Source organism: Argentina anserina, chromosome 2 (genome assembly GCF_933775445.1).
Source record: "Argentina anserina chromosome 2, drPotAnse1.1, whole genome shotgun sequence".
NCBI classification, from domain to species: domain Eukaryota; kingdom Viridiplantae; phylum Streptophyta; class Magnoliopsida; order Rosales; family Rosaceae; genus Argentina; species Argentina anserina.
In genome coordinates this window covers 28,136,697-28,380,489 of record NC_065873.1, presented here as the reverse complement: position 1 = coordinate 28,380,489, position 243,793 = coordinate 28,136,697, and the positions used below count along the sequence as shown (strand labels likewise).

The 243,793-nt window shown below is 39.5% G+C and overlaps 51 protein-coding genes and 1 pseudogene across 72 annotated transcripts in view; 25 read left to right on the top strand and 27 right to left on the bottom strand.

The window, feature by feature from the left end:
• Positions 1-4,612: 4,612 nt before the first annotated feature.
• On the bottom strand, positions 4,613-14,407 carry LOC126785330 (cytoplasmic tRNA 2-thiolation protein 1). 3 transcript variants are annotated; one of them, XM_050510982.1, is made up of 11 exons: positions 14,366-14,407; positions 7,105-7,227; positions 6,917-7,031; positions 6,644-6,786; positions 6,422-6,541; positions 6,185-6,297; positions 6,007-6,099; positions 5,874-5,914; positions 5,707-5,773; positions 5,496-5,607; positions 4,613-5,043 (listed from the first exon to the last, which is right to left on the bottom strand). In XM_050510982.1, the coding sequence occupies exons 2-11, from the start codon at positions 7,207-7,209 to the stop codon at positions 4,879-4,881; spliced, it is 1,074 nt and encodes a 357-aa protein (XP_050366939.1). In that variant the 5' UTR covers positions 7,210-7,227; positions 14,366-14,407; the 3' UTR covers positions 4,613-4,878. The 3 variants fall into 3 exon arrangements, with proteins under 3 accessions (XP_050366939.1, XP_050366940.1, XP_050366941.1); XM_050510983.1 differs by lacking the exon at positions 14,366-14,407 and adding an exon at positions 7,284-7,325; XM_050510984.1 differs by lacking the exon at positions 14,366-14,407 and having other exon boundaries at positions 6,917-7,023; positions 7,105-7,244.
• On the bottom strand, positions 7,701-21,918 carry LOC126785328 (ubiquitin-like domain-containing protein CIP73). Of its 4 annotated transcripts, none has more exons than XM_050510979.1 (18): positions 21,701-21,918; positions 20,698-20,848; positions 20,408-20,525; positions 19,747-19,845; positions 19,526-19,641; positions 19,334-19,414; positions 18,922-19,113; positions 18,753-18,825; positions 18,528-18,682; positions 18,202-18,366; positions 18,047-18,118; positions 17,672-17,792; positions 17,297-17,602; positions 17,061-17,215; positions 16,761-16,952; positions 15,557-16,174; positions 15,256-15,411; positions 7,701-8,074 (listed from the first exon to the last, which is right to left on the bottom strand). In XM_050510979.1, exons 2-18 carry the CDS (start codon positions 20,824-20,826, stop codon positions 8,003-8,005), a joined length of 2,820 nt encoding a protein of 939 aa, XP_050366936.1. In that variant the 5' UTR covers positions 20,827-20,848; positions 21,701-21,918; the 3' UTR covers positions 7,701-8,002. The 4 variants fall into 4 exon arrangements, with proteins under 4 accessions (XP_050366936.1, XP_050366935.1, XP_050366933.1 ...); XM_050510978.1 differs by lacking the exon at positions 15,256-15,411 and adding an exon at positions 8,174-8,329; XM_050510976.1 differs by lacking the exons at positions 15,256-15,411; positions 15,557-16,174 and adding exons at positions 8,174-8,329; positions 8,475-9,092.
• On the bottom strand, positions 11,702-14,435 carry LOC126785329 (cytoplasmic tRNA 2-thiolation protein 1). Of its 2 annotated transcripts, XM_050510980.1 has the most exons (11): positions 14,366-14,435; positions 14,187-14,309; positions 13,999-14,113; positions 13,726-13,868; positions 13,504-13,623; positions 13,267-13,379; positions 13,089-13,181; positions 12,956-12,996; positions 12,789-12,855; positions 12,578-12,689; positions 11,707-12,125 (listed from the first exon to the last, which is right to left on the bottom strand). In XM_050510980.1, exons 2-11 carry the CDS (start codon positions 14,289-14,291, stop codon positions 11,961-11,963), a joined length of 1,074 nt encoding a protein of 357 aa, XP_050366937.1. In that variant the 5' UTR covers positions 14,292-14,309; positions 14,366-14,435; the 3' UTR covers positions 11,707-11,960. The 2 variants fall into 2 exon arrangements, with proteins under 2 accessions (XP_050366938.1, XP_050366937.1); XM_050510981.1 differs by lacking the exon at positions 14,366-14,435 and having other exon boundaries at positions 11,702-12,125; positions 13,999-14,105; positions 14,187-14,326.
• Positions 21,919-23,846: 1,928 nt separating the features above from the next.
• LOC126785108 (alcohol dehydrogenase-like 7) lies at positions 23,847-29,797 on the top strand. Of its 5 annotated transcripts, none has more exons than XM_050510700.1 (11): positions 23,847-23,922; positions 24,010-24,101; positions 27,287-27,423; positions 27,528-27,577; positions 27,837-28,174; positions 28,334-28,416; positions 28,512-28,587; positions 28,759-28,823; positions 28,945-29,040; positions 29,177-29,341; positions 29,433-29,797. In XM_050510700.1, exons 2-11 carry the CDS (start codon positions 24,050-24,052, stop codon positions 29,550-29,552), a joined length of 1,182 nt encoding a protein of 393 aa, XP_050366657.1. In that variant the 5' UTR covers positions 23,847-23,922; positions 24,010-24,049; the 3' UTR covers positions 29,553-29,797. The 5 variants fall into 5 exon arrangements, with proteins under 5 accessions (XP_050366657.1, XP_050366660.1, XP_050366658.1 ...); XM_050510703.1 differs by lacking the exons at positions 27,287-27,423; positions 27,528-27,577; positions 27,837-28,174; ... (4 more) ...; positions 29,177-29,341; positions 29,433-29,797 and adding exons at positions 24,176-24,312; positions 24,414-24,460; positions 24,750-25,078; ... (4 more) ...; positions 26,088-26,252; positions 26,349-26,681; XM_050510701.1 differs by lacking the exon at positions 23,847-23,922 and having other exon boundaries at positions 23,939-24,101.
• A 1,458-nt stretch (positions 29,798-31,255) lies between these two features.
• LOC126785110 (alcohol dehydrogenase-like 7) lies at positions 31,256-33,847 on the top strand. Its single transcript, XM_050510704.1, has 10 exons — positions 31,256-31,411; positions 31,490-31,626; positions 31,713-31,759; positions 31,892-32,220; positions 32,370-32,452; positions 32,550-32,625; positions 32,818-32,882; positions 33,027-33,122; positions 33,364-33,528; positions 33,611-33,847. Exons 1-10 carry the CDS (start codon positions 31,351-31,353, stop codon positions 33,731-33,733), a joined length of 1,182 nt encoding a protein of 393 aa, XP_050366661.1. The 5' UTR covers positions 31,256-31,350; the 3' UTR covers positions 33,734-33,847.
• Positions 33,703-37,134, bottom strand: LOC126785093 (neutral ceramidase 2-like). Its single transcript, XM_050510681.1, has 9 exons — positions 36,764-37,134; positions 36,476-36,684; positions 36,073-36,369; positions 35,743-35,998; positions 35,352-35,610; positions 35,130-35,255; positions 34,925-34,988; positions 34,608-34,777; positions 33,703-34,499 (listed from the first exon to the last, which is right to left on the bottom strand). The coding sequence occupies exons 1-9, from the start codon at positions 37,132-37,134 to the stop codon at positions 33,939-33,941; spliced, it is 2,313 nt and encodes a 770-aa protein (XP_050366638.1). The 3' UTR covers positions 33,703-33,938.
• Positions 37,135-40,113: 2,979 nt separating this feature from the next.
• LOC126785114 (dehydrin ERD14-like) lies at positions 40,114-41,617 on the bottom strand. 2 transcript variants are annotated; one of them, XM_050510710.1, is made up of 3 exons: positions 41,132-41,617; positions 40,803-40,992; positions 40,114-40,679 (listed from the first exon to the last, which is right to left on the bottom strand). In XM_050510710.1, exons 1-3 carry the CDS (start codon positions 41,510-41,512, stop codon positions 40,369-40,371), a joined length of 882 nt encoding a protein of 293 aa, XP_050366667.1. In that variant the 5' UTR covers positions 41,513-41,617; the 3' UTR covers positions 40,114-40,368. The 2 variants fall into 2 exon arrangements, with proteins under 2 accessions (XP_050366667.1, XP_050366666.1); XM_050510709.1 differs by having other exon boundaries at positions 40,114-40,992.
• A 1,568-nt stretch (positions 41,618-43,185) lies between these two features.
• On the bottom strand, positions 43,186-45,889 carry LOC126785091 (lysine-specific histone demethylase 1 homolog 1). Its single transcript, XM_050510679.1, has one exon. It carries the CDS (start codon positions 45,887-45,889, stop codon positions 43,487-43,489), a length of 2,403 nt encoding a protein of 800 aa, XP_050366636.1. The 3' UTR covers positions 43,186-43,486.
• A 160-nt stretch (positions 45,890-46,049) lies between these two features.
• LOC126785120 (uncharacterized) lies at positions 46,050-48,161 on the top strand. Of its 2 annotated transcripts, XR_007671023.1 has the most exons (3): positions 46,050-46,359; positions 47,183-47,620; positions 48,023-48,161. XR_007671023.1 is itself a non-coding variant. In XM_050510717.1 (2 exons), exons 1-2 carry the CDS (start codon positions 46,247-46,249, stop codon positions 47,388-47,390), a joined length of 321 nt encoding a protein of 106 aa, XP_050366674.1. In that variant the 5' UTR covers positions 46,050-46,246; the 3' UTR covers positions 47,391-47,738. The 2 variants fall into 2 exon arrangements, 1 of the variants encoding a protein (XP_050366674.1); XM_050510717.1 differs by lacking the exon at positions 48,023-48,161 and having other exon boundaries at positions 47,183-47,738.
• On the bottom strand, positions 47,713-50,629 carry LOC126785101 (lysine histidine transporter-like 8). The gene is made up of 5 exons (XM_050510690.1): positions 50,138-50,629; positions 49,861-49,994; positions 48,827-49,263; positions 48,622-48,753; positions 47,713-48,497 (listed from the first exon to the last, which is right to left on the bottom strand). The coding sequence occupies exons 1-5, from the start codon at positions 50,506-50,508 to the stop codon at positions 48,015-48,017; spliced, it is 1,557 nt and encodes a 518-aa protein (XP_050366647.1). The 5' UTR covers positions 50,509-50,629; the 3' UTR covers positions 47,713-48,014.
• Positions 50,630-52,887: 2,258 nt separating this feature from the next.
• LOC126785098 (lysine histidine transporter-like 8) lies at positions 52,888-55,151 on the bottom strand. The gene is made up of 4 exons (XM_050510688.1): positions 54,655-55,151; positions 53,871-54,435; positions 53,634-53,765; positions 52,888-53,503 (listed from the first exon to the last, which is right to left on the bottom strand). Exons 1-4 carry the CDS (start codon positions 55,104-55,106, stop codon positions 53,015-53,017), a joined length of 1,638 nt encoding a protein of 545 aa, XP_050366645.1. The 5' UTR covers positions 55,107-55,151; the 3' UTR covers positions 52,888-53,014.
• A 2,076-nt stretch (positions 55,152-57,227) lies between these two features.
• On the bottom strand, positions 57,228-59,651 carry LOC126784329 (4-coumarate--CoA ligase-like 5). Its single transcript, XM_050509798.1, is given in 7 exon segments — positions 57,228-57,582; positions 57,778-57,880; positions 58,005-58,069; positions 58,231-58,376; positions 58,755-58,766; positions 58,769-59,520; positions 59,590-59,651. Coding segments are annotated over 7 exon segments (1,263 nt in total). The 3' UTR covers positions 57,228-57,459.
• Positions 59,652-62,489: 2,838 nt separating this feature from the next.
• Positions 62,490-64,290, top strand: LOC126785121 (NADH dehydrogenase [ubiquinone] 1 beta subcomplex subunit 2). Its single transcript, XM_050510719.1, has 4 exons — positions 62,490-62,682; positions 63,395-63,440; positions 63,520-63,582; positions 64,044-64,290. Exons 1-3 carry the CDS (start codon positions 62,579-62,581, stop codon positions 63,580-63,582), a joined length of 213 nt encoding a protein of 70 aa, XP_050366676.1. The 5' UTR covers positions 62,490-62,578; the 3' UTR covers positions 64,044-64,290.
• A 274-nt stretch (positions 64,291-64,564) lies between these two features.
• On the bottom strand, positions 64,565-65,278 carry LOC126785116 (uncharacterized). The gene has a single exon (XM_050510713.1). It carries the CDS (start codon positions 65,276-65,278, stop codon positions 64,565-64,567), a length of 714 nt encoding a protein of 237 aa, XP_050366670.1.
• Positions 65,279-67,373: 2,095 nt separating this feature from the next.
• On the top strand, positions 67,374-70,642 carry LOC126785094 (ATP-dependent zinc metalloprotease FTSH, chloroplastic). Its single transcript, XM_050510683.1, has 5 exons — positions 67,374-68,847; positions 69,235-69,481; positions 69,581-69,764; positions 69,914-70,085; positions 70,235-70,642. The coding sequence occupies exons 1-5, from the start codon at positions 67,546-67,548 to the stop codon at positions 70,454-70,456; spliced, it is 2,127 nt and encodes a 708-aa protein (XP_050366640.1). The 5' UTR covers positions 67,374-67,545; the 3' UTR covers positions 70,457-70,642.
• A 113-nt stretch (positions 70,643-70,755) lies between these two features.
• Positions 70,756-74,900, bottom strand: LOC126785099 (serine/threonine-protein kinase BSK1-like). The gene is made up of 9 exons (XM_050510689.1): positions 74,161-74,900; positions 73,942-74,077; positions 73,440-73,573; positions 73,215-73,320; positions 72,483-72,568; positions 71,779-71,967; positions 71,358-71,522; positions 71,164-71,277; positions 70,756-71,006 (listed from the first exon to the last, which is right to left on the bottom strand). The coding sequence occupies exons 1-9, from the start codon at positions 74,545-74,547 to the stop codon at positions 70,758-70,760; spliced, it is 1,566 nt and encodes a 521-aa protein (XP_050366646.1). The 5' UTR covers positions 74,548-74,900; the 3' UTR covers positions 70,756-70,757.
• Positions 74,901-76,240: 1,340 nt separating this feature from the next.
• Positions 76,241-78,890, bottom strand: LOC126785122 (protein ALTERED PHOSPHATE STARVATION RESPONSE 1-like). Its single transcript, XM_050510720.1, has 4 exons — positions 78,044-78,890; positions 77,778-77,881; positions 77,466-77,689; positions 76,241-76,994 (listed from the first exon to the last, which is right to left on the bottom strand). The coding sequence occupies exons 1-4, from the start codon at positions 78,792-78,794 to the stop codon at positions 76,253-76,255; spliced, it is 1,821 nt and encodes a 606-aa protein (XP_050366677.1). The 5' UTR covers positions 78,795-78,890; the 3' UTR covers positions 76,241-76,252.
• Positions 78,891-81,661: 2,771 nt separating this feature from the next.
• Positions 81,662-82,573, bottom strand: LOC126784328 (uncharacterized). The gene has a single exon (XM_050509797.1). The coding sequence runs from the start codon at positions 82,571-82,573 to the stop codon at positions 81,662-81,664; it is 912 nt and encodes a 303-aa protein (XP_050365754.1).
• A 3,783-nt stretch (positions 82,574-86,356) lies between these two features.
• On the top strand, positions 86,357-86,671 carry LOC126784327 (uncharacterized). Its single transcript, XM_050509796.1, has one exon. It carries the CDS (start codon positions 86,357-86,359, stop codon positions 86,669-86,671), a length of 315 nt encoding a protein of 104 aa, XP_050365753.1.
• A 440-nt stretch (positions 86,672-87,111) lies between these two features.
• Positions 87,112-89,659, bottom strand: LOC126785107 (uncharacterized). Its single transcript, XM_050510698.1, has 2 exons — positions 89,005-89,659; positions 87,112-88,092 (listed from the first exon to the last, which is right to left on the bottom strand). The coding sequence occupies exons 1-2, from the start codon at positions 89,524-89,526 to the stop codon at positions 87,313-87,315; spliced, it is 1,302 nt and encodes a 433-aa protein (XP_050366655.1). The 5' UTR covers positions 89,527-89,659; the 3' UTR covers positions 87,112-87,312.
• A 1,345-nt stretch (positions 89,660-91,004) lies between these two features.
• LOC126785112 (WD repeat-containing protein DWA2) lies at positions 91,005-94,927 on the top strand. Its single transcript, XM_050510707.1, has 13 exons — positions 91,005-91,133; positions 91,207-91,290; positions 91,378-91,510; positions 91,863-91,974; positions 92,335-92,434; positions 92,736-92,860; positions 93,137-93,206; positions 93,453-93,541; positions 93,711-93,756; positions 93,973-94,046; positions 94,144-94,217; positions 94,290-94,348; positions 94,665-94,927. The coding sequence occupies exons 1-13, from the start codon at positions 91,089-91,091 to the stop codon at positions 94,704-94,706; spliced, it is 1,053 nt and encodes a 350-aa protein (XP_050366664.1). The 5' UTR covers positions 91,005-91,088; the 3' UTR covers positions 94,707-94,927.
• A 2,120-nt stretch (positions 94,928-97,047) lies between these two features.
• Positions 97,048-100,937, top strand: LOC126785105 (uncharacterized). The gene is made up of 11 exons (XM_050510695.1): positions 97,048-97,721; positions 97,828-97,934; positions 98,022-98,215; positions 98,446-98,485; positions 98,795-98,876; positions 99,015-99,092; positions 99,205-99,330; positions 99,778-99,899; positions 100,134-100,173; positions 100,275-100,349; positions 100,508-100,937. The coding sequence occupies exons 1-11, from the start codon at positions 97,399-97,401 to the stop codon at positions 100,713-100,715; spliced, it is 1,395 nt and encodes a 464-aa protein (XP_050366652.1). The 5' UTR covers positions 97,048-97,398; the 3' UTR covers positions 100,716-100,937.
• Positions 100,938-101,170: 233 nt separating this feature from the next.
• On the bottom strand, positions 101,171-105,886 carry LOC126785096 (O-fucosyltransferase 16). 2 transcript variants are annotated; one of them, XM_050510685.1, is made up of 10 exons: positions 105,729-105,886; positions 105,604-105,654; positions 105,428-105,521; positions 105,219-105,295; positions 104,773-104,861; positions 104,439-104,622; positions 103,369-103,550; positions 102,985-103,087; positions 102,513-102,844; positions 101,171-102,415 (listed from the first exon to the last, which is right to left on the bottom strand). In XM_050510685.1, exons 1-10 carry the CDS (start codon positions 105,876-105,878, stop codon positions 101,971-101,973), a joined length of 1,707 nt encoding a protein of 568 aa, XP_050366642.1. In that variant the 5' UTR covers positions 105,879-105,886; the 3' UTR covers positions 101,171-101,970. The 2 variants fall into 2 exon arrangements, with proteins under 2 accessions (XP_050366642.1, XP_050366643.1); XM_050510686.1 differs by having other exon boundaries at positions 105,734-105,883.
• Positions 105,230-163,348, top strand: LOC126785115 (F-box protein SKIP31). Of its 2 annotated transcripts, XM_050510711.1 has the most exons (9): positions 105,230-105,236; positions 159,943-160,040; positions 160,178-160,461; positions 160,600-160,675; positions 160,854-160,964; positions 162,124-162,304; positions 162,413-162,531; positions 162,810-162,870; positions 162,979-163,348. In XM_050510711.1, the coding sequence occupies exons 2-9, from the start codon at positions 159,963-159,965 to the stop codon at positions 163,047-163,049; spliced, it is 981 nt and encodes a 326-aa protein (XP_050366668.1). In that variant the 5' UTR covers positions 105,230-105,236; positions 159,943-159,962; the 3' UTR covers positions 163,050-163,348. The 2 variants fall into 2 exon arrangements, with proteins under 2 accessions (XP_050366668.1, XP_050366669.1); XM_050510712.1 differs by lacking the exon at positions 105,230-105,236 and having other exon boundaries at positions 159,946-160,040; positions 160,184-160,461.
• LOC126785113 (uncharacterized) lies at positions 107,722-110,573 on the top strand. The gene is made up of 7 exons (XM_050510708.1): positions 107,722-107,984; positions 108,244-108,333; positions 108,445-108,525; positions 108,626-108,757; positions 109,222-109,443; positions 109,658-109,750; positions 110,126-110,573. The coding sequence occupies exons 1-7, from the start codon at positions 107,754-107,756 to the stop codon at positions 110,285-110,287; spliced, it is 1,011 nt and encodes a 336-aa protein (XP_050366665.1). The 5' UTR covers positions 107,722-107,753; the 3' UTR covers positions 110,288-110,573.
• Positions 110,685-116,547, bottom strand: LOC126785090 (pentatricopeptide repeat-containing protein At1g76280). Its single transcript, XM_050510678.1, has 14 exons — positions 116,438-116,547; positions 116,310-116,358; positions 116,159-116,219; positions 115,845-116,038; positions 115,371-115,478; positions 115,003-115,185; positions 113,800-114,312; positions 113,390-113,485; positions 113,080-113,253; positions 112,361-112,588; positions 111,995-112,138; positions 111,717-111,905; positions 111,506-111,625; positions 110,685-111,403 (listed from the first exon to the last, which is right to left on the bottom strand). Exons 1-14 carry the CDS (start codon positions 116,449-116,451, stop codon positions 110,927-110,929), a joined length of 2,550 nt encoding a protein of 849 aa, XP_050366635.1. The 5' UTR covers positions 116,452-116,547; the 3' UTR covers positions 110,685-110,926.
• LOC126784326 (stemmadenine O-acetyltransferase-like) lies at positions 119,526-125,714 on the top strand (annotated as a pseudogene).
• LOC126785103 (stemmadenine O-acetyltransferase-like) lies at positions 126,287-127,819 on the top strand. Its single transcript, XM_050510692.1, has one exon. The coding sequence runs from the start codon at positions 126,374-126,376 to the stop codon at positions 127,817-127,819; it is 1,446 nt and encodes a 481-aa protein (XP_050366649.1). The 5' UTR covers positions 126,287-126,373.
• LOC126785102 (stemmadenine O-acetyltransferase-like) lies at positions 128,623-133,233 on the top strand. Its single transcript, XM_050510691.1, has 2 exons — positions 128,623-129,012; positions 131,918-133,233. Exons 1-2 carry the CDS (start codon positions 128,819-128,821, stop codon positions 133,173-133,175), a joined length of 1,452 nt encoding a protein of 483 aa, XP_050366648.1. The 5' UTR covers positions 128,623-128,818; the 3' UTR covers positions 133,176-133,233.
• On the top strand, positions 133,659-137,104 carry LOC126785095 (pentatricopeptide repeat-containing protein At5g42310, chloroplastic). 2 transcript variants are annotated; one of them, XR_007671022.1, is made up of 5 exons: positions 133,659-135,606; positions 136,145-136,297; positions 136,382-136,453; positions 136,593-136,784; positions 136,918-137,104. XR_007671022.1 is itself a non-coding variant. In XM_050510684.1 (4 exons), exons 1-4 carry the CDS (start codon positions 133,843-133,845, stop codon positions 136,704-136,706), a joined length of 2,103 nt encoding a protein of 700 aa, XP_050366641.1. In that variant the 5' UTR covers positions 133,659-133,842; the 3' UTR covers positions 136,707-137,104. The 2 variants fall into 2 exon arrangements, 1 of the variants encoding a protein (XP_050366641.1); XM_050510684.1 differs by having other exon boundaries at positions 136,593-137,104.
• LOC126785106 (inactive metallocarboxypeptidase ecm14) lies at positions 136,495-140,848 on the bottom strand. Of its 2 annotated transcripts, XM_050510697.1 has the most exons (12): positions 140,591-140,848; positions 140,286-140,343; positions 140,091-140,201; positions 139,848-139,985; positions 139,221-139,290; positions 139,004-139,059; positions 138,597-138,722; positions 138,253-138,392; positions 137,933-138,005; positions 137,769-137,843; positions 137,420-137,687; positions 136,495-136,670 (listed from the first exon to the last, which is right to left on the bottom strand). In XM_050510697.1, exons 1-12 carry the CDS (start codon positions 140,737-140,739, stop codon positions 136,648-136,650), a joined length of 1,287 nt encoding a protein of 428 aa, XP_050366654.1. In that variant the 5' UTR covers positions 140,740-140,848; the 3' UTR covers positions 136,495-136,647. The 2 variants fall into 2 exon arrangements, with proteins under 2 accessions (XP_050366654.1, XP_050366653.1); XM_050510696.1 differs by lacking the exon at positions 136,495-136,670 and having other exon boundaries at positions 137,248-137,687; positions 140,591-140,844.
• LOC126785104 (stemmadenine O-acetyltransferase-like) lies at positions 142,025-143,459 on the bottom strand. The gene has a single exon (XM_050510694.1). It carries the CDS (start codon positions 143,457-143,459, stop codon positions 142,029-142,031), a length of 1,431 nt encoding a protein of 476 aa, XP_050366651.1. The 3' UTR covers positions 142,025-142,028.
• LOC126785118 (uncharacterized) lies at positions 144,843-145,849 on the top strand. Its single transcript, XM_050510715.1, has 2 exons — positions 144,843-144,997; positions 145,081-145,849. The coding sequence occupies exons 1-2, from the start codon at positions 144,886-144,888 to the stop codon at positions 145,620-145,622; spliced, it is 654 nt and encodes a 217-aa protein (XP_050366672.1). The 5' UTR covers positions 144,843-144,885; the 3' UTR covers positions 145,623-145,849.
• Positions 146,258-147,414, bottom strand: LOC126785111 (glutelin type-D 1-like). Its single transcript, XM_050510706.1, has one exon. It carries the CDS (start codon positions 147,412-147,414, stop codon positions 146,344-146,346), a length of 1,071 nt encoding a protein of 356 aa, XP_050366663.1. The 3' UTR covers positions 146,258-146,343.
• LOC126785092 (1,4-alpha-glucan-branching enzyme 1, chloroplastic/amyloplastic) lies at positions 147,915-152,993 on the bottom strand. The gene is made up of 13 exons (XM_050510680.1): positions 152,771-152,993; positions 152,454-152,664; positions 152,268-152,337; positions 151,906-152,175; positions 150,823-151,729; positions 150,577-150,693; positions 150,219-150,281; positions 149,942-150,049; positions 149,357-149,458; positions 148,947-149,014; positions 148,751-148,832; positions 148,478-148,594; positions 147,915-148,367 (listed from the first exon to the last, which is right to left on the bottom strand). The coding sequence occupies exons 1-13, from the start codon at positions 152,915-152,917 to the stop codon at positions 148,305-148,307; spliced, it is 2,325 nt and encodes a 774-aa protein (XP_050366637.1). The 5' UTR covers positions 152,918-152,993; the 3' UTR covers positions 147,915-148,304.
• LOC126785097 (uncharacterized zinc finger CCHC domain-containing protein At4g19190) lies at positions 154,642-157,876 on the top strand. Its single transcript, XM_050510687.1, has 7 exons — positions 154,642-154,921; positions 155,001-155,063; positions 155,143-155,285; positions 155,368-155,472; positions 155,958-156,159; positions 156,525-156,642; positions 156,740-157,876. The coding sequence occupies exons 1-7, from the start codon at positions 154,703-154,705 to the stop codon at positions 157,582-157,584; spliced, it is 1,695 nt and encodes a 564-aa protein (XP_050366644.1). The 5' UTR covers positions 154,642-154,702; the 3' UTR covers positions 157,585-157,876.
• LOC126785119 (uncharacterized) lies at positions 158,493-159,262 on the top strand. Its single transcript, XM_050510716.1, has 2 exons — positions 158,493-158,797; positions 158,871-159,262. The coding sequence occupies exons 1-2, from the start codon at positions 158,594-158,596 to the stop codon at positions 159,081-159,083; spliced, it is 417 nt and encodes a 138-aa protein (XP_050366673.1). The 5' UTR covers positions 158,493-158,593; the 3' UTR covers positions 159,084-159,262.
• A 379-nt stretch (positions 163,349-163,727) lies between the features above and the next one.
• LOC126782902 (ABC transporter E family member 2) lies at positions 163,728-168,326 on the top strand. Its single transcript, XM_050508256.1, has 13 exons — positions 163,728-163,853; positions 164,292-164,414; positions 164,499-164,584; positions 164,698-164,795; positions 164,879-164,996; positions 165,096-165,185; positions 165,935-166,239; positions 166,351-166,546; positions 166,621-166,806; positions 166,928-167,194; positions 167,379-167,624; positions 167,838-167,970; positions 168,065-168,326. The coding sequence occupies exons 2-12, from the start codon at positions 164,312-164,314 to the stop codon at positions 167,955-167,957; spliced, it is 1,815 nt and encodes a 604-aa protein (XP_050364213.1). The 5' UTR covers positions 163,728-163,853; positions 164,292-164,311; the 3' UTR covers positions 167,958-167,970; positions 168,065-168,326.
• Positions 168,327-168,514: 188 nt separating this feature from the next.
• On the bottom strand, positions 168,515-170,915 carry LOC126782901 (U-box domain-containing protein 15). The gene is made up of 4 exons (XM_050508255.1): positions 170,583-170,915; positions 170,371-170,484; positions 169,791-170,213; positions 168,515-169,686 (listed from the first exon to the last, which is right to left on the bottom strand). The coding sequence occupies exons 1-4, from the start codon at positions 170,913-170,915 to the stop codon at positions 168,634-168,636; spliced, it is 1,923 nt and encodes a 640-aa protein (XP_050364212.1). The 3' UTR covers positions 168,515-168,633.
• Positions 170,916-171,798: 883 nt separating this feature from the next.
• On the top strand, positions 171,799-177,635 carry LOC126782472 (BTB/POZ domain-containing protein At2g30600). Its single transcript, XM_050507725.1, has 13 exons — positions 171,799-171,935; positions 172,448-173,342; positions 173,586-173,915; positions 174,104-174,334; positions 174,698-174,859; positions 175,292-175,504; positions 175,600-175,647; positions 175,745-175,803; positions 176,347-176,479; positions 176,581-176,655; positions 176,737-176,817; positions 177,098-177,166; positions 177,271-177,635. Exons 2-13 carry the CDS (start codon positions 172,551-172,553, stop codon positions 177,487-177,489), a joined length of 2,412 nt encoding a protein of 803 aa, XP_050363682.1. The 5' UTR covers positions 171,799-171,935; positions 172,448-172,550; the 3' UTR covers positions 177,490-177,635.
• Positions 177,636-177,859: 224 nt separating this feature from the next.
• Positions 177,860-179,438, bottom strand: LOC126783484 (small nuclear ribonucleoprotein SmD3b). The gene is made up of 5 exons (XM_050508961.1): positions 179,254-179,438; positions 178,697-178,749; positions 178,519-178,585; positions 178,373-178,429; positions 177,860-178,136 (listed from the first exon to the last, which is right to left on the bottom strand). Exons 1-5 carry the CDS (start codon positions 179,410-179,412, stop codon positions 178,077-178,079), a joined length of 396 nt encoding a protein of 131 aa, XP_050364918.1. The 5' UTR covers positions 179,413-179,438; the 3' UTR covers positions 177,860-178,076.
• Positions 179,439-181,152: 1,714 nt separating this feature from the next.
• Positions 181,153-184,121, bottom strand: LOC126782001 (ABC transporter G family member 14). Its single transcript, XM_050507142.1, has 4 exons — positions 183,768-184,121; positions 182,827-183,634; positions 182,326-182,520; positions 181,153-182,235 (listed from the first exon to the last, which is right to left on the bottom strand). Exons 1-4 carry the CDS (start codon positions 183,903-183,905, stop codon positions 181,397-181,399), a joined length of 1,980 nt encoding a protein of 659 aa, XP_050363099.1. The 5' UTR covers positions 183,906-184,121; the 3' UTR covers positions 181,153-181,396.
• A 5,045-nt stretch (positions 184,122-189,166) lies between these two features.
• Positions 189,167-193,609, bottom strand: LOC126782462 (WAT1-related protein At4g19185-like). 3 transcript variants are annotated; one of them, XM_050507714.1, is made up of 7 exons: positions 193,285-193,609; positions 192,854-192,916; positions 192,619-192,735; positions 192,239-192,524; positions 190,677-190,832; positions 189,771-189,922; positions 189,167-189,503 (listed from the first exon to the last, which is right to left on the bottom strand). In XM_050507714.1, exons 1-7 carry the CDS (start codon positions 193,503-193,505, stop codon positions 189,365-189,367), a joined length of 1,134 nt encoding a protein of 377 aa, XP_050363671.1. In that variant the 5' UTR covers positions 193,506-193,609; the 3' UTR covers positions 189,167-189,364. The 3 variants fall into 3 exon arrangements, with proteins under 3 accessions (XP_050363671.1, XP_050363670.1, XP_050363672.1); XM_050507713.1 differs by having other exon boundaries at positions 189,188-189,563; XM_050507715.1 differs by having other exon boundaries at positions 189,370-189,555.
• A 566-nt stretch (positions 193,610-194,175) lies between these two features.
• Positions 194,176-198,211, bottom strand: LOC126782592 (conserved oligomeric Golgi complex subunit 6). Of its 2 annotated transcripts, none has more exons than XM_050507867.1 (9): positions 197,737-198,211; positions 197,527-197,634; positions 197,341-197,408; positions 197,098-197,221; positions 196,880-197,026; positions 196,531-196,791; positions 196,152-196,427; positions 195,468-195,611; positions 194,176-194,834 (listed from the first exon to the last, which is right to left on the bottom strand). In XM_050507867.1, the coding sequence occupies exons 1-9, from the start codon at positions 198,151-198,153 to the stop codon at positions 194,400-194,402; spliced, it is 1,980 nt and encodes a 659-aa protein (XP_050363824.1). In that variant the 5' UTR covers positions 198,154-198,211; the 3' UTR covers positions 194,176-194,399. The 2 variants fall into 2 exon arrangements, with proteins under 2 accessions (XP_050363824.1, XP_050363823.1); XM_050507866.1 differs by having other exon boundaries at positions 194,176-194,909; positions 197,737-198,209.
• Positions 198,212-199,693: 1,482 nt separating this feature from the next.
• Positions 199,694-203,901, top strand: LOC126782155 (probable apyrase 7). Of its 2 annotated transcripts, none has more exons than XM_050507338.1 (3): positions 199,694-202,081; positions 202,565-202,899; positions 203,495-203,901. In XM_050507338.1, the coding sequence occupies exons 1-2, from the start codon at positions 200,101-200,103 to the stop codon at positions 202,873-202,875; spliced, it is 2,292 nt and encodes a 763-aa protein (XP_050363295.1). In that variant the 5' UTR covers positions 199,694-200,100; the 3' UTR covers positions 202,876-202,899; positions 203,495-203,901. The 2 variants fall into 2 exon arrangements, with proteins under 2 accessions (XP_050363295.1, XP_050363294.1); XM_050507337.1 differs by having other exon boundaries at positions 203,483-203,899.
• Positions 203,902-204,538: 637 nt separating this feature from the next.
• Positions 204,539-208,080, top strand: LOC126783218 (protein root UVB sensitive 1, chloroplastic). Its single transcript, XM_050508640.1, has 7 exons — positions 204,539-205,269; positions 205,353-205,628; positions 205,857-205,913; positions 205,999-206,197; positions 206,399-206,514; positions 207,078-207,254; positions 207,484-208,080. The coding sequence occupies exons 1-7, from the start codon at positions 204,571-204,573 to the stop codon at positions 207,766-207,768; spliced, it is 1,809 nt and encodes a 602-aa protein (XP_050364597.1). The 5' UTR covers positions 204,539-204,570; the 3' UTR covers positions 207,769-208,080.
• Positions 208,081-208,417: 337 nt separating this feature from the next.
• LOC126783449 (mitochondrial pyruvate carrier 4) lies at positions 208,418-210,084 on the top strand. Its single transcript, XM_050508920.1, has 5 exons — positions 208,418-208,553; positions 208,876-208,974; positions 209,143-209,195; positions 209,586-209,659; positions 209,796-210,084. The coding sequence occupies exons 1-5, from the start codon at positions 208,499-208,501 to the stop codon at positions 209,839-209,841; spliced, it is 327 nt and encodes a 108-aa protein (XP_050364877.1). The 5' UTR covers positions 208,418-208,498; the 3' UTR covers positions 209,842-210,084.
• Positions 210,085-210,614: 530 nt separating this feature from the next.
• LOC126782049 (pentatricopeptide repeat-containing protein At1g31790) lies at positions 210,615-212,100 on the top strand. Its single transcript, XM_050507204.1, has one exon. The coding sequence runs from the start codon at positions 210,646-210,648 to the stop codon at positions 211,966-211,968; it is 1,323 nt and encodes a 440-aa protein (XP_050363161.1). The 5' UTR covers positions 210,615-210,645; the 3' UTR covers positions 211,969-212,100.
• A 104-nt stretch (positions 212,101-212,204) lies between these two features.
• LOC126782048 (uncharacterized) lies at positions 212,205-215,850 on the bottom strand. 2 transcript variants are annotated; one of them, XM_050507201.1, is made up of 9 exons: positions 215,462-215,850; positions 214,975-215,125; positions 214,693-214,770; positions 214,027-214,396; positions 213,750-213,862; positions 213,390-213,554; positions 213,146-213,285; positions 212,572-212,664; positions 212,205-212,492 (listed from the first exon to the last, which is right to left on the bottom strand). In XM_050507201.1, exons 1-9 carry the CDS (start codon positions 215,545-215,547, stop codon positions 212,333-212,335), a joined length of 1,356 nt encoding a protein of 451 aa, XP_050363158.1. In that variant the 5' UTR covers positions 215,548-215,850; the 3' UTR covers positions 212,205-212,332. The 2 variants fall into 2 exon arrangements, with proteins under 2 accessions (XP_050363158.1, XP_050363160.1); XM_050507203.1 differs by lacking the exon at positions 214,975-215,125 and having other exon boundaries at positions 215,462-215,849.
• An 8,379-nt stretch (positions 215,851-224,229) lies between these two features.
• On the bottom strand, positions 224,230-226,292 carry LOC126784325 (pheophytinase, chloroplastic). The gene is given in 11 exon segments (XM_050509795.1): positions 224,230-224,389; positions 224,391-224,455; positions 224,457-224,504; positions 224,775-224,844; positions 224,943-224,991; positions 224,994-225,149; positions 225,229-225,322; positions 225,511-225,546; positions 225,549-225,596; positions 225,598-225,631; positions 226,000-226,292. Coding segments are annotated over 11 exon segments (1,005 nt in total). The 5' UTR covers positions 226,245-226,292.
• A 7,348-nt stretch (positions 226,293-233,640) lies between these two features.
• On the top strand, positions 233,641-237,909 carry LOC126782581 (glutamate receptor 2.7-like). Its single transcript, XM_050507852.1, has 5 exons — positions 233,641-233,893; positions 234,883-236,237; positions 236,360-236,672; positions 236,871-237,277; positions 237,385-237,909. The coding sequence occupies exons 1-5, from the start codon at positions 233,641-233,643 to the stop codon at positions 237,907-237,909; spliced, it is 2,853 nt and encodes a 950-aa protein (XP_050363809.1).
• A 5,670-nt stretch (positions 237,910-243,579) lies between these two features.
• Positions 243,580-243,793, top strand: part of LOC126785010 (glutamate receptor 2.8-like) — a 4,871-nt gene continuing 4,657 nt past the window's right edge. Inside the window, exon 1 of the mRNA XM_050510577.1 lies at positions 243,580-243,793. This exon is cut by the window's right edge and continues 1,202 nt beyond it. The gene's annotated coding sequence lies outside the window, so the exon portion shown is untranslated.

The following is a 243,793-nucleotide window of genomic DNA, read 5'->3' as shown; positions in this document are numbered from 1 at the left end:
ATATGTGTGGCATTGGTCATTTCAATTTGTATACATATGAAATGCGCACTCACGGTTTCCATTCATACAAATATACCGTTAGTCGTTAGACTGACCCAGTATTTGATCAAAAGTATGATGCATATAAGCACAAGAACTTTGTACCTAGCTGTCAAGTTAATCAAAGCACACGCATATAAGCTGCTCATGACTTTGTATCTAGCGCATCAGTGCCATTGCATATTATGTCCTCTCTTGACAACTAGTCCCTTCATACATATATGATGCCTCATTAATGTGGCCGTGCATCGAATAAGCTCTCCAGACATCTCTATTGATGCAGCTGGTTTTACTGGAAATTGAGTTGACTAGTCATGAGACCATTTGTCTTGCCCGTTTGTTGAAGATTTTGCAAAGGATTTCCAATGTCTCAGTGCAATGATTATTGAGATTCAGATTTAACTCGTGTAGTGACAAGCAGCAAGAAACTTATTTCATGGTATATCAATTCTTGACTACATTTATATATTTCTCCGGTGAGGTAGAACTACCACCGGGACGCTTTCTTATATGAGCAACGATCTCTATGTGCCGAGACACTTATATATTTTCTCGATGAGGTACAACTACCATCGGGACCCTTTCTTATATGGGCAAGTTATGCGCCCGGACACATATATATTTCCCCGGTGGGGTACAACAGCCACTGGGACGCTTTCTTATATGAACAACGAGCTTTGCCAATGCTTCATTCTTTATATATTATCGACATCTTTGAGGGTCTCCGGTACGCTTCCCTTTAAACTTGACTCTTAATTACATTATCGCCATATACGTTTTCCATTACGTTCTTCTTTACGCCGTATATGCTACATTATTATTGAGCATGCGTGTTACACTGGCACATATTCACATATGTTACGCCACACGGTAATGCCTTCGGGCTAACAGCTAAATGACTACACTTGATATTTATCTACGTGCGTAAACTTTATGCCCCTGAATCGCCTATTTTTCATATTTTTACATATGCTTGCTTGACTCAATCTCTTTTGATGATCACTCTCTCCACGAGTCCTAAAACCCACGGCTCGGCCCCGACCGCTCTATCTACGGGTAAGATGAGCACATATTTTTACATATTTCTAACAGCGTCGCCTCGCCTCCTCAAGGACCCCATGTTTGTCCCTGGCACTAGATGTCGGACCCCCAGGGCAGGCTAGCTACTTGCCTCGACAGGTCTTGGTGTCTACCGCTGGGTGACATCCCTTGTATAGGGACTTTGGGACTCACCATGATACTCCAGATTGAATTAAATCGTTGACCCGGGCCAATCTCCAAATCCATGAATGCTCCGAGAGTGCTAGTTAACCCACGAGCCTAGCCCCGAAATCCTTGGTCATTCTCTAGGTTCAATGATGCTTCGATGTTAGTTAACTCACGTGTCTAACTACGTTTGTTAGTTAACCATTGTCTAACATTGAGATCCCAACCAATCTCTAAGTCCTAGGCCACTCTCCAGGTTGACGATGCTCGCGCATTTGGTTAACCCATACGTTTGATGAGGAGATCTCGACCAGATCCATGGGTGTCCCATATGGTCAGCACCAGACTCCGGCATACCTAGGTCACTCCAGATCCATGGACGCTCCTAGCGTGCTAGTTAGTTAACCCACATGCCTAGCCTCGAGGTCCTAGATCACTCTCCATGGCCACAAATTGGCTGGCCCGGGTCTCGAGGAATTTGAACTCGGATATTGCGCCAAAAATGGGGATATGAAGACTTCTTCTCCAGGTAAATAGATAATTAATTGATATCTTATGCATTGCTTTAATATAATTATTGTCGTGTTTTCTTAAAAAATAGGTACATTCCCCGACACAGCCTCGGCCGCACTCACCCTGGCCGCACCGGCCCTGGTCGTATCTCACCCCGGTCATATCTCGCCTGGGTCGTGCCTTGTCCTGGCCGCACCGGTTGCACTTGACCCGGCCACACCGGCCCCTTCTCGACCGCCTCGGCCACATCTAGCCTTGGCCCGATCCGGGCGCGCACTTAGACAGTCCCCGACCCGGTTCCTACAATTCCGGAACCTATGGGACTTGTACCTCCGCTTCTCCATGACCTGAATACCGATGAATTTATGTTTCACCTGCCACACGATCACATGCGTTACACGCATACTCACCTTGAACCGGCCACGCCGGCCCAGCTTAACTCCAAAGGAACTACGTCTGGTTTGATCTCATACGTGGGTACGTAGACACACTAACACCTAGAGGCAACCGTATGTCGCTAACATTGCCGGCTAATCCCTCAGACCACATTCATCTATGGCACGCATCGCCTTATGTCGGCACGTCGTATACGCTGCCGCATGCTCCTCTGGATTATAACATTCGCCTCTTGATTTCAATTCTTTTGGAACCGTACTTATTTCCTCACTCGGTCTCTTCGGGGCCTAACGTCTTTCCACCGGTCCGTCCCTGTCATACGTAGACTGGGGGACTTATACATTATGCATCGTGTGCACTCATCATATATCATATGCATACTCATCGTGCACCGCTTGCATGCTCATCATGCATCGCCATCACATGTCGTACGGACCATACTCACATCATTGTGTATGTTTCTTTATGCCCGATCCGCCCCACTCTTGCATAGAGACTTGGGGGACTGGGAAATGGTAGTGTCACCGCTAGTGCTCCAGCACTCGTTCAAGCTCACACTCCCGATGTTTTAATTGATAAAATCCCCACCCAAGAAAGTCTCTTGACCGAGAATTTAGGGACTTGTTAACGCTACGCCCTTTAATGGGCTAAACATCGCCGCTTTAGGGTCCGATTTTCCCAAAAGCCCATTGCATGTATTATTAGCCCTTTAATGGGCTAAACACCATAATTGCTCGCCCAAAACTCAACTTCATTTCTGCTTACTCACAGGGTTGGGGCTTCGTCCGTAAATCACTATTGGACGCTGAAGAGACTGCGGAGCCTGGTGGCGAAGGCACCAGTGGGGTCCATAGAGGCTTCGTGGAGGAGGTCTCTCTTGATGTTGCTCATTCGGTTGTCTAGGGTTTCCTTCTCCTCTTTCAGCGCCGTCGTGTCCTCCTCGAGATCGTGGAGGCGGTACTTCTGGCGGTGGTGGTGTGAAGAATTGGATGAAACTGTCCTTGCGTTTCACCGCATTTTTTCAGAACCTTAACGGTTTTCGGAAGCCGGGGGCTGAGCCTGGCGGTGGTGGTGCGGCCATGACTTCATACTTTGCTACTGAAACGAGAGTGATTCTTTTTTGAAATGGAATGAGAGTGATGCTTCTCCCTTATTTTCATCCTCTGCACACTATAAATCATGTGCCAATCACGTGTTCTCTATCTTCTCTATCTTGCTTCGTGTTTACAATGTTCTTGGGAGGTTTTAGTCGGAAACAAATTTACTAACTACATTTATTTGACCTCCTTATGCACCCACATAAATTAATGCCACATGTCATTAACGGTGATATAACCATAGTTATTTATAATAATAATAAATTACATTTATCTAATCTACATTTAACAAAATTTTAGAGTTTATTTATTCTTACAAATTTTCGGGTTTAAAATTTAATATTTAGGGTTTATGGGGATTTTAGAGTTTTTAGTGTTTAGTCTTAATCATCGCAAACTCTAAAAATTCTAAAACCCTAAACTTTTAATCTTAAACTCTATCACAAAATCCCTTAACTCTTTGTATATAATATATATTTGAAAATTTGTATATAATATATTTATTATTTTTAAATTTAATATAAAAATAAATTAATAATTAATTTCATAAATTTAAGAGTTAATTATGGTATAAGCATAGTAAGTAAAAATGACGCATGTCGCTAATCTAGGTAGGTGGGCATGAGTGGGCAAATAAGATGTGGTCGGTAAATTTGCTTTCGTTCTAGTTGCACAATTGCACCTTCCTTATTGCTATTTGTACCTCCATCAATTATTTTTTCCATAAGTTTTTCAGTTTTACCCCATATCATTACTATCTACACCTCATATATATTATTCCTTTTGTTATAATTTTGTTCTTCACTATTATTTTCGAGAATCATTCAAGATAGATAGGAAGGTAAATTCTCAAAAATCCAAACAATAACTAGCAATCAGTTAGAAATCAAAATTAGAATACAAAATACAATTGTTCACATTATTGAGAAACCAACATTTTGAAAATTTCACAAGAAGAATTACGGGTAGAAGGAAAACTATGATTAGATCAAGCTTACAACCATTATATGAAAAATTTGTATCATGATTTCATAGATCAATATGTTTATCCTACAATCCATGTTTATAATTAAAGGCTGCTTACTAGCATTTTCATCATCTTCCTTTCACTATTCTATGTGTAGATCTTCTAATCCATCTTAATTTCATTTTTTATTTAAAAGGTAAATTAGGATTTTAAAAATTACCAAAAATTTAAAAGATCTATTTAGCAATTTAAGAAGTGCAAATAAAACCTCTCTTTATTTTGTTTTTTTTGTTTGCTACACACCGAGGTACAAGTGAAACACCGGTCTAAAGACGAGTACTGCAAAAGCTGTAACACTGCTTTCATATTGGCACTGTATATTACAATGTCTTCTACTATTTATCAGTATAAAATTGGAAACATGATACATAATTTAATTAATGTAACATCAAACCAATGCATGAGGTTCCTGGAACTTCAATATTGACCATTCACATTTGAATGAGGCAATTCAATGAATTCATCTATCTACTCTTATCTGGAACAAGAGGAAGATTAAGTACATTTCCATTGTTGCTGTTTATCATTCCTCTTGACAATCACAAAGAGCATTCAACTACTTAATTTGGTTTTTTTAACTGCCCGTTATCTGATACTATATCAGAAGTCCAAAGTCCCACATTGTTTGCTCTCAATACTTTTTGTTCCATTACTTTGTTTCATATCCTTCTTCTGATTGTTAATGATTCCTTGATTCCGACCAATTCCTAGCTTTGGCAAGCCCTTATTCAGGCCTTCAAGTAAAACACAAGCCTTGCACCATTTCTGTACAGTAAAAAAATACATATGAGCAGATTCTCGAAGCAATTCATGGCTACAGAAACTGTAGTTAGCAACAAGGCTTAGTTTCACTAGATCATTCAGTCGTCCAGGATGTTACTTTAGCTATCAAAATTTTGAACATCAGTGAGAGTGATTGAGCTATTATGACAATCCAAGGTTGACCAAGCATGATTATTCAGTTTAATTGCAATCAGAAATACAAATGCCAACAGAAGGACTCGACTTGGCAATGAAATAGTGAATGAGCAGGCGTCACGAAGACATTTTGATAGGAGACTAAATTAATACACTTCTAATTCCAGAATTTCTGTACAATTCAATCTTGCTTGGCCTTTCTTCTATACATTTTAATTAAGCATGTTAAGAGTCTAACATGACATGGTATCTAAACCAGTTTTAATGTTCAATCAAAATGAAGGAAGTAGCAAAGTTACCTGGCTTGAAATGTAACCACAGCGTTCACAAGTTCCCTGTTCTGGCATTTTTGTATGAGTAGAAATTCTGAAATCCTCCCCTGATTTGATTATGTCAAGTATGGCCCTAGGTCTTTAGCATAAAAATTCTAGTCAAATGTCAAATTAAGAATATAGGACATCTCCACACTTCAACAATACAGTCTGTGAGAAAGAATTAGGGTCAGGGTACCTGATTCTTTCCAAATCTTTGATGAACTCACGGGCAAATCCACGATAAGCATTTGGTGAATAAATGCCTGCAATTTTAACCACAGCACCTTCTAAGTCTATATACACAAATATAAACACATACAACGTAGGGCAAAGAGGCAATAGAGCAGAGGAAAAATTAATTACATTCAGTGGAGAAGTAATCCAGCCTCTTGAAGTATGCATACGTGAAAATTTAGTTAAGGTTTCACACTTTCCAACTCAGTATAACAGTTATGGAAGAAATAAATAGTATTAAGTTATTCAGCAGCAAGGATATATAACAATCTCCTTCTCATAGGTGTATTTAAAAGGTTTGCATCTTGGAATCGGTCCATCTTCACCAGTGACAATTGAGGTGCATCTGCCCAATCTACAAAATATGAAGCAGTTAAGTTAACTACACAAGGCAACCAAAGAAAATAAAAGAAAACTTGTATTTACCAACAGTAAATTACCTTGCAATATCACCACGTAATATGTTCAATAGAACTGTCTCAGCTATATCATCAGCATTATGTCCAGTAGCAAGCTTGTCTACTTTCAACAATGCTGCACCACGATCAAGGGCCTTACAATATAAAGAAATTAATCCATTCAGGTCTTCAATACATAAATTCATTGCAACCAATCAAAATGTATGACAAATACAAGCATACAAGATTTCCACAACAAGTCCCTAGTTCGGCCATTACCTGACGACGAAACACACCACAAAAAGTGCAATTATTCTTGAGACCAATCATCTTTACTATTTCATCCATCGTCCACCCATACAAATCCTTGTACGAGACAATCTTCAACGGCAATCCATACTGAACAGATATTCAGAACAGGAGTCAGTTCCCACTTAAGTTTAAACACCAAAAAGTGAAAACATAACGCGATGGACGTAGAAATACAGAGTCGAAATTCACCTGCATTTCATTTCTTTTGACAGTTTCCAGCGAATCGTCCCTGTAGCCAGTAATGCCCTCATCCACAGACAACAGGAAGAGATCCAACCCATAATCGTGCCGCTTATTTAATTCAGACAAGACATACGCAAGAACTGTGGAATCTGATAGCATCACATATTCACATGACACCAATACACAATGATCACAACCTCCGCTTAACTTCTAAACTCAAAATTGGCAGCATCGCAGGATTCACAGCTAACTAACTAAGCATAGTTTTAGCTACTGTACCTTTTCCGCCAGAGGCACCAATGCCAATTCGCTCACCGCGCTTAAACAGCTGGTTTTCCACAATCACCTGATGAATCTCCTCCTCAAATACCTCATAGAAACACTCCCTGCAAATCTTCACACCCAATAGGTTCAGTCACTGAACACAAAATAGGGTTTAGGAGGGGACTTGAGTCGAAATTAGTTACCTGTTCTAGGGTTTTGGGCCTCTTGAGAGCAGCTCTTTTCTGATTACAGATGCAGCACAGGCGCGGCCCTGACTTCTTCGGCTTTCCGGTAGCCGAGTCTTCCATCTTTGACGATGGAACTTGCTGATGAGAGCTCAAGAAATCAAAGAGAGCAGGTTCGCAATTACAGTTGAGCTTACGGCGGTACGGTCACTTTTCTCTCCGTCTTCTATAAGGCGGCTTCGTCTGGGTTAATTTTCGCTGTTTATTCTTTTAACTGAGAATCAATTTTGTGAGTAATTATTTTATTTACTCGGAACGTGATATTACCATATTACTCCACGATGTAATAAACACAGTAAACGAAATTTTTTTTATTTAAATATGAGTAATTAAAAATAAATATAGTAAAAAAAATAATATTAAAAAGATACGTCAGACTATACCCGGTACATATAATAATTCTTTTCTAATTTTATTTGGTAAAGCTAAACTCAATTCTTACACTAATCTTTTATTTTTTGTAGAGTTCGAATTTTGGCTTCTTCTTTTTTGTAATTTACAGTTCTAAACTTATTTATTAAAAGATCAAAGAATCACACGTGTAAAGTTCAGAATTAGGATAATCAGAGGGTCTTGAGTCTCCGGTGAAGTCGAAAATTGAGGGGTTTGAGACGACAAATGCATTTAGTTTCAGAAATGGAAGCTGAAAACGCTTAATTTCTGGAAAGAAAGAAAAGTTTTCTGATGATCAAATTAACGCCCAAAACCTAATTTTGTACATCGCTGCTTATCAGCCTGTGAAATAATTTCAAGTAACATTTTGTGAAACACAATCGAACAACGTTTGGGAAACTTGTAACCGCCAACTACGAGAAACCAATCAACAACATCCCTTAGCGGCATCCGCGAGGCTGTATTAGCACTTGTCCTGCCGCGATGCACCCTCAAGTCTTCGACGTATATCCCTCCGTAAGATCTCAGCGTATTCCTGCACGAGTCGAAAAGAGAACTCAGTTTATTAAGGACACAGTGACCCTCAAATTCAATACTAGCCACAAGTGTGAGTTTCAAAGCAAAGAATACGCACAGTAGAGAGGCCCTCATCGCTGCACAACTCATCCACAAGTTCTTGTGGACTGCTTCCTCTGGCAGATAGCTGAACTGAATTTTCAACTACAGCTTGAAAAACATGTTCCGGTGCATTCAGCTGCTCTATCCTTTGGACGACTTGTTGGAGGTCAATCTAGACAGCATTAAGAAAACATATGATTAGTCAAGAAATTAAAACAGGAATCAGTAAAACACCTAAGCCTAGAGCAATCGATTTAAGCTCTCTTATATAGACTTCACTATAAGCCTCTGAAGGAAAGTCAATGCTAAATATCAACCTCATTATCATCTCTGGTGAGATTCCTCTCATTGTACAGTGAATGAGATTCAGTTCCCATGACAGGGAGTGGCTGAGCGGGAGAAGACCCTGCCCCTAGGGCACGAGATACAATAGGCATCATCTGTTGGAACATCCTCGACATATCAATTCCACCAACTTGGCCTCCTCCAAGCCCAGCAAACAAGTTTCCAACATCTTGGGTGTCAACCTGTTCAGTAATCTGATTGACAGCATTCATCATCTGCGGACTCTGTGTAAAGTTCTGCAACATATTCCTCAGAGCATCAGGAGAACCAACCCCAGTTTGTTCCGAAACACCTGACAACAGACCATTTAAGGCAGGACTCTGCAAGACCTGAGACATCACAGTTCCCATATCAACTTGGCCACCAGGACCTTGCACTCCCAATGATCTACCATCTCTAACCTGCCCAACAGTGGGGGCTGCTTGCCTTGCTGGAGTATCACTTGTGCTCAATCTACTTCCAGCAGTACTACGTGTTGCAAGAGACTGCAAAAGTTGTTGGCCACTTGTGACTTGCTGATTCTGATTGGAGGAAGAGCTCGTTCCACTATCACTTTTCTTCTGAGGAGTCTTCTGCTGCCTGCCTACTTTCTGATTGGATAAAACAAGGGAACTGTTATATATTTGTTGAATGTGAAGGAGCCTCAAAACAGAGATATGTAACACTAGATCCGCTTAGTAGCATCTAACAAAAACTATAAGAGGTGGAGATGTTCGGAACATCATACATTCTGAAGCAAGGTTATATTCACAATCACACTCAAATCTCATAGCCAGCCAAACCAAGCAAGACTAGCGAATAAAATTGATTGGGTGCCGTGGATAGAGCGTAATACTTAGAGGCAACCGTATGTCGCTAACATTGCCGGCTAATCCCTCAGACCACATTCATCTATGGCACGCATCGCCTTATGTCGGCACGTCGTATACGCTGCCGCATGCTCCTCTGGATTATAACATTCGCCTCTTGATTTCAATTCTTTTGGAACCGTACTTATTTCCTCACTCGGTCTCTTCGGGGCCTAACGTCTTTCCACCGGTCCGTCCCTGTCATACGTAGACTGGGGGACTTATACATTATGCATCGTGTGCACTCATCATATATCATATGCATACTCATCGTGCACCGCTTGCATGCTCATCATGCATCGCCATCACATGTCGTACGGACCATACTCACATCATTGTGTATGTTTCTTTATGCCCGATCCGCCCCACTCTTGCATAGAGACTTGGGGGACTGGGAAATGGTAGTGTCACCGCTAGTGCTCCAGCACTCGTTCAAGCTCACACTCCCGATGTTTTAATTGATAAAATCCCCACCCAAGAAAGTCTCTTGACCGAGAATTTAGGGACTTGTTAACGCTACGCCCTTTAATGGGCTAAACATCGCCGCTTTAGGGTCCGATTTTCCCAAAAGCCCATTGCATGTATTATTAGCCCTTTAATGGGCTAAACACCATAATTGCTCGCCCAAAACTCAACTTCATTTCTGCTTACTCACAGGGTTGGGGCTTCGTCCGTAAATCACTATTGGACGCTGAAGAGACTGCGGAGCCTGGTGGCGAAGGCACCAGTGGGGTCCATAGAGGCTTCGTGGAGGAGGTCTCTCTTGATGTTGCTCATTCGGTTGTCTAGGGTTTCCTTCTCCTCTTTCAGCGCCGTCGTGTCCTCCTCGAGATCGTGGAGGCGGTACTTCTGGCGGTGGTGGTGTGAAGAATTGGATGAAACTGTCCTTGCGTTTCACCGCATTTTTTCAGAACCTTAACGGTTTTCGGAAGCCGGGGGCTGAGCCTGGCGGTGGTGGTGCGGCCATGACTTCATACTTTGCTACTGAAACGAGAGTGATTCTTTTTTGAAATGGAATGAGAGTGATGCTTCTCCCTTATTTTCATCCTCTGCACACTATAAATCATGTGCCAATCACGTGTTCTCTATCTTCTCTATCTTGCTTCGTGTTTACAATGTTCTTGGGAGGTTTTAGTCGGAAACAAATTTACTAACTACATTTATTTGACCTCCTTATGCACCCACATAAATTAATGCCACATGTCATTAACGGTGATATAACCATAGTTATTTATAATAATAATAAATTACATTTATCTAATCTACATTTAACAAAATTTTAGAGTTTATTTATTCTTACAAATTTTCGGGTTTAAAATTTAATATTTAGGGTTTATGGGGATTTTAGAGTTTTTAGTGTTTAGTCTTAATCATCGCAAACTCTAAAAATTCTAAAACCCTAAACTTTTAATCTTAAACTCTATCACAAAATCCCTTAACTCTTTGTATATAATATATATTTGAAAATTTGTATATAATATATTTATTATTTTTAAATTTAATATAAAAATAAATTAATAATTAATTTCATAAATTTAAGAGTTAATTATGGTATAAGCATAGTAAGTAAAAATGACGCATGTCGCTAATCTAGGTAGGTGGGCATGAGTGGGCAAATAAGATGTGGTCGGTAAATTTGCTTTCGTTCTAGTTGCACAATTGCACCTTCCTTATTGCTATTTGTACCTCCATCAATTATTTTTTCCATAAGTTTTTCAGTTTTACCCCATATCATTACTATCTACACCTCATATATATTATTCCTTTTGTTATAATTTTGTTCTTCACTATTATTTTCGAGAATCATTCAAGATAGATAGGAAGGTAAATTCTCAAAAATCCAAACAATAACTAGCAATCAGTTAGAAATCAAAATTAGAATACAAAATACAATTGTTCACATTATTGAGAAACCAACATTTTGAAAATTTCACAAGAAGAATTACGGGTAGAAGGAAAACTATGATTAGATCAAGCTTACAACCATTATATGAAAAATTTGTATCATGATTTCATAGATCAATATGTTTATCCTACAATCCATGTTTATAATTAAAGGCTGCTTACTAGCATTTTCATCATCTTCCTTTCACTATTCTATGTGTAGATCTTCTAATCCATCTTAATTTCATTTTTTATTTAAAAGGTAAATTAGGATTTTAAAAATTACCAAAAATTTAAAAGATCTATTTAGCAATTTAAGAAGTGCAAATAAAACCTCTCTTTATTTTGTTTTTTTTGTTTGCTACACACCGAGGTACAAGTGAAACACCGGTCTAAAGACGAGTACTGCAAAAGCTGTAACACTGCTTTCATATTGGCACTGTATATTACAATGTCTTCTACTATTTATCAGTATAAAATTGGAAACATGATACATAATTTAATTAATGTAACATCAAACCAATGCATGAGGTTCCTGGAACTTCAATATTGACCATTCACATTTGAATGAGGCAATTCAATGAATTCATCTATCTACTCTTATCTGGAACAAGAGGAAGATTAAGTACATTTCCATTGTTGCTGTTTATCATTCCTCTTGACAATCACAAAGAGCATTCAACTACTTAATTTGGTTTTTTTAACTGCCCGTTATCTGATACTATATCAGAAGTCCAAAGTCCCACATTGTTTGCTCTCAATACTTTTTGTTCCATTACTTTGTTTCATATCCTTCTTCTGATTGTTAATGATTCCTTGATTCCGACCAATTCCTAGCTTTGGCAAGCCCTTATTCAGGCCTTCAAGTAAAACACAAGCCTTGCACCATTTCTGTACAGTAAAAAAATACATATGAGCAGATTCTCGAAGCAATTCATGGCTACAGAAACTGTAGTTAGCAACAAGGCTTAGTTTCACTAGATCATTCAGTCGTCCAGGATGTTACTTTAGCTATCAAAATTTTGAACATCAGTGAGAGTGATTGAGCTATTATGACAATCCAAGGTTGACCAAGCATGATTATTCAGTTTAATTGCAATCAGAAATACAAATGCCAACAGAAGGACTCGACTTGGCAATGAAATAGTGAATGAGCAGGCGTCACGAAGACATTTTGATAGGAGACTAAATTAATACACTTCTAATTCCAGAATTTCTGTACAATTCAATCTTGCTTGGCCTTTCTTCTATACATTTTAATTAAGCATGTTAAGAGTCTAACATGACATGGTATCTAAACCAGTTTTAATGTTCAATCAAAATGAAGGAAGTAGCAAAGTTACCTGGCTTGAAATGTAACCACAGCGTTCACAAGTTCCCTGTTCTGGCATTTTTGTATGAGTAGAAATTCTGAAATCCTCCCCTGATTTGATTATGTCAAGTATGGCCCTAGGTCTTTAGCATAAAAATTCTAGTCAAATGTCAAATTAAGAATATAGGACATCTCCACACTTCAACAATACAGTCTGTGAGAAAGAATTAGGGTCAGGGTACCTGATTCTTTCCAAATCTTTGATGAACTCACGGGCAAATCCACGATAAGCATTTGGTGAATAAATGCCTGCAATTTTAACCACAGCACCTTCTAAGTCTATATACACAAATATAAACACATACAACGTAGGGCAAAGAGGCAATAGAGCAGAGGAAAAATTAATTACATTCAGTGGAGAAGTAATCCAGCCTCTTGAAGTATGCATACGTGAAAATTTAGTTAAGGTTTCACACTTTCCAACTCAGTATAACAGTTATGGAAGAAATAAATAGTATTAAGTTATTCAGCAGCAAGGATATATAACAATCTCCTTCTCATAGGTGTATTTAAAAGGTTTGCATCTTGGAATCGGTCCATCTTCACCAGTGACAATTGAGGTGCATCTGCCCAATCTACAAAATATGAAGCAGTTAAGTTAACTACACAAGGCAACCAAAGAAAATAAAAGAAAACTTGTATTTACCAACAGTAAATTACCTTGCAATATCACCACGTAATATGTTCAATAGAACTGTCTCAGCTATATCATCAGCATTATGTCCAGTAGCAAGCTTGTCTACTTTCAACAATGCTGCACCACGATCAAGGGCCTTACAATATAAAGAAATTAATCCATTCAGGTCTTCAATACATAAATTCATTGCAACCAATCAAAATGTATGACAAATACAAGCATACAAGATTTCCACAACAAGTCCCTAGTTCGGCCATTACCTGACGACGAAACACACCACAAAAAGTGCAATTATTCTTGAGACCAATCATCTTTACTATTTCATCCATCGTCCACCCATACAAATCCTTGTACGAGACAATCTTCAACGGCAATCCATACTGAACAGATATTCAGAACAGGAGTCAGTTCCCACTTAAGTTTAAACACCAAAAAGTGAAAACATAACGCGATGGACGTAGAAATACAGAGTCGAAATTCACCTGCATTTCATTTCTTTTGACAGTTTCCAGCGAATCGTCCCTGTAGCCAGTAATGCCCTCATCCACAGACAACAGGAAGAGATCCAACCCATAATCGTGCCGCTTATTTAATTCAGACAAGACATACGCAAGAACTGTGGAATCTGATAGCATCACATATTCACATGACACCAATACACAATGATCACAACCTCCGCTTAACTTCTAAACTCAAAATTGGCAGCATCGCAGGATTCACAGCTAACTAACTAAGCATAGTTTTAGCTACTGTACCTTTTCCGCCAGAGGCACCAATGCCAATTCGCTCACCGCGCTTAAACAGCTGGTTTTCCACAATCACCTGATGAATCTCCTCCTCAAATACCTCATAGAAACACTCCCTGCAAATCTTCACACCCAATAGGTTCAGTCACTGAACACAAAATAGGGTTTAGGAGGGGACTTGAGTCGAAATTAGTTACCTGTTCTAGGGTTTTGGGCCTCTTGAGAGCAGCTCTTTTCTGATTACAGATGCAGCACAGGCGCGGCCCTGACTTCTTCGGCTTTCCGGTAGCCGAGTCTTCCATCTTTGACGATGGAACTTGCTGATGAGAGCTCAAGAAATCAAAGAGAGCAGGTTCGCAATTACAGTTGAGCTTACGGCGGTACGGTCACTTTTCTCTCCGTCTTCTATAAGGCGGCTTCGTCTGGGTTAATTTTCGCTGTTTATTCTTTTAACTGAGAATCAATTTTGTGAGTAATTATTTTATTTACTCGGAACGTGATATTACCATATTACTCCACGATGTAATAAACACAGTAAACGAAATTTTTTTTATTTAAATATGAGTAATTAAAAATAAATATAGTAAAAAAAATAATATTAAAAAGATACGTCAGACTATACCCGGTACATATAATAATTCTTTTCTAATTTTATTTGGTAAAGCTAAACTCAATTCTTACACTAATCTTTTATTTTTTGTAGAGTTCGAATTTTGGCTTCTTCTTTTTTGTAATTTACAGTTCTAAACTTATTTATTAAAAGATCAAAGAATCACACGTGTAAAGTTCAGAATTAGGATAATCAGAGGGTCTTGAGTCTCCGGTGAAGTCGAAAATTGAGGGGTTTGAGACGACAAATGCATTTAGTTTCAGAAATGGAAGCTGAAAACGCTTAATTTCTGGAAAGAAAGAAAAGTTTTCTGATGATCAAATTAACGCCCAAAACCTAATTTTGTACATCGCTGCTTATCAGCCTGTGAAATAATTTCAAGTAACATTTTGTGAAACACAATCGAACAACGTTTGGGAAACTTGTAACCGCCAACTACGAGAAACCAATCAACAACATCCCTTAGCGGCATCCGCGAGGCTGTATTAGCACTTGTCCTGCCGCGATGCACCCTCAAGTCTTCGACGTATATCCCTCCGTAAGATCTCAGCGTATTCCTGCACGAGTCGAAAAGAGAACTCAGTTTATTAAGGACACAGTGACCCTCAAATTCAATACTAGCCACAAGTGTGAGTTTCAAAGCAAAGAATACGCACAGTAGAGAGGCCCTCATCGCTGCACAACTCATCCACAAGTTCTTGTGGACTGCTTCCTCTGGCAGATAGCTGAACTGAATTTTCAACTACAGCTTGAAAAACATGTTCCGGTGCATTCAGCTGCTCTATCCTTTGGACGACTTGTTGGAGGTCAATCTAGACAGCATTAAGAAAACATATGATTAGTCAAGAAATTAAAACAGGAATCAGTAAAACACCTAAGCCTAGAGCAATCGATTTAAGCTCTCTTATATAGACTTCACTATAAGCCTCTGAAGGAAAGTCAATGCTAAATATCAACCTCATTATCATCTCTGGTGAGATTCCTCTCATTGTACAGTGAATGAGATTCAGTTCCCATGACAGGGAGTGGCTGAGCGGGAGAAGACCCTGCCCCTAGGGCACGAGATACAATAGGCATCATCTGTTGGAACATCCTCGACATATCAATTCCACCAACTTGGCCTCCTCCAAGCCCAGCAAACAAGTTTCCAACATCTTGGGTGTCAACCTGTTCAGTAATCTGATTGACAGCATTCATCATCTGCGGACTCTGTGTAAAGTTCTGCAACATATTCCTCAGAGCATCAGGAGAACCAACCCCAGTTTGTTCCGAAACACCTGACAACAGACCATTTAAGGCAGGACTCTGCAAGACCTGAGACATCACAGTTCCCATATCAACTTGGCCACCAGGACCTTGCACTCCCAATGATCTACCATCTCTAACCTGCCCAACAGTGGGGGCTGCTTGCCTTGCTGGAGTATCACTTGTGCTCAATCTACTTCCAGCAGTACTACGTGTTGCAAGAGACTGCAAAAGTTGTTGGCCACTTGTGACTTGCTGATTCTGATTGGAGGAAGAGCTCGTTCCACTATCACTTTTCTTCTGAGGAGTCTTCTGCTGCCTGCCTACTTTCTGATTGGATAAAACAAGGGAACTGTTATATATTTGTTGAATGTGAAGGAGCCTCAAAACAGAGATATGTAACACTAGATCCGCTTAGTAGCATCTAACAAAAACTATAAGAGGTGGAGATGTTCGGAACATCATACATTCTGAAGCAAGGTTATATTCACAATCACACTCAAATCTCATAGCCAGCCAAACCAAGCAAGACTAGCGAATAAAATTGATTGGGTGCCGTGGATAGAGCGTAATACTTGGCCCTAAGACATAGATTTTTGCTCCCACCATAGTATGTAAAAATTTAGAGCATCCAACTTACATGAGTTGAAGTTAAATGAATGGTATATAACTTTGAAGTTCACAGGGTGAGGAAACACAAGACATTAAAGTATTAAATTATCACATCAGCATGAAATTCCTAATATAGGATTCAACATTATCCAACATCCTGTGTGATATGGCCAGCTCTGGCAACTATAGAAATTGCTGAAATAAGTTCAACTGTCCAAGTAGTCAACTTGCAACAAAACCAGTGAAGACATAGGACTATTGTCGAATGCCGAAAGCAAAAACGCACACTGCAAAATAATCTTACCTTACGTTCCAACATTCCAAGTCCTAATCCAAGTGGAACTGCTTTTACACCCTCGGTCATATCCTGTTTTGCAGCAGATTGTGAAGCATTTCCTTTGTCATCTCCAGATGGCATTGGATGTTGTCTACTTGAAAGAGAATCTCTGGTTTGAAATTTTGAATCATCTCTCAAGGAAGGTACACTTTCTGAAGCCTGATAATGACTAATTCGTCAATATATGATTGGCCATAGGATCACCCATAAGCGTAAAGTCAACAAAACAGCATTGAAAAGATTGAAATACAAATTGCATAGAAATACCTTCTGAACTTCACTTTCAGATGTGCAACCAGGTAGAAGAGATGCATTAGATTGCTGATCCCCATTAACATCTGAATTACTGAGCTGCTCATCCCCTGTATTATTACGTGATCCAATTCCAGTAGATGAGTTTTGACCATGGGGCACAGCTTGACCTGATTGTAGAGCAAACAAGCTAGTCAGACTAGAGTAATATAATACATTTCCTGGTATTGGAAGTGAAAATGACTAGCTACCTGATTGAACCACATCATTTCCTTGAATATTGCCCACAACATTTCTTATCTGTGAACTAAGTTCAGCCATAATAGATGAAAGAGAGGAGTCTGAAGGCGGTCGTGGAACAGATGCACCTGAACCAGGCAGTGAAGCACTGGAAATTGCAGTACCAGTTTGGGATGATGGGAGAGTGGTTGCAATGACATTTCTCACTGGCAGCACACGTGCTGCGCCTGAATCCCTAGATCCAGTGCCATCACGATTTTCTGCCTGCATCCCTTCCCCATTACTTCCCCTGGCAGCAAGTGCAGAGAGTGAGGTACCTGATGATACAAAATGTTATGGTGATACACAAAATGGTACAGTGTAAATCACTAATAAAGTTTGCTTACCAGCATGTATATGAATGTTTACATTCCTTGGAGCACTTCCAACGCCAACAGGACCGAAATTCATAGGATTTGACAAGGGTACAGAAGCACCGAAAGGGGAACTTGTTTGATAAGGAATAGGCTGCAATACAATAGATATTAATACGTCTGGACGACATTTAAACAACTTAACCTTTTCAAAACAAAACTACCTACTAAAGTTCAAAGATAGAGAAAGCTAACAAGAAGTGCAAAATACAGTGTTAAATTGACCTTAGTTGTTCAAGTAAATTTGATTACCACACGTCTTTCTATAAACCTCTATAGGCATCAATTTAACACTGCATGTTTCAGATATGTAAAGATACTGAATGCCTTCTAAAGGCGTCAACTAACCTGCACCATTATGGGATTAGGCCCTGACGGGGAAATATAAACTGCTGGCCCAGCATTCACAACTGCTTCTCCCTATACGTCATTAGTTACTTCTGGTTAATGACAAAACCATTCACATATATAAACTAAGTCACTGATATACAATAAGAACTTACAGGAGATTGTCCCATGCGGAGTGTCCAAATTGTTCGGCCCAGCTCAAGAAGAAGAGCACCTAGATGTTGCATGGCAAGTCCTACTTGAGCAGACTCCGTCTGAATTTGTCCCCTTGCATCAGGATCAGCAGATGCTCCCTCTTGTTCCAAGCGCCCTGCAATGTGCTACAAATTGTAGCAAATGAAAACCACTCAATCAATTAAGTCATACCCTAAAAAACTTATGTTCTATCTGCATATCCCTTCTTTAATATTTGTTGAAGAGAACATTAAAAAAAGGTTCAATAGTGGATATATGCAAAAGTAAAAGTCTTCTGAGTAATTACAGATAGTGCAGAAGCAGCATGACTGCTGAGAAGTCGTTCTGCATTACGAAGAACAATGCCCAAGGCTTCAGGCGTGGGCAACCCCTGAGCATTGGAAGGTAAGTTCACCCTTGGTAGGTCTCCCGGGTTTGTGGCTGATATATTTTGTTGGTAGACTGCATAAAGCATAAGAAATTAGCAGGTGTCATATACTTCTACAAAACAGTGACAGAAGTATTGGTTTACCTCCATTTTGTGATAATGCCTGCTCCATGCGGTTCATAAACACAATGAGAGTGTTCAAAGCATCTGGAATTGACTGAACAGAAGACAAAAAAAAAGGATAAACAATCATATATATGTCATAATCAAAAGCATGTCGAAATCAAGTGTGCCAAATGACATTTAAATATACCGTATTTAGTGAAGGGAAGGGAGATGCTCCAGCAGCAAAGGGAGTTTGCAGAAATTGAGGCAATGTTTGAAATGGCTGAGAAGAAAATGTCTGCCCAGACTCTGCATTATTTCCTCCTTGACCCTGACTAGTTGCATTACCATGTGACCCTCCTGTTTCATTTCCTTGAGGAGACTGACCAGGATTATTTGGCTGTGGGGGAAAAAAGATTACATAAATCCTTTTATTCACATAATCACATGTTGGTTTTCCAAGACTACAGCAAAGTCCGAGATTAATTAACTCAAGGAGCAGGGCCTAGCTTTGTCATAACTTATGTGATCTATTTTATCCAGACTGAGAACGTACAATGTACAAGCTCATTACACATGTATGGTCGTAAACTCGTAATTGAGAAAAGTGCATTGCTCACCATAGTAGTCTGTATGTTGCTTGTAACATTAGTTGCAGCTTGGTTGCCAAGTCCAATAGAATTCAAAACTGCCCCAATAACCTACAAAAGAGAAAAAGAGAACATTTTATGCTTCTGAAAATCCTACAAGAAGAAAAATGCTGAAAGTTTATGAAGAGCCAATCGCTTTTTAGTGCAAGAAGAAATACTAACCCGACTAAGGTCTGGTGCCACAGCTTCACCTTGATCTCCAACATTGAATGTTCCAAGTACTACACTGTGTGAAATCTGCCCCACGCGAGCACGAGGAGCCCCACTACCATCATTTCCTGCCAATTTGATCATATATACAGTGTTCATATAATCTCATGGAAATACTATGAATGTGACCACGTAAAGATACAGAAAAAAAAAACACATAATTTCTTGCTTACCAGTATTAGTGTGAGGCTCAGCAGAACTAGTACCAGATGAACTTTGTGGCTGGGATGGCTGCCTCACAACTAAGTGCAATGTATGGCCGTTTTCCAAATCTAAAAGTGTTAAGGATCATACATTGAAACTGATACACAAAGATGCAAGACGTGTAAGGAAAAATTCAACTTCCAGATCAACATGGACGTACACACTACAGAAGCCCCAGACAATAAATTGTCAGTTGTAATCAAAAACAATGAGATCAACAACACTTAAATGTAGATGATTACCTAAAAGGAGTTGGAAGATAGAAAAAAAATACAATTATATATATTAAGAAGGCTATCTGTGTAAATAGTTATATTGGAATTACACAAAAAGTAGGCAAACTTCTTATCCATGGCTTTTACCCCTCTGATCAATGAAATGTTACTAAATGTTCTTTTCTCAAAAAAAAAATTTAAAAGAAAAAATGTTATACACTCACACCTGTAATGTAAAACAGATTTATATGTAGAGCGCAAGTGAGCATAGTTTTTCAACACTGACAACAATCATAAGTAAATTTGAGGATAATGAACATATCATACCAATATCATAAATCTCATGTCGAGTTCTATTTATATGATAAACTACATATATAAAAAACAAAAGATCAATATTTAAATAGTAGGATACGATATTCAGAAAGGGGATGATCATCCTTTAGAACCTTGCCCCTGAAAATCAACCGCTGCTGACCAACTGGGACACCCGTTTGATCAGCTATTTTTTCTTTGAACAAGGACACTATCATCTGAAACAAATATTAAATAGCACAAAAATACATAAAAGACATATAAGAAGAGCCCATAACGCAGTCATATAGCTTCTAGAAGCAATTTGACTGCTTGTATTGCAGAATATGAAGTGAATACTTCAGAACAAAACATGAAAAGTAACAATGCAAAAGGAAGACTGTAGCTCACATTTTTATCCACTTGAAAACTATATATCTGTGACTCTAGAGTTTTGACATTGATCTCAACAGTTGAATCAGAAGTTTCCTCAGAAATGTTGCTGGGACCAGAGCCTTCATTTGAGTACTGATTTGCCATGCTAGTTAAGAGCAATGAAAGTCTGTAAACAAAGATTTGTACCAGATCAATACTCTCATCATTTAACGACATATTACAGAAGGAAAACACTAAGCTTTACAAACAAAGTGCGTATAACCAAATGTTGAACTGCAAAATTAAGAGATCAAAAATAGCACCGCAACGTCCGCTTCTTGGTTGCATTTGGAAAAGGAAAGCAATGTATTATGTCAAACCGACTCAAACATAACGTATATGGCATGAAATGTGCGGACAAGGCATCGATATATTAGATAAATAACCAACAAGCAAGACGTAACGCTTCCCGCTAACTTCCATTTCTATAGGCAGTTAAGAGTTTTAACTTTCAAGCAACTCAGAGATTATGTCTTGAATTTAATTCGCTAGCCTCCAAGGTATGCCAAGTTATGAAAAGGGCCAAACGGCAACAAATTTCCATCTAAAAAGACTGCAAAATGATCTTATCTCTCCAATTCGGATAGCGGCATGATAACAGCCGATTACCTTCTCTAATTAGCTTCAAAAACAAGATCAAATTTGCGAAATTTTACAATGTGTTTAGAACAACATCCATTCGATAAGCTCACACCAATAATCCTACACATCCATAGCCAAACTGAATGATAAATACGAAATTGAATCATAAGAGTCTCTATATTGAGCTGAATCCAGCACAAAATTACACCAATCTCAGATTACTAGGGTTTAAGAGTCCAACGAAACATGACTCCTTCGATTTCATTGACTTGACCTTCGGATGACCAATTCACGAGATCAAATTCCGATTTAGCCATCGGCAAGAACACGTATACTCGTAATTTAAATTCAAAATTGAAGAGGCTAAGACAGATGAATCAGAGCAGAATCGACATACCGGAAAATCAAACGGCGGGGTTTCACCGATGAAGGTAATGATTGAGTGCAAAGCCGTATCTGGGATTCCGAAATTTGCTGTATCTGTGCGCCGAGAAATATATAAAGTGCGGGAGGCGATGACTAAAATAAGTGGTGGTCTACAATATAACCCCAAAATTGTGAGCTTCGGGAAACTTCGGGTTCAGATGCGCTTTGTTTAATCTTGTACTAGTAGCATTCCAGTCTAATTCTTTTCTTAAGGTCTTTAAAGTTTAAAGTTGTGGTTTATTGTTCAAAGACATAAATTATTTATAGAAAATATTTTCTATATACTATATTATTTTCCACTATGTCATTTGGGCTCCATCAATTTGTTTGCCGTCGTACCTTTGCCTCTCTTGATACGATTGATGAAAATTAGAAGAAAAAAAATAGTACCTCCTCAATTGACTATTACTTCTTTTTCTAGTGCACATCATGTATTTTCATATACAGATTAAATTGTTTAGGTTAGAAAAAATTATATAAATACACGATAAATCATGTATATAAAGTATTTTAATAAGTAAAATTGAGTTGTTTATCATACACGTCGTGCATATAAAAATGATACTGACGTTAATGACTTAATGATACTACACAAAAAACAAGACATCCACACTACAAAGACACTCATACTATCAAAAATACCAACTTGATTTATAATGATAGTAGATAGTTTATACCTTTTCATCGACTTGTGAAATAATACGATACTAAACATCAAACATCATTTTGGTATACATTCAATGAGGCATTAAGTTCGAAAATAAATTTGCTCACCATCATAATTTGCCCACCAAAATGATCATCCTCATATCTTATTAACATGTGTCATTTTTCTAACTATAGTCATTTTTCCTAACCATGAAATCATGATCAATATTGAATCCTACTATTAAAATCAAATAAACAAATCAAATATCAAAAATGGTTTTGAGGTTCCTCCAGTACTGCCAATGTCGACCCGTCGCTAAACAAGTACCAAATACCAATGAAAATACTCTCTCTCTCTCTCTCTCTGTGGCCTTTAGGCAAAATGAGACATAGACAGAGAGGATGACTTCAATCATGTGGGTTTTGAAAAGAGGAATTGAAACTGAAAGGGCACGTATAGAGTTACAGTACAAGCACTTCAAATTCTTTTGTTTCATTTCTTCTCCATAACCTCAAACAACAATCAGTCAACAATTGTCAAGATTAATGCTCATATGATAACAATGACAATTTAATTTCCAGGTTTTCAACTTCCTTTGGCCTACATTTATATATATATATATACCACGTGGTCAGGTATATAGGATTTGTTTTGTTTTTGCAGATTATATATAAAATTTGTTATTTCTAGAAAGTTATTTATGATAATTATTTTATCATAATTAAGAGAGATGACGTATGTCAGTAAGATATGAGGGTGGTCATTTTAATAGGTAAATTAAGGTAATCGGTAAATTTACTTATATAAATTCAACCCGAATCACTAATAGTTAAACTTCATCTCTTGTTAAAAAAAAAACTTCATCTCCTTTTTTACATTTGCCTACTCTTTTCTCCCCTCTTTTTTTTGTCTTCGTTGCCTTCATCTTTGTTGACTAACATAATTAGCTCAACATAATATATGACACTCAGGGGCGAACCTAGAATTTAACCATGGGGTGGACTACAATTTTGGTCGAAGGTTAATTTTTTTTTATTATAAGTTTATAATATGGAGTATATGAAGTTTATATAATTAAATATCAAAAGATCCTCAAATATAAAAATAAAAAGAATATTTTAGACATCAAAGACAAATTAAAAAACCAACAAAGTTTTATTTGTAATCTCAGATTCAACAGACCCGCCCCTAAGGTTTTTTATGATTTAAGAAGTTAAAACTAGAAATTAGTAGAAATTATGGAAAAGAAACTGAAAAATATAGGCATAATACTGCTATGATAAGGGTTTTTTGGGTAGTTGCTTTTTTTTGCCTCCCACAAATCTGGGTGGGCTTGGGCTATCAGATCAGTGAGGTTTAGGCCTAATTCCTTCCATTATTTGATATTTTACCGCCGGCATGAAAACGTCACTTCACCCGTGACTATCAATTACATGCAGTATCAAGTACAAAGCTAAACCATATATGCCGCCAGCCCCAGATGAAGATTCCCCTTCTCAACCCACCTAACATTCGGTTAATAACTTCCAATCAAATCGTGGCAGGTAAGCTTCTCCATCCCTTACTCTTCAAGAAATCCCAGACAGCAAAATCGATTCAGCTGTTGATATCCTATATCTCCCTGTTTTCAGATACCACAGTCCAAGCTATCAGAGTGTCTTCGTGGACGCCATGGCTGCGAAGGTGTCCGGTGGAAGCATAGGGAAGCCTATTCGATGCAGAGGTGGGTTCTTTCTGCTCAGTTTGAATGTTTATGAATGCTCCGAAACTGATGTGTTATGTATATATGAACTGTAGCTGCGGTGTGTCGGAAGCCGAGTGAGCCGCTAGTGATTGAAGAGATCATAGTGGCACCACCAATGCCTCATGAAGTTCGCATTCGAATTGTTTATACTTCACTGTGCCACAGTGATCTCATCTTCTGGAAACTGAAGGTTATCTCTTTAGCACACCTCACAATATATATACGCGCGGTAGTACTATTGTTTACACCAATTAACAAGTGATCGATTTCTTGTTTGGTTTTTTGTTGTAGGAATTCCCCGGAATTTTCCCTAGAATTTTAGGTCACGAAGCTATCGGGTCAGCTCCATAACTCTGTCACCTTAGTTCATCTTTCAAATCCAAATTAGACTGCATTGTTGGTGTATGCGAGATTAACACACTCATTAGTTCGATCACTGGCATTAACATTCCCTTTCATCAAAATTAACTGTTAATAAGAAGAGCATACTTCTTTACTCAAAGGCTTAATGTACTACAATGTAGTATACAAGTTAAGGATCACAAAATTATGGATAGCTTGCATAAAACTACACAGTTTGGTCATGGATGCTTGATACGCTTGTCAATCAATGTTTTTGCCTTGTAGGGTTGTGGAAAGTGTTGGGGAAGGTGTCGATGAGGTCAGTGAAGGAGATACTGTCATCCCAACATTCATGGCAGACTGTGGAGCATGTAGAGATTGCAAATCAACAAAGAGCAACCTGTGTTCAAAACTACCCTTCAAGGTCTCACCTTTTATGCCAAGGTATGAGACAAGCAGATTCACAGACCTCAACGGCGAGGCTCTATACCATTTCCTATCCGTGTCTAGTTTCAGCGAGTACACAGTAGTAGACATAGCCCATGTCACAAAGATTAATTCTGGAATACCTCTAACCAAGGCTGCAGGCCTTCTGGGGTGTGGAGTATCAACAGGTAGACTTAAAAACTGTACTGTTTTCTAATTCTTCTCGTTCATCGCAATTTTTATATATTGATCACAACTTTGAGCTTGTGAAGCTACATGGTCATATATAACCAAAGATTAAATTAAAAACATATTTGGTTTAGGGGTTGGTGCTGCTTGGAGAACAGCAAATGTAGAGCCAGGATCAACTGTGGCTATATTCGGGCTTGGTTCAATCGGACTAGCTGTATGCATTCACAACCTTAGTCGAGATGTTTCATACTTCTATTCCCCATGCTCATTTTATTATGAATGCTCAATGCTCACGGTAAGATTTTTATCTAGGTTGCAGAGGGAGCAAGACTTTGTGGAGCTGCTAGAATTATTGGTGTGGATATAAATGAAGACAAATTTGAAGTTGGTATGGAACTATTACCTGGTGCATCTGATTCAAGTTATATGTAGGCTGTTAAGAGCTTTTTAGTCATACCAATGTATGGTAAAGAATTAAACAACTAGATATGCCCTTTGCCATAGTAAGAAAATGTCCTCTGATTGTGATATATTTATTTCATTTCGCAAGGATTTAGACTTTAAAATTGTTTCCTTACTGGCACAGGAAAGCAGTTTGGACTCACAGACTTCGTCAGTGCTGCAAATTCTGAAAATAAATCTGCGAGAGAGGTCTTTCTGTAGAACTATGCATATTGTTCTTAGATAATTCATTATGTGCTTAGTGCTAGTGCTACTTTATTATGATGCACAGTATAGTTCATTTCTGGAAAATGGATCTGCTTTTCGTGGCAGGTAATACTTGAGATGACTGATGGAGGTGCAGATTATTGCTTTGAATGTGTTGGGATGGCATCAGTGGTGCAAGAAGCTTATGCTTGTTGCCACAAGGTTTCTCCTTCTCTTCAAAAACACACACACACACACACATCTAGTCGGCTCTTGGTGCTATGAATTTTCTCAGTTATATAGTTTATGACTTATGGCCAACCAACACATCAAATCAATATTCATACTTTCTTTCAGGGTTGGGGAAAAACAGTCGTGTTAGGGGTGGACAGGCCAGGGTCACAAGTGAGCATCCCTTCACGTGAAATCCTTACTACTGGGAAATCCCTGATGGGAGTCTTATTTGGAGGACTCAAACCCAAATCAGATATTCCTATTCTCCTCGATCGATACATGAACAAGGTGATGATTTAACAGCAATCGTTTGTTTTAATTAATTGCTTTTCGCTTAAGTTGCACCTGATGGCCTTTTAACAATTTAGCTTTTCATCCAATCAGGAACTACAACTGGATGAGTTTGTAACAGATGAAGTGATGTTTGAAGACATTAATAAGGCTTTTGATTTACTCATTGAAGGGAAATGTCTGCGATGTGTAATCTGTATGAATGATCAGTGATCGAGTTACTTCCGGAGTTCCAGTAGTAACAGCCTCTCCTTTCACATGTAATAATTTCAGCTCCTAAAAAGGAACTACCAACTAGAGAGTGAAAACAGCATGCAGTATCACTAAAATTGATAAAACCGATAAAAGTCCTCGTTTCCCCCAGTTCCATTTTATGTTTGATCTCATGCTAAACTCATCGAACAAAGGTTTTCGTAGCATATATGCTCTTATATATAAAAAAAAGAGTTTTCCTAGTATGTTATGTATCCATGTACCTGATCTCTCTGTTGTCCATTTCAACACATTGTGAATTAGTATGTGTAATAACAGTTACTGCTCTTTCACGATATAATTCTTCTCATCATATTTCCCTTTGTGAGAAACATGTTAGAAACTGAACAGAAGAACAATTATTGACTAAGCATAGGTGGCCGCTTAGTCCCCCGTGATGCGTGTCTAGGCGGCCGCCTAATGCCCGTCTAACTCGACGTGTATAATTAAGTGAAAAATATTCCATCGGAGACGAAAAGCCAAAGTGAGTCTGAGGACAAACCGTCAAAGCCAAACGTGAACCATGCCACCAACCCCACATGAAGCTTCAGTTTCTCCGACTCACCCACTCGCTCCAAAGTCCAAACCCAAACAAATAGTCATCCACACTCCTAGAGACTATTAAAGACTGTGTCTTTGTCGAAGCCATGGCTGATAAAGTGACCGGTGGAAGTAGCAGAGGGAAGTCTATTCGATGCAGAGGTAGGGTTATTAGTTTTGCGTTTCATGAATGGTCTGAAATGGATGTGTTGTTTATCTGATTGTAATGTGAACTGTAGCTGCTGTGTGTCGGAGGCCAAGTGAGCCACTAGTGATCGAAGAGATCATAGTGGCACCCCCGATGCCTCATGAAGTACGCATTCGAATTATTTATACTTCTCTTTGCCACAGTGATGTCTTGTTCTGGAAGATTGAGGTTATCTTTAGCACCCCAGTGATACTAATCATACGATTATTTTGAGTTTAGACTAGTTGACAAGCTGTTGATGCTTATTTTAGTGGTTTGGTTATGATGTTTAGGACTATGCTGCTGCAATGTTCCCTAGAATTCTCGGTCATGAAGCTATTGGGTGAGCGCTCCCAACACTCTTTAGCTCATCTTTCAAATGAAATTAGATCACCTTGTTAGTTTAATCACGCACATTGGAATTTCTTTGCCTTCAAAATGAACATTAGAGCAAAATTCATCTTTTGCTCAATGGCTCAATGCACTAACTGACTAAAGTATACACAGACCAAGGATTCACATATATTTGGTTAGGTTGCATAAAACAACATAATTTGGTCATGGAGTTGATTTGGTTTTTCAATCAATGTTATGCCGTGTAGGGTTGTGGAGAGTCTTGGGGAGGATGTCAATGAGGTAAGTGAAGGAGATACTGTCATCCCAACATTTGTGTCTGAGTGTGGAGAATGTCGAGATTGCAAATCACCGAAGAGCAATCTATGTTCAAAATTACCCTTCAAGTCCTCACGGGTGGCACCTTTTATGCCAAGATATGAGACTAGCAGATTCACAGACCTCAACGGCGAGGCTATATACCATTTCCTATCTGTATCTAGTTTTAGTGAGTATACAGTGGTAGACATAGCCCATGTCACAAAGATTGATTCTGGAATACCTCTTACTAAGGCTGCAGGCCTTCTGGGGTGTGGGATATCAACAGGTAAACATGAAATCTGTATTGTATTTTGGTGCTTTTCTTGTTTTGATGTGAGGTTTAGCAAACTTTATATATCAATTATGTTTATGAAATGCCATTCTTTGGGGCTACTAAGTCACATGTATCAAAAGTTTTTATATATTTTTCACAAATCTGGATTAGGGGTTGGTGCTGCATGTAGAACAGCAAATATAGAGCCAGGATCAACTGTGGCTATATTCGGGCTTGGTTCAGTTGGCTTAGCTGTATGCATTCACAATCTTAGTCTATATATTCATACTTCTTTCCTCCTGCAGATTTTTAATTATGAGAATGCTCACAGCAATGCAAAATTATCCAGGTTGCAGAGGGAGCAAGACTTTGTGGAGCTACAAGAATCATCGGTGTGGATGTGAACAAAGACAAATTTGAAGTTGGTATGTGGATATTCTCAGAAGTATCTGAGTCACTTTAGGCAGTGTGAAGAGCTTTGTAGTCTTGCCAATGTACAATAGAGATGCTATTAGTCATAGTAGGAGTATGCCATCTGATTGCGCTATGTTGTTTCATTTTGCCAAGGAATTTGGATGATAACCTTATTGACACAGGGAAAAAGTTTGGACTCACTGACTTCGTCGAATCTGCAAATTCTGGTTCTAAATCTGCGAGTGAGGTCTTTCTCTAGAACTATGCACCTAGTTTGTAGATAATTCATCATTTGCTAGGAATTCTTATGCACATTTGTTTTATATATTAATGTTCATTACTGGGAATGGATATCCTTTTTGTGGCAGGTGATAATTGAGATGACTGACGGGGGTGCAGATTATTGCTTTGAATGTGTGGGAATGGCATCATTGGTGCAAGAAGCTTATGCTTGTTGCCGCAAGGTCTCTCTCTCTCTCTCTCTCTCTGTATATATATGCTGTATATATAGCTTATGCACGTAAACAATATACAATTATCTTTTTCTAAAATATATATATATATATATATATATATATATATATATAAATTATCTTTCAGGGGTGGGGGGAAACAATCGTGTTAGGAGTCGACAAGCCAGGGTCACAGGTGAGCATTCCTTCAAAGGATATCCTTACTACAGGGAAATCCCTCATTGGAGCTGTATTTGGAGGACTCAAACCCAAATCGGATATTCCTATCCTCCTAAATCGCTACATCAACAAGGTGTTTTAGCAGTCACTGTTTTGCTTTAATTGTTTTTCGCTTAACTTACACCTGGATGCCGTTTTAACATTTTAGCTTTTAATCCCATCAGGAACTACAACTGGATGAGTTTGTGACACATGAAGTTACATTTGAAGACATCAACAAGGCTTTTGATTTACTCATTGAAGGGAAAAGTCTGAAATGTGTAATCTGTATGGATGATCAGTGAGTTACTTCCGTTGGTAAAAGCCTCTCCTTGCATATGCAAGATTTCAATGTGAAGGCAATAGAAATATTGAATACATTAGTCATTGTCTTCCCAAGTTCAATTTGAGCGAATTATAAGCTAAGCTCATCTAACTGAGTTTATTTATTTATTATTTATTTTAATATGTTGAGTAAGTATATACCTCATATCTCTGTTGTACATCGCAATATTGTGTGAATTAGTATTTGTAAAACCTTCTATTACAATGTGGCCTGTCTTATCATATTTCCTGTTGTTATCTCTCAAATTTACTGCCTAACTTAGCGGCTGCCGCTCCATTGTGGTAATTCTGCAAGCTCATTAGCTTGGACCTTATTGTTAACAATTCGCAGGCAGGTGAGCTCGTAGTACACATTTGCGTCACTTGTGGGTTTCTAGCAGGTTTATTTATTTATTTATTAATCTTCTTATTCTTGCATAATTAGAACCAGACTCCCTGGCCCCTGCTTAGAAATGAGATAGTGAGCTCAGTAGATAGCCTGGACGGTTTGTTACTACTGTAAAGATGTCTGGTTGATCGAAGAATGCAAAGAATAACTGTGGCCAACAGTCACTGCTCTTTCACGTTGACGCAGTATAAGTTGTGAAAGATAAATCTGAGGAGGTAATTAAGTATAAGGTAAAAATGATAATTATCCCATGAAAACATTGATATCGGATTCTGGTCATAATCGCATAGCCTTTTACATTGATGCAGACATGCAGTATAGAAGATCTAGTAATGATGAAGTTGTACCAACCTCTGGGGACCAGAAATATAATGGGTTTCGCCAATCTGAGAAGCTGTACAGAAAGAGTTACAGACTGCAGTCGAACATCAAAGAAAAGATGAAAAAATTGGTCCGACTGGTTATTTTCATACTAGCTAGCAGACAACTACGTATGCATGAGAAAGAGGAAGGTTGGTGGGGATCCATTGTATATGAGTTGGGGTGTTGGACCTTTGATGAAGTTGAGGCAACAGAGCAAAAAGTGCTATCCTTTTCGTGTTTAAGTTCAATGAAAATGATTACTGCTCCTTGGAAAATTACTTGAATCCATCCATAAATTTACAAATCTCTCATAACTGGTGGTCTGGTGCTCATGATTTCTTCAACTCTATGTTCTTCAGAGGCGGCAATGGGGTGGTGGCTTATATAGGACTGGGGACTTTAATCCTAATTCGTATAAGAACTTTCCTTTTGTGCCAAGTACGTAGGAAAATTCTAATATACATCAATATATACTATACATCACACAACCGACGGTCATTATTGTTTTATGAGTGGGGTCAGAAAAATAATATCCGTTGTCAACCGTCGGAGGTAGAATGTATAACATACATTTATGTATAGTAGATTAATCCAATTACATGCACCCACTAGTGCCACTGTGTTTTTTCTTTTTGGATACAATGCCACTGAAAAAGTAACAGTGGTGATGTGCTAATTTTATTTATTTACCTTCGTATAGAAAAAATAATATTCAAGTGTACTTCCTAAATCATAATGAGTAATTTAAGGATTCTCATTGGCAACTAATAAATACCAAATGTGTCACAATACCATTCAACCTCATTTTGTGATGATGGACAAAGTGCTTACGGAACCTGCAGTATTTTCCAAATAAATTTAGTTGTGATTTTCGGGAAATCATCCCATAAGGACATGCCGACACAGTACAACACTGTTCGCGCCTTAATCCGTATAAAAGGGCTAAATCAATTAATAGCCATATTACGGTGACCGGCACAGATAATCGGAGAGAGACTGAAGAGATCATGGCTGCCATGGATGAGACGTTGTCAAGTGGACACAGAGGGAAGCCTATTCGATGCAGAGGTTCGTTTTTTTTTTTCTGGTGGATGATAGTCGCGCTCTTAATGTATCCAATAATGCTGATTAACATGAACTCTGTAGCTGCGGTGTCCCGCAAGCCAGGTGAGCCACTAGTGATCGAAGAGATCATAGTGGCTCCCCCAATGCCTCATGAAGTTCGAGTTCGAATTGTCTATACTTCTCTCTGTCACAGTGACATCACTTTCTGGAAAATGAAGGTTATTTCTTTAAGCTCCTCAAACTCATATACTTGATGCTGCTTGGTTATGTGAATAATTAACAAGCTACTTTGATTGTTTGATAGGACTTTCCTGGAGTATTCCCTAGAATTCTCGGTCATGAAGCTATTGGGTGAGCTGCAACACTTTCCCACCTTCTCTTCGTCTTTAAATACCAAAGTAGAACATATTTCTGGTCGTTATGAAATGAGCTGCTAGTGAAGTATTGTCATTGAGGATCCATATATGGTGTTATGACATGTAGGGTTGTGGAGAGTGTTGGGGAGCATGTGACTGAAGTAGCACAAGGGGATACTGTGATCCCAACATTGATTTCGGATTGTGGAGAATGTGTAGATTGCAGATCAGCAAAGAGCAACCTTTGTTCGAAACTCCCCTTCCAGATCTCACCCTTTATGCCAAGACATGAGACAAGCAGATTCACTGACCTCAATGGCGAGGTTATACATCATTTTGTATCTGTATCTAGTTTTAGCGAGTATACAGTGGTGGATGTGGCCCATCTCACAAAGATTGACTCTTCAGTACCTATAACCAAGGCTGCAGGCCTTCTAGGTTGTGGAGTATCAACAGGTAGACTTGAAATGTGATATACAATTTTGATATTTTTCTGGACCTGAAGTGGTGATTTTTTTTGGATTTGAACTGTACTTAGAAACTCAATCATCTTTTGGCTTGTGTGATCTCACATTCTCACTAAAATTTCACAAATCTGGAATTAGGGGTTGGTGCTGCTTGGAGAACGGCAAATGTGGAACCGGGATCAACTGTGGCTATATTTGGGCTTGGTTCAATTGGATTAGCTGTATGCATTTGCAGAATAAACTCTTGAGATATATTTTTCTACAGTTTTTCCTCCCACCACCTGTTAACATATTGGCATGCATGCTTGAACTATGCAGGTGGCAGAGGGTGCAAGACTGTGTGGAGCTACTAGAATTATTGGGGTGGATGTCAACCAAGATAAATTCGAAATTGGTATTTGGATCTTACCAGAAGTACTTGATTTTACATTAAGAAGTGATGAGCTTAATTGTACTCTTGTTCATTTATGCCACAGTTATCCTCCTTCATAGATGACGCATATGATCTGATTCAACAGATCATTATTTATTGATTCCCTATGCATGGTTTTGAATAATAATGTCGTGCTGTTTCTCATTTTTACAGGAAAAAAGTTTGGAGTCACTGACTTCATCAACCCTGCAGATTGTGTAAATAAATCTGTGACGGAGGTTTCTCTCGAAAACTATGCAGACGCTTTTTGAAGTCTTAATTTTCTTTTGTATTCTATAATTTTTATCCTTGACATTAAGTTTCATCTGTGATAATGAATATGTTTTTGGTGGCACACTCGATCTTGTTCAAATGTAAAACAGGTGTTGATTGAGATGACTGAGGGTGGTGCGGATTATTGCTTTGAATGTGTTGGAATTGCATCACTGGTGCAACAAGCATATGCTTGCTGCCGGAAGGTCTCTCTCTCAAATGCACACACGCTCTTGTTCATTTTCATAGTGTCATGCCTTATTGTAACAATCTTGAAGAATATGAAATTTTCATACAGATCCAGGGAGTTATTTTCTGTAGATATTCTTCTCCATCTCAGACTCCATAGTTTGTTAACATGTTAAATCAGGATGATATAAAGCAGCGAGGCAGCTCTAGTTCCATTGCATTAACATATATAATGAGCATCTTTCTTTCTAACTTCAGGGTTGGGGAAAAGCAATTGTTCTAGGTGTGGACCAGCCAGGGTCACAATTGACCCTTCCCTCATATGATGTGCTTCATAAGGGTAAGACCCTCATGGGATCCTTCTTTGGAGGACTCAAACCTAAGTCAGACATCCCTGTGCTCCTCAATCGCTACATCAACAAGGTGAATTAGGGTTAAAAGTCTGATTTTATTGCTTTTTTACCTACTTGATGTCATTTTGAGATTTTAGCTTTCATTATATCAGGAACTACAACTGGATGAGTTTGTGACACATGAGGTAGTATTTGAAGACATCAATAAAGCTTTTGATCTACTCATTGAAGGGAAATGCCTCCGTTGTGTAATCTGTATGAACACAGTAAGCTAGCTTCCATTATAAACAGCCTTTACTTTTTACATGCAAGATTTCAGTTTCTAATAAGGAACTATCATCTTTTATTTCAAGAAGAAATAAGGAACTACCATCTAAACACTTGCATAATGAGATTATATCTTTAAAGGTGAAAGTTCTGCTAGCCTTTCTTATATTGTATTAGAGTATATATGCAAGGAAGAAATTAAGAAAAAGATATTTATGCCACTGCAAACCCACTAGATGCACCAGTGAAGTAGCTGATGGGGGAGTCTTTTGTTTTCCTTGATGAACCAAAATGCCTCAGCCTGTACACCCCTGTATTTGCATCCCTTGGTATATCCCATTCTATGGTTGCTGTGCTATACAACCCACTGTCATCTCTACTCCACTTGAAAACCACTGAGAAATCATCATCATCATAAGCTGAAACCCATGTATCCCCTTGAAGCATCTCTACCACTGCATATGTGCCTTCTGTCAACAGGTCATAATTTGGGTTTGCACTCCAAAATGCGGCATCTGGTCTATTTAAATCTCCCTTTCTAAATGAACCACCTTTTGGTATATTGATATCTTGCTTCATATCTCCAAACTTTGTATGTGGTGGAGGTGAATCTCCAAAAGGTCCGAGTAAAGTTTTGAGTAGTACAGATGAAAGATCTGGTGGCGAGGGACCTTTAGATATGACCTTTTCTCCCTTTGCCATCGCCTTGGCTAATTTCTGAAATTCTTGGATGTATGCTGATAATGTATGAGGACCATAGAGAGTGGAAGCAGCCTGAAGGTTGAATCATATATGGAACAATCCAGTTAGAAAGTTAAGATAGTAATCACTCTCTTGCCAAATGAAAGAAATTAGTTCTTTACAGGTTAAGTATAAATATACCTCATATCTCTGTTGTGTGTATTCTTCAAAAGTTGCTATATATTGGGAATACGTATTTGTAAGGCCTGCTATTACTATATGGGTACTTTCATCAAATTCACCTTTGCTGTTACTTATCAGTGTCTCCTTTACTGCATCCCTTAGCCGCCTCCCAGCCATTGTGGTGAATTCTGCAAGTCAAAACATTATATTTCTGCTGTTACACATGCTTTGTGAATGCAATAATGATGCATATGCTGCTATCAGCACAAGTATAAAGTAGTGAGAGTTCTTTAATCTGTAAAGATGCTAATGTGAAACTTTAAAAGAGTGCCAACCTCCTGGAACAGAAAGTATGATTAGTTTCCCCAATCTGAGCATTTGTATAGGGACAATTGCAGGCTGCAGTGACATCAAAGCCGAAAAAATCAGAAATACCCACATGAAAAAAAAATGCTCATCTGGTATAAGTCAAAACAGAAACTGTATGTAAGTATGCAGAAACCAGAAGGTAATGAGACAGCTAGTGAAAAACAATCTTACCGCCCATGCGTAGGGTTTAAACATTTCACCGGTGGAAAGCAGAACATTTTTGGGTTCTTGGCAGTCCAGTTGATATTGGCTAGGTTTTTGCAGTCCATCCCTCAGTTTTATATATTTCTCAGGGATCTGTAAATAAAACCATAATAAGTACTAAACCTAACAGAGAAGACAAGTATGCCTGGAGACTAAAAACCAAAGTTTTTAGGTCCAAAAGGTGCTGACCTCTGTATCACCTTGTTGAAATCCAAACACACCAGGTCCATCAGTAGTCCCAGCAGCAAAACCAGCACCAACTGCTGCTGGACATGTTTTGACCTTCTTGTTTCCTTCAAGTTCAACCTCAATATCAGTAAAGTCTAGGTACACATGGCGGTAATCAATGGCCCCGGTTAATTTCTCTGAAGCCGATGTATATAGATCCGCTGCCTTCTTAAACTGTCTTTCCCCTATAATTTTGGTGCTCAGTATTTCATCAGGGTACCTGCACAAAGTCCACAAGAGACACATAAGCTGGTTATTTAGGACAGTGTTGTTATTATCCTATTTTCTGTATCTTGTGGCACAAGCCATCTGATTCTAAATTACACCATTTTAAGGTACTCTTGATCAGTACCCAGGTCCACGGCCGACACAAAGCAGATCATTCCCATTACATGAGGAATGAATGAAATCGCAAGGTCTTCCCGTATCAGTGCAGAATGCACCGAGCACATTGGGGGTCACATCTCCAACATTAGATTGGCAAAAAGCTCCCACAAATAGTGACCCATCGTTCTTCCTCACTTTAGAGTGTTGGCTGCTTGTTTTCTTGCAACGCTGCCCACCTGTTGCTTTGATTGTCTTTGCCTTCTTTACTAAGTCGCCAATATCTATTACAAGAGTATCAAAAGTTAATTAGTAAATGTACGCTGCCTGAGTGTTGGGATGAGCTTGAATTGCTTACCTGGTGGGCTGGAGGAGTTGAAGGGTGCTCTGATGGGAGTCGTAGCGAACTGGTCCTCAAAGAACCGTGCAGCTGCACCTTTGTTGTCTCCACTGATGAGCTTGTTCTCTTTACTCATGGAGGTTCCGTGAGTGGCAAACCAGCTGAATGCTCCAATGCTCTCCTTGGTGGATCCATCGACAAATTTCAAAAGAGTCATCAAGGTATCAACGTTGGCCGGATACTGTGCTCTCTCCTCTGCCGGGTTTAGCAGATATGCGCTTGGACTCCTGTTTATTCCGGCTTTGATCACATCCCCTATATATGAAATCAATAAAGTAATCGACCGATTTGAAGTAATTAGTTGTTTTCCTAGTAAGTTTATTAGACTTTGTATTTTGTATGAGGTAGCTAGGTTGGTAACCTTGGTTGATGAGGATAGAACCAGGCTTGAGGTTATGATGAGCCTGAACAATGCTCTGCACAATTGCATTGACAATGACATCGAATGATTCTTGGATGAATCCAAGTGTTGATATAGAGTAAAGCAGATACTGCAAATAACCTCCAGGTCCTGCATGGGTGTGAATGCCGCTAATCGCCACATTTTCTTCGGTATATAAATCCCCAAACCTTTCAATAAGTTTTTAACTACTAATTAATATCGACCTTGAAGATGATAATATCGATTGGACTGGCATATTTGATGTACCTTGATTTGAGTTTCTCGAACACTTTGATATTAACGAGTTGTGAACCCATCCCTGCATCAAGATTAACAAAAGCAAACCTTGGACCTTGGGAGCTCTCGGCCACAATGAAAGTCCTTGCCCTTAGCCGAAAATGTACACCCGCAGTGGTTTGGCCCATGTTGGCATAACCCATCATGACTACTCCGGCGGCCGGTCCGGTCATGTCATAGCTTCCAACTCCGATCAAATACTCGCCACTATCATCAGTAGTAGAAGCACTACTCACAGATTGTATAACACGTATAGCAACAACGATAAGTGATAAGAGTGTTCTTGGGTCAGAAAATTTGCTTATGATCTTCATCTTTGAGTTAAATTTCACCAATACCATGAAGTTTCGAGTTGTATACACATAGTTTATATAGCTCAGTATTAGTTAGTTAATTATTAATATGAGCTCTTGGCATGTACGTAGGATTGCATCTCTTGGGTAGTATGCAGTGACTTCATGACTTCCATCGCTTGTTCAAACCATTTACAAAAGGCGCCAAATGGATTTGAGTTGGCACAAGAAAGAAGAGCATCTCTTTCGTTGGTTGCTCCGAATACAAGAAAGAGGACAAAGCTAGGTCTTGTCCATTTTCTGGGGGGTATTATGTAAGTTTAGCAGCCAAGTGATATATACCTCATAGGTTTAGTAGAAACTAGATAAGGTAAGGTGAAATTATTTCGAGAGATATCACGTTTGAATATTGAATTGGTTGCCGAATATTTTTGGTCGACGAGTTGCAAGAGAATTCAGAATTCCTAGCTACACCCCCATCTATACATATTACATCCAGATCTAAATTTGGTTGTATGGCTAGATAGTACGTGGCTTCTAGTTCCATGAGAGTCATATCATGATTGACGATATTACACTCGAGCTAGGTCGCAGGGTAACGTAGACTTGCATGTTACTAGTTTAATGGTGGCAGAGGGAGAGCAATTGATACGTCGGTGTTGAATTTGGATCCGGATTCAAATTCGATGATCATGCATCTACGAATTTCATTCAATAGCAAGTGGTGAACTGGTGATCGACCTTGATCAATTGTCCATTGTGACCATACATGACATTCCGTATATAAAATGTGAAATATCGTTCGACAAGCCTATTAGTTTGAAATTTGCGGAGATCACTTAGTTTGTTTAAAGACTTTGTAGATGTAGAGACTAATCTTTGATGGGGGACTCTGTTGGCAAGCTCCCTCATTCCTGGTCTCAAAGAATAAATTGTGATTTAACTTCAATAAACTTTAGCTTGATTTGATTTAATCGAGTATGAGTTTCCACATTTAAATTATTACCAACTCAACTACATACGGTGATTTACGGTATTTATCCTTATATAATCTTTACACCTTATCATGGATTCGGGTCATCGAGATCAATTATGACTGTAACAACTTTAGCCAGCAAAGTACAAACAAAGGTGTTTACACCACACAATGTGGGGCAAATTCAACTAATGTTTAACTTCGAAAAGCTTTAGGATGTAGTTACTAACGTACACCCAACGAAAGCTCAGAATATTAAGAGGAATGGAGGATGGTCCATGACGGTTCCACCACTCCACTGTGCTCTCGTTTTGGTCATTCCTCCTTTAATTTTGTGTCAATCGCGCAATTCACTCTTATTGTAGGATCGAGGGAGACGTTATATATATTTGAGTAATTGTGTTGTGTATTCGGAACACTATGTGTCATTATCATGTGGTGTATCTAACTAATCATATTACTATAACGTGGAAAATTATTACATACACACGGTGAAAATGAAAAAAATTATTTAAATATGAGTAACTAATCAGAAACAAATACAATAAAAATGAACTATAACATTAAAGTGTATGCTACATAGACTATGTACAAGGTACATATAATAATTTTTCCATATATTCTTCTTTTCTTTATTTTTCTTCATTTTCTTCCTTCAAATACTTAACAGAAAACTTAATCCGGTTATGAAAGAAAGGACGTGTCGATCAAAATGGAGCTGATGATCGACTTGAATTTGTACCTAATATCCACAAGACATGGTGATCCCACTCCTACATAGCACGGAAGCTTGTCTTGATGACCGATTCCCGCTTCGGAAGCGGAAGCGCGACGGAAGCGCGATTCCAGAAAAGGAGGGTTTGGGAGCGCGGCGGAAGCGTTGGCTTTCAAACTAGAAGCGCGGTGGAAGCGTTGTCTTCCTAATTGGAAGCGCGGCGGAAGTGTTGGCTTCCAAATTAGAAGCGTGATTCATTTCATTCCTCTATTTCATCAATCAATGTCTTGAGTCTCTTCTTGTTGTCTCATGTTCTTTCAATTTCTTCAAGCGGTTAAAGATGAATAACATCAATTGATCTAATGTGTCAGAGAAAAGAGAAAGAGCTTGGGGAGAGATATAAAGAAAATCTTGGCGAGATAGAGAAGACGAACCATTTTTTATTCAATTTCATCTAGTGACGTCACTTTGACTTGTACGTAGCGAATACCTTCACACTATACTGGACATTTTTTTGTTTGAATTTTGAAAGGAAGCTTTAATATTGCTATAACTAAGGATAATCATAATTTAGAAAAGAAGTTATTAATAGTTATCAAGTTATTTTAAAAACTGGATAAAATAATTAAAAAATAAAAGATAAAAATAGTATACAATATATATTTATTATTCTGACGCTTCCAAAACGCACCCGCTTCCTTAATTTTTGAAAAAAATCGCTTCCACGTTTCCAAACGCTTCGCTTCCACGTACCCGCACCCGATTCCATGTATCCTAGTCCCACTCCCAGACTCGTTCGGAATTTTCTCGACTGTAAATGACGTGATAAAGATCCCTACCAAAAAGCTAATACGATATACTTGGTGCATATGTTAAAATATCTGACCATTATTAGAAGTTGCCAGAATCATCGATCATTTTTGAAACGGTTTTGATATAATTGATTACTGGATCAATAGGCAGCTCACAGCTCTCGCCATAAACATCATCCTATTGAACCTTTCCATTGTTTATGTCCATATTCATCACTAAAAGTCTAATACTATTATGTTTAGATATATATCACTAGCACCTAGATATTGTTCAAAATTAATCTTGACCTAACATGAATAAAACTGAAAAATTGTAAGTAATTTTGAAAAGATCAGAGGCCAGGCCAGCTCATATTAAGCCACAAATGTCAAGCAGTTCCCAAATATCAAGCAAAGCACCTTCCTAATCTCTACGACTCTACTCACTCCATCTCAATCCGACTTTGTTCCTTTTTCTTTGAAAAATGTGGGCTCAGTGAGCATTATGATAGATATAAGCATAAAAAAGAAAGTTCCAAACTAAGTTAGAAAATACAATAGGAATAATATTATTAACAACAATGTGTAAATCACAAACAAAATAAGGAAATGATAACCTTAATATGAAAACACCTAACTAATAAACAAACTTACAAATAAGCACATATAGATGAAACAGTTTCCCTATATATACTTTTTCAAAAAGAAAAAGCCACCCAGAAAATAACTGAAGACGCCAACATTCGACACCATCGTCATTATCATCATCGATCACTCTTTCGGTCACAAAAGGAAACCGATCAGTATGAACCAGTTGGTTTCTCCTTCTCCTTCTCTTCCTCAGTCTTGGGATGGTACCCGGGAATCTTCCCCTTGATCTTCTCCATCAAACCCTTCTTCTCCTTGGGCTCACCTTCATGATAAGCAGGCTCGGCAGTTTCATAACCGGCCGCTGGTGGAGACGCAACCGGAACTTCCTCCGGCTTCTTGTGTCCGGGAAGCTTGTCCTTGATCTTCTCAAGGAAACCCTTCTTTTCGTCCTCCTTCTTCTCCTCTGCGTACACTACTGCTGGCTCAACTTTTGGCTCCTCATGGTGGGGCACGACCGGGCCTTGATCGTAGGCATGGCCGTGATCCTCGTGGAATTTATCCCCCTTCTTTTCGTCCTCCTTCTCCTCTGCGTACACTACTGCTGGCTCAACTTTTGGCTCCTCATGGTGGGGCACGACCGGGCCGTGATCGTAGGCATGGCCGTGATCCTCGTGGAATTTCTCCACCGGGATCTCATCAGTGTCCTGCTCGTAGCCGTGTTTCTTCTCTTCTTCTTTGTCGCCGGAGATCTTCTCCTTGATCTTTTCCTTCAGTCCCTTCTTCTCCTTCCTCTTCTTCTTTTTCTCTTCATCGTCTCCTTCCTCGTCACTAGACTGAAAATTCATCATACAATATATTAGTTTAACGTATTAATATTGAAAGACAATGCTCTTACATATATGAAGTCATAAGGAACCAACTTGATAAGCTGAAAAGCTTGATCGAAGAACGATATAGTAAAAGGTGACTTACCGAGCTAGAGCTGCTGTCGGATCGGCGAAGCTTCTCTGAGAGAGTTTCATGCTTCTTCTCGACCTCCTCCTCTTTATGTTCCTCCTTATGTTCCTCGTGATGGTAGCCATGTTCTGCAGGCTTGCTGTAGTCTACACAAGCTGGCTCAGGCTCAGGCTCAGACACCTTGACCTTCTCGAACTCGGTGGCAATCACCTCCTCCTGAACTACAGGCTTCTCCTCCTCCTGAACTACAGGCTTTTCCTCCTCCTGGACTACAGGCTTTTCCTCCTCCTTCTTCTTCCCCAAGAAATCAAACCACCCACGTTCCTGGCTCTCAACTGGACCGCCCTCCTCGGCCTTGGTCTCGTACTCGTGGCTTTTGTTGTACTCACCCGCCATTTTTCTTAAAGATGGATTCTAAATGACAAATAACAAGCAATGAAGCAAATGAGCTAGTAGGCTTTCTTTTTTTCTCAAGACACTTGTAGAGAAATGCTTTCAGTTTTTGATGAGGCTAAGCTACTGAGGCTGTGAGCTTTTATAGTGCTACACACACGGACGTGACGCGATTAAGTAAACTAAATTAATTAAGGCTTTAAAATTAGCTGGCCCTAATCCTATTCTTTTTTATAAGTGTACACCAAAGGTCCAAAACCCTCAGTCCTGACAGAGACGAGCAACAAATTTACTTCCAATCCCTATACTCAATTGGCATTCTGTTCCAGCAACCGACCTCGGTGTAAAGAGATACACCGTCACGCGCCCAAATTCCAAACTCGCTGTATATGTTTGACACGTGTACGTAGTGCATATGTGCCAGTTGAAGCCACCGAGCTGTGCGTGTGTGATAAGCGAAAGGAGTAATGGAAACCAGACAGTCAAAAGGGCGAAAGGCCAAAAGATGCAAGCGAAAGAGAGGGACACAACCAATAATTGCTCGCTACGTGTCAAAAGCAACGTGGGGGAGGGTAAATGTAGGGCCCAAGGAGTGTCGGCCTGGATTGGATGGATGGATTAAAATTAAGAGAGGGGGCCGTGCGTGGAGGTGACCCACGTGGCACTTTGCTTCGGGAGGACGAGGATCAAGGGTTTGTGGTTTTATGAGATCTGGGATTGGTGGGTGCACTGTAAGCTTCAGTGGGGTGGAGATATTTGATGGTCTGATTGTTTGTCGTTTACTGGAGTAACCAGAAGAGTCATGAGTCGGAATAGGGCCGTTTGGGCTTTGGGGTTGCCATCTGCCCACATTATCAAAGAGTCGTACCGTTTTTAGTTTTTCAACTATGAAGAAAGCGTCAATTTAAGTTTCTATAATTGATTTTATATAATTTAAATCATTTTTGATGATTAGCACTCGACACTTACTCCTGTCAATGCACATAGCCACATATCATTTGAATTAGTTTTTTTTTAATTGAGAAGCCTATGGTTTCAGTACTTATATTCTTTGCTTGGAAATAAAAATCGCGACAAAATGCGCAATCAGTGGTGTGTAATTTTTTACCGAATAGATGGCGAACGACAATTTAGTAATTAAACTTAAGAAACAAGTTAATTTACACCGACACTATTCGGTTTCGAAACTCTAAGGAAGAACAGTACTTGTAAAAGAAAAAGGAAAAATGAGATTACTTGAGTTTAAATTACAATTTGCCCTCTCCAACAATGTCATGTATTGAACTATTAGTAGTTCAATATAAATGACCCTTAAAGCTAACATACTGGTAATATTTGTTGTAGGTGAATTACTTTATGTAATCTTTCAGTATATTTTATTCTAATTAATATAAATTAGTCTAGATGAATAATGATATATACTTCATGAATATATGTGATATTCAATGTAATGCAAACATAAATACGTTTCTTATCAATGAATAAAAATATTATTTATCCCTATTTGATACGTAATAATAGTGTAATATGAGTGTCAGCATGACAGCAAGTTTACCCCATTTTTGGTTGTAGTTATACTGGTCCTCATTTGGGCCACGCAGCCCAAGCTTCATATTTGAAGCATTCATTCCCCAGAAGGTTGAAGTAAAGAATATAAACAGCTGATATTTCTACAATACTGCAACAGTGCAACTACATGAACTAATTTAAGTAAAGTACAACAATATCAATGTAGGGATGAACGAATCGTCTTTCACATCTAAAAAGAATTACAAGCAATTCGCAACGGTTATATTGTTATTGTTAAACAACTGAAGTGGTTCTCTATGCCCAACAAGAATCACTTCAGCCTTGCAAGTTCCAATCTTCTTGGCATTAGTAATTATTTTTACTACAACAACAATTAACCTTGAGATGAATTTCTTCCCGTTGTTGAAACAATGATCTGCTTCACTATGCAAACACAGCTCCAACCTACTACTGTTGCATACCTGATTTTGCTAATCTAATGCAGGCGATAAGAGGTTCTGCAACACCAGTCAGACCTTTTCTCCCAACCAGCCTCACTCCGAATTCATAATTTAACATCGTCATCCTGTTCCCATCACCTTCTACATCTCTCAGCTTAAAGGCATTGTTGTTTGATATTAAGCCATACAGACTGAAACATCCCATGTCCGACTTTTCCCCTCCGAGTTTCACCCTAATCAGGGATGTAGACTCCGGATCAGATGACTTGGGATCGCATAAAACGGCGAAGCTCCCAAATGTTAAGTCAGGGCTGTTGAATAATTTATCCAAATCCTCGTTTTCCACGGAAGAATTATTTAATTCCTGTGATGGGGTTATCGACCTCCTTTTAGCTACTCTCAAAATGTTGGCAGCTTCTCTCATCCCACTGAGCAAAGCTCCATGCATTGTTGCTGGATACTGCTTGTTAGTGGCCTCTCCAGCAAAGAATACTCGCCCATCACCAATGCACTCTGCAAGAATATCATAATCATCTCCGGAAGAACCTACTGCAACATATGAATATGACCCGTATGCATACTCATCCTTCCCCCACCGAGTGCACACTGCCTGAATAGGTTCCGGAACAGCAATACCTTTTGGGTGGAAAATGCCCCTCAGAATCTCCAACACCCTATTGACAGACTCCAAAGGTGACATTAGCTCAAACTTAATGGCAGCGTCTCCTGCAACAAGTGCAACCAGAAGGGGACCTCCTGATACAGAAGAATAGCTATAAAACAGAAAGAACTCCCCTCTCATACTCGGGTCCTCAGTCAAATGCCCAAAAGTATCAATGTCTCCACCCCAAAAGTTATAAGGAAATAATATCGCCACCTTATTCAACAATCCGAATCCCAAACTCTCAATTGCATCTTTTTTCCTTTGTGGAAGATCCGGGACAAATTCAATTGACCCCTTCTTAAGCACACCTAAAGGCACAGTGCAAAGAACCATGTCTCCCCGAAACTCCTGACCATTTGCATAAACCAAAACCCCATCAGCTCCATACCTAATACTTTGCACAGTCCTGTCATAGAAAATTGGAAGACCCTCTGCAAGCGCTCGCACAAAGGTCTCATTGCCTCCAGGTATAAAACAATGGTCACCACCCATCTCATACGGATCATCCTGATCCCAATAAGCCATCGACAAATTGGACATCAAGGTGGCATTTGCATATTCCAAATTAGCTAGATGCCAATCCAGGAGCATTCTCTCCTGTGGATCCTGAGCCACATTGCACACTCTCCGAAAAGCTTCCAGCGCAGTCCCTAATGGAACATCTACAGACTTAACTTCCTCAATCATTGCATGCCTAAGCTTACAAACTCTATCTAACAACTTATTAAAAGAAGCCTCTAATCTATCATCCATAACAGAATTAACTGATTTCCCATCTGGTAAGTAAAGCGGGCACAGGTCCCTCACCTTATGAAGAGGCAGCTCCATTTGCCGAGCTAGAACCCCTAGTGGATTCCCATTTATTCCAGTGAGGACACTCCCACCGAGATCGACTGCAGCCTCCAATCCCTCCCCTTTCATTTTCTTCGTCTTCACTCTCCCTCCAGCCCTACTCCTCCCTTCCAATACCACAACTTTAAACCCCAAAAACACCAACTGCCTCGCCGCCACCAAACCGGCCAAACCAGCTCCCACAATGACCACATTGCCCCTCTCCGACCCATCAAACGACCTCAACTTCGCATCCTTAATCGCCGGAGCTAGCCCGAAGTTAATATAGCCGTGCTCAACCAGAAAATCGTAAGCCTTGTCGACCAACCCTTTATGCTCGAGCCGGATCGACTCCAGAGCCATCTCCCTGGTCAGCCAGAACGACACGTTGGACCGCCACCTGGACAGAATGTGGTTCCGGACGACTATATAGTTGGCCTGCTCAACGCCGCCGATGATAGGGACCACGTTGGCCTCGATCTCCTCCTCCGTGAGCGAGTCCACCGGAAACCCCACCGAGAGTGCGATCAGTGCTTCGGTGTCGACCTCTTTGTTGAGGTCGGTGCGGCGGCTCTTGGCCATCGACGGAGTGCCGATCAGCTCCGTGAAGAACTTCTTCCTGCGACGGCGTCGTTTGGGGGGAAGGCCGGTGGTGTCCGCCGGACCCGGCCTAGGGTTATGAGGTGGAGCATTGGGCGCGTCTTCAGGGATGGGCTCGGAGGACTCATCTTGGGAATCCGAGATCGGCGCTTCGAGCGTGGATTGCGGAGGCGCAGAGGGGTTCGCAGAGGACTGGTTTAGTGATTCGTTTTGGTTGGTCTCCGGAGGGCTGGAGGAGTGGGAGAGATCAGTTTCCGGCGAGGATACGCCGGAGACGACGTCGTTCGGGTTTTGGGGTCGGTCCGCGGCTTCCATGTGGTGAGGTTGTGTCACTCATTTCGCGTCGTAGGAATGTCCTACTTTACCCAACCCTAATTATCTCTATTGGGCTGGGCCTAATCTCATTGTGGGCCTAGTGGTCCAGATAAAAGAAATAAAAAGCGAAAGGCAAGAGAGAATTAAAGTGAGAGGAGGTCCACGAATTGGCTCCGAACCCAGGCAACGTTCAATTCCGTTGTGAATCCAGCGACGTTCAACCTCGCTGTGAATTCCCTAGCGACGGGTTTTCCTGTGAAAACGGCGACGTTTAGTTTCGACGGGGCGGCGACGTGAAGAAGAGACCTCCTCCGACTCCGATCTCTCTCAGAAAGGAAATTAGGTAGCAGAAGAGAGATGATAACGCGATCGAATCTGGCGGATCAGTTGAGAGAGTATCAGATTCGATCGAAGCATGACTGGGCCTCCGTCTCCTTCTTCTCCTCCACCTCCAACCACACTTTGTCAAGGTAAAGACATATTCTCATTAATCCTGAGCTTTCTTATCTCTTTTGATTATTATTTGTTTCCTTGTTTTCTGAGATCAATTTGCTTTTTCATCTCTAATTCTTTGAGTTAGGTAAGCTATTGCTATGGTTTTATATCTGCAATTTTTTTTATAGTTTTTATTTTATTTTTGAGGCAACCTGACCTGAGTTGTTGAACCTAAATTGTTATGAATAGTATAAAAGAAGTAAATTTTAGAGGCAGGTAGTGTAAAGATGACCAGGAGTTTCTGGCGTAGTATTCGATTTTGGAGTGGCTGCCTTGTATAGAGCTTTCCCTAGGGATTAACATAAACCATACTAGTTCATTTTAGGGTAGAACTTTTGGGAGATTGTTGCTCTGCATTCGCGGAACGTTTTAGTTGTTTTCTTATTACAGAGTTGTGGTGTATGGGGTTGTATATTCTTTTGTTTAGTCTATGGAGCTGGTCTAAGCATAGGAATGGTGAGGGTTTTTGTAATCACCAGGTGTTTGATGCTATATAATTCTCATCAACAAAGTTCCGTGCATAGAAGTGGTCGTTATTTTGCAGTGATAGTATGTTGGCACTTCTTGACTTGACTTTGTATCTTCGATGCTCTCTTACCTGTTGTGCTTGATGAGCTTGATTTTTCCTTACTGAGAAGTAGTATTAGACTATTAGATAAGGTTAGCTTAGTGTGCAACTATAAAACTTTGATCCGTATACATGTCAAAACATATTGTGTTTGCTTTATCTCTCTTTTGTCTCCTTTCAATCATGATTTATCTCTCATTTGTTTTATTTCTCCCAAATTGTGGATGCAGGGTAGATGTTGTGCTCTTTGTAATATGGGAATTGGTAATTCTAGCTTTCCTGGTGTTTTCAGCAGTTTCGTTGTACTTCAGGCATATGCGGCTTGCTTTCATCCTTGTATGCATCGCAATGCTTTTGCTTTTGTGCATAAAAGTTACTAGGCAAGTGAAGTTGGCTCGGAAAAAGAAACGAAGGATGCTTCTTCCATTATCTATGTAATATGAGACGGAGACTCGCAGTACCTGAAGTTAACCGTGGAAGTTCTTGGCCATTGCATTTGATCTGTATCCCGTCTGTCCCTTCTTTTGTTTATTGGAGTGTGTAATCACACCTTGATTTTCAAAAGTAAAAGTCGATGTGATTACTCTTGAAGATGCTGATCAAAGTGTCGTGCTCAATCTTTCAAGATAGAAGAGAATACACGAGGGAGGAAGAATGATTAGTTGAAGGTACGGTTGCTTTTCTGCTACTAGTGAGGGTTTTTGTTTTGGCCTACAAACTTCTGAGAGATTGATGTTTGTCTTACTTATCAACAATACAATGACATAAGTTACAAAGTTTATTACATTCAGATACGTACTGAAAGTGTTATGCAGCATGTTGTACAGTTATTCGATCTACATCTCTGAACAGTTGTTGAAGTTGTTTGCTCTGTCTCTAAGATCAGGTTGGGTTTGATGGGGCTTGGGTTTGTTCCTTTACTAGGGGTTCGTTATACTACTAGGCATCAACTGTAACAGATCCGTAGCAGGTCATTAGCACGAGGATGGTTGTAGAATTTCATTAGCAGCATTCATTGTAGTAGCTTCAGTACTTGACTCTGTGATGCTGTTTTGCCATTACTTATTCAGGCTTGAAGAAGTGAACTTCTATTCCGATGGTTACTATATTCCAAATTGCTCCTGTGACAATTAAGAGACTAAGGACTATCCCTGAGGATCCCAGTACCCAATTGAATATTGCAATATGCTTTGGAGGTTTTCTGATGAGTATCCACATGAAACACGGATATGCTAATGTGATAGGTACTGCAACTCCGCCAATCAATCCTGCCAAGCTGGGCAAGAATGGTAGTGCCACTGCAATAAAACAGGCAAAGCAGCCAAACAAAATCCTAGAGCCTGCTCGGAGCCATCGTGGACAGGGTTTATTCATGCAGCTAGTGTATCTGAATTCCAGATTGTCAAACACCGGCATTGCATATATCTGAAACGAGGTTAGGCAGTTGGTCACAACCAGCAGGCTTGTAAAAGCCAGCATAAATTTTGACGTATGGTGTCCATGGAAGTTGTTCAGAGCATTTAACATTCCTCCGTTTGATGGTATCTGCCATAGAATAATCACATTAAATTAGTAGAGATGGTACGAATCATAAGAGGAATTCGAGAGATTACTACTAGACATCTGATGCACTAAGTAATAGTTAAGCGTGTCTCAAAAAAATCTTCACCAGATTTCCGTAAGCCCAATATCCTCCTATTGCAAGGGGATATAAGCACATTGCGATGACGAGATATGCAAATTTCACCCCTTTCCACATTGGCAAACGCGACGGACTCTTTATGCTTGAAGGCATAGTCCCCTGCAGATAAAATCATGTCAGCAAGACTCAGAGGGTTAACCTAACCAAAGCTCAAATGGGTTTAACCATTTACCTGGATTTCAAGCACAAGATTGTGTCCTCTAAAAGCAAAAACAGTTATCCCGATAGCATTGAGAATACTGAAAACCGAAGCAGCTGTTTCAGATTTTGCTTGGGGAGGAAGTACCGGATAGTCATAGGAAACACCCACAGGCCTATCTCTGGTAATGGAAACAACCCAAATGAGAGTACAGTAAGTTACAGCAGTAATTGCTCCAATTAATGAAATCCCGGCAATGGAATTGAGATTAGGAAGCTGAGCAAGAACAATGGCCGTGCCGGTGAACACCAAGTACCACTCCACGATGGTCAAAGGACTTGTATTATTACCGCTAACAATCTGGTACAATATCTTCATGGTTCCACCACCAATCATGATCAGGGTCACACACGTGCCGCCGGAGAGGTACATGATCGGAAACAGCGACAGCAACTTCCCTAGTTTCTCACCTGCCAGTTGTAGTGTTAACGTAGCGTTAAATAATTTGCCACACCAAGTTAAGAATGAAACTTTAGGTTTTGTCGTTTTGACCAGGGCACTCCCAGGTCTCTTGTCCCTCTAAAGCTTTTGTGCTTGTTTTGGCAGACCTTAAAGCACTTTAAAGTAAATTTAAGAAGCACTTGACGAGTAAAATTGTTGTTCACTAAGTGAAAGTACTTCAGCTAGCTTCATCTTTAGAGTATGCAATCCCATGCATCATCACTTAGATGTAATATAATTTGGCGATAAGGTTTAAAGTTAACACAAATCTATAGATCGAGGACCACTAATCAACTCACTCACTGTGCGGTAATTAAATTTAGGATATCCGAAACAATATTTCCAATCAAGGGATTAGTTAATTTTGTATCCTCTTTAATTTTAAAGCATGCATGCATTGCTATTCATTTAAAAATAAACCCTAAAAGTTGCCGTACGAGCTACTAATATTGTAACCAATCAATAATTCTGACGACTTTGTTTTGCTGGCTTGAATAATGAGATGATGAATACAGAATACTGATGATGAACTAGAATTCATGGTAATATATAGCTATAGTGCATACCAAAAGCGGCCATGGAAAGGCGAAGGTATCGACTGTAGCGCATCCCAGATTGTGATTCATGGAGCTGTATCAGTAACCACAGAGTATATAACTGCCACATGAAAGCCACCGAGAGGCATATAATTCCCCATGCCCTGCAAGTATATATGTACGTACCGTATAAGCAAAACGGAATAATTGATCGATCTATATATTAAGGACTACATTATAGGCCAATATGGTTAATTATGCAGTAGGGTTTTGGTGTAAAATGTGTGTCAGTGTGTGTAGAACTTACCAACCCAGAACGGTGAAAGACAGCGGAAGGAGGAGAGCTTGAACTCCAATTCCTGAACTGAGTGTATGAAACGCCGAGTAGTAGACATTACCATTTCTCGACTCGGTGATGGGTAGCCAGGAGTCTTGTGGATCAAGCTTGGTGAAGTGTCCAACTTCTTCCAAGTACCCTTGCATGTTTACAATCGCCTTCTTCATGGGGCTGGCAAGAGGAGTACTCATAAAACGCGAAGCAAAAGGGCTCTTAGGCGTTTTTGGCGGACCAGCCGGGCTTGACATCTCGGCAGCCGGAGTTTCAATTTCTGAATCTGCTGCCCTCTTTGCCGACGACGACATGGAGTTCACTTTCACTTCCGTCACCTCACAACTCATATACGATCAATCTTGTTTAGATGATCACTTATTTGTAGTGTGGTGAAGGCCAATGGGGAATTTATAGAAGAAAAGACTAGCTGCTGGAGAAGAGGTTGGTGAGTGCGGGTGATTGATTGAAATAGAATAGTAACTGGTGAGTTTTGAGTTCTGACCTAAGTGGTGATGAGAGGGGCAGGTCTATATTATTTGACTGGGGTATATTTGGCTGCTATAATGGCGTTGGACACTTTATCTTTTTCGAGTCTCAGCTTGTCCGTTTAAGAATAGAAGACTCCAACAATCTATCATTCGAATTCCTTAGAAATCAGCTTTGAAATGTCTAGCTTTAAAGATCGATCACACTTTCTTCATATTTGACTGATGAAGTTGCTTAGTCTCAGATCGAGTATGTAATGCAAATGCTAGCTAGCGCGATGCATATTATTTGGACACTATAACCTTTACTAATCCATCTTTGGCTAGCTCTCTGCGTTAGTAGGTATACAATACCCTAATTAAACTGAAATTTAGCGTTTCTATGTACCAGAAAGTAATAACTTAAGCTATATATATGGTTAATTAGTAACTAAGTATATGAACTCTAAATCCTCTTTGTCAATTACGCTCCGCTTTCTTAGAGCACCTAATAGAAAGAAACCCTCTCGACTTAGCAAACCTTAGCCGCCCTATCTCTTCATCACCGATCTTGTCGTCATGGATTTCATTCCCTTCACCCCTCATCAAGCCGTCATGACTTTCCATCCTCTCATCCCTCGATTTTTTCTTTACACTCTCTTGTCCTTCATGGGTCTCTCTTCCACAAATTCGATTAAAGGAGGAGTAGCCTCGGATTATGGAAATATATGTACAACCAATTCATCATTGCAGAAGAAGATGGTGGTGCATCTGAAAAGTTGGCCGCCATGGATTTGGAAGGATGGATCATGGACAACTTGGCCAACATCGGAGATCAGTTTGTCCCCGCCGTTGGCAGGAGTTTGGAGATCGACGACATCGGTGGCAACGAGGCTAGGCTGGCCGCCAGAGAAGAAGATGACCGTTGAGAAGGTGCAGCAAAACCCTAACGGGGAGGAGGTTTGCCTGGGTAAGGGCAAGGAGATCGCGTAGACTTTTGGCGCGTCACCTAAACTATTCTGATTGGTAGATCCTTCTATTTTACTTTGGGTATCATGTATCGTACACCAATTGAGGTATTTAGGTGATGTATAATATCTGTTATAGGGGTTATTGGAATGCTTGTTTTATTCTCATGTAGTCTTAGATTTATTTTGTACTCATTTTATAATAAGTGTTACTTATCGTAGATTGCATTATAATATGTGATCTTAAATCACCGCTTGATTTTGTAAGACAATATAATTCATGATACAGGTAGACTTTTGAGCCTCCGGTAATGGTAACTATTTTTCCTAAAAAAGTATATTTCCTTAAACAGTTAAGCCTGCTCGATCGAGACGGAGCAGTTATCCTGGCTGCATGTAGAACAAGCACTTCAATTAAGCTGGCGGCCTTCCTGTATAAATAAATCAATCAGAATCTTAGCACAGTACTTATAAAGCGATTAAGTTTTTCTGCTCGATAATCGAGATGGTACTGGTAAGTTTTGTTTTGGTAGCTTACATCATCGAACTACTTTACAACATGTAGGGCATATATATCTGCAGACTCGAGCACTCACCAGTTGAGAGCTTCCTTGTTTCTTCCTTCTGTTCACTTTCTGACCGACTCTGTTCAAATTACTTTTGTTGAATAATATCTCTCTACTTTCCCCTCTTTTTTTTGGTTGTGCATGTCCCTTATAAAAGATGCAACCATTCATAAAAGATCCACAAGCATACGAAAGTTGAAACTTGCATATAAGAATTTTCGGGAGGGTGCATATATGAAGAAAATAATGATCCAGTCTTTTTCTGTATAATTTTCTTTCTGCTCATCACATGCTTCTTAATTTCCTGGAAATTCATACTTGGATCACGGTTCTGTAAGGTTGCTTTTGCGAAAGATACTTTGACGCTCGATCTCTGAATCCAATCATTAAACCAAATATTTCTATCGTATAAGTATGGTTTCATATTATCCTTTGTTATCATGAATATCAATAATTAAAAGGAGCTAAAGATACTCTATACTTTATTATTCCCCTCTTTACAATCAGCAGCCAAAGACTCAAAAGAAATCCGACAAAATTGTTTGGTGATGACTAAAAGTAAACCATCTACGATGTGGCTATTCTAGATGGTAATCTAGCTTGATCATACCAAATTTCCACGTACATAGAATTTGCGGTACATCATCTAATTCACTGCATGCATGACATGATCTTTCAAAAGCTTTAATTGTTAGGTATGTAGATGCTGCGCGCCATGCTGGGTGTCATAGTAAGTTATATTAATTTATTATGTATTACAAAATAACATGTATCATCACCATAGAACAACAAGAAAATGGGATGCAAGGGATTCCTAATGAATTGATGAACTAAATACTGATCATTGAATAGATACTATTGAGGCTTGAAGAAGCTGACTTGAATTCCTGTGTCGATGACAACATAAATGCCGGCAGCTATGAGGATAACACTGAGAGCCGTGCCGAGAAGTCCCAGTGCCCAATTTAGCAACCACATGAAGCTGAACTTTTCGGGCTTCTTAATCTTCAACCACAAGAAACAAGGATAAGCAAAGGTAATGGGAATGGCAATCCCTCCAATGAGACCAGCAAAGCTACCCAAGAACGGGATTGCGACCGCTATGAAGAAGCAGCCGAATCCAAACATGGCCCGAGAAATTGATCGGAGCCACCACGGACACGGTTTGTTAAAGCGAGTGATGTACTTGGATTCCATATCATCAAACATAGGCATCCCAAAGATTTGGAATGAGCTCACAGCATTGACAATGATGAATAAACTGGTCAGTGCAAGAATGAGTGTCGAAGTGTCACGCCCGTGGTATTGATAGATTGCAGTAAGCATCCCCCCATTTGGTGGTATCTATTTCAATGAACAAGTTTCAACCGTTAGTACGTTGATATTTTTACTGATCGAAACAGAGCGTATGTACTCTTAGAACAAGCATACTAACTAAAACACAATGTCTACCATGCATCCAGTTGTTTCATACCATGTGTCCGTAAGCCCAATATCCACCAATTGCTAGAGGAAATAAACACAATGCGATGATGAAATATGCAATCTTCACCCCTCTCCACATTGGCACATGAGATGGCTTTTTGTCACTAGAAGGCATAGTTGCCTGTATAAACCAAACATCTTGTTTAGTAACGAATTGGAGAGCTCCGAATTGGATCAACTCTATTTTTTAACTATCAACCAATTGTTTGAGTGTATCAACAATTACCTGAATTTCTAGTGTAAGATTGTGACCCTTGAAAGCAAAAGCAATAATCCCAAGAGAATTGAGAATGCTGAAGATCATAGCAGTATTAGAGTTTTCCTTTTTTGGGTTATAGGAAACGCCGTCAAGCCTGCCCTCCGTGACAGCAACGAGCCACATGATGGTGCAGTAACCAATGGCGGTGATCGCACCGATTAATGATACTCCGGCAATGGAGTTCAAGTTGGGAAGCTGAGACAGAACCACCGCAGCGCACGTAAACACCAAGTACCACTCCACCGTGGTGAGCGGTTTAGAAGTGCATTCGTGGCCGCACAGGATCTCATAGAAGAGCTTCATGCTGGAACCACCAACAATGATGAGGGCCACACAAGTGCCGCCGGAGAGGTAGTAGATGGGGAAGACGGCGAAGATCTTTCCCATTTTATCTCCAAAAGTGGAGCTGAAGAGCTGGAGGTATCGACTGTAACGCATCCCAGTTTCTTTGGACTCATGAAGCTTGACTAGAAGCCACAGAGTGTAGAGCTGCCATGTAAATGCTATCGTCAAGCTTATGATCCCCCATGTCCTGCATGCAATTAATTCACTAATTAGATTGACGCGCTTACAAATTAAAACAAGATCTTGAAAAACTAAAATTTCAAATTAAACCTAATACTATTGACTTAAATTAAGACAAATTATTGTTTATATACCTAATGATATTACAAACTCACCTAAACAAAGAAAGTTATAGGAGAATTTCAAACGTCAACAAAATAAGAATGGTAATAGTTTGTGTACGTACCATCCAAGAACGGTGAAGGACACGGGAAGCACAAGGGCTGGAATTCCAATACCGGAGCAAAGAGTATGGAAAGCAGCATAATAGGCATTGCCATTTCTTGACTCTGTGATGGGGAGCCAAGCATCCTGAGGGTCAAATTTGGTAAGTTGGATAGCCCTTCTGATAGGGCTACCCAATGGCGTGAAGAAATTGGGAGTGTGAGACCTCGGGGTTACTTTACGTACATTTACAGGCACTATGGAGAGATTCAGAAGTGGCTTCTCCGACAATGATGGTGAACTCATTCCGCTAGGATTAGATTGATCTGTTTGCATCGGAGGCGCTGATGCGCCATGATCCTGCATCGCAGAATCTATTTCTGGAGGCGATGAGCTCATGGGGATAGCAGCAGTGTCATCTTCCACAATGAACTCATCATGAAGGTGCAACTCTCTCTGGTGACTCTCGGCCATTTTTGGACCTTAGATGATATCAGTGCTGGCTAGCTAGCTAGCAATGCAAGTTTCACCAAATTATAAGGTTAATGATTAAGTTGATATCAAACAACAATATATATAGAGCACCAAAGTCATTTATTTGACAACATATAATCAGTTAATTAGGTCATGGATGCTGACATTAATATATAGTTATATACTTCTGGCTCGGTATACAGCGTTTGCTGACCGGCACTTTCCACATATGGTAGTCTTGTCCTTCAACTGAGTTTAATTTCTACGGCAATCATATACTAGATAATTAAGAAGAAAGGAAGAACTGAATAAGAAGAACATTCGATCGCGATCGTCAGATTATTTGATATTATTTTCTTGTGTCAATGTGTCATGGAGTGGTGAAGGCATTTTCTGCATGACTTCGACCGCGGACTTCTATGGCCGAAGAAATGTTGTTAATTTTTCATGAATCAGTTATTAGTAATCGGATTACCAGTTGCCACCTATCCCAAAACGGAATTGCTCCTTACCATCGTCAAATCTTAGATCAGGTTTAGTCATAAAAATTATTATATGTACCCGATACATAGTTTACGTGACATATTTTTTTAATGTTATTAGTTCATTTTTACTGTGTTTGTTTCTAATTGGTTATTCATATTTAAATAATATTCTTCTCTTTCACCTTATGTATGTTTACCACACCTTGTAATAATATAATTGGCTGAATACACAATATGACAGTGTCATATAATATTCTGAGTACACATAATAATTACCCGTTTAGTCAATTAAACTCGACCGATTTATTAATTTTATGTTAACTTGGAACATTCTCAAAGCGTTTAATAAGCATTGCCAAAAAAAATAGTAGCTTGACAGGAAACTCAAAACAGACAAAAGGCTCATATTTGGTGGATCGATCTCTTTTCGTTCCCGGATCCCCTGAATCTGCAAGTTCATCATCAGATCATCTAATGGAATGATCATCATGCATTTCATACTATATATATTATATGCTCTTATTCACACCAAGAATGCTAATTTCCTTTTATTTGATTGCTAAAATAAATAAATAAAAGAACTTAGCGCTCTTTGCCACATAGAGAGTCCGAGAGCTCTATCTATACTTCCAGAAAGTTTGAAAAAGTTATACGTCGTCATTCCGCGGTTCTGGGATTAGAAAGTGCCAATGAAATCACAGGCAATTTTTCCTTTATTAATCTGTAAAATAATGCATACGATACACGCATTCAACTGAAGTCACTGTCCGAGAACTCTAGATTTTCAATGGGAAAGATAATGGTCAAACAAACGCGTCCATATATGCGCCTTCTAGTAGCTAGATCGATCATGTTATATATTTGTGCCATGAAAAATGGTTAATGCACCTTATCAAGATTAAAATATATTTCATTGTGGAAGCTAATATATTAGTATTAATCATTTCTAATCATGCATGAATTATTCCTACTTAAATGCAAATTGATTTCGTGATGTATTTTCTCAAAATAAAAAATCTTTTTCATGTTGTATTAACAAGCTAGCTAGTTTCATATAGTAGTCTAGTAGTGCGTATACTAGTGTTATAAATTACGATCAACGTGGATTACAATACGTTCACGACAACGTCTATACATAAAAAAATGTGCGTATAAAGACTTAGATATTTTGTAAATAACACTCCATATAAAAACTCAATTGCAATTCTATAATAGTCGACAATGCAAGAGCATTTATCAAAAATCCCATGTAGACCCGGCTAATATATTAATTGGACGGCAGTTTGCAAATTTTTGTAGACGATCGATAATGAAAAAAAGTCGTGATAGATGATGACTAATTGTCATTTGTCAAGTTGTTAAGTGACTAAATCAAAGTTGGGCTTCTGTTCAAACTTTCAGTGCGCCACTTGGTCTAAGGTTTGTCAAGGGTCGAGTAATTAGTTGGGCCTTCCATGCATTACACAATCACATACATGATAGTGATGATACACCTCGTCTTAATATAGATCAATATACAGTAACAGCATTCCCAGTCCAACTCTGAGTGATGATTCATGAGCAGGGATTACAGTATGAGATTTAGGTTCCGAGAATTGGAATGACTTGTAATAAATTTAAAGATTCATATCAAATTCCACCAGACAAACATATATAACATAGGCCATAGCTATCATATACAGTAAAATGATATAGAGTATAAGAAGAGCGCATGCAATGCCTGCAGCCCTGCAGGTGGGTTACTTGGTTGTGTTTCAAAATGATGACCTAAACTAGTGGAATGCCCTTATATAAAACTGAATTGCCTGTAAAAAAAATGACTCTAGCAAGCTTAGCTATCGATCCCAGATGGTGTTTCGTCGACTTCTTTATAGTTTGGAAGGAGAAGAAGTTGCAAGCTGAATGAGATCCTTTCGTAGAATCTTGCCAGATGGATTTTTCGGTACAGAACCTATAAACGCCACCTTCCTAATTCTCTTGTACGGAGCCACCTGCATAATATCATTGATATAGCGCCAATTAGTAACAGACAGGGTAAGAAAGATTGCGTACATACTGGAATCATTAGTTTAAAACATGAATCAATTTATTGCAACTAAAAATGTTGTCCGGCCTGCTCTGTTTTAGGAAGTTTGCAGCAGACAAGCACTTGGCAGTTCTGTAATATTCTGTAAACAAATACCAACCTGTTTAGCTATGAAGTCCATGACAGCCGTCTCTGATAAATTGCTTCCGGCTTTTCTTACCACGTATGCCATCGGAAACTGCCCGACCTTTTCATCAGGAAATCTGATCGAAGATATATCAACACAGCCATATAATCAGCTGATCGATCTGGATGAAGAAATGAGTACTGAATTTGATCGAAATGTATTGAATATATCATATTCAAGTTGGATATAGAAAAGCTTACGGTATAACAGCAGCATCAGCAATTTGGGGATGAGTGATGAGCAAAGCCTCCAATTCCGCTGGGGCCTGGGGGCACCTATACACATGTTTTGCAAATTGAGATTGCCAGTTAGATTATTCTACAGTACTGATTCAACACGTTGTTTTTGACGATGAATATAAGTAAAAACAATATTAGTTTAACTATGCGTGCCATGCATGGTGCATATTATATATGAACGACTAACCTGAAATGCCTTGTAATTAATCAGCTCCTTCAACCTATCAACTACAAAGATGAATCCATCATCATCAATGTAACAAAGATCTCCGGCCCTTAACCATCCTTCCGAATCAAGCGTTGACGCAGTGGCATCATCGTTGTAGAAATTCCCTATTTCATTGGGCCGAAGTTAATTAGCAACAATTCAAAAAGACTCTTCGGAGTCTTCTAATCGCAATTGAGGTGGAGTAGAAATATAAATCTCATCCTTTTTAGTCTAAACTATCAAAGTCAACACATAGAAACAAAGATTAAGCTTATCAAATGACGATCCCAATCGCTTAAACAATATTACCTACTAGTTAATTTGAGTAACGCGCATATAAGGATGAGGTTGTTCTGCTTATAATTAAGGAACTAGTTTATCCTTGTTTAGTAGACAAAATCACAGTAAGCAAAGTCTATACCTATATTGGCAAACACAAAACGACAGAATGAAATAGTAAGGTCAAGGAAGCCAGTCAACGTTAACAGTAGTTGTAAGTATACCTTTCATGATGTGGGACCCCTGAGCCAAAGCTCACCGGTCTCATTTGGCGCTAAAGCCTTCCCGCTATCGGGGTCCACAATCTTCGCCTCCATGCTCGGCGCCAGCTTCCCCGCCGTGCCGTACTTCAGGCTCTCCTCCACCGTGTCCGTTGAAGCTCCGATCCCCGTTGACTCTGTCAGCCCATACCCCTGAAGAATGCTGACCTTAGGAAACTTCTTCAAGAACCCATCAATCACTTCCTTGCTGAGAGGGGCCCCACCGGAAATGGCCGAGTGCAGCGAGCTTAGATCGTACTTGGACTTTATCTCATCCGCGCCGTTCACCAGCGCCACCAGAATCTGCGGCACCAGGGGTAGGTAAGTAACTCTGTACCTCCCAATCGCCGAGAGCATGTCGTGCATATCGAACCTGGAGAGGATCACGATGGTGGACCATGACGCAAGGATCCCGGTGGCGAACGTGATCAGGCCGTAGATGTGGAACATCGGAACCGTACATAAAAACGTCTGCAACTCATCTTGTACTTGCGCGTCGATTCTCCCCAGGACCGTCCGGACAGTCGCGATCAGATTGCGGTGAGACGACATCACGCCTTTGCTGGCCCCTGTCGTTCCAGAAGAATAAAGCAGAGCCGCCGTGTCGTTTTGGTCCACTGTCTCCCTGAACCGCCCTCCGGTCGGCGGCCTGCTCATCATCGCTGACAGCGTCAGCACTTTCTTACTGCTCTTATTAGTAGTATGGAAGTATTCGGGTGTGACTTTCCAACTTTCAGCATCATCGGAGTGCCGACCACGGAGTCACCCTGCGTTTTCACTTCCGGTCAAAAGTACTAACTTAGAGTGTTTGACGAATTGTTTCATCTTTTCCTTTTCTTGAGGTAAATTTTTACCATTCATGGAACTATACCTGGCCTTCTTGCTCGCTCTCACGTGCAACTTTGTATTTTGTAGTCATGACAATGTAATTAAGTACTTAGTGAATTATATGGTGCAAATTAATACTGAATTTCACTAAGTCTCAAAAAATAATCCATACGGTCCTCATTAACAATTCTAGAAGAGAAAAATAGTGATCAAATATCAATCAATAGTCAATGTATGTACTCACTCAAACCCAAATTAAACCAACGATATGGGATAGAGAAGACTCACATGCATGGTTTGAAACCCTTGTATATAATTCCACATCTTCAATTGTAGACATCAAACTCTATAATCTACCAATGTGAATAACCCTGCAATTAGGGAGGATGAAAACCTTAGGTGAGAGAACAATTGGAAGGAAAAAAAAAACTAAAAGAAAATTTTGCAGAAACCTACTCGCGTCTTGTACAACCCCCATATACACTAAGGCTGTTTAAAAAAAATTGAGAAGAACCGCAGTAGGCAATTAAAATTGAATGTAGGTGAAAGCGTGAAACAATATCCCAACTCTCTCCCATGTTTCCAGCCCTCTTTTCTTTTTCTATTTTATTTTTTGTTTTTCATTTTTTGTTTTTCATTTTTTGGTTCACCATAATAACCTTGTAGATATTAATTTATTTCATATATTTTCTTTCTGACATGAGTATTTTAGGCATACCAATTTAGATAAACAAAACATGCCAAAACGCACATTTCTTGAAAAATGAAAGAAAAGTCCATTTTATTTGATAAATTTTGTTATAAGTTCAAAAACCTTCCCGTGAGGTAACTGTATAATTTCCTAGAGTAAAAGAGCCCTTAACCAATTCACGAAGATTTGGCAAGAGATGTTTTTATGTCAGCGAATAGGGGGGGTTTTGCGTCTCCTAGTCTTTGCTATTTAATGAAGTACCGCTTGTGGAATCTCACTATCCATGGCTGAATGGTTAAAGCGCCCAACTCATAATTGGATCACGAAATCTTGGTGATCTTCTCTATCTAATGAATGGGGATCCAATTTGAGTACCTCTACAAGATAGACCTCAACGATTCTTGTTTTTTAACAATTTTTGGAATGGAAGCGGAATTCCTTTTTGATTCTCCCAAAAAACAAGCATCATTTTTTGAACCAATTTTTTAAGAATTCAAAAGAAAAATAAGAAAATTGAAAAATAAATGCTTTCTAATTCTAAGAATTTTTGAAGAAAAAACAAGGTTGTTTCTAAATGTTTCAAAAGGAAAAGTTCTCCGTTCATGGTTCTCCTGTAGCTAGCCGCTGACTCCAACTACCGTCCATGTACGATTCATACTAGATATGTCCCTCATTGGTTGTCTACATATTCCATTATCAAGAAGTGTATCCACAATAGTTACTTGGAAATTCTTTGAGGGAGATGTGCATTCCACCCTCGTAAAACTATTGACACTAAAAGAAGATTTTCCAGCGGAGACTAATGTATTGTCATAAACAAATTCTATGCACCTACAACTTTTTTAGGTGTTTAGACACCAGACTAATGCGCATGTGACAAGTGATTTTTTACTTTGATTAAATTATATTATTTCATTGGCTATCCTCTTTTATCCTTCTCTCATTTTTTTTTTAATCTGTTTCTCCCTCGTCTTTTCTCCCTTGAGTCCCTTCCGAGAATTAATTTCTTCTTTTGATTCAGAAACAAGATCGATCTCTCTCTGGCATCATTCTCGTATAAAATATGTTCGCCAAACCACCACAAACATTCAATCAAAGAATATGCGAACTGAAGATGATTCCATCATTGAGGAGTAACCTGATATATATGATGCGGTGTAGTCAATATGGGAAGAAGATCGTATTTTCTTTGGGTTTGATTCTTTCCTAGCCTGGGTCTTGATGGACTGAGGTACTGCACATACTGCATTACGATTGCATGTTAAAATCCATGCCTTGTGAAAGCAAAAGAAAATGGGTCATCAATCTTGATTCCAATGCTACAACATGAAAGTAAGCACTTGCAATCTCTTACAGACATGATTGGAGAAAACAATCAACTGATTCAAGAAATGACTTACAACAAATCAGAACGGATGAGCGAGAATGGTAAGAAGAGGGTAAGAATGGGACACTGAAACAATGCACTAATATAAAAAACAGAAGCCCGTGTGTCAAACAGAAAATTAAACTTGTGACAGTGTGCACACACGATGGAGCACCGAATTGACAAAACAAGTTTTACCGATGGTTCTTTTGTTTTTCCGAGCGTTTTACATTAATAAAACAAAACAAGTTTTACCGGTAGAGTATTAAATGATCGATCGAAATGATAATATATGCTGATTTAGAATTTTTTTTTAAAAAAGTGCGAGTGTTGAATCTTGAACCCAAGACGTTTGCAAACTTAACCAAGAATAGGCAAGCTCTCTTGCCAATGAGACAGAAATACATAATATGTATAAAATTGTTTTTATTAATATTTATTAGAGTTTTAATTTTTGGTAAAATCTGAATTCGGCGCCTTCGCCAGATGAAGGGGCCTTAATGTAAAAAATTTTATATGCACAGCTTGCAGCTACAAGGTGCAATCTTAGCCGGCTGTATGTATTGGTCAATACATATCTATATCATAGTCAAATAATTTAACCAGTCACGCTGAATTGGGTATAAAAAGTATAATTGGCCTTTGTCAAAGAATTTAAACAAAAACACGTTGATCAACATGCAATCTTATCATCTAAAGTATAATTGGGCTTTTCATCTCAAGCGGGCCTTTACGAAACCCAGCACACAGAGATGTATCTTTACTCTGTCTTTAGGCATTTCGGGGTGGGATTCAGTGCGGCGTTGGGAAAATAGGCCACAGTGTAACTACAACACGAGCATCTCAGGAATCTGAATTGAGAGAAATAGGGCTTTTGTTCCGATAGAGGAGAAGAAGAAGAAGATGGGAGGAGGACATGGAGATGGCATAACCTACAAGGGCGTTACCATCCATCAGCCAAAGCGGTGGCACACCGTCACCGGAAAAGGCTTGTGCGCCGTCATGTGGTAAACCCGCAGCCTCGCACTGTCAGATGTTTCCGTCAGATATTGACCCACTTGTTATTACATCTTTTATTACATGTCTCTAGTTATAGAATACCCGTCTACCACTGTTTGCTCAAATTTGTTAAATCGTTATCTTTCAGTTTCGTTCAATTCAATGTACTTTGTCACCTCGAATCTGCTTGCTTTGCTGTTTCTCTTTGGGTTATGTTCTGTAATGTTTGCGGAACTTATTGCTTTCTGTGGATCACGAGCTTAGATATTATTATCCTTGAATTTGGGGATTCTGGATGTTCAATAAGCTTCATTGTACAGGATTCTGGCTTGTTCTGTAATAGGATTTCTAATTATTAGCAACAATTGGAATGATGTTTAGGCCAATGAGCTTGTTGAACTAGGTTTTGAGCATTTAGAATGAGAGTAATGAGAATTGTTTCACTACACTGTAAAGCTCATAAAAGTGAGGATTTTGGGATTTTTTTTAACACGATGAATGGGTTAATTACTTCATTGCTTGCTCTGATTCCACCCATTTTGCTGTTCTATATTTTTCTCTTGTTATTAATTTTAGTTATCTCTATTCTGGCAATAGGTATAAATAGTGAACTTATGCTTGTGTGTCCCTTCTCTCATGTTCTCTTTGTGTTTCTTTTCTTGAGCATTAGATTGCGTTTTTCTGCATCTCACCAGTCTTGTTTATACTTTGATGTCTCAGGTTTTGGGTACTTTACAGGGCCAAGCAAGATGGTCCTGTAGTACTGGTAAGACATTTTTCCGGTTTCACTTGGCAGTGTTATGTGTTATACATACATGGACTCACTTTCATATTGTGTCTTTTAGGGCTGGAGACACCCTTGGGAGGGCCATGGTGATCATGGCCATGGGCAGGACGAACATCATTAGGTACAATTTATCATTATATGCCTCAGCTTCAACCAGAAAATTGTGCATTGCATTTGCTTCTTTTCTTGATTTGATACTTTTTTTCATTCTGTGATGGGTTGGACAGTTGGGACAGAGAGATTCAAACTTAGGAGCTCTACTTTTAGTAACGTGACTAACAATTAGGTTATGTTTTTATGCTGTTACACTATGAGTAGATGCTTTTGTAGTTAGAAGTACCGACTAGCTGTATGCCGTCATGAAAAATACTTCAGGCACAAGGATCATGATCATTCATATGGGTCAGTTATAATTTAGGGTTAGTATGACTTATGCTGTAAATGATCTGATTAGATCATGGCTGATGAGTTCTGTTGATTGTTAAATTTTTGTTTCTGGCTTCTGAGTTTTGATACATTCGTTAAATTATAATGTAAAATGAATGAATACTCAATGAATCAACTGTTTTGTACTGTTTGCAGTTTTCTTGTTGCAGAACCAAGAGTGGGAATCGTCAAGAAATTTATTGTTGGGAGACTATTGCAAATATGTGCGGAGCACTTTTGTTGATTTCTGTTGAATAAAGTGTTTGTGAAAGAAGAGAGTGATGGACAGCTTATGTCCAGGACATCAAACTTTGTTTCAAAATGTCATTAGTCATGTATGCTGTAAACAGATGGCTATGTTGAAATTGATTGGATTTGCATTAATTTTCTCTAGCTCTAATAATGTTCTATTGTCTCTACGAATGTAATCGAGTTTTCAGTGTTATTCCATTGTTTCATGCATTTGTATGGTGCCATTCTTTTGTATCCATTGGAGTGGAGGGGTGCAGTTTATTGTTGGAACCAGTAAAGGCACTCAAACGAATGAAGCAAACACAGTTTATTGTAGAGAAGTAAAAGAATTGTTCACCAAAAGAAAAAGAATCAGTAACATTCCACTTAATTTCAATGGATCAAAGAATCAAAGAATCATAGGCAACAAGTGACTAGCTAATTAACTAGTTGGTAAGGATGTTGAGTAGGGCAACTCTGGTGTCTATTAAGCGTCTGAACATGCACTCTAACTCAACTTGAAGATCTTGAATGGCGATCTCCACAGCATCCAACCTTGTATTCGCACTCTGAAGCGCGGTTGCATCGCATAGGTCATGTACTTTTTGGCTCCTTCCACAAATGAACTTGGACATGAAAGAAGCAGTGCAACTTCTACTTGATTTTTCATCGAGCCAAGGAATGGATATGAGGGACAGCAGAGTCTCCACAATTGAAACTGTGGTGACCCTCACTTGCCTTAGCACATCCACAACTACCGTGAGGTTCTGGTCTATAGGGAAAAGTTCCAAGCTAACAATGGAGGACTTGCTCTTCATCGGACGGCGACATTTCAAAGAATCCAAGCACTTGAGGGTCTCCTTCTTCAACTTGTTCCGATAAACATTGTAGGCCGTCATTTTGCTCCCTATATCTTCTTCTCCGGAGCTGTTCACTCTACGTAACGTGAACTGAAGGTCCTGGAGATGCTCTTTTACGAGAAAAAGAACATCTTTCGAAATGCTGCACACGTCCAACAGTTTAAGAGAGGCTTCTGAGACTTCATGAACCCATTTCTCTTGACTGTTGCGGACCAGAGCTTGCTGGATGAGAGGAGAGTGGAGAAGATCATTGGCAGAGTTGTGCAGGTTTCTCAGAGCTTCAAAGTTCGGGCCAGCCATGTTTGAATTTGATCGAGGTATTGAGCTTGTAAGAGCCTAGAGAATGTTGATGTTGAAGGAATGAAGGGTTTGTAGGTGGATGCGATATAAGATGAAGAAGATAGCAGAAGCTATATATAAACAGAAGTCATATAGGTTAAATTAGAGATCTGAGATCTTGAAGAGGAAGAGGACCATGAAGAATCCTGTTGAGTACGGAAGCTAGTGGCGGTAGCTATACAATTGGTAAACAGCTAGCTAACCTATAATATTACTCCATAATATTATTCATGCAAACTTGTCTGAATAATACTCTGAGGAGGAACCTTCCATGCATATAGAATACGAGTATTATAGAGAGCAAGAAAACAGAGAATGGAGGCAAAGCAATATATGAAGTAGATATTGCTGTTGGTGATTAGACTAAAGGATAATCATACATTGTACGAGGGGAGCTAGGGTACAGGCCAGCCTGGTTCTAATTGCTGAAAATTAAGGAGACAATAATCACAATATGTTGTAACTAATTAAGATTAGCTAAATATTAAGTCTTCATTAAGGAGCTTAATATAATGGATGTGTTACGAAATGATCCACTTAACGACAACTGTTCATATGGTTTTGTTTCTCAACGTACGACATTGTACCTAGTGTGAATTGATCGTGTATAGTAGCTGAGGCCTGAGATTAAAATCTACAGTTGCAACAGTTGAAGAAACTTCCCAGAAGTTCATGAGAAAGTTCATGGAAACAGTTTTAGTGAAACATAGAGCTAGATTGTAAAGAGTAAGAGAAATATTAGCGACTAATTTGGATTTTTGTTGCCATTACGGCTCATGACATTTCTGAAGCTTTGTTTTTAAGAGATAGCGGGTTGGAAATAAACTCATGGCAGTAACTGAAATTTGATACTTTATCCCCATCATGTAATCGAATCCCTAAAGGAATAAGGAACTCAAATCTTACTCACTTTTGATTCGAGGGCATGACATTTTACGCAACGTAATTGAGTTAAAATGCAACAATATCAACTATCAAATATGAAGTGTTGGTTACACTGTTTTCCTATTCTCGTGTCCTCATTATTCCACTATTATATGAGAACCGGAGAGAAAATTATTCAATGCACCAAACTATAAGTGGATTAATATTTATTATAGATTCTCAACTATTATTGATATCTAATAATATTTATTTTTTAATAATAAGAATGAGTACTTAATAAAATCTAACCGCTAATTTGAGTTGATACAATTGCACGTTGATACTTTAAATAAGCTCCCCAAATGCATTTTCATTGTTGTTGTTTTGGAACCTTGAAATAAACTATGCAAGTGAGTTCTACATTTAAAAGCAAGTAATTTTCTTAGAAGTTCACCCATTCTTATAACGTAATAAAATTTAGAGCTACATGATTTGTTAATTGGGTTCGACGACCAATTATTTGAATTCCACTCATTTCCCTTGACGTAGCCCAAATTTGTTCATTGGATTTGACTACCAATTATCTGGTTCCACTATATTTCCCTTTATGTATCCCAACGTCCCATTATCAATGGTATAGGTTTTGTGTTGTAGTATCTTTTTGGATCCTCGAAACATTTAAATAAAAAATTATTTTTAAGTTCACTATTTTTCCGAGCCCAGGTTTATTTATTGGATTGAGGCCCCATAAGCAGTTCAAGAGCCCAGGTTTATTTATTTTCAGAAACCATTATGTGAAAGAATTTATTTCGGAAGTCATTTTGTGAAGAAAGTTCGCTGCTAATTTTCTTCTAAAAACATTTTTGAGTAAAATTCCTTCTAATTACTGAACAAGAAGCTCGAGCACTTTGAATCATTGAATTTTTCACTTCCAAACACAACGATCAAATTTATCGATTCCAAATTTCTGAGATCGGACAAAGTAAATGGATAACAAAGAGAACACGTAGCTTCACAACCCAACCAAAACAATCCAAATTCCTCATCTATGGCGTCCCTTGCTTTGAAGCAAAGTTCATGAATCAAAAATTCCAAGTGAAAACTTGACCAAAACCTGCGTGAAAGCACCACAAAAAATCAGTCCTAAAATTTCCAGTTCCAAGCTTGCCACGACTCTCACTCAAAAACACTTTCACACTCTCACGCCTCTCTCCCCCTATAAATACAATTTTCATTTCATTTCTCCTCTCCCACAAATCCAACGTCCACGATTTGCTGGTGGGTTTCAAAACTACGATCTCATATAGGAGATAACACAAAAAAGAAGAGCCAACCCCATTTCCTCTGCAGCCAAATCCAAATCCATGGCTTCCACTCTACTCTCTTCTGCCTTCTACGGCTCTAAAATCCTCCACTCTCCTCCCACCCCCAAAACCACTAGACCATCATCGTCAGCACCACTCCTCCCTCTCCCTCTCAAACGCATATTCGCCAAATCCGAAAAACCCGATTCAAATTCCATCAAGTCCATCACTTCCCAAGCCACTCTAGCCACCCTACTCTTCTCCTCCCTCACCACCCCACACGCTCTAGCCTTAGATAACGTCACGCCCCCGTCAGAGCCCGCCCCGGTGCTCCAGGCCCAGCCCACCAAGCCCACCGCCAACCCTTTTTCCCAGTCCCTCAACTTAACCGCCCCAAAGCCACAGTCCCAGGCCGCCACCGACCTCCCGGAGGGCACCCAATGGCGCTACAGCGAGTTCCTAAACGCCGTCAAGAAGGGCAAGGTCGAGAGAGTCAGGTTCGCCAAGGAAGGCTCGGCTCTGCAGCTCACGGCGGTTGACGGCCGTCGCGCCTCGGTCGTGGTCCCCAACGACCCGGACCTCATCGACATTCTGGCCATGAACGGCGTCGACATCTCCGTCTCCGAGGGAGACTCCGGCGGCGGGATATTGAACTTCATCGGGAACCTGCTGTTTCCGATCATCGCCTTCGCCGGACTGTTCTTCCTTTTCAGGCGGGGGCAGGGAGGCCCCGGAGGGCCCGGCGGGCTCGGCGGGCCCATGGACTTCGGGAGGTCCAAGTCCAAGTTCCAGGAGGTTCCAGAAACCGGTGTGACCTTCGCTGACGTGGCCGGAGCTGACCAGGCGAAGCTGGAGCTGCAGGAAGTTGTGGACTTCTTGAAGAATCCGGATAAGTACACTGCTCTGGGAGCCAAGATTCCCAAAGGGTGTCTCCTGGTGGGCCCTCCCGGTACGGGGAAGACTCTGCTGGCGCGTGCGGTGGCCGGAGAGGCGGGAACGCCGTTCTTCTCGTGCGCGGCGTCGGAGTTCGTGGAGCTGTTTGTGGGAGTTGGGGCGTCGAGGGTGAGGGACTTGTTTGAGAAGGCGAAATCGAAAGCGCCGTGCATTGTGTTCATTGATGAGATTGATGCTGTTGGGAGGCAGAGAGGGGCTGGGATGGGCGGTGGAAATGATGAGAGAGAGCAGACTATTAATCAGTTGTTGACGGAGATGGATGGGTTTTCTGGTAATTCCGGTGTCATTGTGTTGGCGGCGACTAACAGGCCGGATGTTCTTGATTCGGCGCTGTTGAGGCCCGGAAGGTTTGACAGGCAAGTAACTGTGGACAGGCCTGATGTTGCTGGGAGAGTTAAGATCCTGCAGGTTGGTTAACTCTACCAGTTCAGTAAATTTCATTTTATTAGTTTATAATGGGCATTATATATCACTGAAAACAGCGAAGTTTAGTGTAAGCTTGTTTAATGGAATTGATTCTGCAACGCGAAGTGATATGAGTTAGTAAAGTTCCACTACTATAATTTAAGGGAGTATAACTAGTTGAAGCATAAGATGTATGTCCATGCTGAACTATATGCATTTACTTTAAGCATGAATGTAGATGATATTGAACTCGATTACGTGCATGTACTTTAAGCATGAATGTAGATGATAGTGTGTGGGGATTATGCAATGTAGTGTTAAAAATACAGTGTGAGAATGAATTGTTCTGTATATATACATATTCTCAAGTGGAGCACTTTTTGATGGCAGGTGCACTCCAGAGGGAAGGCATTGGCAAAGGATGTGGACTTTGAAAAGATTGCAAGGAGAACTCCTGGTTTCACAGGAGCTGATCTACAGAACCTGATGAACGAAGCTGCCATTCTTGCAGCCAGACGTGAGCTCAAGGAAATAAGCAAAGATGAGATAGCTGATGCTCTGGAGAGAATCATCGCCGGACCAGAGAAGAAGAATGCTGTAGTCTCGGAGGAGAAGAAGAAATTAGTTGCTTACCACGGTATATAGAATAATACAAAGCTTTTTCAATCCAATAACTAATGTTCTGCAATTATATGATTTGGGATGCTTAATTATGTATTACGATCTTTCTTTGCAGAGGCTGGGCATGCTCTTGTTGGTGCCTTGATGCCTGAATATGACCCTGTGGCCAAGATTTCCATCATCCCCCGTGGCCAGGCCGGTGGTCTAACCTTCTTTGCTCCAAGTGAAGAGAGACTTGAGTCTGGATTGTACAGCAGAAGCTACCTGGAGAATCAAATGGCTGTTGCCCTTGGAGGAAGGTTAGTTAAAAAAACTCTTTAGCCTTTTACCTCTAAAGCCCTGAGAGCAGTACAAAAGAAGTAGATTCTCTTCAAAATGCCTTTCTGAGTTGGGGCTGTATGTGTAATCTAGTTTATAATATTGTTCTCACCCTCATTTTGCATTGCAGGGTTGCTGAAGAAGTTATCTTTGGTCAGGCAAATGTGACAACAGGAGCATCAAATGACTTCATGCAAGTTTCAAGGGTGGCAAGGCAGATGGTTGAGAGATTTGGATTCAGCAAAAAGATCGGACAAGTCGCTGTTGGTAGTTCAGGTGGCAATCCCTTCTTAGGTCAACAGGTAAAGCAGTTCCCTCGAGTTCAAGAAGTTTCCATTGTTGTTATCTTCATAAATCATAATGCAAATTCCTTTCATCACTTTGCCCATGGGATGCACAGTACTTTTGTGCCAGTGCTTCTGCTGATGATACGTACATTTTTCAATTGCAGATGTCATCCCAAAAAGATTACTCCATGGCGACTGCTGATGTTGTGGATGCAGAGGTGAGGGAGCTGGTCGAGAAAGCTTACAAAAGGGCCACAGAGATCATCACAACCCACATTGACATCCTCCACAAGCTAGCCAACCTCCTGATAGAAAAGGAAAGTGTTGATGGTGAAGAATTCATGAGCCTCTTTATTGATGGAAAGGCTGAGCTTTACGTCTCATAATTGGGCTATTGAAAATATATTCATGTATCATTACTCGGCGTAAAAATGTTGTATCATAAGTTTCATATACACAAGTACAGGTTAATCAGTATTTAATCAAATTAGGTGGAAAAATATAGCACAGTTCTTGATGCAGTGAAAAACAAGTGTTTGACATTTTTGATTGAAAACAACCCTCATTTTGTATTGTACAGACCTACATGTTTTGTTACAACAACAGCTGTAGCAGCTTCAATACAACAATTTGGTGGCGATTGTATGATGTGAAACAAATAATTACAAGGGTTTTTTTTTCTTTAGATCATCTCCCTCTCTGCTGTCTCTTTTCTTCAAGGCCAGCAGCCTCATTCAGCATGTCAGCTGCATCCTTGTGCATGTCTAGTTTAGCAAGAGCAACTGCCTGCATGTAAAACGCCGTGGACCAGTCGGGATGGACACATTGCGCTTGCATTGCATCTCGGAGGGCAGCATCTGGTTGATCACAAAGGAGGTGGCAAAGACTTCTCCGGGCGTAGACAGTTGGAGAGACCATCGTCCCAACATCTATGAACTGCAAAAAAAAACATAAAAAAAAAAAAGAAAAACTCAAGATTCATTCATCAATACAGAAAATGAAGTGCCACGAAAATGTCGAAACAGAGCCAAGAAATGGAGTCCCCTAACTCCTTACAAGATGCTACATTGCGCATACGTTTCAGCATATATACCTGAGAATAATTATCTATCGCAGATCTAAAATCTTTTTCACGAAATGCAAGGTCTCCTCGTTTCCTTGCATCCAACATATCTTTCATCTGCTGGGTCCATTCCTGGAAAGACAACTGAAGCAAAGACAAAAAGGTTCAGTAAGGACTAAGGAATCAGACAAGAATGGTAACCTACATTTGCGCAATTTAAATACCTCATTGGTTCCTTCATCATCTTTGTAGTGTACCATTACCAAAATCTGATGGATAGCTGTCAGGTCCATCCTTGAACAGGCATCACCCATGGCAGAAAGAGGGTGTTGTGGAGTCGGAGGCGCTTCCTCGTGCTTTGGAATTCCCAGCATCACATAAGATGAAACCTGCATTATCATAAAGGGTGCTGATTAAGCCTCTTTTGAAAATCTATAGGCGTGTAGAATTGCTTGGGGAAACAAAATCAGTCTAGGAAGGAGTGGGATTATGGAACAAGAAGCATGATAAATATTTAAAACATCATTGAAGTGTACTTCATGAAAACTTAATTGCAGTAGTTTTGGTTGACAATGTGCATTATTTTGACAGAAAGAAGATAGCATGCACTTGAAAATGTTCAAGGGAGAAGGCGAAAATACTTGCATCAGATTTATTTTGCAGTGGGGTGAGTGTTGCAGCAAGGTCTTTGGTATTTGGCCGCTCCCTAGGTTCATATTGCAAACATCGTGAAGCAAGATCAAAAACCACAGTTGCCTCTTCAGTTGAAAAGTTACCCTCAAGATGCGAATCCATTAAGAGAAGAATGTTTCTACCCCGAATCATATCAAGAGCCTGAATAGAAACAAACAACAGACATCAAATTAGTATCTACAGATACTCTGTTTGCACAGCCTTTACAACACATGTGTAAACTAACTAACAGAAAATTCAAACACAGATACCGCGAAAGTAGGGCATGGTAAAAGTTTAAGATCCTGTTTCAGAACGTTCTTCAACATCAGTGTCATGAATGATGAAACCAACTTCATACCGAGCAACAAAGATATTTATTATAGTATATGACTTGGTGGTGACTATAAGAAAAGTCAACCCACTATGTGTCCAACTATGAGCAATTCATATTCAACTTATTTTCAACCACAAATTGAGGGAAAAAACAAGGGCCCCTTTGATGCCATGTACTAATATTTCTGAGAAAGAGGCATCTTCACAAACAACTGCTCTGTTAATTACCATACCGACTTTCAACTTATGTATAAGTAAGCCAATTGCACTTTGGTTATATGATTATATACCATCACACTGACAGACTGTAAAACAACCGCATGATGTTATTAAATACTTACATGACTTGGAGGTATGTGCTTCCCGCTGAGAAGATCTAAAAGGACAGTCCCAAAACTGAAAATAACACTTTCTGGAGTCACCCTTCCTGCAACATACACAATGAAAGTTGGTATGGAAAGGAGCTGCCGAAGAAGTATTCCGGACAGAAAGAATTCAGACATCACCTATAATCCACTATGCTAAGACTTACGCAGGACAGTTATTGAAAGTTTCTGTGAAAACTACGGGCAAAGGTTGGACTAATCTCTCATATGATTCAAATAATCTGAGTCATGTCTGTATTTAGTTTACCATCCCTATTAATCTAAGATATCCTAATCCGTTAATATTTTCATTCCAAGGCTTTATGTGTAATCATACAATTGGATATATTACATAATTGCATAAACATCTTTCCCACTAATTGAAAAGTAATCCTAATATGTTATCCAAATACAATACTTTTTGTCAACATGAAACAAAATCTTCCTTTTCTTGAGTATTAAACTTCAGTAAGATCTTTGACAACAATCACAAGTTCACAACATGTATGGCAACTATAATTCGTTTTATAACACCTTAAACTCTTTTAGGACAACAAAAACCTTTCTTAATGATGCTCTCAGTGATACTGTTTGTAGTGAGTATATTACTGCAACAATGAAAAAGATAGTCTAAACTAATAAATTGCAAGCGGAAAGAAACATAACTTGAAGACTTGTACACATTGAAGTAAGAAGATGAGTTCATACCATTTCTAAGATATTCAGGAGGAGTATAGGCAAGATTAGTGCTGTAACTTTTTCCATCCCTACTGTTTTTCACCAACCCAAAACATGAAAGCCGGGGATCACCATTCTGCTAAGATCATCCACGTATTACCAATTTGATCTCATATAAACCCAGGACGGCTACTTAAGAAACCTTTGAAAGATTGTGATAAAAACAAGCTTGGGAAAGAACACTCAAAATCAGACCTCATCAAAGAGAACCCGGTATGCATTTAAGTCATGGTACAACGGACGGCCTTCACTACTGCAATAATCCAATGCTTCAGCAATGAAAAGAGCAACTCTTAATCGCATGGCCCACTCAATGGTCTGATTTTCCCCTGTCAATAAAGTGTGAACTCAATATATATCCGCAGACACTTCAAAGAACTCTACCAGAAGCCAACTTGTTCAAATTAAAATGCAAAACAAGAAAATGCTATATTTTTGCAAGAGTTGCCGACAAGCCTATCTTGCAATCTAAACTTTTCATGGCTTTCCACATATTGACAGTATATACAACAAGACCTGCTCGATCATCTTCTCTAAAAAATGACCCGAGATGCCAATTTTAAATTCTAGGCTACTAGCTCAAATGCAATGCAACTTGATAAAGTGATCCTCTCGAGGGAAGTTTGTATAACAAAGTCAGTTAGTGATAGAGGCCAGCTTATACAAACACACTCATTAAGTAAGGAAAGAATCTTACAGTGGAAGAGATGCTTAGCAAGGGTATCATTGGGCATGTACTCAGCCACCAGCAGCCTCTCGTCGCCGTCGCAGCAATATCCAATCAAATTGGCTAGCCTCTTATGCCTCAGCTTCCCTACTCCGCAAGCTTCATCCTGAAACACCACCACCAAATTATATAATTAATTAAATATTATTTATTTATTTTTAAAAGAAAAATAATGAAATGAGAAATTACGGCGAATTGTTGGGGGTCAGGCCAGGCGAGCTTGGCGAATTTCTTGACGGCGATCCAGCGGCGGTGGTTGTTATTCTGGAGGCGGCCCTTGTAGACCACATTGGGGGCCTTCTCGCCGCTCTCGGAGACGATGAAGTCGGAGCTGAAGTTGTTCGTCGCGGATTTCAGCTCCGCCAGCGAGAACTCCGAGAATCCCGGCGCCGCCGCTGCGTCTTTTCCGTCGGCCAATTCCGGACTCTTGCTGCTCGCAAACGACGTGGCGTTAAACGCCGAGGCCGCGCTCTTGTTCTGCTGCTGCTGCTGTTGCTGTTGTCTGGCGCAGTTGCTCTTCTCCTCCGCCCGCCGCCACAGTCGCCGTGGCGAAAGCGAGGACAGGCAGCTTCCCATGACTCGGCCCGAGTCGACTCAGTTCCCGGCCTTTTCCACGAGCTCGCTCTCCTCAACAATCATAGGAAACCAAAGAAGAAAACCAGAGAAGAGAGAGAGAGAGCAGTGTAAAGATGGAGATAATTAGATGAAGAGAGGTAATGAAGAGGAGGAGAGAGAGAGAGAGAGAGAGAGAATCTAAGCAGCAGTGAGCTTCGTTCTCGCTCTCACTGCACAATTGAATTGCGTATTCTCTTCTTGCTGTTACCTCCAACTGTTTGGATTGTCCTTTTTAGATTTGCGCAAGGATATTCTGGTAACTCCACTGCTCTCACCAGCCATCCACAGTACCAGAACCAACGTCTCTACAAATGCTATATTTGCTAAAAGATTAGCTTTATACAAGTAGATGGGCAAAATGATCAAGAGCTGTAGGGGGTCACCTATAAATAACGTCAAATCTCATGGACACAGGCTGGCTCGTTTCTAGAATGTTAGTGCATCCGCAGCTTAATTAGAATTGATCGTTATCATGGCTGCGAGGAAGATAAGCAATACTTCGCGGCCATTGTTGAGCAATATAAGTATGATTCTTTCCCGATCGGAGGTTTCCCATCACCAAGAGTCATGTCCCGTTTTACTTGCAGTCTAACATGTTTTCGCTAAACTAATTCTATCTAGAATCATGCTGCGCTATTTTTTACTTTTTTCCCTTATGTAATTACAGATCTCTTTTGCATTCGAACAATATGACATGATTTTGTGTCATGCATGATGGTGCAGAAGCAAAAAAACTAGGTTATGTTTGAGACATTAGGTGTAACGTAAAGAATACGTATCTGTTTCCATGCATATCAGTATCTGATTCCCTCCCTTTGATGCATGTTCATTAATAAACAATTAGGTGTTCCACTTGAGAAGAACTCATTGGCTGATTGCGCTAATGCTATGCGTGTTTAGTTGGAACTTGCAAGTGTGCGGGGGCCAAAATGAGCAGATTTTATACAAAACAATTATACGATGGTGACAAAGCGCGTATCGCTCTGAGAGGATTGAGAGCAAAATTTAAACGCGGCTTAGAAAAGGACGTTACCTTTTTGCTCTTACTCCTCTTATGGCTGCAAATGCAAAGCAGCTCTCTTCTCTTTTTCACACTCGCGCGCGCCTTATTTCCAAAAAAATGTCGGTATCAATTAAGCTTGATCAAGATGGAAAAAGACTACATATTATCATAGCCGTACACACCATTATAGACACGAGCATTCTTTAATTGATTACTTTTGTAAAGGAAAGACCAATCGGATAGATATGGTCATCAGGTTAAAGTAAATAATGTCAAATTATGCAAGCAAGGCATCATGGAGTTAGCCCAGTGATGAGGGTGTTGGAAGTTGGGTTAGAACTAATTGATTTGACAAGGCTAAGCCCACTTCAATAGAACACAAGACCAACAAGTTAATACGACCTTGTTTCTTCTTCCTAAGCATAGCAGGAATTGTAGGACTAAACTAAACCGAGTCATTTTGTTGCCCAGAAATCTTGACATATCAAACACCTCTACCAAGTGATCGCCAGGATGCTATTGCTTTTTTTGAACCCCTCAAAAGGGAAAACCAAGTATCTAAACAAAACAAATGATATAGTTTTAACAAATCTAAATAGAACTAATCTAAGTTCTAAAAAGTATTTCTGCCTGGTTATGTACCTTGCATAATACTGGTCCGTCTCAAGAAGCAGCATGCTGTACTACTTCAATGTGTGCATGAAGCTCTTCGTATGTTTCCATGGAGTTTGTCATGAACTTGTCCATCGCTTCTAGTGTCTGCTTCAGATCCCCATGTACATTTCGAGAACTATTATCATCCTTACTCGGCCCTTGCAGTTTCTCTCCAGGTAAAACAGCTCTAACCTCTTCTCCTAGTAGACCGAATTTCTTTCCTCTTCCAGCTTGCATAACCTTTTGCATCTTTTGATGCTGCTCCTCAAAATATTTTACTTTCCTCCCAAGATCTTTGTTTTCAATCAGCCTTTGCTGGAGTTCTACTTTCTGTTGTTCCAAAATAAGATCTATACTAGTTTGGAATCCCTGGATAGCTTCAATCACTTCTTTCTCTGAGAGTCGATCCATTGTTCGGGACCACTGGTTACAGATCACAAATACTGGTGGTGCTCCCATTCTACCAGGAGAAAAGGGTACTGCACCATCTTCTGATTCTTCGGGTTCATATAGAAGACATCTCAGAAGCCAACTATTTAGTGCTTTTACACAGCCTTTTTGCGTGATAATCCAATTGGAGAAGCATAAACTCCAGTTTTGAAGCTCGATCTTGAGTTGAATTACAGTTTCAAGATGGTCATCATTAGAGTACTTGATTTTGGATGCAATGACATCTAAGCCCTTGGCTTCTGCAATTGCTTGATTCTGGAGCTTGTGGCATTCTAGCATGGCCTTCCACATGGCTAGTAATCTAGATAAACATGTAGATATGGTAAACATGAATATCAGAAGTAGTCTGCAAGGGACATAAAAAAACAAGACCCAGAACCAAATGCTCAATGGAAAACCATGTGTCAAACCAGTGAAAAAGTATAATCAGGAGGTTAAGGACATTGTACATTAAAACAACAGATAATATGGCATCAAAAGATACAAACTGTCCTACATTTAACTATTTATGTCTACCAAGTCAGTATTCAAAGAATTGAAATATAAGCTGAATACAAATACTGCACAAAGTTTTAACCATAACAATAATCATCATGGCACTAAACAGGTCTAAAATAGATTTTCAACCAGTTCAGTGTTTCATAGCAACACCATCTTGGTCTCAGCTAATAACTCGATCGAGTGAGTACTCTATAAAGGGTATGCAGGATTAGTCAACACTCAAGAGAAAGCTCTTTAATGTCACAAGTAAACAAAAAAAAATATCACATACCTATTAATCAGCTCAATAATCTGCGGCCACAACTCTTCATCCCTCAACTTATTGATGGTAATTGAAATTCTATCAACAATCTGAATTGCCACTTTCATTTTCGTTAATAGACTGCTAAGTGAATTGTGTATAGTGTCAACCTTTGGGGAGTCACCACCCTTCTTATCAAACTGTTCCAGCATCCTAGTCTTCTTCTCATGCGTCAAGCGCAATAATTCCTCAGCCTGCATTACAAAATTATATAATCACAACATAACTACAAACCAAAATGCAGACGCATATAAATAGTGAGCAAGCTCTTGTTGTATATACCTTGACTTCATCATATAGTTTCTTTTCCCACAATAAAAGAGTCTCCAGTGTGTGTGCTAAGCTCTGTAAACTCATCGCCGAATCTACCTGATCAAATCCACACTCTGCTTATCCGGCATCCGACAAAATAAATCATTTTTCCATTTCATGTAACATCTCAAACCAAATTATAATTCCTCAGATAATTTCATATAAAAAGAAACATCTCACTCAATTTCAAACCAAATGAGAACTGAAATTGAACAATTTAGGGAAATTAATAATACCTGGATGGACTGAATTAATTTTGTGATGATGATTATGAGACAGCAGCTTCAGAACTTCATTGCCAGACTGGGAAGCTTTCTCAAACTGAACCTGAAGCTCCGTCATCGCCTCAACGACGCCCTTTTTTACTTCAAGCCTCTCCTCAGTGCTCGAATTCTCCGATTGAGTCTTCTTCTCCGTCGGCTCACTCTTCTGTTCTTCCTCTTCAACATTTTGCGCATCATTTTTGACACAGACGTCGATTTTCTCATTGCGATCAGTAATGGCCTCCGAATTGATAGCATAGACAGATTCATATTTCTCGTACATGTCGTCAAAGAGGTTGAGGAAATCCCAGGTCGAGCTGATCGGAGACGGCGGCGGCGGAGGGGTCTTGGCGAAATGTGAGGTCAAAACGACGCCGCTTGAGCTCAACCCGCCGTGGCTCAGAGGACGGGACTCGTCCGATTGTTTATCGGCGACGTCTTCGGTTTCGGAGTCGGAGGAGAATTGGATGTGGCCCGAGCCCGAACCCGAACCCGAACCCGACATGGAAGCTGAGGTGGGAGAAGTAGATGAGTCGTGTTCAAGTAGCCCGATATCGAAGAAACGAGTGAGGGAGGGGCCGAGTGTTCTGAGGCACTCCGAGTAGGCCACGTGTGCGTCGGCGAGGGCTTGGGCTTGCCGGAGAGCTTGGTCGAGGTACTTGACCCGGTCACGGCAGAGAGCCACGGGGGGAAGGTCGTCGAGCTTTGAGGGAGCGCAGCCCATGGCAGTGTGATTAGTGTTTGTGATTTCTGGGATTTGGATTTGGAGGAATGAAATTTTGCAGAAATGGGAGGATTTCAATAGGGAGATTAAGCTGAAATTTGGAGGGTTATTAGTAATCTCTTCCTTAATTGTGAGGGAAAAGCTGGCGGGATAGCCTAAGAACAGGCATATATAACGTCTCTATTTTAATTTTCAGATTTGTTGCCCATATGGCCCTGATTTTATTCTTTATTGCACTCTTCCTTCTTTTTTTTTTTTTTTAATGGAACGGGCCGGAGTTACTCTTCTTACTATTGTCATTTTGTTATATTTTCAAACTATATACTGTAAGCTCAAAGTTTCTATTGACAATCGAAACTACAGTATAATCACAATAAATTTGAAACGTATTAGATTTGTTAAGGGTAAACAAGTTAAGTTAGATAAATAAAAACCGTTATTTTGAACATGCAATTTAACGTTTGAAAATTAGGACGGCTACGACTTTGCATGTTTCTAATACTCGACACGGTGAAATGTTCACCATGAAAATCTTTATATGTAGGTTTGTATCACCATTACCATAAAATGTGACGAATGATTAAGCTTTTGACAAACAAAAGAAGATATGCAATTATGTTGTTTTCAAAAACAAAATCAAACATTATATCGGAAATTAATACCATACAACTAAGATGTTAAAAGTATAATGATTAGAATGTCCTATATATAGTCACTTTTTGAAGATAGTAACCGTTGTATGTGTCATTTACTCGTGTGGAACTGTGGAAGTGAATACCCAATGGGGACTTGTATTTGAAATCGGATAGGAAAGAAGAGTGATGTGAATCATGTGATGTACTCGAGAGTAGAAAGTGATGTGATGATTCTTGAATCTTAGGAAATCTGGATGAAAAGGAGTAGTCGTTGTTGGCCGGTGGAATTCCAACTCAGTAAAATTTGGCCGCATTTGGTTTAGTCGATCATGAAAGGGTTGAAAGAGTTTTGTGCAGTGTGTCTCTTTTTTGATGTTTGCTTTGGATGAAGTGGGAGATGGATAGATAAAGAACAAGAGGACCAGAAGTCATGGACCTGTGTTGAGTTGTGTCCTATATCCCAGGAAAGGCAAACTTTTGGTTCCTCCATGTGCTTGGCTATAAGATATAAACAAATTGTCAGGTTACACCATTATGGTGATGCATAGTTCATATATACAAGTTTTTTCTTATAAGAAACTAACTGATAAAGCATGAGTTTACTGAGATTGGTCCATCAAAATTATATCTTATACATGACATGTTATTAAAAAAACACACATGATTAGATGCCAAAGAGTAGTATAACTAAACAAATTATGAAGTTAGTTCCATACCAATATCACATGTTAAATCTTATATACATGTTTGAGATCTCAAACATTGTTATGAAATTTTCTTTTGGAAGAAACTTTGTTATGAAATTTGAATTTTAAATCATGTAGCACTCCTTAAATTCTCATAGGGCCTCCTCGAAAAAAAGTTTTGTAACAAAGTTCTCAATTCATATGGCTAAAATTTGGTCCAAAAGTTTAAAAATCCAAAACACTTATAAATCGACTGTGGGCGCCAGGCCTTGAATCAAAGCCCGAGTCTCATCCCTGATGACTCGTGAATCAAAAGGTTATTGCAAGTTAATCATGTGTTGCAGATGGTTGATGGTTCAATCATCACGTAACCTAACTTTCTCAACCTCATTCATCAACTGAGCTTAACGGGAAGGCAATAAGGAATGGATTTTGAGACATACTTCAATCATTATGTAATCTACTTAGTTATATTGTTTTTGAGCTTCTTTTTTTTGTTACAAAGGGGACTTAAAAGGCTCAGACCAAGTTCATAATTGAAAGGTGAACGCATGATATATACTTACACAGGAGTGACAGGACCACCATCTCTATTATTCCGGACACTTTGAATTAGTTGGGTAGAACAAAAAACATGGCAGCCCATCTTACGCTAAAAGATCGAAGATGATCAGCTGTCAATGACGGTGCAATGGAGAATCCATGCTTCATAATGTGCATCTATATAGAACGTGCAACAACAAACAACACCAAGTTTATACAGGAGATCGAGAAGGGATCGGACTATTAGAGCAGCAAGGGTCAATGATATATATGATAATCGAATTATAATTATACTTGTATTGATGTATACACCTCCCTCCAAATTAATCATGTGGGTGATTTCTTATGATTGTGAAGTATACAGAGACATACGCACGCTACCATACACTAATATTGCACGGAGCATTTTTCAAATTCTTTTTCCACAGTTCTTCTTTTGTTGCAAACATTCCAGTCAATATTACAGTTGACGAATAAGGACCTCTGTACTAATGAATCCATTCCAGATAAAAAATTCATCCACCATGACACCATTGAACAAGTACGCGAACAACAAACAAGCGTAAGAGCAAGGATCGACTAAAGATTAGACCATCGATGCCAATTGTATGACGGAAATTAAGAGATAGGCGAGGAGGCAGTTTGATGGAAAACCAAATGTTGATCTATATCAGCTTTTCTAGTACAGAATACATATGCTCCATTTCTATTGCCATGTGCGCGCTTAAGCACGGCTACTAGCTAGCATTTACAAAAAAAAAAAAAAAACCAATGGATCTGTTCAAGATGACAAGGAAATTAAGAAGCCCTTAACTTCTTAGTCGAATTCATTAAGAGGTTGGATCACCGTACCGAACTACCGATCAAGAACTTTCTCTAGATATACTAAAAGTCTAAAACACAACTGCATGTAATTTATAATGTTTGATCGAATAAATTCAATTTACACACAACGAAAATCAAACTAGCTACATATGGCATCTCTATCTATTATCATTGTGTTTTAGCTGGTAAGAATGTTGAGCAGCGCAACCCTTGCGTTAATCAAACTCCTGAAAACTCTTTCAGTGCAGGTTTCAATTCCCTCAATGGAGATCTCCAGTTCTCGCATATTCTTCCAAGTAGCTTTGAACTCTTCGGCTCCTTTCTTCCTCAAACCCAACAAGCTCCTAATCCCAACTTGCTCGAACTCATGAATTCCCTGATACTGATCATCAACCTTGCCTTTCTTCATTATCCCCATATTCCTCCACGTTGTCGATTTTCGTGGCCCAAGAGACAATGCGATTCCGTTAAAAAGAGCAACAGATACCATCACCGTCACCTGAACGACGTCTGTGACAACAACGGCGAGCTCAACATCTCCGACGTTGACACTGTTAGGAGAAACAGACTCAGATGACCTAGTACAGTGTCGAACTTCATTCACAAGCTTAGACATTTCGTTCGACATCCTCTTTCGAGCTTTCATGTACAAAGCAACCTTTGACTCGTTTCTCTTCCTCAAAGCTACTTGCACCGCAGAGTGCTCCTCCTTGAGAGCCAAAACAGAGCTCCGGAAGATTCCATAAACGTCGACGAAGCGGAGGAACTGTTCTAGAAGGTTCTCGACGGATGAGTAGTGTGGCTGGCGGCGGAGGGCTTCTTGGGTTTGCGGGAGCTGGAGAGTGTCGTCGAGGCAGTGGTGCAACTCAGTCAGGCGGTTTAGGCCGTCGACGAGCCAAGCCGAAGAGGAATCACATGTGGAGGACCATGATTGGAGCTCGGTGATGTGATCCTTGAGCTGAGAGATCAGTGGGTGAGATCTGCATGGGAGACTTATGGATCTGGTGTGACGAGACAAGCTAGGTTTGGACGGACGGTTGGGAGTTGGTTTGTTTGGGAAGGAAAGGGAGCGCCGGAAAACGCTTACCATTTCGAGATTTGACTGATTTTTTTTTTTGTGTGTGGAAGAGTTGGATATTGGAGTTGTAAGCAAATACCGTTATAATAGTATATGACTATATGTAAAAGGAAGATTGTATTTATAGTAAGGGTGGAGAAGAAGACAAGAGGCAGCTAGGCATGGGTTTGAGCGTTTGGCAAGTTGATAAGAACAGCCTGTGATCATGATTAGGTAGCTACTTAATCAACTAATCACGTGGGTTTTAGGGTATAAACCATAAAACCAAGGCGCGTACAAGTTTTTCTTTTCCGGTGGAGATATGTAGCAGTATGCATGTGGTTTGAACACCCTGTCTCCATCTCCATCTTCTCTATAATAATCTTTAGGTCCCATTTTGTTGTTGAATCATTTACCGGATATATACCTGGAATTGATTTTCAGGGTTCCGGATATCTATTATAACATGTTTATATACTTCAAAATATAATTGAGTGTTTGCATGAATATTTTGGATCGATGCATTAACTGACCACCGGACCACGAAATGGTTTACATCTAAAGTACGAGTAAAACAGTACGAAAAACTTTGCTAGCAACAGTTATCATATTATTCATCACCAAATTGATTGAATGGAATTTAGAATCATAATCGCATAATGAATCGAGTACTATAAATACAAGAAACCTTCCAACTCTAAATTTTCTGTGTGGAATCACTCAATTACAGGATGTCTACTTCCACAGTTCCACATATATATAATTGACCGAGAAAGAATATTAGCTAGCAATAAACAAACTCAAGAACATGACCACATGGTTTTGCTGCATAATACTGCTCTACATCTGCAGTTTTGAACTGTAAACGCGTGCGCGGTTTGGGGTTGACGGCATTGGATTTTAAATGATGCGATATATCTCTTGGAACTTTAAACTTCAATTTGCAGTTGATTTGTGTAGCTCTAACTACGAAGTTGATCGAGGAGTATTACATTGACCGGCGCGGATTTCGTATATACGTACACACACACACACACACTGACTTCGTCTCGATTAAACTCCGGATCCCCTAGTTTTATGGAATTCAGGATTCAGAAAACCAGACAATAACAGATAGGCTCTGATGAAGTTGTCCTCGTTTTTCTATCCAGAGTTAAGACCGCGAGCTTGATCAAGTTGTGTGCAGTCTTATTATATAAATGTATCCATTCAGGAATTGAAAATGAAGTCAGAGATTCCGTGTCCCATGGATGAATGAGTTGATAGAAACTGGTGTTGTTACTCGTTACTCGTTAGTAATGGAAGTGTTGAGGGTTTACGTTTGTATTATGAAGAGCATGAATCATATGATAATAAAGACAAACCTTACATTATACACAGTGGGCGATGAGTCATCCCACGAGGAGATTATAGTTAGTTAGATAGGAAGGTATTGATTTGTTAAACAGCGACAAGCGTGGCCCGTTGACCAACTGTACCGATATTGTCCCAACTTAGCCACCTCACAGGTGTTGGGTTTTAATCACAAAAGGCCTCGGTACAATTGGTTATTATCCACCCATTTATAAGCTTTATTTTCTTTGTCACTTCTTAGATGTGGGATCTCTCCTCTCCAACACGCCCCCTCACGTGCAACCTAATTTTTTAGGTTGACACGTGACAAATTAACATCCCACATACTGGGACGAAAGAAACTAAGGTCCAGTAACCAACGACACTTATTGGTCATCCAATCGGAAACCCTCCGATGACATGACAAAGTGGCACCCAACTCGGGCCCACGAAAGATTGGAGGCGCGACCGGAGAGGGACCCGCTCTGATACCATGTTAAACAGCGACAAGCGTAGCCCGTGGACCAACTGTACCGATATTGTCCCAACTTAGCCACCTCACAAGTGTTGGGTTTTAATCACAAAATGTCTCGGTACAATTGGTTATTATCCACCCACTTATAAGCTTTATTTTCTTTATCACTTCTTAGATGTGAGATCTCTCCTCTCCAACATGATTCGCCCATCTAGTACTGCCATTTATAGGTTGATTGATAACATATGATCCTAAACGAAAGATTAATGTGTCACGTTTGCCTTATCATTCTTCATACTATTGACATGGTAAAGTTAGTTTTCTACCAAAGGTATCTCCTTATCTGTTTGTATAATTGTCTGCTTGCGTACTAGCTTCTTCGAATTTGACATTAAATCACAGTAAACCGTGTAATATATTCATGAAATGGGTTTATCTATGAGATTTCAGTGCATGCTGTCAGGCACGGACCATTAGGGGCTAAGGTGTGCTGCAGCCCCTCTCAAGTTCTGGGGGGATTTTCATCTATATATATACACGTTCATTCTATTGCTGCAACCCCTCTCAAATGGGTGGGTGTTGTTAGCCTGCTGCCTGCATTGAAAAAAAAAACAACAAAGAAGAATGAATGAATGATGAACGACATGCAGTGCAACAATAGCAAAGTAACTCATTTAATTAAGTCTTTGTCTCTTGCTAGAACAAAAGTTTATGTACATATTTTTCCAGTTTCCAACAATCCAACTCGGCCTTCTCTTCTCTCATCCCCTGTTCTCTTTGAGACTGTGATTATTGTCGATCTACCCTTCTCTTCTATCAGGAGTCAGGTCATCACTCCTCAACATCTTCAGATCTTCTCTTAGTTCTTCCAACTAGCTTATTCAAGGTATTACACTTAATTTTTTCTTATAAGATGAAATTTCTTTGACGAAATTAGATCAAATTTGGGGATTAGGGGATTTTTGATTTGGGTAATCAAATTTATTGATTCTAGAGAATGTGATTGATTTTTATTATTAATATGTAATGTCCAATTGCCCACGATAGTGACAATTTTTTTATTGTGTTTTTGTTTGAGAGATGACTTTTTTATAATTTGGATTAGATTGCTTAGTTTACTATAGATTAGTAGTGGGTTAGTGGTAAGATTGATAATCTTTATGCTTTTTTGTTTTGTTTTGTTTTTAGGTATTGTTTTTAATGACAGTTCAAACTCAAAATCCTAAACCACGAAATGTACGTAGGAAAGTAAATTCGTACTTTTATAAGAATGATGTTGTTATTAATAATATTCCATGTTCAGTTGAGTCTAAAGGCCCTGAACCTTTTAATTTTGTGAGAGTGCAGTCTCATTAATTTGATAATTATATTGAGCATGGTACGGGAAAACACCATTATATCTTGTTATATCCAATTAACGACCGAGATGAAGTTTGAAGAAAATATATACTTTTTGGTCCATATCAACAAAAATTAGAAGAGTATCCAAAACAACAACAACACAATTTAAGTAGTTTGATGATATATAGTTTTTTTGTCATACTTAAAAGATAAATTTTGCCACTCTCACTTTTGAATCATTGTTCCGTGCTTGCACGCTGTACAACGTGGAGTGAAATTATGTGGTTGATTACTACTTCACAAATCACAATGACGAATAATGAAGACTGAACTTCAAATATTTAACCTCCGTACATTGGAGCGCCATGAGATTTATTCTTGAAATGGACCATCTCACAACTTCATTCGTAACTTCACATACAAGTTTATAACCCCGGCCGAAAGCCTTTAATACACCTCAGTGGATAAACATCAGTACATTCTTCAGTTTGCTGTCATGCATTGCATGGATCACGAATGACCTTCTCCTGCCACGTGTTTGGCGGTGGAGTTTAAATTGATCGGGTCGATCGGAGCAATTATGTATCCAGGTGTTCGCGTGAGGTAGAGAAATCTACATACCGATCAAATTATTCAAGTAAAATAGTTAATCGATCAATCGAGTACTGATGGAAGAGGAGCGCGAGAAGCAAGTAAGAGAGGAGATGCAGAGGAAAGAGAAGGAGAAAGACAGCGTGATTTCAGAAATGGAGCCCCTTAACCGTGAGGCATACGGTGGTGGATTGTACGCTAACGAAAACCTTTATTCCGGTGAGGGACGTCGTAAAGATCCGTCGGCGGAGGAAAACCCACCTGTGAAGAGAGCGAGCGACACCCAAAGTGCCGATGGACCGGTAGAACCTAGCCAGCCACCCAAACATAAACCACCACCTTCCACCGGCGACCGAGATCTTGATATTACTGGCCAAACTTATATTCAGTAGTTAGGTACGTTGTTCAGCTGTTGGATATGTAATAATACATGTGACCGTACTACTTAGGGTTTCAGTTGTCTGTGTTTCTTTGAGATAATATATATCTTGTCCATTATATCTCATATTCTCACGTCTATTTTCATTTCATCGGGATATATCTTCTACATTTTCTTTTGCATTTTCCAGATTTGTTATTGTAAACGATATACTGTGATAGTTGAGAGTTGAGACTCCATGGCCGTGGGTAATGCAGAGTAGAGAGATAGATCATAGGATTATGGCCGTGGTAATTACATGAACAATCGAGAGAGGCGTGAATAGGATTATGAATCACTAGTCTTTGTACTTAAGTACTTAAACAGCATTCTTATTAATTCTCATCGTAATCCTTGTACTGTAGCATATACTCATTTTTGGTACCAGAATAGCCATCAATTTCATCTATCATGTACCATAAACTCTTCATCATTTCTTTTAAAAATGAACATCCACAATTCATATATTAGACAAAACATTATACACTACAACCAAAACGATTCTACATGAACCAAAACTATCTCTATACGAGTATGCCTTGTGTTTAAGAGTGCATGTGCCTGTATGCTGTTTTTGTTGTTGTTAGTTTCTTGTTCCGTGACGAGCTTGTAGCTTCACTTAGGACCAGAGGTGATCCCTGTCTTACAAATCTCGTCCACCGGCGGTGTGTCCCAGATCCCTGTCCGGTTTCTCATCTTATTAAAGTTCGCAATGCACTTCTCCACTGTCAATTTCCATACTCGTTTTCGCTCCGAACTCAATTTCTTCCCAGCTACCTTATCAAACATCTTCTCCCAACCCTCGTCAAAATCCCCATGCGCATTGCAAAGCTCCAGGGTTCCATTGGCCCAGTCGGTCCAGCCCCACCCTTTGTTCAGGCCCTCCATAACATCTCCTACACATGGGCCTTGGCACACTGGCTTGCAAGGCCTGCATTTCACTCCACTCAATGGGCCTGGGCTCGAAATGGCTGCAACTGGAACTCCAAAACGCACTGGCGGGAAATCATACTTCCGGTCTGTAACTATGCAAAATGGGAGTCGTTTTAAGACAGGAGTGACCTTTCGGGTGGTGAGCTGAGCCTTGAACGACGCCTCCGAGTTGAGTTGGTGGAACCCTGCAGCGTCCAGCTGAGGTAATAAGGAGAGGCGAGAGAGGGCCACTGTGGAGGTGTTGAGGTCCCCGATTCCAAGCCGGTCGTTCAGTCCGCCATAATTGGTACCCGGTGGGACTAGGTACTTGCCCGGTACAAAAAATTTCGGGTCGAGCGGGGCGTTCCAGTACCCGTCAACCCGGGTTCGGACTATCCAGTCGTAGGTGAAGTTGTTCTGCTTCTGGTATTGTTGAATTAGTGTCAGGCAGCCTTCCACAAGATTGAAATATTGCAGTAGACCCTGCAGAAGCCATTACAGAACACATCAAACACATAGAATTTCTAGTTAAACCAATCACTGTGAAGATTTTAAGGGTAAGAATAAAGACATAAAGTCCTAGTCAACCATGCTTACAATTCAGGGTTTGACTATTATTAGCTTAAACTAATTGTATATAACAAGGAAAGATGGTTTAAAAATCAAAATAAGTTGGTGGGTATTGGAAGTTGTGCCAGTCCACTGGCCATTCTATTGATCGTAGGGCCCACAGCCGGCTAAGATGGATGGCCTAACATGTCTTGATCAAATGATCACCACCCTCCATATCTGGGAAAGCTTTAAACAAATTCTGAAATTCATCTGATGCGATTATCCCGTACAAGTGGCATAATAATTGTATCACGCGCCCCGTTCCACACGCGCGTTACGGCACTCTTAGATAAATTTGTGCAGTCACATTTTGGTTTAAAAACAAGTACAGGAGTTGCCGAGTTCACCAAAGTTTAATTACTTTGGTCAGCAACATTAAATTAACTTGCGTATCAAAAAAAAACATTAAGTTAACTTGCCACAATATGAACGTGAACATGGATTTACTTTTACGTTATGACGAAAAATAAAATTACAGGGTGGTCCTTCAACTGTAGGTAATAATAAAGCTTCGAAACATTTCCTTGTGAAGAATAGTAAAATCGCCTAACAAAAACGAATGTTCATATCAGAAACACACAGAACGTTAATTTTCAATGACTGAGAGTCTGAGAAGGCGAAGTTAGACGCGTTCCTTTGATAGAGAAATTAGACAACTACACCCAGTTCAAGATTGTCGTCATTAGCTAGATATATCTAAATGTACCATAACTATCATAATAATTCCTAAATAAATAAAGAAATAAGGAAAAAAAGGGGTAAAATAAACGTAAAAAAATGAACCTGGATGCCGTTCGGCGAGTTGTGGGCGGTTAAGACTCGGAGCTGCAACTCGGACTCGGGCATCGGTTTGGGCCGGAAAATCCTGACGGCCGCGAGCCTCGGGGCGGAGTTGAGTAGCGAGAACTTGAAGGCGTTGGAGTCCATCGGACTATTCAAGAAAAGATCCGAATTCGGATACTCTAACAGTATCTTCTCGACTATGGACGGCCCGGTGAGCTCGAACCTCCGGGCCCCACCGACCAAGCACACCGCGATTCTCGAGCGATCCAGCTCATCCTTCCAGGACGAGGGAGCGAATACGACGTCGCTTTGTTGGGAGTCAGTGGAGTTGAGCATAACGGCTTGCTGGGGGTGAAGGATCGTGCGGCCGAGAATGAAGGATCGGACAGGGGATAAGGAGGAGAGAGAGAAGAAGACGATGAGAGAGAGGGGAGGGATGAGGATGAGGAGGAGGAGGCGCCGGTCGAGATCGGAGAAGCAGCGGGCGAGAACCATGACGGCGTTTTTCGGATGCTTTAGCATTTTTCGGACACGATTTTGGGGTGTTCCATCTGAGGGAGGAGTATAATATTGATGATGAGGAAATTTGGGTGACTTTGGGTTTACTTCTCAGCTTTACTCTTTGTGCGATTCAAATTTCAGGAATTTATTTTCGTTTTTGTTTTGTTTTTGTTTTTTTTTGCGCAATGTGAGAAGTAGGAATGGAAGATGAGGCGGCGTTTTGGCGTGAGGATTTGGTTGTGGGTTGGATGAAAATGAAGGTCACATTCAATCTCTTCGGCTTTCGTCTAGTGAGAAAATTAAAATGATCAAGTCCATTTATTTGAGCTTTACTGTTCTCATTAGAAAAGTATGCCTGCTTATAAGTACATTGATTTCGTACTTAACCGTAACGGGTTTAGCTCTACGAGCAAATGTTATTATTTTGTACACATTGTTGGTAAAATATATGGTCTAATCGCTATATTAACGAGAAAATAAATAAATCATTTAGACAAACAAGATGCATAAATGTTAACAAGATAAAACCGATAAAAGTTAGAAAGACCTTTAACATTATAGTTGAGTCTAAAACTTGGTTCTATGTTCTTAAGACGAAATTGCCTCCTCATCGGTGCTTCAAGGAATTAATTGCAAACATCTCCCAAGATACAACAACATTCTTCTTGTGGTAGTAGCACTCTAAACCCCAAGAAACAGCAAACAAAGATTGCGTATGAACTCTCTCTTGAAAATGACTCATTTGACAAGAATAAAAGAGGAAATATGACTGAATTCTATCATTTTTGGAGAATGTGGTGTAACAAGCATTATATAGATGTAAGAATGTAAAAATGACTCTTTTAAGAGTTATGACTTTTCACCAAAGGTTGTCTTTGTGAGGAGTCATGGCTTCTTATTTCGTTGTCACTTACATATATATTTACTTAATATATTTTCAATTAATAATTCATCAACTAGATTATAGTCTAGTTTGGGTTTGAAGTGCAAAAACTCAAAAATTGACAAACTCATTTTTAAAATAAGACTAAAAACGTGGTTATTAACTTATTAAGACAATTTTATAAATAAACAGATTTTATAAAACTTGCCAAACAAAAAAAATATTATTATGAGTTAAATATAAATACTTATTTTCCTCAGAACTCAATACCAAACTGGGCATATATAATTTAATATTTTCATATCAAATTCTCCAACACAACAAACGGTAATTGTGCAAATTTGAATACAATTAACTACCGAATCATGAATGCGGTTTCTTATTTGGTGCATTTTGTCTAGTAAGAGTTTTGGTTTGAACAAGATTAATACGCATTCGGACCATAAAATAGTGTAATGAGAATGGGAATAACTTCAGATTGATCACCGAACAATTTTTGTTTTAGCACCCAAATGGCAATCACTAATCAATTAGGCCAAAGTTTCCCGGATATCCAAAATTTTGGAAAATTGCCACATTTGGGCCTATCTGCGCGCCTTATTCAGCAACACTAGCCCAAAACGCAAGAAGACACAAAAAAAGAGGAACAAGAAGGTGAAGCAGTAGGAGTTCATGCAAGAAATGAAGCAGTAGTGGAGCAATGCAAGGAGGCTCATCGGGTATCGGTTACGGTCTCAAATACCAGGTCAGCACCCAAATCTCAAATCCCTAAACCCTAATTTCAATTCTGACTATCTGATTCTCTGCGTCGCGTCCAGGCTAGATGTATATCAGATGTTAAAGCTGACACAGATCACACCAGCTTCATCACCGGCACTCTCAGTCTCCGAGAAGAAAATGAGGTTTCTTTGATTTAGGTTTCCTAATGGATTCGGGAGTGTTGTAATTCGGATCTGGATCTAATGGATATTGAATTTGGAATTTACTAGGTGCATTTGATTCGGCTCTCTTCGGATGGAACTGAGTTAGTTTGTGAGGGCTTGTTTTCGCACCCTAATGAGATCTGGGACATTTCGTCCTGCCCATTCGACCAACGCATTTTCTCTACTGTTTATTCTACTGGTAGTTTCTTACGCATTTTCGTTGTGCATTTTGTTTATCAATGTAACTGGGGAATTTGAATTAGTAATTTGCCTAGTGGTTGTTGCTGTCGAAACTAGGGACTTTAATTGGTTGATGATTATAGTCATTTTACACTTGAATGGACTATCTAGCTTGTCGGTTACATGAGAAATGGATGGATGTGCCTCGGATCAGTAACCTATCGTTTTCATGTTACTGAACAGTGAACATGTATGAGCTTTAATTGTTCGGTTCCTCTTTATTCTTCATCTTGTTTCTCTGTCGTTTTATGTATTGAAGTAATTGCAACTCTTTAGAGCTTTCTTATTGATGAAGTTCAGTGTGCTTAAAGGTGAATCATACGGAGCATCAATATGGCAGGTTCCTGAGTTGTACGGGGAGCTAAATTCTCCTCAGTTGGAAATAATTACCACCCTTGATGGAGATGTTGGCAAAATCAAGTCGTGAGTTTGTTAACTCTGTTCTTTCTCTGTACATTTAATGACTAGTTGTGTTTTACGAATCCTAGTCAATCTTCTTTCTTGCTTTATAAACAGTACATACCTGAAAGTTAGTAAGAACATTTTGTAAGAAACCAAAAGCTATATGCCATTGAGAAAGGATATGTCGGAAGTGTAATATACCTTTTCTTTTATAGTGATTAAACTGAGGGTTTGCAAACAAGGTGTTTATATCAGTTCTTGGGTCGTATAAGTGCTTAAAGATATTCTTTGGTATAATCTTTTGGTGATATTCTTGAGCATTCTATATTATGATAGTTATCTGCGGAATTTATCTCATGTTGATATTCTGACATGGAACAGCATTATTTGGTGGCCATCTGGAAGGCATGATAAGGTGATCAGCATCGACGAACAAAATATATGCTTATGGAGCTTAGATCTTTCAAAAAAAAGTGCTCAGGTATTTTATAATGACTTTTTTGAGATCTCTTGTCAGTCATCTGTAATTGCAGTATACAACTATACAATTATGGCTAAGCGACAGAGCATGTCGTCTGCCAATATTTAACTAGACAATTTCTACAAAGTTAACAAGTGTTTATAATATGTGAAGAATGCTTGGACAGCATTGACAAAATTGGCCTTTTTTTTGGGATGTGAGATCTTAAAATCTCTCGCTTCTACAGCTCATTGCAGTTGATAGAGTGTCTGTTCCAATTGAATTTTTCAGACACCTCATTTTCGTCTTTTGTTCAATCCAGGTTCAATCGCAGGAGTCAGCTGGTCTTGTTGCTCAATCTGGTGGAGCATGGGATCCACATGACATGAATGCTGTTGCAGTAACGTGTGAATCTTCCGTTCAATTTTGGGATTTACGGGCAATGAAGTATGTTTTCTTTTGATACTGTAAAGATTACATTGCGTTATTTGTTAATCAGGATCAATTGTGATGACTTAAATTTACGGAGTCTCTTGAAGCATGTATTCAGGTTTTACTCAGCAGTTGTATTTCGTTTCTGGTGAATTTGCATCTGAATAGAGGAACTAGATTCCGTTGCGTGAGAAGAATACCCAAAAAGGGGGAAATAGATTCTGTTAAAGTTTTTGTACATGTAAGGTTCTCATCAAAGTTCTCAACTAATCGAAACAAACTTATGTGCAGGAAGACAAATTCAATTGAACATGCTCATGTTCGCAATGTTGATTATAATCCAAAGAAGACACATATACTTGTAAGAACATAGTTCTGCTCCACTGAATGTGCTTTTGCCATTGTATTAAATTTTAGTCCTGATTCTCAACGATGATTTTGAGTCCATTTGTAATATATAAGTTAAAGGGTCTGTTTTGTGTAATGCAACTTGTATTTCTTTCATGCACAGAGTCATGGACAACTGTCACAGTAATTACCCTGATTCAATCTTAAAAAGGACCATCTATCTATAAAGGCCTTTGCTTTATCTTAACTTGTTTTACAGATGACTGCAGAAGATGAATCTGGAATTCGTATGTGGGATCTGAGGAAGCCAAAGGTTCCTATCCAGGAACTACCTGGACATACACACTGGTAACTATATGAGTTCTGTTGCATTTGATCTTTTCAACATGTTTCCCTGATGAACCCTGTATGTTTAAATCATGTATGTTTTAACAACATTTGGGTTGCATCATGGCGTGTGAGCTGTGTGGAAGAAGTTTCATTATCACATAGATTAATCTGTCGAATATGCCTGCAGGACATGGACTGTCAGGTGCAACCCTGAGTATGATGGGCTGATTTTGGTTTGCTCTCTCTCTCTCTCTCTCTCTCTCTCTCTCTCTCTCTCTCTCACGCGCACACACAAATAAGATGTGGATTTGGCCTATTGTGCTGCATATGTAGCTCAGGAGTTCGTTGAATTATTAAATATGCTCTACTGCACTTCCTTGTCAAAATGATTTAAAAAAACTGTGGTTAACATAATTATGGGTTCGAAGCTAATAAAACTTTGCTGCCAGAGTTCTGGTACGGACTCAACAGTCAACCTGTGGTTATCATCTCAACCTAGCAACAATGAAACAATAACTGAAAGGTAGTTTATATTGATCACTGATGTTTCACAAACTTCTCATATGCCAAGTCATTTGCTCTTTTTGAATAATGGCAAGGTTCTTGTGATGCTTTTGCAGCCTTGTAGAGTCACCAAGTAAGCAGATTAATCCATTGCTCCACTCATACAGCGACTATGAAGACAGTATCTATGGTAACTGCCACAACTCCCTAGGCATACACTTAATATTAATCTAAGTCTAACTATTTTTACTTAAAATTGCAGGCCTCACTTGGAGCTCTCGTGAGCCTTGGATATTTGCATCACTATCCTATGATGGGAGGGTAAGAATACAATCTGTGGTCTTAGAAAACCAGAAAGAAGCACCTATCTTTATGGGAATTCTAATGGTGACGAAACAAACAAAAACAAAAAATTCTTTAAGAGCACGAATCGTTTTGCTATTTTCTGTTGGATGATTCTGGTTTTATATGCATTTGCTAGTTTAGTTGCAATGTACATAGGCAATCAAATGATCATTCTATCACAAAACATGCATATGTTGTTGGAAACACCATGTTCAAGAAAAGAAATCGTGTCTGATGTGGAACTGTAATGCCATGATGGAACACAGAAATTACTTTGGTTCTTTTTTCACAGGTGGTTGTTGAATCAGTGAAACCATTTCTCTCTCGGAAATAAGGTCCGCAGACTGCTTCATTGCTGTCATCGGCATACTCGGTGCGTGTGATTATAATTTTCTTTGTTGACTTTAACAATCAAATTCTGGATTCACATTTTTGGGTCAATTATGCTATGTGATTATACATGACATTCCGACATAACACCAACTGAATTTTGGTTTGTATTAGTGTATTACCTCCGCTACTGGGGAACCCAATGCTTTTAATGAGGCAAAAGGGCAATGTAGTAGGAGCAAATACTAAGGGAAAGCTAAACTAAGGGAATTGAAATACTTCATTCATTCATTGGTGCCTCAAATGAGGTATGAGGTTACAATATATATGGCTGCTGCCACAACATAGTTATCTCATACTTGGGACCGCCCTAACAAAAGAAGACACTACAACAGTAACTATGTAAATAAAACAAGATGCAACCGATTGGAATAAAGACAACTGCAGATGCAGTGGTGTCCTTAGCAAAATGTACTTCTTAGGCAGAGGATGTCGATCACATGTGATGGTGATTAAGGGGGGTTGGGCCTTTAGGTAATTGGGTTGCTCTCAACACAATGTTAGGCGATTGAGTTGCACGTATATCAAGTATATATCATCACTATCCCCTTTATAATTCATACTTCATGTTTCCCCCCCTGTATGTACACGCTTTTGCCTTTCCAAGGTGTGACTGTTTAGTAGACATCAATCTCTACGGTCATCAAATGATACTTCTATGATGCTATAGCCTCTAGGCATACACAAATTCTACTGTTTCTGATATATCATTGATCTCTCTCGCTTTCTTTGCGTTAGGAATGGTCTCTAAAATCGTTTGGTTGTGATAATCTTTCGCCATCTTTCTGTCTTCAAATCATTCTTATTTTCTTCCATAGGATGATTTTGGGAGGAAAACTATAGCTGAAGTAGACTGCCTAGTCTTCAGTTGGCCTCAAATCGGGTTTAAATTTATGCCAAAGTCCACACATATTTTCCATATTTCATTTTGTGGGTCAGAAAGTTAGAGGTAGCCATTAAATGTCAAGCTTGTTGGGTCGAGTTTGACGTTAAGCTTATCCAAACTGGAGGCTGACGCTCGTATCAATTGATATGGTTCGTATCAATTGATATGGTTCGTATCAATTGATATGGTATCAGAAAATATATTTTGTTTGGTTTCCTCGTCCTAAGCAGAGACCCATGGTTTTGTATTTAATCCTTACACGTGTCGCCATTCCACCAGAGCTCTGTTGCCACTTCTTGATTTACACGTATGCGAGATTTGTGTAGCTTATCCGCCAGAAGGTCCGGCCATGTCATCATGGTGCTAGCTACTGACACGTGGTGAGACCAGGAGAGCGATTCCCTTTCCACTAGTAGTGGTGGGTCACTGAATCCCTGTCGCTATAGTATCGCGCTTTTAAATTATGTTACGTTCAGTCCTCCACAACTTAAAAGCCTCTCCGACCATGTATATGTATCTCGTTTAGTTTGATCCACAACATTTAGAAAAGTTCATGAAAACAATGTTCGACCTTGTCTCAATTGCCTTTGCGATATCTTCTATTTCAGTTATGGATAATGCGAGGCCATTTTAAAAAGAAGATAAGTAGTAACCAACATAAAACCACAAAAATAAGAAGGGATTGGTGCGTTATTATTTAGTGCGAAGATAAGCTAAAGCCAAATTTGACTCATTTTAGTTTATAGGATATGATAACAAGAGATAGACATTAGGTGAGTAGGTTAAGGGTTCGGCCAAGTGTTTTTGTTACGTAACACTTCCCTTAGAGGCCGTAAATTCCAAGTAGTCTGAAAGTGTATGGCAATTTTATGTACATTTCCTTTGAATGATAAACTTCGGCTAAAACTGTACCTGATATGACTCTTTTAAATTTTCCGTTAAAGAATTGCGATCACTGGCCTGATATTATGAACTTTAACGTTTTTTTTTTGTTGTTGTTGAAAAGTTAAAGTTAAAAACAGCCTCAATTATAAGGTATCAATTAGTGTTTTGAGGTCCCCTCCTTTAGAAATGGACAGATTAATATAATTTTAATCAACAATTATATAGAAGAATCCCACCCACCCACCCGATTTCGCATTTTGGTTTTGTTGCATTTTTTGAGTTTTATGGAAAGTATTGTTAAGTGACGGCTCCACCACCCCCCCAATCAGGCATATGAGATAGAAGCTACGCACAGTCCATGGGCCCAGCCTGCTCACGTGTAACTGTACAAAGATAATCTCGGGAACGAGATCGTATGTATTATCAATTTCTCGTATGTATTTATCTCATTACATATATATATATTCCATTATCTCACACCCACCGCACAAGTCAGAGCGATCAGTCGGTCACTCAGAAACGAGAAGAGCAGGGAGAGACTGAGAGAGAGAGAGGTCGCAAACTCTCATCGTCCGTCTGATCGTGGTTAAGATTCGCCCCGAAATTCCCTCCGTCGCTCTCATTGGCCTTCTCCTCTCCTCTATAAAGCAAAGCAAATCAAATCAAATCACATTGTTTTTTTGTTTAATTTTTTAAATTCAAATATAGATTTGCTCAACCCCAACAAACAAACCCCCAGGTCTCCTCTTCTTGGACTCCAACAAATCAACCACACCGCTACTCCTACGCCCTCTCTCTCTCTCTCTCTCTCTCTCTCTCTCTCTCAACCTCCCTCTGTTGCTAGCTCCGATGGCATTTTCGTAAAATGGCAATGGAGGCGGCCACCACTAGAGGCTTCGCGACTCACCTCAGCCGCCTCTCCTTCCTCCACCACCACCACCACCCTCCGCCGCATTCCCTCGACGAGCTCACCAAGCGGCGGAGGATCACCGTCGTCGGCGGAGGCGGCAACCGACTCGCGGTGAGTCGAATCAGCTGCTGCTGTTCTGACTCGGTCGTTCCTATTCGGAGTAGCGCCGCCGCCGAGAAGTGGAAGAACTCCGATGAGCGGCGGTTCGATTCCATGAACAGGCCGACTCACAGAGCTGGACTCAAAGCTGCTGCGGCATTGCCCTTTGCTTCTGAACAGTGCGTTCTATCTGTTTGTGATTTTTGACCTTGATTGTGTTCTTTTGTGGTTTTCAGAATAGTAATTTTACTATTTGCTCTTGTCATTTTTTTTGTAATGCTGCAGATCTCAATTTGCGTCCAAGCAAAACAACAAGGTGTACACTCGCCGCCGGCCTCGCTGTACTCCGGGAACTACCGGTCCACAGTCTCGTGATACTCCGCCGAAAAGAGGTGAGTTGATGAGCTCAGTTGTTAAATTGTCAAAAGATGTAATTTGAGTCTAATGTGATGAAGCATTTATCATTTGGTTGTGTGTAGATACTGGTATTGCAAATGAGAAGGACTGGGGGATTAGCTTGTTGAATGAGCATGTGAAGGAGTCGGGGACTAATGAGGATGGAAGCACTTGGTATCGCGAAAGCGGGGAGGAGCTGGGGGACACTGGATACAGATGTAGGTGGACACGGATGGGCGGTGCTTCTCAGGACAACACTTCGGAGTGGAGAGAGGAGGTATCTATATACATTACTTTGTCGTTCTTTGCTTGTTCGGAAACTTAAACCAAGGCGTAGCGTAGTTTATCGGGCATTTGCATTTGATTGAGATGAATGTGGAAAGCAACACTAAAGACTTAGTCTAAAATACATCAGGGCAAGTTGGATGCTCTGATCCGCTGGATTTGTTTTTATAAGAATTATACCTGTTGGATGCATTTAATTCAGTTTATTGATCTCGTTGACAGTGGTGGGAGAAAAGTGATTGGACTGGATACAAAGAGCTAGGTATATCTCTTGTTTCTATCTATAAATTTTGCCAATATCAGTCCTGCTCAGAATCATGGTTGTGCAATCCAAATTTTGTAGCCCTATTCATATATGTTTCTAGAAATTCTGAAATGAACACTTCCCAATGTCGTGCCAAACAAAATGGAGACCGAGGGCATTGAATCACAGTTATGCACAATATAATAGATTACCTATTTATTGTTCATACATCTCAGTTAGTGGTTTTTCTGCGAAAGTTACTATTATTATTATCTATCATTGGTATATATTGGCAGGCCATTATATGTACAATTTCTATTTTCATAGGTGTAGAGAAATCTGGTAGAAATGCCGAAGGAGATTCATGGTGGGAAACGTGGCAAGAGGTTCTTCACCAAGATGAATGGAGGTCTTTATTTAATCTAGCTTTCCTTGGTTAATTTTTTTTTCGGTTACTTTTTATGGACTAAGCAATCCAGATACAGTTGTGTTTAAACCTTAGTTTCATCTTCTTACCAAACTATGATCTGTATATTTGAAAGTGCAGTAACCTAGCAAGGATTGAGAGAAGTGCACAGAAACGAGCAAAATCAGGCACTGAAAATGCTGGGTGGTCTGAGAAATGGTAAGATCCATTTGGGGTGCCAAATGATATGATGTTAAGTTATTAATATTTATAATGCCTTGCACAAATGCAATAATATATATGTATGTCGATATGCGTAATTTTGAGACAGGTGGGAGAAATATGATGCCAAAGGCTGGACTGAGAAAGGAGCACACAAATGGGGTAGACTTAATGAACAGTCTTGGTGGGAGAAGTGGGGAGAGCATTATGACGGAAGAGGATCTGTACTGAAATGGTTTTTTCTTAGCTATTCTCAACTTGATTCTTTGCTAATTTTAATCCGGCTCCGCCTCACTAATTTGATCTTTGTACAATTAAAATTTCACAATACAATTAAAACTCTCTAGCCATTTGGTTCAATTATTGTTAATTTCGTAGGGTGTTTTCGCTGACTTATCCAATGACATGTCTTACTGTCTCAGAATGTAATTAATTCAATCGTTATTTAATTAACTTTGTTGAAATGAAAGTTAAAAATAGAGAAACCAAAACAAAACTTTGTTATCGTATCATTGTTCTGTTCGGTGCTCCTATTCTTATTCTCAGTTTTTTTTTTCCTTTTTTTTTCCATCATTTAACAAGGGTGAGCAATGGATATTAAGCAGGTGGACCTTATATGTCTATTTCTTAACTGAAGGAGCCATCTCACCCTATGTTACTCTTTCAATTTCTTAAATATCAGGACAGATAAATGGGCAGAGACTTCACTCGGAACCAAATGGGGAGACAAGTGGGAAGAGAAGTTCTTTGAGGGTATAGGTTCACGACAAGGGGAAACATGGCATGTAACTTCTAATGATGAACGTATGTCCGGCGATTTTGAATATAAATACTCTACTCACAGTTCTTTTTCTGCATTTATGTTGTTTACCAACACGATATGATCATATCATTGTAACTTATGTGGTGACTAGTATCCATATCTTTCCTTAAGGAGTTTGGAATGAATTCCTAATATCCTTGTTCTAATTTGAATACATTGTCAACGAAATCCACATCTAATTTGGTGTAGCTAATATTTTGTTCTTTGATGTCTAGGTTGGTCAAGGACATGGGGAGAAGAACACACAGGAAATGGGTATGCAAACAAAATAACCTTGCACATTGGTGTATAGATTTGAATTGGGTCTGTGTATAAAGTTTTTCTTTTTCTTTTTTAATGTGCATTTGTCGTTGCAGTAAAGTGCACAAATATGGGAAGAGCACAACAGGTGAAAGCTGGGATATTGTTGTGGATGAGGAGACCTATTACGAGTAAGAGTCACTCACTGTCTCTATTCTCCATTCCTGTACATATTTCTACACTTTGAAATCCTATAGGAAAGTATGCACTGCAATTTTCTAAGATAAAGTAAAACTTTGATATCAAAGCGTTCAGTTGAAGTAATTTGATGGTTTTGTTTTTATTCAAGGGCTGTGCCGCATTATGGGTGGGCAGATGTTGTAGGTGATTCTAGCCAGTTACTATCAATCCAACCTCGTAAAAAGCCTCGTGATGTCTACGCAAACTTTGACTTTACGAAACCTGCTACGCACTTATCGATTCCAAAGAAGGAACCACCACCTCCAGAGGATGCAGTTCCTCCAGAAGATGAACCACCAGAAGTTTATCCCCAGTGAAAGGGTGATTGTTAGGATGTTTAGAATATTGCTCCAAGTCCAATTACGCAGATTGAACTCGTCATGTGACGGTCGAAATATATTTGTTCATTTTTTTCAATGGCTATCTTCTCATTTTGGATTTCGTTACATTTCCCATTATCCCGTTGGGAGTTCCATTTGTCTTGTAAACTTGGTATATGCTTTGGGATTAGAACTTGAACATCCAATCCTTTCTTTTCAGTTTTCTTATATAGATGTTTTATATCTAATGAGTGAATCCTAAATTTCACATTGAAAATGCCCATATGCTCAGGGAGAATATCAGATTGGAAAACGTTCCAAGACAATTTCTGAGGACTCCAAGTCATGCAATATTGCTGTTGAAAAAGTCGTGGCGAAATGCTGTCCCATTTATTCTATCCAAAAACCAGACTCCATACAGGTAGACTATCTAGCTCAACTTGATCTCAAATCAATTACTTATGTAGTTATGTATAGAAGTAAAATTTTCAACTCATCCATAAATACTTCAAGGTATCATCAGCACTCAGCAGATGAGGATGAAAAATAACTTTAACGAACCTTCTACCATTCAAATCTCAGAAAATGAAACCCTAAAACTCATGTAGACAATCGGAAGATACCCCGGTCACCGGAACTCATTCTATCCTCGGACCTTTCCCCCGCCAGATTGACTTCAAATCTGTGAAAATGAAAAATCTACCCAAAAAAGTTTTCCCGACGTTCAGATTTAATTTACAGCAATGACCTGTCACTCAATTGTCTGATCAAAATTCAAGAATAGGTATAGCATGCCTAAAGATCCCCGATTCAGAATCCTTAGCTGAAAACGATTCATAAATCCTCATCGGAGCAGTCTATTCTAAAGATTAAACCCCAAGACTCCGTCACAACACACTTTTTCTGGCAGCTGACTACTGTTCACATACATGCTTCCCCATCAACGCAAACACACTGTATCCATATAAGATCCATCTTCATCTTCAGCCCGAAAGCACAGACCCTTGCATACCCTCACATTGCACCGTATGTTTTCAAGTTGAAGGCCGGACATCAGTTTAACTGCCATGAAGCGAGGTTCAAGCTAAAATATTCCCAGAAGTAGTATGCACTTCATCATTCCTTCTCATTCTGCAATCTGTATATACAATGACACGGAGGGAGGGTATATGGTAAATCATCTGGCTTTGAGCTGGAAATAGTTGATGAGTCATATGAGGAAGCAATAGTGCACATGTCGAGATAGATTCATCTAGTCAGAAATGAGCTCCTCCAATTCAGGTTCCTCAGAGTTTACTGTATCATAATCCTCTGTAGTTCTGTTAAACTGATCATTCTCCACTGGGACACTTAGATCATCATCCTCATCAGAGTCGGGCCATTCTGGATCATCTTCTGAGTCTTGAACATCGGCTTCTACTTCATCTTTTCTTGTTACATTACTAACCCTACCAAATTTTCTAGGATCTACATATTTCTTGACTTTAGCCTGAGTATTTTCACATATGCAGGTATGTGGGTTCTCATGAAACCCACCCCTGCCTGGCCTCCCTTCATGTGGCTCACCAATAAAGCCTCTCTGGTAAGTACGAACACTGGATGCAAAAGCTTCCCAAGTTGTGTTCTCTTTGCTTAAGAACAATCGATAAAGCTTTTTAGCGTTTGGACGAATAGTAGGCTTATGCCCAAAATATCTCCTGCAATAAACACAAGATGCCAAAACTAAACAAAAAAGGAGAAGAATATTATAAAAAGAAGAGAATAAAAGAAGGGGGGAATAAAGAGACAGCTTACCTTCGTCCAGCTAATATTTTGGCCATATTACCATTGTTGTTAGTAACAAAAACATCACTTTCATCGCATACTATAAAATCAAGTGCAGCCATGCGCGAAGAAAATGAATAGAATGGTTCTAACTCCTCTTTGGTTGCTATGGTCTCTTTTGAATAGAAGTTGGGGAATAGTGCTTTAAGGGGCGCCAATGTTTCTTCCCCTCCATACACTTCCCCTGATGCCACATAAATATGAACATCACTGCCATAACCCAGTGCTCTCAACATCAGACCAACCTCTTCTGGAGTAAGGGGACATCTCCCATGCCTCCTTGGCTTATCAGGGTTGCTTATCTGCACCTCAATATAATATATGTCAGATACACACATTCTATAGAATCCATCTGAATGAGAAAAATCATTCCAAGACATACAGCATTATTCAGGAGACTTCAAGTTCGCACAAACAGATTCAGTTACACTTTAGTACTTACATGTAGAGTTTTCCACCTCTTTCGTATTACACCAAGGTCTTTCCTTTCTTTGTCTCCTCCACCATAATAGCATCCAGAGAATGCAAGCATATCAGATTCAAACCTATAAAAAGAAACTATTTAAAATCAAGATACCATCTTACAAGCAACCCTTGAAGTTGCAACGTCAGGACATAAATTTGAGAGGTTGTATTAATCTACTTGCAAACATTATAGCTAGTGTATCACATAGACATAAAGATACATGTGTAACCACATGCTCGACATGGAAATTTATGGGTCAAGATAATATCCAAGAAAGATAGGGCCACAATTGAAAACTGTATATAACTCTATAATTAAGTTGTATCTAACACCCAAAATAGAAAAGCCAAACAAAATTACCTCAGGTGCAACGTGATATAGTGCTTGCTTTTCATCCTCATTCGACGAACCAACGTCTCACCCATTTTCTGTATTGGCTCAGTAAACTTTAAAGCATGATAATTCACTCTGCATCTCAATTTTTGCAAATCTGTACTCAACCTGTTTGCAAGTCTGTAATCAAACTTTGTGAGCTGAACTGCCTGTCACAAAATGAAGAGTAATAAGTTCCTTTTTTTGGTTTTGGATCTGAACCTAACTCCAGCTTAACTTGGGCTAAGGTCACGAGAGCCTACAATTTTAATCAATTAAATTTATGTGTAATCACAGAGGTTCACAATACTAATATCAATTTGATCTTTTGGCCTTAGTTAAATATATAATATGAATCTTGGGCCCAAGCTCAGACTTAGTAATTGACTGGAAAAACTATTATCTTCGCTCTGAGCTTGATGAAGACTACACACTCCGGTCTAATCAGCCACAGACAAACAAATGGGATAAAAGGGGACAAAATTGGGTAAAAACTAAGGAAGTGAAAGGAGATGCCTTCTAATAGCAATGGGTGATAAAAGATATTATTACAATAAAAATAATTTTAGACAAGGTTAGTGTTATATAAATTTAATTTTAGGGCCATAGATGATAGAAGATGTAACTCTAGGACTTGAGCATTTTGTGATTGAAGAAAACAACCCTTCCAGACTTCAGAAGTAGATGGATTTTGTTAGAATATATGTATCACGACCAATCTATCGAAAGGGAAACAGAGTCTTATGAGAACAACAGATTGAAAAATTGGGGAAACGGGGAAACCAAAATAGCTCGTCAATGAATGCATTGAATGCAAGCTCAAGATGCCTGTGTTTACGTCACATAAGGATTCACTAGCAGTTGTGACAATGTTTCAATTTCGTTCATGAGATAAGTTGTAGCTTATGTAACAGGGAAACATCATGACATGCCACGTGCAACTGGCAGAAAATAATATTAAGATACATATTGAGCAAAGAGGAATGAAGTGCTACTACTGTATATTAATTAAAAAAAACAAGTTCATAAGATATCCATTAAGAGAACAGAGTGCTTACATGCTTTTTCATAAGAACAGGTAGTAGACGAGTCTGATAACATTTTTCATTACACTTCCTTGGGACGCGCATATTATATGGAGTCCATGTTTTACCTCCCCTTCTAGGGAGTTGCTTAATGATTTTAACGTCTTTTGACAGAAATGATATAAAATAATCAACATCAAAGATTTCAGAAAATTCGCTGCAGAAGAAAAGCAAAAACACATTATCGCATATTTTATACAAAATTTTAACCAGTGAATGCATTATATGTGAATGGCTGTGTGTTCATCTAAGTAAGATAATTCTGTAATCTAGAATGCAAATAAAGAGGATATGCCATTCGTCTTACCTCACATCCTTCCAGAAAGATTTCTGGTCCAACTTTGGAACAACAAGACTAGCATTCAGTATGCGAGCAGCAACAACAGCATCTGTAATCTGCCAAAGGTACATATACAGTAAGCTTAGCTCCAGCAGTTAAAGAGACGACAACTACACTAGTTCCAGTTTAAAATAAACTGAACAAAAGGCAACCAACCTGTGCCACTGATTCCACGCAGATTTAACATATAACAACTAATGCAAGAAACAAATTTAAGTAAGACTGCAAACATCATCCATATCTTAATCAACACCAGGCAACCGCTAACTCTACATTACACTCCTCTAACACTTCTATCCTCACATAGACTATCAATCACCGTCAGAGTCGAGATAAATCAAACATCACTCCTAAAACTCTCAACAACTATCAAAGCAATTCATCATGCTTACTACCAATGCATAGATGCTTACCCCGGTTCGCTGTTGATTCAAGCCTCCACTTGTTGCAATCGCCAAATACCTATTAGGACGCGTCACATCTTGGACTTCTGCAAGTATGTACAAATTTAATGAAACTAATATCACTACCGCCATTGTAGAACAAATATACAATACTAAAATGAAGAATCAATGCTTTTCGAAACACGAAATCGAAATGCAATACTAGAGTGAATCCGCACTTGGAAACTTCTTGCTGGCATCGCTGCATCCGTAGTAGAGATTCGCATTCCTGGAAGTCCAAAGATCACGATCGGACGATTTTCGTCCACGGCTCTAGTAGTTATGAACAAGCAAGTCAGAAATCTACAGAGATCAAGCAAAAAACCTTCAAATTCAACAAAAACGAAACCCTAACCGGAACGCGGAACGCTACTACATCTCCAATCGCATCGTCGACCCGATCATTCTGCAACCAGAGCACGAGGAATCAACACAGAAATCAAGGTGAGATGAATGCGAGAGAGCGAGAGTGAGGCGGACCTGACGTTGATGAGCATCGAAGGGAGTAGGAGCGAGGAACAAGAAGATAACGGCGAAGAGGATGAGAAGCGCGCCGGAGACGGCGGAAATGAGCGGGATAAGGTACCGGAGCCGGTGGTGGTACTGGTGGCGCCGCCGCAGTGGCGCCATTTTCGTGTGTGTGTGTGTGTTTCCGGCTTCTGGTTTCGGTCGCTCCTTTTTATAATGAGAGAAAAAAGCTCCGAAATGAAATGAGCTTATAAATAGAAATTAGGATAGACTATAGAGTGTTCTGAGAGCAAGCAATCCCTCCCAGAGCTCTAATCAGCTACGACGACCCCAACGTCTTGGCCCCTCCTCCTCCGAGCTTCTCTGAATTCGAGATTTTTGGGGCGAGTTTGGTTTAGCCTGGCTGGCATTGGCTCATTGTTTTGGGTTAAATTGGTGACAGTCTCTGCTGCTCTGTTCTTTCCTATCAAATAAACCGAAAATTCTTCCCTCCACCCCGTGGAGGTTCACCTGAACTCCGCAAATAAACAATAGTATTTTCTTGCACGTTCTAGTTGAATCGACCATGCTCCAACTAATATTCCTTACTTCATATGAGGACATATGAATCCGTGTTGACACACATTTCATGAGAGTATCTTAGCTTACTCGATAACTATCGGGAAAAAGTTGAACTCTTGTAGTGTATAAGGAAGTTTTTGGACCAATCCTCGTGTATCTATTTGATCAAATTGGTGAGTTGATAGAGATGTAAGTTCACAAGTTTGTCTTGGAGAACTTGTGAAATATAGGAATATGCGATTAGAGGGGCTATTAATGTAACTTTTTTTTTGACAACAGGGCTATTAATGTAACTTATTAGCTGATTTGAGTGACCATTTTGGTAGACGAATATTGCTAGATTAGATAACTATACTATATGTTATGTCTTTCACAAATGTGGAAATCTTAAAACTATTGAATGATGTAGATGCGCACACATGTTTTTGTTGATTCATTACATATATTTAAAAGTTTGCCAAATATGTAACCAATGTCTGTTGTATACTTGGTGGCTGTTGTATAGAGTATACAACATACACCGGATCCAGAACTTCGTTTTAGGTTGGGCAAAATTTAGTCTTTTGAAAATTGATATAACAGATACAAGTGCTCTTTTAAAATACTTTTTTAGAGCAATGAAATACCATTGCTCATCTTTTTACTATCGATCACTCTTAAATTGAATCTTAAGAATGCTCGACACTAATATATCGATCGATTACATGATGTGAAATACAATTAAATTTTAAAGATAGAATGAGCTCCATGCCCTTTTTTCTATGTAAAGAGCCAAAGAGGGATCGAGTCCATACCAATAATTTGCTAAAATGACCCATTAATTGACCATTTTCCATCTCCCTTTTCATATGTCAATTGTTAAGTTTTTTTCCTTTATAATGTCTGATTGGTCATTAATTTTCTTAGATTTTTTCTTAATTAACCACTCTGATCTATGCATTTAAAAATATATATTTTAACTTCTACATTTATGGTGAATATGATTCTTCTTTCTCATATTTTCTGCCCTATTTAGAGTATTTATGCAACTAATTTTTGAGGCAAAAGCTTATGAAACCGCTTCCTAATTTTTTGTATAATTTATATATATAATTATTATTTTGACATTTTCAAAACGTACTCATTTCTTAATAAAATTAAAAAAAACACTTCCGCGTACTCTAGCCGATTCTAAGCAACATAGTCCCTCATAGTTGCACAAGTCAACAACATCAAACCCTAATTTGTCTTCACATATGCGCGCACAACTAAATTATGGACTCGTCTTCACATCTCACGGGCTAGTTCGATTAGCTAATTAAGCCTATCTAATTTGTCTCCAGCCCAACGTCGAGCCCATCCCTACAGCGCAGCCGCAGACGCACGTTTAAAGCACGCGTGCAAAACCTCATCCCTGCAATTCTCACTCTCTCTCCGTAAAAAAGCCGAGCTTTAGGAATTCCGAAACTATTGAATTGTTGTTGTGAGAGAGAGACCATGTATTCCTTGACGGTGAAGCCCTCTCTTCTTCTTGCGCCAAAATCATCTTCATCTTCTCCTCATTCTTGGGTTGGGTCCTCTTCTTCTTCTTCTACGCTTAGTTTCCCAATAAAAACGAAAACCAAAGGTAGAAGAATCAGCTTGAGACTCGAGGCTTACGATTCTTCCAAGAACTACGATGGCCTCAATCCCTCCTCCGGTGATTCCAAGCAAACCAATGGCACTCTGGTACTCTCTCCATTATTCTGCTTTATGGATGGTGATGATATAGCTTAGCTGTTACTTATAGTTTTGTACTATAATAAATTTATAGTGATTGATTTTATTTCACTATGTAATCATGAATGCCAAGAACATCAATGTTTAGAGTTTTGATTTAGACATGTCATGCATGCCTGTAGCATTGTGCAGTTTAAACCTACATGTGATTGCCTAGCTAGTTCCTATGGCTGATTATATTTTTTATTTACTTTGTGGAATTCAAAAGCCAAAGAGCAGGAGGGAGATTCTATTGGAGTATGTGAAAAATGTGCAGCCTGAGTTTATGGAGCTGTTTGTAAAGAGAGCACCCCAGCAGGTGTGTATATGTCTTTGGCACGTTGATGTACGTTCTTAATGTTGATGAATGATGAGGAAGATGCCTAACTTTCTTGAGGGGGTGTCGTTTTTTTTATCACTTTTCATGTAGGTGGTTGATGCAATGCGTCAAACTGTGACAAACATGATTGGAACACTACCCCCACAATTTTTTACAGTTACAGTTTCTACGGTAAGGATATAACTCACAATTTTAGCTAATGCAGAATTTAATCAATGTTTTTGAGAGTTTCTGAACGGTCAGGGGGATGAATTGTTGACTTCCGTTTCAGGTTGCCGAAAATCTTGCACAACTTATGTACAGTATCATGATGACCGGATATATGTTTCAGAATGCACAGTACAGGTTGGAACTACAGCAAAGTTTGGAGCCGATTGCCCTTCCTGAAGGGCAAGAGAAAAGGGTTGATTCTTTCTCTCTTTTTTTCTTTAAGAGAATTTTATTTGGTCACTAAATAAACCTTTTAATATATCATCCTTGGGTGAAGAAAGCAGTTTTTGGTGGCACCACTTAACATATCCCTCCATAAAAGAGTGCTTAAGAAGGCTTTGTCTGATATGTAAAATGTCTTCGCATTATATTGATTATTGAACTTTGTATAGATGATACATGTATTGTGTCTGACGTAATATGTTGGCCTTGTTGTTTTCAAAGGTGTGTACTTTTAGGTAGTGATTCTCATCTTTGGCTGCTGCTTTCTCATGAACAGTTTTAGTTTTATTTATTTTATTTTTGTAAAACCACTCATTCAGCGGCGCATACACATATTTTGTACTCATTCATATGGTTTTGTCATATCCGCATTACTTACGATGTTTCTTTGTAGAATCTGTATATAGTGCTAATTTGAGCCTGTGACTTTAATAGGATGCACCAGATTATGCACCTGGTACACAGAAGAAGAATGTGTCAGGTGAAGTTATTAGGTGGAATAATGTTTCTGGACCTGAGAAAATAGATGCAAAGAAGTACATAGAGTTACTTGAAGCAGAGATTGAGGAATTGTATCAGGAAGTTGGTAGGAAATCTGCGAATGGACAAAATGAATTGTTGGAGTATCTCAAGTCTCTGGAGCCCCAAAATATAAAGGTAAACAAGTTCATGTGAGCTCCCTTCTATGTTATCCACGAGGAAGGGAATGATCAGCATTACTTTTGTTAATACTTATATATTTAACTTAAACTTATTTGATTTGGAAACTTGGAATAGCCCCAGGATAGTGAACTTTATTTTTGTTATGAATTATTTATGAGGTAGCGTCAATCTCTTTCTTACATTTGTTTAATTGTGCTAAAATATGTAGGAGTTAACTAGTACTGCTGGAGATGATGTTGTGGTTGCAATGGATACATTCATCAAGCGGCTTTTGGCTGTTTCCGATCCTAGCCAGATGAAGGTATGCCTTTCGATTCAGCTCTCTATTTAGTCTCTGGTTTATGGGTCATTGCATCCTTCCTATAATCTGTTGTGTTCAAATCATTTTTGTCAAGGTCATAATCTGCACCAACAACTAGTAAACTAGGTTGTTTGAGGCAGACTCTGAGCTTGACCTAATTATATTATATTATATCTAGTAGCTGCCACCGTGGGGCTGTGGAGTCGGACTAAACACTCTGAACTAGGAATGAACTGCTTTATCTGTATAATGGAGTAAAAGTCATGATTTGAACCCCGTACTTGGATATTTTTCTTTTAGGATAGTAGCCTGACCTACTTTTACAAAAGAATTGATTTGAGTTACTTGAGTTGAATATATCCTTGTTGTATACAGGCTAGTGTAACATCAACAACTGCACCAGAACTTGCAAAGCTGCTTTATTGGCTAATGGTAGTCGGATATAGCCTTCGCAACATAGAAGTTCGTTTTGATATGGAACGAGTACTTGGTAGTCCTCCAAAGCTTGCAGAATTACCTCCAGGTGAAAATGTTTAGATGCTCTGTGTGGAATTGCATATAATGGAAAGTTATAACTGGAAACTCACCAGCTCTAGTAGGCTGGTGGGTCTTTGTGAGCTGCTACACTAGAATATCAATATGTGCCCTTTTAGAAGACACATGGTGAGACGGGAGTTAAGACGGATGAGCAAGCAGTAGACTGGTTGTTTTTTCATGGCAGACACAACTGGATCATTTTAGTCCATTTCCAATTATCAATCAAATGAAATACCATTTTGACTACAACGTTTTACTCGGTAATTTGTTTGAGTAAATTCTAAAAGCTGTATTTTGATCTTAAGGAATGTCCAGAGAATTGTTTGATTGAACACCAAACCGTGCATCCATCTCATTAAATTCACACAAGTTCTTATTAAAAAAAAAAAGTAACACCAGTAGCTAACAGGTTAACAAATAACCCTTAAAATACATTATTACAACCGAGCCAAAATTGTACAACAAAAAATTGCCTAAATATTGATTCTCCTCTCTGCTCGGTTCACCTATTTTTAGCCTACAACAAATCTAAGAAAAATCACACCACTGAAATGATATATGACCTTCCTGGTTAGTGATATCTATCTAAAATTGGTTAGTTGCAGTGTGGCCTCATCAAGGCTGATGGGTGCCTTTTTTTTAAGCCGAGGAGGTTTTTCTGCCTGTATTACAGCAAGCAAGGGATGCCATGCGAAAAGTGTTCCCTTCTACTTTGGCAGTAGTATAATTAGTAGCAATTCTTTTTGCCCATGGGCTTTGATCAGGCAACCAAGAAATTGGGAAGCCAAGCATCGCGCACCATCTTAAATTCAATAGGGCAACAGCAAAGTCCCCTTTAGAATCTTTAAAATGCTTGAATATACGGGATTCAGCTCCCTCGTCTTCAGCAAAGATATAGCTGTCCTCAAAGTTCGTCTTTTTTGGAAAGCCTCCGTCTTTTTTGGAAAGTTCATCACATATTATACGCATACTCAAAACTTGCAATGCTTCCATGGCCGTGCTGTGAAAACCACAGGAGGTATATGCAGTGAAAACATGAGAGCATGTTGACGAATCTGGCCGGATTTTTTCTTGTTGCATCCGCCCGACAACAAACTCAACCACATCAATCAGTTCCTGACATCCATTTTAAAGGCGAAAAATAAAACGTTACTCATATTCTCAAGGAATAAAGATAATGAGAATAAGAACGCAGCACCAGGGACACATATGATATACCTGATCAGAGGCTCTTCGAAGAATCATATTATATGCTAAAGTATCGAGTTTATTCCCTTCTTTGATAGCTTGATCCAAGATATTTAATGCTTTATAATAGCTACCACCTTCCAACGAAGTCTGAAATAAAGCAGGCTCCCAACTTACGACAGATACCAAATTACCAATAAGAGGCAAAAATTTCATAAATATTCCCATAAAATAAAAGTACCTTTATGAGGGCACCGTAAGTCACTGAATTAGGTTTAAAGCCATCTTGCAACATCATAGCAACCAACGCACAGGCAGATCTGTAACATTTCAGAACTTTACAATACTGGATCATTATAGTATAAGTTGCAGCATCTGCCGGGTAACCGCACGACTTCATGTTTCTAAATATCTTAACTGCCATTTGTCTCTGCAAGTAAACAAAAACACAATCACTTTGCGCCAGTAAAAACTACATTATATTGCAAAAGAAAGGGCAAAAATGGTGCTGGAACTTACATCCTCACTGTCAACAAGTGAATGCAACACTGTATTATAGACAGGTGTTCCCAGATACATGTCATTATGACAAAAAAGATCCTCTGCCACATGTAAATAATGGATCAGCTCTCTCGTCATCCCTTCTGCTCCAAGGGTTTTCAGCTGAGAGAATAATTAGAGAAGAAAAATGAAATGCCGTATATATATTTGTGCATGGTGCATAGAAGTTCACTAAGTACATGCTTCTTGATCACCAGAGAACTATAATACAGAATACAGAGGCACAAACCCAGCTCATCAAGGGCAAAATATAAGTACCTGCTTTGAAATTCAATTATATTTAATTCTCCAAGGAAAAAAGGAGCACACAAGACCAGGAATTACCAAGTAAGTCATTGACAAAGCACTGTGCTGAATGCCATAGCTCGCCATATCTACTTCTATAGCTTTAATCCGTTTAGCAGCATCTACCTGTGACAACATGTTGCCCCCTTCATATTGGACATGTACAGAACCAAATAAGGAAAACAGCTGCTCATATGTTTGGATATTTGGCGTGACATGTAGATGTTTCATTTTAGCCAGCATTCGCACAGCATTTTCAGGTTGACCCTGCACAGTGCATGCAACAATATTTGATGTGACGGGAGAAATTATTAACCGACAGGAAAACAGCTTTAAAGTGATGCAGAATTTACATAGAGCAGATATCAAACAAAACTTTTGTAAGGAGATAATAAAAAAAATTACACTGATATTTCGATCATGCTTCCCTTCACTAGCATAAACACCATGCTTATCATTCATTATTGGAGCAATATAACATAATTAAACATCACAACAAGAACATGGTGGCATAATTCCTATAATATTCTTCTTAGCATAACTAAATTTGTCTTAACCACAGCCCAAACTATACTGGATAATTTTTCAGAAAAAATTGGGACTAGGGTTGAAATGCTCAACGCTTAGGAATTTATAACATAAACAGTTGTGTGAGAAAATTCCATATCATTTCCTATTAAGTTTGAGTTCGAAAGCTACAGTAAAGATAAAAGTTCTGATAAGCATTTAGATCTATATGAATTTACATATCAGCTCACCAGAATGTCACATGCAGCAAGAAAAGCATTAAAGGGCTGTGGATGTGAATATATAGATATTTGATCCAGCAGAGTCTCAGCTAAACCCAACTCTAATGCCTTGCTACAGCCTATTGAAAGGGCTGCAAGAGTGCTATCATATGGCTTCAACTTCCTATGCTGCATACTTTTCAACTGCCAAGAATAACAAAAGCATATACTGTAACAAATGCAAAACAAAGAGAGTAAAAATAATAGCATGTACAGTACATGGCTGAAAGACAAATATATATTTTCCTTTGAGAAAGCAAAGTCAGTTAATATAACTTACAATTTCCATCCCACAGCTGAAACCTCTGTCTGGAACAATTGCTCTGATTAAAGCATCGCACACATTGCTCCCTAATTGAAATCCAAATTTTTGCATCTACATAAAACTTTGCACCTTTAGTATTAGATGACATCTGAATTCTGGACCAAGTACATACCAAAAAAAAAGACGGGTAAGGTGTAGAACCACATGATAGGAGTAGATTATTGAAATCCATGAAGAAAACAGCCAATAAGTGTTTTTACTTTTTAGAAACGGTAATCTTAACTTCTAATCATACGTACAGTTACATTGTACTCCACATGAGAGAATTACTATAACATAACCTTCACATATGATATTACAGGTAGAATACTGTATGAGATAAATATTGCAGGACATGCACAAGATAAATGGAGATGTTAGTAAACCTGTTGGGCTAACTGCTCAGCCAGGTCACCATGTTTTGATTTGGCACATGCGTATATCAAATCGCGGAACGAATATCCCAAAAGCTCCCTGTCAGGGGTACTTTCAAGAGCATCCACTTGAACACTCTCAGTTTCTATAATACCCAAGCCTGATCTGGTGCATTGATCTGCACTATCAACATGGCCATCCAAAATTTCACGGTAGCTGGACGGGACAGACTGTTCATTCTCCTCCAAATTCAGTATCTTCAAGTCTAAATCACAGTGTAGAGGTATAGGAATGTCCAATCTTGAGCAATACCACCTTCCTTCTCTTGACACACCGACAGAAGTCTTTCCTCTGATGACTAAAGCCACCATATATTGCAATGTCTTGCATGCAGATTTTAAATCTCCCAATCTAATAAATGACCGAAGAAACTTTCGCAGAGGGATAAGGCTAAGACTGTAGTGTTTGATATAGTCCTTCCAAAGTTCATGTGCTACAGACAGGTTTTGCCGCCAAACTGCAAGCTAAACCGAACGAACAATACCATCATTCACAAATCTGACTTTGAATATTTTGGTTCCAGAGTCAATATCTAGAGATTTATAATTAATGTGTACATGGAGAGCCAGTCATATCACTACAGTCAAGGTAAAAATAAAATCACTTATGAAATCACCATTGGGTTCAAACAGTACAAAGACCATGATCTTTTATTTTTATTTTTTAATTTCCCATTCCTAAATTGATGTGAAAGTAACGTTTTACAGTTAAATATAGACATTGCAGGTATTCAAGAAGAGCATCACATAAGCGTCAAAAAAACAACTTCATACTTAATGCAGTACCTTTGTCAATATATAGGAATAATCAAGCATTATTTCGACACTAGTTTATTGGAAACTCATAACTAGCATTGGGGCCTGCCTTACTGATCTTTTGATCCCCTTACAAAACATTGAAGCATTCTAATATAAATCCATTTGAATCCACAATCAAGAGATTGATGTTACCAAACAAAATCATTTTCCAGGTTTGTTTTTCTTATGAAGAGCATATCAAAAAGCCAAAAACAAAGCCCAAACATCTTCTAGCTGAAAGAAAAAAAAAACACACACACACACACACATGCAGAGAAACACAGGCAACTAAAGTGGTATATAGAAACAGCCATAAAATGATTCAAACAGCAATTCAAAATGATTTCTTATGCACACCTTGAGAAGTTGTGTGTATGTGACTTCATTCTTCCCCACTTTTTGTTGCTCCATCAATTCCAAACACTGATTGGCATAAACCATATTTTGCATTTTGGCACAAGCTCCCAGAAAAGTGTTGTAGACAGGTAAAATTGAATAGATAGCATGACTTTGTCGAAGAAAATTCATCAAGTTGAATGCCTGATCAAAGAAAAACAAGAAAATAATGAGTTGATCATAGCAAAGACTGACAGTGAAAGCTGGTGCAAATTTGGTAGCAGTTATAGTTTGATTACTATAATATTAGAGTATTCATACCAAATAACTTTACTATTGCCAACTGACTAGGCTACCGATAATGCCATCTCATATAGTATAAATCATACCTCCTCCAAGTATCCTCCTTTACATAGAGCTTTTACCATAGACAAGGAGCATTTGTCATCCAGACTAATCTCTTTCTCGTCCATTATTTTCCAAGTTTCCATAGCAAACTGCATCAAAAGTAAAAAACTTCCATGAATGATACAAACCAAATAAATATACACTAGAAGACTGGATAAATTGGAAAGCTATTTTACCATAAGAATGGTACAACTGATAAAAACCAAGATGCAAACCTATATATATCCAAAACAAATTATACATATTCATTATTTGCCAAGCATTCCTCTGATACTCTTCATACGCACCTTAAACAGTACCAACACTCCCTAAATCATATGTTCGAGATTCTATCCCATACAAGTCAAACGCCTACATTAAAAAGTATGCAAATAAACAAACCAATGACAGAACAAGTCTTCTAGCCTCGACAAATGAGCACATGCATCAACTAATTCCTCTCTTTCTCAGCTTACCAAAGGATCAGGCGACGTAGCACAGTACCGTAGAATATGCACAAAATCATTAGCTCCTTTCAAGTCATTTCCCCGGCTTAGACTCAAAAGCAGCTTGGAGGCTTCGTCTCTTTCCCCGGCGTGTAGAGCCTCAATGATTTTCTTCTGCAACATATTCGCACTCGAAACTGCTCCATTCCACAATGCATCTTGACCTGCATTCATAAACCTTGCCATTCAAATTCAGGAACTCGCATTTCTAATCTCAATGAGCAGCTAAATTCTTCAGTAGAAAAAACCAAGTATTGTCTAATCGATGAGCTGCGAAACATTACCTGATGAGGATGTACTAGGTGCTTGAGAACTGCACAGTCTCTCGGAACCAACTCTTCGTCTCTACAAACGCAGCAGTAATAGCAAATCAAAAACTCGGAAAATAAACACAAATATCATAATACGAATTCAGGTGAAAAATGAAAGGCATACATGGAGGTCTGAATACGAATCTGCAATGGACCGCAATCGAAACCTGGCTCTGTAAAAACGAAGCTGAGCTAGTGAGGCGGAATTGATACTTGTGTTTGTTGGAGATGAATATATAAATATATACTTACAGAGATCTGTGCATGGTTTCTGGAACTTTCTGAAGTTGTGGTTAGGGTTTAAGCATTTGAGGCTTTGAGCCGTAGATGAATTTTTGTTTCCAGAAAATCTCAAAAGCTCCGCAGTGATTGGATTTGATTGAGACTTGCGAGAGCGAGAAACAGAATGATAACCTCAGTCCGATACTCAAAGTTGGGCCTTAACGATTTTGGGTCCCGACTCCAATAACGGCCCAAGTTTGCTGTTTTACCCTCCACAAACCCAAGTTTGAATTCGACCCAAGGATCTTTGGCTTAGACTTAAGTAGGTTACTTACGGGTAATGAGAATCAGGTTTCATTCCCTGGCGGCGTTTTTGTAATATAATTTACTTTTCTCTTAAGAAAAAATTGAATTAGACTATAATACAAAAGATAAAATGAATTTTAAAAGCAGCATGCAAGTGCAGCTTCTTGATCCAAGTAAGTAAATTGGGTTAGGAACTCTACGCCATAAATTCAAAATCACATCCGCAATAAAATCGGTCTCACGACAAACATGCTTGAAGCTTCTCCTTTTAATTTTAGACCAAAAATTGGATGTATTTAATAAGAGAACAGATTCTCCAAGAAGATGCGCACATATATCTAATTAATAGATTCATTTATCAACTTAGAGTCTTAGAGCATCTCCAATAGCTTTGGTAAAATTTCTCTAAAATAAATAAACAAATGCCAAAATCTCCAAAAAAAATTATGCTCAACTCAAACAGTTTTTCCATTTTGCATATTTATGCATTTATAAAAAATGAATAAAATATTATATAATCCTATTTTTATAACCATAAATTATTTTATAAATTAATTTGTTAGTTTAAAATAAATTATTCAAATTTTTTATTGTTTTAATTGGTTGTTATTAAAACTTAAGTTATTGGAGAAATGGTAGCATTTAATGCCCTTGTTTCTGCAAAAATTTGCCAGATTATTTCAAATTTGGAGAATTTTTCATTCTTTCTCATCAATTTCTTTATTTTGGAGAATGAGATACATAATCTGTTGAAGCAGAAAAATCCTAATATTCTCTCAAATTTCTCATTTTCTTCAAAATGTCAAAGTTGTTGGAAATGCTCTTAGAAACTCTTATATAACACATACTAGATAGATCGAATCTAAACAATACAAAGTTGTGTATTCTCATTTTTGTCTTAGTCAAAGCTTATGGAAGACATGCCGTCATTTCGTTCACATTTGTATGATGTTCATAATTATTAATTAAGGTAGGTATACTCTTCTACTCATGGACTTTTCTACAGATAAAAGTTAATAGTTGCATGTCACGTTGTTATTATAATATCATCATATTAGGTACCATGTTGAATAACCTTTTTTTATTTGAATAATAATTGGGAGGTTTTATTCGTACCTCTCAGAACGGAATTTCGACCTCCCTATTTTTTCAAGTTAGGGTTGATTTTGTCAACATATGCAAAATTATCAATACATATACACTCAAGAATAAACAAAAAAAAACAAAGATTTCAATACAATATATCTGATTTCTCAAATTTTCTTTTACAATAATAATTTCAAACGAACGAGGATATAGCTAAACTATGATCGATATTATCGTTTTCAATAATTCACATATGCATCATAATAACAATATTGTTCTCACTTTGTATTCTTCCAGTTTAGTATGATCAGTTCGTTTGAATGCATTTGTTGTTATAAAATTGTAGATAAATTTTATTGTACTATGATTTTATTCAAGCTTTAGAGACTTGATATAGTTATAATATGTTTTTGAATCAATTTAATGAATTTTTAAAAGAAAAAAGTTTTATTGATTTTATTGAACTATGAGCATTTTGGTAAAATTGGGGAGGTCTAAATAGCATTTTAGTTGTTTGTTAAAGTAAATTGGAGTCTATTTACATGAGAGGTTTAAATACCGTTTTAGGAGGTATGAATAAAAGCTCCCGTAATGTTTTGAAACTTTACTTTTCAAGAAAGGTAATTTATCTTTGTTGTACATTCAAGTTTAATTCTCAAGAAAATATCTAAATTTGAGCTCTCATTAGACTTTTTTTAATGTACTAACTTTTATAATTTTTCTTTTTATTTTGTGTGGCCTGAATGACCATTACTCATCTGCTGTGATAAAATAATAAACAATAGGTTATGAGAAAAAATTCAATATTAGCATGCGGTATAAAACAATTATTCAATAATAAGCTCAATTATTCCTTAAAATTACATATTTTATGACAAATACAAATATAGCAATAGATAACAAACTAATTAATTGGGTTTAGACCCAAACCCGAAAGCCCAACCCTGAACTCACCTTTGACTTGAGATTTGAGAATGGCCGGTTTGATTGTTTTTAAGTCTTGATATATGTACATCCAACATTAAAAACGTATTGTCCATAAAAACCATGTATTCTAATTTGTAGTCTAACAGAAAGCTTCAACTGAGGACTTTATAATGAGGACTTAGTGAGGATTTTCAACTTGACAGTTGAATGAATGATTTAGAGTTTAATTGACATTTTTAAGTTTTAATGTGCATATTATACAACCGTCCATTTAAAAGTCATCATCAAGTCCTTATTATAAAGTCATTAATGGAAACTCTCCCCTTAAAATGAACTAGCTAGCAAATAGTGTTTAGATGACTTTTTTATGACACTTCTAAAATGACTTTGGTGTTAGTCGTTTGTACCCCACCACTCTATGAAGTTAAATGTTATTTTTCGATAATGTGATGTTAGATGATGTTAATTTTGGCATTTAACCAAGACTTTTTTTTTTCGACAAGCATTTAGTACCAAGACTTGCGAGTTGCGACTCATGTGTAATATTAAAAAATGGACAAGACCTTCCAGAGTGCAAAGACTAATTGACAGGTGATCCAAAAATCCAAATGGCAAATAGTCAATCAAACAGATCGAGAAGATGAAGGAACAAATCAGGTAGATAGAGTAATACACATGAACTTCATTCATTCGTATATATAGTTAGTGTCGACTTAGTGATACACATTGCGTTGTGGCAGCAAAAGCTACAATTAACCAATCATTAATATATACATACCAATTCTGAAGCTTTGCTCCAATGGAGGTCCAAATAATTTCCCAGGAGTACATCAAGCCCTCTTCCCCCACACCTCCACACTTGAAGACTTAACAGATTTTCTCTCTTGGATCACTTAATGCCTCCAGTTTATGTTCCTATGATCTTGTTCTATCCTCCTGTTTCAACTCTCATTGCTACTACTCCTACTAGTAGTGAAAGATCACAAGCACTAAAGCAATCTCTCTCGGAAACCCTGACTCGCTTTTACCCCCTTCCAGGAACCCAGGAAGAATCAGAAGCAATCTTTGCATCTATTGCAACGATGAAGGAGCTTATTACATAGAGGCCAATGTTGAGTCTCTTAACCTCTTGGAGTTTCTGCAGCATCCAGACCTGTCATTACTCCCTAAGCTTATTCCACCTTTCAACAGTTTGCTTGATTACAGTGATCAACTTACAAACGCCACAACCGCCCCAGGAGGAGAAGGAGGAGGAGGAGGAGCTGATGTAGTTATGATACAAGTGACCAACTTCGCCTGCGGCGGCTTTGTGATTAGAGTGTATGTATCTCACATGATTGTTGATGGTGTTGCCATAAGCACTTTCCTGAACGCTTGGGCTGCGGCAGCACAGAGTCAATCAGGTCATCAGCATGTTCATGTATTGCCTACTTTTGACAGCGCAACATTGTTCCCTCCGATTCTTGATGAACAAGGAAAGAGTGCACATCCGGGAGAAGCAACCATGAGGGGCCTGTACAGGCGTTTTGCCAAGAAAGGAAGGTGTGTTACGAACAGATTTGTATTTGAGGCCTCAGCTGTGGCCAAACTTAAAGAGCAAGCAGCAACACCATCATTAAAAAATCCAAGTCGGGTGGAAGCAGTTTCAGCATTCATCTGGAAATGCTCAGCAGCTGCTTGGAAGGCCAAGTCTGGTCAATCTGCACCAAGTTTGATAACCCATGCTGTGAATTTGCGCCGAAGAGCTGACCCCAATCTTTTACAAGCTTGTATGGGGAATTTTGTTTTGCTTGGCAGATGCAATAGCAGATGATCGTCAAGGAGAACAGAGTGGAAGAACAATTTACAGTTGCTTGATTAATTTTTCTCTTTTGTTCATACACACATGATGTACATATATATACTAGTCTACCTACAAAAGGAATCCGTGAAACCCGGAACCGCGTTTCACTCCGTGAATTTCGGATCCGTGTTTCACGCCAACACTCCCTCTCAAGTTGGTGCATACATATCAACCATGCCCAACTTGCTAAGTGAATCATAAAATACCCTTTTAGACACTCCTTTTGTGAGCATATCGGTAAGTTCCTCTTCTGTAGAAACAAAATGAAAACTAATGATCTTCGCGTCTAGCTTTTCTTTTATAAAATGACGATCAACCTCCACATGTTTTGTACGATCATGTTGCACAAGATTATGTGAAATATCGATAGCTGCCTTGTTGTCACAGTACAGCTGCATGGCACATTGAGGCTTAATACCCAAATCTTGTAGCAAACTTCTAAGCCATAACAATTCGCACACTCCCTGAGCCATACCTCTGTATTCTGCTTCAGCACTAGATCGAGCTACCACATTTTGTTTCTTACTCCTCCACGTAACAAGATTGCCTCCAACAAAGGTAAAGTATCCTGATGTGGACCTTCGATCGGTAATATTTACAGCCCAGTCTGCATCTGTGAAGCCACAAATCTCAAGGATATTGTTGTGATTAGAAAACATTACTCCTCTCCCTGGAGATGACTTCAAGTACCTCAAAATCCTCACAACAGCATCCATGTGATCCACACTCGGATTATGCATGAACTGACTCACTACACTTACTGCATACGCAACATCTGGTCTGGTATGTGACAAATAAATCAGACGTCCAACTAGCCTCTGATAACGAGTTTTATCGGTGGGCACTTGATCTGGGTACTCTGCTAACCGATGGTTCTGCTCAATAGGAGTATCAATTGGAGTGCAATCTAACATACCTGTCTCTGTTAATAGATCAAGGATGTACTTCCTCTGACACAGATAGATACCATCACTTCCCCGGGCTACCTCAATACCTAAGAAGTACTTGAGTGTACCTAGGTCCTTCATCTCAAACTCTGTGGCTAGCTGCTTTTGTAATCTGTCCACCTCAATAGTATCATTACCAGTAACTACCATATCGTCAACATATATGATTAGGGCTGTTACCTTCCCTTGTTGGTGTTTGAGAAATAATGTGTGGTCTGAATTACTCTGCGTGTAGCCAATTTTCCTCATAAATTGTGAGAATCTGCCAAACCAAGCACGAGGAGACTGTTTAAGACCATATAAAGACTTCCTCAATCTGCATACAAAGTTATCGGGAGAAGCTGCCACATATCCAGGTGGAAGATCCATGTATACTTCCTCTGTTAGTTCTCCATGAAGGAATGCATTCTTAACATCAAACTGCCTAAGAGGTCAGTTCAAGTTAGCAGCGATAGAGAGCAATACCCGGATAGTGTTTATCTTTGCAACAGGTGCAAATGTCTCATCATAGTCTATGCCATATGTCTGGGTGAACCCCTTTGCTACTAGGCGTGCTTTATACCGGCTTACTGACCCATATGGATTGTGCTTCACTGTAAACACCCATCGACATCCTACAGTCTTCTTGCCATATGGTGGAGGTACAAGCTCCCAAGTATTGTTCTTTTGTAATGCTTCCATCTCTTCCTCCATTGCTTTCCTCCATTTTGGATCTCCAAATGCATCCTGCACTTTGTTAGGTACTGATACAGTAGATATTTGATTCACGAATGACTCATATGACTTAGATAATCTTTTGGTAGATATAAAATTGGACACAGGATACTTGGATTTAGTTTGAAGGGTAGGTTCATATTTCTTTGTGGGTTGACCTCGAGTAGACCTATTTGGCAAAACATATTGTCTACTATTAGCCTCAATAGAATGACTAACCTCAGATGAGTGATCTTCTGTACCAGGAGAGCTTTGGTCAGGGGTATAAACAATAGTACGGGATACATGAGGGGCAGTTGTGTTGTCAGCTTCTGGTGCCTGAATCTCTTGAGTGACGACCTCCGGTGGTGCCTGTGTGGCTGACACCTTGGTAATCTCAACGGAACTTGTTACCATATCGACTGGCTCATTTGTCTCCCCCTCTCCATGATACAACTCTTCAAAATAGGAATTCTCCCCCTGAAGATCAGTATCAGAAGAGGAAAAGTAACTCATGTCCTAAAAGAAAGTAACATCCATAGTGACATAGTACTTCCGAGTAGGAGGATGATAGCACCGGTACCCTTTCTGATGACCTCCGTACCCAACAAACACACATTTAACTGCCCGGGCATCCAATTTAGAACGCTGATGTTGTGGAAGATGAACAAAAGCAACACAACCGAAAACACGGGCAGGAAGATTATGAAAAGAAGGTAATGAGACATGAGATGCAAGCACCTCATAGGGAACTTTCCCTTGAAGAACACGAGATGGAAGACGATTAATGAGGTGGGCGGAAGTAATGACAGCATCACCCCAAAGGTATTTAGGCATGTGGGCACTAAAAAGAATACATCGAGCCATATCAAGTAAATGACGATTTTTTCTTTCAGAAACCCCATTTTGCTCAGGTGTGTAAGGACACGTTGTTTGATGAACAATTCCGTGTGTGTTAAAGAACTCCTGAAAGACATGATTCACGTATTCCCCCCCCCCATTATCAGAACGAAGAACTCGAATGGTGGCATTATATTGGGTTTGGACAGAGGCATGGAAGGTACGAAAAGCGGGAAAATCTTCATTTTTATTTTTAAGAAGAATAATCCATGAAAGACGTGTGCACTCATCAATGAATGACACAAAATAACGCATGCCTGAGACAGTAGATTCTTTAGAGGGTCCCCAAACATCAGAATGAATTAATTCAAAAGGAAGAAAACTTTTAGTTGAACTACTAGGGGAATAAGTTGATCGATGACTCTTGCCCAAAACACATGTCTCACAACATAAACAAGACTCGTCCACATTAATAAACAAAGTGGACATGAATTTTTTCATAACACTAAAAGATGGATGCCCTAAGCGACGATGCCATAACCAAATTTCACTTATCTTGTCAGAAGTGGAGAGTAACGCGGTCCGAGAGTGCCCCCCTGGATTTTCCCCTGCGTACGTCAGATCCAAATGAAACAACCGGCCCCGCAAATACCCCCGACCAATTACTCGTCCGGTGAGAAGATCCTGAAATATCACATACATAGGAAAAAAGGTCACATAGCACTGAGCGTCAGCGTTCAGTTGGAGAACAAATATCAAATGGTGAGATAGAGCAGGTACATAGAGTACATTGTGAAGCTCTATGGTAGGAGTAATACGAACAGACCCTGTCCCTACCACGGGAAATGGCTCACCATTAGCATTAGTAACATAGGGTACGGGTGGAGGGGATAATATGGTAAAATAAGATTTGTCATAAGTCATATGATCAGATGCACCAGAATCAATAATCCATGTATCAGAACTACCAGAGTGAGAAATATTAAAAGCCATACCAATTAAAAAGGAATCTGTCTTTGGTGCACTTGCACTGACAGTGAGGATGCACAGACAAGGAAAAAGACAACTGATTCTTGCCGGACCGGGTCGGGTCGGATGGACCGGGTCGGATCAGATGGACCGGGTCGGGTCGAGAGCGGGCCGGGTCGGGTCGGGTTGAGAGATAAATGTAGGGTTTCTGAAGGAAAATTTCGGGAAAGAGAGGAGAGAAAGGGACAGCGGCGGGAAAAGGGTGAATCGGCGTCTCGGAGATGAGGAGCATCGGAGGGGACCACCGGAGGGCGTCTCGGAGATGAGGGACCACCGGAAGGAGGGACCACCGGAAGGAGGGACCACCGGAGGGTCGATTCGGAGATGAGGAGTAGTGAATCGGCGGGATCGGTGGGTCGATTCGGAGATGAGGAGCAGCGGCAGAGATGAGGGGTGAAGCAGCCGGTCTATGAGCTCTGAGGAAGGTCTCGTCGATGGAGCGAGAGACTACTTCGGGTCGAGGAAGAGGATCGACGGCGGCGAGGTGCAGCGGAGGAGAATGAGAGGATGGTGGGTTTGGTGACGGAGCTGGTTCACCGGAATGAGAAGCAAAGCAGACTGCTGGGGACGCTGTCGCAGAGGGTGGAGATGCTGGAGAGGGCTCTGATCAATGAGAGGCTGAGGAAGAAGAAGAGGAGGCGCCGGGGAAGTTCCGAGCTGGTGAAAGGAGGACGTGCTCACCAGCAAGGACAAGAAGGTCACGGCGCTCAAGGAGACCAAGGTAAGAACAGGAGGTCGCTCCGAGCTAGCTGCCGGAGAGAGGAAAGAAAAAAAAATTCCCAGAAAAACAGAGCAAGAGGCTCTGATACCAAGAGGAAGAACAATTTACAGTTGCTTGATTAATTTTTCTCTTTTGTTCATACACACATGATGTACATATATATACTAGTCTACCTACAAAAGGAATCCGTGAAACCCGGAACCGTGTTTCATTCCGTGAATTCCGGAACCGTGTTTCACGCCAACAAACAGGAGCAAGCTTGGTGAACAAGATGAGGAAAGCAACATCAATGTTCAATGGTGACTTGGTGGTGAAGCTACAAGCTCAAGCTGGGTTAGAGACTATTCTTAAGGTTTTCCAAGACATGTATGAGGCTATTGCGATCTCCTCTACTGATGGGGATAACCAGGTGGAGATGAACTTTACTGGGTATACCAGCATTGCCTACTCTGGAGTGTATGATGCCGATTTTGGCTGGGGAAAGCCTCTGTGGGTCGTTCCAGTTCATGAGCCCTGTCACGAAGCCTTTTCGGTCAATGTGGTTCGTTTGATGGATACAGGAGAATGGGGAAACAAGGGATTTGAAGCTTGGATTTCTCTATCTGAAGAAGAGATGGTACTGTTGCAAAGCAATAAGGAGTTGCTTTCTTTTGCTTCTCTCAATCCTAGTATTTTACCTAATTGATAATTCATCATTTCTGTTTTTACTTCAGCCTTTTGCTGGTAATGAAAGTTCGATAATGGACTTTTATTAGTTCCACCTTGCAATAATACCTGCTGTACTATTGTGCAGGCTCTGCAAATTAGAATGGGCGGCTTAGTAAGTTTAATAACCCAAAGTAGTGAGCCGTATGTGTTTGTCATTTGTTTTGGCTTGCAGCTTTGGGCTGGTAATATTTGTAACTATCAGTTTGTTTGTTTGTTTGTATCATTGTATGTTTGTTTGTTTGTTTGTTTTGGCTATGAGCTTTTAGCTGGTAATATTGTAACCATCAGTTTGTTTGTTTAGAACTTTAGATAAATGCCGATTGTTAGGCAGCTGGCTAGCAGAAGCGTTGAAGCCAACAACTTGCATATATCTACACTTTTATAGTGTCTTGTATAGTCAAATTAATATCCTGACAAAGAACTACAGGAATAATGAATTAAACTCAGAGGAAAAAAATGTCTAATGTTAGCCAAATTTGTTTTTATTAGTGTCAGAAGTGGGAATCATCTGGTTTGGTAAGACATTTTTCTCTTACAGAAACATCCAGACATAACAAAGAGGATAATAAACGAAAATCACAAGTAATCAGAGAAGACATCTACTAAAAATTAGCAAAGAAAACTTAGTAAGTATAGCGTATACCAGTATTGAAGGATATACCTGGCTAATTAACTAGCTTCTTTATCTCAATGACGCTTTAAACAATCCTGAGGATGGCCGGCAGCTTAGTTTGTAATGCCTGCTTATTTCAGTGCATATCCTAGGAAACTGGGCAGATACCTCATAAGCCACAACAACATTCATACTTTATAGTACCATACCTCGTACCAACTATATGGTCAGTTGACATTGAGCTAATCAGAAGATGAACATGGTGGTAAAAATCATTTCGAAAGAGTGCATCAAGCCCTCTTCGCCAACACCTCACCACCTGAAAATCCACAAGCTCTCCCTCTTGGACCAGTTCATTCCTTCTATTTATGTACACATGCTCCTCTTCTACCCCCTCCACCCAAACGCAACACCTTCTGCTAATTCGGGTAATACTTGCCAAAGGTCAAAACTGCTAAAGCACTCCCTCTCAGAAACCTTGACTAGCTTCTACCCCCTTGCTGGAAAAATCAGAGACAATCTATCTATCGATTGTGATGACCAGGGGGCTACTTACACAGAAGCAGAAGTCGAGTCCATAACTCTCTTTAAGTTCCTCAACCATCCTGATATTTCATTGCTCCGTCAATTCCTTCCATCTGGTGTTAGATTCAGTGAATCAGTAGGTCCAGGAGCTCACTTAACTATGATCCAAGTTACCAACTTTGCGTGTGGTGGTTTTGTTATTGGTATCTCGGTTTCACATATGGTTGTTGATGGAACTGCTGTGACCACCTTTCTTAAGGCTTGGGCTGCAAGGTTCCGAAACATTTCTGCATCTGATATATGGAAGCCTAATTTTGATGCCCCATCTGTGTTTCCTCAAAGCAATGCATTCCCAAGAGACGCAACCATAATGTCTATGTGGAGAGACTTTCGGAGAATGGAAAAGTGTGCTACAAGGAGGTTTGTGTTTGATGCCGCAGCTATTGCTGCACTTAAGGCCAAAGCAGCAGTCAGCACCACATCAAACTCAAGCCTGCAAAATCCAACTCGTGTAGAGGTTGTTACAGCACTCATCTGGAGATGCATAATGGCTGCGTTTGCCTTCAACATTGAAAGGACTGATGGTGGGCAGAGAGAGCAGAGGTCAACTTTGATAACCCACTCAGTCAATTTGCGTCGAAGAGCTGTACCACCCTTTTTAGAAAACTGTATGGGAAATTTTATCTTTCCAGCTGCAGCTGCAGTATGCAGCAGCAAAGCTGAAGAGGTAGAACTGGGTGACTTGGTGATTCGGATGAGGGAAGCAATTAAAAAACTCAATGGCCATACTGTCCAAAGCTTACAAGGGGATGGAGGAGTCACCAAATTGTGTGAGCTTTCAGAAGAGATAGGCGATACTTTCTCTCGTGCAGCATCCGATGGTGCCTTGGATTTTATATGTTTTACCAGCTGGTGCAACTTTGGTCTGTACGACGTCGATTTTGGGTGGGGCAAGCCCATATGGATGTCTTGTGCTGGTGCAGACAATGCTCCACAATCCGTGTTCATGAACACAGTTGTTCTAACAGATACGAGGTTCCGTGATGGAGTTGAAGCCTGGATTTATCTCGGTGAACCAGAGATGGCGATATTAGAACAGGATGAGAACTTCCTTGCTTTTGCTGCTACTGATCATAGTCCTCTTGAATATGGTAACCCTGTTTCTGATCCATGAAAGATCAACCTTCCCCACTTGCTGTAACTGGAAAATAATGTTACAAAGTGTGAAGATTATCACATTGTACTAGAGCAAGCAATGAAGAGTAATAGAAGCACCAGTAAGAATTGAAAGCTATATACTTGATTGCTCTATATCAATAACAACCACAGCTGATTGTAACTGAAATACACAATGTACGAATGTTATTAATTGCAATGGATGGTTACTATGTCTCACAGTTATGAAAAATCATTCTCACTGTGTTGCAAGTAAGACTCTGGTGCCGATAATTGCAATGTACCTTCAGAGCAAGAAATTATATTCGGTCAGTTCCCCTGCGATGAAGAAGTGGCTTTGTTGCAAAGGCAGCAAAAGCAATTCATTTCTACCGCATCTCTCAATCCTAGGTTCCCCTTCGGAACTGATTATGTTATTTGTGGCCTTTGAGTTCTGAGTATACTTGCAAGTTGCAACCATCACTTTGTATGAGGATCAATGTTTTGGCTTTGAGCTTCAAGCTGATATATTTGTCACAGTATCTTGTATATTCTATGTCAACTTTGATCTGCAGGAAGCCAGTCGTGTCAGAAGAAACTGTAATTTTACCAAATTGGCTAATTATATATTATTGTAGCAGTACAGTCGGCATTCGGCAATCATCTAGTTTGGAAGGATATTTTTTCTAACAAAAATATTCAGAGATTTGTGTTAAATAAATAAAAGTCATACGTAATCAGAGAAGACATTCAACAAAATTTAGTGCAGAAAACTCAGTTCATATCAGTATTCCAGTAATGAAGGACAGACCTGGCTAATAAACAAACTTCTTTATTTCAATGACCAAGGCATAATAATAGAGTCCGGCCGGCAGCTTAATTTCAAATGCCAGCTTATTTTAGTGCATTAATTTCCTTGAAAACTAAGCAGGTTGCTAACAACCGACATTAGCATATATAGTTTATAGTACCCTATTTTGTACCGTCAATATGTTCATTTACCATTGAGCTGATCAGAATGACGAACATGGTCGTTAAAATCATCTCGAAAGAGTGCATCAAGCCCTCTTCCCCAACACCTCAGCACCTGAAAATCCACAAGCTCTCCCTCTTGGACCAGCTGATTCCTTCCATTTATCTTCCCGGGATCCTCTACTATCCTATTCACCCAAACACAACACCGTCTGTTAATTTTGGTGATACTTGCCAGAGGTCAGAACTGCTAAAGCTATCTCTCTCGGAAACCTTAACTAGCTTCTACCCTCTTGCTGGAAGAATCAGAGACAATCTTTCTATCGATTGCAATGACGAGGGGGTTAGTTACACTGAAGCAGAAGTAGAGTCCACAAGTCTCTTCCAATTCCTCAACCATCCAGATATCTCACTGCTCAGTCAGTTCCTTCCGTCTGGTGCTGGTTTTAGTGAATCAGAAGGTCCAGGAGCTCCCCTAGCTATGATCCAAGTCACCAACTTTGCGTGCGGTGGTTATGTTGTTGGTGTCTTGATTTCACATATAGTTTTTGATGGAACTGCAGTGCGCACCTTTCTCAAAGCTTGGGCAGCGAGGTCCCGTAACACTCCTGCATCTGATATATGTATGCCTACTTTTGATGCCCCGTCTCTGTTTCCACAAAGTGATGCATTCCCACAAGAAGCAACGATGATGACTTTCTGGAGACGCTTTCTGAGAATGGGAAAGTGTGCTACAAGGAGATTTGTATTTGATGCTGCAGCTATTGCCTCACTTAAGGACAAAGCAGCAGCCAACATGACCTCAAGCTCAAGCGCGCAAAATCCAACTCGTGTAGAGGTTGTTACGGCACTCATTTGGAAGTCCGTTATGGCTGCATTGGCCGTTCACAACCATGAAATTACTGATGGTGGGCAGAGGCCATGTATGATAACCCATGCGGTCAATTTGCGTCATAGAGCAGTGCCACCCTTTTCATTGCAATGTATGGGAAATTTTATGTTTCAAGCTGCAGCTACTGTATGCAGCGGCAAAGCTGAAGAGTTGGAACTGGGCAGCTTGGTGATTCTGATAAGGGAAGCAATAAAGAAACTCGATGCCAATGTTGTCCGAAGCCTACAAGGGGATGGGGGAGTCACCAAATTGTGTGAGCTTTCAAAAGAGATGGGTTACACTTTCTCTAGTGCAACATCTAATGGTGACTTGGACTATATAGGTTTCACCAGCTGGTGCCACTTTGGCCTGTACGACGTTGATTTTGGGTGGGGAAAACCTACATGGATGTCTTCTGTCGGTGCAGCTAATGCTCCTGAATCCGTGTTCACAAACGCAGTCGTTCTAACAGATACGAGGTCCCGTGGTGGAGTTGAAGCCTGGATATATCTCGGTGAACAAGAGATGGCGATATTAGAACAGGATGAGAGCTTCCTTGCTTTTGCTGCTACTGATCATAGCCCTCTTGAACTTGGTAACCCTGTTGCTGATCCATGAAAGATCAACCTTCCCCACTTGTTGTAACTGGAAAATGTTACAAACTGTGAAGTATTATCACATCGTACTAGAGCAAGCAATGAAGAATAACAGAAGCACCAGTAAGAATTGAAAGCTATATGCTTGATTGCTCTATTTTAATAATAACCACAGCTCATTGCAACTGAAGTACACAATATCAGAGTGCTACAGTCACCTAACCTGTGAAACCCCAACTCCTTAAAGCAACCAAATAGCGGAATTAAGCACTTCAAATATTACTTGGGTCAAATTCATAACCAAAATTCGATCATTACCAATAGCACATTGAACACTAACAATATCAGGATCCTCTCGAAACCTAATCTGGTTAGGGATTTTCCGGCGGCGAGAGCTCGGAGAGTCATGAGTAGTTCGCCGGCGATTGGAGTGAGTGAGAGAAGCTAGTATGTGTGGGAGTTTGTTATTTTCGCTCGCCTCTTTCAATTTGGAGCCCCGGCCCATACCCGACTATTAAAAATCATCCACCCGCTTAGTCCGCCTAGCCATACAAGATTAGTTCCGCCTAGTTTCGCCTCTTTCAAAAGCTTGGGCTGCAGCCACAGAAGAGATTCAATCAGGTCATCAGTACTAATGTATTGCCTAGTTCTGATGGTACGGCATTGGTCCTCTGATTCTTGATGAACAAGGAAAGCGTGCATATGCTGGAGAACAAGATGACAGCTTACTTGCCTTTGCATGTTTTGATTCTACTGCTCTTTCTCGAACATGGATGGTTACTACGTCTCACATTATGAAAAATCATTCTCACTGTGTTGCAAGTAAAACTCTGGTGCAGATAATTGCAATGTACCTTCAGAGCAGCAAGAAATAATATTCGGCTAGTTCCCCTGCGATGAAGAAGTGGCTTTGTAAAGGCAGCAAAAGCAAGTCATTGCTAGTTTGCTACCGCATCTCTCAATAGGTTCCCATTCGTAACTGATTCATTTTGTTGGAGGATCAATGTTTTGGCTTTGAGCTTCAAGCTGGTATATTGGTCACAGTATCTTGTATATTCTATGTCAACTTTGATCTGAAGGAAGCCAGTGATGTCAGAAGAAAATGTCATTTTACCAAATTGGCTTGTTATATATTAGTGTAGAAGTACAGTCGGCAACCATCTAGTTTGGAAATATATATTTCTCTATCAAAAATATTCAGAGATAAGTGTTAAATAAATGAAAGTTATACGTAATCAGAGAAGACATTTAACAAAATTTAGTACAGAAAACTCAGTATATATCAGTATTCCAGTAATGAAGGACAGACCTGGCTAATAAACCAACTTCTTTATTTTAAATACCCGGCATAATAATACATAGTCCAGCCAGCAGCTTAATTTCAAATGTCTGCTTATTTTAGTGCATTAAATTCCTTGAAACTAAGCAGGTTATAGCATATTTCGTACCAACCATAAGTTCATTTGAACATTGAGCTGATCAGAATGACAAACATGGTCGTTCGAATCATCTCGAAAGAGTGCATCAAGCCCTCTTCCCCAACACCTCAGCACCTTAAAATCCACAAGCTCTCCCTCTTGGACCAGCTGATTCCTTCCATTTATCTTCCCAGGATCCTCTACTATCCCATTCACCCAAACACAACACCGTCTGTTAATTTTGGTGATATTTACCAGAGGTCAGAACAGCTAAAGCTATCTCTCTCGGAAACCTTGACTAGCTTCTACCCTCTTGCTGGAAGATTCAGAGACAATCTCTCTATCGATTGCAATGACGAGGGGGTTAGTTACACTGAAGCAGAAGTAGAGTCCACATGTCTCTTCCAGTTCCTCAACCATCCAGATGTCTCACTGCTTAGTCAGTTCCTTCCATCTGGTGCTGGTTTTAGTGAATCAGAAGGTCCAGGAGCTCCCCTAGCTATGATCCAAGTCACCAACTTTGCGTGCGGTGGTTATGTTGTTGGTGTCTTGGTTTCCCATATGGTTTTTGATGGAACTGCGCTGCGCACCTTTTTCAAAGCTTGGGCTGCAAGGTCTCGTAACACTCCTGCATCTGATATATGTATGCCTACTTTTGATGCCCCATCTCTATTTCCTCAAAGTGATGCATTCCCACAAGAGGCAACGATGATGACTTTCTGGAGACGCTTTCTGAGAATGGGAAAGTGTGTTACAAGGAGATTTGTGTTTGATGCAGCAGCTATTGCCTCACTTAAGGACAAAGCAGCAGCCAACACGACCTCAAGCTCAAGCGCGCAAAATCCAACTCGTGTAGAGGTTGTTACGGCACTCATCTGGAAGTGCATTATGGTTGCATTGGCCTTTCATAACCATGAAATTACTGATGGTGGGCAGAAGCAGCAGAGGCCAACTATGATAACCCATGCGGTCAATTTGCGTCAAAGAGCAGTGCCACCCTTTTCAGAAAATTGTATGGGGAATTTTATGTTCCAAGCTGCAGCTACTGTATGCAGCAGGAAAGCTGAAGAGTTGGAACTTGGCAGCTTGGTGATTCTGATCAGAGAAGCAATAAAGAAACTCGACGGTAATATTGTCGAAAGCCTACAAGGGGATGAAGGAGTCACCAAACTGTGTGAGCTTTCAAAAGAGATGGGTTATACTTTCTCCAGTGCAGCATCTAATGGTAACTTGGATTATATAGGTTTTACCAGCTGGTGCAACTTTGGCCTGTACGACGTCGATTTTGGGTGGGGAAAACCTATATGGATGTCTTCTGTCGGTACACATAATGCTCCTGAATCCGTGTTCACAAACGCAGTGGTTTTAACAGATACGAGGTCCCGTGATGGAGTTGAAGCCTGGATTTATCTAGGCGAACAAGAGATGGCTACATTAGAACAGGATGAGAACTTCCTTGCTTTTGCTGCTACTGATCATAGTCCTCTTGAACCTGGTAACCATGCTTCTGATCCATGAAAGATCACCGTCCCCGATTTGTGCCGTAAATTGTTTCAATTCTGTTGAGCATTATCTGCATTGTACCAGACCAAGCAATAAAATGCACACCATGTCAATAACAATCTGAAGTTATATACTTGATTGCTCTGTATCAATAATAACCACAGCTCATTGTAATCGAGTATGCAAATTTCAAAGTTATAGATTCAATACAGACTGAACTTTAACTCAACCGAACTAATCGACAGCTTTATTTGTGAAAACCCAATTTCTTGAAGCTAGTTTATACAGAATCAAAGTAAACTTCACAGTAATTTCTCACATAATGATAGTGATAATAACAAAAATTAGAACCCGAATCCTTCTGATATGCCGATTAGAGCAACGGAACCCTAAACCCTACAGTTGCAGAGAAACCCTAAGCCGATCGGAAACTGGAAAGAAAGTCTGAGCTTCAAACTTTAAACCCGCCGAATCTTTATACCGGCCGCCATCATGCCTACGTGGCAGCATATACGCCCTCCGTTTCTTTTTTCCCTTACTATTTCATTGTCATCTTTCCCTCCACAAAATCCCCGATACCAAAAAATCAAGCCGATAAAATCTAAAACTACACCGAAAAATGCGTTGAGCAGAAATTGAATTCCTGACCTGAAACGTCGTCGTCGCCGTTGCCGTCGCCGACATGCTTCTTCTGCCTCTGCCTAGCTCCACTCGCTTCCCTACCGTTCAATTAGCTTCCTCTCCCATTCTCATCCGCCACCACCACATCTTCCACGCGCCTCACTCTCTCCCCGCCGCGATTTCCACCTCCGCCGAATCTCACCTCCCTTCACTCCCCTCCTCCTCACGGCGTCGTTTCGATAACTACGACACCGACCACGCCGCCGTCTCCCGCTACGACTTCACTCCACTCCTCACCTTCCTCTCCTCCTCCGCCCCCTCATCCGCCTCAGCTCATGACGTCACTGACTCGGCCCCGCCGACGTCACTCGACCCGGCCGAGTTCCAGCTCGCCGAGTCCTACCGGGCCGTCCCGGCCCCGCTCTGGCACTCCCTCCTCAAGTCGCTCTGCTCCTCGTCGTCGTCGTCCTCCCTGAAACAAGCCTACGCGCTCGTCTCGTGGCTGCAGAAGCACAACCTCTGCTTCTCGTACGAGCTTCTCTACTCGATTCTTATCCACGCGCTCGGACGCTCCGAGAAGCTCTACGAGGCGTTCCTGCTCTCCCAGCGCCAGACGCTGACTCCGTTGACCTACAACGCGCTCATCGGCGCGTGCGCCCGCAACGGCGACCTGGAGAAGGCGCTCAACTTGATGTCCAGGATGCGCCAGGACGGTTACCGGTCGGATTTCGTGAACTACAGCCTGGTAATTCAGTCGCTTAATCGGTCAAATAAAGTTGACTCTCCAATTATGTTGAAGCTTTATAGGGAGATTGAGTCTGAGAATGTAGAAATTGATGGACAGTTGTTGAATGATTTGATTGTTGGTTTTGCGAAAGCCGGTGAGCCTAGTCAGGCTATGCATTTCCTTGCTATGGTGCAGGCAAGTGGTTTGAGCCCGAAAACTGCCACGCTGGTGGCGGTTATTTCGGCATTGGGGAACTCTGGCAGGGTGGTTGAGGCCGAAGCGATTTTCGAGGAAATGAAGGAGGGAGGGCTGCAGCCGAGGACTAGAGCTTACAATGCACTGCTGAAGGGGTATGTGAAGGCAGCTTCTTTGGAAGATGCTGAGTCGATTGTGTCGCAGATGGAGAGGAGTGGCATTTCGCCGGATGAGCACACATACAACCTCCTTATTGATGCTTATGCCAATGCCGGTAGGTGGGAGAGTGCGAGGATTGTGCTGAAGGAGATGGAGGCTAGCAATGTGCAGCCTAATTCGTATGTTTTCAGTAGGATTTTGGCTAGTTATAGGGATAGAGGGGAGTGGCAGAAGTCATTTCAGGTATTGAGGGAGATGAGGAGCAGTGGGGTGATGCCTGATAGGCATTTTTACAATGTGATGATTGATACTTTTGGGAAGTCTAATTGTCTTGATCATGCTATGGCGACCTTTGATAGAATGTTATCGGAGGGGATTCAGCCGGATACTGTTACCTGGAATACCCTTATAGATATTCATTGTAAGTCAGGACACCACGCAAGGGCAGAGGAGTTGTTTGAGGAGATGCAGGAGAGTGGGTGCGCGCCTTGTGCCACCACCTTTAACATCATGATAAACTCCTTAGGGGAGCAGGAGAGATGGGATGAGGTGAAGGGCCTAATGGGTAAGATGCAGAGTCAGGGATTACTTCCAAATATCGTTACTTATACCACGTTAGTTGACATATATGGGAAGTCAGGGAGATTTAATGATGCAATAGAGTGCTTGGAGATAATGAAGTCTGCAGGCATGAAACCATCGCCAACTATGTATAATGCCCTGATCAATGCCTATGCTCAAAGAGTAAGTTGTCTTATCCTCACCTCTGGACAATTTTAGTATGCTGTCAGTGTAGAATTGTTAGACCCCAATCTACTAACTGATGTTGCATACCATCTTATCTTAGGTGATCTTACTTGCATAGTTTTGTGAATCGAAATTATGATGTGGCCAGCTTGTTTTGCACTTTCATTTGCATAACCATTATGTCGTGAATTTTATTATTAAATGTCATCATTGTCATGTCTACTTATATTGACATGATAAACAGTTTCAGCTTTGGCACCATCAATCTACTAGTGCCAAAGAGAATGTTAATTGTAAAAGCTTTTTTTACCTGAACTATTCTTTTATTTGTCTATTTGAATTTGTGTGCCTCTATATATTTGTATGTTTTATTTGGACTGCTGAAGCTCTATGATTAACTAACTGCCGGCAAGATGTTCATCGTAATTCAGACAACTAGTTTATTGTCCCATTTAAGTTTCTGAGAATAAATCAGATACTCGTTTTGCGGATTTGATGGTTGAATATTGATATGATTTGTTGGAATCCTTGACAGGGTTTGTCTGAGCAAGCACTGAATGCATTCAGGGTTATGAGAGCGGACGGCTTCAAACCTAGTCTGTTAGCTCTCAATTCATTAGTCAATGCATTTGGTGAAGATAGGAGGGATGCTGAGGCCTTTTCCGTGTTGCAGTACATGAAGGAAAATGTAAGTTTATACTATATTAACATTACTGCCTACAATTGTACAATTGATCTTTCCATGTAATTTCTATGGGTCTTATAACTGCAGGATGTAAAACCAGACGTGGTTACATATACCACACTTATGAAAGCCCTTATTCGTGTCGATAAATTTTATAAGGTACAAATCCTATTTGATATCCTCAATCCTTCCTAGTTACTATAACTGAACTCTGCTTCCTTTTTGTATGCATCATAGGTCTTTAGGCTACTTTCGGCTTCTTCCGTCTTTTGACATTTGGATATGGTTTTCATTTCAGGTTCCAGATGTGTATGAAGAAATGATTCACTCTAGGGTAACTCCTGATAGGAAAGCTAGGGCAATGTTACGGTCTGCCCTGAAATACATGAAACATACACTGAATCATAGATGATACGATTGACTCATACAGTCAAATTTACTTGAGTTCCACCTCTTATGTTTGATCGAGTCAGGATTATTACTATAAAAGGTTAGGTCGCAACCCAAACATGATATTCCTTTCTGATGTACAATGGCATGAACTTAAAACTTGTGAATCAATTATTTCTGATGTACAATGGCATCTCCAAGATGAATTTTCCTTTGGTCAAATGATTTTGCAGGAACGATGATGGTTTACAGCGAACATCATGCAAAAGGAATTGAAGTTCAAGGCCAATCTTGCTCCACAGTTTGGAAACAAAGACACTGACCGATGAATACAAGAACAATTGAAGAAACAATCGATCCCCTCGCTAATTTCTGCTGTAATTCTTTTTCCATAAGCACCGGGGGAAATACGATTTGTTGCTTGTATCTTGTAAAATCTTCCAAGGTGGAATGTAATTATAGAAGTACATTGTATAATTTTTCTTCATTATTCTAAAGGAAGAGCATTTTTATCCCAGCATTATCTGTTTCATGCAGATGCAGTCTACCAAAAACTTGGATGCTCTGGTTGGCCACACAATTCAATGCTTTCCTTGAAAAGAACAGTGAGTTTACCCGAGAACCCATTACACCTATAAGTTAAAACAAGATGTTCCTATGGTGTGTATACAAATCAAAACCCTATGTTCTAAATTCAGAGTGGAATAGCAGAAACAATTGGTCTAGAAAACTTGCCTTTTGAAATTCTGGAACAGAACATGAACATTAATAGAACCGAGGATAACAAGAAGAGCCTGAAATATGTTCTTATCTCTTGCATTCCTAGCTCAAGCACTTCCGTCTTCTTTCCATATCTACTACTCCTCTCGACCAAGTACCCATCAAGATACTCATCTATTGACACCCACTTGTCTAAGGCAGGCTTTGTATAATTTTCACCGAGCAGGTTTGGCCCCATTTCAAAAATTGTGAAAAATGCAGCAGACCATTCATGGAGAACCCTCTGAAAGTGAAACATAATTGCATTGTTATATGAAAGTTATCATTTTTTTCTTTATAGAAGGTGAACCAGAAAGTTACATACATTGAAGGTACCGAAGTCGGTGGGATTGAACATTTTAAAGCAATCTCTTGATTGTGCTGCTCCATCTCCATATACCTAGTCACAGGAAAAAGGATACTTCTTTCTATAAGTCAAAATACGGTGAAAATAATTTTTTTAGGAAAAAGAGCTGTGCTTTGACAAACCTCAAAGGTGAAAGCCATGGGCACCTTTACAATGTCATACATAAAATCAGTTGCTGTCCCATGTGCCAAATACCTGCAATTAAGAAATATAAGTATATGGGAACTCTAACTGCATAAACTTTCGACAAAGTAAAACTCAAATCCTCTTGAACTTTGGCTCTGTTAGCAGTTAACAGAAGGCTAATAACACAGCCATCAGGCCAAACTTAATCATCAAATTTATGAAATGTGCCCCAAGCCATCAGGATGAAAGGATGTCAGACATCATTACACCTCCACCCAAGTCCCCACCAACAACAATGAATAAGTGAAATACTAACCCAACAGAACCCCCACCAGACCCAATCATGCAACGTTTTTGGCAATGAAGCTGATTCAGTTCCTCAAGCAATGACTTCATCTTTTGTGAGGGAACTCCATCTGGAGTTGTGTTCTTATGATCATACGGCATAAATAATGCCTAGAGAAAGAAAGAGAAAGAGAGCTTTGTCAAGAATGTGTCAGATAGATTTTGCAGCCAAAAGTTATTTAATCTCAACAGACTCTCTAAGCAGTGCAGAAACTTATCCCACGCCATAGCAATTTTCAGTAAAAGAATTCTGTTATCTGAAATTAGAATTTCAGAATCAACATGAGGGAATATTATTGTGTTAGTTTGACCAACCTCCATCCCAGAGTGTATATTAACCCATATGTGCGGATCAAATGACACTGCAATTTTCCGCATTATTTGGGCTTCAGGCTCACTAAAAGGAGCCGTCCCAGGATTTTCCTCATACGGATCATAGTCCTGTTATTAGAACAACAACATAAAAGAGAAGGCTGACTGTCAAGTACGGAACAGCTCAAGTAATGAACTGACAATAAAACATATAAATTAAAGAGTGAAACAACGTGACCACTAGATGAGACTGTTGCACATAAAATTTGATAGAAATCAATATATATGAAACATACTGGCTTAAATCTCAACAAGACATCAAATAACCTTAAAGATGAAATAAACAAGCAACACGCTGATATGACATAGCACGGAAAGAAAAATGACTTTAAAAAGCAGCATTTACTAACCTTTTCTTTTTTGCCCCAATCTACGCTCCAATTACGATTAAGATCAACTCCTCTCCCTGTCACATAATGCAAACTTAAACATTTAGAAAATATTATCATTAAATAACAATGGAAGTGAAGTAACATTTTACACATGTGATTGTAAAAGAGGATATGAGGATATTATTTCCAGTAGTTTGCATGTAAATTTTGAAGTCAGTAGAACTGGTGGCATTACCATTTCTCCTCTCGCAGAGATCCCCTGATTCTACAAGTCTGCGGCCATTTAGGTTTTCCATGGGCACCACCTGACATAAATTAGAATTGGAACTCAAAAAATAACAAAGTTCCTGAAGAAAATCCAGATACACCGGCTAAAATGCAGTAGGAATATATTCTGATCCCTACGACTTTGGACTCTAGTGATGATTAATAAAGCTTGGGAACAACTTTCCATCTGATTGGGTAAAAATGTGACCCTAAAATGTAATCAGTTAAAAAACATTTTCGAGCATAATATATGAAATGGATCCATGAACAACAAGGAAGGAATTCATCTCAATGTAAGAGTGGTGAGTTGTCTATAAATTAGATCTATGTACACACCAACATTACCATTGACTTCTGAAGACATCCAAGATAAGTTTGACAGAACACCACATACTTGAAGAGAAATATAATAAGGAAAAGAAAAGGCAACTATCTATTGTTTTGCAGTTCTCCTGCACCCCTCCTACGTACTGTAGCTCATTTATTATGGTAGTGTGCTGCTTAGTGGATGGTACTTGAAACAAAAATGTTTGCATCGACTATTTACATTGCAGCTACATCAATAACTAGTTGAAAAGTTCAGTAAACATGTTACCTTTATCACAAGATTGTCAAGGATCTGGTCTAAGGAGGCTTGGTCTAGGTTTGGCAGAAACTTCTCTTTACTCAAGATTAAGAGGATCTGCAATGCAACTTCAGAAGTAATGAGCTCCCTTCCATGCTGTCCAAAACTCTGGAAGACAAGGAATCATCTGTCAAAAACAACAGCCATTACCAATCAAAATCTACTTAAAACGAATCACGTCATCCAACACACAGAATCTTATAGAAAGCTTACAAGAAGGATCCGAAACTTTGGCTTGTCATCACCCTCCTGCCTTCTCCGACAATAAGTAACTACATCAATCTCAGCAGAGTAACCCTTGTTTCGAGCCTTAATTGTATCTAACTATATCATTGAAACATAAAAGCTCAGTACGATATAACACAAAAAGAAATTCAGAAAAATGATCAACCAGCAAGAGCAGCCTACAGTGAGTATATCCCGGTGTCGAATAACCAAAGCTTTAACCTCTTCCATCAAATCCCCACTGTAAAACCAATAAAAAGCAATACTTTGATTATGTCCAAAGCTAATTTACCCAACAAAAATCAAAACCTGACAACAAGTACTCCAAATTACAACTTAGTAAAAGTCCAAGATTCAAGCTTTACAATAACTCAGTCACCGTAAGAGCTTGACCAATGAAAACATGATATAAATGAATCAGATATCTCCAATTCAGCATAGAATTTAAAGCCAGATTGAATTTAGGGTCAAGAAATGACGAAACTGACCTGGAATGGTAGAGATCGCGGTTAATGGGCGTGAGAAAAGGCTGAGAGAGATTAGTATCGCCATGGACGACGATGAAGAGACCTTGAAACCAAGCAAACAAGCACAAACTGATGCACAACGGAGACGATAACGAGCCCCGATTAGCCATATCAGGCTCAGACGAAGAAGAAGAAGAATAAAGGTGTCGCCTTTCTTTTTTGGTCTAATTGAATTTCTTCATGGCTCTCTTAGAATCTCAGTAGTTTCCATTCGAAGCTAAGAGGGGGGGTTGTCTCTGTCAGTTTGTCATGATTGTCCGACTTTTCCACGTTCAACGGTCTTGATCGGCTTCATATTTTACCATTTGATACGAATTTTAGTGTTTTATGTTTCATATATTTACATTTTCTGCTCATCCGGACCTGCGGGAGTTGGACACAAATGGCGCAATGGCATCATCACATCTTATGACTAGTTGTTTGTGACCAAGGATCCGAGTTAATATATATAGTTTGCTCTCAATTATAGACATTAAGATTAGGATGACGATGTGCAGTTCATACTTCATAATCAACTACAGAAATTGGATCTTAATAGTTGCTCAATTATGGTGTGGCTAGTAATACATGTGACAGCTAGCTAGGATCAGCTAGGGTTTTTCTCAAGTTGGAATTTGAGTTATATACACAATGATAAACAATTAGTTGACCCAAGTCTAGATAGATGATTACAACTGAAGTACACATGCATCAGCAAGACAAGAAACAATCTTTGGCTAGAAAATGGCAATTTACTATAGACTACTCAGCATACTCAGCAAAATCGAATGTTCATTATAATCAGTCTCTACGTGACTAAGAAATACATTTTATATTGATTTGCATTTAGATGAAGTGTAACCAATTCCTTTATCATATTGTTCATATTAAATTTCAGGGTGGGTGGTCACAACTCACAACTCCTTTATCACATTATGTTAACTAATTTATTTCGGAAAATTCTGTTCTATACAGCAGCATTTTACTCCACATACAAGCACATACACCCACACGTGCATTATATGATAAGCCTCTTTCACCACACACACTTGTGTGTATACCATACCTTGCTGCACAGCAGACAAGCCCATTTATTTCATCCTCCAACTAAATCGTGTAATCCTTTCTTTACAAGGTTTTCAAATCAAACCAGAAAAAGGATAGGACGACGACGTCAACTCGTCAAGTACAGTACGTAGTTATGCTTTACCAATTCCAAGCACATGCATACATTAAAAAAAATGTCGCCATCACCCCAAATTAGATTTAAAAAAAAAAATAAGATTACAAAGAAAATTATAACGTACATCGACGCATGTTATGTATTTCAAATCATGCGGCTGCTATTGTTTTATGAGGGTGGAATCATAAAAACAGTATCAAATATATATATCATAAACATATACCATTATACATCCAGTTAACTTAAGATCAAAGGACTAGGATCCACAGAAGCCAACTTATTGAGGTTGGAGTCGGCTTCTAGTAGAGCCATCTGACGCTGATCCAAGGTGACCCATGCTTCAATTCCGTCACCGGACTTTGTGTCGACCAATATGATCAGATTCATGAAATGAGGAGCACTACTCGAACCAATGCTGCTCACCCATGCAGGCTTTCCCCACCCAAAATCAGCAGCTTCGTACCACCCAAACTTGCACCAACTGCTAAATGCATAATAATCTAAATCCAACCCATCACTGTTCGTGATTCCCTCTAGCGAATCAATCATTAGAGACTTCCCCTGCTTCCCCTGCATTTCTTTCGCAAAATCAGCATCAATTCTTGACAGTGCATTCCTCAACTCACTCACCAACCCTGGCAACACTGAGTTCTGCTGCTCTTGCTGCTCGTCATCATCGTCACTATCTCCGATATAAGATCGTGCGGCTGCCATCCAAAGGAGGTTTCCGGTAGAGTACTGAAGATCGGAGTCGGAATCATCCATTGCATTCAGTAGTTTGGAGCGGAGGTTAACAATGTGTGTCAGCAGTGAAGGCCTTTGGAAATTATGCTTCTCTTTAGAGGCAGCCATGCAACACTGCCATAAGAAGGCCGAAACCACCTCGACCCGCGTTGGCGATTTCTTTCGAGCCATTTGAGCGTTAAGCTTGAGGGTGGCTATAGCCGAGGCATCAAACACAAACCTTCTAGTGACACTAGACTCCTTCCCTTGTATGAACAAGGAACCCCACATGTGAAGTGAGGAATCTCTAAGCCACATATCACCATTTGTTGGGAACAAAGAAGCTGCAGCAAATAAGTTGGGGGATATCCACGGTGGCGCTTCTTTCTCTGATGATCCTGATAATAGTCGACGACTAATACCAGTCCATGACTTGAGAAAAGTACACAAGGCAGCACCATCAAGGAGCTTGTGTGAGATGCATATGCCAATGGCAATGCCACCGCACTGGAACACATTTGCTTGGATATTGGTAACAAAATTGCCACTACTCGTATAAGTAATACTACCAGGGAGGAATTGGTTCAGCAATGAATCAAAAAGTTCAGGACAGCGGAGAAACTCGTGAAGAGAGAAGTGCTTAACTCTGGCTTCGATGAATACAGCTCCTTCATCGTTGCACTCGACAGATAGCTCGTCATCTCTGAGCTTTCCGGCAAGGGGGTAGAACGCAGTTAAGGCCTCAGATAAAGAGACCTTAAGAATTTCTAGTCTTTTGGCGGTGGTAATGGTAGTAGTGGGATCATAGAAGAGAATGATGGGAGCATAGGGGGCTGGTATGAGCTGATCAAGAAGGGAAAGCTTGAAGGTTCTGAGATGAGAGGGTGTTGGGAAAGAGGGTTTAATCTTCACTTCCGAAACAACTTCTACCTCCAGTATCTTCATTTTTCGTTTCGATTGGGAATGGCAACTCAAGAAGAACGTTTAATCAATTAAGGTGATTTATAGTAAGCTTGAATGTTCTGTTGCCACAACTAACTAGCTACGTACCGAAATCAATATAATATATACTAATTAAGCTACATAGATTATATATTCTTCTATATGTTATCATCTTAATCAACAAAGTGGGTTAGCGGATAGGAATCTTTCTAGATGAGGTGCTGCTCCAGCTTTGATTTGTCATATTCATCTATAGACGAAAGGATAACACATGGTAACTATGAAATTAGGCTAATGTGACAAGAAGTGAGCATCGATTTCAACGGGGTAAGGTTTCTAGATAAAACTAACTGCCAATATATGATGATCGATCCAATACATGTAGGAGACCTCGTCGTATATTTTGAGTGCTTTCATGCGTACGTAATGACGTTTTTGGTATTTTATGGAACTATGGATTAGATAAATGGGATCAATATCGCAGTTGCCGTCTGGGTTTGTCCCCAAGCACTTTGTTCAGTTGGTTGTCGATCGAATCGATCGCATTTCTAGCAACGTAGTGTTACAAATGGCCAAAGAATAGCCTAACAAAACGTAGTGTCACATCCAGTTTTCGGGAGTGTTTATTGTGGGCGTTGCTGGTTATATGAGCTTCATGAATATGTGGAATTGCTCCAAGATAAGAAGTGTGAGAGATATATGGCTGCTCCTTCCTAGGGGTTCAGGCAGGTCGACCCGGTTCAGTTTGGGGAGCTTGTCGCTAGTCGAGGACTTAACGTCGAAGAAGGGAGTAGACCGCCCTACACACTGGTCGGGGTATGGAGCCGATCCCCTTATGAGCCCAAAGTAGGGCGAAACCAGTGCATTATCCTGTTAAATAAGGCTGCATTCATGAGATAAAGCGCAGTATGGAATAAGTGTGGCAGCCGAATGACTATGTCCATGACATAACTTGTTTTTACTACTGTCATGCGATCATGATTTTGTCAATAACTCAATATCGAGTGAAAGTTAGTGGGATTGAGTGAGCCATTGAGGTAATCATTGTGAAGGTTTTGAAGACGACCTACTTCACCCCATTTCTATCAAAGCCCAATTTCTTTTTTCACTTGTTTACATCCGAGCCCGATATGAATTATTTACACACGAACGTTTTAGTTGACAGATCCACAAATATTAAAACGGTTACCATATAGTCTTAACCCCTCAAATATACCTCTTCTATTAGAAGCTCCATAATGATTTGACCCGAAACATATCCAAGTTTCAAATCTTGGACCAATATGACCGTTGGAGACATCCCCTCTATCCCTAAATAAAAGCCAAGGCTACAGTTACCCCACTCCAATATCAAACCAAAAGATACGCTCCTTCTTCTTCTTCTATAATCATTCAATCGCAAATCTCTCTCTGAAATCCCAACTCAACAATGTCAAGAATGAAAATCGATCGCAAGCCTCCTCTGGCCAAGTCCCCCATTGGGCTCCGGCAGCCCAGTCGGGCCCTCCGATCAGGCTCAACCTCGCTCCAAACCCCACCAGGTTCAATTTGTATTCCCAACTCACTGTCAACATTGGCTTCAATTTTGTATTCTAACATTCTTTGTATCTGGTCATTGATTCAGGGTCGCTGACGAAATCCCAGAAACCGAGCCGGATGTGGGACACGGAGGAGCCGGAGCTCCGGCCGGAATACCGGTCCATTTCCTGCGAACTGAGGGCGCTGGCTAAGATGGTGGGCAAGGAATTCGGGGATGAAGATTGCGAAAAGGGCGGCGGGGTTCGTAGATCAGTGAGTGCTAATTCAAGCCCTTTGTTTGAGAGGGGCAAGTTCTATGAGGAGTATTCTGCAAGGAGAAATGAGAGGCTGAGGAAGAAGTACGGGGGAACAGGGGAGGAGTTTAAGTCTGCGTTTAAGCAGAAGCTGGGGGTTGCGGTGGAGTCTGCGAAGCGAGGCAGTGGGACTAGGAAGATTGAGAGCATGAGGAAATCTGTGTCTGCTGCCTACTCGGTGGAGACGACAAGCGAGGCGCCGAGGTATATGCTGAGGAGTATGAGCAAGGAGAACAAGAAGCCTCCACTGGCTCAGCCTCCTGTTATGTATTCTGCTCAGAAGTCGGCGATTGGTGGGGGAAGGAAGACAGGATCTCGAAGAGTTGGGTATTAGGGGTTATGGTGTTTGTGTGTTTGGCCTTTTGGGTATATGGCTTGCCTTTGATTCTGTGTTTCTGAAACTCTGGGATTGGAGTTGGGGATGAACTAGTGGGATTATATATGCATATGGCTTGCTTTTGTTTATGGAACTCTATGTTATTCGATCAGATGTTATTGTCTGAATAACATTTTAGCAGTTCTAGTTATTGTTCAGAAGAATAATAGCTGGACCAAATTTGACTCGCAATGCAAAATACATGTTTTTCAGTTTATATTTGTCATAAACTAGCTGTTTCTGCATAATGCTTGGCACATATATTCATATGCACAATTTCCTCATATGTAGGAGAAGGTTTGCATGAGAAATTTGGGTTGTAAACTATGCAGCCTATTAACAAGAAGAAGACAGGCAAATTGGATATGAACAAGAATTTGAGTTGTGAACTATGCAGTCTGTTGTAACAAGAACCTCAGCAAAAGTGATTGGAACCTGTGACGGGAAGGAAATTGGCAAAAGGATCATGATCAAGTCAAACATAGTATTAACAATCTCATCAAAAACCAAGAATATAAACATAACAGAAGCTCAATTACCAGAAGGTCACGAATGAATGTTAATGAAAAATACATACTACTAGTCCGAATTACCCAAAAAACAAAAAAGCAAGAAAAAAAATCCAACTAAGATGAGCGATAAAACATACAAATGATGCTTATCCTATTAGCTCATCAGTTCACTGCTTTGGAGGAGGGAAGAAGATGGCATCAGAAGTCCTTTTCGATCGGAACAGCTTCTCAGTATCCGAATCCACATTGAAAGAAGCTTCAAGCACCTGAGGAGATAACGCCTTCCAAGCACCAATACTTCCTGCCAAATGAGTGAATATAGGATTGGGAGTGGTGATAATAGAGAACCACTCCAGACCTTCCGGATCAGCAATCTTTGACACAACAAAGAACCGAGGAACGATGAACAAGTTCCCAGCTGAAACTGTCGTCTCCAACACCCTTTTCCCATCAACACCAACAACCTGGACACGACCACTGCCCCTAACAATGTAAGTCACCTGCAAAGCCGAGTCACAAGAAAATCCTGGGGAACACATTGCACTTCCATCTAGCCTCACTAGATCAGCACCAAGCCCCACCTCACCAACCAAGGGAAGATTCTTGGTGTTCAAGACAACAACTCTTCCACCTCCTTCAATATCAACATCTAGAGGAGCCTCCTCGCAGTTCAATGTCATCCCATCTCTATGTTCCTTGTTTGGCTCAGGCAAATTAGCCCCTTCCAACTTAACAATGCCCTTGCCAGTTTGATTCCCAACAAGAGTCTTCACAGCACTCTCTTCCAAATCCCATGCTCGGCTGACAAACTCAGTTGAGAAGCCAGTGAAAATTCCATTGGAGCCATTGAGAAAGAAGTCAGTGAACTCGCCCCTCTTGTGAGCTGTTTTGGTGTCACCCAAGAAAAGAACCACAAACTCAGCGTCCTCCTTGTTATGCCACCAAGTGATGACTCCAAAAGGAAGAGCAATAGCATCACCCTTCTTCACTGGAAGAACCTTTTCTTCCTTCTCCGGCAGAACAATGCCGACTACTCCATTACCTTGAAGGACATAAGCAACTCTGGCAGAGTCTGAGTAGTTGGGGAGAGCAAATCCGTTCTTCTCCAGAGAGAGCTTGGCAGCTCCGATGTCACCTTCACGGAGCATGGGAAGCTCCGATGGGGACCATGCAGAGTAGGAACCACCTTCTCCTCCATAAACCTGTTTAGCCAACCTTGGTGTAAGATCAATCTCCATCTTTTCTCCAAAACAAAACGTAGAATAACCAAAAACGAGAGCAAAGTAATGATAGTTCTGAATATCAAGAACAATGTGTGAGCGATGATTAGTGCAGATGTGTTGGGGTGTATATATAGAGGCATGAATATAGGAGTATCTCATCTCTAAAAGGATAAAGATTCAGTATTCGATTACAATAAGGATCAATCTGGAATAGTCTTCTACGTAGAGAAAGATAGTATTTGATTACAAAATAGATCAATCTGGAATTCCAGAATTGTCTTGTGCAAGGAAAAAGTTTCAGTATTTGATATCAACACGGACTAATCTGCATTATCCTACTGGGATTACTCTGCATTATCCTAATCCAGATTGAATTTAACATGCAATATAGATGGAGATTAGTCTTCTACAAGGAGAAAGATTGGGACTAATATGCATTATCCTACTGGGATTAAATTTGCATTATCCTAATCCAGATTGAGTTTAGCATACGGCAGTTGTAATACAAAATGGGGTAATTTCACTCATTTGATTTCATAACCAAGCATTATCCTGATTCAACTGGGAAATAAACCTTAGCTGGTGTTGTTTGATCAATTAAACATGATCAAATCATCCCCATGGCGTATCTCTTAACAGTGCTATGCCGGATAATTGGAGCCTGGCATAGCAAACTAAAATATAGAATTCAGTAATAAAATTACAAAGTCAACAGTAATGCTATTGTTTATTTCATATACATTCTAGTGCCATGGCATCTGCAACTCGTACATTTCTCTGCATCCTTGAACAGGAATGATATTTATTCACATTCAAAATCCATCAGTGGGAGCACCACTTTCAGTTATCCGACGCCACTTTGACTTCGCCAGTCTCTTTCACTCCTGGATCAACATTTTTATCTTTTACCTCAACTTGAACTTCTGCTGCTGAGTTCTCCTCCTTCCTTCATCCACTCGATAATAAACCTATGTTTGTTTGTAAGAGAATGGTTAAGATCAATGGCAGATGTTTCGCAAAATGAGACATCACACCTCACAACCACTAGAAGTAAGAAAATTGTCACTGATTATCATACCACGGATGTCCGAGGTGGTGAGAGTACTTTAAAAGAGTTGGGACGGCCGTTGAAATTTGTTTCAGGAACCCCTGGTATTCCTTCTGGGAACGTGAAGTGGTCTACATCATGGCCTACCTGCCAGTAATATGTGATCAATGCATCAATAACTTCTGATACAAATAGGGAGATGGCGCATTCCCATTTTGTTTTTGCTCTAATTTAATTTGCAATATCCCTAAAATTATTTCTTCTACTTATAGGTATAATTACTCATGCAAAGGACTTCCTTACTCTTCCATGTCCGCCAAATTCGAAAGCATCACTGTCTAGTGCAACTCTGTACTTCCCAGGTAAGTCACACCCCACTTTGTACCTGCATATTTCAAAACAAAATTTACTCATTAATGTAATTCCCCTGTACAATCACTGTCTAAATTGCTTCTGTCGAGCATGTAGCTACATCAACAAAAAGCAAAAGGAAATGTACCCATCATATGTGTTTACTGGATGAAAATTGAATACAAAAACTAGATCTCCACGTTCAAAGACAATAACCTGCAATACACAATTTCAAAGATAATCTTCAGTTGAAATAAGCCACCATCTCTGTTTACATTCACACTTCACTAGTTTGTCCATAAATTGGTACTCATAAAAATGCAAAGAGAAAAACTTGAAAACCCTACAAAAGATATATATACTACTTCAAAGAGTTGCTGCTCAGAAGCATACTTCAATGAAGAAGTATTGTTTAGATGCATAGTAATTTAAATGGTTTGTTCCTGATACTCCAATTTGACGTATAATCGGGAATCACCTATCCACTTGCTGATATTTGTATGAAAGAATACTACCATTGTTCAAAAACCATAGATATACACCAATACAATATCATACCTTGTCTTCTTCATTTGTGCTGCTCACTATCTGCTTTGTTGATGAAAGGAACGAAAATTTCTCATCCAGCAAGTGCATAGCTCTGTCAAATGTGTTCATAAACTGGACAAGTTGCAAGTATAAGGATGTAGGAACTGATAATAAGCTTTAATTATTGCATGTAAAGGCAAATAAATCAAGTACTGGGCAAGTGGTTCCAAAGCCAATTGATAACCATGTTCTGCCATGATTCCATGTGACAACTAATTAACCATTAACCCAGACTGATTGTCGTAGAAACATGGTTTAGAAGTGAAAACAAATGGTGAACATAGATTTAGCATTTTGAGGACATGAACTGTGAAACTCAGATGGAATGACAGTACATATTCTATATTGGTCCAGTAAATCTGATTTGTGTTATATAAATGTGCACATACATGAAAGCTTGACACGCAAGCACACACATGAAACTCTACCTGGACCCCATGTAGTTATTTCTCAATTCATCTAAGGCGACATGCCATCAACAGAACATGCAACAGTATGCAAAAGTTAACAAATGCTAAAAGTAGTCAATGTAGATTTTGTCTCAAGAGTCCAAACCTTATATCTTAGATGATCTGTATCTACCAGGTTCCATTGGCGTCTGCACTTCTCATAACTCCACCCATTTCCATCTCTAGGAAAGTCAATCCATTCAGGGTGTCCGAACTATAAAATAAACGAAACTTTTTACATGGTAGCCACTTGCAACACTTTTCTCATGTCTTAAATTCTCACAACAAATAATAATAATGGCTCTCTATCTAAGATATTTCAAGGTGCTGCTGCACTGCAGCGCCAAGAGTTGTATGTTGACTGCAAGAGCAAATGTGCTTACCTCATTACCCATAAAGTTAAGGTAGCCCTCGCCCCCTAATGCCATAGTTATAAAATGTATCATCTGAAAAAGTCAAAACAAACAGTGAGAGCTAATCTTGTCCAGAAACTTAATATTGAGTCAAAAACACGTCACAGATAGTTCAGGACACCAGATACTCTCCAAACCCAAAATGAAAGTTGGTGACCCAAAAGATGGTCAGTGATAGGTGAATTTGTTGAAGTAATTTGATCATTGTGACCATTTATTATATATGCATATAAAACTGAACAAGTGAAAGAAACTATTCAAGGAGACACCTGCCAACGAAACAGCATATGCAGTTGATGCTTCCAGTACCAAAAGTAAAAGAACAAACCTTGTGAAGAGCAATTCCACGCTCAACAGTAGGAGAAGCATTGTTCAAACAAGACATGCCAGAGTACATTTCTTTATCCATCAGAAAGAATGCAATCGTCTTGTCACCCACAATTGCCTGCAACAAGCAGTATCGACTGAAATCGAATAGAGAGGGGTATGTTGGCAACAATGACGAGACAACTAAACCAAACCATATACATCATGACAAAACTTGAACTCTCTCGCACAAGAAGAAAAAGCATACCTGATCATGACTCTCAGCATAGGAGACACACTTCTCGGTGTATCTCCTATTTGTCAAGCTCCATGAGATTTCTTTCATTGACCACTGCTCGTCTTTCTTGTTTTTCACATAATCAATCCACTTATCAGGGACGGCCATTGCCAGCCGGTAGTCAAAACCAACACCTCCTTCAGAGACAGGCCGACCAAGTCCAGGCATCCCAGAAACATCTTCGGCAATTACAGTTGCAGATGGTAATATCTTATGAATCAGATAGTTGGCAAGCATCAAATAAACAACAGCATCAACATCTGTTGCTTCACTGAAATACTCATAATAATTCCCTGTAAATGCCATGTTTATGCCATGGTGATGATACAGCATGGAGGTTACCCCATCAAATCGAAAACCATCAAACTGATACTCATCCAGCCACCACCTTAAGTTGGACAAAAAGAAGCGGAGAACTTCCCAGTTAGCATAGTTGAAAAGTCGGCTATCCCATAACTTATGGTAGCCTCTATCACCTGCGTGGAAGTAGGACTCTTGTGTGCTTTGACCAACTTCAAAGCCATTGAGGCCATCAGTGACGTTCTTACTTGCATGACTGTGAACAACATCCATCAACACTTGCAAACCTAGGGAATGTGCTTTATCAATAAGATATTTAAGGTCCTCAGGAGTTCCAGATCTACTGCTCACAGCAAAGAAGTTTGTCACATGATAGCCGAAGGATGCATAATAGGAATGCTCCATCACAGCCATCAGCTGGACTGTGTTGTAGTTATTTGCTCGGATACGAGGCAAAATATTATCAGCAAATTCTCTATATGAACTGATGCGGGGTTCTGAGCTACTCATTCCAACATGGGCCTCATATATTCGTGGAGCCTTGGGTTTTGGAGGCCGACCATGCTTAAACTGATACCTGCATGATCCAATTGATGAAACTTATCAGAAAACCAAGCTAAATTATAAAGAGGATAACTTGGAAAGTAAAACAGGTTCTACCCTCAGATGCCACAATTTAAGTTGCTAGTAAGTGAAAGTAAGCAAGTCATGAGACCATTCAGCGACTTCATAGAGAAAAGTCGAAGACCTTACCTTTCTGATGGTGGTGGATCCCAATAGACACCATCATATGGAGCAGCAAATCTTGCAGGATCCACAGTGGCATATTTAATCCAAGCGGGAATACGATCGACCCAAACTCCATTTCCATGCTTGAACCGGAACTTAACCTTTGAATTGTGAGGAATAGCCGGATTTCCACCGAAGTCGTGAAACTTGATACTCCACACTCCAAACTGGTCCTTCTCCATCTTGTGCTTGGAGCCTTCCCATCCATTAAAATCTCCAACAAGTTGTGCCTCCCTGAGTTTTAGCATTACATTAATCAACCAAAACATAAATCACACTTCTAAAAAGCTAACTCGAATGGTTGTTCAAAACCTAAATGAACTCACTGAGCTGCAGGCGCCCATTCACGGTACACAACTCCACCATCTTCTCTGTTAAATCCAAATTTCACATAACCTACACCAGCAGCACAACAGTGTTAGCTAAACAGTCCCATATCCTCACATTCATAAATATATCCATGATAAACCACCAATGTGAAAAAGCATTCATGACAAGTAAAAACGAATCACCTCGAGCGAATTCCTCTAAACCTCCTTCGAATTTCTCAATGAGACTTTTCTGCTCCAAATATCTCTTGATTCTGTACTTGAAGTGATCCTTGTACGGCTCCAAGTTTGCATCCGTCCTCAAAACACCAATATCTTCCATCTCGTCTTCACTAATCGTCATCCTCGAGCTGTCGTCTGTTAAAACCGCTCTAACTTTGCGATCACGCTCCAACTAACAAGCCAAAAAACAATTGAAGATCCCAATAAATAACTAAACTTCAACAGAAAATCAAGGCTCCTATGACTACATGAATATGAAACATGTGAAGCAGACTTGCCTTCCCATATGACAATACTCTATATTGAAGAAGCGGAAAAGAGGGTGCTTTAGGCTGAGTCAGCCTCGGCCGGAGGTTGTTGTTGTTCTTGGAACACGAGAAAGACAGAAAAGAAGAACTGAGATGAAGACCCAGAGAGCCCAACATGCTCTTCAGCGATTGCTAAGCCTCACTGGTGAGTCTATGAGACTTGCACTCACTCTCACCGTGCCACGTTCTGCCATGAGCAGCAGAATAAGAAGGCCTCTGGACGGTTGGTGCTGCTTCTGGGGAGGGACCCGCAATTCACGAAAACGATGGCTGGATTTGATTACATTAGCTCGTACTGCTTCTTGTTCTTGTTCTGGAAAAAAAGAGATGTGATTGCTTTGGAAGGGAAACAAAGTATCGTAGTCCGCGTGACGTGCGACGGATCGCTCGGTAGGAACTAGGAACCGTTGGTTCGCCTTTTGCATTCCAGTGCCCACGTGTGGCTTCCAGGTGTTCTATACACTTTTCAATATTTGAATATTCCACATTTTATTCTTTTTTTTTTTTTGAGATATATATTGGATCTTTGTACAAGATGTGACATATGCTTGGAAGAATTGTAGGTCAAATAGATCAATGGGATCTTAATGAACCGTATGTGTGTTATGTGAATCGAGATGCTCTTTCATCTTCTTTGAACGAACGATCTTACTTCTAGATGTGGTTGATTTTTTGTTTAAAATTATTTGATGTATCGAAATTAAGCGGTGTTTTTTTATTTTTCCATTTCCTCTTTATATTCAACTAGATTCGTTTATGTATGATGCACGTGTTAATTTAGAGAAGTTTTAAATACACATATTTAATTACTTAATACATATTCATATCTTTTCAGGCTTTAAATCAAATTTCATGGATATGGGAAATGACTAAAATATGCCCCTAATTAAGAAAATATAAATATTACAATCTTAAAAAACTTCATAAACTAATAATGTGAGAAATTAAATAAGTTTCTGAGAAAAAATATTATATTTATTTGATAGAAAATTAAGTGGAAAATTTTGATTATCAATTCATCAATTTATTTCTTTCTTAACAAATTTATAATTTTCAAGTTCGAATGTCAAACTAAGGTAATATATGTTAAGATATTATGACCTTTCTCATTTTAATGCAATTTTTCTTCTTAAAAAAATCGACAATGAAAATGAAAAATAGGTAAAAATTTATCAAATAAGAATGATTCATTTACTGATTTTCATGTTTGAGAAGTCATATTAATGTAAGAATTTCTTAATAATTAATATTTATGGACCACTACAAATTCAGTGTGTCTTAGTACATACTAATTATATGCTTTTTTTTTAAATTATATGAAATTATTTGATACCATGAGTTAATGGTATTTTAGACACTTTAGGTTGTGTATTTAGTATCAAATTCGAATGAAAAATAAAATAAATGGTGTATTGAGTAGTGAGTGTGTATTTAAAATTTATCGTTAATTTATCACACATGTACACAATAAAAAAAACATACTTTATTTGTCATTAACAGAATTATTTTATATAATTGTGTTTAATATGAAAAGTATTTTAGACAAAACATGTGATTTTTAAAAGAACGCTAGTGAATCATCCCTCGAAACTTCTTCACACTTGTTTCTCCCTTGTCCATATATTGATTACTCCATTTTCCAACCTCGGATTCTCCTACTAGGCTACTGCTATGGGTTAACCCAGGCGCCACGACCCAGTTGGTAGATGTTTGCAGCCCAGATAGGCCGAAGCCTGATGACTCAATGTTAAAAATAATAAAAAAGTAAAGGATCCCGGCCAAATAGTGAAGCCCAATCCTAAACCCACCGGCAGCGGGACACCTAGTAGAACCCAGCAGACGAGCGCGGCGGAGTCATCTTCAACCAGAAAAAGAAAACAAGAAGAAAAAAGAGATAAAGCTATGGAGGGCGAAGAAGGAGGAGGGTTAAGGCTGAGCAAGAGATTCTCAGACAAAGGAGGCGAAGTCGATAACAAAACCAAGTCAGGCACAGCGTGGAGCCACTCGTTCCTGAACCAGAAGCCATGGCACCCTCTCTCTTACCCCAACCAACGCCGCAAATGGATCGCCGAGCAGATCCAGGCCCAGCACCAGCGTCGCTCCGAAGAAGTCTCCCGCGAGGTTTACCTCCCCTCTCTCTACCACCCCTTCAACTTCAATTTCTCAATTTCAATTTCTCAGCTTCAATTTCTCATCGCAGTATCAGCAAGAGCAGGAGTTATTTCGCCAGGCAGCTCTCATCTCCAAGAAAGATAAAGAAAAGGTCGTAATCTCCTTCTTCTTCTCTTTGCAATTTGACCTAAGCTAGCGGCATTTGCTTAACTATGTTGTATTATGTGTAGATTGAGACTATGAAAGCTGTTAGCTTCATGTATGTGCGGCCGCCGGGTTACAATGCCGAGAGTGCCAAAGCTGCAGAGCTTGCCGATGAGAGTATGAGAGATGGTCACCAACAAGCACAGACAGCCGGTCCTTCTACTTCAATGTATAATGCATTATATTTTTGCTTTTCGGCCATTGTTTGTGTTTTTTATTTGTGTGTATGCTAATCAAGTATTGCTCGTTAGGCCAACTGGTGGTGAAGAAGCCAAGAAGAAACCGAGGCCGAAAGATGTGTTTGGCCGCAGTTTGCCTACTGAACAAGAGTTTGAGGTGTTGAAAAATGCTCCCAGGTGTGTCTTCAGTATCGTTTTCAGCATGCAGTTTACTTGTTTGTGTTATTATAGTTTCTAGATTGTAATGAATGCGGCAACTTGGGATATCAAGACGGGGAGATTGAATCTTACAAGTGAGGCTGCATTCAGCCTGATGCATAATGAAAGGCTATATGATATTGAATAGGTGCATCTGGTTACAAAAAGTTGTTTGAATCTCGTAATGGGATTTACCTTTCCTCATAGGACAGTTGCGATATTGATGTTTAGTGAACTCTAGTTTCAATTCGCTTTTACCTAGCTGAATAGGTAGTTGCACTACTTTAAATGATGCTTTGATTTTTTTTGGTTTATAATCTCAATATATGTTGCAACTGGAACATGAGAGTTATTCGTTGTTATTTGCTATCATTGAACTGAATTGGTACATTTAATTTAAAATCATATTGTTTTTTTTTAATAATGAGAAGCATGACAATATATGTTCTGTTTTGTTTTTAAAGGCTGGAAACTGGTGTTGCTGCAAGGGCAAAACCATTTGGAGTTGAATTGCGCAATGTTAAGTGTGTGAGGTGTGGAACATTTGGTCACCAAAGTGGTGATCGTGAATGTCCATTGAAGGATGTGATAATGCCTAACGAAGAGAGCCGACTGAAAAGGGACGACCCCTTGACTGCCATTCTTGCACACACAGATCCGAGTGAGGTCAGTCTTATTCTCATTTAAATGGTCAAATGATTAGGTTTGCATGAGCCTAAAATAACAGGGCATGGATCATAGTGTGACTGTGTCTGTTTTTTCTCTCCTTTTTATTACTTCCCCCTCCCCTCCCCTCCCCTCCCCTTCCTTTTTTTTTTTTTTGAGAATTGACTGTGAATTATTACAATCAAAGTTCTTAAGATCTGTTTAACATTTCAAATAATTTTGCCTCTTGTGCTGATTCAAAGTTTCCCTGTTTACAGTTTACTCTCTTTGGGAGGCAACTACTATAACTATTGTGCCATGTACTCTAAATTTTAGAGCGCTGTTATGAACTTATACCTATAATCTTATTTTGCTTTATTTTTCAGCCACTGAAATGGGAGCTCAAGCAAAAGCCAGGAATTAGTCCTCCACGTGGAGGGTTCAGGCCAGATGATCCCAACCAACAAATAGTTGCCGAGGATGATATATTTGATGAGTATGGAGGTATGTATCTTTCAATTTCAGTTCATTCTGGAATATGCATGTATATTTCGTGTCTTTGTCGTACATGCAAATAACTTCCAACCTCGTCCATTATTAGGATTTCTTGGTGAGAATGTGATCCCTGACTTACTGGCCAACTTCTCAAGCAAACCCAAGAAGAAATCCAAAAAGAAGAGCAAGCGCAAAACAAACAAGTCACCATCCATTAGTGGAGAAGACAGGTCATCTTCTGATGAGGATGACAAGAGGAGATCAAAGAAGAAAGCACCCAAGCTAAAGAAGAAGAAGCATAAGCATTCTGAATCAAGCTCACCAGAGATTGATAGACATGAAGTAAAGAATAAAGACAAGGATTCTTATTCATTGGAGGATTTGAATGATGAAAAATATAACAGAAGTACCAAGGATAAACGGAAGCATTCTCATTCATTTGAAGATTCTGACATGGATAGGTGGCAGAACAGAAGGGACAAAAGCAGAGACAGAGATGTGAATTCGTCTCAAGATTCTGAGCCCGATAAGAACAAAAGAGGTAGCAGACACAAGCATGCTTACTCATCAGAGGATTCAGATGGTGAAAAACGTCATAGAAGTACAATGAACAGACAAAGGCAATTTAGAAGGAAGAAGAGCAGAGACAATAGTGCTAATTTCTCCGAAGATTCTGAGCCAGATAGGCACCTTCTAAGTGAAAAGAGAAGACACCAGAGCAGACAACTGCATTCTTATTCATATGAAGACTCCGAGTCAGATAGGCAACATAGAAGTGACAAGAGAAAGCGGAGGGGACACCGGCATTTTTCTTCATCTGAAGATTCTGACACAAGTAGGCGAAGTAGAATTGAAAGAAGCAGGGATGAACTCTCCTACACATATAATGAGGCTGATGAGAAAAGGCATCATAGAAGTAGAAACAGTAGACACAACTCACACAAGCGCTAGATGTATATTCCAACTCTTGAGGATCAGAGGTAGACAATATTGCAGTTGCGATCATCAGTTCATCAATCTTTTGGGTATCAAAACAACTCTTTCATGTGTGTTTTCGAACAGCTGGCTTAGGAACTGCTCCGGTGGAAATGAGCTTTATGAGCTTTACTCGTAAACGTAACAAGGAACCGAGTTAATTGACATGACGAATTATCTGTCACCGTGTTTGTTTCAAACCTTGTATTTGTGAAATTGATAGTCAATTGTTAGTTTGTTACAACTTCTAGATAAGAAATGATCAATTTTTTTAGATTTTTATTGGTCACTCATAGTTTTACAAATTCGACAGTTTATTTCTTTAAGTTTCAATTTCAACTGATTACTCCTTATACTTTTCAAATTCGAACAATTTGGTATTTCCGTCATCTTTCCATCTAATTTGGGTGTTAAGTCTATCCAATTTATGTTTGTCAAAAAAATAACTTAACACTCAAATTCAGTAGAAAGATGACAGAATGATCAGATTGTTCGAATTTAGAAAATATAATAAGTGATCAGTTGAAATTAAAATTTAAAAGAATAAACTGTCGATATATTAAAAATTAGAGCAATGATCAGATTGTTCGAATTTAGAAAATATAATAAGTGATCAGTTGAAATTAAAATTTAAAAGAATAAACTGTCGATATATTAAAAATTAGAGCAATGATCAGATTGTTCGAATTTAGAAAATATAATAAGTGATCAGTTGAAATTAAAATTTAAAAGAATAAACTGTCGATGTATTAAAAATTTGGTGATCAGTATTTGGTTCTTTTTTTTTTTCTTCCACGTGAAGAAGAAAGAAGAAATATGAATGTTATTTTCAGTACAAGCTTGTTTGAGCAAGATAGTAGTAATGAAGTAGAAATAAATCAAATAAGTAGAATGTAAAAAGAAAACTAGAAGATATACTCTGTGCCCAGTGCCCCAGTTCATTCCAATCAAAATTAGTAGGGTTTTAGTCAGGGTTTAATCATAGATGGCGGTTGCTGGCGCTCACAGGATAAGAGGAGGGTCTCTGACGGCGGCTGCCGCCGCTCTCTCCATCACGAAATCAAAGCTGAGTGTCAAGGCTGGCTGTCCAGAGGTGTGCAAATTTCTCGGCATTTCAGACCCATCTGACCGATCTCGATCTCCCACTGCTCTCATGATTTCCAAGTTCATCAGACTCCACAACAAGCAGGTAATGCCTTTGCTATTTTGATTCTTGGAATTGCAGACCAGCGAGTTATGTTTAATTGGGTTGTGTTATTTAGAGTCCTGGAATCAAGGACCGGAATTGGGAGCAGAACCTGAATATACTATTGCACGGCAAAGATAGAGTTGGGTTGCCAGAGGTCACCAGATTGCTATCGCCGGAATTTACCTATTCCACTATCAAAAGCACAAGCACGGATGCAACAGCCGCTTATGGGCAGATCGAGGCCAACAAATCAAAGAAAATAGCAGGGAAGGTCAGCAAGAAGTAAAGCAGCAGGATATGAGATATCTGAATCTTTCAAGTGATTAAATAAATGACTGTTATCTTTGCATGTCATATACTCTGATGTTCTTATTTCGAGCCATTGGAGTTTTGTTTCATGGTGTGGATATTGCTGAATTGATTGTTGCAGATGATGCTTCTGTATTTCTGTTTTTCTGAACACTATCTAGCCATACCTGTGCAATTGAGTAACAAATGCATAAGACCAAACACAAGAACCAGATGCATAAGACCAAACAAGAAGAACACATGATTATGAACTAAGCTGCAGCTATGCAAAGTGTTTTGGCCGCTTAATTCATAATATCACTCGTGGCAATCTGGAGCTCCATGAGACCATTACTAATCTATTGTAAGCATAGTTAACTTCACATTCTGGATTTACTGCCAAGGTGGCTCTGTATTCTCTGATGGAGCTACCCTCTCCCGGTGCTGAACTTGTAAAGATTACGCTGCTCGCAAACAACGTTCCACGACCGGATGCAATGAGGCAGTGACGGGAAGAATGATTTCCATTAGAGCTAGGGAGTGTCTGACTTACAGCAGTTGTTGTGAAACTGTCAAACAATGCTCATCACTAGTCATGAAGTATCCATTTCTCAGCAACAAAACACACAATTGAACTATTTGTCGCTGTAATAAAATTTTACGGCGTATCATACACACTGTGTATACAAAGTTTTTAGGTCATTATCTTGTTAATAAAATTAAATATCTTTCCCGAATAATTCCCGTCACTTCCACACGTGCACATGCCCAACAACATCAATTACACGTGCGAGGACACATTTAATAATCCAGCACAGAATCAAAAATTCACCACCCATTCTCCGATTGAAATTCGCTTCAATCTCCGGCCACCGGCATGACGATATCAGACGATGAAGGCGAGAGTCTGGCTCAATTTCTCGAGGAAGAGATCCTCTCTGAGGTCTCCGATCAGGTTATCTTCTTCATCCATCTCTCAATTTTCAATCTCCCCAAATCTGTTCAACTTAAAAATCCGATTTTTAGGGTTTATGTTTCTTCAAATTGCTCTTAAATTCTGCGTTTTGATTTGATTCTGTTGCGTTTAATTAGGAGGAGGAGGAAGATGTGATGATAAGGGAGCCCAACCCTAAGAGAATGTGTATGACTGAGGATAAGCCAGAGATTCACAAAACCAAAGAAGAAGATAAAGCGAGCTGCTCTTCATCTTCTTCAACTGCCATTGTTAGAATTGATACCGGAATTTTGACCAAAATCCCACCTGAGCTGTTTCGTCACATCCTCAAGTTCCTATCTTCTGAGGATCTCATTGCTTGTTCACTCGTCTGTAGATTCCTGAATCAAGCAGCATCTGATGAATCCTTGTGGCAACGCTTGTGAGTAATTAGACCACTCTTTAGTCTCTCTTCTGTGTTGTTAGTTTTTTTATTTTCGACGTTTTCGTGATTGAAGGTTCCTGCTTTTTGTATGTTTGTGTTTCAGAGTTTTTGCGTAATGTGCTGAAATGTGTGCAGGTATCGTATGCGATGGGGTCTTCAGCCTCCTACCAGAAAGCTAAGGGACTGTCCTTGGAAACACCTTTACATTAAGGTGCTTCTATCTATATCATTTGCCTTTTGATGTTGTAGTACTTGCTGCAAATTAGCATTGTCAGTTTTGAATCACTTACATTGGACTAGGAATACTTAAGTTTGTAATCGTGTTCGACTGTAGAAATAAATCTAGATGAAGTATATTGGCCCTATAAGAAAACTTGTTTCTTTTGCAGCGTGATGAAGAGGACATGGTAGATATTGGTAGAAATTGCCCGGTTGAGTTCAAGGAGTACTATGTCCAAATGCAAGCTGCCAAAAGAAGTGAAGCACCTCTTCCTTCACAGGTAATTGGAATAACTTAACCCTCATTTTATATGTGTATAGTTGTCTTTCCTTAAAATAAGAAAAGAGCCTGTTGTTATTCTTATTCGTCTACTACAGTAAGTTTACTTTCTTGGGTAAGTAAAATGTTTGCACAATGGTCATGGCAATTCCCTTTCAACAAGATCTATTGTAGTGTTTATTACTAAAGGAAGTAGGAATTGCATCGAAATGGTTGGGCTCCCACAATTTCCTGCCCTGGTATGAATTTTCCAGTTCATCCTTAATTTATATATTCCCTGTACCAAGTTAGAGGGGGAGCAGGTCCTTTTATTGGAAAGTTACTTTTCTTGGAGGAATCTAAGCTATTGGGGTGGTTATTGAATCTTCTGATTTGCTGGATATTATTAGTAATGTTGCAGTGCATGTGTATGAAAAATTGGGTTCTTTTTCTTGCAAACCCTTTCTTTGCTTAATAACTTAGAATTTTTGGTCTCTCTAAGAGTCTGAAGTTATGTGCAAGAATTCAACTTTTTCACTTGGCTTTTAGCTCATGGAAAGGTCTATACTTTTTTGATACTATTTGAAGGAATGCCCCACTCTTCATTAGCTATTCAGTGTACCACTCTCCAAATCCAAAACAATGGCTGCATCTTCTGACCAAGTTTGCACTACACTTTTATAACTTGGATTTGGAATAGATTGGTCAGGGTCTTTGGTTTGGACTGGGGAACTCCTGGAGACTGTATTGATTGGTTAGGGAATTTGGACAGAGATGCCGACAAGAGGACTGACACGCTGTGGAAGTGTTCTGTTTTGGCCTCTCTGTGGGTATGCTCGGACAATATAGCAATTATCGATTGCAATGATGAACTGCTTTTTCTTTTTTCCAAAAAAAAAAGAAAAAAAAATTTCCTCACTAGTTGATAGAATTTAATATATATGTATGTCGTGTTGGGGGCCTATGTGTAGGCAATTAATTTGTTGCTTGTGGGTTAAGGGTTTTGTAGATCTCTCTTTTCCCACCCAGTGGCAAAGTTTACCCAATTGTTGATAGTAATTTGGTCATTTAGTCTTTTCAATCTTACTTCTTCATTGCATTATTAGTCTCCATAAAGTGACAATTTATTAGGAGATTCTTTTAAACTTTATGTGTTGATTTGCCTTTACCTTTGTTCTTAGGTGAAAGTGAATGATGATGGGTTAATTCTTGACAAGACAGTTGCTGATCAAGTTTCCATCTGGAAAAGAAGTAAAGGCCTGACTGATAAGGTGTCAACCGATCATGGTTGTTCCGGTGAAAAGTGTACTTACTACCAAGTTGGAGATGTGTTTGTTTGCGAGAAGACTGGTCAGGTTCATGGTAGGGGATACTCTCAATGACTTGCTTACACCTTGTGTCTTGATGCATATATCTAGTAATCTAGGAACCATTTGAATCTGATCCAGTTTTTTCTTTTCTTTTCTTCAGTATGTGATGAGTTTTGCAGAGAAGCTGTTATGGATCCGGCTAATATGCTTTGGGTCTGTCAAATATCTGGTCATTGCTTTGATAATGTAATGTCACCACAAGAAGGAGAGTCAGATTCAGTGAGTGGAAATCTCCTCAACCTTACATTTTTAATTGTCATACAACTCTACAAGTTTTAATGATGTAGCACTTCATTTGTCCCCATGATATGTTGAATAACTTGAATTGTATGAGTGATTACATACGAGGGCACCTTACCAACCATGATAAGAAAATTGTTGCCTATGATCAGTCACCCTCTGCTCACTCCTCTTTTTGTTTCTTGTAGTTTCAATATACATGATGTTGGTATGTATGTAGTTCCAGTACTCATTCATTTTCTTGACAAATCTTTCAGGAACAGCAGCAGGAAGATCCGACAGATGAGCCAGAACCATTCATGGGATCTGGCCGCTTTGGTAAGTCAGTTGCATCTTTTATTACTCTGAGAAGTTGCATGTTGAACATCAAATGCATTATTTTATAGTGGTGTGCAAAACTCATTGTGTTGTTGCTTGTTGTGGCAGCGCGAGCTTATTTGCTGGGATATAACTGCGCGGATGAGAAGGAGCTAGAAGCTACTTTGAGGTTCCTTTGAACAGATCAAGGCCTCCTATCTTGGTGATGTTTGGCATGGGCCATCTTGTACTATCTGTACTAGCTATCTTAAAAGTTGAGATCCCCAGCTGTGTATGCCTGGAGTTAGAGTAGATTCTATTTCATTTTCTTTTCCTGGAGTTTATTGTTAGAGCAGGTCCGGGGGAGTGTACTATCTACATACCTACTACTGCTGTCGTTGTTAAGCTATTACAGCCTATTACAGAGCTGCCCTTGCTGGCTTTTAGCATTGTATGAGCTATTTTTAAGTAATAAATTTATATTTACTCAAAATCAAAATGTGTTTATTTCTACTTAGAAAGGGTCCAGTTCTTGAAGCCAATATCAAAAACAGATTATGGTCTCATTGTTATGCCACACTGAACCTCAATGACTTGCAGTGTGGTTTAGGTTAAAATTGTGGGTGAAATAATGTCGAATTTGATCATGAAAATAGGGTGTGTCTGAAACTCGAATTACAAATTGATACTTGACCTTAGGTACGGAAGTAACTTTTAAGAGTTTTTGTAGTAACCCAATCATACAGTTAAAAAAAGTAAAACAATTTCTATCAACTGTGTAAATGTATTTACTGTAACAGTGCTTGTAAATTACACCAAGTGTGTAGTAAAAAGTTGAAAAAAAAAAGAAAGTAAAGAAAGGTGAGAGCGGCTCACGCGCCGCATCTGTTCCTCTCGGTGCAGGAAACCCTAAATATTATTGTGAAAGGACAATCTAAACCATCCTGTGCTCATCTCTGCAACGCCACACGCCTCAATCTCTTCCATCGGCTTCGCTTTGCTGGGTACGCTTTGCCTTCTCCTTCTTTCTTTTACTCGTTTACTTACCGATTCCGATTGTTGTTTTTGACCGGGCAGAATCCTCGTCTCCCTCAGTATCGCTTTTATACAGATCAATTCTGTGAACTTGTACTGTATTCTAGGGTTTCAATTTACTAATTTACCTGTAAAAGTTTCAATATATCATTATTGCTATTGAGCGACTAGGATGCCGTGTTTTAATGAATTACGATTTATTGATGCTTTAGACAATTGAAATTGTATCTAGTCTAAGGTTGATTTGATCGTAGAGTTTTAGTTTTGTTGAAATTCGACAGTTTTGAACTGATTTTCGCCTCGTTAAATCCATCTAGAGCAGATAGAGGGAAAGTTTAAGTGTGTATAGCGTTGAATGCCAGCTTTGTTTCTAATTTGTTGCTCTATCTGTGTGTATTGATTGGCAGTGGAGAAGGAAAATTAAGAGATGTCGGACCGGTTAACTCGTATAGCTATTGTGAGCTCTGACAGATGCAAGCCCAAAAAGTGCCGCCAGGAATGCAAAAAGAGCTGTCCTGTCGTTAAGACTGGTAAACTAGTTCTCGTTCGTTGAACAAAAAGTTAATTATAAGCCGAGGCTGTTGTTGTTGACTCATCTGATCTGTAATCTGCAGGGAAGCTATGTATCGAGGTTACTACCGCAGCTAAAATTGCTTTTATCTCCGAAGAGTTGTGCATTGGGTGTGGTATTTGTGTTAAGGTAAGGAATGTTTATTTTATAAATTATCCTGTTCACTTCTCTAATTTGTTCCAAGTTTGTTTGTTTGTTTATTTATAAGCCTTTCCATGACTATATCTCTTGTTTTGCTGTAGAAATGCCCGTTTGAGGCGATTCAGATTATTAACTTGCCAAAGGATTTGGACAAAGATACCACTCATCGTTATGGGGTTAACACCTTCAAGTTGCACAGGTTAGTACTTAGTACCATACCACATTATTAGGAAGCCCTTACTTTATTTTGGTTGTTGTAAGCGAAACGATTTACAATTTCAGGTTACCAGTCCCAAGGCCTGGCCAAGTTCTTGGTTTGGTTGGAACTAATGGAATTGGGAAGTCAACTGCCCTCAAAGTATTGGCTGGAAAACTGAAACCAAATTTAGGCCGTTTCAATGTAACACTCCTTAAACCATATTATCAGCTGTTCCCTTCTCTGATAAAGATATCATCTTGGTATTTATTGATTCATTTCTTTTTTATCTTTCTTTCCCAGAATCCTCCAGATTGGCAGGAAATCTTGACCTACTTCCGTGGATCTGAGTTGCAGAATTATTTCACCCGAATTCTGGAAGACAATTTGAAGGTAGTCTTTGACTTTGATGCTTGTAACTTCCCTCATTGGATAGGACTTTCAATTCTAGATATATCTGACCTTACATGTGTTCTCTTGACCTGTTGTGGCTTATTTTGATTCAATGTGGACTGTCAACTTTTTTGTTTTTCTTTTATTGCTTGTTTCGCTTACATGGATTCATACGCTCACAGTTCTGCCTAGGAAACTAGTTAGGCCTTATAGGTTGTTTGTTCCCAACTCTCCAGTTATGTTTCTTACTCCATTTTGGAAATTAGCTAGGACTTGTAACCGTTGCTAATTGAGGCTGATTTGATTTCCAATTTGGAATACTTTACTCTCTCTCTCTCTCTCTCTCTCTATATATATATATATATATATATATATATATATATATATACAGTTTCTGAGTGGTCAGTGAAAGGAACTATTTATTGGCTATTAAAATTACAAATCTGAGGTTAATTTGTCACCAAATTAGACTGATAAGCACTCCTAGTGCAACAGGTTAGGCCTTTCAAAACGGTCATGTGTTTGAATACTGAAAGTTCTGGCATTGATCCTGGCCTGGCTATGCTGATATCTTCGCCTAGGCCCATGTCTACTCATTTAGGATAAATTTGGTTTATTTTGTCAACCTATCTTTTTCTTATGAATGCTTTTCTGCTCTTTTTGGTCATCATGTGTACCGTCTTAGTGCTAAATATTGTATTATTGTTGTCATTATTCCATGCTTATATAGTTTACATTTGATTTCATAGGCCATTATAAAGCCCCAGTATGTAGATCACATTCCAAAGGCCGTTCATGGAAATGTAGGGGAGGTTCTCAACCAGAAAGATGAGAGGGGTGTGAAGGAAGAATTGTGTCGTGACCTTGAACTGAACCAGGTTATTGATCGTAATGTGGGGGATTTATCAGGTGGAGAGCTTCAAAGGTTTGCCATTGCTGTTGTTTGCATACAAAATGCAGAGATATATATGTTTGATGAGCCTTCAAGTTATCTTGATGTGAAACAAAGGCTCAAAGCTGCCCAAGTTGTTCGATCGTTGCTTAGGCCTAATAGGTTTGTGGTTAATTATATCCAGCAATTTGTTTGCCCAATAAGTTGAAGTTCCCTCTCTTAATTATGTTCCACAAACTTTTGGTAATGGGTATATGTGTTTGTGTTGTTCAGCTATGTAATTGTTGTGGAGCATGATTTGAGTGTCCTGGATTACTTATCGGACTTTATCTGCTGTTTGTATGGGAAACCGGGTGCATATGGAGTTGTAACCCTTCCGTTCTCAGTTAGAGAAGGAATCAATATCTTTTTGGCTGGATTTGTTCCTACTGAAAACCTGAGGTTTCGTGATGAATCACTGACCTTTAAGGCAAGACTATAATTTTTGAATGAATGCTCTTTGACTTATTAGTACTTTGTGATTTACTATGTTGGCTTTTCTAGGTTGCTGAGACTCCACAGGAGACTGCTGAGGAAATTGAGACATATGCACGGTATAAGTACCCAACAATGACAAAAACACAGGGAAATTTCAGGCTTCATGTGATGGAGGGTGAATTCACTGATTCACAGATTATTGTCATGCTCGGTGAGAATGGAACAGGGAAAACAACATTCATTCGTATGCTGGTATATTTCTTTTTACCATCACAAATCAATTTGTATCTTGAATTGTTTTCTCATCTCTCTCTCTCTCTCTCTTGAGTGTAGACTTTGAGACATTAAGTACTTGTATTTGTTCATTTTGCAGGCTGGTTTATTGAAACCTGATAGTCAAGATTCCGATGTGGAAATTCCTGAATTTAATGTATCGTATAAACCGCAGAAGATCAGTCCAAAGTTTCAACACACTGTCAGACACTTGTTACATTCAAAAATTCGTGACTCGTATACTCATCCCCAGTTTATGTCAGACGTGATGAAGCCTCTTCTTATTGAGCAACTAATGGATCAAGAAGTTGTAAATCTCTCTGGTGGAGAGTTGCAAAGGGTTGCATTGTGTTTGTGCCTTGGAAAGGTAAATTATCTTGATTGGTGGCATTATATTTATGTTCGAATGTTAACATATATTACTTAAGTTTTCATTTGCTGGAGAACAAACTATGTAAACAGAGAGTTTAGCTGTTCACAAGCACATATTCACTTTTCAGTGTGTCCGTGATTATGGATGATTCTGATACATTTCTGTTTGCTTAATGCAGCCAGCTGACATTTATCTGATTGATGAACCGAGTGCGTATCTAGATTCTGAGCAGCGTATTGTTGCTTCAAAAGTCATAAAGAGGTTTATCCTGCATGCCAAGAAAACTGCATTTGTGGTTGAGCACGATTTTATCATGGCTACGTACTTGGCAGATAGAGTTATTGTCTATGAAGGGAAGCCGTCCATTGACTGTACTGCAAATTGTCCGCAGTCATTGCTGACTGGAATGAATCTCTTTTTATCTGTAAGTGTTCAAACAATGTTATTTCATCCATTCTAATGAGAGTAGCTAGCGAGGATATGAATTTAGTTTTTAATCTACTAATTGTTTGTGCATAGTCAAAGCTTTCTGCTAACTAACTCATGCTTATTGTACTACCACTATTAGTTTGATGGGTAAATTCTTTTGAAGTACTCTATCTTGTGTCTCCTGTTGAATTTTTTTTGGTTGATGCAGCATCTGGATATCACATTTAGACGAGACCCTACAAACTTTCGTCCAAGAATCAACAAAATGAACTCAACAAAGGACAGAGAACAAAAGAATGCTGGCTCCTACTATTACTTGGATGATTGATATAATCAATAGGGTATTGCTTTCTTCATTGCTACCAATCATATCATTGCTTCAATTATTTCATGTCTTTGTGGTATCTCTTTGTTAATTGGAATTCTACTTTGCAGTTTAGAAAATTTCAGAGGGCATCTATACGAACTCTAAGGGATCTCGGCTCAGGTTCAGGCTCCCAACTGTTGACAGATGAATCAGTGCTTTGTTTGATGAAGAAGTGATACTTGTTTTCCTACATGGATCAGTTTCTAGGCCATTCCAGGTTGCTACTTGAGTTGTGCCCTGTACTGTGCTTGCAGTTCAGTTTTGGTTATCGTCATGAGGCGAGAATCTGAATGTACTATGGTTTCTTTTTATATCCACCATATTTGACTCCGTGTTTTATTTCACTTATTTGAGGAATGGAGTTCTCCATAAATGCGTTCTTTCAACTAGTGTTTTCTGGGTTTTATGCATGAGTACTGCCTTTATCTATTAAGCACTAATTTTCAACTGCATTTTCTTTTCGGTCGATTGCATCCGGATTGTGCAATACAACCCTAGTGCTAGATTCTGATACTTGATACTGACAAGAACACGGTTTGTCGGAAGAATACATGAACGTTTTATTTGTTACACACCTTAGATAAACCCAAAGGGATCCAATGAGGTCAGTTTAAAGGAAAAACTAAACAGGAAGATATTAAACGTGTTCGGATTTGCTTATGAGTTGTAAGAGAGCTCTTGCCTTCCTTTGAGCTCTATTGGTTCCGCTATTTGTGATCTCAACCAGATGCTCATATACTCCATACTGGAGTGAGGCCAGTAAGAAAGATGAATTGTTTGTTCCCAACTCAAGCAGCACTGATGTTGCACATTCCTTGTTCTTGGGGGTTCCTTCTCGGATAAAGTCTACTAGCGTTTCAATGAATGAGAGCTCTCCGATGGCTTGCCGTCCATCTGGGTGTGATGCCAGAAGCAAGAAGATGGAGAGAGACTCATCCACCATCCCCAAGTTTCTGTCTTTGAGAACCTTGAGTAGAGGCGGCACAATACCAGCACTGATGGCCCTTGCCTTGTTAGCTTGGTTCAATACTAAGTTGAACAAGGCAGTGGCAGCATCTTTTTTACCTCTTATTGTCCCATTTTGCAATAAATCTACTAATGGTGGAATCCCGTCTGATAATCCTACTGTTACTTTGTTCTCATCAAGCATCGATAAGCTAAACAATGCTGCTGCAGAGTTCTCTCTAGCTTCTGTGCTTCCAGTCTTTAGGACTTCTATGATGGCTGGAATGGCCTCTTCTCTGGTTATGAGCTTCTTGTTTGTCTCTTCGATAGATAAGTTCAGTAGAGCTGTCACTGCATGCTGTTGAATTTTAGAGTCTGGATAGGAAAGAAGTTGCACTAAGGGTGGGATTCCTCCACTTTGTGCAATCAAAATTCTGTTCTCGGGATTCTCTTTTGAGAGCAAACGAATTTTAGTGGCAGCCTTTCGCTGCACTTCTAATTGACTGGAAGATAGCTTTTCAACTAGGGTTGAAATCTCCTCTTTGTTCACGGTGGAGGAGCTTTCCTGACCCGGGGATGCTTCCTTTACTGGAAGCTTGAACTTGTTCTTCTCACACCACTGGAGGATTAGATTTTTGAGGGCATAGTTTGGTGCTACTGACAGGTGAGGCAGAGTTTCCCTCGTTTTTGGACATGTCCGGTGATTGGTGTCGAACCACTTCTGTATGCTTTCTCTGTCATATGTCTTCAAATGATAGACAAACCCAAGTAAAAGAAGAATTAGTTTCTAGTGTGATTTAGGAAGTATTTTTAGACGAATCAGCTTCATTTTGGAACATGTAATATCACCTGTCCATTTGCAACAATCACAGGATCAGTCATTATTTCCAGCGTGATTGGACAAAGAAACTCATGAGGGATCACCAGAGATGGGCACTTGAGCATTTTCGGTACAACAGGTTCATCGACAACATTGGTTTGTTCCATTCCTGCAAGTAGTCTGAATCTGTTAAGAAGATCAATGACTTGCTGAGAAGTTTCTGCACTAATCCCTCCTCTTTCTTTAATAAGGTTCCTTATAGTACTAGTTTCTATTTTCAGGTCCTCTACTGTATGCAGCTCTAGCTTTTGCGCCAGCCTCTCTATTATGGCACTATCTGCATTTCTCTCATCTTTATTCGACAATACCACCATTACATCCATTGCAAGTTCTATATCTTGCGTATCTGTTCGCTTCCTTGCTCGTTTAAGTTGCATCACCATGAGGTCAATCTGGACCGGAACAAAAGCTTAATTTACATAATTAAGAAATCAACGCAGATTGCTAATTACTTCATGTCAAACGAATATCTTGATCTTTATAGATCTTTCCTATAAAGAAAGAAATTAACAATGAAGCATATGATTATAATTAAAACAAAAAACCGACCTGCTCTCTAACTTCATCTGAGATACAAAGCTCATCAGGCAAATCATCCAATGTCTGAGTGAGTTTGTCATGAACCCCATGAAATCTAACCATGACTGCCTCACTTTCAATTGCCTGAAATATTAAAAAGAACCAAAATCAACAGAGGAAGAAAAAAAAAATCATATCCCAAAACATTCCATCAACCTATATACATGGTTTGAGATTCGTACCAGATAAATTTTGCTGCCGTGGTGACAAAACTTGAGCAATTTCTTAGCCATAACGAGCACCTTCTTCAAATCCAGCATCCAATCGACACCCTTCTCCGGAACCGGGCCTTCGAGCTCTCGTACCTCTTCCAACAGCGGCAACAAAAGCTTCATACGCCTTAGAAGGTTATAACATTCTTTCCTCTGCGTTCTTCTGTACTCTCCTAACCTCGCCGCCGATTCAATCACGCTCTCCACCGATTGGATCACATCTTCCTCCGTTTCCTCTCCGACGCCACCTCCACCTCCACCTCCTCCACCTTCACCTCCTTCACTCTCTCCATCCATCACCATCGGCCTGGTTCTACTTCTCCCATAAATGTTGATTTTACCGCCAAAAAATGCCTAGTTCAAACCCTATTCAATGCATCGACGTATGATGTAGGAGTAAACCAGCTAGGGTTTTGCTATGGTTGTTGGAATTGTGAGGGGATCGATTGCCACGGATTCCAAAGTGCTGCATGTTTGAGTTTGATGGTGAGAAGCATTTCGCGGGCTTTTCGGGTCTGTGAGATCGCCTAAAATAGATATAGCTCTATTTGAAAGTCGGTTAAATTTTTAACCAACAAACTTCTACTTTTGGTGCTTTCTGTAAATTGCAAGGTCATGATCCTGACCGTAGAGCTCAAGCTCAACCAGTTGAGTGTGCCCAAAACAAAGTTGAGGGATAATGATATCTAAATAACTAAATTCATATGAGAAAAAAAGGGTTTGTGATTCTTTTTTATAACTAAAATTAGAATTACATTATTAACTCTCATGCAACCAAAATGAGCTTATCAAGTTAGCCGGCTTCATATGTAGAGCTTCTTATCGTTAAAGTTTTCAGGAACGATTTAGTTGTGATGGAGAATTGGAGTGGAAGAAAGCCGTGTGTAATTTAACTAAGAATTAGACATTTATATGTTAGGTCATATAATTGTTTATATTTCAGGTATTAAAAGTGTTTTAAAATACGGTCAAATCACTAAACTTGTCAAAATCTTTCATAAATTTTCCTCACCATTTTCCAACTTTTTCTACCTAGGAGCAGTCGACACCCTCCATTACACCACAAACTTTCTCCATTTATCTTCTTTAGTATTTAAAATCTAAAATTGATCTCTGTGATTTTGGTTCAGACATGTAAATATCACTAACCTCAAAAATAGTAATATATATCCATACATATTACCACAAATATCAAACACATCAACTTCTTGAAGGTTCAGTTCATCGATCAATTTTGCTTGCTTCCAACTTGCTTAAAAATCTCTCTTCTTGTGGTCAGGTTCGTTGCCCCCGACCGAAATGGACCCATGAATCTTCAAACAGGTGAAAAATAATACCTGCCACGAAAACTTTCCATTATCATTGAATATCTCTGATTGCGTTTTTATCTTGAATTTGATTTTGCAGCTGTTATTATCCTATATCTGAGTTGTAGCTTGTTGTTATTATCCATAAGTCATGGGCACTCGTTTGTCGTTTATTGGGACTTTTCTTCTGCCTGAATAACGTTTTAGTTAGAGATATTTTGTTGTATTGATCTGATGGTGTAGTTTGGAACACTTCGGATAAGAATGTGGTTAGGATTGATAGTGATCTTTGTTTCATCTTTGTCATTTGTTTTAGTGGTTTCAGATATTTGCTTTGCAAGTTGAGGGTCCTCGTCTTCTAGCAATTTCTGTCTGCTTTTTGGTCTCTCTGTCATTAAATCTTGCATCTTGGGTTCACTGAATCGTACTTGGTTAGATTTCCATAGAGTTGGAGCATAAAGATCACTTTTTTTGTTCACTTAGCTAAGCTTTTCGTTTTGGGTTGATGAGTTTGTCATTTATATATAGGCAAGGAGTTGTTGGTGTTTTTCAGAGGTTACCATAGTGAGTGTAGTCAGTCTATAGACACAGTTTGTTTTGAGATTGAGTGTCTTTCTGATAAGGAGGGAAGATGGAGAAGAAAGAGAATAAGTTCCTTACGGTGGCGCCTTTCGAGTGTGCTTGGCGGAATGATTTGAAGTTTCGGGAAGCTGGGAGGGGCTGCGTGGCTTTTGAAGCGTTTGCTCACAATGATGTGACACTGGTGTTCCGGGAGAACGTGGGAAGCCAGCACTATCATTACAAGAAAGACAATAGTCCTCACTATACTGTTATTTTGGGTAGTCATAGGAATAGGCGGTTGAAAATTGAGGTGGATGGGAAAACTGTGGTGGATGTGGAGGGTGTTGGTCTTTGTTCTTCTTCTGCATTTCAGAGCTATTGGATCAGTATCTGTGATGGTTTGATCAGTATTGGCAAGGGAAGATACCCTTTTCAGAATCTTGTCTTTCAGTGGCTGGATGCCAATCCGAATTGTAGTGTTCGTTATATTGGGCTTAGTAGCTGGGATAAACATGTGGGGTATAGAAATGTCAGCGTATTACCACTTACTCAGAATCATATATCATTGTGGAAGAATTTGGATTGCAAGGACTGCATGCATGAGGAAGCTGGGGAAGAGGAGTTGGCGGATGAACGAACTGGTTATGATAAATGGGGGCTTGAAAATTTTCTTGAAAGCTGGGAACTGTCTGATATTCTTTTCGTTGTTGGCCCTGAGGAAAGGCCTGTACCAGCTCACAAGCCTATCTTGGCAGCAACTGGGAATTTCCCTATATCTTCAGAAGATGTTATCCAGCTAAAGGGGATAGATTATCCTGTCCTTCATGCTCTACTTGAATATATATATACAGGGCGAACCCAGGTATACCATCTTCCTACTGCAGATTCTTTTTTGTTTTTTGTTACAACCTCAGATACTTGCATAGTGAAATAATATGTACTATTGAGTCTCAAAAATATAGAGCAACTTTCATGGATATATACATACAGGAAAAATGTATAATATTTGCTATAAATGCTCATCATGTAAATTGCACATTACTTTTACTATTCGACAATTGACTGGTTTGCTTAATTTGGTATCGTTTGTGTTGTTTTAATATAGATTCCAGAATCACACCTTAGTTCCTTGAAGACTGTAGCCTTACAGTTTGAAGTGAATTCATTAGTGAAGCAATGCGAGGAATCCATGGAAAGATTTAAGCTAAATAAAAAGTTGTTTGACTCCGGCAAATGTGTGGAACTATCATACACATGCAGTAGGCCACAGTGTTGGACAGCCTTCCCGTTTGGGGTTCCCATTGATGTCCTGAAGCTTAGACAGTTGCATTCCACGAGCAAGTACAGTGATGTTAACATCTATATTGATGGTCATGGTCTGATTGCCCAGTCACATAAAATTATTCTGAGTTTATGGAGTCTTCCATTTGCAAAGGTTAGGATACCCACCATTTTGTCTGTTTCATATATATATATATATATATATATATATATATATATATATATATATATCCTCCTGTTCTATATGCCCTTATTCCTGTCACATAGGCATTTTGGGTCTGCTTCTTTGTTATTTCTACACTTTTTAGAGTGAAGATAAGAGACAGATGTTGCATTGTGCAGATGTTCACAAATGGAATGTGTGAAACAATTTCCTCAGAGGTTCTTTTGAGAGACATATCACCAGAAGCATTTCAGGCTTTGCTTGTGTTCATGTATAGTGGGGAACTCAATTTTGAAGCTACCATGGATTCGGGTGACTTGTTACTCCAACTTTTCCTGTTGGCTGATCAATTTGGAGTCACTCTCCTTCATCAGGAATGCTGCAAAACGCTTTTAGAATGCCTATCAGAGGTAGTTTAGTACTCTTTACCTTTCAACAAAGTTTAGTCTATGTATGTATTTCAAATCATGGCTATCTTTTATCATCTTTACAGTATGCAACTTGCGTAATTTGAATAAAAGAACGGAGAAGTGACTTGCGGTTTTGGACTTCTGACTTCTGAAAACAAAAGCAGAGATCCGTTTAATGATAATGAATTATAGAGATATTGATACTCTCATGTGCACATTATATGCAGGGATGGAGTTCTAGTGGAAGAAGGTCATTCAACAACAGTTTTTCTATTAATCACAAGTTTAAACGACACGGAAGCAGACTTTTTGGCAAAGTATTGGGCTATTTTCTTTTATGCTAACTGTCGACTTCTGTTACAGGACACGGTCTGTCTGATGCTTCAAGTGATTTCATCAATTCCCTCATGCCAACTTATTGAAGAAACTTGTGAGACGAACTTTTCTATGCACTTTGACTATTGCACAACTGCAAGCATTGACTTTGTTTTCTTAGACAAGGCGACCTTTAGAAAAATTATTCAGGTGAGCTGTCACTATTTTTAAGTCACCTTCATAAACACTTATCTTTGAGACTTAAGACTACTATACCACGTTAAGAGGCAGTATATAAGATATCTTATCTTTAGCCACCATAATGTGCCCTACAGTATTCATATGTTTAGAAGATTTTTGAGAGAAAATGAGGTTCACCTTGTTGGTTTCTTGGGGGAGTTCACAACTTTTTTTTCTTGCATTCCTTTCTATTGATGTTCTTGTTGTCTGTATAAATACTATTAATTGCTTTGTATTGACTTTTAACTAAGTGGGGTTGGTTTTATAATCGTACAATTGACCAAAACTAGTTGTGGCTTCAAGTTCTTAAAACATCCTACGGAGTTGAGGGGAAAATCTAGAAGTTGGTACGTCTGTATCTTCTATTGGAGTATTCTCTAATGGTAGGCTATGCTACTGCAGCATCCAGATTTGACTGTAACATCAGAAGAGAAGGTTCTTAATGCAATCTTAATGTGGGGTGCAAAAGCAAAGGAAGTGTGTGGATGGGAGGCGGTGAATGAGATGATGACATGTTCAACCGCAGAAGCTCTTTTTGGGGATAGGATGGAGACAGTCCATGACCTTCTACCACACGTTCGATTTGTGTTGCTGCCTTTGTCCTTGCTTGAGAAGGTATGTAGAGTTACATTCTCAGAAAATCTTAGTTTATTTGCGAATACATTGATTGAAGAAATACAATTCTGTGGCTAACGAACATGCAAATGCAGTTAGAGAAGAGCAACATTAGCAGACATATGTCCCTTTTCAATAGCCATGTGAGTTGATCTTTAATTTTACACAAATTTTTGACATAAATGAAGCTCAAATCGTGATTCTATTTCTAATATTTATCTTCTTGTACTGTTATCACAGATCCAGGAGGCCATCAATTATATTAAGCATGGATTGACAAGACCAGAAAACGAGCACAAGTGAGCATTATTAATTTTTTTCTCAAGTTCATGTATTTTATGTTCACTATAAGTGGATTACTGCAAACTAAATTGGATATATGGTTGCTGAAAAAAGGAAAGGATACAGAAGTACCAATCTCCTACTTTCTTAAGTTAGGGGTTTGAACCAAAAGTGGACAATATATCTTTGCACATCAGGCAGTCAGCTATCAAGGCGTTACACATCTGTTCAAGTTTGTTTTTCTTTCTATATATTAGTGATCAAAGATGAACTTCTAAAGGTGGAACCCTTGCAACTGTATAGCCCTCTGTTTCTTCACTCAATTTATGTATATAGTTTTATATTCTAGTTAAGGTGGAGTTAGTAGCTGATCTAAGTCATAAATATTGTAATTACATAATTCTCATGTTCTTTGGTCCATCGTCAAATGAATTTACTGCAATATATTATTGCACTCAGCCTGGAAACACTTAGCATTCCTGATGTCTATTTGAAAATAAGATAAAATTGGTTAATGTGTACTTTAAGCACTTGTTTATATGCATGGTTTTATTTTGTAGGCTGAGAATCCAGCATAGACGATCTAGTTATAAGGAGCTCCAGTATATATGTGATGGGGACAGCAATGGAGTCTTGTACTTTGCAGGCACATCATATGGAGAACATCAGTGGGTTAATCCTGTTCTGGCAAAGGTATTCTAACTTCTCTTCAGCTTTTTGTTTTTTTATATAACTTTTTATTGTATTGACCACTTAACGCTGCTGCTCATCCTTTATAAATTTGCATGTTTCAGAGAATTACAATCACAGCTAGCAGTCCCCCTTCTAGGTTCACTGATCCGAAGGTTTTGGTCTCAAGAACTTACCAGGTATGGTAAATTGAAATGTTATATTAAGGTACAGCTGTGAGCTTCTCTACTAAAGATTTAATATTACATTGGCCACATCAGGGAACTTCCTTCACCGGGCCACAGATCGAAGATGGGCGGAATACCACATGGTGGATGGTTGACATTGGTGTAGATCATCAGGTATTTCTATATCTTTAGCTGTTTAATCTGCATCATTTTCAGGATATAAGTTAGTTTGAGTTCACAAAAGGAATAAAGATAAGTTATTGTCAATTAGAGAAGCATTACCTAACTATATGACTGAATAATACTCTGCGTTCCACTACTGTCAGTGAAAATTAGAACAGTAGCATTTGGATTAGCGTCTTGTCTGTGATGTAATCGTTTGTATTTCAGAATCGTTGGAGGTATAATCATGTTTTTAATCAACATTCTGATACACTGATTTTGGTTTTAACAGCTTATTTGCAACTACTACACCTTGAGACATGATGGTTCCAGAGCATACATGAGATATTGGAATTTCCAGGTAAAGATCACTTTAATGTGGTCCATATAGAGCTATCTTGTTTAATTTACTTAGATGACTACAATTGCTTGTGAGGGGTTCTCATGCATTTCTATATATTTCAGGGGTCTCTGGATGGGAAGACATGGACAAATCTGAGAGTGCATGAAAATGACCAAACCATATGCAAGCCTGGGCAGTTTGCATCATGGCCAGTTACCGGACCAAATGCTCTACTTCCCTTCAGATTTTTCAGGGTGGTTCTGACTGGTCCGACAATGGATGATTCAAACCCCTGGAATTTCTGCATTTGCTTTTTAGAACTATATGGCTACTTCCACTAATCTTATAACATGTTACAAGTCTTAAAGGGAACCTGTCTTCCCATGCGTTCAGATTATACCCTTTACATCTCTACGTGTATCACTTAAAACTGTTCCAATAAATCAAATGGAGCGCACTTCTTTGTTTACAATACCATACCACTCTTTTACAGTTTTACGGTTTTATCTCCACACTAAGCATTTCCATCATTTTACAATACCATAGCTGAATCTTGAATTCAAGAGTAATTGATAATGCTGAACACCATCCTGAAGATCAAGAGATCAAATTGTTCCATATTGAGTTTGAAGGAAAAAAAAAACAAAGCTTTGAAGGGATAGCAGAACAAAGTCAGTAAACTACCGTAAAAAGCAAGATGGGGAACTAAACACTGATAAAATCTCGCTATTACATTAACATTAACAATAGAAACTACATAGTACAGTACAGTCAAAAGAAGATTTGGCATCCAAATCATGCATACATAAAGAGATCAGCCTGTAGACCATACAATTCGTTCTCAAATTTCTCCTCACAAACAAAGAAGCTATTCTTTTACACCCGTTATAGGCACATATGGAAGCGACTCTGCAATGGTGTTGCTTGATTACCTCCGTACCGGTGGCACAGCTCCTCTACCAGTGGTTCCACGACCAGCAGCCTGAGCCTGCAAAACGTGTTTTTTTAGTCAAGCCAAGGCCAGTACTATTGTGTCAAGCAAACAAAAAATTATGAAACTTTAGTTTTCCAGATATTGCAATCATTGTCTCGACACCTCATGCGCGACAACAGGAATAAGAAATTTGGAACGAGAGTACTAGTTATCCACAGATCATCATTATGCTTAAATATAACCTCTTAAAAAGGAACTACGTAAGATTTAAAACAGATGAGATCACTTACTTTAGACCGCATTGCAACAGCTCTACCTCGGCCAACTCCAAGTGAAGCACCCTTGCCCTTCAAGATTACAAGCAAAAGGTCAGACATCAAAAACTTTAATCTGTTCGTACAAGGAGATATCAATCATCAGTGTGAATAAAAGTTACCTTGATTCTAGCATCTAGACGTTTAAACATTGGAGCATTCTTCAGCATGTCCGGGATGACCATAAACCTAGATGAAAATTCACAGTAGTGTCAGAATAACAGTCAATTTGGAGCAGCAAGAGTACTTGAACAAAGGAAACACAAATAAGCATGTCAAAACAATAAAGGATGTACATACCTCACTTTGCTCCCTCGAATGAAAACATGCTCAAGCTGTGAAACCTTCCCATCCTGCAGAAGAACATACTTAAAGTTAGCAACCACCATTTGAGCTTCGAAAACAGAACTCCTTAAACAACTAAAGCAACCAAACTGAAACTCTGAGCTGACTAAGCTATTCGCACAACCTCGAACATGGACACAAAAGCCCAGATAAATCTTTAGCCATTTGATCCAAATGCAAGCCATACATTAACATCACCGGACCGAAATGCCAACATTAAACCGCTTTCGACCTTAAATCACTCGATTTCAAGGCCATTGCAAATCTTCCACTAACATTACCTCACTAAATACTAGCACACATTTGATTTCTAACAATTCCAGTGTTTCAATTCGCGAATCTAGAAGCTCAAATTCTCAGATTCAGATTAGGGGTTTAGACGAAATCTAGGGTTTTAGATGGCCGCAGAGAATGCATTACCAGCTAAAATTACAAAACCTAATAATGAAATCAAGGAAGAATCAAAATCAAAGAATTAGAGAGAGAGAGAGAGAGAGAGAGAGAGAGCAGACCTTGGCGGTGTAGGTGATGCTTTCGAGCTGACAGTTCCAGTTGTCCTCGCACTCGATCATGCTTCCTCTGTAAAGCTCGCCGCTCTTGAGCTCCACCGTCACGATGTGCCCTGAAGCCTCGTGAAGAAGCTTCACCGGAATTCCCAAGCTTCTGCTCATCTCTCGCTTCTAGGGTTTTGCAGAAACAAATACACACCAACGACCGTCTTTCAACACCTCTACTCTCTTTTTTATAGTCTGAAAGAGAGTAAGAAAAACGACCTGTCGTTCTCACGCAGAGAGAGATTGGGCTTTGGATCACTTTGCCCATTGGGCTCCGTTTGGACTGACATTATCCGTCACTGTTTGTCTTTTTCCCGCTGTATTTTTGTTTTTTTTAAGCCTCTACTATTTCCTATTTTATAGTCCCTCTAAGACTCAATGATAGTAGCTCGTCTATACTCTATAGTCTCTACTGTTTAAAGAGTCAAACTAGTTCTCTGCTCTCTAGGTGCACAAACTATAGTCTTTACGTAGTTAACCGACCTAGTTTTGTGATAATCGATTATGTGTATTTTAAATGTCACTGTGACACTACAAAAATTCCTGCAATTTTTTTATAGAAAAATACTTTGTGTCTATACTAATATGGATGTGTATATACCTTCTATTATTTTTATACTTTTACTAATGTGATTTCAATTTTTTAACTATTTAAAAGTTCAATCGATCAATAAAAATCATTTCTGTAAATTATGAATTAAAATAAAATTGTTTACTAAATCGATTATATCAAACTAATGAATAGTCACAGTGAAAGTTAGTAGTCTCATAATCAGTCATCCGTTTGTTTGATACAATCGGTTAAGCAAACGATATTTATTTACATTGATTTTTTTATAAAAGTGATATTTATTGATTAAAAACACTTTTAAACGGTTAAAAAAATTAGATTAGCACTATCAAAAGTATAGATTTAAGAGGAGTTTGGACGCACACGTCCATACTGGTATTAACACAAGTATTTTCCCTTTTTATGTACCCTTTTGATGGTAGAGGGATGGTAGATTTGAACTAACACTCCTTAAGAAGTTTTGCTTCTAAGGTTTATTTCACTCTTTCATTTAGTCTTTAGTTAGCAAAGACTTAATCATGGTAGGGTTTTTCCTTTTTGTTTTCTTATCGTTTATATATAATTGTATCCTTTGAAGTATCTTTCTTTACATTTCTTTATTTGTAAATTACAAGGATGAGACAAGAAATAACGAAGAAATCTTGTCTCTCTCACAATAATATTGCTCCGATAATACATTATGGTGTGGGTTTTCCACTAAGCCACAAAGTAGGAAATCACATGCCCTTTCTCTTCTGTAATTCCACACTGCAGGCACACACCATGTGGCCCTCCTCCTCCTCCTCCTCCTCCTCCATTGTGTTGTTTTCAATCCCTATTTTAAGTTTGAACAACCACAACTACGACCGCGAGTCTGTCTTTTTTGTTCCGGCTTATGGTTAATAAGGTTCTTTTTTTCCCTATTTATTTTATGGAAACTCATGTAATACACACTTGTATGACAAATACAAAGAACTTAATGGTGTCTGATCTATCATCTGATCGACCTCATCATCGACACTTGAATTTCTGTTAATTTGTATGACGTAAATTTCATTGTTTCAGAAATCTTTTTGTACAATCAAAGAAAAAATGGAAGTTTTGTTCATCGCAAGGAACAAATCAAATGGGTGCATTGCGATCACTAATACTTCAACTTGTTTTGATGCAGATATATATTAAAAGATAATATGTTTTCTTTAGGTCTTTCCTCTTATTGTATAGGATAATAGGAATAATTAAGATTGGAAAACCTTCAAGTCAGTATACCTGATTAATCAATATATATAAAGCTACAGTCATATATATAGCTCTAATAAGTAATAATCGGTCATAAGGATATATATGGCTCAAAAACTTGATTACCATTACACCGCTTACATTATTTTCTGCTAGCTAGCTAATTAATCAAGTACAAGATCTTATTAATGAATTATTTGTCGTTGAGCTGCCGATGTTGAGACGATGATAAGTTGAAGAAGGTAGGAAAAAAAATCTTCAGACTGGCGCGATCTCCGGTAATGGTTTGAAGTGGAAGTCCTTACTAATTAGCTAACGGACTCGATGCAAAGCGAGATAAGCAATGAGTCGGTAGCCTAGTAACATCAGGGCGAGGATGGAGACATCTATCCACAAGTTGTTCAGATCTCCCATTGACTTCACGGCAGGCAAGTCCCCAACTCGGCACAACACTCCTTTCGAGCACTCGTAGTAATCGTCTTCCCGATATTGAACCCCGAGAAGAAGCTTGTAGCAGTAGAAGCTATAGCTCAAGTACTTTAGCCACACTATGAAAGGAGGAATTTGTTGAACGTAGTAGCCTCCGGCGATGAGGAAAACAAGGGTTGTAACCGAAGCCAAAGTGGTGGCTTGCTTTATGTCCATGAGAATGGCTCCGATAGCCAACCCGAGGCTCTGGGACACGAGGACGTTGTAGAGAACAACAAGCAGAGACAGAATAAATGTAAATGGGTCGGGTTTGAGTCCACCCATCCAGTATATTATCAACACGAATGCGGTGGGGAGTGCAAGTTCCAGTGGTAGATCTCCGACTGTTCTGGCTAGGAAGTAGGAAGAAAGGCGGTACATGCCGGAAGATCTTTCTTTTATCAGCATTCTTCTTTCTTGTGGGAATGTGAAGACTGCGTTGTAGAGGGGGTAAAAGCCCCAGAAGACAGAGAAGAAGAAGAGCAAGGCGATTCGATCTTCGATGTGGGAGGAAGGGGTCTGCCACCATAGGAGTCCACCGAGTATGGCGACGCTTAGGACTTGAAAAATTCTTAGCCTGTTGAATGCTTCGAAACGTCGTTCCCTTATTCCTCTCTGAAGCAGTACCTTGAACTGGTGCCACCAGCTTGTACACCAATAATGTTCGTGATGTTGATCGTGTCCTGCACAAGATTTTCCGATAACTAATTAGCAAAATTGATGCATTGATAGTTCAATCAAAAGGATGTGATTTGGCTGGTTGATATATTTACTTGCAGAAGAAGCTTCTTTGATGTAATTGAAGACGTTGTTAGCCTCCAAACCAGCACCGCAGAGCTCAGCTTTCAATCTTGTGGAAATGTTTTTGTCGTAGGCAGAAACGAGATCTTTTCTCACTGTCTTCTGATCCTGTTCCATGTTCTCACGTTGTTGATGATCAGAGGCAAGTTTCGAATCGGGAGCAATTCCTGTATGATCGAGTATCTCGTTAGATAACATATCGAAAATTTAATGCACTAATTAGGTATGACCTAATTACTATGTACCTATGTACAACATAACTATGTAGCCAAACGTCGTGCTTAGCTACTGTTTAGGATTACTTTAAATTCTTTAATTAGTTTCTTAATTTGATCTTATTTAACATCTAAATTTTGGTCACAATAGTCAATAATTAAATCTCAAGTACGCTTATGCATACATCTTTTACGTAACCCTATTCTCTTTCCCAATTAACTCATATACGCGGCTAACTTTCCCAATGAGTTACCTACCGTTAGCAAGATCGAGCAAGAGATCAGCTGGATTGACATTAGGCAAAGACGTGGAGAAACCAATCGAGGAAAAATATTCAAGAGCAGCAGAAGCAGGGCCATAGTAAACGGGGTAACCCTCGGAAAGCAAGACGAGCTTATCAAACATGTGGTAGAGGCGGCTCGATGGCTGATGGATGGTGGTGACGACGGTCCGGCCCCCACTTGCAAGCCTCTTGACGGTGGTCAGAATCCTTTGAGCCGTAGTGGAGTCCAAACCCGACGTGGGCTCATCAAGCAAAAGCAAGCTCGGGTTTATCAGCATCTCTTGTCCAATACTCACCCTCTTCTTCTCCCCACCTGATATTCCCCTAAACAGTGGGCCCCCGATCATGCTGCTCCGACATCGGCTTAGCCCGAGCTCGCTGATCACGTGCTCCACGTGCTGCACTTTCTCATCGCGCGTTAAGGTGTTGGGAAGCCTGAGAAGGGCGGTGAAGACGAGAGTCTCGGTCACGGTGAGGTGAGGGTATAGTACATCATCCTGTGCTACGAACCCTGTTCTCCGTTTGATGGCACCGCAGAATGGCTGGGAGTTGTAGGTGATTTTGCCGGAGAGCTTGCCGTGGAGGCGACCGCCAAGAGCTGTGAGAAGAGTGGTTTTGCCACTACCGGAGGGACCTAGCATGGCTAGTATCTCTCCGGGGCAAACCAGACCTGATATTCCGTTCAGTATGTTTTTCTCCGAAGATGGCTTGTTACTACTACTGGGCCACGGTACTAGTCCAGCTTTATGCTCCATGTTCACTTTGTAAAACACCTCCTCAAACTGCAAAACGTATACGAATGATCATCCATCATAAGATCACGATAATCATGCTAATATTTGTAAAGCATAGCATTTGTGAAGTTAGCTAAGTGTTTCATCATCCGGCTAAAAAAGATGTTATGGAAGTACAGACCTTTAGAGTAATAGGGTACATGGCGAGTTGTAGGAAAGACTGTGCATTAACTTGTGCCGCCGCGGCGGGGTAGGCGAGGACGGCCGCCTTGTTGTTGTTGGGAGTTTCAGGCACCTCCGCCGGCGGCAGAACTTCCATAATGATGTCACAGCTATCTAGCTGGATTCCACGATACGTATGCTGATCACAGGGATTGATTGGAAGAAGATAGAACTGCCAAGCTAGTACTTCTTTCTCTAAAGAAATTTCTCTTTTTCTTGTTTGATCGATCAGTAACTACCAACTGATGAGAGGCACAAGTACACTACTTTCTGAGTTGCTTATAGTGTAGTGGAGAGATGGACCAGGTTATATATATAGATGATCGATGGAGATTTATACAGGTCGAGGATGGATGGACATGACATGTCCTTTCTTGCTCGATCAGCTTTCTCTGTTTATGTGTGTGCGGTCTCAGTGTGAGTGATGTAGGCCTAAGCTACCGAAGCCTCCATGGTGATGGTGGATGGGAACCCACCTTCAATTGTTTTCTTATCTTAGTTTATTCCAACATGCGCTAACTGTTAACCATTAGTATTTATGCCATTAGTATTTAGCTGCTCACTGGCTATAATTCATTAGCATATTTTCTGTCCTCGATCTGTATTTCTGATTAGTACTCATCCATCGTGGATTCGTGGGTACGGAATTCTTTCCACAACTGATGAAAAAAAAACTAGCTAGTCTATTTCTACAAAAGAGTCGAAGATAATATTAGTTCCAGATGCAATATATAAGAGTATTACAATCGCGAAATGATAGATATAACGATCATTTCATTCGGAAAGCTTATAATTAGTGTTCGTAAATCCCCCCCATATATCTACCACGTTCAGGCAGGTTGAGTTTGAATTAAGAAGTTATACTTCATTAATTTTGTTAATTAAGTGCTTGAGGCACCACCTAAGTCTTGCTTAAGCTACTCTAGAACATTGTGTGTGTGTGTGTGTGTAACGAAGAACATTGTTTCGATCATACAAACACTGAAACACAAAAACCGAAGAACATTAATTAATTCTATTTTTCACACAATGCCTTTAATTTGAAGAAATGCATGACTCAACATCATTATTAAGCGAAAGGAAATTTTCTCTGTCTTTTGTAGCTAGGATTCTAGAGAGCTAGTCAAATGTTGGACTCACAAGTATTATAAATTAAATGGCATCGGAATTAATTAACTTGGTGACCATGAAGCTGTCACAAACTTGTTTGTAGAGCATCTTCATCATGTGCGTGCTTCTCTTTGTAGAATTTATTTTTTCTCTTAATAGCAAAGAATAAGTTCAAAACGAAAAGCTAGTTATGGTGAACTGAATTAAAAAGCGGAAGTAATGGTGCTTTTCTTTCTAAAGCAGCCAACTGATTGATTCCTATATTCCTTTGTCCTTAAAAATACAGTTAATTTGATTTGGACTGTAGTTTTCAACATTCGTATCGTGGAAATTCGATGACTTTTTTTTTATGATTGCATTTTGTTAATAATATATCACTAATAATATTCATCATCTGTGAAAGGTTCTGGGGAAAAGTTCCTATATATGTAAGATGCTAATTATCAAACGTACAAAGTCTTCGATTTTTATGAATCCCCCTATTGGCTGCTTGCCCCATTTGCCCTAATCTCCTTCACCTTCGTTTTGTTTGCTAATCGATTTTAAAACTCAAAGCTGCTAAGCTAGAAGCAGAATGAATAAAGCTAAGAAGAGCCCATCAACGGGATTCCGATTTCTGTCCATAAACTGAAAATAATGAGTTAGTATCTCTTTTTGCAGAGAGCACTGTGAGTGTTTGTGTACTCAGCTGAGACGTCTCTGATCAACCTGAGAAAGATAAGAGGAAATATATCAATGGGTCCTGGCCTGAATATATGGTGGAGCCGGCCTGCCCTTTTCTGGTTTCAAATACTTGCGCAAAGAGAAAAAAAGGACTAGTCTCGGCTACTTGATGCTAGCTTAGCTTTGCTTGGTGGCGCATATCATATTTCTAGTGCTTTCTCTTTACTATCCCAACTTGCATTTGCTTTTATATATATTATCGCAAACACGCAGATACAGTTTCGATCTAATTCATTATTGATTTCATCTCTGGTATACTTCACCGGCCATTTCTGTGTTCTATATCTAAAGTTAGCTTATGCATCAATGGATCGATTCTCTCTATCTGGACTTTGTGAAAAACAACCCTATATCTAGATATAGTAGTTTAGAATGATTCTCAGCACCGACGCCACCCCCACGCACAGTAATTCGCATACTCAATTAGCCAGTCAACAACTTATAAACAAATCTTTGAATATGATCGATCGTGATCGATATAATTTTAAAAAAAAATCTACTGTATTCGAGAGGTATATACTACCGTAGAATATACTCTGCAATCTGCATTTTTTTTAGAAGAAAATCCTGCAATCTGAATGGGATCGGAGAATTGAGAAATAGTGCGGCAGTAATCGAAGTTTATATGCATGTATTTCCAGTTTTTCGAAGCTCGGAAGCTGGTGTGTGTAGCAAAATCATTGCCGGGGCGGCGTGTTCCGGTCAATAGTCTTGTCGTCTAATTACTAGAGTATGTTTGTTACCCAAATTAAGAGCAGTTGGAAGATCCACACGTGGCACGCATTCCCACTTCTAGTGGGCTGAGGTCGCTTTTCCGATCGATAGGAAATATCATTCGGTGGGGCAGGACCCGCCATCTCATTTCCTTCCAAATCCTAGCTCGAATTATTATGAACATAATAAGTTCTTGTGATTTTAGTTCTAAATTTTCTCCAAATAGAAGTTTATCACATCCCTCCGAAACTTTTTCGACTAAGAAATTGCCAGAAATTATCAAATATGCAAGTCGATCTATATTTCTATGTATAGAGATCGAAGAAATGGATCGAAGTACTTCAATTTTTGAGTAAATTTTGGTTGAAAATGGAAAACTTCGTTTTCATTTCCCGGCCCGACTCTCTCCCAAATTTGTTTTCTCCGATTTCTTTTTGATGTTTACGTCTCAGGACTCAGGAGAATGCTCCACTGTGTGGTGCATGGTAGACCACCCTCTCTTTAGTCTTGTCCGAAGGATAGTGAACCGACCACTGATGATTGTAGACTGCAAATATATTTTAGATTATCTTTAATTAAACTAGCATTATCAAAATGAGATCGGTTATATGTATTGTGGTAGCGACCGGTTATATAGTCTTTGCATCACTTACGAAAGTTACTATCAAGAACGGAAAACAGAGAGAGAGAGAGAGAGAGAGAGAGAGAGAGAGAGAGAGACCACTAAATGCAATGCCTTGATTAATTAGTGCTTAGAAGAAAGTGGTAATTGATTAGCATATATCAATCTGTAATCTTTCTATTAGTGTTTTTGAGTAGAAGTACTGCGGTATTAGTCTATTACTGAAAACTAGTCAAATAGAAATGATTTCTGAGTTTGTTAGAATTGACAATTGATTACGATCGATCATTATCAGTAAATGGGGGAATACCGGCATTCACATATATATATGATTCGGATGTCATATAATTGAAAGCACAACAGGTTGTCTTAATGAGTACATGATGATGATCAGGAGGACAAGACTGGGTGAAAAACAGTGAAAGTAAGGGAAAAGATCTGCTAAAAAGTGAACCGATAGGATCCTATATACTCGATCGATCGATCATGTTTCTTATAATGCATTCCATCTCGACCTGACGGAAATACTGTTGTACTAATTAATGTTTTAAAAAACGGGTCTGAAGACTCACATGAAGTTTAAAAAAATTAAAGTTATTTATATAACAGTTCTTTTTTTCGGTTTAGACAATGAAACTTAAAAAACTTACGTGTTTCACGTTTATAGTTACGTTTTTTGACGTCTTTTACTACATTTTAGAAAATAATTTTTATAGATATATTTATATATATAATATGTTAAATTGATGAAAATTATCTAAAAATTGTATATTATGAATTTTATTATCTAAATGTAATATATTGATAAGTTTTCATGCATATTTGTTATTTTTATATGTATATAATTATATATTTACATATTTAATTATTAATTTTTTATTACATAAATCTTATGCGTCTCAAATTTTAAGGCTCAAAAGTTAAGACTTTCAAGAAAACGTTTTATGTTACGCCTTTGTGTTTTAAAACATTGGTTCTAATTGATGATCGATAAAGACGATAATGGATGCTTATGTTGCATACGTACTTACGTACACAACCATTGATCCTTCTCCTGGATCGATCGCAACCTTCTTTTATATGGAGGAAATCAAACTTATTATCGACGGCATTTTTTATCGAAGATTAATGAGCATTGCCAATGAAGATATTTTGATTCAAAATTAATCATGCTTCGGAAAGTCTCAAACTGGAAGAAGGATGAATGTATGGTGAATCAGAAAGACTGAGTTAGAAAGATATAACTATACATGAGCCCTTCAGACGTGTGATAATCATGCATTTGGCGTACAGCTCCATGCGACCGATGGGTTCCAAAGCAAGCCACTGTCACCAATGATGTACAGAGAGAGAGAGAGAGAGAGAGAGAGAGAGAGATTTCCTCATTTCCATTATGTTTTGTTTATCGAACACTTTCCAGTCGAACAGAAGCTCTAAAACCACGCGTGTGTGCTATTAATTCTTGTTTTCTTTTGCTTTCGTTGTACTCCCACCCACTTCAAACTTGATGATGTCTTTGTTTAATTATTAAACTAAACACATGCTTATCGATCTAAATGGAGGAGGTCGATATTAATGGTGGTTATGATTGCTAGAATGATATGAATATATCCTAGCTTTAGTAGCTAATAGTATTCGGGTTCTGTTGAAGCTAGTATATCTAATTAGTATTATCGATCAAAAGGAAGCAGTAGTGCAGATCTTAGGTTGTTGTTATTGTTGATGATGCTCTTGTTGCAAGTGGGATTCTATCTGATCTGATATAATTGGAATCATTGTGCGAAATTGAAAATCAAGCTAGTCTAATCCAAGTATCTTCGTATTACCTAAGCATCGAGCATGCGCATCGTACCTGTTTAACCCCTTGATCATTCTCACGTAAGCATGAGCATCACCAAGAACGAACCATCTTAATTTGATACCAGCAGGATCAAGAAATTTCGGTAACCCTTTGATCAGATCAGAATCTGTAAATTATACTTTGAAATCGAAATCAGGATACTCTAGTTACACTTTGTTAATTTAGGCATAATTAAGTTGGGTTATGGTACGCTGGAAAGGGCGATCAGGTACGGCGCAGCTATTAGAGTACAGTACCAACTGCACCATATTCCTGTTGAAATGACGGAAAAGTTTCCACTTTTCGCGATGGCGAAACTGGATAATCACAACCAAAATGAAGTGACTCATGTACAGTTGCATTATGAAGATGAACAGACAAGGAGCAAAGCCAGTTGATACCTACTGTAACTCAACTGCATCAACTGACTATTCATGAATAAAACATATGAATATAAAAGACATGCTATCATAATCTCAAATGGATATATAGTCGTCAATTTCAAGAATTTGCATAAACTTTACATCACAAGCACTATAGTGTATTCTTAATCTGATGATGATTTTGGTACAATGTGTACTCTCTGGAATGGTGTCTTGTTGATTGTTGCATCTTTGTGGATGAGAGGTTCCGAGGCGCGAGCAATTGGTGGTATAACATTAACACCCAGAGCAGCTTGCCTTTCTCTAAAGGAGGCCCAAGTCACCACATAAAGACCAGCAATAATTAGTAAACCCCCTGCAACACTATTTTCACATGAAAAAGAAAAAGGACCAAAATAAGCATCATTCCATGATAAAAGTGCTACAGTAAAAGATAACAGAGTACATTAACACGGGACTTCTTAAGTAGTTCAAATAAAATTGACATTAGTAAAACTCTGTAACTAAATATCTATGGCCAACCAGCAAAAGAATTTAATCATAGAAATTGAAGGTGTGACTGGAGCGAACCTTCCCAAATAAATAGGGCTCCCCAGGAAAACTCTTGACAAGAAGGCTGAAGCTGCAGGTTGAAGTGGATTGTAAAGAGCTACCAAAGCAGGCCCCAAGATCTTATTGCACCACGTCAGGAGTCCATAATTTAAGGCAGATGCAATAATTCCCTGAAAACAAAGATGCATGTTCTCAACTTAAAGAATCAAGCCAGCCTTCCTTTGGTGAAAGAAAAAAACTGTAAACATAAATGTTAAAAAAACTTACGCAACAGTATGGAACCCGTATGATTTACTATTCAAAATATAACTACATTACAGATGATATGGACACAGCCAGTAGACATTTCAAGTCATCATCGTACATAATGTATAAATGCTACTATGAAACTGCACATGCCAAAAATTATCCCTCCACTTAAATCATAAAGAAATTACAAGGTCTACCATTGCTAACCAAACTTCTGTCTCATAACACAGATACAAAGGAGATGTGTATTGATGTCTGGAGAAAGAAAGTAAGAGATGTGGAGGAAAAGCAAAAGACCATCTTTGTCCTGGTGAAAAAATAAAAGTTACCATATACCCTTTATGATATCATTTTTAACAGAAAGTTCATCTTAATAGTAGGGTCTTTTTAAAAGGAAATTAAAGTTTAAGAGTTAGTTTGGCACAAACAGAGCTGAATGTCAAATGGAAACAGGTGAGAGTTCAGATTATTTTGCTAAATCTTGTATATATTCATTGCTTCGCATAGTATGTGCTCATTGCATAACAAAATATATCTAGGACATCGGCTGTCAAAATCCTATCTTGTTAGGCTTCTGCCGCTCAAAACTTTCACTTAAAATTGCATTTTCTTATTACCTTTAGAACAGTAATCTACTACGAACAATCACATATACCCGTCCAGAGGGAAACTTACAGCATAAATAACTGCTAAAAGCTCAGACTGTGTCAAGCTCCAGTCAGTTGATTCATTGGTCATAAATAATGCAGTCACCACCATGAATGAAGCACCAAATAAGTACGAATATGCAGTGACTGAGAGATTGGAGGGATATCTTTTCAGAAGTGGAGCCTGAAACTTTCAATATCAATTGTTAGAAACTGAAACACATAAAAATTGTGTAATGCCAATGACTATACAGAATACACTATATTTATTCACTAGAAAGGCCAAAGTTTACTCATGGGCATCATAAATTTAATTTTAACTATAAGTAAGAAAATTGAAGTCAATGCACTTTCATTCAAATTTTAAAAGATCCATACAGAAGTTAACTAAGGCCAGAGCTCTCCCAGTCTCATAGACAGCACCCAATGGTAGACCCAGGAGCTTGTATATATGGAGCCAGAATGCTTATGTGAACCACATAAATGCCGAAAGTGGGTGTGAAAAAAATTTAGATTTTAAAGAGAACTCAGGCTTTTATGGCATATGATTTACTGGAGAAAAGAAAAGAAAAAGGTTCGCTGAGGGCAGTAGCCCTCACTTGGCTCTATTTAGGTATACCAGTGATCCAATCCAACTTTGGAGAATGGGTAAGATGCCAGGAATCAATGGCCTATAAGCTTATCAGGACATGATTCGTAGAATTTCGACAAGAATTGCATATTAAGCAGTCAGGTCAGTGAAGAAAGGAAATTATTTTTGACATTTTTTTCTGGGTCTAAATGGGGGCCGAACAAAGTTAAAAAAATAGAAACTAGGCCACAGAGAGAAAGGCCACTACCCTTGGGGGTTTGTACCATTTGTTACCACATTGGCTTGGCTAAACACTACTTATGTGCTGAAGTGATAAATCCAGTATGCATATGAGACTCAGGCCAAGCTCAAGATATAAATCAACTTATATCTCCATAAAAAAATAATAATAATAGTTTCTGTCTAGGGATCTGCATCTACGTTTATCAACAATTTAGTTAGAATGGCTGAGTTGGAGCTCAGTGACACATTTGCAGCAGATGGTTTGAAGACGCAAGAGTCTCATTACACAAATTGCAGAAGAGTCATGTGTCAATTTCCAAATTTGTACTGTCTTGAACCAATGTTGACATAGAGTTTCGATCTTGGAGAAACTTACGGATTCAACAGAAGAGCCCAAAATGCTGGAGGTTATTAGTTTCAGAATGAGATCAGAAGCAGATTTAACCTTGAAGATTATCCGTGTATACGAGTCTTCCCTCGTACACTATCCAAACAAGCTGAAAACTATCCTCACTTTGAGCTCAGCTACTCTAAGTTCTTGGCTCAATAGCCATGATAGGAAGGTAATGAGATTACACCCCAAGAAATCAACAATTTTTGCATTGAACAAAGTCAGAAGATGCAAATTTACCATCTAGAACGGTTGATAATTCAACATTATTGATTTATCAGGTGAAGTATCTTTTTGTTCTTGAATGAAAAAAAAATGCAAAACTTGGAAGTAAATAAGATGGTTATAGCTTCAACAGATTAAGGCAAAGTATATAGTCAAGCACCTGAATGGCTAAGAAAGCCGCCATGCACATGCAATTCCCTATTAAGCATAAGACTCCAAGATGGAAATTATCAAACCCAAAATCCAGGAAAGAGGACATCAACCACCCAACAGGCTCTGGTTGTCCTCTCGCACTTATCTCACTGTGTAATGCATAGTCTGGCTCCGTACTTCCAATCAAAGCAGGCCCTCGGAATAAGACCATTAAAATGGCACCAGAAACACATACAAGTGTACCAGTAACTTTTGCCTGCCCTTCAGCTCTGAGCAAATTCACTCTTTCTGTGCTGCATGAAAACCGATCACATATGATATTGTACAAGTAACCTCCATGGTGAGTTATACAAATTTAAAGCTAAAGGTAAACTTCTTCAAACTGACCCCATGAGTACTGCTAAGATAAAAGTAAAAACAGGGATAGCAGGCTGTATGGCGGCAGCGTATGTTGGATTTGTGTAGCCAAGACCAATAAGAAACAAAAGCTGGTTGCCAAAAATCCTGATCAATACAAAGAACCAACAACAACCAAGTTGCATCGTTAGATCAGAACGCCACACGATAATATAAGTAACCCTGTAAGATCATAAGAATGCTATAAAGATAAACCTCGTCTTACCCCGTTAGCCCAAGAAAGAAGAAGGAAATGAAGAGGCGTCTGTTCATTGGCTGCCGAATCCGCCTACACACACAAGAAATGAGTAAAGTTACAGAATGCAGTGGCTTTTCATTCATGATAACACACCTAAACAATTCATTGCTCAATGCTATTCCACAGTATGGCTTCAAATACAAAATGCATCATATATGTAAACTAAATGATCACTGCTTCCATAGTTCTTGCATAAAGTGCCCAATTTCGATCATTTCCAAAGTTAAAGATCACACCTTTCATTTACTAAGCATCAAAGTTACAATCTTTCTGCTTAACCAAACCCCAAGTTCATGTCTCTACACAGATCACACAGACTACTAATCCACAACAACTAATGGGTGCCATAAGATCCAATCAAATCAACAAAAATAAAAGATAAAAAATGAGGAGCATACTTCTCACGGACGTAGGCGATTGGAGCGAGAATGGCGAGAGCGAGAAGGTCTCTGTAGAGACAGAAGACAAGCTGGCTGATACCCACATTGAGGGCTACTTTGGTAATTACGTGATAGCCTCCGTTGAAGAGCTGAACCATTGCCATGGCCGCGTGAGCCTTCCATACATCTCCCCCGACTGCAGCAACTGCTGCTGACGATGAAGCCACTACTGCTGACATCACTCTCTCTCTTGCTTTCTGGGTCGGAGAGAGAGAGAGAGGGAGGGAGGGATCTCAAGGAAAGAAGATGATGGCAGTTTGAAAGAGTTGTTGGAGATTTTGGATTGTGTAAAATAGACAGGAGACTTTGCTGCCTTCGGAGGTTCTTTTCTAAATTAATTGAAATCACATCATCCCAAATTAATTATTGTAATTTCTTTTTTTTCTTCGTGATTTGTTTGTGTTCATGTGTCATTTTTGCTGTTGGGAAAATGGAAATAATAAAATTAAACCTCGAGACGAAGTGAAGAACAACGGGCCGCCCAAAACTTCCAACGGACTTGTTTCTTTGTTTTATGTTTCATTTTCTTCAGTTAGACTTGTCTTCCTAAATGGTGAGTACCGAAAAAGATGGTGTCACATGATATTATTTGATCTGGTGACATGTCCCTAACTTATTGTGGATTCTAGATTGGTGAAGTATCCATATTCTTATGAAGACATTTAAAAAAAAAAATTCTTATGAAGATATTTCGAGAACTTGATTGAAGCTGGTATGTCGAATTGTGAGAGTGATAACAAGACAAACAATAGATGAATCTGTATCATGACTCGTGAGTTTATGACGACGCCTAGCAATTGCGATACAAAAGCGGGCAGATTCTGGATATTTGAATCCTGAGGCTTGAAATGTAGTCAATTAGCTTCAACATAAAAGCTGATGAAAAAGTAATCTTATCCACGCTGTAAATACAGCATATCTCACTAGTATCCCCCTCGTCCTAATGTCTTATACCACCCCCTAGAGTATTTACCTACATTCTTTTTGGCTAGGGAATACTCCGAAATCAAGTGTCTGATAATCCGATGAATAAAGAACAGACAATTTATCTGGTCCGGAAAAATAGTGCTGCTTCAAATTCCTAAAATGGTCCTTATCTGGTCCGGAGGATGCCTTGCAAGTGATTTCGGATCTGAGTAGCCATTCTTAGGATCCATAATTGCCTTGTATGTAAGCTCATATATTTCTGCCAACGCTTTGGCAACTTGGATGCAAGCTTCAGCACGCAACTTTGGAACCTGCATTTGCTCGAATTCAGGCAGGAAGCTCTCACTTCCCAAAACAAGCCCAAAGAAACCCTTCAAACTCTCAGAAAGAGCAGCCGGACAAGTTTCTTCAATCTCTACTAATGGAGTATTGCCAGACTCTTTGTTGACCGAGTCACGGAAGTGAGGCATTTTGTTCGACAAGCCATATCTTTGAAGGATCGCATCAACCTCATTTTTTACAAGACCGTGTATGTGTCTGTCTATCATTGCCCCAAGACTCTTCACATACTCTGCTGCAACCTCATTGCCCAACAATGGTTGTTGGATGGCACACAAGCAGTTAATGAGGAAAATTTTGGAGGATGTTTCACTAGACTGCATTATTTCATGTATGCATATAGTCAGGAACCAATTCAAACACCTAAAATATTATCCCAAAAGGCACAGAATTCCAATCTTCAAATTCAAAAGAAAAAGGGATATTACAACTACAAGAACAAAACTAGAAACGGTTAACATACAAGCCCTTGTATGATTCTACCAAACACTTGGAACATTTTTTCTTTATGAAGTCAGTGCAGCCTGAAAAGCTCAGAAAATTTAGTTTTCATGAGTCTTAAGTACTCAGTTGCCTCGATAGAAATAGCAAATTTGGGATGAACGGGAGTGACAAAAATCTTTGAACTCACTTCAAGCAAGGAAAGTTATTAAAATTTCTTTAACTGGGAAGGATGTCATTGTAGTCTGCAAAGATTGATCTTGGGTTGGTGGAAAGGGTGAGATAATGGGATTCCAATTTGACATAACTTTGCACCAGGAAAAATGCAATACAGCAGAATTGATGAGAACAACAGACCTAACACTATGTGTATGAAGATAAATTTGCGCAGACAGCAGGGAAAGTATTGATAAAAGAAAGAGAGAAGTAGAAACCTGAGCTGATGAGGCAGAACTGATGGACAGTAGTGCATCAACTGAGGACTTACTGAATTGACCCAAATCAGAACTCATTCTACTTCTTCTTGAAGAATGGCCAGCTCCCTTGGACTTGTGTGCCTCTGCTGCTTGTTCACATATCTGCAATGACAGAAGTAATGGACTTTATTCACCATATCAAATTGATTGGATACTGTCTAATGTAACCTGTTCTTCATAACATGAGTGTATCTAAGAAAAATATTCATCAGTTAATATTCCATGACAACATGTCAAAGTCTGACCCTGCAACAAGTTTGGCTCACAAGACCAGGTCTCCTAAATGAAGGATGCAGGAGCTGGGAAATAATAGGCTACGATATAGAAAGAAGGAAAAGTATATATAAATTAGAGAAGAGAGAGAATGCAGATGAGAGCTGATAGGGGATCAAAAAGAGAACAAGGACAAAAGAGAAGATTAAGAAGCTGGAATAGCGTAGCTTTATGGACTGATCCAGTTAACAGAGGGCCTATATGTCTGATTATACAGCACGCAACAATCAATGGTACTCTAGGCGGAGTTTTTTTAATATTTTGAAAACATGACATATGTAGACACCACAAGTTGTTTTCACTTATTGTAATGCTACAGAAAGTTTAAGATTATGCATTTGTATAATCATATGTACGTTATATACACACCTGAATAATTGGATCGAGTAAAGCAGAAATGACTTGATCGAAAGGAGGCTTCTTCTGAAGCATCATGCTGTTATAGGTCTCAACTAATTCAAGCAGCACAGAAACTCCTTCTCTTACTGCTGGGGGTGGAGAGAGGTCAACAGCAACTAGGGGAGGATACCTCAAAAGCTTTTCTCCTCGGGATTTCAAAATATCGAAAAATGTTTTCTGAGCAGCATCCTTCAGTGTCCACAGTGTATTAGATAAAGCTGTTTCGCTCCCAAGCAAATCTGATATCTGCAAGTAAACAGCCGGTGGTAAATTGGGTGGGACTATAACAAAGAGAAAAAACAAGATATAGGACAGTTTATTACACTGAATTACAAGAAAGAACACTTACAGTGTAACTGTAAAACTCCAGGGTATTAGTCAGTTTATATGAAATTATGAGACTGGATTGCGACTGCAAAACTTGTTCAACTCTCAATTTAAATGGGCGGCAAACTCCTTCAAATATTCTATCCAGAACAAATGTAATATCAGATTCTATCTTCTGAGTATTACTTTCTTGGCTCTTGGACATTTGGTTTGTGGTTGGACTATCAGCAGCAGAATCTGGATCCAGTAGTGCAAGTACAAGTTCACGTTCAGATGCCAAGGCCTGCAAAGAGAGCAGACAAAACTACAATCAAGAAATGATGAATTAATATGCACAGATATAAGACAACCAGTTGGCCTTTGCTCCACACCTGATGTAACCAACCAAGCATATCCCCAACATATCGCAATGGATCATGAGCATGAACTTCAATAGGCCGCGGCACTCCTCCTGGTCCTCCACGTGTGAGAGCACTGATAAACCGTCTGAATAACGCATTATGCCTCATATTCGCTACCTGAAAAATGACCCCATCATCAACACACAGACTATGAAATTATGGAATATGGTATCAGCATAGCGAATCACCTCTTCTGCACAATACTTGAAAAGCACAGGCCTTTCCTTGAGGCAGCGAACCGCAGTTCTCAAAAGATCACTAACTTGAGGATTATCAGAGTCACCAAGCTGTCTACACTCCGCCTGAACCCACCTAAATTCGATGAGGATATTTAAACAGTCACAAACTTAACAACTACCACACTAGTGTTTACCTAATCAAAACAGTCATTACATAAACGAAGATTAGGAAGATAATGATAGAAGAAAAACCTGCAGAGGCGCTCATAAGCTCCCTCTTGGTACACAGCCATCATATCCATGAGCTCGAGACCAGCACGCTGTAAATTGATCAACTTCGAATCAGCATTATATCTACATCAATCATCACATTTCCGATTTTTCGGTTCCGAAATTCAAACAAATTAATCAAACAAACTAAAGAGAAAGACAATGTACCTGGTGATGAGTCCTCAATAGCAGTTTACAATTAGCATGAATCTCCTGAACGTGAGATAGCGCCTTGAAGAAGTCCTCACTCAGTTCCTCCTCCCTCAAAGCATTGATCTATTTTCAATTCAAACACACAAAAACAAACTAATCCGATCTCAGATTCGACTCCGGGAAGAGCACATTCCGTTACGGCGAATGAGATTCTCATTCCGTTACCTCTTGATTGGAGAGCTGGTAATCGCGGAGGAAGCACGACACGATCTGCTGGCGTTGGGTGGTGACGTCGAGCTCCTGCTTGAGGCGCTCGGTGGTGGTGATGATGTCACCGGTGGTGGCGCTGCAGCTGCTGAGAGCCTTGGCGATCTTGTCGCAGCAGTTGGCGAGGGAATTGACCTCGTCCTCGACGCGATCCAGGGACTGCTGCGCCGCGCGCGACGCCTCGAGGAAGTCGACGTTGATGGAGAGGCCGCGCTTCTCGATGCTCGATCTGAGATTGCGCCGCGACTGAGGGGTGTTCTCGGCGTAGAAGGAGGAGAGGGTGTTGAGGGAGGAGAGCACGTCCGGGGAGTCGGTGCGGCATTCCAGAACCTTCTTCAGCTTCCGGGAGAGCCCCGGCGCCAGCTTCGCGTCCATGTCGCCGTCGTCGTACTCGAGTCTTGCTTCGTTTGTGCGGGAGTGATGAGAGAGAAAGCTCGCTCCAAATCTAATGCTACAAGCCGAGCCTGAGATATGGGTAATCGGGTCGGGTGGAAGTTTGTTTTACACTTTACCCCGGGATCGGGATTGGCAATACCATCTTGGACAATTTGGAATTTATCCTATCATAATAATTAGTAAATAATCACCCATGTAGTCGAGGTGGTAAAATTTCTAACTTTAGACCCCATATCTAGGTTCTAATTTCACCAACGATGTGATTAAAAATCGACTCATAACTTCTTTTGGGTAGACAAAGGGGGAGAAGGTGTTTATCTATGACTCATCATCACACATTATCAACAAAATATTGTATTGATCCCATATTAGAACTCTCATGATGATACCCTATTGAGCATATCGATAAATTATAAGTAAATTCCTTTAATTGTATTTGAGGTATGGTCAATTGAATAGTTTAGCACTAATGTTTAAAAAATGACACATTCGTATTTGAAGTTAGATTTTATGGGACACTTTAGTACTTATTTTGATTTATTTGTTAAATCTAGAGGGTAAATTTGATATTTATATATTATTTATCAACATAAAATTTGATGGGTTCAAGGCTAATTTCTATCACCAATGTCAATTTTTGTATCATTTGCTATAAAATAAACATGAATTAATTTTAAGCTTTAATTAAAAGTGAAAATTGAATTTGTTTAGGAAATCTAGAATTTTTTATTTATATACCCACGAGACTGTTTTTGGTTAATTAAATATAGCTTCACGAAATAGTTTATGAGACGATTGAATTTCATAAACATAAAAATGACTTATGTTATTAATGTGACCCAAAATATCAACTTAAACGCATAAAACCATTAAAATTTGAGAATAATGAACACACAACTCATGTTTTTATAATATTTTTATAATTATGTACTTAATTGTCTATTTTACCTTCCCACTAGTTAATATAAGTACTAAAATATCATATAAAACTTAATTTCAAGTTTCAAACTGTCATATGTCAAACATTAAGTACCAAATGCCTCAAGTACCATAGAAGGAATTTACCCATAAATTATTATACTAACTCAATTTTAATTTGGACATAAACTTACACATTAATTTATGTCTAAAATGAAAATTTCATTTTGACCAAAAAATTACGCATTAGTTTTTGAATATTCGTTCTAGATGATAAATTGCAAAATGAAGTGTTTTATCAAGATTCCAGGAGCTGATTAGTGGATAACGTCGTTGATTCTACCATGCCACACCCCTATAGATTATTGTAGCCTTGTAGGTTTGTTAAACTGCTTTTCACATAACAAATAGTCAACTCAGCCCTATCGTCCTATCTCAGGCCCAACCCAGCCAGAGTGGGAATATTATTGGGCCCAGACGTCCAAGACAAGGGACCACCTGGCATTTTCACTTAGTTTACGAAAAGTCACATTACGTAGATTTTAAAAAGAGAGAGAGAGAAACAGAGAAGAAAGAAAGAGGGTGTCGTGTGTGTCGTGCTTCCTGGTTGTGGTTGGATCTGAACAAACCCGGATACTACTCCCACAGAGAAGACCACGAACAAGAGGACAATTCAACCTCCTCTTCTGCTCACCTCTCATTCTGATCCCCTTCGTCATTTTCCATCATTCCAGTTTCAATGCTATGGCTACGCTCGTCGTCTCCCTCCTGTGATCCTCTTCTTCGTCAACTCTAGGTAGCTTTCCTCCCGCTCTTTTTCTCCCCAACATGGGCATTTGGATTTGCGTCCGATTCCTTCAATTTTTCGTCAATTTCTTATGCACTCACTCCCCAACTATACTGTCACTCCGGATCTAGACTCAGTCCTTCTTATCATCATCCATCATGTGATTGATTCATTCATGTTGTTGTTGGGTGTGTTGGAAGTTCAACTCTTTCTTCGCAGCCATGGTGTTTAACTCTTTTGCCAATTTCATTTATTCCCTCTCGATTCGTTGGTCTAGCCCCCAGGGCGGTTCGGTTATCTCCCCTCCCAAATCTGCCGCCTTCGCATTTGCTCACACCGCCCGCAACAAGAATCTCCTCAGACTCTCGTCGTCTCTCCAGGACTTCTCCTCTTATAGCCAGGTTGATATCGAAGATCCCAATATCGCAACGGTCGCACATTCCAAGCCTCCTCCTCACTCGCTGCAGAGAGAAGCTGCGGCTGCCTCCAGCTTCTCCAAGGAGAAATCGCTGCCAGGTGGAGGGGGAGCGGCGTTTTCGCGCAGCAAGTGTGTTCGGGTATTCTTGTGTCTTTGCTGTGTGCTGTTGGTTGGTTTTTTTGTTTATTTGGTTTCCATGTTGGCTTATTCTTACTGGTTTAGAAGAGAGCCGAAATACTATGTTGTGCTTGATTCCGGGAGTACTGGGACTAGAGTTTATGTGTATCAGGCATATGCAGACGATGATAAAGGAAGCAGTTTTCCGATTGTGATGAAGTCGTTGACGGGAGGGGTTCAGAGAAAGCCGAATGCACGCACCGGGCGAGCTTATGATCGGATGGAAACTGAGCCTGGGCTGGACAAGTTGGTGCACAATGTTTCAGGATTGAAGGCTGCAATAAAACCACTGGTTCAATGGGCAGAGAAGCAAATTCCAAGGGATGCACATAAGAGGACCTCGCTGTTTTTATATGCAACTGCAGGGGTTCGGAGGCTGCCGAGTAATGATTCAGGATGGATTCTTGATAAGGCATGGTCGATACTCAAGAGTTCGCCTTTCTTGTGCCAAAGAGACGGGGTTAGGACTATCAGTGGCCTAGAAGAAGCTTACTTTGGCTGGATAGCCCTTAACCATAATAGGGGTATGTTTGGGGCTGGACCGAGAAAGCCAACATTTGGTTCCCTTGATTTGGGTGGTTCGTCACTGCAGGTTACATTTGAGAGTAATGAATATGTGCAAAAAGACACCAGTTTGAACATTAGAATTGGGACTGTGAACCATCATCTCACTGCATATTCTCTTGCCGGTTATGGTTTAAATGATGCATTTGACAAGTCTGTGGGCCGTCTCTTCGCTAGGCTTCCAGAAGTCGATAAGACAGAACTAGTAAATGGGAAGGGAGAACTTAAGCATCCGTGCTTGCAGACGGGGTACAAGGAGAAATATATTTGCTCTCAATGTGTTTCGAAAATCCAGGAAGATGGAAGCCCCTTGATTGCAAAAACGAATTTGGTCAAAGGAGGAAGGGCAGGGGTTTCTCTGAAGCTCATTGGTGCTCCAAATTGGGAGGAGTGTGGTAAGCTAGCAAGAGTTGCTGTTAATTTATCAGAATGGTCCAATATAACTCCTGCAATCGATTGTGACGTGCAACCTTGTGCTCTTCAAGATGGTTTGCCCCGACCTTCTGGAAACTTTTATGCCATTTCTGGATTTTTTGTGGTTTACCGGTTTTTTAATTTGACTTCTGATTCATCACTTGATGATGTGTTGGAGAAGGGTAGGCTGTTTTGTGAAAGAAGTTGGGATGCGGCAAAGAAGAGTGTTGCTCCACAGCCTTTCATTGAACAGTACTGTTTTAGGGCACCATACATTGTGTTCTTGCTGAGGGAGGGCTTGCACATTATAGACAATCAAATCACCATTGGTTCTGGAAGTATCACATGGACACAGGGGGTTGCTCTGCTAGAAGCTGGAAAGACCCTTTCAATTGGACTGGGGTTTCGCAGTTACGAAATACTCCAGATGAAAATAAATCCAATATTTCTTCTCTTGGTTTTGTTTATATCATTGGTTTTACTCCTTTGTGCATTATCATGCATTGGCAATGGGATGCCAAAAATTTTCTGGAGGCCGTATCTCCCGCTGTTTATGACCAATAGTGCCTCTTCTGCATCTGTTATTCCTTCTCCTTTCCGGTTCCAGCGCTGGAGTCCTATTATTTCTGGTAAGCTTTTCTTCGAGACTTTTGATATGATTTGCATGAGTGAATGTATGTTTCTTACAACTTCTGTGAACATAGTAGCTAAATAATCGCAACGTGTTACATAAGGCAAATATTGTTAAACTTCACCATCTTCCCAGTCGTCCTTTCAAGATGTTTCTTATGAATGGACCTTGTACATAATTCCTAGAGAATGTGATGTTTGGATGAACATAATTGTTATTTGTAAGCGTACAGATTGTTCAAGTGAATTAGCCTTGTACATTTATAGTTTAAGAAAATTTATTAGAATGTTTATGTGAAAGGCTATGAGCCCAGAGTCTTAAAATGGGTGATTTTTATGTAAAAGCATGTGATTATATAATGGTATTATTAGGGAAATATTGAGGGACAACTGTGTAGAGCCTTTTCTTAAGATGGTCCTGTGACTGAATTTGTATTGCCCCTGCTATATTCTTAGTAGTCGATGTCAACTTTGTATTTCAGGGGATGGAAGAGTAAAGGCGCCTCTAAGTCCAACAATTGCAGGTGGTGTTCAACAAAGACCATTCGGATTGGGACATGGTCTCAACAACAGTGGTGGCATCCAACTAATGGAGTCTTCCTTGTACCCATCAAGTAGCAGTATATCCCATAGTTATTCGTCAAATAGCCTGGGCCAGATGCAATTCGACAGCAGTAGCATGGGCTCCTTCTGGACTCCTCACAGATCTCAGATGCGTCTTCAAAGCAGGCGATCACAATCTCGAGAAGACCTAAATTCTTCTCTTACTGAGGCACACATGACAAAAGTTTAAGACATGGTCATCTGCAAATTTTTGGTATGCTCATTTTCTTTCATTCTCACTACTCGTTACATTTGTTGAAAAAGAAGAAATTAGATTCTGAATTCAAGCTTAAGGTATTGATATTGGCCCTACAATCTATAAATATGTTGATGCATACCTAAAATAATAGATTCCCAAAAATACGATGACTTGACATATTGTTTCTCCCTTCACGGAGGGTCGATTTAAGAGAAGAAAACATCTATTTTTCTTGGGTATTGCAATTAAAGGATTGTTCCGATTGATATATATACTTGGCTGGGAGGCCAAGAATCTTATTTCAACTTATCAAGATTCAAGGGTGTGTGTCTTAATACAGCGTCTAGGTTTTCTTTGAATCGTTAACCAAATCATACCAGTGCGATCATTATTGGTAATGCCACAGCATATATATTGTCACCAGTCTTAGTAATCTTGTGACTGCTAATTTTGCCTAAAAGTTAAATATGTTTGTTGAATTGAAATTTTTCTGCCCTCTTATTTGTATATATTGAATCATTTCAGATTTTTCTCTTTTCTTTTGGGAGGGGTTTATGGTGGTTTTGGGTCGAGCTGGCCTATTGATCAATGTCAACAGATTGTTTTGCAGGGGAGCTGACTATTTAACAAGGCTGCATGTCCATGGGATCTGGGGTCATGGTGACCACCGTGCTTGAAGGATTGTGGATTACTTGGTACCATAATCACTTTGGACCCCCGGCCCTTACGTTCGATCAGGGATGCGTAATCTGCCAAGCTATACATGAGGCATCTCTGCTCGAGCTCATCATTCTGATCTGAATCTGCCTGATGTGATCAGGAATCCAACAATGTTAACTTTCCAACACTATACGTATATGTTTCACAGTATTAATTCACATTAGCAGTCAATTAACACAAACTTCCTTGTTTTATCAGTTAGCAAATGTTAACATGATAAATGATGAAAGATGATTATAGCAAGGTGTACAAATAGCCTCTTACAGATTCAGACGGTGTTCAAATAATATCAAAAGGTTTCAGGTTTCAGGAGGAACCATTTGCCGGTGTTTCCAAAATCCAAACCACACATAAACGACGAGTGCGTATGCCTCTTCTGAGCAATTTTTTCCCGTCATTTTTAAGTGATCGGTTATGTGACTCATACTCTTTAAAATTGAAAATTATTAAGATATTCGTAGTTGTAATTTATCAGAATACATGAATGGTCTCAGGTAGTGCCACATTCAGGTTAACTTCAATTCGATCAACCTTGGTACGATTATCAGTTTAGTTGAAAACTACCATAAGGTATTTACTCATATAGACCTCAAAATGGTGAAAGAATGATCCCCTTCGTGCATTCATCCTTTAAATTTCAGATTCTATATCACATATTAGTGATATTACCAATTTAGTTGAGGATTAACACAAGTAAACACACTGATATGATGAACCTCAAACTATGAGAATGATCACTTTCATGAGCGCAAGTTTCAAACTCTACATCATTCTGAATCTCTTTCTAACTTCAAAACTTTGATCCCGCCGGCAGAATTAAATTTTTATTTTATTTTTGCATAATTTTACCAAACGCGACATGATTATTACGATTGCGCCGTATAGCCGATAAATGAATAGAAGAAAAGATACAGGTGTATTTTGGTCAATTAGGAAGTATCGCAAGAAAGGAGGGAAGGAGAAGAGATGGGTTGCGCTTCCAAGTCCATGTTCACTCAAGGAACCATTATCCATTTCCGACCTCCACCGCGTCCCTACCTCGCCGCCGCCACGTGGCCCTCTCTTCCAAAGCTCACTCCACTCTTCTCCTCCTCCCTTCATCTCAACTCACCACCACAATTTCGCTCTCACGCCCTGCCGCCTCTAACACACTTACTCACCGCACCAACTCTCCCGCCGGCCGCCGGCGGCTCCGACTCCGGCAACAAAAACAACAACAGCTCTGGCGGTGGCGGATGGAACAATCCATTCGACTCATCCTCATGGTGGTGGCACGACGACGACAGCGGCGGCGGCGGTTCGTCTCACAGCCTCGTTCTCTTCTCTTCCATACTCCTCGCCGCCGTGGCGTGTTGCTTCTGCCAGCTCAGGCTGGCGTATGCCCTAGCGTCGGAGGAGGACGTGGAGTCGGTCTGGGAGGTGAAGGGCGGCAAGTGGACCAAGCTCGTCCCCGATTTCGTGAGAGACGGCTTTGTCGCCGCTCGCGGCGGCGGCTTGGCTTCAATAACCTTTGACAACCTTTGGGTGCAATGCAAGAATCTCTTTGTGCAATTGATGCTTCCAGAAGGTTTTCCTCATAGCGTGACTAGTGACTATCTGGACTACTCTCTCTGGAGAGCAGTCCAGGGCGTCGCTAGCCAAGTCAGCGGTGTTCTTGCCACACAGGTAGTTGAGTTAATTTGTTGTAGTTTCGACGCAACGCATTCGCGTATTTTGATTATGAGTTTGGTTTATTGTGTTTTTGTAAGGCGTTGCTATATGCGGTTGGATTGGGGAAGGGAGCTATACCGACGGCTGCGGCGCTGAATTGGGTGCTGAAGGATGGGATTGGATACCTGAGCAAGATTATGCTGTCGAAATACGGGAGGCATTTTGATGTCAATCCCAAAGGGTGGAGGCTGTTTGCTGATCTTCTTGAAAATGCAGCATTTGGAATGGAGATGCTCACTCCTGCGTTTCCTAATTATTTTCTCTTCATTGGTGCTGTTGCAGGCGCAGGGCGCTCCGCGGCTGCACTTATTCAGGTTATTTCCTTTGTCAAGTAGCCCTGTTCGTTTTTGTACTATAAACGTATAAACTGTGTTGCGTTTAAGTGCATTCTCGTATCCAGTTCATGTTTAATTGCCTACTCATTTATTAAAGTATAGCTTGTGTAGAATGAAACTTTATGGCGTTCTGTAGAAATTCATGCTAGGATGCTGAACAGTTTCATTTTGTGATTCAACCAGTGTAATGATGTTTGATTATCACAGGCTGCTACCAGGAGCTGTTTCTATGCTGGTTTTGCTGCTCAGAGGAACTTTGCTGAGGTATTAAATGGCACTAGAATTTGATTGGTTTATTCTTTTACCTTATTGTATTTTAGTCATTTAAAAGATGTTTAATAAAATGTAGGTAATTGCTAAGGGAGAAGCTCAGGGAATGGTGAGCAAGTTTGTTGGTATCATGCTTGGTATAGCATTGGCTAACCAGATAGGCTCTTCTTCATCTCTTGGCCTTGCGTCTTTTGGTGTGGTCACTTGCATCCACATGTTCTGCAATTTGAAATCGTATCAAGCTATTCAATTAAGGACTTTGAATCCTTATCGTGCTAGTAATTCCTCTTTCTCTTAATATCTGCATTTAAATGGGTTATGTCTTGATACCTCAATTCCTTTTCCTTGATGATTGGACATGTCTTAATCACCTGCATCATCTTATTTTGTACCTATCTTCATATGAAATTGAAATATTGACTAGTTTCTAGTTTCTGGCTTAGAAACTTAATAAGAACATGTTCCTGGTTGATTTGAAGGTTTGGTATTCAGCGAATATCTGCTTAGTGGCCAAGCACCTCCTGTCTATGAAGTGAACGAGGAGGAACCACTTTTTCCAGCTGTGCCGATTCTTAACTTGAAGACAGCAAACAGAGTGAGTTATTCATGTCCTTGTGTGACTTAAAATTAGTTATTAGTTATTATATTGAGTGATGTGGGACAGCCTTGAGATATCTATCTGATGGCTGTGTGGCATCTTGTGGGAGCAAGATGGTAAACGAGTTACAATCACTGTGGGAGATGGAGATTTGATAGATGGCATCACATGATTTTTTCTTTTCTTTTTTTGGAACATTGGCATCACAGGATTTAAAGGCTAACCTTACAAACAAAGGTTTAGATTATTGCAACACACTGCTGAGAAAGAAATAGAGATATGAGAAAGCCTAGTAGATATAATTTTGATTATTCATTCCTTGAGGAAACGGTTCAATTTGCGAAGACGTGATGCTTGTAGCCCAATACTACTGAATACTGAGTGTGACTCAAAACATTTTCTGAAGTTGCCTTTTCTTGATTTAATGGATTTCAAATATGTGTACGTTTTATAGTTACTCAGGATACTTGACGATATGCAATCAAATAATAATTATGAATGCGTATGTTAAAGGTTGTATAGTCTGATGTGCAATGCATTGTTTGAACATCCATCTATAGGCACAACCAACAGTATTATCTTCAAAAGCGAAGGATGCTGCAGCTGAAATTGAGAAGAGGCTGCAGTTGGGATCCAAGCTCAGTGATCTAATCAACAACAAAGAGGATGTGCTTGCTCTATTCAATCTATACAAAGAAGAAGGCTATATTTTGACTGAGCACAGGGGAAGATACTGTGTGAGTATTTATCTTTTCTCTAATCCCCCATCCTCCTGTTTATTTCAGTACTCTTCTGGAGTAGGAATGGCTTTAACGAAGGGAATCCATAAGATAAGATATAGATTCTATCTTCTTGTCTTTTGTTGAAACTGAAAGCTGTAATGCGATTCTTTTCGTCTACTATGCTTGAATATACACATGCACATATATACTTTTTGGTCGTGACTTATATGTTGGTGTGTCTCAGGTGGTTCTTAAAGAAACATCTTCACTACAAGACATGCTCAAAGCAGTGTTCCATGTCAATTATCTGTTTTGGCTGGAAAAGAATGCCGGGTATGAAGCAAAAGGAACTTCCATTGACTGCAGACCAGGTGGAAGACTGGAAATGTCTCTTGATTATGTGCGGAGGGAATTCGACATTGTCAAAACCGATGGGGAATTAGCGGGTTGGGTTACAGATGGTCTTATTGCAAGGCCTGCACCTAATAGGATTCGTCCGGGTTACGAGGCCTCATCAGTTCCTTGCTGACATGACTGCAGATGGTGTTTCATCATGGCATCTCATGAGAAATGTGAAAAGAAACCATCGTGGGATCCCCATGCGTTTTCCCTCGAGTTATTATCCGCTGCATTGGAAAGACTAACTTACAGGACACACGATGTGACAAGAGAAGAGGTACAGTTGCAACATCGGATTAATATGAATAGGTTGATTCGTGTTGGTTATGGTTATCAGGATGCTGATTTACGCATAGAAGAGGAATCTTGACACAGGCCATTGATGTCGCAAATTAGGACATCAGTTTGGTCAGAATTTTAGTTTTTTTTTTTTTTTTTCAATTTTCAAATCAGGGTCTTCTATTTGGTTTAGGACATCCTTTTAGTTGAGAGTTGTATGGTAGGAAACTGTTGTATCGATAATTGCCCACTCCGTAACGGAAAGTTAACAACATGTACTTAAATTAAGTCGGGTTCATTAATTTATATACTTATGTGATAGTTTTGTAAGTTGAGTAATTTTAATTCTAAGTGGAACAAAGTTGGTGTACTGTTCTTATAATTTAATTTTGGAGAATCTTTTTCTTGACCTGGTACACCTTAATTGAAAGAGTTGACTAAAACGGCGCCGTTTGGTAAGCACCAAGGTGCAAATAAGACCACGTGGCACCGTATGACTAGCTTAATAAACACAGTCGAGAGCGGATATTAAGTATTTGAGAGCGAGTAGCTAGAGAAGAGTTACAGAGAGAGAGAGATTCATGGCGACTTCAAAGCTCCAAGGGCTGTGGAACCATCCCGCCGGCCCTAAAACCAGTGAGCTACCCTCCCTTTGCTATCCCAATTCTCCGATTATTCAATCTAATTTCATCTTAATTTCTGTTTGCCCTTTTGGGCGAATTAGGTTTGTCATTTTTGATTGATTTGAATTGTTTCTTGTATCGATCATTTGCTATTATTAAGATTAATCCACCACAATTGAATCAGTTCAGTAAGCTTAGACCACATCGCGAATTTTCTTGGTTCATTGTGATTTATAGTTTGTTGTACAGATTATTCAATCTCATTCAATTTGTTGTATATCGTTGTCATCTGTTATTGTACTGTCTGGGAACCTTACAGAATTTTGTTGTTGCAGTTCATTTCTGGGCACCCACTTTCAAATGGGGCATCAGCATTGCTAATATTGCTGACTTTTCTAAACCACCGGAGAATCTTTCATATCCTCAGCAAATAGGTCTGTTTGATCGTGCTGTTTTATGTTTTCTGAAGTTACAAACATGTGTCTGATCACACACACAAAACATATATTGATTTTTGATTTCAAACTAGTATTGCTCTAAAGAACACTCCTTTTTTCATATAGTTGTAGTCACATCATTGTGTTTTGTTTGATATTACCCAGCTGTTGCATGCACTGGAGTTGTATGGTCACGCTACAGTACAGTCATCACTCCTGTAAGTATAACTATGACTATGAGGATCCTGCTTTTAGAAAATCCCTAGATTTCTTTAAACTGCTATGACTCTGGATAGTGTCATGTATTTACTTTTCTGCTCAAATCCACTTAACACTGACTAGTGATTCATACTTAAGTTATGCATGCATCTACACTTATGTTTCTTATTTCTATTGTTCTTGTGGTCGCTATTAACAAATTTGGAGTGTCAATTGGGACCATACTTATCCTTTTTCCATGAAAGGGAATTGGTTGGTTTACTTATTCATTTTATTTTTGTAAGTTAAGTAGTGAACATAGTTTATTATAGCTTTACTTGGTTACTTTCTAGCTATTCCATATGGATTTTCTGATTTTGATTATTGGTCCCTGTAATTCATATTTGCAGAAGAACTGGAATCTGTTTAGTGTCAACATAGCAATGGCAGGGACAGGCCTCTACCAACTCTCGCGGAAAATACGGTAAGTGAGCATGTCTTCCGAGTTCCGATATGTAAATGTAAAAACCATGTGATACCTTCATAAATTTTCTTGCCGGTGTCTGTCTTAATGTTTCACATTTAATCTGGCACCTCGATGACAATCTTTTTAATTATAGGAACGACTATTTCTCTGAGGCAGAACCAGCTGTTGCAGGACAATGATGACGAAAACTGTTTGAACCAATTGTCGTCATGGGTGCAAGGATTATGTTGCCTCTTTCGTTTGCTTTGATTTTAGTTTCATAGATGAGGTTCCCTTCTTTGGAGGATCTTGGATAGGAACATCTGATGTACTGTGGGTTTTATGTTCTTTTAGTTATGTGTGATCTCGTTTAACGAATATGGAACAGTTCACCAGGCAAACGTTCATGATTGGAGAATAAATGTGCTTCCCATTTCTTAGCAGTCTCATTAGCTCCCTGTATTTCTTACTTATCAGTCTCATTAGCTCCCTGTCCGGCTTGATAATCTCCCCACTTCCCATGTGACCATATTTGAGTCCATTGAGAGATTCTACGCCTAGCGGTATCTAAATTTCTAGCTTATGTTCATCAAAAATGAGAAAGTAAATAAGGGTGGGTTTAACTTGTAGAACTAGGTGGCATAACCCAAACTCCCAGTTCTTCACAGAGGAATTGTTACTCGATTACTGCACTAGATGAAACTGGAGCGGGACTCTGCGGGAATCCATTCTTTCATCTTTTACGGGCGATATTTACCTGAACAAATTGATATGAACAAATTTTTACATTTAGAATTCCTCCCTTTCACACAAGTTTTCTTTGGACCTGTCACAACAGTGAGGTTGACAACTGAATTTTTTTTTTAGTAAAGGCCCCTCCCCTTGATGCTTGTGAGTTGTGTCTTGTGAGTTCGACTCGTAACACAGACTTTCGTAATAGAATATGATATTAGTTTAAGAGTCGTATTTTCAAACCAGAACAAATTAGCCGATCATCAACCAACATGGGAATGGCAGCCCCAGTAAGAGCAAGCTTTGCTCATGGCGCTTGTGATCAGTGGCAATGTCATTCTAGATTGTCAGCTACCATCCAGAAGCACCCGCCCATGTTACCCAAAGTCAGGTTACCTCTCCCGCCTAGTTCAAAATCAAACACTCTCTACTCTAACAATACTAGTACTCCTCCAATTCCAACGCCGCCGATCAGGCCCCACCGGAAGAACCACACAACTGTGACTACCAAGAGGAGGAGGAAGAAGAAGAAGAATGGGAAGGAGTCGAGATGCAGCACCTCCGATATTCTGCGGCTGATGGATGGCCTCCTAGTCCCAATAGCAGCTACAGCTGACAACAGCATTTACGCCTCTCTGATCAACGATTGCTCCGACTCCGGCGCAGCTCTCGACTTACAGGCCCATCTTACTAGGAAGAGCCGCCTCAACTCACCACCTCCTTTACACTTGCTCAACCGCCTTCTTCTGCGTCACGTCAGCAACGGTCGTTTAGACAGTGCCCACCAACTGTTTGATGAAATGCCGCGCAAGGACTTCAACTCATGGGCCACCTTGATAGCTGCTTATGCCCACAATGCCGATTACCCGGAAGCCTTGAGGTTATTTCTGACCATGCTGCACCAAAAGGAGTATGATGTCAGCATGTTTGAGTTTCCTGCTTGGATCATGGCTTGCCTTCTCGACGCTGCGATGGAAATGAGATTAGGGGAGCAACTCCATGGCTGCTGCCTCAAGTTGGGTCACGCTAATCATGATATGTTTGTCGCCGCCTCCTTGATCAACTTCTACAGCAGATTGAGGTGCCACGGAGCTGCGCACCGCGCCTCCCTGGGGCTCTCGCAGCCTAATGCCCTGACATGGACCGCTAGAATGATCAACAACTCTAGAGGAGAGCGGTTTTTCGATGTGATCAGTGACTTCAAGGAAGTAGGGAGGGCTGGGATAAACAAGAACACTTGTATGATCTCTTGTGTACTCAGGGCGTGTGCGAGGATGTATGATCGTGGCCTCAGCGGAAGACAAGTTCATGCCAATGCTATCAAACTTGGAGTTGAAACCGATTATTTCCTGCACTGTGGGTTGGTCGATATGTACGGAAGAAATGGACTACTTGGAGATGCGAAACTGGTGTTCCAGACAATCCATGATACAAAATCAACTGCGTGTTGGAATGCCATGCTCACAAGTTACTTGCGGAATGGGTTACACATTGAAGCCCTTAAGTTTCTGTATCAGATGAAGGCAGACGGGTTGCAGCCTCAAGAGTATCTGATGGATCAAGTGAGGATTGCTTGCGCTAGTGATGGTCTATAAAGTATGAATATGCTAATCTTGGGATGATCTATTATAAGCAGATGCAACGGAAACAATGAATTATACATGTACTCTTCAAGGGATATACTCAGAAAAGATTAGGCCGACATATATGCGGATGATGTTGGACCAACCTAAGACGACTTGTATGTCAGATGGTTTGTAATTTTGTAGTTTGTAGATTCTTGCCTTGTTATACTTTCTCACAATACTGGAAAAGGATCTCAAGTAATGCCAATATCAACCCTAGTTCGTGCATATTCATGGTATTATACATTTTTGCGGGTAAGAATTCTGGTACAAATTAACAGTAGCAAATGCAGTTCAAGTAAGCTCAGAGATTGCCGGTTATGTACACAATGAGTTAAGAGACTTTCACTTGACTTGAGTGCTCTAAAGATTTCCATGATGATTCAAGCCGCAGCAGATGCAACATCTCAACAAATGGTTCAAGAACTTCTGCCTCTTCTTCTGGGGCAAAAGCCATGCATATGCTAAGCTCTTGGACAGCCTTCCCGTACTCCCTGGCATTCACCAACACATAACTTAGGACTAGTCATTTGAATTTAGAAATCAATCTGGGGAAACCAATATCAGCCGTACCTATTGTAGTATAACATCATGCCATGGTCTCTCCTCAAAACCCAATTGTGCGGTTGCAGAATCAGCAATCTTTCTGAAGCCATGATGGCCAACCTGTATAGAAAGTCTTGCTTTAATATGTTTTAAATGGGAGAAACAAATAAGTGGTAAAGAAACATGGTGAAGAAATTGACCACTATGCTTCTATATTTCCATTAAAGAACAATGGTAAATGACCAAACAATGTAAACAAAGAAAGTGGAGCACGCCTTTGAAGAAAAAAGGGAGCTCAGAATAAATATAATAAGAACCAAACTCTGAGGAGCTACTGTTATATCATTGAACCAAGTCAGAGATTATCATCACCGCACTTACATTGTTATATTTCACATAGTAACTTCATTTTATTTTGTTTGCAAAGCAGAATGACATTTAAAAAATTTAGTATAATAAACCAACATGAACTTGCTGTGCAAGCTGCCAATCGGTGAATATTCTCATTCCTTGAACTAATTTGGACTATGAAAATTGGTGTCTGTACACTAGTGACATTAAAAAAATCAGTGGTTCACATAGGAGGCGAAAGAAACATTACCTAAGTTCTTGGGGTCGTAACAGAGGAGCCTTTGAATCAGTGAATTTGTACAGTTTATCATGAGTATTGTGAACATGCCTGAGTGGAGAAGTCAGCATCAGTCCATGATTTGATCTTGAAGCATGTTTCCAATGAAGCCTCTGCAATATTTGTTTCTTAATTTAAGTTAATGGAGAAGAGAGAGAAGAACTGTAGCTCATTAACATGCGTAAAATTCTTTTCATAAATAGATTTTAGAACTTACAACAAGATTGGCCAAAGCAATCCCAATAATGTCTCTGTTAGTAGCTATCTCGAGCCCTGACAGTGAATTGCTTGTTAGATCTGATGCCTTAGATTTAGGATCTTCAACACATCTCCCGTTGACAATTGCAAACAGACTCTTTCCTGAAGTTACTTTGAACAGCTCCTATATAAACACCAGAATAATGACAGGCACTCAATTTTTCAGTTTGACCAAATATGCATGACTTCAGGTAAGGATATATGATGGTAGATAGCAGAAAGTAGATATTGTGAATCTATGCATTATAAACTACTGACTACCATACTAATCATTTAAAAGAACCAATGAAAGAAGAAAGTAATAACAATAATAAGACACCTCTGGATTTCCTGTTTGTGGCCAGATCAAGAATTCTTCACCAAATCGAGATCCCACTATAGTCAGACGAAGTCTTCGGCAAACCTCAATGTATATAATGCTCAGCATCATTGCTGTCAACAAGGAAGCACATATTCAGCCATCATTCTACATCAATATATCCAAAGAATTATATTGAAGAAGAATTTCTCAAAAGCCTTAAAAACAAAGGTCAGCAAGAAATATGCCTTCAATCAGTGACTAAATATGTATAAAGGAAGCAAGGGTCAAACTTCACCAATTCCACTTCCAGAGCTTAAAACTAAGTGCAAGTACGAATTGTTTGCATCTCCAAGTACGGGTGACCTTCTGAAGCCTCTTGACTCAAAAAGAACCACATTCACTGCCTCCAAAACTTGAGCCAAGTGACAACCTATGTCTTTTGAAATTAGCTCCGCTTCAACTTCTTTGGCAATGGCATCCAGTTCAGCCTGCCACTCATTAATGTTTTTTCCCGCCAATGGCATTCCCTCCACAGTATTCCACTCCAGGTCTTGGGCCATAGATAGGCCAGAAACACCTTTTCGTTCACTATTAATTGAGAGAGCATCCATCTCGCGATTAAAAGCCATAAAAGCCTCATCTTCAGCTGCTATGTAGAGCAGAGCCTGCAGCATCAAGTAGAGTACTTAACAACATAGAATCTCCTAGCATTTAACTGAGGCTAAAAGCACCTTGTTTCTAGTATGCAAGATGAATATGAAAAATAAATGGACCTTCCAATGAGGTAGCTAAATATGCACTGGAATCAACGTAAAATACATTAACAAGTTATAAGATCATCTGTAACGATGCCAAGTGCCAGCATTTTGCAAATGCGCTAAACTATAAATGAAAGCAAATTACCACCTATCAGTTCAATTTAGACATACCAGTAAAATTTAGTATGAAAGATATATAATACCCTGGCGAGAGAGACATCCTTGTCTTTGGACTGGAAGGAGATTTCCTGAGTAAACTTCTGTCTCGCAGCTTTAAGAACCTAGCATTGTTCAAGATCAAACAGCACTTTCAACTTCGAATTAAGGAAAGAACAACAACATAATAATCGTCGAAAACAAACACACAATAATAGACGATGAGAAACACACAACATTATCATATCCTATCATATAGGTGAGGTGATATCAAAGGGTCAGGATCGACACGTTAGAGTTATGACAGGGTGAGGATCAAATTTAGGAACCTGCTGATAAGTTTGAGCACGAGGAGAAGCAGAAGCAGAAGCAGAAGAAGCAGAGCCAAGAACAACAAGGCTCCTCCTCCTCTTCCTCCTCTGGCACTTGCTTCGTGTCGATTTCGTGGCCTTCTCATCAAAGTTATCCCATCGATCATACCTATATAACGGTCCATTGGTCAAGCACAAACGCTAAGTTTGACTATCCCTAGCACACACATCTTCACCTCTCTAATCACAACACATACCTAATCCTAATATCCTATTATCACTACTCAGCTACTAATCGCAATCAACAACTCAAATTAGCAGTGTTAAGCAAGATTAGGAGTATAGAGATGGAAATTCTACCTCTAACACACACATCTTCACCTCTCTAATCACAACACATACTTAATCCTAATATCCTATTATCACTACTCAGCTACTAATCGTAATCAACAACTCAAATTAGCAGTGTTAAGCAAGATTAGGAGTATAGAGATATAAATTCTACCTCAAGCACCGATACGGCCGCCGATCGTCGCAGTCAGCGCCGCAGAAAGCAGTTGAACTAGTCATCAGCGGTGGCAGACACGCCATTGATTTTAGCTTAAAATCAAATGTCAAAATGAGTCAAACACAGTAAAACGAAACGCCTACAAATCAAAGAGCGCAGACGACGAGAGATCACAGCTGGAAATGGAAGAAGAAGAAGACGAAGCCATGGAATTGAGCTGAGGCTGATGAGAATCAACTCCAGCAGTAACAGTAAAAGAAGAAGAGTGGCGATGAAGATAGTAAGAAATGAGAGGAATTAGGGAACGAGAAACTTCCATAACTAATGAGGACAACACTGGTATGGGAAGATGTCCGTACACATGTAGAGCTTCAGGAATTTAAATGCACAGCGATGATGGATGATGATGCCACCACGGCAGTATTATAATGACCCCTGACAAACACTGCTTTATCTTCTTCTTTTTTGTCGTTATTTATTTAGTTTTATTCACCCGTCACAGATTTCGCATTAGAGAAAAGAGAAAGAAGGCTATAGCCGGAGAAGGTTGGAGCCCCTTACCTAACCCTGACCTACCGTTACCGTTACAGTTACTGTTTTTCCGTGTTTTTGGCTAACGGAGGAGGTGACCGAGTTTGACGCCCGATGCCCAGGCGTTATGAGTGACGTGTGGTGTCAATTCTTTTTCTTCATTTCACACCTAATTTAATGCGGGCTGAGGGGGTCCTGTCTGTAATCATTTACCAGCCAATTGTGTTTTTTACTTGTTTTATATTATGGGGGATATGCTCCTTAGATGCAGATATTTTGTTCCCAATGTATTTGAAATAGGGATCCGGATCCTGATCCTGTTTTACCAGACTTTTTTCCTGGCCTTTGAGGCAAATGGAGATAATGACATGTGGACTTGAGTGAATCCAATGGTCTATATTCCTCCTCCCCCAACACCTCTTTCTTCTCTCTTATTCTTCTCAGTGAGAGAGATTGTTCTTATTTTGTGCAGACCATTAGATCTGGTAATTTACACACGTGTCTTCATCTGCTCAAAGGTCAGGAAAACAGTCGGGTAAAAATGGATCCGGATCCATTTGAAATAATACACAAAAATCAAGTTCCCAACAACAAAAATAAAAACAAAAACAAAAGTCTGTTCCGGGAGAATTACTATTTTACCCTTATGTGTGTCTTAGCCTAATAGGTTTCCTGTTAAGAGATAGATTAGCATCTCCGTAATAGATTAGGACTCCGAATCCTACGGGATTGTGGTTTTGTAAATGCCTATATATAGGCCACCATATCATTCAATAATACACAATTATTTCATCATGCATCACGTTATCACGCACTTTGCCCTAAAACCCTGAACTTTTAGAGCCCTATTTTTTTTTCTCTCTCTCTCCTCCGCCGGCCGCCGTCGATTCCCAGCTCCGGCATCTCCTCGCCGGCGCACCTCTTGCTCGCCGCCGCATCGCTGCCGCCGCACCCCCTCCCTGCAACCCCCCCTGCAGCCCCTGCCCGCAAGCCCTGCACGCAGCCCCGCAGCACCGCAGGGTCTCCTCCACATTCGCTCCGCAAAAACATATTTTTGCCCCGCAAGTCCCCGCATCAATGCCTTCAAAATTGCTCCTCCCGCATATTCACGCAAGAGACGTGAAATTCACAAGCAAGGACTTCGCTCAAGAGAAGCTACTCCCGTATACTACAAACTTTCAAAGGTAAATTTTTCATAAAGGTTCCCGCTTTTGAACGTATAGATATATTATATCGGGCGCTATTAGCCTTCTTCTTGTCTTAATTCCGGCCTTTCATATAACGCCGATGAGACTATAGAGGGATGGGTTTCCCCTCTTGGTCGATGTTTTCTGTGTGACGGTCCTGGGGGAGTCACGATTGTTTTGAAATGGAAGTTAATCGATTTTTGTGTGGTCGTCTGATTGCACCGCTGTTTTGGGTGCGATCATGAGTATCGCCGCTTGCATCGATTTTTCTTGTGACCATATACGTCACCCCTTCTAATTCCTATTATACTTGAATCTAATCGATTCCGTATTCGTTTTGTAGATGTCATCGTCATCTCGACCGGAATTTGGCCTTCTTGATCTAGAAGGAAAGGAATACCACCGCTGGGTTTCCGACATGGAACTCGCTTTCGAGAGTCGAGGGATTGAAGGCATGTTTGCCGACCCTCCTGCTGATTTCCCACCCATGGCTAAGACTCAGACTCTCATCTTCATGAGACGTCACATCCATGCAACTCTCAAGAGGCAATACTTGAACGTAAAAGATCCTAAAGAATTATGGGACAAACTACGCTTGCGGTACAACAACGTTCATGATAAGCTTCTTCCTGAATTGACCGTTAGATGGGATAACATCCGTCTATTGGACTATAAGAGAGTGGATGATTTCAATCAGGATATGCTATGCTTGCAATCCGATCTTGGCACCGTTGGTGTCATCAAGACCGACCTAGATCTTCTCAATAAGACATTGGACACGTTTCCAATCAACTATGAGGTTCAAGCTCATACGTACCGCACTCATGTAGAGGAAGGGAAGATCCGGTCTTTTGCCGACTTAATGGCACTCTTGGCTAAGAAGGAGAGACATTCTGAGATTCTCCTCAACAACAACAATAGACATGTTGGCACTACAAGAATTTCTACGCCACAGTCTAACTATGGGAAAGCTCCTAAGCAAAAGAATCAATCAATGAACGCTCCATATCAGCACCAAAATAACAACTCTCGTGGTGGAAGGCAACATGGCCGATCTCGGCCTCGGTCCAATACTTGGACCCGTGATGGTGGCGGTGTCGCACCCTCCGGGGGAGGCCGTCCCCGTCCCAAACTCCAAGGAGGCCGTGCGCCTCCTAATGCCTCCACTTCCGGTCATGGCAAGTCTCCATGCTTCAAATGTGGCTCCTTCAAGCACTTTAATCGCGATTGTCGCGCTAGCAAAGAGATGATCAAGGCTTACTCCGCCTACAAGAAGTTTCTACAACCCGAATCGAATCATGTGGATGAGGACCCTGAGATCGAGACTCACCATATCTCCATGAAACCCGAGCCCCTTGCTTCTAAGGCTAGGCCTCCGGTTGCTACCATGGATACTCCCGACTTTGATTAGTCGTTTTCACTTCTTTAGCTTTATGATTCAAGTATTGTTATGGCCGACCGCCATTGTTATTTTCATTGACTTTGTAATAGTCTTTTGATTTTGGAATTAGAAGTTCATGTGTGATGTATTAAAGATTGGCATTCAATAAAATTTCTCATTTCTTGCTTACAAGACGATCTCTTTGAGAATTTTATTTACCCGACACTTAGCATGATGATCAACGTGTGCAACTCACGTGGTTTTTAAATTGGACGCTTTTGGGTCACATGGGACCCCAATAGCACTACATTGTGAATTTGGAACTTAAAATTCGAAAAACGAACCTCGGAACGTCGGAAAACGACGTCGTTTTGCCTTGGCCGGACCCAGTTACTATTTAGGCGTTTCACGCACATTTTGCCGGCGTATTCGCCGTCTTCCGGCCATTGCCCGGCGTTTCCGGCACCGCCACCCGGTTCCTACCGGCGTTCCCTGTCGGACCTGAAGTTCCGGCCTCCATACCGGCCAGTTCCGACCGCCGCCGGCCGGTTTTCCGGCAATCTGTGTCGCCGGGTTTCCAACGAGTTTTTCGACGGTTTTTTTTTTCCGACATATTGCAGCAGTCCCTGCTGCCACGTTTTCCTCGTCCAAAATTCACCCGGGTTTGAGTTCTTTTGACATGGTTTTCCGGTTTTCTCCAAGTCTGTTATATGCACTCACCGGTACTCTTTGTGTGTGTTTCCACACCATTTTTGGATGGTTTATACCACCCTAGTTTACTGTTTGGTATTTCACTGCTTCAATACCATGATTTCCAACTCTTTAGTTAAAGAATGTAGTACTATTGCCATGTGATACATTCGATGGGATCGACCTTTGTTCCGATTCCCATTCTTACAATATCCTACAACGTATTGTATAGAATTGTTCCTGTGTCGCTGACTCTCTTAATTGTTATTTTGTAGATGTCCCGCGGTGAAATCGAATGTCTAGCTGATTGCGGAACCACCCACACTGTCCTACGGCACAGGCAGTTGTTCACGGATCTAGTGTTTTCGACTTCTTCGATGACTACAATGATTGGCTCGAAATCCATCATTCAAGGAAGAGGCACTGCTTCTTTCATGTTGCCTAATGGTACGACTCTTAACGTCGTAGACGCTCTTTATGCGCCGAAGTCTCCCCGCACCTTGCTAAGTTTTAAGGACATACGTGCCAATGGTTTTCACCTAGATACTTATGTTGAGAATGGAGAGGAATATCTTTGTGTTACCTCTGAGAAAGCAGGCCATCGCCGCATCTTAGAGAAGATGAAGAGTCTTGGGAATGGTTTGTATCTTACTTCCATTCGGATCTTTGAATCATATGCGGTTGAACGCAACTTTTGTGATTCGGACTCTTATATGCTTTGGCATGCCCGTCTCGGGCACCCTGGACGTGATATGATGATTAGAATTCTTAAGAATTCACATGGTCATCCATTTTTCAAGTCCCGGAAGCGATTGGAGGATCACCTCACCCGTGCTCCGCACGGTGAGGCCGTGCCTACCCATGCACCGCATGGTGTGGCCGAGCATGCCCCACTCGGCAGCTCCACGGCTTTCATGCCGTCGGTGGTGGCATCCCCTCCTTCACATGAGCTTGTGATGCCTCCCGTGCTTTCACATCCCTCCATGGCAATTTCTGATGCCCATCGCTCATTTTGCAAAGCTTGTTCTCTTGCTAAATTTCAAGGAAGTCCTTCTTTTGCTAAGGCTTCAACCGAGAACATTCAATTCTTACAACGTATCCAAGGTGACATTTGTGGACCTATTCAACCAGAATGCGGACCTTTTCAATATTTTATGGTATTGGTTGATGAATCGACGCGTTGGTCACACGTCGCATTGTTATCCACAAGGAATGCTGCATTTGCTAAGTTATTAGCTGAGATCATCAAACTTCGGGCTCACCACCCCGATTATCCTATCAAATCCATTCGTTTGGATAATGCTGGAGAATTCACCTCCAAAACTTTTGATGATTACTGCATGTCTATTGGGATCGAAGTTGAACATCTCGTTCCTCATGTTCATTCACATAACGGTCTAGCAGAGGCTACCATCAAACGTATTCAGCTTGTTGCTCGGGCAATGGTTATGGGTACTAACCTGCCGGTCTCTGCGTGGGGATATGCAGTGTTGCATGCAGCAACACTTATTCATTTCCGACCCACGGCTAACCAAGCGTTTAGTGCGTACCATATGGTAACTGGTTACGAACCCAATATTTCACACTTACGCATCTTTGGTTGCGCCGTTTATGTGCCTATTACGCCTCCGCTGCGTACTAAGATGGGTCCTCAGAGACGATTAGGTATCTATGTTGGCTATAATTCCCCAACGATTGTCCGCTACTTAGAACCAACCACCGGAGATCTCTTTACTGCAAGATTTGCAGATTGTCACTTTGATGAGACATGCTTCCTGTCGTTAGGGGGAGATGGGAATGTTATCATTCCAAATGAACGTCAGGAATTGACGTGGTGTGTCCCCACTATGTCTCATTATGATCCCCGCACTGCTCAAAGCAAGTTAGAAGTGCAACGCATTATCGACCTCTAGAAAGTCGCGGATTCGATGCCCGACGGCTTTGTAGATATTGCTAAAGTGACGAGATCAAACATACCCGCTGCAAACGTACTGACAGTGGGACGAAGGCCGGCGGCGGCACCACCGTACGCCGTGGTGTTGCCGGCGCCCCTTGTGGCGACGATGCTGCGATGGCCCGGCATGGAGCAGCTTCGGCCTCGGCTCCTCAAAGAAAAAGGGGGAGACCGATAAACTCTAGGGATTCAAAACCTAGAAAGAAGCGAATGACTAAGGCACAGCGCGTCATCAACGATGAATCACCATCGTATGAAGTTGTCTCTGATTACAGCTATGTCAATGAATCAACTCAAGTGTTACCGTGGGACGCTATGGAACCTTGTTTGATGCCAGAGAACAACGAAATCTCAGTGAACTACACAAGTGAGCAGTCGGTCCGAAACCGAGCCACTACATGCATTGATGACGTTTTCGCTTATTCCGTCGCACATGAGATCATATCTGAAGACGACGTTGAACCTCGCTCTGTAGCTGAATGCGAACGCAGAGCAGATTGGCCGAAGTGGAAGGAAGCAATCCAGGTAGAACTTGACTCATTAGCGAAGCGAGAAGTCTTCGGAAAGGTTGAATTGACTCCAAGAGATGTCAAACCTATTGGACATAAATGGGTCTTCGTTCGTAAGCGTAATGAGATGAACGAGATCATGCGCTATAAGGCAAGACTCGTGGCGCAAGGATTCTCACAACGACCTGGTATTGACTATGAATAGACTTATTCTCCTGTTATGGACATCATTACCTTCCGCTACCTTATGAGTCTGGTAGTGTCCGAAAGACTAAACATGCAGCTTATGGATGTGGTCACAGCTTATCTATATAGGGATCTTGACGCAGAGATATACATGAAAGCTCCAGAGGGACTACCTTTACCTCTATCAAGTGCCTCCAGACCACGGAGTGCTCATGCAGTCAGATTACGTCGTTCGTTGTACGGGTTAAAGCAATCCGGAAGAATGTGGTACAATCGGTTGCATCAATACTTGGTGAGAAGGGGTTACAAGAATGATGAACTATGCCCGTGCGTGTTCATACGAAAGACAAATTCCGGATTCGTCATCGTTGCGGTCTACGTTGATGACATAAACATAATCGGTACTCTTGATGAGATTGAAGAGACCGTGTCTTATTTGAAGTCGGAATTTGAGATGAAAGACCTAGGGAGGACGAAATTTTGTCTCGGCCTTGAGCTTGTGCATAGGGCCGACGGCATCTTGGTGCATCAGTCAAATTACACGCAGAAGATGCTTTGACGTTTCAATATGGATCTATGCAGTCCATTGTCTACTCCCATGGTCGTCCGAAGTCTAGATATCAAGAAGGATCCCTTCCGTCCTAAAGAGGATGATGAAGAAGTTCTTGGTCTTGAAGTTCCATACCTTAGTGCGATTGGGGCACTATTGTATCTTGCTCAATGCACTAGACCGGACATATCTTTCGCAGTGAACTTATTAGCTAGATTTAGCTCCGCACCTACGCTACGTCATTGGAATGGAATCAAGCATTTGTTTCGATACTTGAAAGGTTCCCTTGACATGGGATTGTTCTACCCCTATTGCAGAGAGAACACCGCCACGGTATCTCCCCACACCACCGCCGTCGCCGACCCCGGCCTTGCCGCCGTACGCCGCAGCGACGCCGCCAGCCGCCATGGCGTGGAGACCGTGCGCGGTGCCAAGAGCAGCAACCGGTCCCGTGCAGCTCTTTCCCCCGATGCAAAGACTCCAAACAACTTGTTAGTTGGTTATGCCGACGCAGGGTACCTCTCTGACCCTCACAAGGCTCATTCTCAAACCGGTTATGTGTTTACCATTGGGAATACGGCGATATCTTGGAGATCCACAAAGCAAACTCTTGTTGCTACTTCTTCGAATCACGCGGAGATCATCGCTCTCCATGAAGCAGTTAAAGAATGTGTTTGGCTACGATCACTTGTTCGCCATATTCGTGATTCTTGTGGATTAGTCTCTACAACTGATCAACCTACGTGCATTTATGAAGATAATGTTGCTTGCATAGAGCAGACGAAGTTAGGTTTCATCAAGGGAGACAACACCAAACATATTTCGCCTAAGTTCTTCTACAACGTTCAACAACAGAAGTTCTTGAATGTTCAGATCAATCAAGTGAGTTCATAATCCAATGTTGCGGATTTGTTCACCAAGTCTTTGCCTAAATCTACTTTTGTGAAACATGTGAAGAGCATTGGCATGCGTCGTTTATCGGAACATTAGAGTTTGGTAGACTTCAAGGGGAGTCTACATCACATGTTAAGATTCTTAAGTAGTTGGTGCGTTGTGCTCTTTTTCCCTTCGATCAAGCTTTTGTTTTACCCAAGTGGTTTTTGTTTTGCTTGACAAGGTTTTTACCGAGGCAACGATATGTGCACCATGCAACCTAGGCATGCGACACAAGGGGGAGTGTTCCGGGAGAATTATTATTCTACCCTTATGTGTGTCTTAGCCTAATAGGTTTCCTGTTAGGAGATAGATTAACATCTCCGTAATAGATTAGGACTCCGAATCCTACGGGATTGTGGTTTTGTAAATACCTATATATAGGCCACTATATTATTCAATAATACACAATTATTTCATCATGCATCAAGGTCTTATTTAATGATTAAATCCTTTGTAAAAATAACATTTTCTTTCTTTACAAGTATAGCAAGTTGTTTGTTAATACGGTAATTATCCGGTCAATATGATCGCTTACGAGGAAAATTAGATCATGTACAATTATTGGTTGTCATGTTTTCGAGATTTTACCCCAAATTTTGTTTTTCCGTATTGTTTTCTTGAGTATTGTATGCTTATTCAATGCGACTAAATTGATACTTATTTGGTAACATAGCATTAAAAACATAGCATTCAACACAAGCATGCTATTATTCGTCTGCATGCATGGTATTATCCGTTATTCCTCTTTTGTGTATGAGTCTTAATATATAGTCAATCATATAAGGAAAATGGTTCTATATATCAAATGTGATAGGGGAAAAGTCTCAATCATACAACTGGATTATAGGATTAGATGGAAAGAATATCCAACCAGGGAAGAAGTTCCAACTCCTTGTAAAATAGAGAGGCTCACATTCGATTGCTGAGAAGGTAAGGACGAGAAGTATTTACCAACAGGCCCATCAAGAGGAGTGAACGGGTCTTCATCGCCCCATAAGACGAATGGGTAGTGAGAGGCCTGGTATCAACTTGACCGGGTTTGGTCCCGGTGGGCCTGTGACGATCGAAAACGAAAGCGTCCAGTGCACCCGGGTTACTTGTTGGTTCCATGATGATCTACAAAATTAATCACAACAAGTCAACAACCCCGGAAAACGTTTTACATGATCAGTGTTAGTACTTAGACATATTAATAATATAATGACTATCGACTATTATTAAAAATTAAATTTAACAGTTAAGATTGATGACTGCATGGTTGAAAATCAAAACTCTAATAATAGAAGAACTTTTGAACAATCCCCATCTATTGATCATGAAATCCAAACTAAAAGCTTCTATTCTACGTGTTGTTTTCATAAAAGAAATCTTTTAGCACTTGCGTACCTCAACTAATTCATCATCTACGGATTCTTTGTTGGAGTAAACAGACGATAAGATATTTCTCAAACTTTCTCTGCACCAACAATCAAGCATGCAACTTCATTGGAACTGGTAACAACTAGGTCTAAGTAAACAGATAGTTTTTACCATACTTGAGAGCTAATACTTTACCTTTGTCTGACGCGTTCAAAGATAAAGGAAGCAATAGGCAGTTGCTTCACAAGAAGTCAATTAGCAAAAGCAAAGGGAATAGCAGCTTGATCCTCCAATCATCAACTATGGCCTTGTTGTTCATCCCACCAGAGCAATTTAGAAGCACTAGCCCTCGCACAAGTCCTTTCTTAGATTCTGGTTCGTTGGACCAGAACATACAAGTCACTGATTAGCTTAATTAAACAGATACTTAAGATGTTTAATTTGGAGTTAATCAGGTGTTGATGATCGAATTAAGCTGCACCTGAGGCATAAATTACGCATGCAAGGCTTTCCACGGAGTTGCCTATCAAAACAGCCGGCTTCTGAGCAACTTCATCCAAAAAATCCAAGATTAACTGTTTACATGCAACTTAATTATAAGGTTGATAAAAAAAACTTTAATTATAAGTGTAGCATATTTTAAAATAAGGCCCTGTCATATATACTCAGAAATATATGAACAAATTAACGATAGTCTACTTCGCGAACTTATCTGATCGACAATATTACAACTAATAAAGCAACCAGCATGCATGTTACATACCTCCGCCCATTTCTCCATGGTGTATGAAAACTTGAAAAGCCTATCGGCTTGTCTGAGGCACCAAAGCCAATCAGGTCAATAGCATAAAACGGTATAATTCTTCGCCAAAGTCTTGATATTTCTGTGAAAAATTAATGTGCGACTGTGCATACGTGTATTACTTACCAACTAATATCAATACTCACAAACTTTTTCATCAGTATATATCCAGTATATATAAAAGCATGATCAAAACGTACTTACGTACGTAATAATTCATCTATTCAAGTTTCTATATGTTCATTTTCAACGTTATTTATTCGATCATATATATAGAGTATCGCAATCCTATGAACAGATCAAGCATATCAAATATTTGTTTAAAAGCAAATAATTGAAACATATTGTATGTACGACGTGCTATACAAGTAGATAAGGGTATAAGTGGCTAGTAAGCAATGCAGTTTCTGTGGATGGAGATCATCGATCAGAATAGGATCAAAGACAAACCTGCGCCTGTGTGGAACGGAGGCGCCGAAGCCGTGAACAAGAAGAAGAGGAGGAGCATCTTGATTTGCATTTGAGTTTTCTGGATATGAAACGACGTAGTTGATGGCGTACTGCCACTTCATGTACTTGTTCTTAATCTCTCCCAGCTCCAATTCCAACACTGCATCGTCGGCCGCCGCCGCGGCACCAGTACTGGTTGCCTTTGCTACAATACTAGATGATGAAGATGAATAGTTGATTTTCATGGCAGGAACAGTAGTGATGCTGTTAATGGTGTTTTGACCGAGCAATACTCCTCCTTCACCTCGTCGTCCACCATAGCTAAGCAAACAAGTAGTTTTTAGTTTTTACTGCCTTCTGGTTCCGTATCGACTGCTGTAAATGTAGATATTGTGGCAAAGAGAGGGGAGAAGTATTACCGTCACCCCCATCCTATCTGATCATGAATTGTCACTCTTAGTCTTAGATGCTAATTAATTCTTCCTTGTCTGTATGGCTCTATTAGGAGTGGGTTCGGTACAATAACACCCATATTTTGGCGTTACCATTTACCAACCAACTATGGTTGGTTTAGAGATTTTCGCTACTATTACCACTCACTGAAGTCGGTATACCATATTCTCGGTATACAACAACTTACATTGGTACGGTTGGTTATGAGTTCCTACCAACATATATCTGCATAAGCACAATTTGAAACACAAGCATCTATTTCAATTACAAATCAGCTTGTCCTAAATAAAAAGTACAACTACAAATCACTTTGTCCATAATTTGAAACATAAGTAAACATCCATAATAGTACAAACAACAAATAAACAGAAGAGTTTCCAAATGAAGTCCAATAGCAACAGCCAGTATTAGTTGCTGCATATCTTGCAGGGATGCTACACTGCCTAAACAGTAGTTTGGTTGGAGCTGCTAGTGTTGGTTGTTGCATATGTTTCCTCCAAGCTTTGGTTAAAGGAGTTCTCTGCGAAAGAACAAAAAAAATGTTAAAAATACATAAATCTTCCATTCATATATAATCTGTAAAAGAACAAAAAAAAGTACAAGTCTCATGTTTCAAGTCTCAACCTCTTTCAAGTTCCTCCAACTCATAGTAAATATTCAATTCTTCTTCAGTGGGGTATTTGTAAAAGTTAGGGGGATAAGTTCTTAACCAATCACTAGTGCAAACAAGAGCCTCCACCATTTTTGGTGTCAATGAAGCTCTGAAAGGATCAACCACTCTTGAACCTAAACTGAAAGCATTCTCAGATGACACTGTTGAGCATGGAATAGCAAATATATCCTTTGTTAGCTTTGATAGAATTGGATAAGTTGCCTTATTGCCTTTCCACCACTTAAGAATTTCAAAGTCCTTGCATACAAGATTGACATATCTATCACTTAAATACTGCTCAACCTCATTCCTTATGCATTGAGACTGCACAACCATTCTCTCCATTGCTATCTACCTGCTAATTTCATCAAGACCTTCTAAATCCTCTCTTTCTAATTCTACTTCAATTGTATTTGGCTCAGTAGTGTCATTTGTCTCACACCTTTATATTCTTCATACATCTTCAGCAATATCTTCTTCAAATCAGCTTCTATTGAAAAAAATTGTCTGAGGATTTGCTTTGATCTTTTGCATTGTTGTTGTACCCCATTGTAGCTTGTACCTTGGGTCAAGACCATTAGCTATCATGATCACCTTATTCATAGTTTCAAAGCTTTCCTAATACTTGTTGAACTTGGCCTTCATTGAAGTAGCAACCCTCTTTAACACCTCATGTCTTGAAAAACATGCTCTATCAATTTTAGTTCCAATGTTATCATCTCCACAAACAATATGTTTGCAGTCACTGATTTCCATGCACTCAACTTCACAGTTGACTCATAAAATTTCTTCAAAAAACAAACAGAAAGCTACTGCATTTCTCCAATCATCATACTCTGGAGGTCCAACCTTAGTGTTTTCCATTCTTGTCTTTCTCTTGGAAATAAGCCTTAAATGCAGCATCTTTATTAGCTATCCTTGCAAACACAGTTTCATACTTCAGCACAGCTTCAAGCATTAGAAAAGTGTTGTTTCATCTAGTTATCACATCTAGTGGAACATTAGCATTAGCCTTGCATTGCTCTAAAACAGCAAACTCCCTAAACTTATCAAGCCTAGATGCCGAACTCCAAATATATTTAGCACAATTCCAGATAGCTACAACTCCATCCTCTAACTCCTTCAATCCATCCTTAATTATCAAGTTAATAATATGGTAGACACATCTTAAATGCAAATGATCCCCGTCAAACATTAAAGTCTTGTAACTCCTCAACCTTCTCTTTATATAACCCATAACAACGTCATTAGCACTAGCATTGTCTATTGTTATGGTAAAGACTTTAGTGATCTCCTACTACCTCAAACACTGCTCCACTAGTCTGCCAATATCCTCTCCTTTTGTGACTGATAATTGTACAAAAGTTTATGATTCTTTTATGCAATTTCCAATTATTGTCCAAAAAGTGGGTTGTTAAAACCATGTAATTAATGTTTTGTATCGACGTCCACGTGTCGGTGGTGATTGATATCCTAGTATCATTGGCCTTTAAACCACTCAATAGAAGAGCCTTTTCATAATTGAACTTGTCTAACACACCCTTAGCAACCTGCTTTCTATCCAACATGGGCCATTCAGGTTCTAATTCATGACAAAATGCTCTAAAACCTTCCTTATCCACAAACCGAAATGACAGCTCATCTTTGATAATCATTTCTATGCACCTATCATCACACCTCTTTTTGTTATACTTGTGGTATTTCTTTGCTCCAGTCACATTATCAGTATGCAACTTGGATTTTTTGGGATCGATGTTCACGTAATTAGGGTGTAAAAGACATTTCCTAGCATAATTCCACATTGAACTAGTCCCATTTTTCTTGGTTAAATACAACACTCTCTCATGACAATAGTTACATGTGCACCAACTTGGGTCTAATGTTTCAGAGTTTATGAGCTTACATCTAGTAAAAGTATTCCAAAGAGGACTTTTGTTGGCAGGTTGTTTCCTTTTCTGCCCAACAATAGGCTCAGATTCTGAATTTTGTGGTTGGAGTTCAACTGACGGTGCACTAAATGGAAGCACAAGTGGTGATTCATATAAGGCTGCTACTGTTTCAAAATTTGGTGCATATGGGATAGATGGGGCTGAGCTACTAGCATTTATACTTCCACTATGTGAAAAGTTTGAATCCATAGCTAAAAATAAAAAAATAAAAACGAATTTGAGAAAGAAATCAAACAATCAATCATACACAGAGACTAAGACACATAAGTTCATAAGCAATCAATCTAATTCCTTGATAACAATACATATACGATTTCAAACAATTAAAAGGCATATCAATTCGATGATTCATAGTTTCTATCAGATCCATGTTCATTGATTTTGATTGAAGAGTATATACCAGCAATGAAATAAAACTTACTATAGGAGAAGAGAAAAGGAATCGAGCTGTCGAGTAGGGGTGGGTTCGATAACTCTCTCAGTGACTTAGTCTCAAAACTCTCTTAGTGTTGAAGAAGTGGAAGAACTCTCTTAGAACAGCAGAACTCTCTCTTTCTTCGATTGTTCGAAAGGGAAGGAGACATAGAAAGTGAATTGGGGGAGCAACATACCCTAAAATCGACTGTATAGATCTAATCATTACATATATTTAGTTAAATATAATGGCTTATATCAATCTATTAAATACTCGGTACGGTACGGGAATACTGTACTCGATGAAATTCAATACCATTGTCGTACCACCTACAGTATATATGTACGGTAATACCGTACCACGAATTCGGCTACTGAAGTGTCGGCTACCGATCACAGTGGTCCAGTTACCGTTTTTTTTTTATCGGCTACCATGCCCAGCCCTAGGCTCTATTACAGTTGTCTTTGCCAAGCTATACTGATCTATTAGATGAGATCATAGCCACTCACCAAATCTAATGGCCGGCTTTGGAACAAGCAACTCGAGTCTAACATATGGATCGGTGTTCGTTTTTCACAACGTACGGTGGCATTACATCAAGTATTTTATTCGGAATATAGTATATATTGGTATCAGCTACCTCTGAAATCTTTATTGTATTACTTGCGCAGGTATATCTATGATTTTACCCAACAATACACGCTTGTAGATAGATAGATCATAAACTTATGCCAACTGAAATAATAATATTAAGGCTGCATAAACTTATGCTTACTGGACCATTAATCTTAAGACTGCGCGCCTGGACCGCCTAATTTATCTAGCTAGTACGTAGTTATTATCATTTTTCAACCGGAAAGTCAAAACTTTTGTTTAACATATCTTCTGAACTCTTCTATTTGATTAGATCCATGAAGTCACCATGTCTTAGTTTATGTCTGAATATGTTGTGGAAAATGCTCACTTCCTTAATTTATCGATCAGTCCTTGCATTTTTTCCAATCCATTCTTGATTTTGCTCTACATGACTGTCTAATTTTCACATGTATTTGACTAAGTATAGCCGTATAGGTGTCGTGTAGTATGGTATATAGTAGATAATATATTAATCGTTCTCTTAATTATTAAGGCATCATTTTAGAAATGTAACTGTCTAGGCTTTCCCCCTTTTGTTTTCGGATTCTTAATTAGTTAGTTAATTAGTTCAAATGGTGACTTAATATGTGTACCCAATTATCTTCTCAAAATTGTATTATGACCAAGACCAAGACCGCTGTTCAGAATCTTTTGTGCAGCTAATGTAAATGAACTATACAATAGTAGGACTGTAGGAGTAATATCATTTGCTAAACCAACTACTCTAAAACCTATAAGAGGTTCATTTTCAACCCTTGACTAGAAGTTCATAATTTGATATGGTTAGACGTGGACTCTTCTCTTATTCTTCATATCTACAGTTTTTTCATGCATCTAGTTCCTTAGAGTCTGCGTGTGGAATAATCCAATTGCTTGCATCATATCTCCTAAATGCATTTTAGATTGAATCATATTATTCATGAGGGCAATCAAACTACTGATGTTCTTGCTAATTTTAGTACTTATTCATATGATTTTACCATGTGGGATTCAGTTACAGATTTTCTGGTGAGTCACTGTAATAGAGATCAATTAAGTTTCTCTAATTTTCGTTTTCATTAGCTGTTTTTTAGTTGGTTAAGAGATAATTGTGTTTGTCTTTCTTCGTTCATCTTTATAACATTTTTCCTTTCAATAAATTTTCGTAAGAGGACCATGTTTTAGTCATCTCTAAGCTTACCCAAAAAAAAAAAAAACAAGGAACCTTGACAAGGTCAACCAAAATTTAAGGCTTATAATATGAACATGATCAAGTAGTGGCGGAGCTAAAGATTATGAATGAAATGTCAATCTATGTAATTATTTATAGGTATTATTTTTAGAGAAGGTAATTTCTTATAGAATAGGAATTCATATATGCACTAAATTACAAAAGAACAAATTACATACATATAGAATCAAAATTTGGAGGGTGCAATGACCACTATATATTGGACTTAGTGTAGCTCCGCCCTTGAAAGCGGGAGCTTTTCTCAATATATTGTCGTTATAGTAAAGAATCCTTCGTTTTCCAAACACTTTACTGTTTTCACTTCATTATTTCACCCGAATCACTCCCATGTTGGAATGAATCTACGTTGATCAGTGCATGTGTAGGTGTATAGACAATTAGAACGGTATTTAAGGGTTTATTTATAACAAACGCCAATATATGAGTTGTTCCAAACAGTCGATTAAGACAACGACGAAGACCAAATAAGACAAGCTAGCAATCAATCTAGCTCGCATTAGTTTCATATCTTTCATTATTTGGTACAATCCGCTGGACGAATGCATGCATAAGCAACGTACATGCATACTTTGACTTGGTCAGAGGGTATCAAAGTCCTTTTAGAGCATAGCTAAGCTAGTAGCTGTATTCCAAGACTAGCATATTATACATGCAAGCAAAACAAATAATAACTTTGATTGTTTCAAATCGACCAGATTTCAGACACATCCCATTCCTATTGATGTGGCAAACTAATAAGAATACATCGATATATTCCTTCACCAGAAAGAAAGGGATGCACAGATAGATCACTCGAGCAAAAATGTATATTTTTATTGACTCGTTGATGCAGAAAATTTAACAGCGTGAAAATTACACACACTCTCAAGCAGTCAATAATTAAATATATATATATATATAGACACATGCGTACCTTAGTTTAAAGTACAGATTTTCAGTTTTTGTCAACTTTCCGATTGAGTTTTCACATCTCCACCGTCTAGTCCTTAGGTAATAACGTATATATTACCTCCGTAAATTTTCAACCAATTTGGTAATCGTTAAGTCACTCAAAACTGTGTTTTTCTATTATACACATGAACGGTTAAAGTTCGTCAGATTTAATCCGTTCATTGGTTTAACTTAGTTAGATACCTCAAAGATTACCAAATTGGCTTAAATTTTACATAGGTGATATATACGTTATTACCTAAGGATTTGACAGTGGAGACGAGAAATTCGATCGAAAATTGATTAAAAAATGAAAATCCGTACCTTAGCTTAAAGTACGGACCTACGCACCTGAATATATATATATATATATATATAATATGTTTTTCACATAAGGAGGTCATTATCTTAACTTAGGGTACGGATTTTCATTTTTAACAAACTTTTCGATCGATTTTTCAGATATCCACCTTCAAATATCTAGTTAATAACATATATATCATCTCCACAAAATTTCAGCCGATTTCATAACTGTTAAAGTACTCATAACTTCGATTTTCTACTCAAAATTTGAACGGTTCAGGTTCGGTAAATTCAATACGTCCATTGGTTTTGATGAGTTTGATACCTTAACGATCATAAAATCGGCTGAAAGTTTATGGAGATGATCTATACGTTATAACCTAGATATTGGACGGTGAAGATGTGAAAACTCGATTGAAAGGTTGGTTAAAAATGAAAATCCGTACCTTAAGTTAAGATAAAGACCTCCTTATGTGAAAAGCCTTGCATATATATATATATATAGTCTCTATCCAGAGTGAAGGTTCATTCTGAAGTTTCAAAGTGAAGTTTCAATTTTAGCACACTTTTCGGTCAAATTTTTTCAGTATAAGCGATTCAATATTTAGGTATGCTATTCAAGATCATCTCTATAAAGTTTCATCCAATTTGACAATGATTTGAGCTTTCAAAATTGAGATTTACACGAACGGTTCACGTTGAACAGTTTTAATTCATTCATTGATTTAATCTAATTTCAATACCTTAACGATGTCCGAATTAGATGAAATTTTGTAGAGATGATCTTGAATAGCATACCTAAATATTGAATCACTTATGGTGAAAACATTTGACCGAAAAGTGTGCCAAAATTGGAACTTCACTCTGAAAACTTCCGAGTGAACCTTCACTCTAGATAGGGACTGTATATATATATAAATTTTTCCTGCTTAGCTAGTCTATGTATACATAAAACCTAGACGAGTTCCTTTCAATACGCTAATCAACACCTTAACCTCCAACAAGTTTCCAAGTCTTGTATATAAAAACAGCTGAGACACTCCGAGATAGAGAATATTCACACGCGATGAATATGATCAAGAATATTCACATAATTTCTCTCTTCTTAGTCTTCTCCAGTATGGCGGCGGTGTCAGAGAATAATCCGGTGAATGTGGGGGTTGGGGTGGTTCTTGATTTCCGTTCAGGGATTGGGAAGATGGGGCTGAGCTGCATCAACATGTCGCTCTCTGACTTCTATGCCTCTCATCCCAATTACACCACCAGGCTGCTTCTGCACCAGAGAAACTCAGACCCAGACGACGTTGTTCTTACAGCTGCTGCAGGTTAGTTATCCTTCTTTCTCGCTCTCTCTGGTGTTTTAATTTTGACCTATATATGCATTCTCTTGACCAGTTCGTCCTTCTCAAGATTGAGAGAAGAGCATTTAATATAGTCTTATTTGTTAAGTTGTTGTTGCTCTGATGTTGTAAGCTTTAGTCTCTCCAATTCGTTTTCAATTCTCTTTTTCTCGCATTCTTACGCTTGGCTTCAATGAAGTTCTTCCTTTATTTCATTTATTCTCTTACTGCTAATCGACCCTCTATCATTTTCGTACTAGTTCAATCATTCCTTGATATGAAGTTGGTCAAGTTTTTTTTGGGGGGGGGTTAGGATTGAATTTGCTTCTGTGCTAGACTCTAAAGTCTAAACCACACCAACACGCACCACAAATATTGGAGGAAACTACTGGTGATTGGTTATACATGCAAGCTGTCGATCGAGAACTCCATCGATCGATCTTGACTTTCGTTATCAATATAATCGATCTGTTTTTGCAGATGTTTTAGAAAGTTTGAACTGAATGGTTTTGGATTTTCTATATATGTTACGTATATACAAGGATATTTAGTAGTACTGTTGACTTTCAAATCGAAGTTGACAGATATTTCTTTTTCGATCTCTTTGTATTCAGAAATTAGAACTTGGAACAGAAATTGTGTTCACAGCAGAAATTAGGATATCTGTATAATGGGACAAAACACTTGTTATGACTTTTTTTTTTCTAATCATAAAGACGTGTTATGACTTACAATACGTTTGTTCTTCTTCCTTTTTCTTTGGTTATCTGACATAGTTATAATTTTTTTCTGATGTTTAATGCTTAGAAAATGTTGAGTATTCTTTATACTATAGTTATAATTTTTTTCCAGTTCTAATTACAGAGGCCAATCTCTGACGCAAATGAGTTTTTATTTTTGTTGACTAATTATTAAGTACGTGTCACTAAAAAATCTCATATCCGGACTTACCTGATTAAGTTTCTAATTAACAGCTCTGGACGTAATAAATAATGTGGAGGTGCAAGCCATCATCGGCCCAGAATCATCAATGCAGGCCAACTTCCTAATAAGACTCGGAAACAAAGCCCAGGTTCCTATAATCTCCTTCTCCGCCACAAGCCCATCTCTCACTTCCATCCGATCCCCGTACTTCATCCGCGCCGCGCAGAACGACTCGTCGCAGGTCAAAGCCATAAGCGCCCTAATCCAAGCCTTCGGATGGCGACAAGTCGTCCCCATCTACGTAGACAACGAGTTCGGCGAGGGAGTCATCCCCTACCTCTCCGACGCTCTACAAGAAGCCGACGTCCGAATCCCTTACCGGAGTGTACTCTCGTCAACGGCCAGCGATGAACATATCACAGCGGAGCTTCTTAAATTGAAGGCCATGCAGACAAGGGTGTTCATTGTCCACATGTTGCCTGAACTTGGTTCTAGGGTTTTTGAGAAGGCTAGGGAGAATGAGATGATGAGTGAAGGTTATGTTTGGATAATGACCGATGGAATGTCCAACCTCTTTAGCTATATTAGTTCTGCTTCCGTGATGAACAATATGCAAGGGGTTTTGGGTTTGAAAACCTACGTGCCAAATACAAATGAGCTCGAGAGTTTTAGGGTTCGGTGGAAGAACAAGTTCCAGCAAGACAATCCAGGTATTCATAATGTGGATTTGGGCGTGTTTGGAGTTCGGGCTCATGATGCTGGTCAGGCGTTGGCTATGGCAATTGAAGATGCTGTGGGTAGTAGTAATGAAAGCTTTGGCTTTCAGAAATCGACTTCTTCTGATACTTCCAATGATTTGGAGAGGATTGGAGTATCGAAACTTGGTCCTCGACTAGTGGAAGCACTATCAATGACTAACTTCAGAGGGCTTTCAGGGAGTTTTAGCCTCCTAAATGGGCAGCTACAATCATCAACTTTTGAAATTTTTAATGTGATTGGTAGTGGGGAGAAGGTGATCGGGTATTGGACACCGGAAAACGGACTCGTGAAAAGCTTGAATTCCAAAAGCACAATGAACTCATACTCTACTTCAAATGCTAGTCTCGGATCTATCATATGGCCTGGAGACTCCATCTTTGCTCCAAAAGGTTGGCAGATTCCTACAAGCGGGAAGATCTTGAGGATTTTAGTTCCAGTTAAGAGTGGGTTCAAGGAATTTGTGAATGTGACGTATGATCCTAAAACAAACACAAGCAAGGTCGTTGATGGATACTGCATAGATGTCTTTAAAGCTGTAAAGAAAGCACTGCCTTATGATATAGGATATGAGTTTGTTGCTTATGCCGATCCTAATGGTAGCATAGCTGGTAGTTACAATGATTTGGTCAATCAAGTATACCTTGGGGTAATTAAGCCTCTTAGTTTTATTTCACATATTTGTCTCATGTTGTTTATGAATTAGTCAGGCGTGTGAAATTATATATGCAATATATATCCACTGATACAGTTACATTTCTTACTTGACAGAAATATGATGCTGCTGTAGGAGATATAACCATTAGAGCAGACAGGTCCTTGTCCATAGATTTTACTTTGCCATTCACAGAATCTGGGGTATCCATGATTGTACCTATTAAAGATAACAAAAATAAAAATGCATGGGTGTTCTTGAAGCCTTTGACTTGGGACCTCTGGGTAACAAGTGGTTGCTTCTTCATATTCATTGGTTTTGTGGTATGGGTTCTAGAACATCGGATTAATGAAGACTTCCGAGGACCTCCACTTCATCAAATTGGCACAAGCTTTTGGTTCTCTTTCTCAACCATGGTTTTTGCACACAGTAAGTTCCTTTAATTATCTCAATCCATTGTCTATGTATGGTGATGATTAATGCTTTGTATAACACTGATGCACTCTGTTCTAACAAAGCAACATCATTTCCCCCATGCATGTATCACTACATTTTGTCATTTAACGTTTCTATGACTTAATAACGTTTATTATCCTTGTTTTTTTATGATTTGATCTTTTGTCATAGGGGAAAGAGTAGTAAGCAACTTGGCTAGGTTTGTAGTGATCATATGGTGTTTCGTCGTCCTCATTCTGACTCAGAGCTACACCGCCAGTTTAACATCACTATTGACAGTTCAACAGCTTCAACCAACTGTTACTGACGTAAACTTGCTTCTGAAGAATAGGGACAATGTTGCCTATCATTCAGGTTCTTTTGTCCTTGGAATTTTGAAACAACTAGGATTTCGGGATGAAAATCTCAAGACCTTTGATACTGCTGATCAACTGAACGAACTATTCCATAAAGGCACTGCACATAATGGGATAGCGGCTGCATTTGATGAGACCCCCTATATGAAATTGTTTCTTGCAACTTACTGCTCGAAATACACCATGGTTGAGCCAACGTTTAAAACTGATGGTTTCGGCTTTGTAAGTAATATACTTCTTTCATCATCTGTGTGATCTCTGTCACTCATACATGTTTTTTCTTATGTGATCTCTCTGAATTTCTTATCTTTAATTTGTGAACTTGACAGGTCTTCCCGAAAGACTCACCTCTTGCTCGCGATGTTTCAAGGGCAATCCTGATTGTTAATGAGGGAGGTGAAATGCAAAGGATTGAGAATTGGTGGTTCAAAAGACAAGAGAGTTGCAAAGACACAAGCAACAGTACTGTCTCATCCAACAGTCTTAGCCTCGAGAGTTTTTGGGGCCTCTTCCTCATTGCCGGGGTCGCTTCATCAGTGGCTCTCGTCACATATGTTGCCATGTTCTTGTATGAAAACAAGGACATTCGACTGGATTCAGAATCTTCATTTTGGAGGAAAGTTCTTGTCATGCTTAGAATTTATGACCAGAAAGACCACAGCAGCCATACATTTAAGAAGAGTGGGCTGGAGTTTCACCACAACTACCCCGCGAGTTCATCAAGCTATTCAAACCACACTGAAGCGCACAATGTGTTTGCAGAGCAGACAATACCATCTCCCGAGAATGGTGATTTCAGTCCCACTAATGGTCAATCAACCAGGGAGATTGAATTAGCTATTGATCATCCTTAAGAGGTACTCCTAGATAGCCCAATTCAGTAAAAATGTCTTAGGTAGTTATTATACATGATTTTGTAAAATGTATAAACTGATAGCAGTAGCACTGTGTCCGGTTACTGATAGTCTGATATATGTAACTATGTATGCAGTAATATAATTGTATAATATTTGACTGCATATTGTAAATTTATTCAGAAAATCAAATGAAGCAAGGAGTTCACTGTGTAAGTACAAACAATTGCTGACATTCTATCCAGTTATTTTAGGGTTTAGGCGATGAGAAAGTTGTGTCATTGAGTAAGTTGAATTATAATTGTAAGAGATACCTTTTAGCTGGATCAGTCAAAGCCATAGCCTTTATAATGACCCAATTTTTCGGAATCGATTTATTTGAATTCTTTGGATGTAATAAAGTTTGTAAAATTAATAATCGCATTGGTTTTGCCTCGAACGTTGTCAAATTAAAAACGGAACCATCGTCAGAAATCTCAAATTGATAAACGTTACGTTTTCACGACGCAGGAATCAACTTTTACTCCATCGCTCGGTTGTAAAAACTTCATTCACGAAAGTTGTAGAGCTCGTCGATATAAGCTCGTGGACATGTCACGCGTTCTAATCGGATGTCGTACGTGAAAGTTATTAATGATGGAAGTTTGTTTCCGATTTTGGAAAAGGTTATAAAAAGGAAAAAATTGGCATTAGGGTTTCCAATTTCGGAAACCCTCTTTTCTCTCTCTCTCCTCTCCCCGCAGCCTCCCCGACTCTCTCTCTCTCTCCTCTCCCCGCAGCCTCCCCGACTCTCTCTCTCTCTCTCTCTCTCTCTCTCTCTCTTTACATCGCCTCCGGCGATCACCCGACCCAGGCCGCCGTGGCCATCACCGCCTATCCCAGGAGGTTCGCACAGCCCACTGCAGCAACCCTCGAGCTCGACGCATCTCGCCTCGTCGCTGTGAAGCCGCGCGACTTCTCGAGCTCTCTTGCGATCTTCTCCACCATCTGCGTCGTCGATGGCGAGACTAGGGCACGAAGACCAGCTCGCCAGCACCTCTCCTCACCCCCGGTGCCACCTGCGACGAGATCGGCGGTCGAATTCGTGTCTCACCTCGCCGCTGCTCAAACTCGACTCCGCCGGCAACTTAAACTCTTCCGGTGACTCTCCAGTGGTTCCACAGCTTGAATTAGGCAAAGGCTAGTCAATTTGATTGGTTGTGATGATTTGTGGTTGTTTTGGTTAAGTTTTAGGAGAAAATCGGAGGAGGAGGAGGTGGAGGGAGTATCACCGCCTTAGGCGGCGTGAGGGGAGGTGAGGTGGCCAAGAGGCGGTCTGAGGCTGTAAGAGGGTAGAGGAGGAAGAAAGAAAGAGTGTTGGGGCGGCGGTGGCGAGCTACGCGCCGGTTTTGAAGTCGGCGCGTGGGCCCCACGTGTTGTCACTATGGGCGGCGCGTGAGCGCCAACGCGGTCGCCAAAAGTAGCGTGTGAACCCCACGCGCCGCCACGTGCGTCTGCGCGTGAACAATACTTTCAAACGGTAATTTTTGTAAAAATTATTTTTACGTACGGTGAATGTAAAAAATAATTGACATACAGTAAATGTGAATTTATTTTACGTACGAATGTAAATGTAAATTACGTATAGTAATTGTAACAGTAATTTCTGAAGGGTTATTCGGTAATTATTATTTTCTGAGACAGTATTTACGATTGAATAGTACATGGATGTACATGAATACGTAAATAGTATGTACTCATACAGAAATACGTAAATAGTATATATTCGTACAAAAATACATAATAATATGTATTTGTACCGTAATACGTGAATAGTAATTACGTGAACATTAAATTTCGTAAAAACCAAAAGTTGCTGAACAGTACAACGTTATTACTGTTTCGGCATTTAAGGTTTTACGTAACGCTTCTAAATTCACTTCTTATCTATTCTAGGTGATCGACACAACAAGTAAATGATTCGAGTTTGGAATCGTGGAAATTACGCTCAAGAGTATAAGGTGAGTAAAATCTCACAGTGACGAATCTACCATTGCGGAGATTCATGATTACGCTTAATTAAAAAGAATGAACTATGATATGTATATGATATAGTGGATTGTGTATGTGTATAATTGGTAAAATAGGTACATATATATGGTTTGCTATATTATATACTGGCATAATTTCTGTTTGCAAATAAGTTCATTTTAGCGTTGATGTTTTATTTATTTGAGCATGTCGATTTGATTTGTACAATATCATGTGATGATTGTTTGTACGTGGTTTTAACGTGAGTGATGTTAAAACGTTTTTGTGGTCTGTGGCCTGTCTTCGGACGTGTTGGTATGTCGAAACCTAGCCTTGGCCGGGCGACAGTTACGATTCAGTTAGAGCTCTAGTCTGTCTGCGGGGTACTAACATGAGGGGTAACAGAGGTGTGACAGCGCTCATTAGTACCCATATTTTTGGATATTGGGTGGCGAGAGGTTGCCCAATGTCGGGCGGCGTACTAACATGAGGGGTAACAGAGGTGTATCAGCGCTCATGAGTACCCGTATTATAAATGCATTTGGGTAAACAGAGGGGTTGCCCGATTTCTCATGAGCATATACATTTTTTGTCAATATTGGACAACCAGATGGGTCGTCTAATGACTCATGAGTGCATTTATGATTGATGCTTTGTGGATTTTCGTATATTTTTTTATGCGAGTTATATTGTTGTTTTACTCATACGAGCTGCAAAGCTTACCGGGTTTGTGTTTACAATCCCGGTGCACCTATTCGATGGTGTAAGAGATAATTCCGCATGTGTGGATTAGCGGAAATCAACGGACAACTCTGAAGACTTAAAGTTGTTTTATTCTATTTTGTGGTGAGCATTTGAGATGATTTTTACATTTCCATTTGATATAATGTTGAGTTATAAATTTTATTTGTAATAATCAATTTGTCTGAGTTGTACTATGAACTCAGTAATGATCCGCTGTGACATTAAAATGATTTCGATTTATTGAGATTATTTTAGAGTTTTTCATGATTTCAAAATTTGAGTTTTATTACTTAAAATTTTGAGATCATGAAAGCTAGATCTTATCTACTATGCTCTTCCTCAGCACTTGATTATGGAATCGAACAATATTTCTTGGTTGTATGGTGACATGACAATTTCCTGATGAAATGTAGTGATCAAGTGAATGTTGAATTATCATACCTTTGTCTATTGTCACTTATCTAGAATACAAAAAAAAAATGAAGGATCGTTTAAACAGCTTTTAAGATTGAGAGATGATAGAAAGAAACCACCCTAAACCTAGTAAGATTGACTCTGTAACGACCCCAAAATTTCGAGCTTAAAAACTCAAAATTTCAAAATCGTTAAACACCAAACAATCTCAACGAATCGAAATCATTTAAAATGCCACAGCGGATCATCTCTGAGTTCAAAATACAACTAAGTCAAACCGATTATTACAACCCAAATTATAATTCAATATTATAACAATGGAATTGTGTAATCCTCACAACAAACTCACAAGATAGTCACACAAAATCCTCACACTAGCTGGAGATAAATAACTTCAAGTCCACTGAGCGGTACGTCAATTCCCACTAATCCGCACCTGCAGAGTTATCCACTACACCATCAAATTGGTGCACCGGGATTGTAAACACAAACCCGGTAAGCTTTACAGCTCGTATGAGTAAAATGAAAATATATAACTCGCATATCAATATATACGAAAATCCAGAAATCAAACAAATATAAATGCACTCATGAGTCAATGGACGGCCCATCTGGTTGTCCCAAAGAAATATGAAAAGAAGCGCTCATGAGAAATTAAGTAACCCTTCTGGTTACCCAAATGCATTTATAATACGGGTACCAAGAACGCTGGTACACATCTGTTACCCCTCTCGTAATACACCGCCGATATTGGATAGCCACCCGCTACCCAACATCCAAAACAATCTGAGTACCCATGAGCAGATAACCACCCGTTACCTCACATGCAGTACTAAGGCAGACAGACTAGAGCTCTAACTGTATCGTAACTTTCGCCCGGCCAAAGGCTAGGTTCCGACTTGCCAAACACGTACAATAATCTCACATCATATTGTACCAAATCACGTCCGAAGACAAATCAACATTTTAACAATCTCAATGTTAAAATCACGTACAATAATCTCACATCATATTGTACCAAAAATCATGTCCGAAGACAAATCAACATTTTAACAATCTCAATGTTAAAATCACGTACAATAATCTCACATCATATTGTACCAAAAATCATGTCCGAAGACAAATCAACATTTTAACAATCTCAATGTTAAAATCACGTACAATAATCTCACATCATATTGTACAAATCAAAATCACATGCTCGATATATAAATCTCGTCATCGAAATGACATAAATCACGATAAAATCATAACAGTATATTATATAGCAAATTATATATATATGTACATATTTACCATTTATACAATATATATATAATCCATTATATCATATACATGTCATATTTCATAAACACGTCCGAAGACAAAAACTCGTCCGAAGACAAAACTCATTCGAAAACAAAGCTCGTCCGAAGACAAAACGTTTTAACAAACACCATGTTAAAACCACGTACAATAATCACACCTCATATTGTACAAATTAAATCACATGCTCAATATTTAATTCTCGTCATCGAAATGACAAATCCAAATGAATTTATAACAGTATATAATATAGCAAACTATATATATATGTACTTATTACCATTTATACAATATATATATATATATATATAAAATCAACTATATCGTATACATGTCGTAATTCAATATTAAAAACTCTTGAATCTCCGCAAGGGTAGATTCATAAATATGTGAGATTTTACTCACCTTTTTTCCTGCGTGCAACTTCCACGATCCTGAAAGTAATTTCCTCACTCGTTTCGTCAATCACCTAATAGCATGATACTTAAAATATCAGGTGACGAGTTCAGCACAGCTAAATGTTGTTCATAAAACATTGTTCACGGAACACTGTTCATGTTTACTAATCACTGTTTTTACTAAACCACTGTTCACAGTAACTGTTTTACCAAAACACTGTACCCGAGCTGATTTTTGGAAAAAAACTGATTTTCTGATTTTTAATCTCCTCTCCTTCCTTTTATACTATTTCCAAAATCGGAAACGAACTTCCGACGTTAATAACTTTTGCGTCCGACGTCCGATTCGAACGCATGACATGTCCACGAATTTGTATCGATGAGCTCTACGACTTTCGTGAAGGAAGTTTTCGCAACCGAGCGACGGAATAAAAGTCGATCTATACGTTGCGGTAACGTTACGTTTTCTAATTAAACGATCCGAGAACGTTTCCGTTTTCGTTTCGAAATGTCGCAAACCTCTAATTGTCGTCTTGAATTAATTTCACAAGTTTAACACTTTGAAAATACTCGACATTTAGTTTCTAAAAAATCGGGTTATTACAGCCTATTTGTATCTTTTCTCTTGGTTCTTTTCTTCATGGATTTTACCAGGCCATGCCACATAACCAATCAGCCGACAGCCCATATAAACGTCGAAGCAGGCCCAACATTTTAATTGGGGGGATTATCTTCATCAATCATCATCATCACCATCACTCTCTCCAAGTTTGCATAAACCCAGCAACAAGCCGTCGCTTTCTCGCAATGTCCAATTTGTCAACACCGTCCGCCACTGTTAAAAAAGTCAAATTTATCCAACAAAACGCGGGAACATTGCATTATCCTTATTAAGATAAGTAATCGAGCCTCTGCCGTTTAAATTTAATCCTGCACTGCTTTGATTTTGACCATTAAATCTCTTACTCCGGTGAACCAATGCATCATGATAATCAAGACTAAGTCTTTATAGA

Bases quoted from the DNA above. Each gene is read 5' to 3' on its own strand.
- LOC126785330 (XM_050510982.1), bottom strand. From the start codon at position 7,209: ATGGAAGACTCGGCTACCGGAAAGCCGAAGAAGTCAGGGCCGCGCCTG. The intron at 6,787-6,916 runs GTACAGTAGCTA...TGATGCTATCAG, and splicing joins TGGTGCCTCTGGCGGAAAAG to ATTCCACAGTTCTTGCGTAT. The intron at 6,542-6,643 runs GTGAATTTCGAC...ATATCTGTTCAG, and splicing joins TCAAAAGAAATGAAATGCAG to TATGGATTGCCGTTGAAGAT.
- LOC126785329 (XM_050510980.1), bottom strand. From the start codon at position 14,291: ATGGAAGACTCGGCTACCGGAAAGCCGAAGAAGTCAGGGCCGCGCCTG. The intron at 13,380-13,503 runs GTAATGGCCGAA...TTATATTGTAAG, and splicing joins GTGGTGTGTTTCGTCGTCAG to GCCCTTGATCGTGGTGCAGC. The intron at 12,997-13,088 runs ATATCCTTGCTG...CTAAATTTTCAC, and splicing joins TATGAGAAGGAGATTGTTAT to GTATGCATACTTCAAGAGGC.
- LOC126785328 (XM_050510979.1), bottom strand. From the start codon at position 20,826: ATGGCAAATCAGTACTCAAATGAAGGCTCTGGTCCCAGCAACATTTCT. The intron at 18,826-18,921 runs GTATATTTAAAT...TCTTCTGTTCAG, and splicing joins CCTTCCCTTCACTAAATACG to TCAATTCCAGATGCTTTGAA. The intron at 18,119-18,201 runs GTAAGTTCTTAT...AATGACGTATAG, and splicing joins TCCGCATGGGACAATCTCCT to GGAGAAGCAGTTGTGAATGC.
- LOC126785108 (XM_050510699.1), top strand. From the start codon at position 27,155: ATGGCTGATAAAGTGACCGGTGGAAGTAGCAGAGGGAAGTCTATTCGA. The intron at 28,824-28,944 runs GTCTTTCTCTAG...TTTTTGTGGCAG, and splicing joins GTTCTAAATCTGCGAGTGAG to GTGATAATTGAGATGACTGA. The intron at 29,041-29,176 runs GTCTCTCTCTCT...ATTATCTTTCAG, and splicing joins CTTATGCTTGTTGCCGCAAG to GGGTGGGGGGAAACAATCGT.
- LOC126785110 (XM_050510704.1), top strand. From the start codon at position 31,351: ATGGCTGCCATGGATGAGACGTTGTCAAGTGGACACAGAGGGAAGCCT. The intron at 32,221-32,369 runs GTAGACTTGAAA...ATCTGGAATTAG, and splicing joins AGGTTGTGGAGTATCAACAG to GGGTTGGTGCTGCTTGGAGA. The intron at 32,626-32,817 runs GTATTTGGATCT...TCATTTTTACAG, and splicing joins CCAAGATAAATTCGAAATTG to GAAAAAAGTTTGGAGTCACT.
- LOC126785093 (XM_050510681.1), bottom strand. From the start codon at position 37,134: ATGGTATTGGTGAAATTTAACTCAAAGATGAAGATCATAAGCAAATTT. The intron at 36,370-36,475 runs GTTACCAACCTA...TTTCATATATAG, and splicing joins TTCTATCCTCATCAACCAAG to GGGATGTGATCAAAGCCGGA. The intron at 34,500-34,607 runs GTATATTTATAC...TTCAACCTTCAG, and splicing joins ACACACAACAGAGATATGAG to GCTGCTTCCACTCTCTATGG.
- LOC126785114 (XM_050510709.1), bottom strand. From the start codon at position 41,512: ATGGCGGGTGAGTACAACAAAAGCCACGAGTACGAGACCAAGGCCGAG. The intron at 40,993-41,131 runs GTAAGTCACCTT...ATGAATTTTCAG, and splicing joins CCGACAGCAGCTCTAGCTCG to TCTAGTGACGAGGAAGGAGA.
- LOC126785091 (XM_050510679.1), bottom strand. From the start codon at position 45,889: ATGGAAGCCGCGGACCGACCCCAAAACCCGAACGACGTCGTCTCCGGC.
- LOC126785120 (XM_050510717.1), top strand. From the start codon at position 46,247: ATGATAACGCGATCGAATCTGGCGGATCAGTTGAGAGAGTATCAGATT. The intron at 46,360-47,182 runs GTAAAGACATAT...TTGTGGATGCAG, and splicing joins TCCAACCACACTTTGTCAAG to GGTAGATGTTGTGCTCTTTG.
- LOC126785101 (XM_050510690.1), bottom strand. From the start codon at position 50,508: ATGAGTTGTGAGGTGACGGAAGTGAAAGTGAACTCCATGTCGTCGTCG. The intron at 49,995-50,137 runs GTAAGTTCTACA...ATATACTTGCAG, and splicing joins TCTTTCACCGTTCTGGGTTG to GGCATGGGGAATTATATGCC. The intron at 49,264-49,860 runs GTATGCACTATA...TACAACTGGCAG, and splicing joins CCTTTCCATGGCCGCTTTTG to GTGAGAAACTAGGGAAGTTG.
- LOC126785098 (XM_050510688.1), bottom strand. From the start codon at position 55,106: ATGGCCGAGAGTCACCAGAGAGAGTTGCACCTTCATGATGAGTTCATT. The intron at 54,436-54,654 runs GTACGTACACAA...AATTGCATGCAG, and splicing joins TCCTTCACCGTTCTTGGATG to GACATGGGGGATCATAAGCT. The intron at 53,766-53,870 runs GTAATTGTTGAT...TGGTTTATACAG, and splicing joins ATCTTACACTAGAAATTCAG to GCAACTATGCCTTCTAGTGA.
- LOC126785121 (XM_050510719.1), top strand. From the start codon at position 62,579: ATGGGAGGAGGACATGGAGATGGCATAACCTACAAGGGCGTTACCATC. The intron at 62,683-63,394 runs GTAAACCCGCAG...TTGATGTCTCAG, and splicing joins GGCTTGTGCGCCGTCATGTG to GTTTTGGGTACTTTACAGGG. The intron at 63,441-63,519 runs GTAAGACATTTT...TGTGTCTTTTAG, and splicing joins AAGATGGTCCTGTAGTACTG to GGCTGGAGACACCCTTGGGA.
- LOC126785116 (XM_050510713.1), bottom strand. From the start codon at position 65,278: ATGGCTGGCCCGAACTTTGAAGCTCTGAGAAACCTGCACAACTCTGCC.
- LOC126785094 (XM_050510683.1), top strand. From the start codon at position 67,546: ATGGCTTCCACTCTACTCTCTTCTGCCTTCTACGGCTCTAAAATCCTC. The intron at 69,482-69,580 runs GTATATAGAATA...CTTTCTTTGCAG, and splicing joins GAAATTAGTTGCTTACCACG to AGGCTGGGCATGCTCTTGTT. The intron at 69,765-69,913 runs GTTAGTTAAAAA...TTTGCATTGCAG, and splicing joins GCTGTTGCCCTTGGAGGAAG to GGTTGCTGAAGAAGTTATCT.
- LOC126785099 (XM_050510689.1), bottom strand. From the start codon at position 74,547: ATGGGAAGCTGCCTGTCCTCGCTTTCGCCACGGCGACTGTGGCGGCGG. The intron at 73,574-73,941 runs GTAAGATTCTTT...CTTTATTGACAG, and splicing joins TGCTAAGCATCTCTTCCACT to GGGAAAATCAGACCATTGAG. The intron at 73,321-73,439 runs GTCTGATTTTGA...TGATCTTAGCAG, and splicing joins ACCGGGTTCTCTTTGATGAG to AATGGTGATCCCCGGCTTTC.
- LOC126785122 (XM_050510720.1), bottom strand. From the start codon at position 78,794: ATGGGCTGCGCTCCCTCAAAGCTCGACGACCTTCCCCCCGTGGCTCTC. The intron at 77,690-77,777 runs GTATATACAACA...TTTGTAATGCAG, and splicing joins AACTATATGATGAAGTCAAG to GCTGAGGAATTATTGCGCTT. The intron at 76,995-77,465 runs GTATGTGATATT...ATGTTTATCTAG, and splicing joins ATTATTGAGCTGATTAATAG to ATTACTAGCCATGTGGAAGG.
- LOC126784328 (XM_050509797.1), bottom strand. From the start codon at position 82,573: ATGGTAAGCGTTTTCCGGCGCTCCCTTTCCTTCCCAAACAAACCAACT.
- LOC126784327 (XM_050509796.1), top strand. From the start codon at position 86,357: ATGGAAGAGGAGCGCGAGAAGCAAGTAAGAGAGGAGATGCAGAGGAAA.
- LOC126785107 (XM_050510698.1), bottom strand. From the start codon at position 89,526: ATGCTAAAGCATCCGAAAAACGCCGTCATGGTTCTCGCCCGCTGCTTC. The intron at 88,093-89,004 runs GTTCATTTTTTT...TGGCTTCTGCAG, and splicing joins ACTCGCCGAACGGCATCCAG to GGTCTACTGCAATATTTCAA.
- LOC126785112 (XM_050510707.1), top strand. From the start codon at position 91,089: ATGCAAGGAGGCTCATCGGGTATCGGTTACGGTCTCAAATACCAG. The intron at 94,047-94,143 runs GTAGTTTATATT...ATGCTTTTGCAG, and splicing joins AATGAAACAATAACTGAAAG to CCTTGTAGAGTCACCAAGTA. The intron at 94,218-94,289 runs GTAACTGCCACA...TTAAAATTGCAG, and splicing joins CTATGAAGACAGTATCTATG to GCCTCACTTGGAGCTCTCGT.
- LOC126785105 (XM_050510695.1), top strand. From the start codon at position 97,399: ATGGCAATGGAGGCGGCCACCACTAGAGGCTTCGCGACTCACCTCAGC. The intron at 98,486-98,794 runs GTATATCTCTTG...CTATTTTCATAG, and splicing joins GACTGGATACAAAGAGCTAG to GTGTAGAGAAATCTGGTAGA. The intron at 99,900-100,133 runs GTATGTCCGGCG...TTTGATGTCTAG, and splicing joins TGTAACTTCTAATGATGAAC to GTTGGTCAAGGACATGGGGA.
- LOC126785096 (XM_050510685.1), bottom strand. From the start codon at position 105,878: ATGGCGCCACTGCGGCGGCGCCACCAGTACCACCACCGGCTCCGGTAC. The intron at 104,623-104,772 runs GTAAGACGAATG...TTTCTTCTGCAG, and splicing joins TCTTTCTGGAAGGATGTGAG to CGAATTTTCTGAAATCTTTG. The intron at 102,845-102,984 runs GTAAGTACTAAA...ATTGAGGTGCAG, and splicing joins AGAGGTGGAAAACTCTACAT to ATAAGCAACCCTGATAAGCC.
- LOC126785113 (XM_050510708.1), top strand. From the start codon at position 107,754: ATGTATTCCTTGACGGTGAAGCCCTCTCTTCTTCTTGCGCCAAAATCA. The intron at 108,334-108,444 runs GTGTGTATATGT...CTTTTCATGTAG, and splicing joins TAAAGAGAGCACCCCAGCAG to GTGGTTGATGCAATGCGTCA. The intron at 109,444-109,657 runs GTAAACAAGTTC...TAAAATATGTAG, and splicing joins TGGAGCCCCAAAATATAAAG to GAGTTAACTAGTACTGCTGG.
- LOC126785090 (XM_050510678.1), bottom strand. The intron at 116,039-116,158 runs GTAATGTTTCGC...TTATGAATGCAG, and splicing joins ACCTAGTACATCCTCATCAG to GTCAAGATGCATTGTGGAAT. The intron at 111,626-111,716 runs GTACTTTTATTT...GCTTTATTTCAG, and splicing joins CTTACGGTGCCCTCATAAAG to ACTTCGTTGGAAGGTGGTAG.
- LOC126785103 (XM_050510692.1), top strand. From the start codon at position 126,374: ATGAACATGGTGGTAAAAATCATTTCGAAAGAGTGCATCAAGCCCTCT.
- LOC126785102 (XM_050510691.1), top strand. From the start codon at position 128,819: ATGACGAACATGGTCGTTAAAATCATCTCGAAAGAGTGCATCAAGCCC. The intron at 129,013-131,917 runs GTCAGAACTGCT...TATTTACCAGAG, and splicing joins TTTGGTGATACTTGCCAGAG to GTCAGAACAGCTAAAGCTAT.
- LOC126785095 (XM_050510684.1), top strand. From the start codon at position 133,843: ATGCTTCTTCTGCCTCTGCCTAGCTCCACTCGCTTCCCTACCGTTCAA. The intron at 135,607-136,144 runs GTAAGTTGTCTT...AATCCTTGACAG, and splicing joins TCAATGCCTATGCTCAAAGA to GGTTTGTCTGAGCAAGCACT. The intron at 136,298-136,381 runs GTAAGTTTATAC...TTATAACTGCAG, and splicing joins TGCAGTACATGAAGGAAAAT to GATGTAAAACCAGACGTGGT.
- LOC126785106 (XM_050510696.1), bottom strand. From the start codon at position 140,739: ATGGCTAATCGGGGCTCGTTATCGTCTCCGTTGTGCATCAGTTTGTGC. The intron at 139,986-140,090 runs GTAAGCTTTCTA...CTTGTCTTCCAG, and splicing joins CAAAGTTTCGGATCCTTCTT to AGTTTTGGACAGCATGGAAG. The intron at 137,844-137,932 runs GTTTGTCAAAGC...TCCTGTGACTAG, and splicing joins CCATGGCTTTCACCTTTGAG to GTATATGGAGATGGAGCAGC.
- LOC126785104 (XM_050510694.1), bottom strand. From the start codon at position 143,459: ATGAAGATACTGGAGGTAGAAGTTGTTTCGGAAGTGAAGATTAAACCC.
- LOC126785118 (XM_050510715.1), top strand. From the start codon at position 144,886: ATGTCAAGAATGAAAATCGATCGCAAGCCTCCTCTGGCCAAGTCCCCC. The intron at 144,998-145,080 runs GTTCAATTTGTA...TCATTGATTCAG, and splicing joins CTCGCTCCAAACCCCACCAG to GGTCGCTGACGAAATCCCAG.
- LOC126785111 (XM_050510706.1), bottom strand. From the start codon at position 147,414: ATGGAGATTGATCTTACACCAAGGTTGGCTAAACAGGTTTATGGAGGA.
- LOC126785092 (XM_050510680.1), bottom strand. From the start codon at position 152,917: ATGTTGGGCTCTCTGGGTCTTCATCTCAGTTCTTCTTTTCTGTCTTTC. The intron at 152,665-152,770 runs GCAAGTCTGCTT...TTGGCTTGTTAG, and splicing joins GAGTATTGTCATATGGGAAG to TTGGAGCGTGATCGCAAAGT. The intron at 148,595-148,750 runs GTAAGGAAGTCC...TATTACTGGCAG, and splicing joins AATTTGGCGGACATGGAAGA to GTAGGCCATGATGTAGACCA.
- LOC126785097 (XM_050510687.1), top strand. From the start codon at position 154,703: ATGGAGGGCGAAGAAGGAGGAGGGTTAAGGCTGAGCAAGAGATTCTCA. The intron at 155,064-155,142 runs GTCGTAATCTCC...TATTATGTGTAG, and splicing joins CCAAGAAAGATAAAGAAAAG to ATTGAGACTATGAAAGCTGT. The intron at 155,473-155,957 runs GTGTGTCTTCAG...TTGTTTTTAAAG, and splicing joins GTGTTGAAAAATGCTCCCAG to GCTGGAAACTGGTGTTGCTG.
- LOC126785119 (XM_050510716.1), top strand. From the start codon at position 158,594: ATGGCGGTTGCTGGCGCTCACAGGATAAGAGGAGGGTCTCTGACGGCG. The intron at 158,798-158,870 runs GTAATGCCTTTG...TGTGTTATTTAG, and splicing joins TCAGACTCCACAACAAGCAG to AGTCCTGGAATCAAGGACCG.
- LOC126785115 (XM_050510711.1), top strand. From the start codon at position 159,963: ATGACGATATCAGACGATGAAGGCGAGAGTCTGGCTCAATTTCTCGAG. The intron at 160,041-160,177 runs GTTATCTTCTTC...GCGTTTAATTAG, and splicing joins TCTCTGAGGTCTCCGATCAG to GAGGAGGAGGAAGATGTGAT. The intron at 162,532-162,809 runs GTGAGTGGAAAT...CAAATCTTTCAG, and splicing joins AAGAAGGAGAGTCAGATTCA to GAACAGCAGCAGGAAGATCC.
- LOC126782902 (XM_050508256.1), top strand. From the start codon at position 164,312: ATGTCGGACCGGTTAACTCGTATAGCTATTGTGAGCTCTGACAGATGC. The intron at 166,547-166,620 runs GCAAGACTATAA...TGGCTTTTCTAG, and splicing joins ATGAATCACTGACCTTTAAG to GTTGCTGAGACTCCACAGGA. The intron at 166,807-166,927 runs GTATATTTCTTT...TTCATTTTGCAG, and splicing joins CAACATTCATTCGTATGCTG to GCTGGTTTATTGAAACCTGA.
- LOC126782901 (XM_050508255.1), bottom strand. From the start codon at position 170,915: ATGGTGATGGATGGAGAGAGTGAAGGAGGTGAAGGTGGAGGAGGTGGA. The intron at 170,214-170,370 runs GTCGGTTTTTTG...GTTCCGGTCCAG, and splicing joins CAGATGAAGTTAGAGAGCAG to ATTGACCTCATGGTGATGCA. The intron at 169,687-169,790 runs GTGATATTACAT...TATCATTTGAAG, and splicing joins TGATTGTTGCAAATGGACAG to ACATATGACAGAGAAAGCAT.
- LOC126782472 (XM_050507725.1), top strand. From the start codon at position 172,551: ATGGAGAAGAAAGAGAATAAGTTCCTTACGGTGGCGCCTTTCGAGTGT. The intron at 175,804-176,346 runs GTGAGCATTATT...TTTATTTTGTAG, and splicing joins AGACCAGAAAACGAGCACAA to GCTGAGAATCCAGCATAGAC. The intron at 176,818-177,097 runs GTATTTCTATAT...TGGTTTTAACAG, and splicing joins ACATTGGTGTAGATCATCAG to CTTATTTGCAACTACTACAC.
- LOC126783484 (XM_050508961.1), bottom strand. From the start codon at position 179,412: ATGAGCAGAAGCTTGGGAATTCCGGTGAAGCTTCTTCACGAGGCTTCA. The intron at 178,586-178,696 runs GTATGTACATCC...ATTTTCATCTAG, and splicing joins ATTCGAGGGAGCAAAGTGAG to GTTTATGGTCATCCCGGACA. The intron at 178,430-178,518 runs GTAACTTTTATT...GTAATCTTGAAG, and splicing joins GTCTAGATGCTAGAATCAAG to GGCAAGGGTGCTTCACTTGG.
- LOC126782001 (XM_050507142.1), bottom strand. From the start codon at position 183,905: ATGGAAGTTCTGCCGCCGGCGGAGGTGCCTGAAACTCCCAACAACAAC. The intron at 183,635-183,767 runs GTCTGTACTTCC...TACGTTTTGCAG, and splicing joins TGTACCCTATTACTCTAAAG to TTTGAGGAGGTGTTTTACAA. The intron at 182,236-182,325 runs GTAAATATATCA...AATCTTGTGCAG, and splicing joins CAAAGAAGCTTCTTCTGCAA to GACACGATCAACATCACGAA.
- LOC126782462 (XM_050507713.1), bottom strand. From the start codon at position 193,505: ATGTCAGCAGTAGTGGCTTCATCGTCAGCAGCAGTTGCTGCAGTCGGG. The intron at 192,736-192,853 runs GTAAGACGAGGT...TGTATTGATCAG, and splicing joins TTCTTTCTTGGGCTAACGGG to GATTTTTGGCAACCAGCTTT. The intron at 190,833-192,238 runs GTGCTTGACTAT...TGAAAGTTTCAG, and splicing joins CGGCTTTCTTAGCCATTCAG to GCTCCACTTCTGAAAAGATA.
- LOC126782592 (XM_050507866.1), bottom strand. From the start codon at position 198,153: ATGGACGCGAAGCTGGCGCCGGGGCTCTCCCGGAAGCTGAAGAAGGTT. The intron at 197,409-197,526 runs GTACATTGTCTT...ATCAATTTACAG, and splicing joins TATTGAGGACTCATCACCAG to CGTGCTGGTCTCGAGCTCAT. The intron at 194,910-195,467 runs GTTTCTACTTCT...GAAATAATGCAG, and splicing joins GTTCTGCCTCATCAGCTCAG to TCTAGTGAAACATCCTCCAA.
- LOC126782155 (XM_050507338.1), top strand. From the start codon at position 200,101: ATGGTGTTTAACTCTTTTGCCAATTTCATTTATTCCCTCTCGATTCGT. The intron at 202,082-202,564 runs GTAAGCTTTTCT...TTTGTATTTCAG, and splicing joins CTGGAGTCCTATTATTTCTG to GGGATGGAAGAGTAAAGGCG.
- LOC126783218 (XM_050508640.1), top strand. From the start codon at position 204,571: ATGGGTTGCGCTTCCAAGTCCATGTTCACTCAAGGAACCATTATCCAT. The intron at 205,629-205,856 runs GTTATTTCCTTT...TGATTATCACAG, and splicing joins CCGCGGCTGCACTTATTCAG to GCTGCTACCAGGAGCTGTTT. The intron at 207,255-207,483 runs GTGAGTATTTAT...GGTGTGTCTCAG, and splicing joins AGCACAGGGGAAGATACTGT to GTGGTTCTTAAAGAAACATC.
- LOC126783449 (XM_050508920.1), top strand. From the start codon at position 208,499: ATGGCGACTTCAAAGCTCCAAGGGCTGTGGAACCATCCCGCCGGCCCT. The intron at 208,975-209,142 runs GTCTGTTTGATC...GATATTACCCAG, and splicing joins TTCATATCCTCAGCAAATAG to CTGTTGCATGCACTGGAGTT. The intron at 209,660-209,795 runs GTAAGTGAGCAT...TTTTAATTATAG, and splicing joins CAACTCTCGCGGAAAATACG to GAACGACTATTTCTCTGAGG.
- LOC126782049 (XM_050507204.1), top strand. From the start codon at position 210,646: ATGGGAATGGCAGCCCCAGTAAGAGCAAGCTTTGCTCATGGCGCTTGT.
- LOC126782048 (XM_050507201.1), bottom strand. From the start codon at position 215,547: ATGGCGTGTCTGCCACCGCTGATGACTAGTTCAACTGCTTTCTGCGGC. The intron at 213,555-213,749 runs GTGTCTTATTAT...GTGTTTATATAG, and splicing joins CACAAACAGGAAATCCAGAG to GAGCTGTTCAAAGTAACTTC. The intron at 212,665-213,145 runs GTAATGTTTCTT...CTTTCTATACAG, and splicing joins TTACGACCCCAAGAACTTAG to GTTGGCCATCATGGCTTCAG.
- LOC126782581 (XM_050507852.1), top strand. From the start codon at position 233,641: ATGATCAAGAATATTCACATAATTTCTCTCTTCTTAGTCTTCTCCAGT. The intron at 233,894-234,882 runs GTTAGTTATCCT...TCTAATTAACAG, and splicing joins TGTTCTTACAGCTGCTGCAG to CTCTGGACGTAATAAATAAT. The intron at 237,278-237,384 runs GTAAGTAATATA...TGAACTTGACAG, and splicing joins AAACTGATGGTTTCGGCTTT to GTCTTCCCGAAAGACTCACC.